At 44.7% G+C, this 288,358-nt stretch overlaps 1 protein-coding gene across 1 annotated transcript; it reads left to right on the top strand.

The window, feature by feature from the left end:
- Positions 1-101,324: 101,324 nt before the first annotated feature.
- Positions 101,325-262,050, top strand: PRKX (protein kinase cAMP-dependent X-linked catalytic subunit). The gene is made up of 9 exons (XM_069761568.1): positions 101,325-101,890; positions 218,780-218,948; positions 227,798-228,061; positions 236,883-237,002; positions 247,235-247,330; positions 255,303-255,360; positions 257,338-257,415; positions 259,098-259,227; positions 261,562-262,050. The coding sequence occupies exons 1-8, from the start codon at positions 101,737-101,739 to the stop codon at positions 259,221-259,223; spliced, it is 1,065 nt and encodes a 354-aa protein (XP_069617669.1). The 5' UTR covers positions 101,325-101,736; the 3' UTR covers positions 259,224-259,227; positions 261,562-262,050.
- Positions 262,051-288,358: the final 26,308 nt, after the last annotated feature.

The raw sequence follows: 288,358 nt of genomic DNA, 5'->3' as shown, positions 1-288,358 counted from the left end.
GTCCTTGTTATGTTGGGAAAGGTGCTGGTGGATTCTGCCACTGATGCTGTCATGGAGCTTGTTGCCTTGTAGGGAATGAAGTTTGTGCCTGTTGCTGATATTGGGACTGCTGCATGACCCCGGTGTAAGCAGCCTGACAGGCCTTCATCACATACAGCTGGAGATCAGGACTAAGGTTTTCCGTCATGCCCCATTCTATAGCAGAAAAATAATGTGACGCCAGTCTATTAAGATCGGCTTCCAGGTCAAGGCGTCTGTGGACTTCCTGGAAGTGTGTTCACCTGAGTGGACCCACTATCCAGTCTTTCTACAACTGCTTTCTTCACAGCCTGGAAGACCGAGCTTAAGTGAATAAACTCGGGCATGACTGACCTCTCCCAGGCCCTAAGCTGCTGGTAAGCAGACCCAAGTAAAGTAGTGGCAGAGGGCTGGGAGAGGGGAAAACCTGATGGACCGGCTTCCTGTTCCCCAGCCTGTGAAGCCTGCCTAGTTGCTCCATCGCTGGTTGATGATTGGGATTGGTCATGTTGGTTGGCTGGTTGATGAGGGGCCGCTCCAACAGAAGACGATCCAGGTTGTGTGGTGCTGCTCCAGGTTCTGTGTGGAAAATAAATGAAAAACATTAGTAAAAAAATTAAGTTTAACACAAAAGACAACACAAAAGATACTCACGTTCGCTGAGCAAGAGCAGGCTTCAGAAAAAAAGCCAATGATGGTACTTATATTTTCTGAGTTTTTGAGTAGCACCACTTCGAACCCGAATCCCCTCTCTCGTGGCCTTATCGAAGCGATCCTTCATCGAACGTCAACAAACTTTTACTCTCTTAATTGTGAATGGGGACGAAAAAAAAAAAATTGTAAAAAAAAACCATTCACAGCAAAACAGATGCGTAAGATCACATTGTAATACTTACGAAAATCCTTTCTGACTTGAGGCCTTGAATGGTCCCAATCATCCAACAGCAATCTGGCCACTTCTTCCCAGAGTCGCCAGATCAAGGCAGAGTCAGAATCATTCCGAATACGGGGGTACCACAACGCTGCTCGCTCTTGCACAGCTTGAATAAATACGTCGTTATCTATGTCACATTGTCCTTCCTCACGTTGTGGAACCTATAGATAAAATAAGAAATGAGAAATCCAGCTCAACGAGGTAGTGAAAAAAATAATTCATGATTAAGGGTTCTTTGTCACCAGAAACGCGTTGATATCGCTTTTTATCCTTTGCATTGCTGATGTTTTTATCCTCCACTGAATATATTTCCAAGTGAATAAAGAAAGAAGTTTTTTTCACTACCTCGTTGAGCTGGATTTCTCATTTCTTCTTTGATTGTCTACGCCCTGACACAGCGGCTCCGTGCTCCGAGTCTCTAAGGATGTCGATCATGGTGAGCTGGACTTTGTTCGATGCTATAGATAAAATACAAAAAAAGAATTTGTAAGTAAAACTGAAAACAAATTTAATTACAACTCTGATGGAGTTGTACTTACACCCCGTCTTTCCTCAGCAACTTGAGGCCGACAACCCTGGGAAGAATTATTTCCACTCGACTGCTCCTGCTCTTCCGCACTGGAAAGTACCTGTAAAGAAAATACATGATTTACCACATGTATAGTATTGACAGTCAAAACATACCAATCAGTAAATCAAATGTGATTACATAATCAGTGTCATGTCCACTTTCGGAAGCTTCAGTGGAGGACATGTTGGAGTAGCAGGCAGCAGTCAAGTGAAACACTAGAGAAAGAACAGATAAGAAAAATTTAACTTGTTGTGAGCCAAACACAATGTAGCCCTCCAAAAAAGAACAATGGACACCAATACTTACATTACAGGCAGTAATCTAACAGCACAGCAGTCAGGCAGCACAAGGACAGCAGCACCAGGATGGCAGCACCAGGACGGCAGCAGCACCAGGACGGCAGCAGCACCAGGAAGGTAGCACCAGGACGGCAGCAGCACCAGGAAAGCAGTACCAGGACAGCAGCACCAGGACCGGAGCAGCAAACAGTCTACAAGGAACAGAAAAAAATTAGTACAGAGTACAGACTGCAAAGACAAACAGACATTTTCAAAGCTTCTATACTTACATCCAGAGTCTTGTCCAGAGTCTGGTGCTTGCATCCAGAGTCTTGAGAGTAATGGACTACCTTTCTCCAGACCAACTTTTATACATCAGGAATTTTGCAGGTGGTGACATCATTTCCTGGACATGATTAGTGTGAAGTACGCATGCGTATCGAACGCATGCGTATGCATGTCCTTGCGTACCAATGTGTTCCCATAGACAGTAATGCGTTTTTTGACGCATTCATCCACAATCATCCGCATGCGTGTTATTGCGCAATATTTGATACCTCAAAAAATGCAACATGTTGCGTTCGCCAGACACCACGAAACGACGCATGCGTACGCATCCACATGCGAATGCATGCAAAAGCATGTCCATGCATACACCATGCTAAAGATATGTACGCATGACGCATACAGATCTATGCGGATCACACACTGTGCACAGAAACGCTAATGGGAACCTGGCCATGTAGAAGGTGAAAAAAAAAAAGTTGCTTCTGTCACATTGAAACCAAGAAAAATCTAGGAACTAACAGAAATCAAATAAAGTCTTTAGAACTTCACTGCTTTCATTGAGATATCCTGCTGTTCATTAAACCAGGGATTGAAACTGGATATTATCTACCCATGAGGTCAACCATTCATTTATAGATCCTATCCCTGGTATAATAAGGTTAGTGGGTCTTGTGAAAAACTGAAATTGCATTTGATGTGTTATACAAATATTTAAATTCCCAAGATTATACGCAATGCAGTTATTATACGCAATGTAGTGCAGCAATGTTCACACAGTGCAACAGATAGTCAGGGACCCAAAAAAGTTCAACATAAAACATCTTTGTTCCAGAAAAACTCACAAAACAAGGTAATCAGTATCCTCCAGTTCGCAGCCGGGTCATCCAAACAGTCCATGTCCAAACTTGTTGCCATGGGGGACTGTACCACCATATACCTCTTGGGTGCATCAGCAGCTTTGTTGTCCCAGGCTCTGTGTTCCACCTCAAACAGGCTTTGGTTGCATAGAGCCTCCTGCTCTGCAGCTTGCAAACAAAACACTGACACACCAAAGGCAAACTAAAAGTTTAAATGGTTTTTGTGGACATATGCCACTTCCAAAACCCGGAGTGGAGGAAGAGATTCGCCCCACTATCAAACCTGCAAAATATCTCCAAAAATAAAAGCCCATGTTGGGCTTACCTAAAATCAGACTTAGGCTAAGCTCACATTTGGGTATAGCTGATCTGCGGATGGCTGAGTATGTCCTCCCTTAAGCTCCGCCTACTTCCGCATGCGTCCTGTGTCGTCCTGCGTACCTATCTTTAACATTAGGTATGCAGGGACATGTATTGGATGCAGAGTTTTGACGTGTCCGCCCACCGCACAGGAACGCAACTTTTTGTTCCTTGAGCTTGAAGTTCACCTTTAATCTGTTTAGAAGTTTTTCTGGACTCTCTCGTTACCATTCGTATTATCTGTCTCTTTGATTTGTCATGAATTTTCCTCCTGCGGCCATGTCCAGGAAGGTTGGCTACAGTCCCATGGATCGTAAAGGGAACCTGTCACCTGAATTTGGCGGGTCCTTTTTTGGGTCATACGGGCGGTGTTTTCGGGTCTTTTATTAACCCCTTTTTTCCCCACTGGCCACATGCTGGTCGCAAAATTGACTTGCCGTTGATTCGCTTTCCTCCCTAGTTAATGCGTGTGCAAACCAATCGTGCCTTGCGCACGCGCAGTATGCTTTGCCCAACTGCGGGCAAAGCCAAAAACCATTAGTGCGCATGCGCCGGCGCACTATGTCCCGGTACACAGCAAAATACTTCCGCGACATAGTGCATGCGCACTAATGGTTTTCAGCTTTGCCCGCAGTAGGGCAAAGCATACTGCACGTGCGCAAGGTAAGATTGCTTTGTGCACACGTTAACTAGGGAGGAAAATGAATCAACGGCAAGTCAATTTCGCGACCAGCGTGCGGCCAGCGTGAAAAAAACGGGTTAATAAAAGACCCGAAAACACCGCCCATATGACCCAAAAAAGGACCCGCCAAATTCAGGTGACAGGTTCCCTTTAAATTTCTGAATAATATGTGCACCTGTAGTCACAGGAACATCAAGCTGCTTGGAAATTGTCTTATAACTTTTACCTTTGACATGTTTGTCTATAATTTTCTTTCTAATCTCCTGAGACAACTCTTTCCTTCGCTTCCTCTGGTCCATGTTGAGTGTGCTACACACCATGTCACCAAACAGCACAGTGAGTATCTGTAGCCCTATATACAGGTCCACTCACTGGTTCCAAGATCGTAGACACCTGTGATGCTAATTAGTTGAACACCTTGATTTAATATGTCCCTTTTGTCATTCTTTTGAGGGGTACCATCATTTCTGTCTAGGCCTATTTCATGAGTTTTATTTTTTTTAAATTCTGTGGAAGCATGGTTGAAAAGCAATGCTGACTTTCATTTGTTCATTTGCATAGATTTTTTAGTTATTACTTTTGTCAGATTCAAGTTATTTCTGTGACCATAGTGGGTTGTTCTGTCATTAAACGAGGGGTACCAACAATTTTGACCACGTGTGTACATCTAAAGGGAGCCACACAAACAGCCAAATTTCTACAGCTATTTATAGAAAGCCTCAGGCAGGAAACACAATACTGAAGGCAAACAGCTTCACACCCAAAACACATTGTAAAATCCATTCCAGTAGGTGAAGACACTCACATCAGAAGAGCCTGTTCACATAACGAATATGTAACATACAACACACAATGCAAAGAAACGATAATTCATTACGATAAAGAGTTTGGATTCTCCAAAAAGCTCACAGGAGATTTTACTTTTCAAAATTGGTAGAACTCAAAAATACAGCTAGAAATATAACAAATAATTACTAGTGATGAGCGAATATACTCGTTACTCAAGATTTCTCGATCACGCTCGGGTGTCCTCCGAGTATTTTTTAGTGCTCGGAGATTTAGTTTTTCTTGCCGTAGCTGAATGATTTACAGCTATTAGCCAGCATAAGTACATGTGGGGGTTGCCTGGTTGCTAGGGAATCCCCACATGTACTTATGCTGGCTAACAGATGTAAATCATTCAGCTGCGGCAATAAAAACTAAAACTCTGAGCACTAAAAAAAATACTCGGAAGAACCCCGGGCGTGCTCGAGAAATCTCGAGTAACGAGTATATTCGCTCATCACTAATAATTACAACAATATAATATTCACTATAATGTATAGTAATAATTAAAAATATATTACTCATACAGAGAACAAAGATATAATACTGGAAAACTTCATAAAAATATTTAACCAAAAGAGGGAAAAGATTTGGAATATTTTATTACCTAGTGTATATAGAGAAGATGCATCTCAAAGAACATAGCTCTCATGGTTTGTTTGATTTTTTTTAAAGCAGAGGTACTCCTGCAATCTGCAATATATTGGTAGCATGACAGGAAAAGTAAAAAAAAATATTGCAGAACACATATATGATAGTCTAAGTAGAAAAGCAGGAGTATCAGGAGCTGCCAGGCAGAAGTTTGAATAATTTTTTATAGCATTGTACGTGCAAATAATGCTTATAGAAGTGGTGACTGGCATAAAAAACTACGACTTACAGAAGGACATTGTATTCTTGTTTTAAAAACAAGATGACCACATGGTCTGAATTGGAGGAATGACCTATTCTACGGTAGACTGATAAGACTGATATTCAGTCTATTTAAAGGGATGATCCTGGAATGTAACAAAATTTCCCCCACTACATATTTCACACAGCAGCCCGTTCTAGCCACATGTCAGCTCCTGAGACCTGTGTCTCAACAGACCGGGGAGCTCTATTATGAGCACAAAGCGGTGCTGCTGCTGAAGGAGAAATATATCTTCTCAGCTGATTAAGCATGGAGAACTGAGACAAAAGACAATTTTCTTTATGCTCAGCAATCCTAGAATAAGATGCATTTCTTCTCCTGTTGCATAATTATAGTGGTAAAGCTACGCAGAGAGCTGGGAGGTGATATTCATAAGCTGGAAAGATCCATGGACAGTGATAACACCAGCCCCCAGCTTTCTGCTTTCCCTCAGCTGGTTAATGTAGGGGACCCCCACACCATTCTTTTCTTTTATTTAATTACATTTAAGCTAAATATATGTACATTAAACTACACACACGCTGTACTAAATATATATGTCACTGACATTTTTCTATTAGTGATGAGCAAATATACTCACTCGAGATTTCCCGAGCACGCTCGGGTGTCCTCCGAGTATTTTTTAGTGCTCGGAGACTTAGTTTTCCTCACCTCAGATGAATGATTTACATCTCTTAGGCAGCTTGATTACATGTGGGGGTTCCCTAGCAACCAGGCAACCCCCACATGTGCTTATGCTGGCTAATAGATGTAAATAATTCAGCTGCAGCGATGAAAACTAATTCTCCGAGCACTAAAAAATACTCGGAGGACACCCGAGCGTGCTCGGGAAATCTCGAGTAACGAGTACCGTATATACTCGAGTATAAGCCGACCCGAGAATAAGCCGACCCCCTAATTTTGCCACAAAAAACTGGGAAAACTTATTGACTCGAGTATAAGCCTAGGGTGGAAATGCAGCATTTACTGGTGAATTTCAAAAATAAAAATAGATCATTCTTGCCCCATAGCTGTGCCATATAGTGCTCTGCACCGTTCATTATTGCCCCATAGCTGTGCCATATAGTGCTCTGCACCGTTCATATTTCCCCATAGCTGTGCGCCATATAGTGCTCTGCACCGTTCATATTTCCCCATAGCTGTGCCATATAGTGCTCTGCACCATTCATATTTCCCCATAGCTGTGCCATATAGTGCTCTGCACCGTTCATTATTGCCCCATAGCTGTGCCATATAGTGCTCTGCACCATTCATATTTCCCAATAGCTGTGCCATATAGTGCTCTGCACCGTTCATATTTCCCCATAGCTGTGCCATATAGTGCTCTGCACCGTTCATACTGCCCCATAGCTGTGCCATATAGTGCTCTGCACTGTTCATATTTCCCCATAGCTCTGCCATATAGTGCTCTGCACCGTTCATATTTCCTCATAGCTCTGCCATATAGTGCTCTGCACCGTTCATATTTCCCCATAGCTCTGCCATATAGTGCTCTGCACCGTTCATATTTCCCCATAGCTGTGCCATATAGTGCTCTGCACCGTTCATATTGCCCCATAGCTGTGCCATATAGTGCTCTGCACTGTTCATATTGCCCCATAGCTCTGCCATATAGTGCTCTGCACCGTTCATATTTCCCCATAGCTGTGCCCCATATAGTGCTCTGCACCGTTCATTATTGCCCCATAGCTGTGCCATATAGTGCTCTGCACTGTTCATATTTCCCCATAGCTCTGCCATATAGTGCTCTGCACCGTTCATTATTGCCCCATAGCTCTGCCATATAGTGCTATGCACGTTCATATTTCCCCATAGCTGTGCCCCATATAGTGCTCTGCACCGTTTATTATTGCCCCATAGCTGTGCCATATAGTGCTTTGCACCGTTCATATTTCCCCATAGCTCTGCCATATAGTGCTCTGCACCGTTCATATTTCCCCATAGCTCTGCCATATAGTGCTCTGCACCGTTCATATTTCCCCATAGCTGTGCCATATAGTGCTCTGCACCGTTCATATTGCCCCATAGCTCTGCCATATAGTGCTCTGCACCGTTCATATTGCCCCATAGCTCTGCCATATAGTGCTCTGCACCGTTCATATTTCCCCATAGCTGTGCCCCATATAGTGCTCTGCACCGTTCATATTTCCCCATAGATGCGCCACATATATCTGTGCCATTGCTGCTGCTGCTGCTGCAATAAAAAAAAAAAAATGACATACTCACTTTTCTTGCTTGCAGCTCCCAGCGTCCGGTCTAGGCGTCTCTCCGCTCTGACTGATCAGGCAGAGGGCGCCGCGCACACTATATGCGTCATCGCGCCCTCTGACCTGAACAGTCAGTGCAGATAGACGCTGGGAAGATGGAGCGGTGCCGGGAAGATGGAGCGGCGCCCGGCGGCTGGAACGGGGACAGGTAAATATGCGATACTTACCTGGTCCTGGCGTCTGGCTCCTTCCCCCATACAGCTGTCTTCGGTGCCGCAGCTTCTTCCTCTATCAGCGGTCACCGGCACCGCTGATTAGAGAAATGAATAGGCGGCTCCACCCCTATGGGAGGTGGAGCCGCTTATTCATTTCTCTAATGAGCGGTCCCACGTGACCGCTGAACAGTGGAAGAACTGCAGCACCGAAGACCGTGGGACAGGCGGGGAGCATCAGGATCGCTGGAAGCAGGTAAGTATGCCTCAGCGCCCTCACCCCCTCACCCGCCGACCCTGCCACCCACCTTGACTCGAGTATAAGCCGAGATGGGCACTTTCAGCCCAAAAATTTGGGCTGAAATTCTCGGCTTATACTCGAGTATATACGGTATATTCGGTCATCACTAGAGTTGAGCGACCTTGACCTTTTTAGAGTCGAGCCGGGTTTCGCGAAACCCGACTATCTCAAAAGTCGGGTCGAGTGAAATCGGCCGATTATGGCGAAAAGTCGGGATCGACCGAAACACGAAACCCAATGCAAGTCAATGGGGCAGTATAGTCGGCAGTGAGTGGGGGCCAGGAAAACACCTAGAGTGCCCATTTTAATGTCAAAACCATCCATTCTTCTTAATGAAGCTTGTCAAGCGTAATTTACCTTATAATAATTTGAAGGCATTTGAAATTGGGGGTCATTTGGCTAAAGTTGTGTGGGGTAGGGCTGGTTCAAGTAATTAGTGGGCCCAGGAAATCTGGACCACGTCACGGCAGTGGAGCAGGGAGAGGTAAGTATTTCAACTTTGCAAGTGCTGTGATCCTGAGCAAGCAGGGGGGGCCCACTTGTTGGCATTGGCACTGGCACAGGGCCCCTCAAAGTACAGCGGTGTGTTTGCACGGCGGGGGCGCCTCCCACCGGCAGCAACACTTTTGCGTACTATGAGAGGCCCTGTGCCAGTGACGTCGCCAACTAGTATTCCTCCCCCCACCTGATGAAGGAACCTGCACTTTCATCTGCACCTTCCTCTTTGTCCCCGTGTAAGGTGGTATGGTATGCGGGAAGAGCAACCTGACTTTCAGCAGGGTCACAATGTTGTTGTGTAGCATGCACGGGGAATGTTGCGTTATGGGTCAATGTACCAGCAGACTCATCTATCACTGGCTGGGCAATGGGCACGATGAAGTGGAAACACAGATATAGGCCCAAAGAATAAAGTGGGCTAAATGCAGTTCAAAATTGGTAACACAGGAATAACCAGGGGGCATTGCAGTGGAGGACAACTGGAATGAGAGGCTGACACAGAGAGTAGGGCCAAATCAGTAAGTAGTCGAAATGCAGTTCAAAATTGGCAACCGTAGTAAACAGGCGGCACAGCTTTGTTCAGTGGAGGAGAACAGCAAGGAGTGGCAGACACCGATAGTAGGCCCCAACCCAACTAGTAGGCCAAATGCAGTCTAACATTAACAACTACTTAACGAGAGCCTGAAAATGGAATTTCAGGACAGGAAACCAGGAGAACAGCAAGGAGTGGCAGACACCGATAGTAGGCCCCAAACCAACTAGTACGCCAAATGCAGTTGTTCCATTTAACCACAATTTAATGAGAGCCTGAAGATAGAAGCTCAGGAAAGGCAACCTGGGGAACACCTTGGAGTGTAACATACCATCTCTCTCCACCCCATACCCATTTTGTAGGCCTAATGCAGTGTACTTTTCTACAACTACTAAACGAGAGTCGGAAGACCGAAGCAATGGCAAGGAAACCTGGGGAACACCTTGGAGTGTAACACACCATCTCTCTCCACCCCATACCCAATTTGTAGGCCTAATGCAGTGTAGTTTCCAAGAACTACTAAACGAGAGCCGGAAGATCGAAGCTCAGGAAAGGCAACCTGGGGAACACCTTGGAGTGTAACACACCCTCTCTCTACACCCCATACCCAATTTGAAGGCCTAATGCAGTGTAGTTTCCAAGAACTACTAAACGAGAGCCGGAAGATCGAAGCTCAGGAAAGGCAACCTGGGGAACACCTTGGAGTGTAACACACCCTTTCTCTACACCCCATACCCAATTTGAAGGCCTAATGCAGCGTAGTTTCCAACAACTACTAAACGAGAGCCGGAAGATCGAAGCTCAGGAAAGGCAACCTGGGGAACACCTTGGAGTGTAACAAACCCTCTCTCTACACCCCATACCCAATTTGTAGGCCTAATGCAGCATAGTTTCCGACAACTACTAAACGAGAGCATGAAGATCGAAGCTCAGGAAAGGCAACCTGGGGAACACCTTGGAGTGTAACACACCCTCTCTCTACACCCCATACCCAATTTGAAGGCCTAATGCAGTGTAGTTTCCAAGAACTACTAAACGAGAGCCGGAAGATCGAAGCTCAGGAAAGGCAACCTGGGGAACACCTTGGAGTGTAACACACCCTCTCTCTACACCCCATACCCAATTTGAAGGCCTAATGCAGCGTAGTTTCCAACAACTACTAAACGAGAGCCAGAAGATCGAAGCTCAGGAAAGGCAACCTGGGGAACACCTTGGAGTGTAACAAACCCTCTCTCTACACCCCATACCCAATTTGTAGGCCTAATGCAGCGTAGTTTCCGACAACTACTAAACGAGAGCATGAAGATCGAAGCTCAGGAAAGGCAACCTGGGGAACACCTTGGAGTGTAACACACCCTCTCTCTACACCCCATACCCAATTTGAAGGCCTAATGCAGTGTAGTTTCCAAGAACTACTAAACGAGAGCCGGAAGGTCGAAGCTCAGGAAAGGCAACCTGGGGAACACCTTGGAGTGTAACACACCCTCTCTCTACACCCCATACCCAATTTGAAGGCCTAATGCAGTGTAGTTTCCAACAACTACTAAACGAGAGCCGGAAGATCGAAGCTCAGGAAAGGCAACCTGGGGAACACCTTGGAGTGTAACACACCCTCTCTCTACACCCCATACCCAATTTGAAGGCCTAATGCAGTGTAGTTTCCAACAACTACTAAACGAGAGCCGGAAGATTGAAGCTCAGGAAAGACAACCTGGGGAACACCTTGAAGTGTAACACAACGTCTCTCTACACCACGGAAGGGCTGATTCTTAGGAAGGAAGGCTGTTGGAAATAAGCATTGCGCGTCCGAGGGTGATTATATTCTTATTAGGTATATACTCACCCTCGGACGCGCCCTGCTTCTTTATTTGGAATGAATGTTTATTTGCAATGTGGTGTTGACTTTCTCTATTATTTTGGTAATTAATGATTTTATTATTTTCATTGTTTTGCATCTTCTCGGCAATAATATAAAGAAGACGCGACAGGACAACACTCGGTGGATGCCATATCTGTGTTTTCAATTTAAAAAACCTTTCAGTTAAATACTTGCAGGATAAAGTAATTGTAGCTGGTGGCCATTTTTAGTACTGTACCAGATTTTAGTTGTGTGTTTGTTTTTAATGTTAAAATGTCTGCATTTGATATCTCACCAGTATTTTCTTTTTTATAAGCAAAATACTTTTTTTTTTATTTTATGATGTTGGTTCAAGGGGTACACGGGCAGCAGTAGACAGGTCAGTGGAGGCCTAGTGGAAGGAGGGACCGCAGAAAGGCTTCGAAGCCCTAACATGATAAATTGGGCTGCCTGTAGGCAGTTTAAAATTGGTTCCAGGGGAACACGGGCAGCAGTAGACAGGTCAGTGGAGGCCTAGTGGAAGGAGGGACTGCAGACAGGCTTCGAAGCCGTAACATAATAAATTGGGCTGCCTGTAGGCAATTTAAAATTGGTTCCAGGGGAACACGGGCAGCAGTAGACAGGTAAGTGGAGGCCTAGTGGAAGGAGGAACCGCAGACAGGCTTCGAAGGCCTAACATAATAAAATGGGCTGGCTGTAGGCAATTTAAAATTGGTTCCAGGGGAACACGGGCAGCAGTAGACAGGTCAGTGGAGGCCTAGTGGAAGGAGGGACCGCAGACAGGCTTCGAAGGCCTAACATAATAAAATGGGCTGGCTGTAGGCAATTTAAAATTGGTTCCAGGGGAACACGGGCAGCAGTAGACAGGTAAGTGGAGGCCTAGTGGAAGGAGGGACCGCAGACAGGCTTCGAAGGCCTAACATAATAAATTGGGCTGCCTGTAGGCAATTTAAAATTGGTTCCAGGGGAACACGGGCAGCAGTAGACAGGTAAGTGGAGGCCTAGTGGAAGGAGGGACCGCAGACAGGCTTCGAAGGCCTAACGTAATAAAATGGGCTGGCTGTAGGCAATTTACAATTGGTTCCATGGGAACACGGGCAGCAGTAGACAGGTCAGTGGAGGCCTAGTGGAAGGAGTGACGGCAGACAGGCATCAAAGGCCTAACATCATAACATTGGGCTGTTGGCAATTTAAAATTGGTTCCAGGGGTACACGGGCAACAGTGGTCTGGTCAGTGGAAGTTTAGTGGAAGGAGTGACGGCAGACAGGCATCAAAGGCCTAACATAATAACATTTGGCTGTTGGCAATTTAAAATTGGTTCCAGGGGTACACGGGCAACAGTGGTCTGGTCAGTGGAAGTCTAGTGGAAGGAGTGACGGCAGACAGGCTAAGAAGGCCTAACATAACAAAATTGGGCTGGCTGTAGGCAAGTTTAAATTGGTTCCAGGGGAACACGGCCAGCAATGGCCTGGTCAGTGTAGTAGTTGTAGAAAGAACGGACCGCAGACAGGCTTCGAAGGCCTAACATAACAAAAATGTCAAAACAATGGTATTGTCAGTGCCAGGCATTGAAGGATGTCAGCGCATAGACTAAACATTGGTGAAGCTGTGAGAGATAATTTTGCTAGTGGTAGAGCACTGTTTGAGCTGGGGGGGGGGACTGTCTTGTGGCCGGCGGTACAGGCCCAGGGCCCCTCATATTACAATGGTGTGTCTGACGTTGGGTGCGCACCACCACCGCCAGAGACACTTTATTGTACTATGAGGGACCCAGTGGCAGTGCCGTCGACCAAAAGCGGGCACACCCACCTCTTCAGACAAACAGCACTCTCACGGGTGCTGGCGCAAAGTGGCGATACCACGGCCCCGTGTGGGGAGTTTGGCCATTTTGTTAGGAGTAAACATGTCGTATGCTGGACAATCAGGTGCAGAAAATTACGAGATTGGAAAAGTCATTCAGAAAAGTCCACAGGCAAGACCTTTTCATAGGAAAGTTAGGTGTCAGCCGGGCAAGGTGGGGCAAAAGATTTCGAAATCCAGTTGTGGTTCATTTTAATGAAGGTTAGATCATCTACATTTTGGGTAGCCAGACGAGTCCTTTTTTCAGTTAGTATTGAACCTGCAGCACTGAATACTCTTTCTGATAGGACACTAGCTGCCGGGCAAGCAAGCTCCTGCAATGCATATTCTGCTAATTCTGGCCAGGTGTCTAATTTGGATGCCCAGTAATCAAATGGGAATGACGGTTGAGGGAGAACATCGATAAGGGATGAAAAATAGTTTGTAACCATACTGGACAAATGTTGTCTCCTGTCACTTTGAATTGATGCTGCAGTACCTGTCCTGTCTGCGGTCATAGCAAAATCACTCCACAACCTGGTCAGAAAACCCCTCTGGCCAACGCCACTTCTGATTTCTGCCCCTCTAACACCTCTGGTCTGCTGGTCCCTGGAGCTCGTGTGAGAACGATCACGGGCGCTGTGTGCAGGGAATGCCAGAAGCAAACGGTCAACAAGAGTTGATTGTTTTGTTGCTAATATTAGTTCCAAGTTCTCATGTGGCATAATATTTTGCAATTTGCCTTTATAGCGAGGATCAAGGAGGCAGGCCAACCAGTAATCGTCATCGTTCATCATTTTTGTAATGCGTGTGTCCCTTTTGAGGATACGCAAGGCATAATCCGCCATGTGGGCCAAAGTTCCAGTTGTCAAATCTGCGGTTGTGCTTGGTTGAGGGGCAGTTGCAGGCAAATCTACGTCACTTGTGTCCCTCAAAAAACCAGAACCCGCCCTTGCCACGCCACCAATTTCCAATGACCCCGGGAAAGCTTCCTCATTAAAAATATACTCATCCCCATCATCCTCCTCATCCTCCACCTCCTCTTCGCCCGCTACCTCGTCCTGTACACTGCCCTGACCAGACAATGGCTGACTGTCATCAAGGCTTTCCTCTTCCTCTGGTGCAGACGCCTGATCCTTTATGTGCGTCAAACTTTGCATCAGCAGACACATTAGGGGGATGCTCATGCTTATTATGGCGTTGTCTGCACTAACCAGCCATGTGCATTCCTCAAAACACTGAAGGACTTGACACATGTCTTGAATCTTCGACCACTGCACACCTGACAACTCCATGTCTGCCATCCTACTGCCTGCCCGTGTATGTGTATCCTCCCACAAAAACATAACAGCCCGCCTCTGTTCGCACAGTCTCTGAAGCATGTGCAGTGTTGAGTTCCACCTTGTAACAACGTCTATGATTAGACGATGCTGGGGAAGGTTCAAAGAACGCTGATAGGTCTGCATACGGCTGGAGTGTACAGGCGAACGGCGGATATGTGCGCAAAGTCCACGCACTTTGAGGAGCAGGTCGGATAACCCCGGATAACTTTTCAGGAAGCACTGCACCACCAGGTTTAAGGTGTGAGCCAGGCAAGGAATGTGTTTCAGTTGGGAAAGGGAGATGGCAGCCATGAAATTCCTTCCGTTATCACTCACTACCTTGCCTGCCTCAAGATCTACAGTGCCCAGCCACGACTGCGTTTCTTGCTGCAAGAACTCGGACAGAACTTCCGCGGTGTGTCTGTTGTCGCCCAAACACTTCATAGCCAATACAGCCTGCTGACGTTTGCCAGTAGCTGCCCCATAATGGGAGACCTGGTGTGCAACAGTGGCAGCTGCGGATGGAGTGGTTGTGCGACTGCGGTCTGTGGACGAGCTCTCGCTTCTGCAGGAGGACGAGGAGGAGGAGGAGGAGGGGGTGCGAACGGCTACAGCCAACTGTTTCCTAGACCGTGGGCTAGGCAGAACTGTCCCAAACTTGCTGTCCCCTGTGGACCCTGAATCCACCACATTTACCCAGTGTGCCGTGATGGACACGTAACGTCCCTGGCCATGCCTACTGGTCCATGCATCTGTTGTCAGGTGCACCTTTGTTCTCACAGATTGCCTGAGTGCATGGACGATGCGCTCTTTAACATGCTGGTGGAGGGCTGGGATGGCTTTTCTGGAAAAAAGTGTCGACTGGGTAGCTCGTAGCGTGGTACAGCGTAGTCCATCAGGTCTTTGAAAGCTTCGCTTTCAACTAACCGGTAGGGCATCATCTCTAATGAGATTAGTCTAGCTATGTGGGCGTTCAAACCCTGTGTACGCGGATGCAAGGCTAAGTACTTCCTTTTTCTAACCATAGTCTCATGTAGGGTGAGCTGGACTGGAGAGCTGGAGATCGTGGAACTAGCGGGGGTGCCGGTGGACATGGCAGACTGAGAGACGGTGGGAGATGGTATTGTTGCCGCCGGTGCCCTAGATGCAGTGTTTCCTACTACGAAACTGGAGATTCCCTGACCCTGACTGCTTTGGCCTGGCAAAGAAACCTGCACAGATACTGCAGGTGGTGCAGAAAATGGTGGCCCTACACTGCCGGAAGGGATGTTGCGTTGATGAGTAGCTTCATTGGCCGAGGGTGCTACAACCTTAAAGGACGTTTGGTAGTTAGTCCAAGCTTGCAAATGCATGGTGGTTAAATGTCTATGCATGCAACTTGTATTGAGACTTTTCAGATTCTGCCCTCTGCTTAAGGTAGTTGAACATTTTTGACAGATTACTTTGTGCTGATCAATTGGATGTTGTTTAAAAAAATGCCAGACTGCACTCTTTCTAGCATCGGATACCTTTTCAGGCATTGCAGACTGAGCTTTAACCGGATGGCCACGCTGTCCTCCAACAGGTTTTGACTTTGCCACGCGTTTTGGCCAAGATACGGGCCCGGCAGATGGAACCTGTTGCGATGTTGATGCCTGCTGCGGCCCCTCCTCCTCCGCTTCAGAACTGCTGCCGCCTGCACCCTGTTCCCCCAATGGCTGCCAATCGGGGTCAAGAACTGGGTCATCTATTACCTCTTCTTGTAGCTCGTATGCAACTTCGTCTGTGTCACCGTGTCGGTCGGTGGTATAGCGTTCGTGATGGGGCAACATAGTCTCATCAGGGTCTGATTCTTGATCAGCACCCTGCGAGGGCAATGTTGTGGTCTGAGTCAAAGGACCAGCATAGTAGTCTGGCTGTGGCTGTGCATCAGTGCACTCCATGTCAGATTCAACTTGTAATGGGCATGGACTGTTAACTGCTTCACTTTCTAAGCCAGGGACGGTATGTGTAAAGAGCTCCATGGAGTAACCCGTTGTGTCGCCTGCTGCATTCTTCTCTGTTGTTGTTTTTGCTGAAGAGGACAAGGAAGCGACTTGTCCCTGACCGTGAACATCCACTAACGACGCGCTGCTTTTACTTTTACCAGTTTCACGAGAGGAGGCAAAAGAGCTAGAGGCTGAGTCAGCAAGATAAGCCAAAACTTGCTCTTGATGTTCCGGCTTTAAAAGCGGTTTTCCTACTCCCAGAAAAGGGAGGGTTCGAGGCCTTGTGTAGCCAGACGACGAACCTGGCTCCACAGCTCCAGACTTAGGTGCAATATTTTTTTTCCCACGACCACCTGATGCTCCACCACTACCACTACCCTCATTACCAGCTTACAATGAACGCCCCCGGCCACGAACTCTTCCACCAGACTTCCTCATTGTTTTAAAAACGTTACCAAACGAACGGTATTTGTTGCTGTCACACAACTTACACGGTGAGCTATAACTTCAGTATGATTTAGCTACCCCTTTACAGGTGGGTGAGACCACAACGAAAATCAGCCACAATGTTACACACTCTGTTGTTGTTGGCAACAAATGAGATGGCACACACGCAGGACTGTCACTGAAGCGCAAATGTAAATATTTATCTCCCACTGATTTGTGTTTGTTTTTTTTAAAAGGGAGACTTCAGAAAAAAAAAAATTAAAAAAAAATTATTTTTTACAGAAGAATTTATAAAACAAATAAAATGAAATGATTGTTTCAGGGAGAATTTAGGAAAAAAAAAAAAAAAAAAGGCTTTGTAGGGCCCACTGAGTGAGAGAGGACGCACACAGGAGTCAGGAGTGGCACACAAGCCCAGAGGCCAATATTAATCTCCCACCGATTGATTTAGTTATTTTTTTTGGTAGATTTTGGAACCCAAATCAAGCAAAAAAATTAATAGGCTTTCTATGGCCCACAATTGGGGAGATAGAGAGAGATGGCACACCCAGGAGTCAAGACTGGCACACAAGCAGAAGGGGCAATATGAATCTCCCACAGATTTTTTTTTTTTTTTTTTTTTCAGGGAGACTTGAGAGAAAAAAAAATACAAAAAAAATTATTTTTTTCAGGAATAATTTAGAAACCAAAGAAAATAAAATGATTGTTTCAGGGAGAATTTAGAAAACAAATAAAACAAAAAATAGGCTTTCTAGGGCCCACTGAGTGACAGATGACGCACACAGGAGTCAGGAGTGGCACACAAGCCCAGAGGCCAATATTAATCTCCCACTGATTGATTTAGTTATTTTTTTTGGTAGATTTTGGAACCCAAATCAAGCAAAAAAATTAATAGGCTTTCTATGGCCCACAATTGGGGAGAGAGAGAGAGATGGCACACCCAGGAGTCAAGACTGGCACACAAGCAGAAGGGGCAATATGAATCTCCCACAGATTTTTTTTTTTTTTTTTTTTTCAGGGAGACTTTAGAGAAAAAAAAATACAAAAAAAATGATTTTTTTCAGGAATAATTTAGAAACCAAAGAAAATAAAATGATTTTTTCAGGGAGAATTTAGAAAACAAATAAAACAAAAAATAGGCTTTCTAGGGCCCACTGAGTGACAGATGACGCACACAGGAGTCAGGAGTGGCAGACAAGCCCAGAGGCCAATATTAATCTCCCACTGATTGATTTAGTGATTATTTTTGGTAGATTTTGGAACCCAAATCAAGCAAAAAAATTAATAGGCTTTCTATGGCCCACAATTGGGGAGAGAGAGAGAGATGGCACACCCAGGAGTCAAGACTGGCACACAAGCAGAAGGGGCAATATGAATCTCCCACAGATTTTTTTTTTTTTTTTTCAGGGAGACTTTAGAGAAAAAAAAATACAAAAAAAATGATTTTTTTCAGGAATAATTTAGAAACCAAAGAAAATAAAATGATTGTTTCAGGGAGAATTTAGAAAACAAATAAAACAAAAAATAGGCTTTCTAGGGCCCACTGAGTGACAGATGACGCTCACAGGAGTCAGGAGTGGCACACAAGCCCAGAGGCCAATATTAATCTCCCACTGATTGATTTAGTGATTTTTTTTGGTAGATTTTGGAACCCAAATCAAGCAAAAAAATTAATAGGTTTTCTATGGCCCACTATTTGTGAGAGAGATGGCACGCTCAGGACTGGCACACAAGCCCAGAGGCCAATATTAATCTCCCATTTTTTTTTTTTTCCAGGGAAAATTTATAAACCCAATAAAAAAAATAATAATAAATAGGCTTTCTATGGCCCACTATCTGAGAGAGAGAGATGGCACGCTTAGGACTGGCACACAAGCCCAAAGGCCAATATTAATCTCCCACTGATTGATTGATTGATTTTTTCAGGTAGAATTATGAACCCAAATCAACCAAAAAAATAAATAGGCTTTCTATGGCCCACTATTTGTGAGAGAGATGGCACGCTCAGGACTGGCACACAAGCCCAGAGGCCAATATTAATCTCCCACTTTTTTTTTTTTCCAGGGAAAATTTATAAACCCAATAAAATAATAAAAAAATAGGCTTTCTATGGCCCACTATCTGAGAGAGAGAGATGGCACGCTTAGGACTGGCACACAAGCCCAAAGGCCAATATTAATCTCCCACTGATTGATTTAATGATTTTTTCAGGTAGAATTTAGAACCCAAATCAAGCAAAAAAATTAATAGGCTTTCTATGGCCCACTGAGTGAGAGATGGCACACACAGGAGTAAGGAGTGGCACACAAGCCCTGAGGCCAATATTTTTCTCCCACTGATTGATTGATTGATTTTTTCAGGTAGAATTATGAACCCAAATCAACCAAAAAAATAAATAGGCTTTCTATGGCCCACTATTTGTGAGAGAGATGGCACGCTCAGGACTGGCACACAAGCCCAGAGGCCAATATTAATCTCCCATTTTTTTTTTTTTCCAGGGAAAATTTATAAACCCAATAAAAAAAATAATAATAAATAGGCTTTCTATGGCCCACTATCTGAGAGAGAGAGATGGCATACTTAGGACTGGCACACAAGCCCAAAGGCCAATATTAATCTCCCACTGATTGATTGATTGATTTTTTCAGGTAGAATTATGAACCCAAATCAACCAAAAAAATAAATAGGCTTTCTATGGCCCACTATTTGTGAGAGAGATGGCACGCTCAGGACTGGCACACAAGCCCAGAGGCCAATATTAATCTCCCACTTTTTTTTTTTTCCAGGGAAAATTTATAAACCCAATAAAATAATAAAAAAATAGGCTTTCTATGGCCCACTATCTGAGAGAGAGAGAGATGGCACGCTTAGGACTGGCACACAAGCCCAAAGGCCAATATTAATCTCCCACTGATTGATTTATTGATTTTTTCAGGTAGAATTTAGAACCCAAATCAAGCAAAAAAATTAATAGGCTTTCTATGGCCCACTGAGTGAGAGATGGCACACACAGGAGTAAGGAGTGGCACACAAGCCCTGAGGCCAATATTTTTCTCCCACTGATTGATGTTGTGATTTTTTCTGGTAGATTTTGGAACCCAAATCAAGCAAAAAAATAAATAGGCTTTCTATGGCCCACTGAGTGAGAGATGACACAGACAGAGATGGCACTCTAGCAGAAATGTCAATCTTAATCTCCCACAAAAAAAAAAAAAAAGGAACTGTCCTTCAATTACTATCTCCCTGCAGTAATCTCAGCCAGGTATGGCAGGCAGCAATAAGGAGTGGACTGATGCACACATTAAATAAAAAGTGTGGACAAACAAACAAGATAGCTGTGCAGAAAGGAAGGAACAAGAGGATTTGTGCTTTGAAAAAAGCAGTTGGTTTGCACAGCGGCGTACACACAGCAATGCAGCTATCAGGGAGCCTTCTAGGGCAGCCCAATGAGCTACAGCGCTGAGGAAAAAAAAAAAAAAAAGGAGCTTCCACTGTCCCTGCACACCGAAGGTGGTGTTGGGCAGTGGAAATCGCTACAGCACAAGCGGTTTTGTGGTTAATGGACCCTGCCTAACGCTATCCCTGCTTCTGACGAAGCGGCAGCAACCTCTCCCTAAGCTCAGATCAGCAGCAGTAACATGGCGGTCGGCGGGAACTCCCCTTTATAGCCCCTGTGACTGCGCAGACAGCAAGCCAATCACTGCAATGCCCTTCTCTAAGATGGTGGGGACCAGGACCTATGTCATCACGCTGCCCACACTCTGCGTTTACCTTCATTGGCTGAGAAATGGCGCTTTTCACGTCATTGAAACGTGACTTTGGCGCGAAAGTCGCGTACCGCATGGCCGACCACGCACAGGGGTCGGATCGGGTTTCATGAAACTCGACTTCGCCAAAAGTCGGCGACTTTTGAAAATGTTCGACCCGTTTCGCTCAACCCTAGTCATCACTACTTTCTATCCTTCTATTCTATTTTATATATCAATTCTATTCTGACGGTTCAGTCTATGAATTTACTGTTCTTGGCTGATGAAATGTCGGGTTTCCTTTGAGATGGGTGCATAAAAATCAGACAGCACATGCATGGTCCATGTGCTGTGTGATTTTTTCTCTCGCTCCCATTGACTTGCATCACCAAGTCTCTTCTGATATACGTGGCGACTTGCACATAGGAACACATAGTTATGCAATAACATTAGTCAAAGTGCAAACTGATTTTTTTATCGGACTCCACTTGCCCAATTAAGGGTATGTTTAGGCTATGTGCACATGCTGCAGATTTTGCTGCGGATCTGCAGCTGTTTTCCATGAGTTTACAGGACCATGTAAACCTATGGAAAACAAAAATCTGCAGTGCACATGCTGCAGAAAAAAATTCACGGAAACGCTGTGTTGTTTATTCCGCAGCATGTCAATTCTTTGTGCGGATTCTGCTGCGGTTTACACCTGCTCCATAATAGGAATCCGCAGGTGTCAAACCGCAGGTGGAATCCGCACAAAAACCGCAGTAAATCCGTGGTGAGGGTATGTGCACACATTGCGGATTTTCTGCGGATCCGCAGCATTTTTTGCGGTGCAGAAACGCTGCAGATCCGCAAGTGATTTACAGTACAATGTAAATCAATGAGAAAAAAAAACGCTGTGCTAATGGTGCGGAAAATTCCATGTGGAAACGCTTCAGATTAAAAGAAGTAGCATGTCACTTCCTTTTTGCGGATCTGCAGCGTTTTTGTACCAATTCTATTATAGAAATCCGCCGTGGTAAGAAATGCAGTTAATCCACACAAAATCCGCAGTAAATCTGCAGCAAATCCGCACAAAATCTGCACAAAAAACGCGTCAAATCCGTACCTGCGTTTTCTGCCAAGAGATGCAGAATCCGCACCAAAAATTCCTAAGCCTAATCTGCAACGTGTGCACATGGCCTAATTCCGCAGTAAATCCGCAGGTAATCCGCAGTACGGTTTACCTGTGGATTTACAAAAACAAATGTGGAAAAATCCACAGACATCCCACCTACGTGTGCACATACCCTTACACGTAGCAGATTTGCACTAAATCCGCAGCTCTTGGCAGAAAACGCAAGTGCGTTTTTTATGCATTTTTTGCGCGTTTTTGATGGGTTTTTTTATGCGTTTTTGACAGCTAAATAAAGATGTACTATTGAACAACAAAAAAAAAAGATTTGTGATGTAACTTCTTGTCCAACCTCCTCTTTTACATTTGTCCAACCCACACTCCATTACACACAGATAGATAGACAGACAGATAGACAGACAGACAGACAGATAGAAATATAGATAGAAAATAGATAGAAGGAATGAGATAGATAGACAGACAGACAGACAGATAGATAGTTTAATAGATAGATAGATAGATAGATAGATAGATAGATAGATAGATAGATAGATAGATAGATAGATAGATAGATAGATAGATAGAGTTGTGGCCAAAAGTATTGACACCCCTGCAATTTTGTCAGATAATACTCAGTTTCTTCCTGAAAATGATTGCAAACACAAATTCTTTGTTGTTATTATTATCTTCATTTAATTTGTCTTAAAAGAAAAAACACAAAAAGAATTGTCCTAAAGCCAAATTGGATATAATTCCACACCAAACATAAGAAAGGGGGTGGACAAAAGTATTGGCACTGTTCGAAAAATCATGTGATGCTTCTCTAATTTGTGTAATTAACAGCACCTGTAACTTACCTGTGGCACCTAACAGGTGTTGGCAATAACTAAATCACACTTGCAGCCAGTTGACATAGATTAAAGTTGACTCAACCTCTGTCCTGTGCCCTTGTGTGTACCACATTGAGCATGGAGAAAAGAAAGAAGACCAAAGAACTGTCTGAGGACTTGAGAAACCAAATTGTGAGGAAGCATGAGCAATCTCAAGGCTACAAGTCCATCTCTAAAGACCTGAATGTTTCTGTGTCTACTGTGCGCAGTGTCATCAAGAAGTTTAAACCCCATGACACTGTGGCTAACCTCCCTAGATGTGGACGGAAAAGAAAAATTGACAAGAGATTTCAACGCAAGATTGTGCGGATGTTGGATAAAGAACCTCGACTAACATCTAAACAAGTTCAAGCTGCCCTGCAGTCTGAGGGTACAACAGTGTCAACCCGTACTATCCGTCGGCGTCTGAATGAAAAGGGACTGTATGGTAGGAGACCCAGGAAGACCCCACTTCTTACCCCGAGACATAAAAAAGCAAGGCTGGAGTTTGCCAAAACTTACCTGAAAAAGCCTAAAACGTTTTGGAGAATGTTCTCTGGTCAGATGAGACAAAAGTAGAGCTTTTTGGGCAAAGGCATCAACATAGAGAAAAAAAGAGGCATTCAAAGAAAATAACACGGTCCTACAGTCAAACATGGCGGAGGTTCCCTGATGTTTTGGGGTTGCTTTGCTGCCTCTGGCACTGGACTGCTTGACCGTGTGCATGGCATTATGAAGTTTGAAGACTACCCAAAAATTTTTCAGCATAATGTAAGGCCCAGTGTGAGAAAACTGGGTCTCCCTCAGAGGTCATGGGTCTTCCAGCAGGACAATGACCCAAAACACACTTCAAAAAGCACTAGAAAATGGTTTGAGAGAAAGCACTGAAAACTTCTAAGGTGGCCAGCAATGAGTCCAGACCTGAATCCCATAGAACACCTGTGGAGAGATTGAAAAATGGCAGTTTGGAGAAGGCAACCTTCAAATATAAGGGACCTGGAGCAGTTAGCTAAAGAAGAATGGTCTAAAATTCCAGCAGAGCATTGTAAGAAACTCATTGATGGTTACTGGAAGCTGTTGGTCGCAGTTATTTTGGCTAAAGGTTGTGCTACCAAGAATTAGGCTGAGGGTGCCAATACTTTTGTCTGACCCATTTTTGGAGTTTTGTGTGAAATGATCAATGTTTTGCTTTTTGCTTCATTCTCTTTTGAGTTTTTTCATTTAAGACAAATTAAATGAAGATAATAATACCAAAGAATTTGTGATTGCAATCATTTTCAGGAAGAAACTGAGTATTATCTGACAGAATTGCAGGGGTGTCAATACTTTTGGCCACAACTGTAGATACGAATCTTTTTTAAAAAAAACTCGCCGGATTGTGCCCCCCCAAAAATGACATGGGGTCCCCTATGTTTTATTCCCAGAAAGGCTACGCAGACAGCTGCGGGCTGATATTCATAGCCTAGAAAGAGGCCATGGATATTTGCCCCCCAGTTACAAATACCAGCCCCCAGCCACCTCAGAAATGGCACATCTTCCCATTCCCCTGTAGTGGTGGGATATGGGGTAATAAAGGGTTAATGTCACTTTGCTAATGTAAGGTGACATTAAGCCAGGTTAGTAATGGGGAGGCGTAAATAAGACGTCTATCCATTACCAATCCTATAGTAGTGAAAGAGTTAACAAAAAGACACAGCCAGTAAAAAGTATTTTAATATTCTTATTTTCACCATACTTACCATACTCGATCACCTGCAAAAAATTAAAAATAATAAACCCACCGTATACTACCTTTCCGCCGTAGTCCAATTAATAATGAGTGTCCCACGACGATCTCACCAATAGAACAGTGACATCGTGTGGTGTCACCGCTCTATAGTCCTCCAGTGACACAATGACAGGAGAGAATGGCTCCTGTAGTGCATCACTGAAGAGGTTACCTGAGTTCAGGGTCTCACTTTATAGCAAAGCTGCGTTGGAATTTTCCCACACAGCAGTGCCACATGTGAGAATAGGGACTATTTATGAATATTGTTACGGAACTGCAACACAGAACTAGGATAGAAGGGGGAAAACTGACCCTGCACTGAGACTAGACTGATACCCTACAATGGAGTGGACGACCCATTCCTTGCGAATAGACCCACCGACGATCCTAGGTTAATCTCAGCGAAGACCTAAAGATAGGGGGAAGGAGGTCCCTGAAAAATCTAAGGACTGGTGTTATGTTTGCTAATGACAGGTGTTATGAAGGCAATCCAGAAACACAGTGTGCTTAGCGATCAGAGCGCACACAGTGATCTGACAAATACCCAAAAATACAAGAACGAGCTCTGAGACGTGGAAACTCTGTAGACTGCACACCTGATCCTATCCTAAACACAACTAAAAGCGGCTGTGGATTGCGCCTAACAACTACCTAGGCAACTCGGCACAGCCTAAGAAACTAGCTAGCCTGAAGATAGAAAAATAGGCCTGACTTGCCCCAGAGAAATTCCCCAAAGGAAAAGGCAGCCCCCCACATATAATGACTGTGAGTAAGATGAAAAGACAAAACGTAGGGATGAAATAGATTCAGCAAAGTGGGGCCCGATATTCTAGGACAGAGCGAGGACAGTAAAGCGAACTTTGCAGTCTACAAAAAACCCTAAAGCAAAACCACGCAAAGGGGGCAAAAAAAAACCACCGTGCCGAACTAACGGCACGGCGGTACACCCTTTGCGTCTCAGAGCTTCCAGCAAAACAAAAGACAAGCTGGACAGAAAAAAAAGCAACAAAAAAGCAAAAAGCACTTAGCTATACAGAGCAGCAGGTCACAGGAACAATCAGGAGAAGCTCAGATCCAACACTGAAACATGGACAAGGAGCAAGGATAGCAGCATCAGGCGGAGTTAAGTAATGAAGCAGTCAACGAGCTCACCAGAACACCTGAGGGAGGAAGCTCAGAAGCTGCAGTACCACTTGTGACCACAGGAGTGAATTCAGCCACAGAATTCACAACAGTACCCCCCCCTTGAGGAGGGGTCACCGAACCCTCACCAGAGCCCCCAGGCCGACCAGGATGAGCCGCATGAAAGGCACGAACAAGATCGGAAGCATGAACATCAGAGGCAAAAACCCAGGAATTATCTTCCTGAGCATAACCCTTCCATTTAACCAGATACTGGAGTTTCCGTCTAGAAACACGAGAATCCAAAATCTTCTCCACAATATACTCCAATTCCCCCTCCACCAAAACCGGGGCAGGAGGCTCAACAGATGGAACCATAGGTGCCACGTATCTCCGCAACAACGACCTATGGAATACATTATGTATGGAAAAGGAGTCTGGGAGGGTCAAACGAAAAGACACAGGATTGAGAACCTCAGAAATCCTATACGGACCAATAAAACGAGGTTTAAATTTAGGAGAGGAAACCTTCATAGGAATATGACGAGAAGATAACCAAACCAGATCCCCAACACGAAGTCGGGGACCCACACGGCGTCTGCGATTAGCGAAAAGTTGAGCTTTCTCCTGGGACAAGATCAAATTGTCCACTACCTGAGTCCAGATCTGCTGCAACCTATCCACCACAGAATCCACACCAGGACAGTCCGAAGACTCAACCTGTCCTGAAGAGAAACAAGGATGGAACCCAGAATTGCAAAAAAAATGGAGAAACCAAGGTAGCCGAGCTGGCCCGATTATTAAGGGCGAACTCAGCCAACGGCAAAAAGGACACCCAATCATCCTGGTCTGCAGAAACAAAACATCTCAGATATGTTTCCAAGGTCTGATTGGTTCGTTCGGTCTGGCCATTAGTCTGAGGATGGAAAGCCGAGGAAAAGGATAGGTCAATGCCCATCCTACCACAAACCTTGAAACAAACTGGGAACCTCTGTCAGAAACAATATTCTCAGGAATGCCATGCAACCGAACCACATGCTGAAAGAACAAAGGTACCAAATCAGAGGAGGAAGGCAATTTAGCCAAGGGCACCAGATGGACCATTTTAGAAAAGCGATCACAGACCACCCAAATGACTGACATCTTTTGAGAAACGGGAAGGTCAGAAATGAAATCCATCGAAATATGTGTCCAAGGCCTCTTTGGGACCGGCAAGGGCAAAAGCAACCCACTGGCACGAGAACAGCAGGGCTTAGCCCTAGCACAAATCCCACAGGACTGCACAAAAGTACGTACATCCCGTGACAGAGATGGCCACCAGAAGGATCTAGCCACTAACTCTCTGGTACCAAAGATTCCAGGATGACCAGCCAACACCGAACAATGAAGTTCAGAGATAAGTTTATTAGTCCACCTATCAGGGACGAACAGTTTCTCTGCTGGACAACGATCAGGTTTATTCACCTGAAATTTTGCAGCACCCGCCGCAATTCAGGGGAGATGGCAGACACCTTCCTTGAGGATACCCGCTGGCTCAGATAAACCCGGAGAGTCGGGCACAAAACTCCTACACAGAGCATCCGCCTTCACATTTTTAGAGCCCGGAAGGTACGAAATCACAAAGTCGAAGCGGGCAAAAAATAACGACCAACGGGCCTGTCTAGGATTCAAGCGCTTGGCAGACTCGAGATAAGTCAAGTTCTTATGATCAGTCAATACCAGCACGCGATGCTTAGCTCCTTCAAGCCAATGACGCCACTCCTCGAATGCCCACTTCATGGCCAGCAACTCTCGATTGCCCACATCATAATTACGCTCAGCGGGCGAAAACTTCCTGGAAAAGAAAGCACATGGTTTCATCACTGAGCAATCAGAACCTCTCTGTGACAAAACCGCCCCTGCTCCAATCTCAGAAGCATCAACCTCGACCTGGAACGGAAGAGAAACATCTGGCTGACACAACACAGGGGCAGAACAAAAACGACGCTTCAACTCCTGAAAAGCTTCCACAGCAGCAGAAGACCAATTAACCAAATCAGCACCCTTCTTGGTCAAATCGGTCAATGGTTTGGCAATGCTAGAAAAATTACAGATGAAGCGACGATAAAAATTAGCAAAGCCCAGGAACTTTTGCAGACTTTTCAGAGATGTCGGCTGAATCCAATCCTGGATGGCTTGGACCTTAACTGGATCCATCTCGATAGTAGAAGGGGTAAAGATGAACCCCAAAAATGAAACTTTCTGCACACCGAAGAGACACTTTGATCCCTTCACAAACAAAGAGTTAGCACGCAGGACCTGAAAAACCATTCTGACCTGCTTCACATGAGACTCCCAATCATCTGAGAAGATCAAAATGTCATCCAAGTAAACAATCAGGAATTTATCCAGATACTCACGGAAGATGTCATGCATAAAAGACTGAAACACAGATGGAGCATTGGCAAGTCCGAACGGCATCACTAGATACTCAAAATGACCCTCGGGCGTATTGAATGCAGTTTTCCATTCATCTCCTTGCCTGATTCTCACCAGATTATACGCACCACGAAGATCTATCTTAGTGAACCAACTAGCCCCCTTAATCCGAGCAAACAAGTCAGATAACAATGGCAAGGGATACTGAAATTTAACAGTGATCTTATTAAGAAGGCGGTAATCAATACACGGTCTCAGCGAACCATCCTTCTTGGCTACAAAGAAGAACCCTGCTCCCAGTGGTGATGACGATGGGCGAATATGTCCCTTCTCCAGGGATTCCTTCACATAACTGTGCATAGCGGCGTGTTCGGGCACGGATAAATTAAATAATCGACCTTTAGGGAATTTACTACCAGGAATCAAATTGATAGCACAATCACAATCCCTATGCGGAGGTAGAGCATCGGACTTGGGCTCTTCAAATACATCCTGATAATCAGAGAAGAACTCTGGGACCTCAGAAGGGGTGGATGACGAAATCGACAAAAATGGAACATCACCATGTACCCCCTGACAACCCCAGCTGGATACCGACATGGAATTCCAATCCAATACTGGATTATGGGTTTGTAGCCATGGCAACCCCAACACGACCACATCATGCAGATTATGCAACACCAGAAAGCAAATAACTTCCTGATGTGCAGGAGCCATGCACATGGTCAGCTGGGCCCAGTATTGAGGTTTATTCTTGGCCAAAGGTGTAGCATCAATTCCTCTCAATGGAATAGGACACCGCAAAGGCTCCAAGAAAAACCCACAACGTTTAGCATAATCCAAATCCATCAGATTCAGGGCAGCGCCCGAATCCACAAACGCCATGACAGAAAACGACGACAAAGAGCATATCAAGGTAATGGACAGAAGGAATTTGGACTGTACAGTACCAATGACGGCAGACCTAGCGGACCGCTTAGTGCGCTTAGGACAATCAGAAATAGCATGAGTGGAATCACCACAGTAGAAACACAGACCATTCAGACGTCTGTATTCCTGCCGTTCAACTCTAGTCATAGTCCTATCGCACTGCATAGGCTTAGGTTTAACCTCAGGCAGTACCGCCAAATGGTGCACAGATTTACGCTCGCGCAAGCGTCGACCGATCTGAATGGCCAAAGACAAAGACTCATTCAAACCAGCAGGCATAGGAAATCCCACCATGACATCCTTAAGAGCCTCAGAGAGACCCTTTCTGAACAAAGCTGCCAGCGCAGATTCATTCCACTGAGTGAGTACTGACCATTTCCTAAATTTCTGACAATATACTTCTATATCATCCTGACCCTGGCACAAAGCCAGCAAATTTTTCTCAGCCTGATCCACTGAATTAGGCTCATCGTACAGCAATCCGAGCGCCAGGAAAAACGCATCGACACTACTCAATGCAGGGTCTCCTGGCGCAAGAGAAAATGCCCAGTCTTGAGGGTCGCCGCGCAAAAAAGAAATAATAATCAAAACCTGTTGAACAGGATTACCAGAAGAACGAGGTTTCAAGGCCAGAAATAGCTTACAATTATTTTTGAAACTTAGAAACTTAGTTCTATCTCCAAAAAACAAATCAGGAATAGGAATTCTTGGTTCTAACATAGATTTCTGATCAATAGTATCTTGAATCTTTTGTACATTTATAACGAGATTATCCATTGAAGAGCACAGACCCTGAATATCCATGTCCACACCTGTGTCCAGAATCATCCAAATGTCTAGGGGAAAAAAAAAAAAAAAGTGAACACAGAGCAGAAAAAAAAAAAAAATGATGTCAGAACTTTTTCTTTCCCTCTATTGAGAATCATTAGTTAGGCTCCTTGTACTGTTATGTTTGCTAATGACAGGTGTTATGAAGGCAATCCAGAAACACAGTGTGCTTAGCGATCAGAGCGCACACAGTGATCTGACAAATACCCAAAAATACAAGAACGAGCTCTGAGACGTGGAAACTCTGTAGACTGCACACCTGATCCTATCCTAAACACAACTAAAAGTGGCTGTGGATTGCGCCTAACAACTACCTAGGCAACTCGGCACAGCCTAAGAAACTAGCTAGCCTGAAGATAGAAAAATAGGCCTGACTTGCCCCAGAGAAATTCCCCAAAGGAAAAGGCAGCCCCCCACATATAATGACTGTGAGTAAGATGAAAAGACAAAACGTAGGGATGAAATAGATTCAGCAAAGTGGGGCCCGATATTCTAGGACAGAGCGAGGACAGTAAAGCGAACTTTGCAGTCTACAAAAAACCCTAAAGCAAAACCACGCAAAGGGGGCAAAAAAAACCCACCGTGCCGAACTAACGGCACGGCGGTACACCCTTTGCGTCTCAGAGCTTCCAGCAAAACAAAAGACAAGCTGGACAGAAAAAAAAGCAACAAAAAAGCAAAAAGCACTTAGCTATACAGAGCAGCAGGTCACAGGAACAATCAGGAGAAGCTCAGATCCAACACTGAAACATTGACAAGGAGCAAGGATAGCAGCATCAGGCGGAGTTAAGTAATGAAGCAGTCAACGAGCTCACCAGAACACCTGAGGGAGGAAGCTCAGAAGCTGCAGTACCACTTGTGACCACAGGAGTGAATTCAGCCACAGAATTCACAACAGACTGGGTATAAAAACAGGTCACCTCCTAATAGAAAAAACAGAGAAGGCTGCAGAAACCAACAGAAAACATTGACTAAAGATAGCTGAACCAGAGATCCAAGAACTGCACAATATCAAACACAGAAAGCTATCAAAGCACCTAGCCAGAACTCTAGCGGATTAACACTGTTGTCCAACAAGGAATGGGAGGCAGGTGCTTGGTAATAAAGGGTGATACAATCACCTGACCTAAGGCAACCCAGCACCAGGGGAAAAAGACCAGCAGCCAGAAAATCACAACCAGATGGCGGACGCTCAAAAACAAAACAGATTCTAACAGTACCTCCCCTTTTACGAGGATCCTCTGGATCCTCTGGGCCGAGCTTTATTTGGAAATCTCCTGTAAATAGCCTAAATCAGCCTTGAGGCCGAGACGCCCTCAGCTTTCACCCAGAAATTATCCTCGGGACCGAAACCCTTCCAGGACACGAGATACTGCAACCATCCTCTGTGCCACCTGGAATCTAAAATGCGTGAAATCTGAAACTCGCCGTCCTCATCAACCATTCTTTTCTTGTCAAAATATTTCTTTGACCTCCTATTTGCCTCCTTCAGATTATGGCGTACATTGGTCCAAACCCTGTCCAAATTTCCAGAAAAACTCTCCTCCTCAGGCACCGCTTGCCAAATCTGTGAAAATGGACCGAAAGATGGATGCCTCCCTGTACAGCAAAAAAGGAGAACACCCAGCCGAGGAAGATGTATGATTATTAAGAGAAAACTCCGCGAGTGGTAGATATTCCAACCACATCTACTGATTGTCTGCTACAAAACATCTCAAAAAGTGCTCGACGTCCTGGTTCTTCCTTTTGGTCTGTCCCTTGGACTCCGGATGATATCCTGATGAAAATGACAAATGAACCTTTAATCTGTCACAAAAAGCACGCCAAAAACAAGCCACAAACTGTGGTCCTATATCAGAAACAATGTCTGTGGGAACCCCATGGAGCCTGACAATCGCTTTCACAAATGCCTTAGCTAGAGTCTTGGTGCAGGGTAATTTATTGCACGGGACCAAATGACACATCTTATTAAACAGGTCAATAACCTAGATAACAGAAAAACCCTCTGAGACCGGCAGATTGGTGATAAAATCCATAATCAGATGTGACCATGGCGAACTAGGAACCTCCAAAGGGCACAGCAACCCTGCAGCCTGGGCATGTGAGGCCTTCGACCTAGCGCATAGTTGAGCTCAGTCTCCGAAAATTTTTTAGAAAAGAAAGCAAAGGGATGCACCACATCATCTCCCTCCTGGGACAGAACTGCCCCCACCCCTACTGAAGAGGCATAAACCTCTACCAGAAATGGCTTGGTCTCATCTGTCTGGATCAAAACAGAAGCAGAGCTAAACCTCTCCTTTAGATGCTCAAAAGCCTTAACAGCCTCAGAGGACCATTGAACAGTAATAGAACCCTTCTTGGTGAGATCAATTATAGGTTTAGCGATCATAGAAAAATTGTTTATGAATTTTCTGTAATTATTAGCAAACCCTAAAAATCTCTGAACCGAATTCAAACATTCAGGCCTAGGCCTGAACCTTCACCGGGTCCATCTCAAACCCATCGCTGGAGACAAGGTACCCCCAACAAACACATTTTCTATACCGCAAACTCGCACTTCTCCAATTTAGCAAAGAGTGAGTTTTCGCTCAAAATCTGTAGAAATTCACTGACTCTGCCAATGCGACTCCAGATCAGATGAGTAGATCAAAATATCATCCAAATAAACAATAACACTCCTACCGATCAACGACCTCAGAATGTCACTAATGAAATTTTGAAAAAACACAGGCGCATTAGTAAGGCCAAAAGGCATCACCAGACACTCAAAATGACCTTTTGGGGTATTAAAGGCTGTCTTCCATTCATTGCCCTCCTTCACCCGCAGCAAATTATATGCCCCACGAAGGTCAATCTTAGAGAACCACTTCACTCCGGTTAGTTGGTTAAACAAATGCAGAATCAACGGCAACGGGTAAGGATTGCGCACAGTGATCTTATTAATCTCCCGAAAATCCAGACACGGCCTAAGGCCCCCTCTTTCTTTTGGACAAAAAAGAATCCTACAGCAACAGGGGACTTAAAGGGTCTTATATGACCTGCAGCTAAATCCAAAAATAGCTAAGGCATAGAGAGGAACTTGCCTTGTCTTTATCCTCAGGATAAATATGAGAATAGCTATGGAGGATACCCACTAGATTAAAACATAACCTTTAATAAATATAAATAAAAAACTCAGATCCTAACAAAACACATATATAAACAAAACACACGTGCTCAGGTGAACCAGTGCTCGAGATAAAAAAATTGGATCAGTCTTACCAATTTAAACGGACACATGGAGAAAATCCCTCAAGTTCCATGAGGGTGGTGGTTCCAAATGCTATGGGCCAAGGGTAGGGAAAGATGCACTGCCACTGTCTTCCCTGTGAACCCTTTGAAGAGCTCCTGTCCTGACAAGGACAGGCCCCGAGTGAGCCCTGCTATGGGAACCCTCCAACCAAAATGTAGCCCTAAATGTCTCTCTTCTCCCTACGCGTTTCAACTCCAATGGGGGAGCATCATCAGGGGAGTTATGCAATTAGGGAGATGCCAATGGGTCCCCTCAATAGTCCAAGGCAGGACAGTCCATAGAAGTCCATACAAGTCCGTATGAGTCCGTATCAGATGGGTCCAGCAGTGGTTGGGAAATCCCAAAGAGGTCAAGAGTGCTTGCTGTGTCTGCAGCTTAGGTAAGATTAAATAAACAACTCTTAGGAAGTGTGGCATCTGGGACGAACTCAATAGCGCAGTCGTAATCACTATGGGATGCTAGAACTTGCGACTCAACCTCCGAAAATACCCTTCATTTTTAACCAGGGTAAACCCAGGACGACTGGGCAATGTAATTTAGCAAGGACAAACAAGTCTATACACTCCTGATGTTCCATATTCACAGTAAGTGGGAAGCCGGTAACCTTTCGAGAAATACACCCATTTTCCAGAGCAGTGTTATCAATAGCCACAACAGGAATAGGAGATGACAATGGTTCAGAATCAAACTTATATTTGTCTAGGAAATGTTAATCAATCAAATTAAGTGCAGAACCACAATCCACCATTACCTGAAAATCAATGGAATGACCATGATATGTGGTATTACCAGAAAAAAAAACTCCTGAGAATCGTAAAAACGCAATACGAACTGGAGTTTTACTCCTACTGACCTTTTTTTTTCTTTCCTTATTCGAGTCTCACATTGCTTAATAATATGGTCAGCCTTACCACAATACAAGCATAGTCCTTTAGAAAACCTCTTCTCCCTCTCCTGGGAATGAGAGGACGTCGCCCTAAGTTGCATCGGTTCCCCGCTGTCGACGGGGCTATCCTGAGAGACAGGGTTCAGCATTATAAGAGCCTTCCCTTCATTCTGTCTGTCTCTCAATCTTCTATCTACATGGATAGCTAACTGCATAGCAGTTTCCAAAGTATCAGGTGCAGGATATGCAATGAGCAAATTTTTAACTCTTTCACTGAAACCTCCTAAAAACTGACTCTTGAGCACTGGGTCATTCCACCTGACCTCTGCGGACCATCGTCTGAACTGGGTTCAATACTTCTTAGCATCAACAGAACCCTGTTTAAGCCGTCTGAGCTCTGCCTCAGCTGATGTGACCAGATCAGGATCATCATATAACAACCCCAAAGCAGAACAGAAAAAAATGCTGCTACTGATGTTAAACAAGGATCATCAGGATGCAATGAAAATGCCCAGATTTGGTGTTCATTTCGCAATAAAGACATAATAATCCCCACATGCTGTCATTCACTCCCTGAGGATCTGAGTCTAAGCTGAAAATATAGTAAACTTGCATTTTTAAATGTAAAAAATTCCTGCCATTTACCAGAAAAAAACTCAGGTAATCCTCCCTTAGGATCTTCAGAGTGTGTTCCAGAGTAATTACTCACGTGCTGTTGCAGGTTGGCTACTTCCAAAGTTAACCCTTGCAAGCGTTGAGCAAGTTCTTGGATACTGCACATATTGAAGGAGTCCGGGAGAGAATTTTTTTTTGTATGGCTGGACAAACTGTTATGGAATTGCAACACAGAACTAGGATAGAAGAGGGAAAACTGACCCTACAATGAGACCAGGCTGATACCCTACAATGGAGTGGGCGACCCATTCCTTGCAAATAGACCCACCGACGATCCTAGGTTAATCTCAGCGAAGACCTATAGATAGGGGGAAGGAGGTCCCTGAAAGATCTACTGGGACTGGGTATAAAAACAGGTCACCTCCTAATAGAAAACACAGGGAAGGCTGCAGAAACCAACAGAAAACAGAGACTAAAGATAGCAGAACCAGAGATCCCAGAACTGCACAATATCAAACACAGAAAGCTATCAAAGCACCTAGCCAGAACTCTAGCTTTTTAACACTCTTGTCCAGCAAGGAATGGGAGGCAGATGCTGGGTAATAAAGGGTGATACATTCACCTGACCTAAGGCAACCGAGCACCAGGGAAAAAAGACCAGCAGCCAGAAACCACAACAAGATGGCGGCCAGTCAAAAACAAAACAGATTCTAATAAATACATTGCGGAAGGATCCCTTCCGTCATTGTATTGCTGGAGCCCCTGGAGAGCGGTCGCATCAGCAGATGTGGCTGCTCTCCAAGGGAGATCGTCGTGCGACACTCGTTTTAATTGGATATCTGCGGATCAGGGTGTAACGGGGTCTACCAATCTGGGGTACCTCTTTCAGTACCACCCCGCGTTTCAGGAGGTCCACTCTGCTTTGGTTGGAGTGTGAATGAAGGACGCTGACTGGAATTGCTTGGTTACATGGGTGCATATAAAAGATCACTGCTTCTCCACGAATTTCCAGTCTGACAAAACTTTACTCACAGGACACAGAATATATCACACAGATACAGAGGGCAGGCCAATAGTAAAGGGGCAGGCTAGACACACATTACAATAGCCGCAGGTGGCCGGAGCCTACCGATATTTACTGTGGGAATTACAAAGGTGGGGGAGGACAAAAGGGGAATATCGTGTCCCCTCTGCCCAGGGGAGCAGCCTGTGGGCTGATGCATTAGGGACATGCATCTCACAGAACCTATTATACATACATATAGCTGCACAACATATTCTGGGTGCTGAGTGGTTCCGTAACACGTAACACAGGGAATATATTGTTTGTTTATAATTTTAATATTTTTTACAGGTGAGCAATGGCTTCGGGGATCAAGGTGTATGTCGTATGTTGTATGTACTGTTGTATGTTGCATGTACTGTATGTTGTATGTTCTGTTGTATATTGTATGTACTGTATGTCATATGTTGTATGTACTGTATGTCATATGTTGTATGTACTGTTGTATGTTGTATGTATTGTTGTATATTGTATGTACTGTATGTTGTATGTACTGTTGTATGTACTGTATGTCATATGTTGTATGTTGTATGTACTGTTGTATGTTGTATGTACTGTTGTATGTCCTGTATGTCATATGTTGTATGTCATGCTGTATGTTATACAGTATGTACTGTATGTTGTATGTCATACATCATATGTTGTATGTTGTATGTGCTGTATGTTATATGTTGTATGTACTGTTGTATGTTGCATGTTCTGTATGTCATATGCTGTATGCACTGCTGTATGTAGTCTATGTTGTATGTACTGTTGTATGTTGTATGTACTGTATGTCATATGTTGTATGTTGTTTGTACTGTATATTATGTTGTTTGTACTGTTGTATATTGTATGCACTGTATGTTCTGTTGTATGTACTGTATGTAATATGTTATATGTACTGTTGTATGTTATATGTTGTATGTACTGTTGTATGTTCTGTTGTATGTTGTATGTACTGTATGTCATATGTTGTATGTACTGTTGTATGTTGTATGTACTGTATGTGTGTATTTTTTCCCGGGAGACCCCCGACAGCCCACACAGACCCTCGACAGCCCCGCCCAGACCCCTGGTAGCCCCACAGACTCCCAACAGCCCCGCACAGACCCCCAACAGCACGTACAGACCCCCGACAGCCCCGCACAGACCCCTGGCAGCCCCGCAGACTCCCAACAGCCCCGCACAGACCCCCGACAGCCTGCACAGACCCCCAACAACCCCACACAGACCCCCAACAGTCCCGCATAGACCCCCAGCAGCCCCACACAGACCCCCAGCAGCCCTGCACAGACCCCCGGCAGCCCCGCATAGACCCCCGGCAGCCCCGCAGACCCCCGGCAGACCCCCGCAGACCCACAGGCAGCCCGCCCGCACACACAGATGCCAACACGCCACCCACACACTTACCTCCTCCAGATCTGCAGCGTTTCATCTACAGCTAAACCGCAGATCTTTTTTACATCTTCGGTTTTGCTGAGCATGTGCCCGACTCAATGCAAGTCAATGGATGCAGAAACGCTGCAGATCCACACAAAGAATTCACATGCTGCGGAAAAAACAAGGCTGCCTTTCTGCGCGTTTTTTCTGCAGCATGTGCACAGCAGATTGGGTGTCCCATAGGTTTATTTGCTACTGTAAACCGCATGGGAAACTGCTGCAGATCCGCAGCATCAAAAACGCTGCGGATCCGTGGTAAAATCCACAATGTGTGAACATGGCCTTACAAGCAGATGAGTATGAGCTTTTATAGTTGTCCTGTAGACAGATTCTCCAACTTGAGCTGTGGATCTTTGCCAGATTTTTCATTTCATAATTAGTGTTGAGCGATACCGTCCGATACTTGAAAGTATCGGTATCAGATAGTATCGGCCGATACCCGAAAAATATCGGATATCGCCGATACCGATATCCGATACCAATACAAGTCAATGGGACATCAAGTATCGGAAGGTATTCTCATGGTTCCCAGGATCTGAAGGAGAGGAAACTCTCCTTCAGGCCCTGGGATCCATAGAAATGTGTAAAATAAAGAATTAAAATAAAAAATATTGATATGCTCACCTCTCCGGCGGCCCCTGGACATCATGCTGCTAACCGGGAGGCTTCTTTGTTTAAAATGCGCGCCTTTAGGACCTGCGAATGACGTCCCGGCTTCTGATTGGTCGCGTGCCGGTCACATGGGCGGCACGCGACCAATCAGAAGCCGCGACATCATTCTCATTCACTAAACTCCTAATTCTAGGAATTGAGGACCTGCGAATGACGTCACGGCTTCTGATTGGTCACGTGGCGGTCACATGGGCGGCACGCGACCAATCAGAAGCTGGGACGTCATTCGCAGGTCCTAAAGGCGCGCATTTTAAACAAAGAAGCCTCCCGGTTAGCAGCGTGATGTCCAGGGGCCGCCGGAGAGGTGAGCATATCAATATTTTTTATTTTAATTCTTTATTTTACACATTTCTATTGATCCGATACCGATACCCGATATCACAAAAATATCGGATCTCGGTATCGGAATTCCGATACCGCAAGTATCGGCCGATACCCGATACTTGCGGTATCGGAATGCTCAACACTATTCATAATGCACCAATTTTTTTCTGTTGGAGAAAGGTCTGGACTCCAAGTGACAAGTTAATCACCAAAGCTCTTCTTCTTCATTCTATTATGTTGGATAAATTGCGTGGTTTAACATTGTCTTGCTGAAATATTCAATGCCTTCAATGAAATAGAGTTTGTCTGGATTGGAGCATATGTTGTTTTAAAACCTCTGTATTATGCTCAGAATTGATAGTGCCTTTCAAAATGTGTCAACTGCTCGTGCAATAGGCAGTACTGCAACCTCATGCCATCAGAGATGCAAGATTGTGAACTGTGTGCTGATAACAAGCTGGAAAGTCCCTATCCTCGTAAGTAGGGTTGAGCGAAACGGGTCGTTCATTTTCAAAAGTCGCCGACTTTTGGCAAAGTCGGGTTTCATGAAACCCGATCCGACCCCTGTGCGGGGTCGGCCATGCGGTACGCGACTTTCGCGCCAAAGTCGCGTTTCAATGACGCGAAAAGCGCCATTTCTCAGCCAATGAAGGTAAACGCAGAGTGTGGGCAGCGTGATGACATAGGTCCTGGTCCCCACCATCTTAGAGAAGGGCATTGCAGTGATTGGCTTGCTGTCTGCGGCGTCACAGGGGCTATAAAGGGGCGTTCCCGCCGACCGCCATGTTACTGCTGCTGATCTGAGCTTAGGGAGAGGTTGCTGCCGCTTCGTCAGAAGCAGGGATAGCATTAGGCAGGGTCCATTAACCACCAAACCGCTTGTGCTGTAGCGATTTCCACTGCCCAACACCACCTTCGGTGTGCAGGGACAGTGGAAGCTACATTTTTTTTTTTTTCCCCCTCAGCGCTGTAGCTCATTGGGCTGCCCTAGAAGGCTCCCTGATAGCTGCATTGCTGTGTGTACGCCGCTGTGCAAACCAACTGCTTTTTTCAAAGCACAAATCCTCTTGTTCCTTCCTTTCTGCACAGTTATCTTTTTTGTTTGTCCACACTTTTTATTTAATTTGTGCATCAGTCCACTCCTTATTGCTGCCTGCCATACCTGGCTGAGATTACTGCAGGGAGATAGTAATTGTTGGACACTCCCTGTTTTTTTTTTTTTTTTTGTGGGAGATTAAGATTGACATTTCTGCTAGAGTGCCATCCCTGTGTGTGCCATCTCTCACTCAGTGGGCCATAGAAAGCCTATTTATTTTTTTGCTTGATTTGGGTTATAAAATCTACCTGAAAAAATCACTACATCAATCAGTGGGAGAAAAATATTGGCCTCAGGGCTTGTGTGCCACTCTTGACTCCTGTGTGTGCCATCTCTCAGTCAGTGGGCCATAGAAAGCCTATTTATTTTTTTGCTTTATTTGGGGTCTAAAATCTACCTGAAAAAATCACTACATCAATCATTGGGAGAAAAATATTGGCCTCAGGGCTTGTGTGCCACTCCTGACTCCTGTGTGCATCATCACTCACTCAGTGGGCCATAGAAAGCCCTTTTTTTTTTTTTTTGCTTTATTTGGGTTCTAAATTCTACCTGAAAAAATCAATAAATCAATCAGTGGGAGATTAATATTGGCCTTTGGGCTTGTGTGCCAGTCCTAGGCGTGCCATCTCTCTCTCTCAGATAGTGGGCCATAGAAAGCCTATTTATATTTTTTTTTATTGGGTTTATAATTTTTCCCTGGAACAAAAAAAAAAAAAGTGAGAGATTAATATTGGCCTCTGGGCTTGTGTGCCAGTCCTGAGCGTGCCATCTCTCTCACAAATAGTGGGCCATAGAAAGCCTTTTTATTTTTTTGCTTGATTTGGGTTCTAAAATCTACCTGAAAAAATCACTACATCAATCAGTGGGAGAAAAATATTGGCCTCAGGGCTTGTGTGCCACTCCTGACTCCTGTGTGCATCATCACTCACTCAGTGGGCCATAGAAAGCCCATTTTTTTTTTTTTGCTTTATTTGGGTTCTAAATTCTACCTGAAAAAATCAATAAATCAATCAGTGGGAGATTAATATTGGCCTTTGGGCTTGTGTGCCAGTCCTAAGCGTGCCATCTCTCTCTCTCAGATAGTGGGCCATAGAAAGCCTATTTATTATTTTTTTTATTGGGTTTATAAATTTTCCCTGGAACAAAAAAAAAAAGTGGGAGATTAATATTGGCCTCTGGGCTTGTGTGCCAGTCCTGAGCGTGCCATCTCTCTCACAAATAGTGGGCCATAGAAAGCCTATTTATTTATTTTTTTTTTGGTTTTATAAATTCTCCCTGAAAAAAAAAAGGGAGATTAATATTGGCCTTTGGGCTTGTGTGCCAGTCCTAAGCGTGCCATCTCTCTCTCTCAGATAGTGGGCCATAGAAAGCCTATTTATTATTTTTTTTATTGGGTTTATAAATTTTCCCTGGAACAAAAAAAAAAAAGTGGGAGATTAATATTGGCTTCTGGGCTTGTGTGCCAGTCCTGAGCGTGTCATCTCTCTCACAAATAGTGGGCCATAGAAAGCCTATTTATTTTATTTTTTTTTTGTTTTATAAATTCTCCCTGAAAAAAAAAGGGAGATTAATATTGGCCTTTGGGCTTGTGTGCCAGTCCTAAGCGTGCCATCTCTCTCTCTCTCAGATAGTGGGCCATAGAAAGCCTATTTATTTATTTTTTTATTGGGTTTATAAATTTTCCCTGAAAAAAAATAAAAAGTGGGAGATTAATATTGGCCTCTGGGCTTGTGTGCCAGTCCTGAGCGTGCCATCTCTCTCACAAATAGTGGGCCATAGAAAGCCTATTTATGTTTTTGGTTGATTTGGGTTCTAAATTCTACCTGAAAAAATCAATAAATCAATCAGTGGGAGATAAATATTGGCCTCTGGGCTTGTGTGCCACTCCTGACTCCTGTGTGCGTCATCTCTCACTCAGTGGGCCATAGAAAGCCTTTTTTTGTTTTATTTGTTTTCTAAATTCTCCCTGAAAAAATCATTTTATTTTATTTGGTTTCTAAATTCTTCCTGAAAAAATCATTTTATTCTATTATTTTTTTTCCTAAAGTCTCCCTGAAAAAAAAAAAAAACAAATCAGTGGGAGATTAATATTGCCCTTTCTGCTTGTGTGCCAGTCTTGACTCCTGGGTGTGCCATCTCTCTCTCTCTCTCCAATTGTGGGCCATAGAAAGCCTATTATTTTTTTAGCTTGATTTGGGTTCCAAAATCTACCTGAAAAAATCACTACATCAATCAGTGGGAGATAAATATTGGCCTCTGGGCTTGTGTGCCACTCCTGACTCCTGTGTGCGTCATCTCTCACTCAGTGGGCCATAGAAAGCCTTTTTTTGTTTTATTTGTTTTCTAAATTCTCCCTGAAAAAATCATTTTATTTTATTTGGTTTCTAAATTCATCCTGAAAAAATCATTTTATTCTATTATTTTTTTTCCCTAAAGTCTCCCTGAAAAAAAAAAAAAAACCAGTGGGAGATTATTATTGCCCTTTCTGCTTGTGTGCCAGTCTTGACTCCTGGGTGTGCCATCTCTCTCTCTCTCTCTCCAATTGTGGGCCATAGAAAGCCTATTATTTTTTTAGCTTGATTTGGGTTCCAAAATCTACCTGAAAAAATCACTACATCAATCAGTGGGAGATAAATATTGGCCTCTGGGCTTGTATGCCACTCCTGACTCCTGTGTGCGTCATCTCTCACTCAGTGGGCCATAGAAAGCCTTATTTTGTTTTATTTGTTTTCTAAATTCTCCCTGAAAAAATCATTTTATTTTATTTGGTTTCTAAATTCTTCCTGAAAAAATCATTTTATTCTATTTTTTTTTTCCTAAAGTCTCCCTGAAAAAAAAAAAAAACAAATCAGTGGGAGATTAATATTGCCCTTTCTGCTTGTGTGCCAGTCTTGACTCCTGGGTGTGCCATCTCTCTCTCTCTCTCCAATTGTGGGCCATAGAAAGCCTATTATTTTTTTAGCTTGATTTGGGTTCCAAAATCTACCTGAAAAAATCACTACATCAATCAGTGGGAGATAAATATTGGCCTCTGGGCTTGTGTGCCACTCCTGACTCCTGTGTGCGTCATCTCTCACTCAGTGGGCCATAGAAAGCCTTTTTTTGTTTTATTTGTTTTCTAAATTCTCCCTGAAAAAATCATTTTATTTTATTTGGTTTCTAAATTCTTCCTGAAAAAATCATTTTATTCTATTATTTTTTTTTCCTAAAGTCTCCCTGAAAAAAAAAAAAAAAAAAAAATCAGTGGGAGATTATTATTGCCCTTTCTGCTTGTGTGCCAGTCTTGACTCCTGGGTGTGCCATCTCTCTCTCTCTCTCCAATTGTGGGCCATAGAAAGCCTATTATTTTTTTAGCTTGATTTGGGTTCCAAAATCTACCTGAAAAAATCACTACATCAATCAGTGGGAGATAAATATTGGCCTCTGGGCTTGTGTGCCACTCCTGACTCCTGTGTGCGTCATCTCTCACTCAGTGGGCCATAGAAAGCCTTTTTTTGTTTTATTTGTTTTCTAAATTCTCCCTGAAAAAATCATTTTATTTTATTTGGTTTCTAAATTCTTCCTGAAAAAATCATTTTATTCTATGATTTTTTTTTCCTAAAGTCTCCCTGAAAAACAAACAAAAACAAATCAGTGGGAGATTAATATTGCCCTTTCTGCTTGTGTGCCAGTCTTGACTCCTGGGTGTGCCATCTCTCTCTCTCTCTCCAATTGTGGGCCATAGAAAGCCTATTATTTTTTTTAGCTTGATTTGGGTTCCAAAATCTACCTGAAAAAATCACTACATCAATCAGTGGGAGATAAATATTGGCCTCTGGGCTTGTGTGCCACTCCTGACTCCTGTTTGCGTCATCTCTCACTCAGTGGGCCATAGAAAGCCTTTTTTTGTTTTATTTGTTTTCTAAATTCTCCCTGAAAAAATCATTTTATTTTATTTGGTTTCTAAATTCTTCCTGAAAAAATCATTTTATTCTATTATTTTTTTTTCCTAAAGTCTCCCTGAAAAAAAAAAAAAAACAAATCAGTGGAAGATTAATATTTACATTTGTGCTTCAGTGACAGTCCTGCGTGTGTGGCATCTCTCTCATTTGTTGCCACCAACAACAGAGTGTGTAACATTGTGCCTGATTTTCGTTGTGGTCTCACTCACCTGTAAAGGGGTAGCTAAATCATACTGAAGTTATAGCTCACCGTGTAAGTTGTGTGACAGCAACAAATACCGTTAGTTTGTTTACGTTTTTAAAACAATGAGGAAGTCTGGTGGAAGAGGTCGTGGCCGGGGGCGTTCATTGTCAGCTGGTAATGAGGGTAGTGGTAGTGGTGGAGCATCAGCTGGTCGTGGGAAAAAAAATATTGCACCTAAGTCTGGAGCTGTGGAGCCAGGTTCGTAGTCTAGCTACACAAGGCCTCGAACGCTCCCTTTTCTGGGAGTAGGAAAACCGCTTTTAAAGCCGGAGCAGCAAGAGCAAGTTTTGGCTTATCTTGCTGACTCAGCCTCTAGCTCTTTTGCCTCCTCTCGTGAAACTGGTAAATGTCAAAGCATCGCGTCGTTAGTGGATGTTCACGGTCAGGGACAAGTCTCTTCCTTGTCCTCTTCAGCAAAAACAACAACAGAGAAGAATGCAGCAGGCGACACAACGGGTTACTCCATGGAGCTCTTTACACATACCGTCCCTGGCTTAGAAAGTGAAGCAGTTAACAGTCCATGCCCATTACAAGTTGAATCTGACATGGAGTGCACTGATGCACAGCCACAGCCAGACTACTATGCTGGTCCTTTGACTCAGACCACAACATTGCCCTCGCAGGGTAATGATCAAGAATCAGACCCTGATGAGACTATGTTGCCCCATCACGAACGCTATACCACCGACCGACACGGTGACACAGACGAAGTTGCACACGAGCTACAAGAAGAGGTAATAGATGACCCAGTTCTTGACCCCGATTGGCAGCCATTGGGGGAACAGGGTGCAGGCGGCAGCAGTTCTGAAGCGGAGGAGGAGGGGCCGCAGCAGGCATCAACATCGCAACAGGTTCCATCTGCCGGGCCCGTATCTTCCCCAAAACGCGTGGCAAAGCCAAAACCTGTTGGAGGACAGCGTGGCCATCTGGTTAAAGCTCAGTCTGCAATGCCTGAAAAGGTATCCGATGCTAGAAAGAGTGCAGTCTGGCATTTTTTTAAACAACATCCAATTGATCAGCGCAAAGTCATCTGTCAAAAATGTTCAACTACCTTAAGCAGAGGACAGAATCTGAAAAGTCTCAATACAAGTTGCATGCATAGACATTTAACCACCATGCATTTGCAAGCCTGGACTAACTACCAAACGTCCCTTAAGGTTGTAGCACCCTCGGCCAATGAAGCTAGTCAGCAACGCAACATCCCTTCCGGCAGTGTAGGGCCACCATTTTCCGCACCACCTGCAGTATCTGTGCAGGTTTCTTTGCCAGGCCAAAGCAGTCAGGGTCAGGGAATCACCAGTTTCGTAGTAGGAAACACTGCATCTAGGGCACCGGCGGCAACAATACCATCTCCCACCATCTCTCAGTCTGCCATGTCCACCAGCACCCCCGCTAGTTCCACGATCTCCAGCTCTCCAGTCCAGCTCACCCTACATGAGACTATGGTTAGAAAAAGGAAGTACTTAGCCTCGCATCCACGTACACAGGGTTTGAACGCCCACATAGCTAGACTAATCTCGTTAGAGATGATGCCCTACCGGTTAGTTGAAAGCGAAGCTTTCAAAGCCCTGATGGACTACGCTGTACCACGCTACGAGCTACCCAGTCGACACTTTTTTTCCAGAAAAGCCATCCCAGCCCTCCACCAGCATGTTAAAGAGCGCATCGTCCATGCACTCAGGCAATCTGTGAGCACAAAGGTGCACCTGACAACAGATGCATGGACCAGTAGGCATGGCCAGGGACGTTACGTGTCCATCATGGCACACTGGGTGAATGTTGTGGATGCAGGGTCCACAGGGGACAGCAAGTTTGGGACAGTTCTGCCTAGCCCACGGTCTAGGAAACAGTTGGCTGTAGCCGTTCGCACCCCCTCCTCCTCCTCTTCGTCCTCCTGCAGAAGCAAGAGCTCGTCCACAGACCGCAGTCGCACAACCACTCCATCCGCAGCTGCCACTGTTGCACACCAGGTCTCCCATTATGGGGCAGCTACTGGCAAACGTCAGCAGGCTGTATTGGCTATGAAGTGTTTGGGCGACAACAGACACACCGCGGAAGTTCTGTCCGAGTTCTTGCAGAAAGAAACGCAGTCGTGGCTGGGCACTGTAGATCTTGAGGCAGGCAAGGTAGTGAGTGATAACGGAAGGAATTTCATGGCTGCCATCTCCCTTTCCCAACTGAAACACATTCCTTGCCTGGCTCACACCTTAAACCTGGTGGTGCAGTGCTTCCTGAAAAGTTATCCGGGGTTATCCGACCTGCTCCTCAAAGTGCGTGGACTTTGCTCACATATCCGCCGTTCGCCCGTACACTCCAGCCGTATGCAGACCTATCAGCGTTCTTTGAACCTTCCCCAGCATCGCCTAATCATAGACGTTGCAACAAGGTGGAACTCAACACTGCACATGCTTCAGAGACTGTGCGAACAGAGGCGGGCTGTTATGTTTTTGTGGGAGGATACACATACACGGGCAGGCAGTAGAATGGCAGACATGGAGTTGTCAGGTGTGCAGTGGTCGAAGATTCAAGACATGTGTCAAGTCCTTCAGTGTTTTGAGGAATGCACACGGCTGGTTAGTGCAGACAACGCCATAATAAGCATGAGCATCCCTCTAATGCGTCTGCTGATGCAAAGTTTGACGCACATAAAGGATCAGGCGTCTGCAGGTGAGGAAGAGGAAAGCCTTGATGACAGTCAGCCATTGTCTGGCCAGGGCAGTGTACAGGACGAGTTAGCGGGCGAAGAGGAGGAGGAGGACGAGGAGGATGATGGGGATGATTATATTTTTAATGAGGAAGCTTTTCCGGGGCCACTGGAAATTGGTGGCGCGGCAAGGCCGGGTTCTGGTTTTTGGAGGGACACAAGTGACGTGGATTTGCCTGAAACTGCCCACCAAGCACAACCGCAGATTTGAGAACTGGAACTTTGGCCCACATGGCGGATTATGCCTTACGTATCCTCAAAAGGGACACACGCATAACTAAAATGATGAACGATGACGATTACTGGTTGGCCTGCCTCCTTGATCCTCGCTATAAAGGCAAATTGCAAAATATAATGCCACATGAGAACTTGGAACTAATATTAGCAACCAAACAATCAACTCTTGTTGACCGTTTGCTTCTGGCATTCCCTGCACACAGCGCCCGTGATCGTTCTCACACGAGCTGCAGGGGCCAGCAGACCAGAGGAGTTAGAGGGGCAGAAATCAGAAGTGGCGTTGGCCAGAGGGGTTTTCTGACAAGGTTGTGGAGTGATTTTGCTATGACCGCAGACAGGACAGGTACTGCAGCATCAATTCAAAGTGACAGGAGACAACATTTGTCCAGTATGGTTACAAACTATTTTTCATCCCTTATCGATGTTCTCCCTCAACCGTCATTCCCATTTGATTACTGGGCATCAAAATTAGACACCTGGCCAGAATTGGCAGAATATGCATTGCAGGAGCTTGCTTGCCCGGCAGCTAGTGTCCTATCAGAAAGAGTATTCAGTGCTGCAGGTTCAATACTAACAGAAAAAAGGACTCGTCTGGCTACCCAAAATGTAGATGATCTAACCTTCATTAAAATGAACCACAACTGGATTTCGAAATCTTTTGCCCCACCTTGCCCGGCTGACACCTAGCTTTCCTATGAAAAGGTCTTGCCTGTGGACTATTCTGAATGCCTTTTCCAATCTCGTAATTTTCTGCACCTGATTGTCCAGCATACGACATGTTTACACCTCACTAAATGGCCAAACTCCCCACACGGGGCCGTGGTATCGACACTTGGCGACAGCACCCGTGAGAGTGCTGTTTGTCTGAAGAGGTGGGTGTGCCCGCTTTTGGTCGACGGCACTGCCACTGGGTCCCTCCTAGTACAATAAAGTGTCTCTGGCGGTGGTGGTGCGCACCCAACGTCAGACACACCGTTGTAATATGAGGGGCCCTGGGCCTGTACCGCCGGCCACAAGACAGTTCCCCCCCCCAGCTCAAACAGTGCTCTACCACTTGCAAAATTATCTCACAGCTCCACCAATGTTTAGTCTATGCGCTGACATCCTTCAATGCCTGCCACTGACAATACCATTGTATTAACATTTTTGTTATGTTAGGCCTTCGAAGCCTGTCTGCGGTCACTCCTTCCACTATGCCTCCACTGACCACACCACTGCTGCCCGTGTACCCCTGGAACCAATTTAAAATTGCCTACAGCCAGCCCAATTTTTTTATTTTAGGCCTTCGATGCCTGTCTGCGGTCACTCCTTCCACTAGGCCTCCACTGACCACACCACTGCTGCCCGTGTACCCCTGGAACCAATTTAAAATTGCCTACAGCCATGTGTTATTATTTTAGGCCTTCGATGCCTGTCTGCGGTCACTCCTTCCACTAGGCCTCCACTGACCACACCACTGCTGCCCGTGTACCCCTGGAACCAATTTAAAATTGCCTACAGCCATGTGTTATTATTTTAGGCCTTCGATGCCTGTCTGCGGTCACTCCTTACAATATGCCTCCACTGACCACACCACTGCTGCCCGTGTACCCCTGGAACCAATTTAAAATTGCCTACAGCCAGCCCAATTTTTTTAATTTTAGGCCTTCGATGCCTGTCTGCGGTCCGTTCTTTCTACTACTACTACACTGACCAGGCCACTGCTGCCCGTGTACCCCTGGAACCAATATAAAATTGCCTACAGCCATGTGTTATAATTTTAGGCCTTCGATGCCTGTCTGCGGTCACTCCTTCCACTAGGCCTCCACTGACCACACCACTGCTGCCCGTGTACCCCTGGAACCAATTTAAAATTGCCTACAGCCAGCCCATTTTTTTTATTTTAGGCCTTCGATGCCTGTCTGCGGTCCGTTCTTTCTACTACTACTACACTGACCAGGCCACTGCTGCCCGTGTTCCCCTGGAACCAATTTAAAATTGCCAACAGCAATGTGTTATTATGTTAGGCCTTCGATGCCTGTTTGCGGTCACTCCTTCCAATAGTTCTCCACTGACCAGACCAATGCTGGCCGTGTACCCCTGGAACCCAGCTGAAAGTGCATGTAGCCTCCTTTTTTTCTTTGTTTTATATTTAGAAAGCCCAGATGAACTACGCTGTGCAACGGTTCAAGCTACCCAGTCGACATTTCTTTTGCGAGAAAAGCCATCCCAGCCCTCCACCGGCATGAAAAAGTCTGCATTGTCATAGCACTCAGGCAATCAAACAGTAGAAAGGTGCACCTGACAAGAGACGCATGGACCAGTAGGCATGTCCACAAAAAGTTACGTGTCCATTACGGCGCACTGGGTTAATGTGATGGATGCATGGTCCACAGGGGACAGCCTACAAAGTCTGTCTGCAGTCCCTAATTCCAATTTTCCTCCGCTGACCACACCACTGCTGCCCATGTACCCCTGGAACCAATTTTACAGTGTCTACAGCCTAATTTTGTTATGTTAGGCCTACTACGCCTGTCTGCGGTCCCTCCTTCCAATACTCGTCCACTGACCACACCACTGCTGCCCGTGGACCCCTGGAACCTATTTTTAATTGCATAGAGCATCCTTTTTTTAATAGTAGGCGTACAAAGTCTGTCTGCGGTCCACTATTGAAATTGTCCTCCACTGCCCAGAGCACTGCTGCTTGTGTACCCCTGTAGCTTTTTTAAGCTGCAGTGAGCCACATTTTTGGGTTAAGTCCTACTACCTGTGTCTGTCTGCGCCACTCAATTCAGCTGTGTTCCTTTGAAAAAAGCTGAGCGTCAATAGTCTTGTTTTCAGCCTCTAGGAATTTTAAAACCGCATTGGGGGTACAACTTTGGTAGCGCCTACTAACGGTGTCTGCCTCCCCAAGGTGTGCCCCAGGTTTCCTCGCCATTGCTTCGATCTTAATGCTCTCGTTTAGTAGTTGTTGGAAACTACACTGCATTAGGCCTACAAATTGGGTATGGGGTGTAGAGAGATGGTGTGTTCCACTCCAAGGTGTTCTCCAGGTTACCTTTCCTGAGCTCCGATCTTCCGGCTCTCGTTTAGTAGTTGTTGGAAACTACACTGCATTAGGCCTACAAATTGGGTATGGGGTGTAGAGAGATGGTGTGTTCCACTCCAAGGTGTTCTCCAGGTTGCCTTTCCTGAGCTTCGATCTTCCGGCTCTCGTTTAGTAGTTGTTGGAAACTACGCTGCATTAGGCCTACAAATTGGGTATGGGGTGTAGAGAGATGGTGTGTTCCACTCCAAGGTGTTCTCCAGGTTACCTTTCCTGAGCTCCGATCTTCCGGCTCTCGTTTAGTAGTTGTTGGAAACTACACTGCATTAGGCCTACAAATTGGGTATGGGGTGTAGAGAGATGGTGTGTTCCTCTCCAAGGTGTTCTCCAGGTTGCCTTTCCTGAGCTTCGATCTTCCAGCTCTCGTTTAGTAGTTGTTGGAAACTACGCTGCATTAGGCCTACAAATTGGGTATGGGGTGTAGAGAGATGGTGTGTTCCACTCCAAGGTGTTCCCCAGGTTTCCTCGCCAATGCTTCGATCTTCATGCTCTCGTTTAGTAGTTGTTGGAAACTACGCTGCATTAGGCCTACAAATTGGGTATGGGGTGTAGAGAGATGATGTGTTCCACTCCAAGGTGTTCTCCAGGTTACCTTTCCTGAGCTCCGATCTTCCGGCTCTCGTTTAGTAGTTGTTGGAAACTACACTGCATTAGGCCTACAAATTGGGTATGGGGTGTAGAGAGATGGTGTGTTCCACTCCAAGGTGTTCTCCAGGTTGCCTTTCCTGAGCTTCGATCTTCCGGCTCTCGTTTAGTAGTTCTTGGAAACTACACTGCATTAGGCCTACAAATTGGGTATGGGGTGTAGAGAGATGGTGTGTTCCACTCCAAGGTGTTCTCCAGGTTGCCTTTCCTGAGCTTCGATCTTCCGGCTCTCGTTTAGTAGTTGTTGGAAACTACGCTGCATTAGGCCTACAAATTGGGTATGGGGTGTAGAGAGATGGTGTGTTCCACTCCAAGGTGTTCTCCAGGTTACCTTTCCTGAGCTCCGATCTTCCGGCTCTCGTTTAGTAGTTGTTGGAAACTACACTGCATTAGGCCTACAAATTGGGTATGGGGTGTAGAGAGATGGTGTGTTCCTCTCCAAGGTGTTCTCCAGGTTGCCTTTCCTGAGCTTCGATCTTCCGGCTCTCGTTTAGTAGTTGTTGGAAACTACGCTGCATTAGGCCTACAAATTGGGTATGGGGTGTAGAGAGATGGTGTGTTCCACTCCAAGGTGTTCCCCAGGTTTCCTCGCCAATGCTTCGATCTTCATGCTCTCGTTTAGTAGTTGTTGGAAACTACACTGCATTAGGCCTACAAATTGGGTATGGGGTGTAGAGAGATGGTGTGTTCCACTCCAAGGTGTTCTCCAGGTTACCTTTCCTGAGCTCCGATCTTCCGGCTCTCGTTTAGTAGTTGTTGGAAACTACACTGCATTAGGCCTACAAATTGGGTATGGGGTGTAGAGAGATGGTGTGTTCCACTCCAAGGTGTTCTCCAGGTTGCCTTTCCTGAGCTTCGATCTTCATGCTCTCGTTTAGTAGTTGTTGGAAACTACACTGCATTAGCCCTACAAATTGGGTATTGGGTGTAGAGAGATGGTGTGTACCACTCCAAGGTGTTCTCCAGGTTGCCTTTCCTGAGCTTCGATCTTCCGGCTCTCGTTTAGTAGTTGTTGGAAACTACGCTGCATTAGGCCTACAAATTGGGTATGGGGTGTAGAGAGATGGTGTGTTCCACTCCAAGGTGTTCTCCAGGTTACCTTTCCTGAGCTCCGATCTTCCGGCTCTCGTTTAGTAGTTGTTGGAAACTACGCTGCATTAGGCCTACAAATTGGGTATGGGGTGTAGAGAGATGGTGTGTTCCACTCCAAGGTGTTCTCCAGGTTGCCTTTCCTGAGCTTCGATCTTCCGGCTCTCGTTTAGTAGTTGTTGGAAACTACGCTGCATTAGGCCTACAAATTGGGTATGGGGTGTAGAGAGATGGTTTGTTCCACTCCAAGGTGTTCCCCAGGTTTCCTCGCCAATGCTTCGATCTTCATGCTCTCGTTTAGTAGTTGTTGAAAACTACACTGCATTAGGCCTACAAATTGGGTATGGGGTGTAGAGAGATGGTGTGTTCCACTCCAAGGTGTTCTCCAGGTTGCCTTTCCTGAGCTTCGATCTTCCGGCTCTCGTTTAGTAGTTCTTGGAAACTACACTGCATTAGGCCTACAAATTGGGTATGGGGTGTAGAGAGATGGTGTGTTCCACACCAAGGTGTTCTCCAGGTTGCCTTTCCTGAGCTTCGATCTTCCGGCTCTCGTTTAGTAGTTGTTGGAAACTACGCTGCATTAGGCCTACAAATTGGGTATGGGGTGTAGAGAGATGGTGTATTCCACTCCAAGGTGTTCCCCAGGTTTCCTCGCCAATGCTTCGATCTTCATGCTCTCGTTTAGTAGTTGTTGGAAACTACACTGCATTAGGCCTACAAATTGGGTATGGGGTGTAGAGAGATGGTGTGTTCCACTCCAAGGTGTTCTCCAGGTTGCCTTTCCTGAGCTTCGATCTTCCGGCTCTCGTTTAGTAGTTGTTGGAAACTACGCTGCATTAGGCCTACAAATTGGGTATGGGGTGTAGAGAGATGGTGTGTTCCACTCCAAGGTGTTCTCCAGGTTGCCTTTCCTGAGCTTCGATCTTCATGCTCTCGTTTAGTAGTTGTTGGAAACTACACTGCATTAGGCCTACAAATTGGGTATGGGGTGTAGAGAGATGGTGTGTTCCACTCCAAGGTGTTCTCCAGGTTGCCTTTCCTGAGCTTCGATCTTCCGGCTCTCGTTTAGTAGTTCTTGGAAACTACACTGCATTAGGCCTACAAATTGGGTATGGGGTGTAGAGAGATGGTGTGTTCCACTCCAAGGTGTTCTCCAGGTTGCCTTTCCTGAGCTTCGATCTTCCGGCTCTCGTTTAGTAGTTGTTGGAAACTACGCTGCATTAGGCCTACAAATTGGGTATGGGGTGTAGAGAGATGGTGTGTTCCACTCCAAGGTGTTCTCCAGGTTGCCTTTCCTGAGCTTCAATCTTCATGCTCTCGTTTAGTAGTTGTTGAAAACTACACTGCATTAGGCCTACAAATTGGGTATGGGGTGTAGAGAGATGGTGTGTTCCACTCCAAGGTGTTCTCCAGGTTGCCTTTCCTGAGCTTCGATCTTCCGGCTCTCGTTTAGTAGTTCTTGGAAACTACACTGCATTAGGCCTACAAATTGGGTATGGGGTGTAGAGAGATGGTGTGTTCCACACCAAGGTGTTCTCCAGATTGCCTTTCCTGAGCTTCGATCTTCCGGCTCTCGTTTAGTATTTGTTGGAAACTACGCTGCATTAGGCCTACAAATTGGGTATGGGGTGTAGAGAGATGGTGTGTTCCACTCCAAGGTGTTCCCCAGGTTTCCTCGCCAATGCTTCGATCTTCATGCTCTCGTTTAGTAGTTGTTGGAAACTACACTGCATTAGGCCTACAAATTGGGTATGGGGTGTAGAGAGATGGTGTGTTCCACTCCAAGGTGTTCTCCAGGTTGCCTTCCTGAGCTTCGATCTTCCGGCTCTCGTTTAGTAGTTGTTGGAAACTACACTGCATTAGGCCTACAAATTGGGTATGGGGTGTAGAGAGATGGTGTGTTCCACTCCAAGGTGTTCTCCAGGTTGCCTTTCCTGAGCTTCGATCTTCCGGCTCTCGTTTAGTAGTTCTTGGAAACTACACTGCATTAGGCCTACAAATTGGGTATGGGGTGTAGAGAGATGGTGTGTTCCACTCCAAGGTGTTCTCCAGGTTGCCTTTCCTGAGCTTCAATCTTCATGCTCTCGTTTAGTAGTTGTTGGAAACTACACTGCATTAGGCCTACAAATTGGGTATGGGGTGTAGAGAGATGGTGTGTTCCACTCCAAGGTGTTCTCCAGGTTGCCTTTCCTGAGCTTCGATCTTCCGGCTCTCGTTTAGTAGTTCTTGGAAACTACACTGCATTAGGCCTACAAATTGGGTATGGGGTGTAGAGAGATGGTGTGTTCCACTCCAAGGTGTTCTCCAGGTTGCCTTTCCTGAGCTTCGATCTTCCGGCTCTCGTTTAGTAGTTGTTGGAAACTACGCTGCATTAGGCCTACAAATTGGGTATGGGGTGTAGAGAGATGGTGTGTTCCACTCCAAGGTGTTCTCCAGGTTACCTTTCCTGAGCTCCGATCTTCCGGCTCTCGTTTAGTAGTTGTTGGAAACTACACTGCATTAGGCCTACAAATTGGGTATGGGGTGTAGAGAGATGGTGTGTTCCACTCCAAGGTGTTCTCCAGGTTGCCTTTCCTGAGCTCCGATCTTCCGGCTCTCGTTTAGTAGTTGTTGGAAACTACACTGCATTAGGCCTACAAATTGGGTATGGGGTGTAGAGAGATGGTGTGTTCCACTCCAAGGTGTTCTCCAGGTTACCTTTCCTGAGCTCCGATCTTCCGGCTCTCGTTTAGTAGTTGTTGGAAACTACACTGCATTAGGCCTACAAATTGGGTATGGGGTGTAGAGAGATGGTGTGTTCCACACCAAGGTGTTCTCCAGATTGCCTTTCCTGAGCTTCGATCTTCCGGCTCTCGTTTAGTATTTGTTGGAAACTACGCTGCATTAGGCCTACAAATTGGGTATGGGGTGTAGAGAGATGGTGTGTTCCACTCCAAGGTGTTCCCCAGGTTTCCTCGCCAATGCTTCGATCTTCATGCTCTCGTTTAGTAGTTGTTGGAAACTACACTGCATTAGGCCTACAAATTGGGTATGGGGTGTAGAGAGATGGTGTGTTCCACTCCAAGGTGTTCTCCAGGTTGCCTTCCTGAGCTTCGATCTTCCGGCTCTCGTTTAGTAGTTGTTGGAAACTACACTGCATTAGGCCTACAAATTGGGTATGGGGTGTAGAGAGATGGTGTGTTCCACTCCAAGGTGTTCTCCAGGTTGCCTTTCCTGAGCTTCGATCTTCCGGCTCTCGTTTAGTAGTTCTTGGAAACTACACTGCATTAGGCCTACAAATTGGGTATGGGGTGTAGAGAGATGGTGTGTTCCACTCCAAGGTGTTCTCCAGGTTGCCTTTCCTGAGCTTCAATCTTCATGCTCTCGTTTAGTAGTTGTTGGAAACTACACTGCATTAGGCCTACAAATTGGGTATGGGGTGTAGAGAGATGGTGTGTTCCACTCCAAGGTGTTCTCCAGGTTGCCTTTCCTGAGCTTCGATCTTCCGGCTCTCGTTTAGTAGTTCTTGGAAACTACACTGCATTAGGCCTACAAATTGGGTATGGGGTGTAGAGAGATGGTGTGTTCCACTCCAAGGTGTTCTCCAGGTTGCCTTTCCTGAGCTTCGATCTTCCGGCTCTCGTTTAGTAGTTGTTGGAAACTACGCTGCATTAGGCCTACAAATTGGGTATGGGGTGTAGAGAGATGGTGTGTTCCACTCCAAGGTGTTCTCCAGGTTACCTTTCCTGAGCTCCGATCTTCCGGCTCTCGTTTAGTAGTTGTTGGAAACTACACTGCATTAGGCCTACAAATTGGGTATGGGGTGTAGAGAGATGGTGTGTTCCACTCCAAGGTGTTCTCCAGGTTGCCTTTCCTGAGCTCCGATCTTCCGGCTCTCGTTTAGTAGTTGTTGGAAACTACACTGCATTAGGCCTACAAATTGGGTATGGGGTGTAGAGAGATGGTGTGTTCCACTCCAAGGTGTTCTCCAGGTTACCTTTCCTGAGCTCCGATCTTCCGGCTCTCGTTTAGTAGTTGTTGGAAACTACACTGCATTAGGCCTACAAATTGGGTATGGGGTGTAGAGAGATGGTGTGTTCCACTCCAAGGTGTTCTCCAGGTTGCCTTTCCTGAGCTTCGATCTTCCGGCTCTCGTTTAGTAGTTGTTGGAAACTACGCTGCATTAGGCCTACAAATTGGGTATGGGGTGTAGAGAGATGGTGTGTTCCACTCCAAGGTGTTCCCCAGGTTTCCTCGCCAATGCTTCGATCTTCATGCTCTCGTTTAGTAGTTGTTGGAAACTACACTGCATTAGGCCTACAAATTGGGTATGGGGTGTAGAGAGATGGTGTGTTCCACTCCAAGGTGTTCTCCAGGTTGCCTTTCCTGAGCTTCGATCTTCCGGCTCTCGTTTAGTAGTTGTTGGAAACTACGCTGCATTAGGCCTACAAATTGGGTATGGGGTGTAGAGAGATGGTGTGTTACACTCCAAGGTGTTCTCCAGGTTGCCTTTCCTGAACTTCTATCTTCAGGCTCTCATTAAATTGTGGTTAAACGGAACAACTGCATTTGGCGTACTAGTTGGTTTGGGGCCTACTATCGGTGTCTGCCACTCCTTGCTGTTCTCCTGGTTTCCTGTCCTGACATTCCATTTTCAGGCTCTCGTTAAGTAGTTGTTAATGTTAGACTGCATTTGGCCTACTAGTTGGGTTGGGGCCTACTATCGGTGTCTGCCACTCCTTGCTGTTCTCCTCCACTGAACAAAGCTGTGCCGCCTGTTTACTACGGTTGCCAATTTTGAACTGCATTTCGACTACTTACTGATTTGGGCCTACTCTCTGTGTCAGCCTCTCATTCCAGTTGTCCTCCACTGCAATGCCCCCTGGTTAGTCCTGTGTTACCAATTTTGAACTGCATTTAGCCCACTTTATTCTTTGGGCCTATATCTGTGTTTCCTCCTCATCCTGCCCATTGCCCAGCCAGTGATAGATGAGTCTGCTGGTACATTGACCCATAACGCAAAATTCCCCGTGCACGCTACACAGCAAGATTGTGACCCTGCTGAAAGTCAGGTTCCTCTTCCCGCATACCATACCACCTTACACGGGGACAAAGAGGAAGGTGCAGATGAAAGTGCAGGTTCCTTCATCAGGTGGGGGGAGGAATACTAGTTGGCGACGTCACTGGCACAGGGCCTCTCATAGTACGCAAAAGTGTTGCTGCCGGTGGGAGGCGCCCCCGCCATGCAAACACACCGCTGTACTTTGAGGGGCCCTGTGCCAGTGCCAATGCCAACGAGTGGGCCCCCCCTGCTTGCTCAGGATCACAGCACTTGCAAAGTTTAAATACTTACCTCTCCCTGCTCCACTGCCGTGACGTGGTCGAGATTTACTGGGCCCACTAATTACTTGAACCAGCCCTACCCCCCACAACTTTAGCCAAATGACCCCCAATTTCAAATGCCTTCCAATTATTATAAGGTAAATTACGATTGACAAGCTTCTTTAACAAGAATGGATGTTTTTGCCATTAAAATGGGCAGTGTAGGTGTTTTCCTGGCCTCCACTCACTGCCGACTATGCTCCCCCATTGACTTGCATTGGGTTTCGTGTTTCGGGCGATACCCGACTTTTCGCGATAATCGGCCGATTCCACTCGACTCGACTTCTAAGATAGTCGGGTTTCGCGAAACACGGCTTGACTCTAAAAAGGTCAAGGTCGCTCAACCCTACTCGTAAGTATGTGGGACACGGCATCCATGGTTTCCATAAAGAATTTCATATTTTTATTCATCTGACCTCAGAACCGTTTTCATTAAGCCTCAATTCATTTTAAGTGAGATTTGGCCCAGAGATGTTGGCAGCATTTTTGGATTGTGTTAATATATGGCCATCCTTTTTGCCTAAAAGAGTTCTGACTTGCATTTGTGGATTGCGTGGCGAAGCGTGGTCACAGTTTACTTACATTAGTCCGCATTATTTTATGCTGGAACCTGATTTTTAGTTTTTTAAGTTATTAATAGACCGAATGGCATGGGTAGGTTAGTAGTCTGAGATGAAGGAGGAGATGTTGGGTGACGCAGAACTGTGGAGAGCTTTGTGGGTGAGAGTGATAAGTTTATATTGGACTCTATAGCGGATGGGCAACCAGTGTAGTGACTTGCACAAGGTAGAGGCATCGGTGTAGTGTTTGGAAAGGAATACGATCCTGGCTGTTGCATTCGGGATGGATTGGAGAGGGGAGAGTTTAGTCCAATAGCAATAGTCCAGACAAGAATGAATAAGAGTTATAGTAAGAGTTTTTGCCTTGTCAATGGTAAGAAAAGATTCTAGAGGTATTGGTGACATTGGCGAGCAAGTGATTGGATGTGGAGAATGAAGGAACAATCTAAATGAAATATGACACCAAGTCAGCGGCCATGTTCCTCGGCAGTAATGGTGGAACCACACATAGAAATGGCAATATCGGGCATAGGTAGGTAAGTGGAAGGAGGAAACACAGGGAGTTCTGTTTTTGACTAATTCACTTTTAGATAGAAGGAGGACATAATGTTAGACAGTGGAAAGGCAATCAGTGGTATTTTGTAGTAACATAGAGGTGATGTTAGGAGATGTTGTGTATAATTGATTGTCATCAGCATAGAGATGATACTGAAAACCAAATCTCCTGATTGTTTGCCCAATGGGTAAGGGAAAGAGGAGGGGCCCTAGAACTGAGCACTGAGAAACACCGACAGTGAGGGGAAGAAGAGAGGATGATGAGCAAGCGAGAACGATAACCAGCGAGAACGATAAGTGAGTCGCAGTTACATCACTGGATCGCTCCTGCATCGTTCTGGAGTTGCTGTGTTTGACGTCTCTACAGCAAGATACAGTGATGGAGCAGTCAGAGAGATAGAAGGAGAACTGGAAGAGAACAATGTGCTTGAGGCCGATAGAGCAGAGCATGGTGAGGAGGAGCTGATGATCCACAGTGTCGAATGCTGCAGAGATCCAGGAGAATCAGCAGGGAGTAGTGACCATTAGATTTAGCTATTAGTAGATCATTAGAGACTTTATCAAGATCAGTTTCAGTCGAGTGTAAAGGTACCGTCACACTCAACAACTTTGCAACGAGAACGACAGCGATCTGTGACGTTGCAGCGTCCTGGATAGCGATCTCGTTGTGTTTGACATGCAGCAGCGATCTGGATCCCGCTGTGCCATCACTGGTCGGAGCTAGAAGTCCAGAACTTTATTTGGTCGTCAGGTCGGCGTGTATCGTCATGTTTGACATCAAAAGCAACGATGCCAGCAACGTTTTACATGGAGCTAACAACCAGCGAGAACGATAAGTGAGTCGCCGTTACATCACTGGATCGCTCCTGCATCGTCCTGGTGTTGCTGTGTTTGACGTCTCTACAGCGACCTAAACAGCGACGCTCCAGCGATCGGCTCGTTGTCTATATCGCTGCAGCGTCACTGAGTGTGACGGTACCTTAAGAGTGGAAACCAGATTGTATAGGGTCAAAAGGAGAGTGATCTGAGAGATAACATAATACACAGGAATGGACCAAGCATTCCATCCAGGAGTTAAGAGATGAAGGGAAGAGTGGAGACAGGTCTGTAGTTAGCAGCACAGTTCTGGTGCTCACCTTCATTCGGCGGACATTGACGAAAATGAAGTCCACCAGCGCACAAAGTGACTCCATTGGGAAATACACCCCAATTCCATTTTTCATAGAGCCACTGACATGGGGCTAAAAGGTTGTGAATATAGCCTAAAGGTGATCAGTAGCCTCTGCGGTGCTATAAGAGTTCACCCATAACTCAGTTTTTTCTATACATATTTATTCATTCCTTTAGTTACAGTACTTTATCATCACGTTCATGCATCATTGACTTACATGAATATGCTTCAGTATAAGGAATGAGAAAAATGACTTAATATTCCAATATGCCGTGATAAATGATGTTCTTATCTAAACCTTATTTCCCTTTCAATATTCAATTACTGTAACAAATTTTAACTTTGAGCTTCTCCCCAGCGATCGTAACCAGTCAGAACTAAAGCGAGCCCTGTAGCACTTCTTCCTAATTTTCAGCTTGTCCCTATAATTTTGAACAGTCTTGATGTGTTGATAACTTGAAGTTAAAAACCTGTTTAACATGCAGATTTTCGCCCACAAGAGCAATTAAGAGTTTCCTTCATAAATATCAGTAAATGGCAGAGCAGCACAAACACCCACTGTCTTGCAGTTTCAGAATCTTCAGTGTGAGCACGGAAGGAAGATTGGATGTGATACTCTGCAGAGTGGAATACGATGACTCACAGAACAGGTGTCCGGCTGTACTGCTCATGAAAGCCGCAAACATCCAAGACACAAGCAGGCTTAGCAGTTTGGGATCCATATACAGTACAGGTTATTCCTAAATTGCGAGATTCAATCAAAAGAAATTTGTGAATTTCCATAAAGATGTTTCTATATTCGGTGTAAAGTGCACATATGAGCCATGGATTTGTGACTTCATTTTAAAGTGCAATAATTAGTTAAAAAGTCCTTTATCAAGAACAGACCATGTGTGGGTGACAAATTGTAGATTTTTCTTCTCTAATGTACAGCTAGTATAGGCTCCAGGGCACAACACCAACACTTTACAGCAATTCACAGTACTAGCAAACCATATACAGTCCATATTTGGCCATATGTTCCTAGGGTGTGCAAAATCAAATGCTAAGGGGGTGTAATGCTGATGTTAAAGAGTATATTTGAGACTACAAAAAAACAAAAATGTACCTAAGCACTAACAGGCATATAATTGCAACTTACCTACCTGTTGTGCATGGCGCCGTTCTTCCCCGACATAGATTAGTCTCAGACCGCTCCTGCCGGGGATTCAGAAGCTTCTACTGTCAACGGGGCCGAACTTCTGAGGTTATTCTGAGTGACAGCCCGATCCCCACTACCTAACTGGGTGAGCCAACTGTCAGACAAAAAGATGCCAGAAGTCCCACCCCGTCACATCTGCAGAGGCAGCTGAATCCCTGGCAGGAGCGGTCTGTCACCATTCTGTGCTGGGGAAGAGCAGCGTCATGCACAACAGGCAGGTAAGTTGCAATTACCTGCCTATTAGTGCTTAGATAATATTTTTCTTTTTGGATATCTCAAATAAGAATAAAAAGGGGCACCAAGGGGGTGAAATGGTGTTATAACAGTAAAAGGAGAGGAAACTAAGGTTTAAAGGAAACCTGTCAGCAGGCTTGTGCTGAGTAACCTACAGTGTCAGGTTGGCGCCTTTTATACTGATTAAAATGATATCTTGGTTGATGAAATCAATCTTGTGGTTGTTGTTTAATCTTTATTTGTAGTTTTCAGTTAATGAGATTCTCGTGCTCCAGGCGGTCTGGGGGTGGTTCTTTATATGGTGCTCTGGTTACTTATGCATCTGTATGGCTTATGACAGGTTACTGATCCCTCAGTGACCTGCACTCTATTTTACATACTGAATATGTTTACAAAAAAATTCACATTCAGCAGGCAGGCACCGATGCCTGCGCTGTGGCATGATCACATATACATTATAAATGTGATTTTTTATTTGGTGATATACAAGTATTCATAAGAAAAAATATTTCAAAATGGCGCCGTCCATGCCTACATAGTAGCATCTATTAGCAATCCGATACATGCTACTGTGCAGGTGCCGCCAGCACTGTTTTGGTGGAGACAATTTTTTTTTTCCTCTAGCAAAATGGTGTCGACTCAGGAGCATCTATCGGTTCACCGATAGATGCTACTGAGCAAGCGTGGCCGGCGCCATTTTGAGAGAGAATTTTTTTCTCTGAATATGTGTATATCACTAAATAAAATAATTACATGGATCATATAGATGTGATCTTGCTGAATGTGACATTTTTTTTTTTCAAAACATATTATAATCAGTAAGTAAAATAGGTGGCAGGTCACTGAGGGATCAGGGACCTATCATAAGCCGTATAGATGAATATTAAAGCAGAGCACCACATAGAGACCACCCCAAAGGCTGCCCCGAAGCACGAGAATCTCATTAACTGAAAACTACAAATAAAGATTAAAGAGAACCTGCCACCCCCCTAGGGCCTATTAAAGTAAAAGGCTGCATTCTGTGAAGGTGGCGCTTATGTTTATTATCCATAGGAACGCTGAAATAAAGACTTTTATAAATTTCCTGCCAACATAGAAGAGGATTCTTTACTGTTAGGGCAGTGAGAATCTGGAATTGCTTGCTTGAGGAGGTGGTGATGGCGAACTCAGTCGAGGGGTTCAAGAGAGGCCTGGATGTCTTCCTGGAGCTGAACAATATTGTATCATACAATTAGGTTCTGTAGAAGGACGTAGATCTGGGGATTTATTATGATGGAATATAGGCTGAACTGGATGGACAAATGTCTTTTTTCGGCCTTACTAACTATATTACTATGTTACTATGTTACCTCTATTGTGTCAGGGAGGTATGTTTTCTCCCTCTGACTCAACCGCCTCGCAGCCGTCCATCATCCCCCTCTGTCCTCTGGATGCCACCTCCTCTCTTTGTCGTGATGTCACCATCGCCTGCGCTCTGCAATCAGTTCTCGGGCATGGGCTGTGCGTGCTGCCCGGGAACTTGCATCATGTAAGGATATCGCGCCTGCCTGTATCGGAGGCCCCAGATCCCGCCCAGCAGTGTGATATGATGTATTCACACTGCGGGGCTGGGAATCTGGCGCCTGCGCAGTGGAGCGGGTCACCGTGCTCCATTGAAGATAGTTCCGATATCTCGCGAGATTTGTGAAGTCTCACGAGACATCAGCACTATCTTCAATGGAGCACATGATAGGTTGCCTTAAACAGATGTGTTTTTAGGGAGCCACTAAAAATGTCTAAGTTGTGGTAATGCCCCTAATTTCATGGGGGACAAAGGGTCAGAGGTGAGTTATCTAGGTAGGAGATTGAACTGAGCTGGACAAAGTCCAGATCAGGGGGTGTTACCGTCTTTGTGTGTCTCAGAGTTTGAAAGTTGTGAGAGGCCATGAGAATTGGCTAGAGTTAGAAGCTGGGATGCAGTTGGGGAGGTGGGGCTGTTGAAGTCTCCCAGGATAAGGGTTGTCCATTCTGAGGACATGAAATGTGGCATCAATGCATAAAAGTGGTCAAGAAAGTGGGTGGCTGAGTCTGGGGGCCGGTATATGACTACTACTCTGAGGGAGAGGGGATGGAACATCCTGTCGGTGTGAACCTCAAAAGAAGAATGGCGTTCAATCGGCCTGTATTTGTTTATTTGGTTAAAAACATGATTGTTGATGGCAGAGAGGAGTGTAGGGTTATCTGTTGTGAATTCTGCTCTTGGGTTCCCTCCAGTGGTTGTAGATGGGAATGCAGTTGTCTCTGAGTCACAGCACTGGCCAGGTGTATCAGCTAATTGCTGTTCTGACTGGGATATTTAAGTGTGCAGGATTCATTAGCCCTTTCCAGTTGTCAATGTTTCTTTGGAAGTATTGGATCTCTGCCTGGCCTCACCTGCTTAGCTGCCAGTTCAGCAAAGATAAGTGTCTGGTTTTTTTTCTGAAGCACACTTGCTGTGTGCTTATTTTCAGTGCTGATCTTTTGTTTCTATTTGTCCAGCTTAGACTGTGTCAGCTGTTTTTCTCAGTCTGGTTGGATTCTCTGGAGTTGCAGTTATACTCTCCACGTCTTTAGTTAGATGGTGGAGTTTTTGTATTTTCTGCTGTGGATGTTTTGGAAGGGTTTTGTTACTGACCGCACAGAACTCTGTCCTGTCCTTTTATATTTATCTAGAAGTGGCCTCCTTTGCTAAGCCTGTTTTCTGCCTGCGTGTGTCTTTTCCTCTCCAACTCACAGTCAATATTTGTGGGGGGCTACCTATCCTTTGGGGGTCTACTCTGAGGCAAGATAGTTTTCCTATTTCCATCTTTAGGGGTATTTAGTCCTCAGGCTGTGTCGAGGTGTCTAGGTTTTGTTACGTACACCCCACGGCTACTTCTAGTTGCGGTGATAGGATCAGGGTTTGCGGTCAGTATAAGTTACCACCTACTCCAGAGAAGGTTTTCATGCTGCTCCAAGGCCACCTGATCATAACAGTTATCGTGGAGTTAGCAGTGATCTGCGGGAAATAAATATATTCCATGTGTTCTAATCTGGACGTGGATAAGCCGTACACTCACTGTTACTTTTCTGAGAAGTAATTATTTTGAACAGCCTGCGGCCTCCTCAGATGATTCGCTGCCCATTCATGTTATTGTCTGGACAATAGGTGCCAGCTGAGAGCTATTCGCTACAAAGATCACAGCGCTTGTTTCTGTATGAGTCATGGCCTGCGATCTCTGTGGTTATTGCATGGCCACTCCTATCTGTTTGCCATGCAAATGCAGCCTTTACACCTTGTGGATAGAGATGTTTTCTGAAAGCTGATGGTCATCGCAGTCTCCCAGTACCAGTTGCCCAGTCACCATTACTTCTCTAAAGGTACCTTCACACTGAGCAACTTTCCAACGAGAACGACAACGATCCGCGACGTTGCAGCGTCCTGGATAGCGATCTCGTTGTGTTTGACACGCAGAAGTGATCAGGATCCCGCTGTGACATCACTGGTCGTAGCTAGAAGTCCGGAACTTTATTTGGTCATCAGGTCGGCGTGATTTGTCATGTTTGACAGCAAAAGCAACGATGCCTGCAATGTTTTTTCATGGAGCTAACAACCAGCGAGAGCGATAAGTACGTCACTGGATCGCTCCTGCATCGTTCTGCTGTTGCCGTGTTTGACGTCTCCTAGCGACCTAATCAGTGACGCTGCAGCGATCGGCTCGCTGTCTATATTACTGCAGCGTCGCTTAGTGTAACGGTACCTTAAGACAGATGTGCCTGTGCTACAGCAACAAGTCGCAGACAACATCACCCGTTCCCTGAAAAATTCAATGTCTGCTAGGGTGCATTTCAACAATGATACCTGGATGAGCAAGCATGGACAGGGGAGTTACATCTTGATGACTGGGCACTGGATGACTCTGGTGGCTATGGAAGGCACTGCTCCACAAGTCTTGAAATCCCCAAGGCGCGCAGGGTGCTTGGGGATGGAGAAATAAACCACTACACACCCTAAGATGGATAACTAAACTACTAGACAACAGGTGTTGGAGAACTAAACTACTAAACAGCTAGGGTTGTAGAACTAAACCACTACACGCCATAAGATGGATAACTAAACTAATAGACAACAGGGATTGCAGAAGGAAAGAAATACACACCAAAACATGGAGAACTAAATTAATAGACAACAGGGGTTGAAGAACTTAACTACTAAATAGCTTGGGTTGGAGAACTAAACTAGTACACACACGGGGTTGGAGAACTAAAGCAGTAGACACCAAGGGGTCACTACACACCAAGTCTTGGAATACGGAGGGCTTGCGGAACTGTCATGGACGTGGTTTCTGAAATCACTGTGCCACAAACAGTGGAGAGCCTGGAGGGGCCTGACTAAGCGATCAACGAACTGTTCACTAGAGCCTCTGATGGTGAGGTTAGGCATGGCTCCCAATGAACGCCAGGTGCAACTCCAGGACAGATCATCAGATGCGCAGCAGCTGGACCCAGTAAGACAGACTGGATGGTGCTGCAGGCAGAGTTGGTATCACAGTGCAGCAGGCAGAGCTTGAATCAGAGTGCAGCAGGCAGAGTTTGTATCTAAGTGCAGCAGGCAGGATCTGCACCAAAGTGCAGCTGGCAGGATCTGCACCAGAGTGCAGTAGGCAGGATCTGCACCAGAGTGCAGCAGGCAGGATCTGTACAATAGTGCAGCAGGCAAGATCTGCAACAGAATGCAGCAGGAACTGGTACGCAACCTTACGCAACATAGACTGCAGAACAGGAAGGTTGCTCAGGCACCTCCCCAGTGAGGAGGAAGCAGTATATACATAATGCCCCTCAGCCACTGGCTGGGGAGGAAATAACAAGTACACACGCTGGCCCTTTAAGAAGGCAGGAGCGCGTGTGACCTAAGGACATGACTGTGAGCCCGGCTGGAAGCTCTGCTGGATGCATGCATAGCATGGGGAAGGACGGAACCGACCGCAGCACGAGTGAGTGAAGTCACATACCGGAAACCCTGACTGTCAGAGCAGGGATCCCGCGTGGTGCTAACAGGAAAAAAAACTCTATGTAACAATTCCTCCAGTGCCTCCTCCACCTCCTCTATGGCCTCCACCTGCACCCTCAATCTCAGCCTTAATTAAATACACCTTCCAACACTACAGAGAGAATCCCGCCCACCTCCGTACTGCCCAGACAGGGCTCACCGTAATCAGGCAGCATTTACATTAATATGCCTTGGATATTGCAGTCATACACATTAACAGTTGTGGACAGCTATCTATGCCGAGTTTGAGCAATGGCTGTCTACACTCAACCTAGAGACAGGGAATACCGTGTGCAATAATGTTGCAAACCTGGTGGTGGCCCTACATCGGGCAAACCTTACACACGTGCTTGCATGGCTCACATCCTCAACCTAATGGTATAGCAATTTTTCTGCTACTGTCCCAGCCTTGATGCGCTGCTGCAGAAATCACTGTTGTTGTGGGCTGACTTTGACCATTCCACTTCAGTTGGTATAGAGATCTTTTGTACTACCAGTTAACTGGTTGATATGTGATATGACCACACCATGGAATTAAACTCTGCACATGTTGCAACGACTCTGGCAGCAGCACCGAGACCTGATGCAGAATAACAATGTTCATAGCCTGGCACAACGCAGTACAGATGTGGTGCAATTCACATTTGCATGGTGGACACAGAAGAAGGACCTCTGCACCCTTCTGCATATTTTATTAATGGCTACGATGATGGTTAGCGGTGATGATGCCATCATCAGCATCACCATTACTGTCATCTACATGCTGGAGCACACATTAAATAGTCTAGGTGAGGAGGTGGTGGTCCCAGGGGAAGAGAAGGAAGCAGAGGATTTCTTTAGGGTTAGCAATATCCATAAATTCATGTCTGTCATCTCACAGGTGGTTGCTGTGGGGGGAACAAATGGTGAAGGACCATGAAAAGGAAGTGAAGGAAGAGGTGATGGACGCACAATAGGAGATGAAGATGATAATGATTCCCTCGGTGTTGTCCATGGTGATCAGCAGGGATGGAGGAAGAAAGTTTGAGTGTTATCCCGCCACCAGCACACTATGGAGTTGGACCTCATGAAAAAGACCAACCCCTGAGTGCCTTCTTGCAGCACTATCTGCACTATGATTGTTATTGTTACCTGTATAGTTATGATTCAAAATAGTGCTGAATAGTGTTCTATCCACCATAAAAAAGTAAATTTTGCCTGTTCTTTCCCACCCTGGAAAGGAACATGCCCATGCTACAGTATCAAAACATGCATGAAGACAATCTTGACATTGGTTTTTCCTAAGACATCAGTGAGGCACACAGTTTGCTTCGCAGTGATAGCCTTCCAACCACAGAAACATTCAGTTGTCAACGCAAAAATATTAGCAGCCTTGCAGAGCTGTAGTCCTATGACCCAACCCCACCAATGACAGTATCTGCAAAGAGTTTGGATGTTCTACCCATTTTTGCGAGGGTTTACTCCCAGTAGTTAATAATAATAATAATAATAATAATAATCTTTATTTTTATATAGCGCTAACATATTCTGCAGCGCTTTACAGTTTACACACATTATTTTTCTACCCACACTACAAAGACAAACAGATAGTAAATTCAGAGTGCCAGTAATGTCTGTAAATGTCTGTGAAGCAAATGTTGAACTATTTGCGCTATATAAGTGATAAAACAAAAAAAATAAACGAAATTGATGCTCATCCACACTCAGGTGGCACATATATCAGTTTTTTAGATTACTGTTGTCAGAAAAATGTAAGGATAGTAACACAGGTAGTTGATGCAAAGAGAGTGGAGGACTGCCGTTATTGGAAGCCTACTTCTACAGGCAACACACATGAAGGAAACCCATAAAGGAATCTACACATTTACAAACATTTCTTGGCAGACACCAACAAAGTGACATCAATTTCACCACATTAGAAACAGTCTAATAGGAACCAACAGGTCTTCCACTACACCAACCCAGCAGATGGACACCCAAGCAGGACTGTTAGTGTTAACATCTCCAGCAGTAGCAGCAGCAACAGCAAACACATAGGCCCCACTAAAGATATCAAAGAATGCAATTACATGAGAACAATGCAACACACTAAAAACTACAACATTCAGTAACATAAAATGTCAGTTGTCTTTGGATAGGACATCACATTGTTGGTTCACTACTGCTTTCAGAATCATTAATACCTACCACAACTATACCTCAAACACCATGGCTAATCCCCCTTCCACCATGACCTCACTTTTTCCCAGTCATATTGCTCAGATAGTGTGCTAAGAGCACACTATTAGCAACTAAAACAATTTTTTTTACTCAGCACAACCTCTACACACAGCTGAATTTCAGCGGCACAAAATTAGAAGGTGAAATATGGCCTGATGAATCACGTTACTCACTGAAGAAAGAAACGTTTCAGTGTGGATGAGGCCTGTATGACAAAGAAGCTCTGCTCCACAAAATTTCAAATTGAGATGTCCCCTACCATATGATGTTAGTAACAGATTTTTTTTTGTGTGTGTGTGGATGAGGCCTGTATGACATTGACTCCAAACAATTTCTACGTGAGATGTCCCCTACTGCATTATGTTAGTAAAAGAAGAATTTTGGGGGCCTGTCGATGAGGCCTGTATAACATTGACTAAATGTTCAAAACAGTTTCAAAGTGAGATCTCCCTTCTGTACCTTCTGTATCATGTTAGTAACATAAAAAAAAATATTTTTAGTTTGGATCAGGCCTGTATAATCTAGAACATTGTCCGTGGCATTGGAACGCCCTCTTTTCCACAGTTGCTGCTGGTAAGGTGCAGGTTTGCCGAAGCAATATGGCCGACGTGTCATTACATGTACTGATCAGGAAAAAGGGCATGACGACGTAAGGAATGGGATCATACAACACGATCAATAACAGTGCGGCTATGGGAAGTATGAGATGCAGGATTCAGCTTACAACGATTACTCGTTTACCCAACACCAATTACCAGAGAGCGATTGATGTTTGTCAGAAGACAGGTGTAAGAGATGCATGTCTCAAGCTAGGCATAACAGATACCCGTGAGAAACGGGATAACAAAGATGCACATAATCGGCGGGCTGTATCCCATCTAGCAACAGAAAAAATTATAATTTTGTTTTTTTAAGGTGCATTAGGTCTGCAAACAGCTTCATATCACTGCCACAAAATTGCAACGTGGGCTACAGCGGGCTCTATCACGTTTAGCAACATAAAAATTTTAAAATTTTTTTGTTATGTGCAGACAGTTTCATATCACCATCAGAAAATGACAACATGGGATGCGGCAGGCTGTATCACATTTAGCAACAGAAAAAAATATAATTTTTGGTTTTTAATGTACGTTAGGTCTGCAGACAGCTTCATATCACCGCCATAAAATTACAACGTGGGATATGGTGGGCTGTTTCACATTTTGCAACAGAAAAAAAAATATATTTTTTTCAATGTGCGTTAGGTATGCAGACAGCTTCATATCACCGCTACAAAATTACAATGTGGGCTACAGCTGGCTGTATCACATTTAGCAACAGAAAAAATTATATTTTGTTGTCTTATGTACGTGAGGTCTGCAGACAGCTTCATATCACCACCAGAGTATGACAATGTGGGATACGGCATTTAGCAACAGAAAAAAAAATTATCATTTTTGTTTTTTAATGTGCATTAGGTCTGCAGACAGCTTCATATCACAGCCATAAAATTACAACATGGGATATGGCGGGCTGTATCATGTTTTGCAGCAGAAAAACTTACATTTTTTTAAAATGTGCTTTAGGTCTCCAGACAGCTGATTAACATGCAGGGCAAGTCTAAGTCTTGCAGTACAGCTCATCGAACTTTAGTTATGCCACCGCAGAGAAGAACTAACAGAAGTTAACTTTTAACCCATATATTACCTCTCTATAGACCCCCAGTTATTGACACCTTGTGATATTGACCTTTCTTCTAAATTATATTGACCCCTGTGCTTTATTTATGGCTGCGCCCTATCACCGGAAAAAAAATGGTATATTTTTCTACAGTTAGGATTGCATACATAAAGTTGCTATAATATAAATTGCCACAAATAATACTTTCTAGTCAATCTTCTCTGATTTTTCTGTATTTTAAGGTTAAGCCAGTTTTTCCATCATATTGATTTAGTGGCACTTTTCAGGTGCAATTATAACACCTGTAGATTTACAACAGACTGAACTTCCTGTCCTTAAGACATATCTAAAAACATATGCGTTGGAATAACAGACTTAAAGAGAACCTGACAGGTGATAGATGCTACCCTATAAAGAACTAAAGGAGCATATGTGCAATAACGGAAAAATGTATTGAATATATATTAAAATGAATGTAAAATACAATTTAGAATACCAGAGGCTGCTAAGCTCAAAAGCAGAGATTCTTTCCAATATTAAACCATGGTGAGCCTATGCATACATATGCAATTACAAATAAATTTATAGAGCCTAATAAGGTGCATCAGGTATTAAGTACTTTCATCCAAGTGGATTTACTAAAGGCATGCGAATAAATAAGAAAATATAAATATGCAGACCAGGTGTTAATGGTGGTTGCTGTTCTGTTTGATGAATCCTGTCATAAATCACACTCTGTGAGTATCTCCAGGCTCTTTATTCACATCATGTCTCAACCTCCATTACATGAATTCCGAGTACAACAACATCCAACAAGTTCCAAACAAAGAATATAGAACACACATAAAAGTAGTGAGACCCCTAGAGGCCAAATGAACATATAACATATTGCTACATCCTTTCTCTTTTAACTAGAAGAACAATAAAAGATACTAAACTAATGTATACTATGACAAAGTTAGAAATTAACCTAGTACGTCCAGTTAGATATAATCTTTGAGGTGCGCCGGCTTTTTGCTAATTCTGCCAGCTCTGGTAATATAAGATGTGTCACTTTCTACATCTGGTACATCTGGTAGTTCTTCTGATATTGTCTGTCTCTGGCCAGAGTCCTCACCCTGATGGTCAGCTGTCACTGTTGGTGCCTGACTTGTACTTGCTGCCTCGTTGTCTTGGGTGTCTGGATACTGTTCAAAAGGCCATGAATCATCTCTTTCTTGCGTTTTCCTCAAATATCTTCGATTCCTCCTTAGTCTTCTTCCGTCGTCTGTTAGAATTTCGTAAGACCGAGGTCCCAGTTTCTGGACAACCTTTGCCTTTTGCCAGTGTTTGTCAAATGTGGTGCTTGGCTGCAGCCGAATGTTGTCATTTCTCTGGAGCTCAGGCAGATCCTTTGCAGATTTATTGTAATAGAAAGCTTGCCTAGCTTGATTCTTCTGTAATTTAGCTTCGATGTTTCCCAGCAGCTTTGGCTCTAACAGATGACACGCAGTTGGTACTAGTGTCTTTGTACGCCTACTCATGAGCCTCTGTGCCGGACTGCTGTCTAGGCCTTGGGTGGGTGTGTTTCTATGATCCAGTATAGACAGATATACATCAGCCCCCGCCTGGTTTGCTTTCTGCATGAGTCTTTTGGCCGTTTTTACTGCTGACTCTGCTTTCCCATTGCTCTGAGGATATCTTGGAGAAGACGTCTGGTGTTCAAATTCCCATTTCTTACTGAAAGTTTTGAATTCTTCCGACGTAAACTGTGCCGCATTGTCAGAGAAAACGATATCTGGGATGCCATACCTGGCAAAATGGGCCTTGAGTTTTTTAATCACTGTTCTCGCCCTTGTGTCCTGCACCAAATCAACCTCCCAGAAGTTAGAGAAATAGTCCACTGTAATCAGGTATTCTTTGTCATTTCATGTGAACAAGTCTGTTCCTATTTTTGACCAAGGCCTATGTGGAATTTCATGAGGTTGCAATGTCTCCTTTGGTTGCTTATCATTGCAGGATGCACATATTTCACATTGTGCTATGTAATTTTTTATGTGGTCATTCATTCCTGGCCAATAAACTGATTCTCGTGCACGACGTAGGCATCCTTCCATGCCTAAGTGAGAAGAGTGCAATGTCTTCAATATGCCTCTTCTGAGAACTTCAGGTATAACAGCCCTGTCTCCTTTAAAGATGATTCCTTGCTGCACTGACAATTCATCTCTTATGTGGAAGAATGGTGAGACTTCCCTCGGAGCATGCTGCTTGTATTTTGGCCAGCCCTGCAAGATGACAGTCTTTAAACTCTGGAGACTTTTATCCTTCTCTGTAAAAGTCTGGATTTGCTTGACCTTTTCTTTTGACACTGCAAGGTAGTTACACATATTGATGGTTTCAGTGTCTTCCTCCTCATCATTTGTGATAGGAAGGTAAGCTCTGCTTAGCGTATCTGCAATCAGTAAGTCTCTTCCTGGACAGTACCCGATGTCAACATCATATTTCTGAAGTCGCAACAGCATGCGCTGTAGTCTCTTTGGGGCATTTAGTAATGGTTTCTTTGTAATGCTCTCCAATGGTTTGTGATCCGACTGCACTGTTACCCGTCGACCATAGGTGTACTGGTGAAACTTCTCCATCCCAAATACCACAGCCAGTAGTTCCTTCTCAATCTGCGCATATCCCTGCTCTGTTGTTGTAAGGGCTCTGCTTGCAAATGTAATTGGCTGTTTGTTCTGCATTAATGTGGCTCCAAGGCCTTTTTCCGAAGCATCACATTGTACCACCAGTTCTCGATCTGGATCGAAATACTTTAGGGTTGCTGTATCTGCAATGGCATTCTTTACTGCTCGGAAAGCAGTCTCCTGGCTTTCTGTCCATTCCCAGCGCACATCTTTGTGGGTTAGCTGTCTCAGTGGCTCACACATGTCTGACAGATGTCTGCAAAATTTTGAGAGATAATTCACCATGACCAAAAATCGTTGTACTCCAGAAACATCAGTAGGGGTAGGCAAATCTTGTATTGCTATCACCTTTTCAGGATCCACTTTGACCCCAGTTGAAGTCAGTCGATGACCAATATAGGTCACTTCTGTCATTTTCAATTTGAATTTGTCCAAATTCAGCTTTACGTTTTTTTCTCTGCATCTGTCCAAAAATTGTATCATCTTCTGATCGTGATCCTTGATTGCAGATTCCATATTTTCACCTTCTCCCACTACTAGGATATCATCCGCTATTGTCTTCACTCCAGTAAGTCCTTCCAAAGCCTGCATCAATTTCTGCTGTAATATCTCTGGAGCAGGTTTTAGTCCCATGGGCATTTTCAGCCATTTAAAGCGTCCAAATGGTGAAGAAAATGTTGTCAATAAACTTGAATCTTCAGTCAGGGCCACATGCCAGAATCCATTTTTTACATCACATACAGAAAATATTTTAGCCTTTGATAAATCTGGTAGAACATCATCTAAGGTTGGCATTGGGTAATGATTTTGTTTCAGCGCCTTGTTGAGTGGCTTAGGATCAATACATATTCTTAACTTGCCCGATGGTTTCTGCACCATGACCAAACTGCTGATCCAATCTGTGCTCTTATGGACTGGTGCTATCATGCCTCTTCTCTGTAGATCTTGCAGTTCTACTTTCAGCGGTTGCATTAAAGCTACAGGCACTCTTCTTGTAGGTAATCTGGTGGGCTGCACTGTGTTGTCAATTTCTAGCCTATATTTACCTTCAAAGCATCCATCACCTTCAAATACATCAGCATACTCTGCTTTTATTTTCTGCATGTCCAAGTTGTGCTCTGCATTTAATTTTGGATTTTGTATATCCTGGGCAACTTCAACAGACATAATGTTCTGAGACTGTACTTTTATTAAGTCCATTGCCTGAACTGCTTTTACTCCCAGTAATGGTACATGGTTACCACCCCGTAACACGGTAAATTCAACTCTATAACTCTTTCTGTTACATGGGTTTCGTATTTTTAGCTTACATGTCCCCATTGGTTTCAGAACACTTTTGTTGTACATCACCAGTACCTTGTCAGTTGGCTCAATAGAAACCTGTTTGTTTAGCAGATCAAATGAAATTACATTGCAGCTTGCTCCACAATCCAGCTGAAATCTAATGGGCTTCTCATCCAACAAGAATGTTGCATAAAGCTGCTTGGCATCCTTCACTACTGACTGCCCGACTACATTGACTTTCTCTGTTGTAGACTGCATTTGTAGCCATGTAATGTCCTCTGCACTGTCAGTGTCTGGTGTCACACTGTGGAGCTGTCTGTACTGTTTGCCTCTTCCTTGCCTGCAGACAGCAGAGGAATGATTATTCTTGCCACATGACCTGCAGGTTTCCCCATATGCTGGACACTTGGTTTTGTCTCTCTCATGTCTTTTCCCACAATACTTGCAGTGGACAGTGTTTATAGGGTAGTCTGGTCCTGTCTTTCCTTTCATAGATACTGCAAGTGCATGTACCTTGTCATCATCATTCTCACTGGTGCCTGCCATCATCTTCAGGCTGTGCTTTGTGAGATCAGCAGCCCTGCAGATTTGCATACATTTCTCTAAAGTCATGCCTTCCTCTCTCAGTAATCTTATGTGGCACCCCTAGGGGTATTTGCCACAAAAATAGTTACTGACACTAAATACAGGTACTAAGATAGCAAAACTGCACTACCACCTCCGGCCAGAAGGGGGAGCTCCAGAGACTCCCCTTGATCCATTCTGGTCTGAGAGAAAAACTGGCAGTTGGGCTAAGGAGCTGAAAGTGAGAGGTCATACAACTGAATTTCTAACAGTCCTATGACGGTTTCCAGGCCCAAATCACCGGCCTGAGGAGAAAAGGGATAGAGAAAAAGGACATTGTGAGAACCGGGTAGCATTAATCACTACCCAGAACAGGCGCAAAGACGGATACCGGATCCGTGGCTGTATTCATTATATACAATACAGCAACCGGAAAAACGTGAGGTGATATCAGCTTCACTAGGGCCGGACGCAGCAACAGACACAGAGTTCAGCGGTACTCCTGGAGGGGGTAAGCCGATAAAAGGACTCGGGTTGCCCGTCGAACCAGGACCCGGAGGGGACAGATTGGGCCGGCAGCCAGTTCACATACAGCAGCAGGGCCACACAGAAATTGCGTACAATAAGAGGCGAAGACCCCGGCAGGGTCAAAGTAACTCAGAGTTCCCATACAGACTCCGGTGACAGGACTGGTTGTAAATCCTTTTATGTTAAAGTAAACTGGTTAAACGTTTCAGTGCCTCAGACTTTCATTTGGACAATAGCTATCTATCCAGGATCAGGATCATCACCGCTGGGAGAACCTGTTGCTGATCAAGTAAGTGCCTGTTCCCTCACGATACCCCTTACACTGTGCATTGCCTGAGGCCACAGCACCGGGTCAAGCCAACCGTGACATCTCCCTCAAGAGACAGACCCCATTGGTCCGGTGCTGGGTACCCCGGTCTCCTGGGCGTCACACTTTCTTTGAGATGACTGTCCTTTATGCCACACACCATTCTGTCCTTGATTAGACTGTCCCTGATCTCTCCAAAGCCACATGTTTCTGCAAGTCTCCTCAGCTCTGTCAGATATCTGTCCACATTTTCACCATCCTCCTGATGTCTTGTTAAAAACTTATATCTTTCCACTGTCTCATTCTTCTTTGGGTCACAGTGTTTATCAAATGCCTGCACAATGTCTGCTAGGAGGAGGTTGTCTGTGTCTGGGAGCAAGGTGTGGGCTAATTCTCTGCCATTTTCCCCAATTAGGTAATAAAACAGCTTTACTTTCCGTTTGTCATCAGTGGGGCCCACAGTCAGATCCACATACAGTGTAAACTCTTCCTTCCAATGTCTCCAAGTCTGGGACAGATTACATGAAGTGACATCCAGTCTCTGAGGGGGCTTCAGACCAGTTTCCATTTTTCTGTACTGTCAGGGAATCTGTACTTACAGTTGCAGTGATCTGTGCAGTTCCAGCCTCATATAAGCTCCAAGAAATTGCAGGTTCTGTGCCCGGCTGCCACCATGTTCTATTTGATGAATCCTGTCATAAATCACACTCTGTGAGTATCTTGTTGTGAGTTCTGTTTTTGGGCTCCCTCTGGTGGTTACTGATGGTACTGGGTGATTTGTGTTCTGCTGTCTCTGGTGTCCACCTGTTCTATTAGGATTTGGGAGTTTCCTATTTAACCGGGCTTTCTTGTCATTTCCCCGCCGGCTATCAAGGTTATCAGAGTGTTTTGTTACCTCAGCTTCTGGCTTCAGTAATCTTCAGGACAAGCTAAGTTTTTGATTTTCTTGTTCCACGTTTTGCTTTATTTTTGTCTTGTCCAGCTTGCATATAATTGTTTCTTTGCTGCTGGTTGCTCTAGTGGGCTGTAATTGCTCCTCATGTTCCATGAGTTGGAACATGAGTTCAAGTAATTACAGGATGGTTTTTTGAAGGGTTTTTTGCTGACCGCGCAGTTTACTTTTGTATCCTCTGCTATCTAGTTTTAGCGGGCCTCATTTTGCTGAATCTGTTTTCATACTGTGTATGTGCCTTCCTCTCATTTCACCGTCATTATATGTGGGGGGCTGCTATTTCTGTGGGGTATTTCTCTGGAGGCAAGAGAGGTCTGTGTTTCTTCTAATAGGGGAAGTTAGATCTTCGGCTGGTGCGAGACGTCTAGGATCAACGTAGGCACGTTCCCCGGCTATTCTTATTTGTGTGTTCAGGTTTAGGGTCGCGGTCAGCTCAGGTTCCATCACCCTAGAGCTCGTTGGTGCTTGTCCTTTTGTGATTCCCTGCCATTGGAATCATGACAGTATAGCCGGCCAAAAATGTTTGGGCTGAAGTAGGAGGAAAAGTAGTCTGAGGAAGTTTTTTTTTTTTTTTTCTCCTCTGAGGTTGCTGCCTAGCCCTAATTGCAGCCTGGCTGATTTTTTTTTTCCTCCTCTTAATCCTTGAATGGCTCTGACCTTAGCTGTTTATCATGGGCATCCAGAGTTTAGCTTCCAGCTTGAATAATCTTGCTGCTAAGGTTCAAAATATACAAGATTTTGTTGTACATGCTCCTATGTCTGAACCTAGAATTCCTATTCCAGAGTTCTTTGCTGGAGATAGATCTAGTTTTCTGAATTTTAGGAACAATTGCAAGCTGTTCCTTTCTTTGAAATCTCGCTCTTCTGGAGACCCTGCTCAGCAGGTTAAGATTATTATATCTTTCCTGCGGGGTGACCCTCAAAATTGGGCATTTGCATTGGCACCAGGGGATCCTGCGTTGCTTAATGTGGATGCGTTTTTTCTGGCATTGGGTTTGCTCTATGAGGAACCTAACCAAGAGATTCAGGCTGAAAAAGCTTTATTAGCTCTCTCTCAGGGACAAGAGGAAGCAGAAATATATTGTCAAAAATTTCGGAAATGGTCAGTGCTTACTCAGTGGAATGAGTGCGCCCTGGCTGCAAAGTTCAGAGATGGCCTTTCTGAGGCCATTAAAGATGTTATGGTGGGGTTCCCTGCGCCTACGGGTCTGAATGAGTCTATGACTATGGCTATTCAGATTGATCGGCGTTTACGGGAGCGCAAACCTGTGCACCATTTGGCGGTGTCTTCTGAACAGGCACTTGAGACAATGCAATGTGATAGAGTTCAGTCTAGAAGTGAACGGCAAAACTATAGGCGGAAAAATGGGTTGTGCTTTTATTGTGGTGATTCAGCTCATGTTATATCAGCATGCTCTAAACGCACAAAAAAGGTTGATAAGTCTGTTGCCATTAGTACGTTACAGTCTAAGTTCATTCTGTCTGTGACTCTGATTTGCTCATTATCATCCATTTCCGTCGATGCCTATGTAGATTTAGGCGCTGCCCTGAGTCTTATGGATTGGTCATTTGCCAAGCGATCTGGGTTTAGTCTTGAGCCTCTGGAAGTCCCTATTCCTTTGAAGGGAATTGACTCTACACCTTTAGCTATGAATAAACCTCAGTACTGGACACAAGTGACCATGCGTATGACTCCCGTTCATCAGGAGGTGATTCGCTTCCTGGTATTGTATAATTTACATGATGTTCTAGTACTTGGTCTGCCATGGTTACAAACTCATAATCCAGTCCTTGACTGGAAAACAATGTCTGTGTTAAGCTGGGGATGTCAGGGGGTTCATGATGATGCACCTCCGATTTCTATCGCTTCATCTACTCCTTCTGAGGTTCCTGTATTTTTGTCGGATTATCGGGATGTTTTTGAGGAGCCTAAGCTCAGTTCGCTTCCTCCTCACAGGGATTGCGATTGTGCTATAGATTTAATTCCTGGTAGTAAATTTCCTAAAGGTCGTTTGTTCAATCTGTCAGTGCCAGAGCATACTGCTATGCGGGATTATGTTAAGGAGTCCTTGGAAAAGGGACATATCCGTCCATCTTCGTCCCCTTTGGGAGCAGGTTTTTTTTTCGTGGCCAAGAAAGATGGGTCCTTGAGGCCTTGTATAGATTATCGTCTTTTGAATAAGATTACCGTAAAATATCAGTATCCTTTGCCTTTGTTGACTGATTTGTTTGCTCGCATTAAGGGGGCTAAATGGTTCACTAAGATTGATCTCCGGGGTGCGTATAATCTTATACGAATAAAGCAAGGTGATGAGTGGAAAACCGCATTTAATACGCCTGAGGGCCATTTTGAGTATTTGGTAATGCCTTTCGGACTTTCTAATGCTCCTTCAGTCTTCCAGTCCTTTATGCACGATATTTTCCGTGAATATCTGGATAAATTTATGATTGTGTATTTGGATGATATTTTGTTTTTTTCTGATGACTGGGAGTCTCATGTTCAGCAGGTCAGGAAGGTGTTTCAGGTCCTGCGGGCTAATTCCTTGTTTGTAAAGGGCTCAAAGTGTCTCTTTGGAGTCCAGAAGATTTCTTTCTTGGGGTATATTTTTTCCCCTTCTACTATTGAGATGGATCCCGTCAAGGTTCGGGCTATTTGTGACTGGACGCAGCCTGCATCTCTTAAGAGTTTGCAGAAGTTCTTGGGCTTTGTTAAGCCTTTGACGGATTTGACTAAGAAGGGTGCTGATGTTGCTGATTGGTCTCCTGCGGCTGTGGAGGCCTTTCAGGAACTTAAACGCCGGTTTTCTTCTGCTCCTGTGTTGCGTCAGCCTGATGTTTCGCTTCCTTTCCAAGTTGAGGTTGATGCTTCCGAGATTGGAGCGGGGGCGGTTTTGTCACAGAGAAGCTCCGATTGCTCGGTGATGAAGCCATGTGCGTTCTTTTCTAGAAAATTTTCGCCCGCTGAGCGGAATTATGATGTGGGTAATCGGGAACTTTTGGCCATGAAGTGGGCATTTGAGGAGTGGCGTCATTGGCTGGAGGGTGCTAGACATCGTGTTGTGGTCTTGACTGATCACAAAAATCTGATTTACCTTGAGTCTGCCAGGAGTCTGAATCCTAGACAGGCTCGTTGGTCACTGTTTTTCTCTCGTTTCAATTTTGTGGTTTCATACCTGCCAGGTTCAAAGAATGTGAAGGCGGATGCTCTTTCTAGGAGTTTTGTGCCTGACTCCCCTGGAAATTCTGAGCCCACTGGTATCCTTAGGGATGGGGTGATTTTGTCGGCCGTCTTCCCAGACTTGCGACGTGCTTTGCAGGAGTTTCAGGCGGGTAAACCTGATCGTTGTCCGCCTGAGAGACTGTTTGTTCCGGATAGTTGGACCAGTAGAGTCACCTCCGAGGTCCATTCTTCTGCGTTGGCAGGTCATCCTGGAATATTTGGTACTAGAGACTTGGTGGCCAGGTCTTTTTGGTGGCCTTCCTTGTCGAGGGATGTGCGTTCTTTTGTGCAGTCTTGTGAGGTTTGTGCTCGGGCTAAGCCTTGCTGTTCTCGAGCCAGTGGATTGTTGTCACCTTTGCCTATCCCGAAGAGGCCTTGGACACACATTTCCATGGACTTTATTTCGGATCTCCCTGTCTCTCAAAAAATGTCCGTCATCTGGGTTGTGTGTGACCGCTTTTCTAAAATGGTTCATCTTGTACCCTTGCCTAAGTTGCCTTCCTCCTCTGAGTTGGTCCCTCTGTTTTTCCAGAACGTGGTTCGTTTGCATGGGATTCCGGAGAACATCGTTTCTGACAGGGGATCCCAGTTTGTGTCTAGATTTTGGCGGACGTTCTGTGCTAAGATGGGCATTGATTTGTCCTTTTCGTCTGCATTCCACCCTCAGACGAATGGCCAGACGGAGCGAACTAATCAGACCTTGGAAACTTATTTGAGGTGTTTTGTTTCTGCTGATCAGGATGACTGGGTTACCTTTTTGCCGCTGGCCGAGTTTGCCCTTAATAATCGGGCTAGTTCTGCTACCTTGGTTTCTCCTTTCTTTTGTAATTCGGGGTTTCATCCTCGTTTTTCCTCTGGTCAGGTGGAGCCTTCTGATTGTCCTGGAGTGGACATGGTGGTGGATAGGTTGCATCAGATTTGGAGTCATGTGGTGGACAATTTGAAGTTGTCCCAGGAGAAGGCTCAGCAGTTTGCTAATCGCCGTCGCCGCGTGGGTCCTCGACTTCGTGTTGGGGACTTGGTGTGGTTGTCTTCTCGTTTTGTTCCTATGAAGGTCTCTTCTCCTAAGTTCAAGCCTCGGTTCATCGGTCCTTATAGGATCTTGGAAATTCTTAACCCTGTGTCGTTTCGTTTGGATCTCCCGGAATCGTTTGCTATTCATAATGTGTTCCATCGGTCGTTGTTGCGGAGGTATGAGGTACCTGTTGTTCCTTCGCTTGAGCCTCCTGCTCCGGTGCTGGTGGAGGGAGAATTGGAGTATGTTGTGGAGAAGATCTTGGATTCTCGTGTTTCCAGACGGAAACTCCAATATTTGGTCAAGTGGAAGGGTTATGGTCAGGAGGATAATTCTTGGGTGGTTGCCTCTGATGTTCATGCTGATGATTTGGTCCGCGCTTTTCATAGGGCTCATCCTGGTCGCCCTGGTGGTTCTCGTGAGGGTTCGGTGACCCCTCCTCAAGGGGGGGGGTACTGTTGTGAGTTCTGTTTTTGGGCTCCCTCTGGTGGTTACTGATGGTACTGGGTGATTTGTGTTCTGCTGTCTCTGGTGTCCACCTGTTCTATTAGGATTTGGGAGTTTCCTATTTAACCGGGCTTTCTTGTCATTTCCCCGCCGGCTATCAAGGTTATCAGAGTGTTTTGTTACCTCAGCTTCTGGCTTCAGTAATCTTCAGGACAAGCTAAGTTTTTGATTTTCTTGTTCCACGTTTTGCTTTATTTTTGTCTTGTCCAGCTTGCATATAATTGTTTCTTTGCTGCTGGTTGCTCTAGTGGGCTGTAATTGCTCCTCATGTTCCATGAGTTGGAACATGAGTTCAAGTAATTACAGGATGGTTTTTTGAAGGGTTTTTTGCTGACCGCGCAGTTTACTTTTGTATCCTTTGCTATCTAGTTTTAGCGGGCCTCATTTTGCTGAATCTGTTTTCATACTGTGTATGTGCCTTCCTCTCATTTCACCGTCATTATATGTGGGGGGCTGCTATTTCTGTGGGGTATTTCTCTGGAGGCAAGAGAGGTCTGTGTTTCTTCTAATAGGGGAAGTTAGATCTTCGGCTGGTGCGAGACGTCTAGGATCAACGTAGGCATGTTCCCCGGCTATTGTTATTTGTGTGTTCAGGTTTAGGGTCGCGGTCAGCTCAGGTTCCATCACCCTAGAGCTCGTTGGTGCTTGTCCTTTTGTGATTCCCTGCCATTGGAATCATGACAGTATCTCCAGGCTCTTTATTCACATCATGTCTCAACCTCCATTACATGAATTCCGAGTACAACAACATCCAACAAGTTCCAAACAAAGAATATAGAACACACATAAAAGTAGTGAGACCCCTAGAGGCCACATGAACATATAACATATTGCTACAGTTGTTCTGCTGCACCAATGCACATTTCGTATTATAACTTCCTTAGGAGGCGTGTGTTGGGGAGGGTGATCGTAGCTAAATAGACCCAGCTGGCCAATCATGTTGTTCAAAAGTGGAAGTGTGTGCTTTTGCCCTGTTTGAGGTTCCGAACGCTGCGATGTCATAGTGACATGTCCCTATAATGTGGCGCATGCACAGCCTCAATGAATCACTAATGAAGGGCGCTTCAGTTTGCGGGCCAGTGGAACGCAAGCACAGCCACGCCATCAGAGAGACAGCGAGCACGCAGAAGCCCCAGTGGACCACTTGCCGAAGTGACAGCAAGACGCACACCACCCATGCGCACGAGGATGTAAAATATAATGTAGGTATGCACATTGTAAAATCAAGAAAAGGACAATGTATACATTATTTATAATGCTGGCCCAAACATCAGAAAACTTACATTAGGTGTGGTATGTACTATTAGGTTAGTGAAAATTGGAAGAAATATATAAAAAAAAATACTTAAGAAAAAATAATATCTACCAGCGCTTAGGCTTCTTTCACACTTCAGTTGTTTGGCGTCAGTCTGCTCCAACACCGTGACAGATCGACGGATCCATCAAAATTGTTAAGAAAACGGTTCTAACGGATCCGTTTTTTGACGTATCCGTTACACAGATGTGTCAAAAAAACGGATCCGTTAAAACCATTGTGACCGTTTTTTACATCCGTTGGAACCGTTTTTTGACGGATCTGTTTTTTGGAAATCTCAATCTCAATGTGATTGGCTATGCAAAGTACAGGGAAATGTGACTGGCTACTGGAAACTACTGGGAAACTATATATACAGTGTATTTACACCACATCTTTGAAAGGTTGTAGAGAATGTGGCTTGTAGAGAAAGATGGAAGGAGTACTGGCGAATATTGTGAAGATACGTGCGGATTTCACTTTTGAGGCTAATCGGTTTGCAGTCATCGTTCGGGACAAGGAGGAAGAAAGACTGCGCATCCTGTGGCAGCGACCGAAGAGAAGGCTGTGGATCCATCCTATCACAGCCCAACGCATGACCCGTGGCGTTTATTCCACACTGTATATCGAACTGAGGTAAAATTCTGAAAAATTTTTCAGCTATGTGCGCATGAAAGCGGAAAATTTTGAAATTTTGTTGCGCCATGTTGGAGAATCAATACAGAGACGAGACACCCAGATGTGCTTCTCCATATCACCAGCGGAGAGTCTGATGGTAACTATTCGATAAGATATATATATTTTTTAATGATTCTCATTCCTCAGACTTATAACTGTAATGTTGTTTTTTGACGTTTTTATTAATTATTGTCTTTTCCTTTTGTTAACAGATTCCTTGCAACTGGAGAATCGTTTTCATCCCTACATTTCCAGTTCAGGCTTGGGATATCCACTATCTCAGGGATCATCAGAGAGACCTGCCGGGCATTGTGGGATTGCTTACAGGCGGAATACATTCCAGAGCCATCACAGGAGAGGTGAGTGAGGGCAAAAGGGCAAGAAGCATCTCTGGGAACTCCTTCAAGATTGTTGGAAGACCATTCCCGGTGACTACCTCTTGAAGCTCATCGAGAGAATGCCAAGAGTGTGCAAAGCAGTCATCAAAGCATAAGGTGGCTTCTTTGAAGAACCTAGAATATAAGACATATTTTCAGTTGTTTCACACTTTTTTGTTAAGTATATAATTCCACATGTGTTAATTCATAGTTTTTATGCCTTCAGTGTGAATGTACAATTTTCATAGTCATGAAAATACAGAAACATCTTTAAATGAGAAGGTGTGCCCAAACTTTTGGTCTGTACTGTATGTATGTAGTATGTAAGTAGTATGTATGTAGTATGTATGTATGTATGCAGTATGCATGTATGTAGTATGTATGTAGTAAGTATGTATGTAGTATGCATGTTGCATGTATGTATGTAGTATGTAGCATGAATGTAGTATGTATGTATGTAGTATGTTTGTAGTATGTATGTAGTATGTTTGTAGTATGTATGTAGTATGTATGTAGTATTTTTTTTTTTTTACATTCAACACATTAGCCGGATGATGGGACTACTACTGTCCCATCATTGGCTGATGTGTCAATCACTGTTACTGTTGCAGGCATCGTCAGATGGGACTTGTAGTCCCATCGGATGATGCCTGCACACACGCACAGACCCCCGGCAGCCCGCACAACGCCCTGGAACGCCGCAGAGAGCCCCGGCAGCCCGCACAGACCCCCGGCACGCCGCACAGAGCCCTGAAAAGCCCGTACAGAGCCCCGGCAGCCCACACAGAGCCCTGGCAAGCCCGCACAGAGCCTCAGCAAGCCCGCACAGAGCCCCGGCAAGCCCGCACAGAGCCTCAGCAAGCCCGCACAGAGCCCCGGCAAGCCCGCACAGAGCCCCAGCACGTCGCACAGAGCCCCGGCAGCCCGCACAGACCCCCGGCACACTACACAGAGCCCCGGCAAGCCCACACAGAGCCCCGGCACGCCACACAGAGCCCCGGCACGCCGCATAGAAACCCGGCAGGCCCACACAGAGCCCCAGCAGCCCGCGCAAAGCCCCGGCAGGCCCACACAGAGCCCCGGCAGGCCCGCACAGACCCCTACAGTCACGCACAGACCCTGCCCGCACACACACGCAGTCTCCGCCCACACACTGCCCACACTCCATTATAGTGCATCATTGCACTATGGGAACTTCTGATTTCGATATCCGATATCACAAAAATATCGGAACTCAGTATCGGAATTCCGTTACAGAGAATATCGGCCGACATCCGATATTTGCAGTATCGGAATGCTCAACACTACTGGTGACTTCTTTGCCTCTCATCTATGTGCCCCCTTTCCAGCTATGTTCCCTAATATGATCTCCCAGCTATGTGTCCCCTGTGATCTCTGTGCCCCCCAACTATATGACCCATGATCTCTGTGCTTCCCAGCTACGCGCCCTGTGATCTCTGTGCCCTCCTGTGATCTCTGTGACCCCCACCAATGTGCCCTCTGTGATTTCTGTGCCCTGCAGCTATGTGCCTCCCTGTGGTCTGTCCCCACCTGTGATCTCTGTGCCCCCAGCTATGTGCCCCCTGTGATTTCTGTGCCCCACTGTGATCTCTGTGCCCCCAACTATATGCCCCCTGTGATCTCTGTGCCTCCCAGCTATGTTCCCCCTGTGATCCCTGTGCCTCCCAGCTATGTGCCCTCTTGTGATCTTTGGTCCCCCTGTGATCTCTGCCCCCCTGCTATATGCCCTCTGTGATTTCTGTGCCCTCCAGCTGTGTACCCGTGATCTCTGTAGCTCCCATCTTTGTGCACCCTGAGATCTATGTGCCACCCTGCTATGTACCTCCCTGTGATATTTGTGCTCCTCTGTGCTCTGTCCCCTCCAGGTACATGCCTCCTAGCTATGCCTCCCTGTGATCTTTGTGCCCCCGTGATCTTTGTATACCCCCTGGTGATCTTTGTGTGCCCCCGGTGATCTCTGTGTGCCCCTCAGTGATCTTTATGCACCCCCTGGTGATTTCTGTGCCTCCCCAGTGATGCCTGTCCCTCCCCAGTGCTGTATATCCCTCCATAGCTGTATGTGCCCCAAGTGATATGTACACTGCTCCAAAAAATAAAGGGAACACTTAAACAATAGAATTTAGCTCCAAGTAAATCAAACTTCTGTGAAATCAAACTGTCCACTTAGGAAGCAACACTGTTTGACAATCAATTTCACATGCTGTTGTGCAAATGGAATAAACAGATGGAAATTATTGGCAATTATCAAAACACACTCAATAAAGGGGTGGTTCTGCAGGTGGGGACGACAGACCATATCTCAGTACAATGCTTTCTGGCTGATGTTTTGGTCACTTTTGAATGCTGGTTGTGCTTTCACACTCGTGGTAGCATGAGATGGACTTTACAACCCACACAAGTGTCTCAGGTAGTGCAGCTCATCCAAGATGGCACATCAGTGTGAGCTGTGGTAATATGGTTTGCTGTGTCTGTCAGCGTAGTGTCCAGAGGCTGGAGGCACTACCAGGAGACAGGCCAGTACACCAGGAGATGTGGAGGGGGCCGTAGGCAGGCAACAACCCAGCAGCAGGACCGCTACCTCAGCCTTTGTGCAAGGAGGAACAGGAGGAGCACTGCCAGAGCCCTGCAAAATGACCTCCAGCAGGCCAAAAATGTGCATGTGTCTGCACAAATGGTTAGAAACTGACTCCATGAGGATGGTCTGAGAGCCCGACGTCCACAGATGGGGGTTGTGCTCACAGCCCAATACTGGGCAGGACGCTCGGCATTTGCCACAGAACACCAGGATTGGCAAATTCGCCACTGGCGCCCTGTGCTTTTCACAGATGAAAGCAGGTTCACACTGAGCACATGTGACAGACGTTACAGAGTCTGGAGACGCCATGGAGAGCGATCTGCTGCCTGCAACATCCTTCAGCATGACCGGTTTGGCAGTGGGTCAGTAATGGTGTGGGGTGGCATTTCTTTGGAGGGCCGCACAGCTCTCCATGTGCTCACCAGAGGTAGCCTGACTCCCATTGGGGCCGAGATGAGATCCTCAGACCCCTTGTGAGACCATATGCTGGTGCAGTTGGCGCTAGGTTCCTCCTAATGCAGGACAATGCCAGACCTCATGTGGCTGGAGTGTGTCAGTAGTTCCTGCAAGATGAAGGCATTGAAGCTATGGACTGGCCCGCCCATTCCACAGACCTGAATCCAATTGAACACATCTGGGACATCATTTCTCGAACCATCCACCAACGTCACGTTGCACCATGGACTGTCCAGGAGTTGGCAGATGCTTTAGTCAACAGGGCAGACAAAGTATGCCTGCGCCAGAGCCGCAGCGTGAATACAAGAAGAGAACGTCATCGTAAGAAGATGGGAGGCCCCGGACCGGACCGCGATGCCCAGCGGACCGGACCGCAGCGGGACCGCCCCTGGGTGAGTATAATCTAACCTCTTTTTCTCATCTTTCAGGATACATCGGGGGCTTATCTACAGTATTAGAGAATGCTGCATATAAGCCCCTGATGCCGGTGGGCTTAGCTCACCTTCAATTTTGGGGGTGACAGGTTCCCTTTAAGGGTGAGTTACCGTAATTAATTGTTTGACTAACAATACTGGGGTAATTTTCAAGGTGATCATTTTTGTGTAGTAGAAATTTCCAAATGGCCTCCGGCTAGAAAAAGGTTCCCCACCACGTCTTTAGAACATCCTGCGATTTGACTTTTCCTACCCTCTTTCTGAGTCCATTAAAATCTGCCTTTCTAAAGTCCAACCTTAAAGTCTGTCTCATTGCAGGTCTTCTTCCTTTTGTAATCCAAAATGTGAGGATAAAATAATCGCTGCATCCTAGATTCCCAGCCACCTTTACTTCCTCAACAGTTTCATCCCTATTGGTATGAAGAGAAAACTATCAGCGAGAGAAGATAAGAATTTTCTGGACCCTTTTGCTTGAGAGATTCCCAACACATATCTAAATAGTTAAAATCTCCCATGATGACTATATTGTACTTTTTTTTAAAACAAAGACGTCTGATGTAAAAAGAGTTCATCCATATCTTCAGTATGTCCAGGTGGCCTATAGTAAACACCTACAATGTCCCTTCTGTTCTTCTCTCATGGTATCCTTTCCCAGTCTCTACAGAGCTACCTGTCTCTGCAGTTTGGATCTCTGTGAAGATATATGCTTTTCTAACATATAATGCAACACCTCTTCCCGTCTTGTTAAGCCTGTTTCTTATAAATAAGTTGGAGTCTTCAAGGTTTGCATTCCAATCGTGTACCATCACACCAACTTTCAGTGATGCCTAGGACATCATATCTCTTTTCTTGTGTCAGCAGCTCCAATTCCTCTTGCTTATTTCCCTTGCTCTGTGCATTTGTATAGACACATTTTAGTATGTAGTTGCTTTTTTTTACTTCTCTATTTTCATTCATAGGTGTTTTTTTTCCACTTCTAATAGCAGGGTTCTCAAAAGAATTCATTGGCTGCACACTTTTTCCTGGACGTATATTTCCCATCCCATATTGCTCTAGCTTAAAGCTCACCTGATGGGTGTAGAAAGATGTCTACCAAATATGTATTGTCCTGATTTCATAAGACGCAACCCATCTCTAGCAAGAAGTCTATGCTACAAGTAATTCACTCCATGGTCAAGAAACCCAAAATGTTGCAGAGTGCACAATCGACATATCCACTTTTTCATCTCTAAAATCCTATTCAATATTCTTCATCCATGTCCATCCACTGAGAGGATGGATGCGCCCCCAATTCCCTCACTTTCTGGCCTAGGTCTTCAAAGTCTCTACATATTGTGTCCAGGTCCTTTTTTACTGTGTCATTTGTTTCTACATGTAATAGAAGGCTTGGGTAGTCGTCTGGCACACTGAAGAGTCTTGATGCCCTGTCAGTCACGTTTTTGATTTGGGCACCTGGAAGACAGCACACGTCTCGTGAGGAGACGTCCAGTCGGCAGAAAGCGGCTTCTGTTCCTCTCAGTAGGGAATCCCCCACGACCACTAATCTCCTTTTCTTCTTTTTCACAGCATTTCTTGTTCTCCCTTGAAGAGTCCTCTAATTTCTTGCTGGAGTGTTCCTTGTGGGCAAAGCACTTTTTGATTTTCATCTTCATAAGAGATGCTAAGTGCGCCGTTACATCACATTTCCAATTGATGGGTGGAGAGAAATGATCCCTGGAAATGGTAATAGGTGCCCATATGAGAGCTGCAGCAGAGTATAATAATGTTCTGTGATTAGGGACTCACATACAGTCTTGCCGAAAGTGTTGGCACCCTTGGAATTGTTCCAGAAAATGAAGTATTTCTCCAAGAAAATTCTTGCAATTACACATTTTGTGTTATACACGTTTATTTCCTTTGCATGTATTGGAGCCACACAAAACAAACAGAGAAAAAAAAGTCAAATTGGATATAATTTCACAAAGAAAAAAGAATCAGACAAAACTGTTGGCACCCTCAACTTTTTATTTGGTTGCACATCCTTTGGAATAAATAACTGCAATCAATCACTTCCTATAACCATCAACATGCTTCTTAGACCTCTCAACTGGAATTTTAGACTACTCTTCTTTTGCAAATTGCTTCTGGACTCATATTTGAAGAGTGTTTTCTCTCAACAGCAATTTTAAGATCTTTCCAAAGGTGTCCTGCTGGTAGACCTATGACCGGGGATGCAAACCCAGCTTTATGACACTGGTCACTAGTACATTGCAACCCAAAATCCTTTGGTAATCTGATTTCATTGCACACAGTCAAGGCACCCAGTGCCAGAGCCAGCAAAACAAACCCAAAACATCTTCAAACCTCCAACATATTTGACTGTAGGTACTGTGTTATTTTCTTTGTAGGCCTTATTTCATTTTTGGTAAACATTGGTCTCATCTGTCCACAAGAAACTTTCCCAGAAGGATTTTGGCTTATTCATATACATTTTGGCAAACTGCAGTCTAGCCTTTTTATGTCTTTGTCTCAGCAGTAGGCTGGGGTCCCCCTGTCTCTCATGCCATAGTGTTTCATTTCATACAGCTTGTATTTCTTTGGAACATAATTGGGGCTGTGTATCCAACATCCGGACTATCCTGTGTTGCAATCTTTCATCATTTTTTCTCTGCTGTCCACGTACAGGGAGACTAGCTACAGTGCCATGAGTTATAAACTTCTTGATTATATTGCACACTGTGTACAATGGAACAAATATCAAGATCTCTGGAGATGATTAAGTAAATAAGGCAGCACACTGTAGCGTTAAAACATGCAAACATGAAACACGAAAATTGAACTGCATTACTGCACTAGAAATATGAAAAATGAGAGCGTTTAGCGCATAAAAATGGCCAATTTTATGTGTACCTGGTAGCCACTTTACGGCATCTCTCTTATACCAGGTCCTACACTTGCCTATCCTCGCTGAGAATAAACGTCTCCAACTGAATGGGTACCTGTGAAACCTCTTCTTAGACTAAAATTCTCTCTCTCTGTGGAGGGTATTGGACCTGCTGTAATTAAAACACCTATGGCTAGGAGGCGGAGTGCTCGATCAGAAGGCTAAAGAATACATTTCAAAAACCTGACCGTCACATCCAAACATAGACTAAGTGTGAACAGGTGCTGAACCTAAAGTCGCCAACTCGTATATAGTTAAGTAAATAAGGCAGCACAATGTAGCGCTAAAACATGCAAACATGAAACACGAAAATTGAACTGCATTACTGCACTAGAAATATGAAAAATGAGAGCGTTTAGCAAATAAAAATGGCCAATTTTATGTGTACCTAGGAGGCGGAGTGCTCGATCATTTTTGAAATGATCTCTGGAGATGGACTTCCAACCTTGATATTGTTGATATTTTTCAACAATTTTGGTTCTCAAGACCTCAGACAGTTCTATTCTAATCTTTCTATTCTCCAAACTTAGTGTGGCACACACAAACACACAATGCAAACATTGAGTCAACTTCACTTTTTATCTGGTTTAAGGCACTGGTAGACAGAGACAGGAGGAGGTATCTGTGCGAGAACAGATTTACAACGCTTTACAGTCCAATAGTTCATCATAAGTTCATCACCTGCTTTTTAGGGCAAAATGGGCTCCCTTACCTTTTGGTTCCCTATGCAGTCGCACAGGTTGCACCAATGATATGCCCCTTGTTTCAGGTGTGATTTTCACATTACCCACACCTGTTACTTGCCACAGGTGAGTTTTAACGAGCATGACATGCTTGAAACAAAGCTGTTCACCCACAATTTTGGAAAAGTGCCAAGGATTCCAGAAGTATCGTTTCTCCATGCGGAGAGTGACATGATAAGCATGTCGAGGTGAGGAGACTTAAAGCCGCAATGCTCCTCTGGGAAATATGCAAATTGTCTCTTCAGAGAGGAAGAGGACTAGAACTCTAGTGCCACCTAGAAAGATGCCAACAATTTTGTTATGCCCATTTTGGGGGTTTTATGTGAAATTATGTCCAATTTGTCTTTTTTTGGTGTTCCAAAAAACACAAAGGAAATAAACATGTGTATAACTAAATCTGTAATTGCAATAATCCTTCACTTTCTGGACCAATTTCAAGGCTGCCAACAATTTAGGCCAAGACTGTAGATGGTGTAGAGGCTAGGAGAAAGTGGGAGCTGCAGGCATTTGCCTATAGTAGCCAAGCTCTACTTAGAGCTAACTGATTTACTAAAGATTCAGATCTTAAGGAGGCGCCGTAAGACTAGAACATGGATATTGGAACTGGACAGTGGTTGGGAAAGTGAGAATCACCATTCCCAGTCAGTACCCCCAGTCATCAGGCAATGGCCAAGTTCATATGGTCTCCTGTGAAGTGCTGATCGGCTCCATGCACCAAACAAATTAGCCTGACTGGAACCATGCTAACCGCTGGGTAATAGTCAAGATATATCCAAAATAGGCACCATATGCAATAATGATGTGTAAAAAACACGCACAAAATAAAAATTATATAGAATTAATAAACAGCTAAAGTGCTGATGAGTAATGTCAAAAAATTAGCAACTATACAATGAAGGTGCAACAGTGCTACTAATATCGAAATAAACAAAATAGTGCAAAATAATAAATACTATGGTACTACTAGTATAAAGATATATCAAGATAGCCGCTATATATAATAATGGTATGCAAAAAAAACACAGAGAAATATATGTACCGTATTTTCCGGCGTATAAGACGACTGGGCGTATAAGACGACCCCCCAACTTTTCCAGTTAAAATATAAAATCTTAAAAATCGGGGGTCTTCTTATACGCCGTATGTCATCTTATACGGCCGGTGACTAATGTGCCTTTTTTTTGGGGGGGAGTGGTCCCGATGACGGAGGGGCGTCTCACAGGGAAGTGTGAGTATGCCCCATTACCTCATATTGTAGCTGCAGCGTCAGCGTGGGGTGCTGGGGAGCGGCGGCGGCTGCTCCTTTGTGCCGCGTGGGTGCTGTGGGGCGGCGGTTCCTTTTGGTACAGCGCCGGGGCTCTGTGCTGTGGGACGGCAGCGGGGGCGGCAGCGGCGGCGTATCTTCAGGGAGAGTCAGTCGGGGCTCCTCCGGCATCTCCCGAAATCCCGGAGGCGCCGGCAGCTCCATTGCTGCGATGCGGTGGCCTCCGGGAAAATGGCCGCTGGGGGCGGCGCAGGCTCAGATTCAGATCTCGTCTCCTGAGATCTCGGGACGAGATCTGAATCTGAGCCTGCGCCGCCCCCAGCGGCCATTTTCCCGGAGGCCACCGCATCGCAGCAATGGAGCTGCCGGCGCCTCTGGGATTTCGGGAGATGCCGGAGGAGCCCCGACTGACTCTCCCTGAAGATACGCCCCCGCTGCCGCCCCACAGCACAGAGCCCCGGCGCTGTACCAAAAGGAACCGCCGCCCCACAGCACCCACGCGGCACAAAGGAGCAGCCGCCGCCGCTCCCCAGCACCCCACGCTGACGCTGCAGCTACAATATGAGGTAATGGGGCATACTCACACTTCCCTGTGAGACGCCCCTTCCGTCATCGGGACCACTCCCCCCCCACCCACCATAGATACCCGGCGTATAAGACGACCCCCGACTTTTAAGAAGATTTTCAGGGGTTAAAAAGTCGTCTTATACGCCGGAAAATACGGTAACTAAAGTGCTATAATGCCAGCAGCACTGTCAGAACGTTTACAGCAATATACTGAAATATAATGAAAGTGCAACAGTGCTACTAATAAACCCACTACATGTAGACAAAAGTATAATTTAGAAAGTGCAAAAAGTGCTAGTAGTACCATTGTATTTATTATTTTGCACTATTTTGTTTATTTCGATATTAGTAGCACTGTTGCACCTTCATTGTATAGTTGCTAATTTTTTGACATTACTCATCAGCACTTTAGCTGTTTATTAATTCTATATAATTTTAATTTTAATTTTTGTGTGTTTTTTGCCCATCATTATTGCATATGGTGCCTATTTTGGATATATCTTGATATTAGCCGCACTTTTGCACTTTTATTTGCAATTTTCGCACATTTTTGTGACATTAGTTTTGCATTTTGCACTTTATACAATCCATAATATTCTTGTATTATACTTAGCATTTTTTTAGAGGTATTTATATCCAAAAAATTTTTGGGGGAGATATCGTTATTTATTTTTTATGCATTATGGTGGTTGTATATAATTTTCATATTTTTTTGTGATTTTTGAGGATTTATCACATTATAGTAAAGGCTATTATTAGTTATTATATTAGTTGGGTTGTCCTATAATACTATTATATGTGCTCCTATTTATTAGCTATATTTGGTGAATATATTATGTTATTTTATTCTGTATTACTTTCAATAAACACTATTTTTAATATTGTCAATTTTTTGCCCTCTTTATTTGGGAGGATTGATTATTTATTGGTGCATGACACATTATTTATACATACAATTGGTTACTTTTCTGATTACTTACCATAGAAATGCAGACTTCAGTCTAAGGCTGGTTTCACATTTGCGTTTTTTGGCGCTGCGTTTTAGCGCAAAAAAAGCATGCGTTTTTTCCCTATATTTAACATTAAAAACACATGCGTTTTTTGTATGCGTATTGCCGCGTTTGACGACGCATGCGTCGTTTTTCTGCTTGCGTTTGGCTGCAGAAATGCAACATGTAGTAATTTCTAGAGGCTTTTTTTGCAGCAAAAAAACCTATTGCTGTCTATGTAAACGCGTGCGTTTATAGCACATGCGTTTGGATGCGTTTTTGAACGCATGCGTTTCCATAGAAAAAACAAGTCTACACACTGATAAGCCACCCCCCACCATCAAGGTGATAAAGGGATCCAAACCCTAACCCTAATCCTAACCCTAACCCTAACCCCCCACCATCAAGGTGATAAAGTGATCATAACCCTAACCCTAACCCTAGGGATCCAAACCCGAACCCTAACCCCCCACCATCAAGGTGATAAAGGGATCCAAACCCTAACCCTAATCCTAACCAGTGGCGTAGGAAGGGGGATGCGGGGGGGGGCGGGCCGCCCCGGGCGGCACAATGTGGGGGCGACTATCAGCACGGCTGCGCGCACTCATTCTCTGCTCCTTCCTCCCAGCATTATGAGGACTGGAGCAGAGCGCTGGCAGTGCGCGCGGCCGTGCAGAGTTGCTGGCTGCAGTATAGCAGGGGCACACAGTCACACACGCTGTGACTCACCCCCGCACCTGCAGTCAGCAGCAGAAGCTCCGATCCCGCCCCATCAGCAGCGTCACAGCTCTCACAATGTGAAGAGCCATGGAGGGGCGGGGCTAAATGTCGGGGCGGAGCCACGGACAAGCAGGAAGAAGAGGCAGAAGGAAATATGAAAATCAGAGCGGGAGACAGAAAAGATGTGAGAACAGAGACAGAAAACAACAGAGAGGCAAAACACAGGTGAGAAGTATATATGTATATATATATATATATATATATATTACATCATTGTCTAAGGGTCACACTTCCGTCTTTCTGTCTGTCCTTCTGTCTTTCTTTCTTTCACGGATATTCATTGGTCGCGGCCTCTGTCTGTCGTCGCTGATTGGTCTCGGCAGCTGCCTGTCATGGCTGCCACGACCAATCAGCGACGGGCACAGTCCGATTAGTCCCTCCGCTGCAGTCAGTGCCCGGCGCCTGCTCTATACTCCCCAAATCAGCGCCCGCTCCATAATCCCCTCCAGTCACCACTCACACAGGGTTAATAACAGCGGTAACGGGCCGCGGTGTAACGCACTCCGTTACCGCTGCTATTAACCCTGTGTGTCCCCAACTATTTACTATTGATGCTGCCTATGCAGCATCAATAGTAAAAATATGTCATGTTAAAAATAATAAAAAAATGAAAAAACCTGCTATACTCACCCTCCATCGCCTTTCCCGCTCCTCGCAACGCTCCAGTGCCCGCTCCATGCAAGCGGCAGCTTCCGGTGCCAAGGATGGTATGTGAGAAGGACCTGCCATGACGTCACGGTCATGTGACCGCAAAGTCATCACAGGTCCTGCGCTCATACCAACCCTGGGACTGGAAGCTGCCTCGTGCGATACAGGGCCAGAATTCATCGGAGGGTGAGTATATGTTTATTTTTTATTTTAAGTCTGTATACTACGTGGCTCTGTGCTGTATACTCCATCACTGGGCAATATATTACGTGGCTGGGCAATATACTACGTGACTGGGCAATATACTACGTGGCTGGGCAATATACTACGTGGCTGGGCAATATACTACGTGGCTGGGCAATATACTACGTGGCTGGGCAATATGCTACGTGGGCTGTGCAATATACTACATGGCTGTGTTATATACTACGTGGCTGGGCAATATGCTACGTGGGCTGTGCAATATACTACATGGCTGTGTTATATACTACGTGGCTGTGTTATATGCTATGTGGGCTGTGCAATATACTACTTGGCTGTGTTATATACTACGTGGCTGTGCTATACGCTATGTGGGCTGTGCTATATACTGCGTGGGCTGTGTTATACACTACGTGGCTGTGCTATATGCTACGTGGGCTGTGTTATATGCTATGTGGCTATGCTATATTTCTCTGCTGTATCTGCATCATGAATCATGCTATGTGTTAAAGGGGGGGCCCACTGAGACTCTTTCGCCCGGGGCCCTCTAAAACCGCGGCCGGCGCTGCAGCTGTTTAACGCTATTGACGTGCGGGCCCGCGCCCGTACGTCAATAGTTAACAACAGCCACCAGCCATTTGGAGGCTGGCAGCTGAAGTCGGCCGCAGCGCACACGTCGACGGCTTCTGACGTCATTGTTAGTCGCCGGCGAGTGCACGCTTCAGCTGCGTGGAGAGAGCAGGAGCGCGGTCAGGTAAGCAGAACTTGTTTTTTTTTTTGCAGACCCGATCATGTGTGTTGTCCTATTTTTGGTAACCTTTGTGTGTATTGAGCCGAGGGGGGGGATGGGGGGCGCCAAACTCGGGAGCAGCCCCGGGCGGCAAAAGCTCTAGCTACGCCCCTGATCCTAACCCTAATCCTAACCCTAACCTTAACCCTAGGGATCCAAACCCTAACCCTAATCCTAACCCTAATCCTAACCCTAGCTATTTCTAGTGGCTTTTCTAGTTGATTTTGATGATTGGCAGCTGTCACACACTTCTCATCATGCGTTTCAAAAACGCAAACGCAGGAAAAAACGCATGTAAACGCGTCAAAATGCCGCGTTTTTTTACCACATACGAAAACGCATGCATCTAAAAAACGCAGCGTTTGCACGCATTTCCATGCGTTTTTTTCACCACCTGCGTTTGCGTTTTTAACGCTGCGTTTTTAAACACAAATGTGAAACCAGCCTAAGGGTATGCGCCAACGTTGCAGATTAGGCTCAGGAATTTTTTGTGCGGATTCTGCATCTCTTGGCAGAAAACGCAGGTGCGGATTTGTCGCGTTTTTTGTGCGGATTTGCTGCGGCTTTATTGCGGATTTCTTGCGTTTTTTACCCCTGCAGATTTCTATAATGGAATGGGTACAAAAACGCTGTAGATCCGCAAAAAAGTGACATGCTACTTCTTTTAATCCGCAGCGTTTCCGCATGGAATTTTCCGCACCATTAGCACAGAGTTTTTTTTTCTCTTTGATTTGCATTGTACTGTAAATCACTTGCGGATCTGCAGCGTTTCTGCACGGTATAAAATGCTGCGGATCCGCAGGAAATCCGCATTGTGTGCACATACCCTAAGAGAGGATTCACATTATTCAGGTTCCCAGCAACGAGAAACGCCTTATCATGGCTGCCGGGTACACATGAATTGGCCAATTTTTCCAGTAAGTACTCTCAATTTTTCATATTTTGTTGAGCAGTAATGTGATTCAAATTTCATATATTTCATGTTTGCATGCTATAGCGCTACAGAGTGCTACTTTATTTGTTGGTTATGGAATAAAAATTAACCCCTTTAGTCTGACGAGTAGGTAAAACAAGTGAGGAGGTGGAACCCGAAGAAGGAGTGACAAAGTCGTCAGAATCCACTCATAAGATATTCGCCGCACTTTTGCACTTTTATTTGCAATTTTTGCACATTTTTGTGACATTAGTTTTGCATTTTTCACTTTATACAATCCATAATATTCTTTTATTATACTTTGCATAAAAAATTTTTTGGGAGATATTATTTATTTTTTATGCATTATGGTGGTTGTATATAATTTTCATATTTTTTATTTTTGAGGATTTATCACATTATTGTAAAGGTTATTTTTAGTTATTATATTAGTTGGGTTGTCCTATAATACTATTATATGTGCTCCTATTTATTAGCTATATTTGGTGAATATATTATTTTATTCTGTATTACTTTCAATAAAAACTATTTTTAATATTGTCGATGTTTCACACTCTTTATTTGGGAGGAATGATTTCTATGGTAAGGTAGGATTCTACTGTAATTTAAAACTCCTGAGGTTGAGGGGTGGAACAAAATTTTTATTCCACAGGTGTCCTGTAGGTAGAAATTACGATGGCAGCTGTACTTAGCTCCCGTCATGCCAGCTTTCCGCTGTTTGTCCCTTTCTTGATAATGCTGCAGCGGTGACATCATGTGATTGGCTGCAGCAGTCACGTGAAGTCACCACTGCAGCCATATCAACCAAGAGCAGCAGGAGGCAGCAGTGAAGAGGCTTTAAAGGGAACCTGTCACCCCCCAAATCGATGGTGAGGTAAGCTCACCGGCATCAGGGGCTTATCCACAGCATTCTGTAATGCTGTAGATAAGCCCCGATGTAACCTGAAAGATGAGAAAAAGAGGTTAGATTATACTTACCCAGGGGCGGTCCAGCTGCGGTCCGGTCAAATGGGTTTCTCAGGTCCGCTCCGGCGCCTCCCATCTTCATTCCATGACGTCCTCTTCTGGTCTTCACACCGCGGCTCCGGCGCAGGCGTACTTTGTCTGCTCGGTTGAGGGCAGAGCAAAGTACTGCAGTGCGCAGGCGCCGGGCCTCTCTGACCTTTCCGGTGCCTGCGCACTGCAGTACTTTGCTCTGCCCTCAACAGGGCAGACAAAGTACGCCTGCGCCGGAGCCGCGGCGTGAAGACCAGAAGTGGACGTCATGGAATGAAGATGGGAGGCGCTGTTCCGGACCTGAGACACCCATCAGACCGGACCGCAGCGGGACCGCCCCTGGGTGAGTATAATCTAACGTCTTTTTCTCCTCTTTCAGGTAACATCGGCGGCTTATCTACAGCATTACAGAATGCTGTAGATAAGCCCCTGATGACGGTAAGCTTACCTCACCATCCATTTTGGGGGTGACAGGTTCCCTTTAAAGGGCCAGGCATTGCAGTTTAGCTGCATTAACGTGAATAGTCTTGCTGTAGTAGCTACGGGTGTGGCGCTGGCTCCACAGACATGGTCTCTACCAGTCAGCCGTGTGCTATTAGAGTCCATGCACTCGGCTCTATGGTGTACACTCCCACTGTCTCATATAGATAAACCCCATGATAGAAATGAGCGGTGCACTTTAACATAAACGCTTTAAGCCACACCCCTTTATAATGAACCTATAAGGCCATGCCCCTTTATAATGAAAATAAGCCTTTAACGACACACCCCTATTTGGAAACTTGTATAAACGCTTTAACCCCTTAACGACCACCAATACGCCTTTTAACGGCGGCAGTTAAGGGTACTAAAACCACAGTGACGTTAATTAACGGCGCTGTGGAAAAAGTGAATAGCGCTCCCCAGAGTCGGATTTTCTCTGGGGTCTCGGTTGCCGAGGGTAGCCGAGACCCCAGAGAACATGATTCATGTTTTTTTTTACCAACCCCCAGGTTGCAACCGCCGATAATTAACCGTTTACCGGCAGCCGCAAAAAAACCCCAAAACTGCGATTTCCCATTTAATTTCTCTGTCCTCCGATGTGATCACACATCAGAGGACAGAGAAATGGGGTCCCCGATACTCACCCGTCTCTTCCGATGCTCCTCGTGGCTCCCGATGGGCACCATCTTTTTCCGAGCAAAAAATGGCCCGTCGGCCGCCACCCAGCAGATCTTTGGGGTATTGGCTGCTGAGGGTAGCCGAGACCCCAAAGAACATGATCGGTGTTGGTTTTTACCAACCCTTGTTTTGCGATCGCCAGTAATTACCGGCGAATGCCAAAAAAGGAAAAGCAGCGTGTCATTCTCTGTCCTCTGATGTGATCGCACATCAGAGGACAGAGAAATAGGGGATTCAGGGACCCTATCATACTAAACTGTGTCCCTGGGTCCTCCTGCGTCCCCTCCTGGCCGCCGGCTTCTTACTCCAGGAAGAAAATGGCGGGCGCATGTGCAGTGCGCCCGCCGTGATGTGCAGGCCGGCAGAGGAAGATTCTTCCTCTTATTTTATTTTGGTCACTGTGACATCGTATCACAGTGATCAAAATAAAAAAAAAATAGTAAATAACACCCCTTTATCGCCCCCTTAGTTAGGAAAAAATGATAAAATAAAAAAATGTATGTATTTCTATTTTCCAATTAGGGTTAGGGCTAGGGTTAGGGTTGGGGCTAAAGTTAGGGATAGGGCTAAGGATAGGGCTAAAGTTAGGGTTAGGGTTGGGGCTAAAGTTTGGGTTGGGGCTAAAGTTAGGGTTGGGGCTAAAGTTAGGGTTAGAGTTGGGATTAGGGTTAGGGTTGGGATTAGGGTTTGGATTAGGGTTGGTTTTAGGGTTAAGGTTGACATTAGGGTTACGTGTGCGATTAGGGTTAAGGTTAGGGTTGGGGTTAGGTTTGAGGTTAGGGTTGAGATTATGATTGGTGTTAGGGTTGTGATTAGGGTTATGTCATAAGGTTAGGGTTAAGGATGTTTTGGGGTTAGGGTTTTGAATAGGGTTATGGATTGGGTTGGGATTAGCGTTAGGGGTGTGTTGGGGTTATGGTTGGAGTTAGGATTAGGGGGTTTCCAGTGTTTAGGTACATCAGGGGGTCTCTAAACGCGACAGCCAATTTTGCGTTCAAAAAGTCAATTGGTGCTCCCTCCCTTCTGTGCATTGCCGTGCGCCCAAACAGTAGCCCCCACATTTGGGGTATCAGCGTACTCAGGACTGATTGGACAACAACTTTTGGGGTTCAGTTTCTTCTGTTACCCTTGCGAAAATAAAAAAAAATTGGGGGCTAAAAAATCATTTTTGAGGGGAAAATTTTTATTTTTTATTTTCATGGCTCTGCATCAAACTTCTATGAAGCACTTGGGCATTCAAAATGCTCACCACATATCTAGATAAGTTCCTTGGGGGGTCTAGTTTCCAAAATAGTGTCACTTGTGGGGGGTTTCTACTGCGTACTCAGGACAAACTGGACAACAAATTTTGGGGTCCAATTTCTCCTGTTACTCTTGAGAAAATAAATTGCGAGCTAAAAAATCATTTTTGAGGAAAAAAAAGGATTTTTTTATTTTCACGGCTCTGCATTATAAAGTTCTGTGAAGCACTTGGGCGTTCAAAGTGCTCACCACACATCTAGATAAGCTCCATTGGGGAGTCTAATTTCCAAAATGGGGTCACTTGTGGGGGTTTCTACTGTTTAGGTACATCAGGAGCTCTGAAAATGCAACATGATGCCCGCAGACCATTCCATCAAAGTCTGCATTCCAAAACATCACTACTTCCCTTCCGAGCCCAGACGTGCGCCCAAACAGTGGTCCTCCCCACATATGGGGTATTAGTGTACTCAGGACAAACTGGACAACAAATTTTGATGTCCAATTTCTCCTGTTACCCTTGAGAAAATAAAAAATTGCGAGCTAACAATCAAAGGATTTTTTATTTTCACGGCTCTACGTTATAAATTTCTGTGAAGCACTTGGGGGTTCAAAGTGCTCACCGCACATCTAGATAAGTTCCTTAATGGGTCTAGTTTCCAAAATGTGGTCCCTTGTGGGGGGTTTCCACTGTTTAGACACATCAGGGGCTCTGCAAACGCAACATGGCGTCCGATCTCAATTCCAGCCAATTCTGCATTTAAAAAGTCAAACGGCGCTCCTTCACTTCCGAGCTCTGCCATGCACCCAAACAGTGGTTTACCCCCACATATGGGGTATCAGGGTATTCAGAAGAAATTGCACAACAAATTTTGTGGATCATTTTCTCTTTTTACCCTTGTGAAAATAAAAAATTGGTTCTGAAGTAAAATGTTTGCAGAAAAAAGTTAAATGTTCATTTTTTCCTTCCACATTGTTTCAGTTGCTGTGAAGCACATAAAGGGTTAATAATCTTTTTGAATGTGGTATTGAGCACCTTGAGGGGTGCAGTTTTTAGAATGGTGTCACTTTTGGGTATTTTCTGTCATGTACACCCCTCAAAATGACTTCAAATGTGATGTGGTCCCTAAAAGAAATGGTTTTGAAAATTTTGTTGTAAAAATGAGAAATCGCTGGTCAACTTTTAACCCTTATAACTTCCTAACCAAAAAAAAGTTGTTTCCAAAATTGTGCTGATGCAAAGTAGACGTGTGGGAAATGTTATGTATTATCTATTTTGTGTGACGTCTCTGTGATTTAAGGGAATAAAATTTCAAAATTTCAAAATTGAAATATTTTAATTTTTTTTGCCATATTTCCATTTTCATAAATAATCGCAAGTAATTTCGAAGAAATGTTACCACTAACATGAAGTACAATATGTCACGAAAAAACATTCTCAGAATCAGCGGGATCCGTTGAAGCGTTCCAGAGTTATAACCTCATAAAGGGACAGGGGTCAGAATTGTAAAAATTGGCCCGGTCATTAAGTACCAAATTGGCTCTGTCACTATGGGGTTAAAGAACTATAATATAGCGGTCAGCACCACAACTCCCAGCAGTCCCGTCCTGCAGCCACAGTACCCCAGGTGCTTCATTCCTCTGAGGTGAAGAGAGGAGACCACCTAGCTGGGCGTGTCCGAAGGGGAGGTGTGGAGGAGCAGCCCCGCAGCGGATTGGTTAGACCATGCCCCGCCCACTGTTCGCCAGCTCCAGGCTGTGCTGCGCGAACACAAACAAAGCGCAGGCGACAGACTAGTAAAGTGGGCGGTGCCTGCCATGTATGACTGAACGTGGGCGTGTCACATGACCTAAGTGTGAGGAAGCGCTCTGAAATAGCGGCACTTGTGGGCGTGGCATATGGTGGGTGTGGCTTGAGGTGAAATTGCAAGAGCGAGAATGGTCAATATTGGTTGTGTTTAACGTTGGGCGTGTTCTGCAGAAGAGTGACAGGTGCTGGGCGGGCCATTGTGGAGCGGCTACGTTTGTAGGCGGGTTTTACGCGTATGATACAGCACAATATTAACCAATAGGAGGGTCAGCTAGAAAGACTGGCAGAGCAGACACGTCCCACGGCTTTCTATAGTGGGCGGGGCTAGCTGCTGACCCCGCCCTCCATGGGTGAATAAGCTGCAGTTTGAATCTGCAGGGAAGGGGAGGAGCCAGCAGCAATGTGCTGAAACGGACGTAGAAAGTGGCACAACCTCACTACTAGTGTCCGCAATACAAAGAGGAGGCAGGACTCGGGCACAGCGCCCCGCCGGGCAGCGGACACAGCACACGGCCGCCAGAGCGCCGGCGGAGTATGCCGAGCAGTGCCAGTGTGTGCCGCACCACCTGCAGACATCAGGCGCCAGACACAATGACGGCTGACAGGTCCGGGCTGATGACCGCCGGCAGCGCCACCTGCCCGTACCCGCGGCGCTAGTGCCGGCTCACGTTCCTGTGCCGGGCTCGGATTACCGCTGCCACCAGTCCCGGCTCCTGCCATCCGATGGTGCCGGCTGCTCCTCACCTGCACTGATCGCTCACTCCTCGCAGGTCGCTGACGAATCGCATCCGATGGAGGCAGCGGCAGCCGGGTCGGTGACAGCCAGAAGTGGCAGCAAAGGGAGCGGTGACGGGGGAGTCTCCAGCCCCGGGCACAGCGCGCCCCCCGGCCCGGAGGCCCCGCAGCAGTACAAGTTGGAGGACTTTGACACTGTGGCTACTGTGGGTGAGTGCTGCGGCCGTGTCTGGTGGGCTGTGATTGCTGGAGCTGCGGGGACCGGGGGAGGGTGGGAGAAGCGCATGGCGACAGCAGTTTGAGTGCACTGCCTGGCATCAGTCTGGCAGTGGCGGGCACTGCCTGGCATCAGTCTGGCAGTGGCGGGCACTGCCTGGCATCAGTCTGGCAGTGGCGGGCACTGCCTGGCATCAGTCTGGCAGTGGCGGGCACTGCCTGGCATCAGTCTGGCAGTGGCGGGCACTGCCTGGCATCAGTCTGGCAGTGGCGGGCACTGCCTGGCATCAGTCTGGCAGTGGCGGGCACTGCCTGGCATACCAATCGGGGTCATCAGGGATTTATTTTTGGCTGCTGGGCAATTAGAAATCCATCTGATCCCGGTCTCCTGGGATTGTGTAGTGAGCGCTCGTTCAGACGATCAGTTCGTGGGCACCGCCGACCACACACGGCACGTTATAGTCAGTGCCCTGTTCGGTGGGCATCGGACTGAGGGTCTCTGAGTGCTCAGAAGGGCAGTGGGTGTTGGGCGCTGTGTACTTTTACAGCCAGCTGTGACAGCTCAGTGGATGGGACTGCTAGAATTCCGATGCCCACTATGTGTCCACAGACGCCCACGGATCTCCCGTGGAGACGGACATGTGCAGCGTCTCTCTGGACTGCAGCTTGTCTATTTCTCTTGTGCCGACTCCAGTTTCCGCAAGATAAATGTCACCCATAGAATGTATTGGACGTGGTGACTCCGCACGGGTCAGTGGTCACATGCGGCATCACCTGCGTTCAATAGACGGCAGAGAACATGCCTTGCATATGAAGCACGGCTACTTCCGGACCCTGGCCACCCGGCCTGACTGCTCTGTTTCAGGATTTGGTCAGTATTTCACCTCAGTATTTGTAGCCAAAACCAGGAGTGGGTGATAATCCAGAAGTGGAGACGTTTCTATTAGGCCGGGTTCACATTGCGTTAAACAGCAGCCCCTTCAACACATACGTGAACAGGCTGCTGACGCAAGTGCCGACATTCTCCATCGTGCTAGCGCAGGTAGATAGAGCTAGCAGATGCTCTGCGCTCACAGTGACGGACCCGGAAATGCTGCGTCTTTGGGTCCGTCACTCAATGACAGCACATTGCTAGCGCATGCCCACTGTGGGTATGCGCTAGCGATGCATCTGACATTGGACTCAATGGCGGTGTTAACTGACTACGTTATGCCGCTGGGTAACGTTGTCCGTCTAACGGACGCCATTAACGTAATGTGAATCCAGCCTTAGGCCGGGATCACACATACGCGAGATACGGCCGAGTCTCGCAGGTGAAAACCCAGCTCTGGCGCCGGCACTCCGGAGCGGAGCGTGCAGCCGCACAGCAATACATGGAGCCGCACACTCCGGAGTGCCAGTGCCAGAGCTTGTATTTAACCTGCGAGACTCGGCCGTATCTCGCGTATGTGTGATCCCGGCATTATACATTTCCTCTCATTGTTCCTCTCCTGGTTTTAGCTACAAATACTGATGTAGAATACTGACCAAATCCTGAATGTGACCTAATGGCCGCTCCTGCAGCCATCTGCAAACACATCGGCTATTTGTAGTGGTGAGTGGCCCTATTTTCAGGGTAGCTTTCTGAACCCAGCCTTAACCTCTATATCAATCTTCCATGACACACAGGGTTCTGGGCCTACGTGCCCCTTAATGTGGGATGTCTATAGGGCATACCTCCCTGTATACCGCAGACATAAGATGACCGTCCACAAGTGGCACCGAAAAGCCCAGCTTGTTCATCCATGGGTATATCTATAGGAAGAGTAAGGGTCTCCAGGTGGAGGGTTGTCCTGCCCTCATGTACACTAGGTGGGTTTACTGTGTGGCAGGTTGTGGTTAAGTATCACATGAATAGAGGAGTGGCACTCACTATGGTGTCTGATCACGTGTTCTTCATATCAGAATAGTGGAGTGGTGCTCACTATGGTGTCTGATCACGTGTTCTTCATATCAGGATAGTGGAGTGGTGCTCACTATGGTGTCTGATCACGTGTTCTTCATATCAGAATAGTGGAGTGGTGCTCACTATGGTGTCTGATCACGTGTTCTTCATATCAGGATAGTGGAGTGGTGCTCACTATGGTGTCTGATCACGTGTTCTTCATATCAGAATAGTGGAGTGGTGCTCACTATGGTGTCTGATCACGTGTTCTTCATATCAGAATAGTGGAGTGGTGCTCACTATGGTGTCTGATCACGTGTTCTTCATATCAGAATAGTGGAGTGGTGCTCACTATGGTGTCTGATCACGTGTTCTTCATATCAGAATAGTGGAGTGGTGCTCACTATGGTGTCTGATCACGTGTTCTTCATATCAGGATAGTGGAGTGGTGCTCACTATGGTGTCTGATCACGTGTTCTTCATATCAGAATAGTGGAGTGGTGCTCACTATGGTGTCTGATCACGTGTTCTTCATATCAGGATAGTGGAGTGGTGCTCACTATGGTGTCTGATCCCGTGCTCTTCATATCAGAATAAAGGAGTGGCGCTCACTATGGTGTCTGATCACGTGTTCTTCATATCAGGATAGTGGAGTGGTGCTCACTTTGGTGTCTGATCATGTGTTCTTCATATCAGGATAGTGGAGTGGTGCTCACTATGGTGTCTGTGTTCTTCATATCAGAATAGAGGAGTGGTGCTCACTATGGTGTCTGTGTTCTTCATATCGGAATACCGAGGAGTGGCGCAGCCTGTGATCAGGCACACACCCTATAACCTGTAATTGTGTGGCTGGCTGTAATGACAATCGCTGTGTGGTCAGTATCTGCAATGAACACTTGTTTGGCGTGCTGCAAGTCTGTCCTTACTGGAGGTGCTGTGTTCATAGATCTTTCTCCTGCCATTTTCCTGCTGCCTCATACTTTCATCAATGGGGACAAGGTGTCAGGACTGCTTTGGTCCCGTCACCATGTGTAATGATCAGGATAATACTTTAAGGCCATGTTCACACAGTGCGTTTTTTACCGCGGAACCGCGGCGGTTTTGCCGCTGCGGTTCCGCAGCTGTTTTCCATGCAGGGTACAGTACACTATACCCTATGGAAAACAGGACACACTGTGCACATGGTCCGGAAATTGTAAAAAAAAAGCCGCGCTGAATAGCTCCCGGAAAAAAGAAGGAGCATGTCAATTCTTCTTCCTGAACCGCAGCGGTTCTGCACCCATAGACCTCCATTGTGAGGTCAAAATCGCAGTAAAACCCGCAGATCAAAAATATATCTGCGGGTTTTACTGCGATTTGATGTGCAGAACCGCTGCAGCAGGAAGTGCGGGGGAGCGGGCGGAAGTGCGTGGGCGGAGTGTGGCTGCCCCCCCCCCGTGCTCCGATCCCGCCCCCCCGTGCTCCGATGCCCCCCCCAGTGCTCCGATGCCCCCCCCGTGCCCTAATCTCCCCCCCCTTATACTTACCCGGCGTCCCGGTGTCCGTCCGGCCGTCTTCTCCCTGGGCGCCGCCATCTTGCAAAATGGCGGGCGCATGCGCAGTGCGCCCGCCGAATCTGCCGGCCGGCAGATTCGCTCCAAAGTGCATTTTGATCACTGAGATATAACCTATCTCAGTGATCAAAATAAAAAAATAGTAAATGACACCCCCCCACTTTGTCACCCCCATAGGTAGGGACAATAAAAAAATTAAGAATTTTTTTTTTTTTTTTTTTTTCACTAAGGTTAGAATAGGGGTAGGGTTAGGGGTAGGGTTAGGGTATTTTCAGCCATTTTAGCCCTAAAAAGCTTCCTAGGAAACACACAGTAAAAAAAGGATAAAAAAACGCATCAAAAAACGCATCAAAAACGCATCAAAAACGCATCAAAAAAGGACAAAAAAAGGACCTGCGTTTTCTGCCAAGAGCTGCAGTTTTTTAAAAAAACTGTCCTGAAAAAAAAAGGATGGAAATCCTGAACGTGTGAACATACCCTAAGGCTTTGTGCACACATCAGGATTTCTTTCAGAAATTTCCTGACAAAAACTGGACTTTTCTGCCAGAAATCCGCATGCGGGTTTTGTGCGTTTTTTTTTTTCCACGTTTTTTCCCAATGAATTAAATAGCGGGGAAAATGCGGAAAATCCACAAAATTAATGAACATGCTGCTTTTTTTTTTTACCGCAATGCGTTTTTTTCGCTTTTTTATTAAATGCGAAAAAAACACGAAAAATCTTGAACGTGTGCACATACCCTTATGGTTTTGTTTCTTGTGAAACTTACTGTCCCCAGCTTTAAAAAAAAAAAAAAAAAAAAAAAAGTCTGCTACAACAGGGGAGAGCAAGCAGCAGCTGATGTGAAACTACAACTCCCACCATGCCCTAGGGCATAAGCCATGTCAGGGTGTGCTGGGAGTTGTAGTGTTACAACCGCTGGGGCGCCCTAGAGACCTTCAGTATATGGCCGTGAGCGCCGTCGGAGGATGCGAGAATAATCATGTCCATGATCCTCTGTGGGTTGTAGTAGTTTAGTTGGCATTGGTATGGCACAGGTATTCATCTCCCATGGTGAGAGCCCGGGCTGCGGATCTGTGCTGGAAATATCCTCCAACAGTTGTCACTTCCCTTCAAGCACTTCTAGAAGCGGGTCATACAGAGTGAGACGGGGTCACGACCGGGAAAATATTCACTACAGGTTATTGAATCGCTTCTTTCTGAATATATGGGGACTCATTAATGAAATCTATCTAAAAGAAGACCTATCTATGCAGATCTATGCTTTTTATTTGTTTATTTTTTTTAAACGCACTGTGATTGCCTGGTAATGGCACTAGAAGGCCCCTTTTAGACCCGGCGATGATTGGGGCTACTGATGTTAACATGCCTGCAATCACGATGAAAGCGCTTGTTTATTAGGTGAATGGATCATTTAGGCCAGCATAAAACGTATTATCGGCAGCACATTGCATTGTAAACAGGGGATGTGCTGTTGATGACATGCACTGTATATGGGGGCAGAACGATCCTCTGTGACCGTTCTCTCCTGTTCATTGCTCGGTGGTCTAACAGGCCGGTAAATGTGTGCCAGACAACTAGTGGATCAGCGCTCATTGCTGTCCTGACGTCGGCCCATGTAGATGGCACAAATTACCGTTTTCCGATTAGACAGTGATGGACTTCACTTTCCAATATCAGGAGGTCATTGTTTGTAATCCACCCTAGGGCATTTAATGTCGGTGTGAACGGAGGTGTATAGAGAACACAGTGCTACCCCTGTGGTATGAAGATTGCCTGGTGTTATTTTAGGTAAGAACGTGCCCAAGACATTAGACCTAGTCAATGAGATTTGCAGGTGATGTCCTCTTTCTTGCCCACCACTCAATACAAATTTTCCCAACATAAAGCAGAATTCGGGCTTGTTGGATTGTAATGTGCATATTTTTCTTTTCGGAGACTAGTACTCCTAGAGTTGTCTTGCTCTGGCTTGGTCCCCATTTTTCTGGGAAATCCACATCAAACTGATCTCCAGATGTGATCTTCATTGCTATGGCTGTAAAACGTTGGTGAGGATTGCGATTTCTGCAATGGATCGGCTTTAAAATGCCCTCACCCTCTCGATACTGACCATATTCTGTGTAAGCGTCCATTGACTTGAATGTCCCTTTCGAGGAACAGAGGTTTGAGGAATGCCTAAGGGGTTTACCGGCCCTTGTGGAAATGACACTGAAGTTTGACCTCAAATCGCCACTTGTATTCTCCCAATGTCATGAACCATATTAACTTGATGTCCCTTTTTCAAAACACATGAACGTTTGTAGAATTGTTTTTCCGGCTCGACAGCATTGTATTGTCACACATTTTGGTGTGTCATCAAGAAAGATTCACGTTCTAAGAAATAGGTTTGTGCTGTGTTCTGTTGTGTCATTTCCAAGAAGGACCTGTTGTAGGCCATAGATTAATATTTTTAAAGGCCTTGTTCTGCTCTATATCTTCCCGCTGGTCTTGCTTCCTTTCCCAGTTATGGCCATCACGTGAACACTGCAGTCATTTAGTGGCCACCCGACCCCCGAAGAGATGCCCTCTCTTCTGACTTTGATATAACGTGACCAATGCAGTCACTGATACGGTGGCTTCTTCTGCCAGAACTGAAACCCAAGATGCTGGCGGGGAACACAGTCAGCAGTGCTAAAGAATGACAGTTGCTACTACGTTCGTATATGCTCATTTAATTTAGATTTATTTTTTGGTCCACCATGGGCACATTTAAAAAAAAAAAAAAAATGGTCAAGAACCCCTTTAACACTCGGTTATTACCAAACTTGGCAAGACCAACCTGAGCATTTTGTGTGGAGGGATGTACCTGCCCTTCCTCAGCAGCAGGTGTTACGGAAAAGAAGCGTTAGGTATATGTTGGATTTCAACATGAACTTTTTTTTTTTTTTTCCCCTTTCCCAAGGGAGATAAACCACTGCCAAACCCCTCAGTGGGAACCCCGTTTCCTCTTTCTTTTGAGGACACATTTGATTGTGTGTATTGGGGTCAAAAAGAAAAGCTCATGTCCAAATAAGTGTTCAATTGATGGCTAAGTGAAGCGTATGGCGTTCTCATCAATGATTCTACAGTCTCCGTAAGGTGTGTCCAGAGTGATACCATTCATAGTCCGAGGCATAATATGTCCAATTTGGCATGTGATGGATCCCGTTCATCTATTATTGATGGCAGATGTTATAAATATGCAGCTTATAATGTAGAACTATTTAGTGTTTAAAGGGAACCTGTCAGCAGGATTGTGCACAGTAACCTACAGTGTCAGGTCAGCGCCATTATACTAATTAAAATGATACCTTGGTTGATGAAATCCATCTTGTGGTTGTTGTGTAACCTTTATTTTTAGTTTTGAGTTGATGATATGCCTGTGCCCCGGGGCGGCCTGTGGGGGGTCTTCATGTGTTGCTCTGATAAGGTATTCATAATGCAGACCGCAGACAGGTTCCCTTTAAGGTATACCCTCACTTTATACTTCTCACACTGAGTCGGTTGCCACTGTATATCACTATGTACAGTAGTATGTCATCGACTTCTGTTGAGGAATATGGTGCCGGATACTCCCAACTTACGTTTCTGATGGAAGCATGAGGCAAAATAAAAAAGCTTTAAGGGTATTGCAATTTCTGCCATTCCTAGCTGAGAGGGAAATACAAGGCAGGAGGTGGCTGGGATTATGGGAATCCCCAAAAACGTCCACATACAGTAGCATTAGTTCCCCGTCCACCCAACTTTACTGTTGGCTCAGTGCAGTCAGGTAGGTAACATTCTTCTGTGATTCTCCAAACCTAGACTCGCCCATCAGATGCCAGATAGAGGAGTGTGATTCATCACTCCACAGAACTGGTTTCCACTGCTCTAGTTTAGTCGGGGTGTGTTTTTTCTTATTTAATGGCTTTCATCTCGATTTTAAAGTCATGGCGACACGACGGATGAATGCTCCGTGGGTGGATTGATCTTCTGCAAGCCTAGGTAGGTCCACCAGGGTCTTCTCCGCTGTTAGGCCGGGATCACACACAGCGAGATACGGCCGAGTCTCGCAGGTTAAAACCAAGCTCTGGCACCGGCACTCCAGAGCGGAGCATGCAGCCGCACAGCAATACATGGAGCCGCACGCTCCGCTCCGGAGTGCCGGTGCCAGAGCTTGGTTTTAACCTGCGAGGCTCGGCCGTATCTCGCTGTAGTGACTCCGGCCTTATTGTGATCGCATCAAGCCATCGGGTTGCTGGTCTTCTCTTCGCCTTGTTTCTTCTTTGCTTCCGATTATCATAATGTCCATCTCCAGTGACTGTTCCCTTCATATCATGTGTCCCAAGTAGGCAAGTCGTAGCTTGGTGATCCTTGCTTCGAGTGAAATGTTTGGCTTGATTTGTTCCAAAATTCATTCTTTTGTTCTTCTTGCCATCCATTGTATCGATAACCACTCCATCCGACTCTTGTTATTGTGCTTGCGGCTGCTCGCCATGAAAACCCATGCAATGAAGCTCGCGTTGGACAGTTTTTGTGCAAGTTGGTAATGCTCCAGTAGTTGAGTTAGCGTAACATTGGCAACTTTTATGCCCCATGCTCCTCAGCACTTGGCATTCCCGCTACAATTTTACATGGTCTCCCCTTCCTGGCTGAGTTGCTGTGGTTCCTAAACGCTTCCATTTATGAATAATACCACTTATAGTTAATCATGCAATATTTAAGAAGGAATAAAATTTTTGAACTAACATGTTGCAATTGAGACATATCGCAGCACCATGCTGGGATCAATGATCTCTTCAGTGACCCAATCTGTCACAAGTCTGTCCGCGTTGTGATTTTGTATTACGGTAGTTTATTTAGCGTTTTCATAAGATTTCTCTCATTTTGTAGGTATTCGGTTTGGAGATGTGGATACAACCAGATTACTTTTTTTTTATTTTTTATTATTTATTATATTAAACCTTGCAGAGGAGTTTTTGTATGTTTCATGGTGTGTGTGTGTACCCCAAGAGTAACGCGTGATCGTCCATTGGTTTTCATGCTGATAAGACACTTGATGAAAGTATGTGACTGTTTGCAAGTCATAGATTTAGCAAGCAAGTCAGTAAGCCAACGGTGGGAAACCACGTAACCAGGGCTGTGGAAGTCAGTAAGCCAATCCTCCGACTCCTCAATTTCCATGACACCGACTCCACCAAAATGGGCTCTAACTCCACAACTCTGACTCCGCAGCCCTGTCCGTAACGCAGATTACACTATTTAAAGGGATTCAGGAAAAATAGTCTGTTGCCTAAAGTCTAGATTGTCTCACTTATGTAGTTAAGCAGTCACTGGATCTTGTAAGGATTATGAAGACTGCATTATTTGTCTTGTCTTATATGCTTAACCCCTTAAGCCCCGAGCGTGGTTTGCACGTTAATGACCGGGCCAATTTTTACAATTCTGACCACTGTCCCTTTTATGAGGTTATAACTCTGGAACGCTTCAACGGATCTTGGCGATTCTGACATTGTTTTCTCGTGACATATTGTACTTCATTTTAGTGGTAACATTTATTCGATATAACTTGCGTTTATTTGTGAAAAAAACGGAAATTTGGCAAAAAATTAGAAAATTTCGCAATTTTCCAACTTTAAATTTTTATGCCCTTAAATCACAGAGATATGTCACGCAAAATACTTAATAAGTAACATTTCCCACATGTCTACTTTACATCAGCACAATTTTGTAACCAAAATTTTTTTTTGCTAGGGAGTTATAAGGGTTAAAAGTTGACCAGCAATTTCTCATTTTTACAACACCATTTTTTTTAGGGACCACATCTCATTTGATGTCATTTTGAGGGGTCTATATGATAGAAAATACCCAAGTGTGACACCATTCTAAAAACTGCACCCCTCAAGGTGCTCAAAACCACATTCAAGAAGTTTATTAACCCTTCAGGGGTTTCACAGGAATTTTTGGAATGTTTAAATAAAAATGAATATTTAACTTTTTTTCACACAAAATTTATTTCAGCTCCAATTTGTTTTATTTTACCAAGGGTAACAGGATAAAATGGATGCCAAACGTTGTTGTACAATCTGTACTGAGTACGCTGATACCCCATATGTCGGGGTAAACCACTGTTTGGGCGCATGGCAGAGCTCGGAAGGAAAGGAGCGCCATTTGACTTTTCAATGCAAAATTGACAGGAATTGAGATGGGACGCCATGTTGCGTTTGGAGAGCCCCTCATGTGCCTAAACATTGAAACCCCCCACAAGTGACACCATTTTGGAAAGTAGACACCCTAAGGAACTTATCTAGATGTGTGGTGACCACTTTGACCCACCAATTGCTTCACAGAAGTTTATAATGCAGAGCCGTAAAAATAAAAAATCATATTTTTTCATAAAAATGATCTTTTGGCCCCCAATTTTTTATTTTCCCAAGAGTAAGAGAATAAATTGGACCTCAAAAATTGTTGTGCAATTTGTCCTGAGTGCGACGATACTCCATATGTGGGGGTAAACCACTTTTTGGGCGCATAGCAGAGCTCGGAAGGGAAGGAGTGCCATTTGACTTTTCAATGCAAAATTGACTGGAATTAAGATGGGACGCCATGTTGGTTTGGAGAGCCCCTGATGTGCCTAAACATTAAAACCCCCCATAAGTGACACCATTTTGGAAACTAGACCCCCTAAGGAACTTATCTAGATGTGTTTTGAGAGCTTTGAACCCCCAAGTGTTTCACTACAGTTTACAACGCAGAGCCGTGAAAATAAAAGATCCTTTTTTTTCCCACAAAAATGATTTTTAGCCCCCCAAATTTTTATTTTCCCAAGGATAACAAGAGAACTTGGACCCAAAAAGTTGTTGTCCAATTTGTCTCGAGTACGATGATACCCCATATGTTGGGGTAAACCCCTGTTTGGGCGCACGGGAGAGCTCGGAAGTGAAGGAGCACTGTTTTACTTTTTCAACGCAGAATTGGCTGGAATTGAGATCGGACGCCATGTCGCGTTTGGAGAGCCCCTGATGTGCCTAAACAGAGGAAACCCCCCAATTATAAATGAAACCCTAATCCAAACGCACCCCTAACCCTAATCCCAACTGTAACCCTAACCACACACCTAACCCTGACACACCCCTAATTCTAATCCCAACCCTAATCCCAACCGTAAATGTAATCCAAACCCTAACTCTAGCCCTAACCCTAATGGGAAAATGGAAATAAATTCATTTTTTTTAAATTTTATTATTTTTCCCTAAGGCTAGGTTCACATTGCGTTAGGGAAATCCGTTTAGCGCTAGCGGATTGCGCTAACGCAATGTCTTTTTAGGTGTCGTGTTTAGTGGTAGCGTTAACGTCCCCGCTCTGGAAGATCGGGGATCGGACCTCGGGCGCGCCGCGGACGCTGCAAGCAGCGTCCAAGGCGCGCCACAAAAGAACGGCACCTTGCTAGCGCGAGCCGAAAATAGCACGCTCTAGCGATGCGCTACACCCGAAAATCACATTGCTGTCAATGGTTGTGCTAACGGACCCGTTGCACGGCGTTGTGACATTTTCGCCGTGCAACGCTGTCCGTTAGCGTTAACCCATTAACGCAATGTGAACCTAGCCTAACTAAGGGGGTGATGAAGGGGGGTTTGATTTACTTTTATAGCGTTTTTTATATCGGATTTTTATAATTGGCAGCTGTCACACACTAAAAGACGCTTTTTATAGCAAAAAAGTTTTTGCGTCTCCACATTTTGAGACCTATAATTTTTCCATATTTTGGTCCACAGTCATGTGAGGTCTTGTTTTTTGCGGGACGAGTTGACGTTTTTATCGGTTACATTTTCGGACATGTGACAGTTTTTGATCGCTTTTTATTCCGATTTTTTTTTTGTGAGGCAGAATGACCAAAAACCAGCTATTCATGAATTTCTTTTGGGGGAGGCATTTATACCGTTCCGCGTTTGGTAAAATTGATGAAGCAGTTTTATTCTTCGGGTCAGTACGATTACAGCGACACCTCATTTATATCATTTTTTTTATGTTTTGGCGCTTTTATACGATAAAAGCTATTTTATAGAAAAAATAATTATTTTGGCATCGCTTTATTCTGAGGACTATAACTTGTTTATTTTTTTGGTTATCATGCTATATGGCGGCTCGTTTTTTGCGGGACAAGATGACGTTTTCAGAGGTACCATGGTTATTTATATCCGTCTTTTTGATCGCGTGTTATTCCACTTTTTGTTCAGCGTTATGATAATAAAGCGTTGTTTTTTGGCTCGTTTTTTTTTTTTCTTACGGTGTTCACTGAAGGGGTTAACTAGTGGGCCAGTTTTATAGGTCGGGTCGTTACGGACGCGGCGATACTAAATGTGTACTTTTATTGTTTTTTTTGTTTTTTTTAGATAAAGAAATGTATTTATGGGAATAATATTTTTTTTTTTATTTTTTTTTACACGTGTGGAAATTTTTTTTTTTTACTTTTTCACTTTGTCCCAGGGGGGGACATCACAGATCACCGATCTGACAGTGTGCACAGCACTCTATCAGATCGGTGATCTGACATACAGCCGGGCAGGATTAGAGCTGCAGCTGCAGCCTGATCCTGACCCGGAAGTGCTCCCTGCAGGACCCGGATGCAGCCCGGCGGCCATTTTGGATCCGGGGACTGCAGGGAGAAGACGCTCGGTACACGGTGAACACATCACCGTGTACCAATCGTCTCAGGGAAGCACGCAGGGAGCCCTCTCCCTGCGCGATGCTTCCCTGCACCGCCGGCACACCGCGAGCATCTTTGATCGCGGTGTGCCGGGGGTTAATGTGCCGGGAGCGGTCCGTGACCGCTCCTGGCACATAGTGCCGGATGTCAGCTGCGATAGGCAGCTGACACTCGGCCGCGCTCCCCCTGTGAGCGCGGCCGATCGCATATGACGTACTATCCCGTCACTGGGAATTAAGTCCCAGGTCACCTGGACGGGATAGTACGTCATATGGGATTAAGGGGTTAAGTAGATATAGACAATTTAGGGGGCGCATTTTTTTTTTTTTTTTTTTAGAATAGCAATATTTTCCCATCTATATTATAATTAAAACAAAAACTGTTGACTTGTGCTACTGTTTAGAGCACCTATCACCATGTCAAAAGTACCTAATTTTTATTTGGTGATAGTTTTCATGATCCAATATAAAAACAAAAAGCTGGCGTCTCCCATAAAATCTTGGCAGCTTTATTTCACTTTCATTAAAAATCAGGTCACAATCAGGACAATGTTCTGGTGTAGACGCGTTATAACTTGTTACGATTAACACTTAAAGTCGAAACTCGTCAACACCAGAACATTGTCCTGTTTGTGACCTGATTTTTAATGAACGTATAATAAAGCTGCCAAGATTTTTTTTTTTCATTACAGAATGCTGTGGATAAGCCCCTGATGACGGTGAGCTTACCTCACCATCGATTTTTGGGGGTGACAGGTTCCCTTTAAATAGCATGAAATCCGTGAAAAATCCACAAAATTAATGAACATGCTGCGTTTTTTACCGCAATGCGTTTTTTTTCCCGCAAACATGTGCACAAAATATTGCGGACTGCATTCTATTAATAGGATGCTAAATGGATGCTTTTTTTTTCTTTGTGCTTTTATCTTGTTTTTATAGCGAAAAAACGCACAAAAATCCTCAAAATCCGGAACGTGTGCACACAGCCTTAAAGGGAACCTGTCAGCAGGATTATGCTATGTAACCTACAGACAGTTTAACCGATATACCAAGCACCAAAAGATAAAATACCGTACGTAAAAACCAGATGTAGAAAAATTCTACAGTGAGGACCGCCAATGCTTTAGTAGAGCGAGTGAAACCACTCCAATACCAGAGCACCCCAGTAGCAGGACCATATTAACGGCAGCACTCAAATGATCATTTAAAATGCCTTTATTCAAATGGCAAACGGTAATACCATATACAAAATGCCCACATTTAGGACTCACATGAAACAATCATAATATGTAACATAAAACTTATACACTGCTCAAAAAAATAATGAAGAGAAAACTAAAATCCCACATCCTAGATATCACTGAATGAAATATTCCAGTTATAAATCTTCATTACATAATGGAATTTGTTGAGAATAATAATAATTTTTATTTATATAGCGCCATCCTATTCCGCAGCACTTTACAATTAAGCGGGGACATGTACAGACAATAAATTCAGTACAAGTTAAGACAATTTAAACAGTGACATTAGGGGTGAGGTTCCTGCTCGCAAGCTTACAATCTACAAGGAAATGGGGGGACACAATTGGTGAAAAGTGCTTGTTATTTCAGGTCTGGCAATTATAATAGGGATTTTCATACAAAGCTGCATGATCCGGTCATCAGCCCGTGTGTTTTAGTGCAAGAGTCAAGTATCAAGTGCAGTTATCGTGTGCATGGAGGGTGTGGAGACAGATGAATAGTAGGGTGCAGATTCAGAGTAATATTTGAAAGGAGGGAACAGGGCAAAGTTAGTTTACTGAGTAGTTGATGTGGTAGGCTTGTTTGAAGAGATGGGTTTTTAAAGTGCGCTTGAATAGGTCGGGGCTAGGTATCAGTCTGATCGTCTGGGGAAGAGAATAATAATACCTAAAAATTATCAACGTAAATCACAACTAATATCCCACGGAGGTCTGGAGTTGGAATAATGCTCAGAATCAAAGTGGAAAATGAAGTTACAGGCTGATCCAACTTCAGTGGAAATGCCTCAAGACAAGGAATGATGTGTGTGTGTGTGTGTGGCCTCCACGTGTCTGTATGGTCTCCCTAGAACGCCTGGGCATGCTCCTGATGAGGCGGCAGATGGTCTTCTGAGGGATCTTCTCTCAGACCTGGACTAAAGCATGTGCCAACTCCTGGACAGTCTGTGGTGCAACGAGACGTTGGTGGATATTGCGAAAGATGATGTCCCAGATGCGTTCAATCGGACTCAGGTCTGGGGAGCGGGCGGGTCAGTCCATAGCTTCAATGCCTTCTTGCAGGAACTGCTGGCACACTCCAACCACATGAGGTCTGGCATTGTCCTGCATTAGGAGGAACCCAGGGCCAACCGCGCCAGCATATGGAAACAGGAACTCGCGCCAGCATATGGTCTCACAAGGGGTTATAGGATCTCATCTTTGTATCTAATGGCAGTCAGGCTACCTGTGCAGCTCTCCAAAGAAATGCTACCCCACACCATTACTGACCCACTGCCAAACCGGTCATGCTGAAGGATATTGCAGGCAGCAGATCGCTCTCCACGGCATCTCCAGACTCTGTAACGTCTGTCACATGTGCTCAGTGTGAACCTGCTTTTATCTGTGAAGAGCTCAGGGTGCCAGTGGTGAATTTGCCAATCCTGGTGTTCTGTGGCAAATGCCAAGCGTCCTGCACTGTTGTACTGTGAGCACAACCCCCCATCTGTGGACGTCGGGCACTCAGACCATCCTCATGGAGTCGGTGTCTAACCGTTTGTGCAGACACATGCACATTTGTAGCCTGCTGGAGGTCATTATGCAGGGCTCTGGCAGTGCTCCTGTTCCTACTTGCTAAAAGGCTGAGGTAGCGGTCCTGCTGCTGGGTTGTTGCCCTCCTGCTGCCCCCTTCACGTCTCCTAGTGTACTGGCCTGTCTCATGGTAGTGCTATCAGCCTCTGGGCACTACGCTGACACACGGCAAACCTTGCCACAGCTCGCATTGATGTGCCATCCTGGATGAACTGCACTACCTGAGCCACTTGTGTGGGTTGTAGAGTCCGTCTCATGCTACCATGAGTGAGAAAGCACAACTAACATTCAAAAGTGACCAAAACATCAGCCAGAAAGCATTGGCACAGAGATGTGGTCTGTGGTCCCCACCTGCAGAGCCACTCCTTTGAGTGTGTCTTGATAATTGCCAATTTCCATCTGTTGTCTATTCTATTTGCACAACCGCATGTGAAATAGATTGTCAACCAGTGTTGCTTCCTAAGTGGACAGTTTGATTTAACAGAAGTTTGATTTACTTGGAGTTATAGTCTGTTGTTTAAGTGTTCCCTTTATTTTTTTGAGCAGTGTATATAGCGGTCATAGACAAAAAATAGTATACTAAAAAAATATTTTTTATATATAAAGAAAATGGTTATATAGAATAGGCCCCCTATTTAAACATAGTAATAAAAATGCAAAAAACTTTAGTGATAACCTGAACAGGAGGCCATAGGGTATACCTGTACTCATATCGTTATAGATTAGAGAGATATATAAAATCTCCTATAGAAAATCAGTGAATGTGTATAGTCATAATCAGTTTGTGATAAACTACCCACATGATAAAGTGCATAAAAAATCACTTATAGAAGAGTTTTTTTTTGCATTTTATTATTTGTATTATGTTTAAGCTGCCATCACACTAGCAGTATTTGGTCAGTATTTTACATCAGTATCTGTAAGCCAAAACCAGGAGTGGGTGATAAATGCAGAAGTGGTGCATATGTTTGTTATACTTTTCGTCTAATTGTTCCACTCCTGGTTTTGACTTACAAATACTGATGTAAAATACTGACCAAATACTGCTAGTGTGACGGCAGCCTTAAATAGGGGGCCCATTTTATATAACTATTCTCTTTTATATATAAAAAAATATATATTTTTAGTATACAATTTTTTTTTTTTTTTTTTTTAGCCAAAAATAAAGTAATGGAGCAGCACAGTATAAATGCTTATCTTCGGGTGCAAGGCCCCTAGACAATCTGTCCAATCCAAACTTCATAGAATTCCCAAAGGGGCAGAACTGAAAAATGTGCAGGATTTTAATCAACCCACATGTCTGGGCGACGTTTCGGCTACAAATGAGCCTTTCTCAAGCCACGTCGTATATTGCACTGCCATGTAGTATATAACAGAGCCACGTAGTATATTGCACAGTCGACGTAGTATATAGCACAGAGCACGTAGTATATTGCACAGCCACGTAGTATATTGCACAGTCACGTTGTATATTGCCCAGCTACATCGTATATAGCACAGAGATGTAGTATATAACAGAGCCCACGCCGTATGTAACACAGCCCACGTAGTATATAGCAATGTGGGCACTATATGCGTGGTTAAAAAAGACTTAAAATAAAAAATAAACATATACTGGCCTTCCGCAGACCCCTTGAAGTCCTGGCGCCTGTGTGCGGTGCACGCGGAAGCTTCCGGTCCCAGGGTTGCTATGAGTGCAGGACCTGTGATGACGTCGCGGTCACATGACTGTGACTTCATGTCAGGTCCTTCTCGCATAGCATCCTTGGCACCGGAACCTGCTGCTTGCACTGCCGAGGACAGCAGGCGACGTCGGAGGGTGAGAATAACCTTTTTATTTTAATTATTTGTAACATTAGATCGTCAGCGCCGTTATACTGATTAAATGATACCTTGGTTGATGAAATCCGTCTTGTGGTTGTTTAATCTTTTTGTAGTTTTCAGTTAATGATTGTGCTTTTTCTCTGTGGGGGTCTTCATGTGGTGCTCATTTGTATGGATTCTGACTGGTCACGGATCCCTCACTGATCTGCCCCCTATATAAAAAGCATCCATCAAAATAGTGGCAGCGCCTGTATCATTCTACAGCGTAGGTGCTGCCTGCATGATTATTACGGTAATTTTTTTTTTTTGCTCCCACACGATATTCTATGCAGTTTGTTCTGGGGAGATCGGTGAAGGATCAATGACTCGTCATTAGCCCATACGGATGAATGCCTAATCAGAGCACCGCATGAAGACCCACCCACAGGCCGTCCCGGAGCACGAGCATATCACTAACTCTACAAATACAGATTAAACGACAACCATAAGATGGATTTAATCAACCCAGGTATCATTTTTGTCAGTGTAACGGCGCCGACCTGACACTGTCTCTAGGTTACTGTGCACAATCCTACTGACAGGTTTGCTTTAAATGTGATGGCCATATCTATGGCAAAGAGTGGTAGATTTAATAAAGTAAAAAAGATGGATAACGGATTGGAGCAGTGGAAATAAGTAAGAAATGGCCTCTGGTGACAAGTCCTCTTTACAGTTTATCACCACAAACCTTTAAGGCATCTTGTTAGAATAGGCCATAAACATTTGATCTGTGGTTGTTCAACCTCTAGAAACCCCACAGATACAAAGAACTTACAATGGAGAAAATAATAATTTGGTACATTGCCGCTTTTGCAAGTTTTCCCACCTAGAGAAAATGGTGAGGTCTGTAATTTTTATCGTAGGTACACTTCAACTATGAGAGACATAATCTTAAAAAAAAATTACACTGATTTTATTTTTTATTTTTTTACATAATTTGCATTTTATTGCATGAAATAAGTTTTTGATACTATAGAAAATTTAACTTAATGTTTGGGGCAGAAACCTTTGTTTGCAATGATAGAAGTCAGACGTTTGTTGACCAAGTTTGCACACACTGCAGCAGGGATTTTGGCCCACTCTGCCATACAGATCTTCTCCAGATCTTTCAAGTTTTGGGGCTGTTGCTGGGCAACATTGAGTTTCAGCTCCCTCCAAAGATTTTCTATTGGGTTCAGGTCTGGAGATGGGCTAGGCCACTCCAGGACCTTGAACTGCTTCTTACGGAGCCACTCCTTAGTTGCCCTGGTTGTGTGTTTTGGGTCGTTGTCATGCTGGAAGCCCCAGCCATGACCCATCTTCAATGGTCTTACTGAGGGAAGGAAGTTGTTGGCCAGAATCTCGCGATAAATTACCCCATCCATCTTACCTTCAATACGGAGCAATAGCTCTGTCCCCTTTGCAGAAAAGCACCCCCATATTATGAGGTTTACCCCACTGTTTCATGGTTGGGACGGTGTTGTTGGGGTTGTACTCATCGTTCTTGTTTCTCTAAACACAGTGAGTGGAGTTGATACCGAAACGTTCTACGTTGGTCTCCTATTACCACATGACCTTCTCCCATTCCTCCTCTGATCATCTAATTCTAGGCAGTCATTGGTGAACTTCAAATGGGCCTGGACATGTGCTGGTGTGAGCAGGGTTATCTTGCATGCCCTGCAGGATTTTAATCTATGACCGCGTAGTGTGTTACTAACGGTCATGTTTGAGACTCTGGTCCCAGATCTCTTCAGGTCATTGACCCTGTCCTCCCATGTATTTCTGGACTGATTCCTGACCTTTTTCAGAATCCTCCAGAATCCTCCTCCACCCCTCAAGGCGAGATCTTGCATGGAGCCCAAGACCGTGGGAACATTGACAGTCATCTTATGTTTCTTACATTTTCTAATAATTGGGCCATCAGTTGTTGCCTTCTCATAAAGTTGCTTGCCTAATGTCCTGTAGCTCATCCCAGCCTCGTTGAGGTCTACAATTTTGTCTGTGGTGTCCTTGGACAGCTCTCTGGTCTTGGCCATGCTGAAGTGGTTGGACTGTGATTGAGTGTGTGGACAGGTGACTTTTAAGTAGGTAACAGGTGCAATTAATACAGGTAATGACTGCGGCGTAGGAGGGCTTAGTAAAGTAAAACTAATAGGTCTGAGAGCCACTACTAAATCTAACACGGCACCCGCCAGTACTGTGTGTGTTGTATGAGCCAGTGTAAATGATTATGTAGATGTGCTGACGTTTTTTTTTTTTTCTAGCAACTGAACAGTGCGGTTGGCGAGAGTTTGATCTTTACCAATTTTAATATTTATGGCCTTTCCTAAGAAAAGGTTGTCCAATTTTAATAAAATGATCACCCCTTTGAGGCTAAAATACCTAAATCTTAAGGAGTAAATAGCGGGACGCTTAGGCTAAAGTTGCTAAATAATCCTGTGATTCCATCTAACTGATGAGTTTGAGCTTTTTAAAGCTGACGGCACAGTCCAACAGCCCTCAGTGACCAGAAAAGTGCCAACATTTTCACATTACACTAATTATCTTTGCTGTGTGTATCACGAAGCAATATGCTTAAATATCTCTTGCCCTAAAAACTTGGCCTGCGAATGACTCATGAGGACTGGATTTGGAGAACAGACATGTAACACATCATCTAGTATTTAAACAGCAGATGCTGATCCTTATCTCTGCCTGCCATGTACCAGAACTTTGAACCTTGCATAGCGCTGCATATTATCAGCCAGTATTCAGTTCCCATACAGTTCTACGCAATGTTAATATATGTATGGTACCAGTACCTACAGTGTGGAGGAAATTTACAAATAATTTACTAAAAATTGTTAAAAATTATAGGATACTATTAGTTGGCTAGCTTTTAGGGTATATGCACACGTTCAGGTTTTTTCACGATAAAAACGAGATAAAACTGCATTAGAAACTGCAGACATATGCATCCTATCATTTAGAATGCATTCTGCAATTTTTGTGCACATGATGCGTTTTTTTCCGCGAAAAAACGCATCGCGGTAAAAAAAGCAGCATGTTCATTAATTTAGCATTTTTTTTTTTTTTTCCCCCGCTATTCTATGCATTTGGGAAAAACGCAAGAAAAAACCGCATACGGATTTCTGGCAGAAATGTCAGGTTTTTGTCAGGAAAATTTCTGCCAGAAATCCTGACGTGTGCACATAGCCTTAAAGTTGCAAATATACAAAGGATCAAATGATTTAACTGAAAGCCAAAGTCTTCTAGACCAGGGGTCCCCAACTCCAGTCCTCAAGGCCCACCAACATGTCATGTTTTCAGGATTTCCTTAGTCTTGCCCAGGTAATGATTGCATCACCTGTGCAATGCAAAGGAAATCCTGAAAACATGACCTGTTGGTGGGCCTTGAGGACTGGAGTTGGGGACCCCTGTTCTAGACTAGGGGAAACCTTAGATTAAGTTCCTGGTTGTCTAGTGTTTCTCAGTGCCAGTCCTCAAATCCACCTCCACACCTTAACGGGTGATAGTTTTCAGATATCCTATAGAGAAAGCCCTGCCAATAATTCCATCACCTGAAGTCCATGTTTTAAACAGCTCACATGTGCATCTAACAGCAGTGGGTGGAATCGCGATCCACCCGCAGCTGTTAACTCGTTAAATGCCGCTGTCAATCTCTGACAGCGGCATTTAATGTGATCACGCCGGAAATGCGTCACTAATCCCGCCCATCGGCGCCAGTCTCACGTGACCGCGGGTTGTTTAGTTGGAATGACAACCCGGGGTCTGCAGGAGGCCGCTGTGGTTGTCATTGCCGAATCGCTATGAGCATTTCTGCTACACACAAGTGATCTGATCATTGCCTGTGTGTAGCAGAGGCAATCGGACAACTGCATGGAGACTTTTGAAGCATGCAAAAAAAAAATAAAAATAAATATGAAAGTTCAAATCACCCCCAATTCGCCCCATTCAAAATAAAACAATTAAAAAAATACACATGTTTGGTATTTCCACGTTCAGAATTGCTCGATCTATCAAGCTAGACAAAGAATTTTCTGATCAGTAAACGGCGTAGCGAAAGTCAAAACAGCAGAATAAGGCTGTGTCCACGTTCAGGATACGCTGCGTGTTTGACGCTGCATAGAGACGCAGCGTCAAACACGCAGCGTCCAGATGTTAAAGCATAGTGGAGGGGATTTAATGAAATCCCGTCTCCACTATGCGTGGTAACACGTACCAGGCGGCCCTGCGACTCCAGACATGCGGCACGTCTTTTAAGATCGCAGCATGTCCGTATACCTTGAGGCAACGCATAGGGCCCTATGGTGGGGTGCGATGATCCCGGATGTGTGCTATGAACATATCCGGCATCGTGTCACAGAAGGGGGGTGGAGCTTAGCGCGGAGCGGGTTTGCCGCTCCGACCAAACCGCCAGCCATCCTGAAGGTGGACACATGCCCTTACACTTTTTTGGTCGCCACAACATTGCATTAAAATGCAATAACGGGCAATCAAAAGAATGTGTCCACACCATAATGGTATAATTAAAAACTTTAACTCGGCAAGCAAAAAAATAAGTCCTCACATGGCCATATTTACATAAAAAATAAAGTTATGGCTCTGGAAAGAAGGCGAGTGAAACACAAAAAATGCAAAAATGAAAAAGGGCTGTGGCATGAAGGGGTTAAATAGAGGGGTTGCACGTATGCTGGAACACAACTCCTTTCAAGCTCCCCCGGGTTATTCGGTGAGAGGCGATCATACATTCATCAATTGACTTGTAGATAGGTGATGCTTGGCTTCTTTGGTAAAAGCTCATCAGTATTACCCTATTGTCTTTTACTTTACTAGTGAGTTTAGCTTTAGAATTGCCGCTGCTGCCGGCCGCCCGGCGCACAGTTGCCATTGCTGCGCCTTTACTTGCTATTCATTCCCAAACTTACCATATATGTTCTATAAACAAGAAGTGTCAGCAGTGCCGGACCTCTGCTTAAAACATGCTGCTCATTGTCTACCAGTGTTATCGTGACCCCTGGGATCAGACCCCCCTGAGGCCAGGTTTTCCTGATAAATACCCCAGTCTTGCAGAGGCACATCCGAGGGAGAGGCCGCAATCATATTACGGTACTTATTTTTATGGTGACATACTTGGGATTTAGAAGTCATTCCACTGAATGCATGACTAATTGCATTATTGTCAACCCCCCCCCCCCCATATTGCGTATTACGACCCTTTACATTGTTATCGCACTAATTCTGTATTCACACACATATAAAATTCATTAGTGTTTCACAAGGAACAAAATGTCAGTTAAAAGTATTTCCGCGAGCAATTGTTTTGAATGTGCCAGATTTATCTGAGAATTGAGCCACAGTAGTGCATGCGTCGCTTTTCTCTGCACGTACCGATGACGCATCGATGGGGAGAATCACAAATTAGAATGAAAAAAAATATATATATATCTATCTATCTCATATAAACATCATATAAACAAACTGATCATTACTTGCCCTTCCTGGGGTCTGTGACTGCTGAGTTCAGTGGCTCATATCAGCAGCGCTGCAGACAAACACACCGTAAACACAGGAAGCAGCCATTTTTTTTTTTTCCCCTCTACATACAGCTCTGGCAAAAATTAAGAGCCCACCACATCAAAACCCTGTCACATGCAGTCCAATCTCCAGACCTGACCTGAACCCCATTGAAAACCTCTGGAATGTAATCAAGAGGATGATGGATAGTCACAAGCCATCAAAGAAAGAAAAACTGCTTAATTTTTTGCGCCAGAAGCCATGCGAAAGACTGGTGGAATGCATGCCAAGACGCGGGAAAGCTGTGATTAAAAATCATGGTTATTCCACAAAATATTTATTTCTGAAGTCTTCCTGAGTTAAAACATTAGTATTGCTGCTTCTAAATGATTATGAACTTGTTTTCTTTGCATTATTTGAGGTCTGAAAGCACTTGTTGGGGTTTTTTATTGCTTGGAGACATGTTGTCAGAAGTTTAGACTAAAAAAAAAAAAAATTACATTTTACTCAAAAAATATACCTATAAAGAGAAAAATCAGACAAACTGAACATTTTGCAGTGGTCTCTTAATTTTTGCCAGAGCTGTATGTACAGGTCCTTCTCAAAAAATTAGCATATAGTGTTAAATTTCATTATTTACCGTAATGTAATGATTACAATTAAACTTTCATATATTATAGATTCATTATCCACCAACTGAAATTTGTCAGGTCTTTTATTGTTTTAATACTGATGGTTTTGGCATACAACTCCTGATAACCCAAAAAACCTGTCTCAATAAATTAGCATATCAAGAAAAGGTTCTCTAAACGACCTATTACCCTAATCTTCTGAATCAACGAATTAACTCTAAACACATGCAAAAGATACCTGAGGCTTTTATTAACTCCCTGCCTGGTTCATTACTCAAAACCCCCATCATGGGTAAAGGCCCCTTCACATTTAGCGACGCTGCAGCGATACCGACAACGATCCGAATCGCTGCAGCGTCGCTGTTTGGTCGCTGGAGAGCTGTCATACAGACCGCTCTCCAGCGACCAACGATGCCGGTAACCAGGGTAAACATCGGGTAACTAAGCGCAGGGCCGCGCTTAGTAACCCGATGTTTACCCTGGTTACCATGCTAAAAGTAAAAAAAAACAAACAGTACATACTTACCTACAGCCGTCTGTCCTCCAGCACTGCGATCTGCTTCTCTGCTCTCCTCCTGTACTGTCTGTGAGCCGGAAAGCAGAGCGGTGACGTCACCGCTCTGCTTTCCGGCTCACAGCCAGTACAGGAGGAGAGCAGAGCGCAGCGCTGTAGGTAAGTATGTACTGTTTGTTTTTTTTTACTTTTAGCATGGTAACCAGGGTAAACATCGGATTACTAAGCACGGCCCTGCGCTTAGTTACCCGATGTTTACCCTGGTTACCAGTGAAGACATCGCTGGATCGGTGTCACACACGCCGATCCAGCGATGTCTCCAGGGAGTCCAGCGACGAAATAAAGTTCTGGACTTTATTCAGCGACCAACGATCTCCCAGCAGGGGCCTGATCGTTGGTCGCTGTCACACATAACGATTTCATTAACGATATCGTTGCTACGTCACAAATAGCAACGATATCGTTAACAATATCGTTATGTGTGAAGGTACCTTAAGACTAGCGACCTGACAGATGTCAAGAAGGCCATCATTGACACCCTCAAGCAAGAGGGTAAGACCCAGAAAGAAATTTCTCAACAAATAGGCTGTTCCCAGAGTGCTGTATCAAGGCACCTCAATGGTAAGTCTGTTGGAAGGAAACAATGTGGCAGAAAACGCTGTACAACGAGAAGAGGAGACCGGACCCTGAGGAAGATTGTGGAGAAGGACCGATTCCAGACCTTGGGGAACCTGAGGAAGCAGTGGACTGAGTCTGGTGTGGAAACATCCAGTGCCACCGTGCACAGGCGTGTGCAGGAAATGGGCTACAGGTGCCGCATTCCCCAGGTAAAGCCACTTTTGAGCTACAGCGAAGCAGCACTGGACTGTTGCTAAGTGGTCCCAAGTACTTTTTTCTGATGAAAGCAAATTTTGCATGTCATTCGGAAATCAAGGTGCCAGAGTCTGGAGGAAGACTGGGGAGAAGGAAATGCCAAAATGCCTGAAGTCCAGTGTCAAGTACCCACAGTCAGTGATGGTGTGGGGTGCCATGTCAGCTGCTGGTGTTGGTCCACTGTGTTTCATCAAGGGCAGGGTCAATGCAGCTAGCTATCAGGAGATTTGGAGCACTTCATGCTTCCATCGGCTGAAATGCTTTATGGAGATGAAGATTTCATTTTTCAGCACGACCTGGCACCTGCTCACAGTGCCAAAACCACTGGTAAATGGTTTACTGACCATGGTATTACTGTGCTCAATTGGCCTGCCAACTCTCCTGACCTGAACCCCATAGAGAATCTGTGGGATATTGTGAAGAGAAAGTTGAGAGACGCAAGACCCAACACTCTGGATGAGCTTAAGGCCGCTATTGAAGCATCCTGGGCCTCCATAACATCTCAGCAGTGTCACAGGCTGATTGCCTCCATGCCACGCCGCATTGAAGCAGTCATTTCTGCCAAAGGATTCCCGACCAAGTATTGAGTGCATAACTGAACATTATTATTTGATGGTTTTTTTGTTTGTTATTAAAAAACACTTTTATTTGATTGGATGGGTGAAATATGCTAATTTATTGAGACAGGTTTTTTGGGTTATCAGGAGTTGTATGCCAAAATCATCAGTATTAAAACAATAAAAGACCTGACAAATTTCAGTTGGTGGATAATGAATCTATAATATATGAAAGTTTAATTGTAATCATTACATTATGGTAAATAATGAAATTTAACACTATATGCTAATTTTTTGAGAAGGACCTGTATAGCAGGAAGTTTTCTGAAAGGGAATTGTGGTAATTGTTTAGCACTTGCATGTGAACTTTGTCCCTTGTGATTATTTTACTATTTACAATTGTCACAACAAATCTACACTTAGATATCACAATGGTTGGTAAGGTAAAATGCTGCTTTCTTAGAACAATTAAATAAAAATAATAATAATAACACTATCTGCTGTCTGGCTGATTTTACCTGGTCAGTTTCCATCTTTGCTTTCCAACCTGGTTATCAAACTCCAGGATAGGACGCCTGTCAGGTCCTGAATCTGGTGGCATTACAAGATTTTCCAGTTTACTGAAGCAGATCAGCCGGCAAATAAATAATTCTCCTCGCTGTTCATTGTACATGGGAGAAAGTTGTTCTCCATTATCGGAGTGAAAGCTCTTTTAAAAATGTGTTTAGTATCCTGAAGAAAGCTGCTTAAACTCCTTGAATAATCGGAAATGGTAGTGGAGAGCAGGCCAAACACATTAGCGACTGTCAGTTGGATCAGCGTGCAGCCCCCACTGTCTCCTTGTGTTGCCATTGAAGGCAAGAAAAAGATTGAGTAGCGCATAAAGACCCTGCTCCAGCAGCCATGGTGTGATTCCTTGACTGCCATCAATTGGCCTTCTCTCATTAGTAGGCTAATGTCCTTACTTTGTGGCGTGATGTACACATGATATCTCTTCATGCCTACTAATCTAAGAGGAGCCCGGGACGCCGGTAGGTAGGAAGAGCTTTGTAGACCTTTGGTCCATCAGCTTTGGGTTATCATCATGGTCACTGGACTAAAGCCATGTGGATAGTTTTGCGCAACTCTAATAGTTGCCGTCATGTGTCTACTTGCATTTCTGACTGCCCCATAAACATGAGTGTTCATATGTGTCCAGTAGGGATTATGGTGATAACCGCTGGCAGAAATCTCTGGCAATGGACTTTCCCTTTTGAAGACAAATGCATCGGACATTGAAACTTAACGGCCCCATCCCTGTTTACCCAGTCGGCTTCTGTCAAAGGTGCTAAAAGCACTTATAAATGTAAAAGGGTCGACTGCGCCTGCCAAAAATGGGGCCTCAATCCTGTAATAAACATGGGCCTAGGAGCTCGCTCACATGAGCGTATAGCACGGCAGAGTGCTATCCGATGTTTTACCGTATAGCATTGGGCCCAATGTTATACTATGGGGCAGTGCAGATCTGCGATTCTCTCATGCCAAATCGTCATGAGGAAACAATCGCAACATGCCGTGAGTGCAGCCGATAATCAGATTGCCCTCACCCGTTCAAGTCTATGGGTATGTGTGAAACATCGTACTGCAGTCTGTCATCTGAGTGTAGTCCGATGTACACGCACAGACCATGGAGGAATTAAGTTCTCAATCTTCTCCACACCTATGATATCGCAGCACATTAAGATTACACTCAGCTCAAACTTAGACAGTTTGAACCGTGTGTCATTATCGTAATCTGCCCGATTCTCTCGCGTGAAATAATTGATGGCTGTGTGACCCCGGCCAAAGGCTAGCCATGCATATTAGATATACTGTATATCACTGAACTTGTCTGGTAGGACTAGAAGATCATCTAATATGTATGGAAGCTCCTTGCATGGAAGATGTCAGTGGAGTTGAAGGGATTGTCCCTTCTTAAAATGCAAATCTGCAGTCACTCTGACTGCAGACTTGTACATTCTCACAACCCCCACTTGAAAATCCTCACTTTACGCACACTGCGTGCTATGCAGATTCTCTGGTGCCACATTCCGACTAGATGGCACGGCCAAGCCCAATGCAGGTGAATTGAGGAAGGCCAGAAACTGTATAGTTGGAATGTGGCTGGAGGATGCATATCTCGTCCTTGTGATCTCATGACTGCCGCTCCCAGCTCTGAAGAATCCTCAAAGCGTGCGGTACGCACGATGTGAGGATTCACAAGTCTGCAGTCACATAGTTGCTGCAGATTTGTAGCTTAAGACCGAGCAACTCCTTTCAATCTTCAGTTATGCTAATATACTTAGATTATTATTCCTGCGCACCTCGCTGTGGCACGTGTAGTTGACGCCGCTTCTCACAATGGGGTGACTGAGCTAGAAAGCTACCGACATGGACGGTTGCCTACCTTTATACACTTGTGGAAACAAAAACAAACTCTCTTAGGGTCTAATGAACACCACGCAACTAATTAAAGATTCAGGATCATGCAGTTGTATGTCAACAGCCCAAACCTTTTGCTTAATCTGGTATCAAAGTTATCTTAGCAGCCCCTCTTTTTAGAAGCTCTATTCGAGGAGGAGTTGGGGGAGAGGGCTTTCGACCAACAGTTATTGTGTGTAACAAGCTTCAGCTTATCTGCACACAATATATTTTGAGGGAGATTGCTTTAGGGTACCGTCACACAGTGCCATTTTGATCGCTACGACTGTACGATTCGTGACGTTCCAGCGATATCGTTACGATATCGCTGTGTCTGACACGCAGCAGCGATCAGGGATCCTGCTGAGAATCGTACGTCGTAGCAGATCGTTTGGAACATTCTTTCGTCGCTGGATCTCCCGCTGTCATCGCTAGATCGGTGTGTGTGACACCGATCTAGCGATGCGTTCGCTTGTAACCAGGGTAAACATCGGGTTACTAAGCGCAGGACCGCGCTTAGTAACCCAATGTTTACCCTGGTTACCAGCGTAAATGTAAAAAAAAAACAAACAGTACATACTTACATTCCGGTGTCCGTCAGGTCCCTTGCCGTCTGCTTCCCGCACTCACTGACTGCCGGCCGTAAAGTGAAAGCAGAGCACATGCTTTCACTTTACGGACGGCAGTCAGTGAGTGCGGGAAGCAGACGGCAAGGGACAGACACCGGAATGTAAGTATGTAGTGTTTGTTTTTTTTTTTACACTGGTAACCAGGGTAAACATCGGGTTACTAAGCGCGGTCCTGCGCTTAGTAACCCGATGTTTACCCTGGTTACCCGGGGACCTCGGCATCGTTAGTCGCTGGAGAGAGCTGTCTGTGTGACAGCTCTCCAGCGACCACACTACGACTTACCAACGATCACGGCCAGGTTGTATCGCTGGTCGTGATCTTTGGTAAATCGTATAGTGTGACGGTACCCTTACGCAAAGTTGAAGACAAGCTCTATTGAGTTCATTATTTTGCTAACCCCTTTTAAAATGCCTTAGTTAAGGGATCCCCCATAATAGTCAGCTGTTGGACTCAATGTGACCATTTCTAAGTGTGCTGTGAAGCCCTGCACTGTAAAAACAGCCATGTTATTCTTGTGTATCCAAGTCAACAATACTGTCCTTCCTCATTGGACTCAATAGCTGAGGACATGTATTTGGGATCCGCAGAATGTACGGACAACGCATGAATCACCGGGAATGACAGATGGAAAGATTAGTGAAGAGAGATTTCTATTCTTGTATTTGGTCTTATTCAACTTTAGGAAAACCAGGAGAACCTGGAGCTTTACAATGTGTGACCGCAGCTTTGATGTTGCAATGGTTTGCATGTTTTCACAACTGTTGCATCTGTACATCTGATTCATGAAGGAAGTGCGGTAACGTCGTGATGAAAGCCCATGATAAGGCGTTTGAGCAGCTGCGCTACTTCCTCACTCTTTGTTTTAGTGAAGCAGATCCTGTATTTTGTAACAGGTTTGCCATGTTTCCATGGGTTAATACACAGGTATCACACTTGTTATATGGATTAGGAAACTAATAACTTAATTATAACCTCGTCAGTTGTTTTTGCAACATGAGAAGTTTCCTCCCATAACTTATTGTACCAAGAAATCTGCAGTTGTGTACTTACAAAGGAATGTCAGAGCGGTGTTCAATGTCACTTGTAAGGTTTAAAGGACCCTACCAGCACTAGTAGGTGCTTCATGATGAAGACCAATAAATGAGTGGTCCTTGGTGGTCCAGTCACTGGAACTCCTACTGAGAACTGGAATAGGGGTTGTGTTGGCCTGGTGCTGACTTTAAGCCTGAGAACATGTGCCAAAGATGCTCCAAACCTCTCTCGGCCAAGGTCAACTGGATTCACAAGATTGACCTTCTTGAAATAGATATTGCAGCGGTCAAGCCACCACAAATTAGTGGACATTCTACAGTATCCATTTATTTCACTGGAATGAAGGTGAGGGTGAACTATATTTTCAAGTAACTTTTCAGAATAAGCTGTTGTCTGTGCATGAGCAACAACTATTTCTGGTCACTATAAGATTTGGGACCTGCAGAGCGGAAAATTGCAGGATACGTTTCTAATATGCAGTGGACTGTGAGCTAGTGGGTGGAGACTAGATGCTAGGCTGTCTTCCATACACTACACTAAACCTACAGAAGGGGATTACAGCTCCTTTTCTGGCACAATGACCAAAGCAGCAGAGGAATGGCGGAAATTGAGTCAGTACTGAACAGTGTAGCTGTGACTCCTTCATTGAGATAAGCTAGCTAGAATCTGTTTCTTTTCCTCTTACTCCGCTCTTTCCTCTCTGTAGTGTTCAATATGTTGTGTAGCCTGATAGTTTCCGTTTAAGTTAATCTATGCCTTCATATATTTAGAGATAATTAATGAATCATTACAAAAGAAATCCAGCTTGGCTGATCTGCTTACCTGACCTTCTATTTTTGGCAAAAAAACAGCCTTAAGGCCTCTCACAAGTCTGTTTAAATGCATTTGTGAAAAAACGGTATTGGTACCATCAATGTTTTCCCAGTATGGTTTTAAAAAAAAAAAAAAAAAAAAAAAATTACAAAGCTTCTCTTATACTTTGCAGTGTTTAAAGGCAACCTGTCTGCTGTGCCCTCTCTACAATACGTACCTTTTCCTCCCTTCTGTGGGCACTGTATTCAGGGATCTTCTGCGCAGGCATCGGCGGGTCACTGTCACCTCCGGCGTGTGCGACGATAATGTGCTCTCCCTGCTCAGTGGTCGCTGTCATCGCGCACGCTGGAGCTCAGTGGAGCGCAAGTCGCCTGCACAGAAGATCCCTGAATGCAGGGGAGGGGGTGCAGGTGCGGGATTTTTGAGCCATAACTGATGTGCATGGGAGGGGGCTAGTATTACAATTAAGACAGGAGGTAGGGATTTCTTCTAGGTGCCATAGGCCCCAAAGGCTCTAAGAAATCATTAGCATAAAGAATGACAATTCTCCACAAGACCATTAATGAGGCATACAGGTAGGACTAGTGTAACATTTGTCACCTGTATGCCCATATTAATGGGTCATATATGTCCCATGGTGTGACAGATTCCTTTTAATACTATTACCCTGAAATTTAACCCCATATCTGCAGGTTAATAACGTTTTGTCTTTTGACCGGCTCCCTTTAAACGCGTGCAGCACACAGATGCCATCTGTGTTCTGTGCTTGTTTTTCACAGACCCAGAGACTTGTACCGGCCCTTGTTATCCATGCTGCCAGAAAGACAGATTTCCTGGTCACCCACCTGACAGCACCATGGAAGTTGTCTTCTTATCCACAGTGGGACAGGAAACCACTAGTATAAAAGGACCCTCCCCCTACCAATCGTCACTGTTTTTACTTTCCCACTGTGGAAAGGAACTACGAGACTCCGGCAGGCTCCGTTCGGGGGGTGTGGATTGGGGAGGTTTAGGCCCTTAATACCCTTCCCACTGCAAGATCCCCGTGCGTCTGGAGGAAGACTAGTTTAGAGATCCTCCAGAGAGAGGTAAGAAGTACTTATTTTCTTCTATGGACACGGACGAGCTACTAGGTGCAGTGAGACGCACCATGCAAATTGAAGAACCCCCAAGATCTTGTTCAATACAGGATGAGATGTTTGGCGGGTTACGGGCTCAGACTTCAAAAGTTTTTCCTGTAAATTCTCATATACGCGGGATAATTCTAGAAGAGTGGGAGGAGGCGGAGAAACGTCTGATTATTCCAAAAGACTTCAAACTTCGTCTCCCGTTTGATCCAGCGGAGGTCAAGGATTGGGAGGACATTCCCAAAATAGACATCCCTTTAGCTAGAGTCTCCAAAAGAACCGCTATACCCTTCGAAGACTCCTCTAACCTAAAGGAGCCTATGGATAGGAAAGTGGACAGTTAAAAAGAGCCTGGGAGAGCTCAGCAGCTGTAATGCGTACAAACATAGCGGCGACATCAGTAGCACGGTCTATGCACTTATGGGTAGATGATCTGGCAGATCAACTTTCATCTAAAACCCCTAGGGAAACTATTGAAATCCCTACCCCTTCTAAAAATGGGAGCGGACGCATCGGCGGAATCAGTAAGGTTTATGGCCAGAATTCAATCCCTGTCAAATGCTGCCAGAAGAGCCATCTGGCTCAAAAACTGGTCAGGGGACGTACATTCCAAGAATAAGCTTTGCGCCATCCCATTTTCAGGTGGAAGGGTATTTGGGCCAGTACTGGATGACATCTTAGAGAAAGCGTCAGATGATAAAAAGGGGTTCCCGGAAGAGAAACGCAAAAAGTTTCAGCCCTTTCGTAGGTCCCGTTTTAATCAGAACTGACTATAGAGGGAAAGGGAAACAAGGGAGTTGGAGCTACCCGAAAGGTGGGGGGGCTAGAACCAAGAATAAAGAGTCCACCTTTTCAGGTTCAGCATCAGGTTACCACAGAAAATGACGCCACCAGTGTAGGGGGTGGGGGGCACTTAACCAGGTTTCTGGGGGGCTGGCAAAAGATCACTACAAGCCCGTGGGTGTTACAAGTAATTGCTCAGGGTTACAGGATAGAATTTTCTTCGCCTCCCCCACAAAAATTCCTAATCTCCAGCTCCCACCTCGTCTCGACCTCTCCCATGTGGGTAGATATTCAAGACTTACTAAAAACAGCTGCAATAGTCCCAGTACCTCCCCAAGAAATAGGACAAGAGTTTTATTCAAGCCTATTTTCCATAATAAAGCCCTCGGGGGAATCAAGGACTATTATAAATCTCAAACACCTAAATTCATGGGTAGTATACAAACGATTCAAAATGGAATCTATAAAATCTACGATTCTCCTCCTAGACAAAGGGGTGGTGATGTGCACTCTAGATTTAAAGAGTGCGTATTACCACATCCCGATTTACCTAAACCACCAAAAATATCTGAGGTTCGCAGTAGAAAAAGAAGGCAGAGTCTTCCATTACCAGTTTTTGCTGTCTTCCGTTTGGCCTAGCCTCAGCCCCAAGAATCTTTACGAAGATTATAATAGAGGTGGTAGCCTACCTAAGAAATCGAGATATCAGTCATTCCGTATCTGGACGATTTTTTGGTGGTAGCAGACACGGTAAATCAACTCAGAACCGACTGTCAGTTTTTGATTTCCACACTGCAGAATTTGGGGTGGATCGTAAATTGGGCAAAATCCGATCTAGTACCCAAACGGAGAATAAAATTTCTCGGAGTCATACTAGACTCAAGTGTGAAAATGTCTTTTCTGCCGGAAGAAAAACTGTGCGGCATAGTAAACAGGATTCGTCAATTCACAAAGAGCAGAGTTTCCATCAGGGAAGCCATGAAGATCCTGGGGCTGATGACGGCCTGCATACCCTGCGTAAATTGGAGTCAATTTCATTCCCGACGGCTTCAGCAGGCAATTCTCTCATCCTGGGACAGAAGACGGGTCGTTGGACAAAGTAATACAGCTACCAACCCAAGTGAAGACTTAGTTACGTTGGTGGACCGATCCCAAAAATCTGAGGCAAGGAGTGGCCTGGAATCGTGTTCCCAAAATTATAATTACCATGGACGCAAGTGAACAAGGCTGGGCAGGTCATATCCAGGGAGGGTATTACCAGGGTCAGTGGACCCGGGAAAACAGCAGACATTCTTCAAATTTCAGAGAGCTGCTCGCAGTCTGGAAGGTTCTATCTTCAGCGCAGGCCTTGGTAAGGAACAATCATGTGAAAGTACTCTCGGACAACACAACAGCAGTTGCTTTCCTTCGACATCAAGGTGGTCCGAGACACATGTCTCAGCAGCAGTTGGCAGAACTAATCTTCAGATGGGCAGAAGGGACAGTACTCTCGGTCTCAGCGGTACATTTAGAAGGTTTCAGAAACCAAGTGGCGGATTTCCTGAGCAGGAGGACAGTTCTATCGACAGAATGAGAGATAAACAACGAGGTTTTCGAAGACTTATGCCATCGTTAGGGGAACCCAGAGGTGGACCTCTTTGCAACCAGACAGAATGCAAAGGTCAGCGTCTTTTACTCACTGAACCCTCAGGAGAACCCGGCTGGAGTCGATGCCTTCTCCCAATCATGGAACAGAGGCCTGTTGTATGCATTCCCTCCGCTTGCACTAATACCAAGGACTCTCAGGAAAATTGCAGAAGACAGAGCCAAAGTCCTACTTGTAGTACCGTTCTGGCCAAAGAGGAGTTGGTTTCCCTTACTGAAGAAAATGTCAAGGGAGAAACCAGTTATTCTTCCACGAAGAACAGATCTACTCTTTTTCAAGGTCCCATTCTCCACCAGAATCCAGAAAGTCTTCGATTGTCGGCCTGGATCCTGAACGGCAAGTTCTAAGAGCAAAGGGTTTATCGGTGAAGTGATTTCCACATTAAAAGCAAGCAGGAAGCCAGTAACCTCTTCCATCTATACCAAAATTTGGAAAAAATTCTGCAGCTATTGTGGAGAAACGACAGTCGATACTGACCACCCTAATGTACCTAAAATCCTTGATTTTTTTTTTTTTTACAAGCGGGGTTTAAAGCAGGTCTTAGACCCAGTACTTTAAGAGTACAAGTAGCGGCCCTTAGTGTCTTTTATGACTGTACTTTATCGGCCCACCCCTGGATTAGTCGGTTTTCCAGGGCAGTTGCAAGATTAAAACCGTTGATAAGGAAAACTGTCCCACCATGGGACTTAAATTTAGTTCTTAATGAACTATGTAAACCTCAGTATGACTTGGGGGATAATTTAGACATGGGTAAATTGTCCCTAAAAATGGCCTGTCTTGTAGCCATTACCTCGGCAAAAAGACTGGAGGAGCTTCAGTATGCTTTGCCCAATTGTGGGCAAAGCCGAAAAGCAGTATGGGGCATGCGCCAGTACTGCGCCATACTGCTTTTTGGCTTTGCCTGCCTTTTGGGCAAGCATACCGCGCACGCGCGAGGTGACATTGCAATGCGCACACGCAAAATCTGTACACGCTCTGCGAGATTCACTGCGAAGAATGCGTACAGCAAGCCGAGGAGGGGTGGAGTGAGGGAACAGAGGCAACGCCCATTGGATCGGACTGAACAGATTAACATACAGCGTGGGACAAATTAAAAAGGTTTTTATGGGTGATGCATGGGATGTCGGGGGGGGTTTCAAATGTAGATGTGGAATACCTGACAAGCAATTAAATTATATTTTTAGCTGATAGAGCAAAAAAGTGGTGACAGGTTCTCTTTAAGTGTTAATTGTCTGTTAGCAGAACTATGCAGTGATATGATTACATGTTACAATTACAATGACATTTCTTTGTCTTGAATAATTACACCAGATGTTCTTTGAGAAATTATTCATCCTTCTCTCTGCTGCACCAAATCACTAATATGTGGCCAGTTTTGTTTTCCTCCATCATACTAACTTAGGCTGGTTTCACATTTGCGGTTGTGTCTGCAGCGTATCGTCTGCAAACTCATAACGCAGCATTTTTTATCTGCTTCCGCTTACGCATGACTGCAAAAAACCTGCAGCGTTTATATGCTTTTTTGCATGCGTTTACGCTTTTTATGCGCATGCGTTTATTTCCAGGAGGGTGTGACTCAATGAGCGTGACGTCACCGCTGTGCTCTGCTTTACGGCCGACTCTGACAAAGTCAGTGCGGGAAGCTGACGGCGGGGGACGTGACAGACATCGGAATGTGAGTATGTACTGTTTTTTTTTTTTTTTTTTAAACTTTTACAATGGTAACCAGGGTAAATATCGGGTTACTAAGCGCGGTCCTGCACTTAGTAACCCGATGTTTACCCTGGTTACCCGGGGACTTCGGCATAGTTGAAGACAGTTTCAACTATGCCGAAGTCGTTCCCCTGATCGTTGGTCGCTGGAGAGAGCTGTCTGTGTGACAGCTCCCCAGCGACCACACAACGACTTACGGCCAGGTCGTATCGCTGGTCGAGATCATTGGTAAGTCGTTTAGTGTAACGGTACCTTTAGAGGCTCCATATCTCACCGTCCACTACTGCTTCAAAGTTGAGACTACCATAATTTTATAGACATCTTGGCTATCTCCTACATAAATTTGACTTGCAACTATTTCGCATATGATTAGTTATGCAGATTCTTGTCATGTCACCGCATGGTTAATGTTTTGCTCCTAAAATTTAAATTTTTGTGATTTTGTTTAGTATGTTGTAAATCAATCTTTTGAGTTTCAACACTTCCTGAATCCTTCTGGGCATGCTCTCAATCAGATTCAAGATTGTCTTTCCCAAGATCTGATCCTAGGTCTCTTCTGCATGTTCCCAAAGTTGGCGCATACTGGTCAACTCGCTTGGGTATGTGTACAGTTGTTTTTTTTTTTTTTTTTTAATTTTATTTTTTTTAATTCAACTCTACCCCCAAGTGTCTGATTTTTGGGTTGAGGTTTGGGGACACTGGGGTGCCAATCCAGCACCTCTACTTCATTGGCAAAGAAATAGCTCAATGACAATCTCGACGTATGCTTTGGATTAGCATACGTCTGATCCGAAGAACTGATAGACCTTGTGATGAGTCAACTTGTTGACTCCACTACTTTCCCTAGATGTCCACCTCTTGGCTTTTGGATGGACCGACTTCATTTCATTTTCTTCCAACTGTCTTGGCACTCACATGATGCAATTTGTCAATTTTCTTGGCCAAGAGACAGCTATCGATGAGCTGGATAGCAAGGTTTCTCTTTTCTTGGGAAATCTTCATGGCTGCTCTTTGCTTTGAACCAGGAACCTTTTTACTTGGGGAGCAACCAGATAACACACTGAGCTACTAGGGAATGTGAGAACAGATTGTAATTTGTAGCTGTCGCTGGTTTACCGTGACACAGAGGAGCCAGAAGTCCGCAACGTCTGAATTCTCCTGCACTGAAGTACTTCACCTTCACTCCTATTAAACTGTGCAGGTTTCTTTTACCAGCGCAGGGGTTAATCTGCTCAGTTGAGAGCTCTTGGAAGGTTTCCTGCATTAAGGCTCTTAGCTGTTTACTTTTAGCCACTCCCCTCCTATATATTCTGGGCCCTGGCAAGCACTCATTGCCAGGCTTGTCTTCATGTTGCATGGTTTAGGGAATGGTGTTTTGTTATTATTTGAGAAGGCGTTTGATGAATTTTATCTAGGACTGTTGGGAGGTTTTGGTTGTGTTGATCCCTTTCTTCCTCTAAATTGGATTTTCCCCATCCTCCACTCCCAAGTGTTTACCTCTGTTCTTTGTGTGAGTAGATTTGTATGATTGGTATTTTCATTTTTTTCCCTGCTTGTTTGTATTACCTTTTCTTTTTTTTTTTTTTTTATTTTTTTTTTGTTTGGTGTATTACAGTACACTACTACTCTCCTCTGTCATGGGTGGGGCAAGGGTGCAGACTGAGGGCAGATTCAGTAGCTAAGGCAAACTTGCGTGGCCCCGGCGTTTGCACCATCAGAAATAATCCAGGGAACAGGGCAAGCTAAATCGCCCCTACCGGTAGGGACAGGGGAGGAGCCCATGGACACTCGACAAGTCATGACTGTAGTATACAGGAAGAAAAATATTTTTCCTCCACCAAGAGCAAGTGTGTAACAATGCAGTGACATCACAAGAATCTGCATAACTAATCATATGTTAAATAGTTGCAAGGCAAATTTATGTATGAGATAGCCCAGATAATTGTCTAAAAAATCATGGTAGTCTCACGATCAAATCAGTAGTGGATGGGTGAGCATTGTTACCCGTTCGTTAATCAGCTGTGTATGTTCCATCCCATGTAGCAAACTATATTGTTTTTGGTCAGGTTCTGGGCAACATCCTGAACAAAGCTGGTGATAGAAGGAATTTTGCAGTTTGTCCCTCCCAGAGTATAAAGGTCCTTTTGGAGAAGTTACAGCTGAAATGACCTCACCCTATCAAGAGAAATGGGAGCACAAAAGAGGCAAAAACAGGCTATTCATGTTTGGGGGTCTCCCTTCAGGTGGAAGAGTCATCCCAATGACACCACTATCCTGTTAAGGCCGGGATCACATATGCGAGAAACACGTCCGTGTCTCGCATGTGAAATCCAAGCTCTGGCGCCGGCACTCCAGAGCGGCGTGCGGCCGCATAGCAATACATGGAGCCGCATGCTCTGCTCCCAAGTGCCGGCGCCAGAGCTTGGATTTCACATGCGAGACACGGACGTGTTTCTCGCATGTGATCCCGGCCTAAGAGGAAGGCTTTCCATCTTCCTGCCTGGGCAAGAATTTTATCCAATGGCTGGATTCTGGGTATAATGGAATCCGGCCTGAGGTTGGAGTTTTGGGCTGTTCCTCCCTAGACATTCTCAGTAACATTCCCCCAGGAGGAACAGTTATCCCTTGAAACAGAAGTTATGCATCTGGTCCAGAAACAGGCTCTCATAAAAGTACCAGTGGAGGAGGAAAAAATGATTCTATTCCCCGCTTTTCTTGATAAAGCAGCCGGTTGGCACCTTCAGAACAATCATCAGTTTGAAGAATCTGAACGAATATTTGATATCGACCTTTTAAAATGGTCCATAAAAGAGGCTATAAAACTTATGTTCTCAAACTTTCATGCGTGTGCTGGACCTGATAGATGCATACTTCCGTGTTAATTTTCTTCCAAGAGACCAGAAATTCCTAGGAGTGGCCTTATCCATAAACAAGCAGGTCAGGCGTTTTCAGTTCAGTGCCTTGGTCTTCTGTCTGTCCATGGCCCTGAGGATTTTCGTGAAAATTGTAGTGGAAATGAGCTCGTATTTGGAAGGGGATACTTTAATTATTCCACAGCTGGATGATTTCCTGATTGTCAGCAGATCGGTAGAATACTCCAACTTCCAGCTTGTAAGAGTCAGACCCACCCTGGAGGAATTGGGTTAGCTCCTGAATTTAAAAAATCAAAGTTAATTCCATCAAAAGTTCGTGTATATATATATATATATATATATATATATATATATATATATATATATATATATATATATATATATATATATATATATATATATATATATATATATATATATATATATATATATATATATATATATATATATATATATATATATGTCTTGGACTCAGTGGGTCAGGCCTGGTACCTGGTAGCAGTAAGTAATACTTCCATGACATTTGGGAAACCAGTGTCATTGTTGTGTACCCTGGCCTCATATACTCCATCAGTACAGTGGGCTCAATTGCATACCAGCCAACTGCAGCAGGAATTACTGATAGGAGAAAGACAGCTGAGAGGGTGTTTGGAAGGAAAATTTACGGTAAGTCTTTCTTCGGTGGCAACCAATGCCTTCTTATTTAGGCGAAACTGAGAATCTGTCAGCAGAGGTTCCCTGGTTAAATGAGGATGTAGATGTCATAACTGCAGATGCACTCGCCATCCATTTGGGCTTGTATCTGAGAGACTGTCTAGCCCAAAATGTTTGGACAGAACACAAGAAGAGAAGCTCTTCCATCATGAAACTTCTGGCAATGAAGAAATTTCTTGTCTCCAAAGCAGTCATGTTCGTATTCTGTCAGGCAGTCTAATAACAATGGCTTACATCAACCATCATGGGGGATCAAGCTCTCGCTTCCTAATGGCTTCAATGGAGGACATTTTCCAGATGGCAGAAAAGCATCTCTCGTCATTAACACCTTTTCATATAAAACAGAAAGAAGGACAAGGCAGAGTTTCTAAGGCCGGGTTCATATTAGCGTTTCTGTGCACAGTGTATGATCCACATGCGTACATATCTTTAGCATGATGTATGCAGGGACATGCATTTGCATGGGGATGAGTCATTTCGCGGTGTGCTGCGGTGTCCAACGAACGCAACATGTTGCATTTATTGAGGCGTAAAATATTGCGCAATCCTGCGCATGCGTGCGGCAAAAACACATTTCTGTCTATGGAAACGCATTAGTACACCAGGACATGCGTTCGATACGCATGCGTACTTTAGACTGCGCATGTCCAGGAAATGATATCCCCACCTCCACCATGGGCATAAACAATGCAAACGCATGCACACGCAGCATTTTTTTTTTTTGCGACATGCGTAAGATGATGCTGAGGCGTAAGCATGCTTTTTGGCATGCGTTTGCGCATGCAGATACGCTGCGCACAGAAATGCTAATGAGAACCTAGCCTAAGCCAGAATTGACTAAAACAAGGGAAATGTGCACTGAATTCGGTAGTCTTTCAGTAAATAGTAGGCTTATGGGGCCATCCAAGTATCGACTTGTTCGCAAACAGGTGGAACAGGAAGGTGTAAAAATTGCTGTCTAAATCCCATGGAAAAATCTCATGCAGTATATGCCTTCCAGATTGCATGTAAATTCAATTTTTGCCTATGCCTTTCCACCAGTAATGATTATGCCAGCAGTCAGTACTAAGGAAGATTGGGGATGACCAGGCAAGAATTATCCTGATGGCCCCTGAAAATGTCATTTTCATGGATAAGGTTGATGTCTATCTCCAATCCATGGATCTTGCCAGAGATTCCGGATCTACTCATCCAAAGTCCAGTCAGGCATCCACAAGTATGGGGGACTTCACTTGACAGCCTGGAACTCGAAAGGTCACTGTTAATCCAGAAAGAGCTTTCTCCAAGTTTAATATCCACTTTGCTTAAAAGGAAACCGATAATAACAAAAATATATGGTAGAACCTGGATTAAGTTCCTGTCTAGTACAGGGAAAAGTAGGCATGAGGAGATTTCGGTTAAATCTATCCTAGAGTGTGTCAAATAGTATTAGAGCTTGCTTTATCTACTGGCACTCTTTAAAGTGCAGATCTCAGCCTTAGGCCGGCTTCACACTCAGCGTATGAAAATACAGTCCGTATATTACGGCCGTAATACGCTGAAAAGTCCCGAAAATAGTGGTCCGTAGCTCCTCCGTAGGCAGAGTGTGTCAGCGTTTTTTGCGCATGGCATCCTCCGTATGTAATCCGTATGGCATCCGTACTGCGTGGTTTTCTCGCAGGCTTGCAAAACCAACATACCGCTATAGAAGTGATCCATGTGTCCCAAAAAGAAAAAAAAAAAAAAAAAAAAAATATATATATATATATATATATATATTTATATTCATATATATTCAGTAGACACATATATGTATATATTAATATTTTTTCCAGCGCTAGACAGCTTTAAAGCTGGTAATTCAATTACCGGCTTTTTCTTTCTCCTTCCTAAAACCCGACATGATTTGAGACATGGTTTACATACAGTAAACCATGTCTTCTCTCCTTTTTTTTTTTTGCAGATTCCACACTACTAATGTCAGTAGTGTGTATCTGCAAAATTTGGCCGTTCTATCTACTAAATTAAAGGGTTAAATGGCGGAAAAAATTGGCGTGGGCTCCCGCACAATTTTCTCCGCCAGAGTAGTAAAGCCAGTGACTGAGGGCAGATATTAATAGCCTGGAGAGGGTCCACGGTTATTGGCCCCCCCCCCGGCTAAAAACACCTGCCCCCAGCCACCCCAGAAAAGGCACATCTGGAAGATGCGCCTATTCTGGCACTTGGCCACTCTCTTCCCATTCCCGTGTAGCGGTGGGATATGGGGTAATGAAGGGTTAATGCCACCTTGCTATTGTAAGGTGACCTTAAGCCTAATTAATAATGGAGAGGCGTCAATTATGACACCTATCCATTATTAATCCAATTGTAGTAAAGGGTTAAATAAAACACAAACACATTATTTAAAATTATTTTAATGAAATAAAAACAATGGTTGTTGGAGTATTTTATTCTACGCCCAATCCAGTCACTGAAGACCCTCGTTCTGTAAGTAAAAAAACATAATAAACCAACAATATCCTTACCCTCCGCAGATCTGTAACGTCCAACGATGTAAATCCATCTGAAGGGGCTAAAATATTTTGCAGCCACGAGCTTTGCTAATGCAATGATGCTCATGGCTGCAAAAACCCCGGAAAATTAAGGTAAAGTAGGTCAATGACCTATATTTAGCTTCATTTGCGGTGAGGCGCCCTCTGCTGGCTGTTCCTAGATCGTGGGAACTTTCCTAGAAAGCTCCCAGGCTTTCTAGGTAAGTTCCCACGATCTATGAACAGCCAGCAGAGGGCGCCTCACAGCAAATGAAGCTAAATATAGATCATTGACCTATATTTAGCTTCATTCCCCGGGGTTTTGCAGCAAGGAGCAGCCTGCATTAGCGGAACTCCTTGCTGCAAAATGTTTTAACCCCTTCAGAAGGATTTACATCGTTGGACTTTACAGATCTGCGGAAGGTAAGTATATTGTTGGTTTATTATGTTTTTTCTTTTACAGAGCGAGTGTCTTCAGAAGGATTGGGCGTTAAATAAAATATTACAACAACCTTTGTTTTTTATTTCATTAAAATAATTTTTAATAATGTGTTTTTTTTTAACCCTTTCATTCAATTGGATTAATAATGGATAGGTGTCATAATTGACGCCTCTCCATTATTAATTAGGCTTAATGTCACCTTACAATAGCAAGGTGGCATTAACCCTTCATTACCCCATATCCCACCGCTACACGGGAATGGGAAGAGAGTGGCCAAGTGCCAGAATAGGCGCATCTTCCAGATGTGCCTTTTCTGGGGTGGCTGGGGGCAGATGTTTTTAGCCAGGGGGGGGGGGCAATAACCGTGGACCCTCTCCAGGCTATTAATATCTGCCCTCAGTCACTGGCTTTACTACTCTGGCGGAGAAAATTGTGTGGGAGCCCACGCCAATTTTTTCCGCAATTTAACCCTTTAATTTAGTAGATAGAACGGCCAAATTTTGCAGATACACACTACTGACATTAGTAGTGTGGAATCTGCAAAAAAATGGAGAGAAGGCATGGTTTACTGTATGTAAACCATGTCTCAAATCATGCCGGGTTTTAGGAAGGAGAAAGAAAAAGCCGGTAATTGAATTACCGGCTTTCAAGCTGTATAGCGCTGGAATAAATATTAATATATATATACATATATGTGTCTCACTTATATATAGATATAGATATAAATATATATATATATATATATATATATATATATATATATATATATATACCTACCTATTCTATGTGTACACATTTATTCTACCTATTCTATTGTAAACTGTCAGTGTGATTTTACTGTACACCGCACTGAATTGCCGGCTTTTCTCTCAAACAGCGCTGCGTATTTCTCGCAAGTCACACTGCTGGTCCGTGTGTAATCCGTATTTTTCACGCTTCCATAGACTTTCATTGGCGTATTTCTTGCGCAGTACGGTGACAAACGCAGCATGCTGCGATTTTGTACGGCCGTAGAAAACCGTATAATACTGATCAGTAAAATACGGCAGATAGGAGCAGGGGCATAGAGAATAATTGTGCCGTATTTTTTGCGAGTTTTACGGACGTAGTTTCTGCGCTCTTACGTCCGTAAAACTCGCAAGTGTGAAGCCGGCCTTAGGCTGGGGTCACACTTTAAAGTGCCATGCGAGAAACTCTCCTCAATAACTTGCACTACCGCCGGCACTTGGGACTGGAGCGTGCAGCTGCATGTATTTTTATGCTAATACCCTGGCAGTGCCGGGTACTGAGGCGAGAGACTCGCGTGAGTTTCACACATGGCACTCGAAAGTGTGACCCCGGCCTTAGAGATGTTGTAGAACTGTGATCTGGCTGGCAATAGATGGGTCAATCTTTAAGTCCAAAGATTCCTCCTTAGTATCTGAACTTGGTGCTTTGAACAGTAAGCGGTCACATCTGTATGAAATCGTACCTTGAAGACTCTGATTCTGGTAATGCTGATTTCAGCTCGTAGAGTCAGTGATATCCAGGCCTTGGTAGCTAACCCCTTAAGGGACAGAGGTATTTTTTTGTTTTTTTGCTCTCCTTTTTCCCAGAGCCTTTTTTTTTTTTTTTTTTCAGTCATTGGTCGTCATGTGAAGGCTTGTTTTTTTGCGGGATAAGTTGTACTTTTGAATGACACCATTGGTTTTAACATTGTGTACTGGAAAACAGGAAAAAATTCCAAGTGGAGTGAAATTGCAAAAAAAGTGAAATTCCACAGTTTTTTTTTTTTTTTTTTCCATGCCGAAAGTGACCTGCCAATATTATTCTCCATGTCATTAAGAGTTCATAGACACCAAAAATGTCTAGGTTCTTTTTTTATTTAAGGGGTGAAAAACAATCCCAAGTTTTGTTGAAAAAAAAAAAAAAAAAAAAGATCTCTGGTCGGTTGAGGGCTTATCTTTTTGTGCGCCGAGCTGACGTTTTTATTGATACAGTTTTAGATCGCCCGTTATTGCAATGTAGCAGTGGCCAATAAAACGTAATTCTGTTGTTTTCATTTTTTTTTTCTGATTCATTGGTTAATTCTTTTTTTTTTTTTTTTATATATATTGATCAGGCGATTCTGAAGGCGGGCGATATGTGTATATTTGATTTATTAAATTTTATTTTTAACCCCTTTCTGACCCCGGACGGGATAGTACGTCCGAGGTCAGATCCCCTGCTTTGATGCGGGGCTCCGCGGTGAGCCCGCATCAAAGCCGGAACATGTGCCCGTAATAGGCGCGGGCAGAATCGCGATCTGCCCGCACCGATCAAACTAGTTAAATGCTGCTGTCAAACTCAGACAGCGGCATTTAATTACCACTTCCGGCCGGAAATGACGTCATCGCCGACCCCCGTCACATGATGTGAGGTCGGCGATGCTTCAGAATAGTAACCATAGAGGTCCTTGAGACGTCTATGGTTACTGATCCCCGGCAGCTGTGAGCGCCGCCCTGTGGTCGGCGCTCACAGCACACCTGCAATTCTGCTACATAGCAGCGATCTGATGATCGCTGCTATGTAGCAGAGCCGATCGTGCTATGCCTGCTTCTAGCCTCCCATGGAGGCTATTGAAGCATGGCAAAAGTAAAAAAAAAAATGTGAAAAAGTATAAAAGTTTAAATCACCCCCCTTTCGCCCCAATCAAAATAAATGAATTAAAAAAAAATCAAAACTACACGTATTTGGTATCGCCGCGCTCCGAATCGCCCGATATATCAATTAAAAAAAAAAGCATTAACCTGATCACTAAACGGCATAGTGAGAAAAAAATGCGAAACGCCAGAATTACGTTTTTTTGGTCGCTGTGACATTGCATTAAAATGCAATAACGGGCGACCAAAAGAACGTATCTGCACCAAAATGCTATCATTAAAAACGTCATCTCGGCACGCAAAAAATAAGTCCTTAACCGACCCCAGATCATGAAAAATGGAGACGCTACGAGTATCGGAAAATGGCGCATTTTTTTTTTTTAGCAAAGTTTGGAATTTTTTTTCACCACTTAGGTAAAAAATAACCTAGTCATGTTAGGTGTCTATGATCTCGTACTGACCTGGAGAATCATAATGGCAGGTCAGTTTTAGCATTTAGTGAACCTAGCAAAAAAGCCAAACAAAAAACAAGTGTGGGATTGCACTTTTTTTGCAATTTCAACGCACTTGGAATTTTTTCCCGTTTTCTAGTACACGACATGCTAAAACCAATGATGTCGTTCAAAAGTACAACTCGTCCCGCAAAAAATAATCCCTCACATGGCCAAATTGACGGAAAAAAAAAAGTTATGGCTCTGGGAAGGAGGGGAATGAAAAACGAACACGGAAAAACGAAAAATCCCAAGGTCATGAAGGGGTTAATGGGGTGAAAAGAGGGGTGATATGAACTTTCTTTTTTTTTTTTGCATGCTTCACTAGTCCATGGGAGACTAGTAGCTGCAGTACTTTGATCGCCTCTGTTACACGCAGGCGATAATCAGATCGTCTGTGTAGCAGAAATACTCACTTGCTATGAGCGCCGACCACCAATTTGCGCTCATAGAAATCCGGCAATGACAACCATAGAGGTCTGCTGGAGACCTCTGACTGTCATCACGACCCATCAGTGACCTGCGATCATGTGACGGGGTCACTGATGGGCGGAATTCTGGTAAGTACGAGTTAAATGTTGCTGTCAGAAATTGACAGCGGTATTTAACTAGCTAACAGCCGAGGGTGGATCGCGATTCCACCCATGGCTGTTGCTGGCACATGTCAGCTACCATGTGCCTGGAAAGGTGCGGGCTCCAGGGAGAGTCAGACATCGGCGTACTATTACGCCCAATGTCGGAAAGGGGATAATCACCCCCCACCCCCACCCCACTTATACAGATTTTGGAAGATAGGCTTATTCTAAGACCAGATCTAGCCTACATTCCAAAATTAGCCTGGAAATTTCATAGGGGTAAGGAGATTATTCTTCCCTTCTTTTGCACTAATCCCAGGACCCCAAAGGAGGAAAATGTCACACCGTGGATGTTATGATGTCTTTAATAAATCACATGTCAGTAACTGAACCATAAAGGGGAAAAGCCAGTCTTTTAGGCTTTTTCAGGGCCTTGGAAGGAAACAAGTCTTGAGGAGTACCCTAGCTGGATGGGTTAGGGAAACCATTGTCCTACTCCTCTAGTGATAGTTCAGACCAAGAGAACATAAAAGCTCAATCTACTTGAGCTGTTGTGACTTCTTGTTCTTAGAAGGCGGAGGTTTCTATCGACCAGATATGTATGGTGGTAAAATAGTCCTCTCCTTCAACTTTCTATAAGAACTTTAGGTTTGATCTGACCTTTTTTGATGATCTATCTTTTGGGAGAAGGTTTTTACAAGCAGCGGTCCCTCCTTAGGGTGGATTTGTTGTCTGATCATCTCTTTTGTGGTTAAAAATCTAAGTGTTTAGTTCAGATAGTGTTAGCTTATAATTTTTACATACTACTGTCTTGGAGCTCTACTTATGCTCTGGAGCCCAACTTTTGCAGGAGAGAGGTTCCGCTCTTTTATTCAGTAGATTTACGGTAAGGCTATATTCACACTTAGCGGTTTTTACCGCGGAACCGCCGCGATTTTGATGCTGCGGGTCCGCAGCAGTTTCCTTAGCGTTTACAGTAACATGTAAACCCTATGGAAACCGCAAACCGCTGTGCAGATGCTGCGGGAAAAACCGCGCGGGAACGCAGCGGTTTACAACCCGCAGCATGTCACTTCTTTGTGCAGAATCGCTGCGATTCTGCACCCATAGGAATACATTGAACCGCTTACTTCCCGCATGGGGCTGTGCCCACGTTGCGGGAAGTAAGCGGATAATGTGCGGGTGGTACCCGGGGTGGAGGAGAGGAGACTCTCCTCCAGGCCCTGGGAACCATATTTGGGGTTAAAAAATAAAAAATCTGGTTATACTCACCCTCTGATGTCCGGAGCTCCTGGGCACTGCACGCGGCTGTCCGGTCAGAGTTGCTGTGCGACCAGGACCTGCGGTGACGTCGCGGTCACATGACCGTGACGTCACGAAGGGTCCTTCTCGCACAGCATCTCTGGAACCGGACCGCCGGGTGCAGCGCCGAGGGATCGGGACGTCAGAGGGTGAGTATAACCAATTTTTATTATTTTTAACATTACTATTGATGCTGCATATGCAGCATCAATAGTATAGGCGGAAACCCGCAGCGGAAAACGCGGAACAAACCGCGATAAATCTGCAGGGAGAACCGCAGTTGTTTTGGCCTGCAGATTTATCAAATCCGCTGCGGGAAAACCCGCAGAGGGACGCCGCAAGGTGTGAACATAGGGGATCCACCCATCAAGGAGTTGGGCTATCTCAAAAACACCCAGAAGAAAGTCCTTAATTTGAAATAAAAATCCACACTGTTTTACTAATGTACCGTATTTAAAAATTACAAAATTATAGTCCCCTTATGCCCATGAAGCTGATAGTTGAGGGTTGCAGCCCGTAGCTGTCAGTTTTGCCATTCTGGAAATCAAAAAGAGGGGAACCCATGCTGTTTATTTATTTTAACTGTTAGGCTGAACCCGAACATCCAAGGGTTTGCCCATCACTAATGGTGACCTGACCTGACCCTGCAGCCAGCCAGTGGTGTTAACAGTTGGGTCACTGGATTTTATGAGGTCAGCAGTTTGGGTGTGAGGGACGTCATCAGCTTGGGTGGTAGTTGTGGCTTCTTTTTTTTTTTTTTTTTCTTTTGTAAGGAGGGCTTCCCTACACTCGGTTTAATGGTAGAGACAGAAATCCCTTTTAACCATTTGAGATTTGACAGCAATTTTTTTTTTTTTTTTTCGTGAAATTGTAAGTGTATCTTTTAATCTTCAGTAACTCAGTCTTATAAATCCTTTTCACGTTATGCTATTTGGAACATAACAGACCATGGATCAAGGTAGTATTTTCGTTACATTTTATTCATAGGGGATATCCCCTATCACTTATACTGTGCAGACAACTGTTATGTGAACTCATCCAGTATTTATGAGATTCTGCATTATCAGGTCTTGAAGAACCAGTATCTTCTGAATAGGAGTCAGGCGTAATAATCAGTATTAGTTGGTGCATTAGCAATATCACTGTCAGGAGATGGACTACAGCTGGCGATATGCTTGGCTGAAGGCAGATGGGATGCCTCATCTTAATTAAATGTCTACGCAGACCTTTTTTAGTATGTATTTACGGTGTCCACCTACAAATACATTTCCCAGATATTTATTGATCTGAATGTAGAGAGGCCTGGCATTGCCTAGAAGACCGGACTGGATGGAGTGCATAATGGCCTGCTGATGAGATCATGGGGTCACTGTATTCACAGCCCAGTAAGTACCATTAATGGTCACTTTTGGCCAAATTGAAAAAACGCATGCAATATGATCTCCTGTAGGTGTTCCGAATCTTCAGTATTGAAAAGTTTTCACACTTTTTTTTTAGAGGCTGCCTATAGTCACTACTATTTATCTAAAGGTACCTTCACACATAACGATTTTGTTGCTTTTTGTGATGTAGCAACGATATCATTAACGAAATCGTTATGCGTGACAGCGACCAACGATCAGGCCCCTGCTGGGAGATCGTTGGTCACTGGGAATAATCAGGACCTTTTTTTGGTCGCGGATCACCCGCTGTCATCGCTGAATCGTCCTGTGTGACGCCGATCCAGCGATGTGTTCACTGGTAACCAGGGTAAATATCGGGTTACTAAGCGCAGGGCCACCGCTTACTTTTACCATTGTAAAAGTAATAAAAAACACAGTACATACTTACATTCCGGTGTCTGTCCCCCGGCGTCAGCGTCCCGCACTGACTGTCAGCGCCGGCCGGCCGTAAAGCAGATCACAGCGGTGACGTCACTGCTGTGCTCTGCTTTACTGCCGGCCGGCGCTGACACAGTGCAGGGAAGCTGACGACGGGGGACAGACACCGGAATGTAAGTATGTACTGTGTTTTTTTTTTTACTTTTACAATGGCCCTGCGCTTAGTAACCCGATGTTTACCCTGGTTATCCAGGGACTTCGGCATCGTTGGTCGCTGGAGAGCTGTCTGTGTGACAGCTCTCCAGCGACCACACAACGGACCTAAACAGCGACGCTGCAGCGATCGGCATCGTTGTCTATATCGCTGCAGCGTCGCTAAATGTGACGGTACCTTAATGGGTAAGGTCTATTATGGTGTTTATTTGAAACTTCCTTTCTCTCCAAAAATGCAAGCAAATTCCAAGATCCACCTAAGTTCCCTTGGAGAACTGGCATCTTATTTTCCTCATTCCTACCTTAGAGGTCATAGAATTAGGGCTACTTGCGCACACAAGGATGTTTTAGCAGTTTGCATGTGTGCTTAACTACAGCTTTTTTGCATTCTTTCCCTAAAGGAAAAGAACAGCTCACTACTGGGAATATTGCGCAGGCTTCGTCTCTGATGCCAGAGTATCATCATTAGGGAGTAACTCAACGATGCCAGTACTGTTCACTGAAGCAGCGGAGGCATTGGGAGCAATTATCCCAGCGCTGTAGAATATTTGCAGTGGTGACCTCTTACTTTGTTTAGATCTTAAACATCATGTGAACCAGCAGCTGCTCTCAACAACAGAAGGGCTGATCTGAGGAAGCCCTAAATGGTTTACATGATTGGAGACCTCTTCAAGGTGACATCTTAGGCTGCTTTCACACATCAGTTTTTTTGCTGTCAGGCATAATCCGGCGTGTTTAGAAAAAAACGGATCCGGCAAAACTTACTGCCGGATCTGTTTTTTTCTCTCCTAGACTTGTATTGGCGACGGATGCCTCAAGTTTCATCCGTTTTTTGCCAGATCCGTCAAATTGTATTTCCAGCAGCCAGAGAAAACGGACATAGTAACAATTTTTGAGTCCGGCGAAAAAACGGACAGCGACAGATTCGTCGCTGTCCATCGTTTGCTATAATGGAACCCTATGGCGCCGGATCCGTGACATGCCGGAATCCATCTATCTGCCCTTCTCTGGCTTTCTGGAGCTGTCCATCAAAGAAGAATGGGGGGTGAGAAGGAGTATTTCAATGATTGGCCCCGCCGTGAAGGACCAAGTGAGGGTACTTTGAACAGTCATTCTGCGCTGAGCCCCTTTTAACAGCAGCTATAGAAGTAAGCTTTGGTTTTTGCTGATAGTGGCAGGTGCCGCCTGTGTAACACCGCTCTTGAGCCTACTCCATATGTGAGCGCCGTTATGTTGACTTGCATGGATGTCGGGGTGCTCAGTCTTAAACATGGAACTTGTATGAAGGCACTTTGAGCCTTTGAGGTTGCGAACTAAAAAGCCATAGACTCAACATGTGCCTCTGTGACAAATTACAAATTGGTACAAAATGAAGATGAGCGCCCTTTTTTTTTTTTTTTTTTTTTTTCTTCTGTTGAATTTATATCTTCCTATAATCAAGTTCTAATTATGACAATGAGCATAAGCATTTCAAGAGCACCTAACACATCTACTGTCTGTTTTAGGCAATGCTTATTTTCCCATCAAATAATTCTGAAGCACCTTTTGAAGTCTGTTTTGTAATATGGTCCTATTTCTCCTTTGTAATTTTGATTCTAGTTGACAACTGTGTCTCAAAGGAGTGTGCTGCCACAGAATGTCACTGGCAACACTGATGGACTCGTGGGGATGAGTGTAGAGATACTTCCCTCACCCGACCCAGCCAACTGGCAGCACTGATGGACCATGGGGACCAAGACCAGTGCAGGGACACTCCCGTCAGCCTGCCAACTAGCAGCACTGATGAACCATGTGGCCTAGTGTAGAGACCCTCCCACCCCACCAAGCCAACTGGTAGCACTGATGGACAAAGGGGATGAGTGTAGAAACCCCCCCCCCCACACCTGACCCAGCCAAATGGAAGCACTGATGGACCATGGGGACCAGTATAGGAACACTCCCCAAGCCAACTGGCAGCACTGATGGACCATGGGGACCAATACCAGTGTAGGGACACTCCCACCAGTCAGCCAGCTAGCAGCACTGGTGAACCATGTGGACTAGTGTAGACACTCCCACCCCACCCAGCCAACTGGTAGCACTGATGGACAAAGGGGATGAGAGTAGAACCCCCCCCCTTCACACACACCTGACCCAGCCAACTGGAAGCACTGATGGACCATGCGGACCAATACCAGTGTAGGGACACTCCCACCAGCCCGCCAAATGGCAGCACTGGTGAACCATGTGGACTAGTGTAGACACTCCCACCCCACCCAGCCAACTGGTAGCACTGATGGACAAATGGGACGAGTGTAGAGACCCCCCCCCACACCTGACCCAGCCAATTGGAAGCACTGATGGAACATGGAGACCAGTATAGGAACACTCCCCAGTGTAAGGACACTACCCCAGCCAATGGTCAGCTCTTGCTTAATTGTTCATAATCTTTTAGAAGGAATACAAGAGGACAGCCCGGTCCATCAGTAGTTGGCACTGTTGCTTTGCAGCGCTGAGGTCATGTGTTCAAATCCCACCAAGGGGCCACATCTGTAAGGAGTTTGTATATTCTCCCTGTTTGTGTGGGATTCCTGCCACTTTCCAAAGACATACTGATGGGGAATTTAGATTGTGAGCCCCATCGGGGACAGTGACGATGATGCTATATAAGTGAGTAAAATAATAAATGTTAGTGGGACACTTTAAACAAAAATGTGCACATTTTATTGTACTTTTTTCTAACATTTTACAAGTCTGCGTTATGGGAATTTATGTTGTAGCTCACTGCACCCAGAAGAATAACATTCCTCAGAATTGAGTTTATCACTGACATCTCTAAGACGCCGAGAGGATTTTTACATATAAATAAAGTATTTTACTGCGAGAATTGGATTTGTGACTAATTTCTAAAAGTGTCTGGTGTTTAGTGCAGGCTGTGGTGTTTGGCAGTTATTTGGAACGGTTTTCCAACACGGCCCCCTACTGGCCAAATCAACTCCCTCTCATGTTTAACCCCTTAGCGACCGCCGATACGCCTTTTAACGGCGGCCGCTAAGGGTACTTAAACCACAGCGCCGTTAATTAACGGCGCTGTGGAAAAAGTGTATAGCGCCCCCCACAGGCCGATTTTCTCCGGGGTCTCGGCTGCCGAGGGTAGCCGAGACCCCAGAGAACATGATTCGGGGGTTTTTTAACCCTCCCCGCATTTGCGATCGCCGGTAATTAACCGTTTACCGGCGATCGCAAAAAAAAAAAAAGCGATCTCTTTTTAATTTCTCTGTCCTCCGATGTGATCGCACATCGGAGGACAGAGAAAAGGGGTCCCAGGTGGCCCCCCAATACTCACCTAGCTCCCCCGATGCTCCTCGTGTCTCCCGGTGGGCGCCGCCATCTTCAAAATGGCGGGCGCATGCGCAGTGCGCCCGCCGGCCGGCACCAGGAGAATCTTTGGGGTCTCGGCTGCCTGGGGTAGCCGAGACCCCAAAGAGCATGATCGGGGGTCGGTTTTAGCGACCCCTGTTTTGCGATCGCCGGTAATTAACTGTTTACCGGCGACCGCAAAAAAAAAAAAAAAAAAGTAAAGTGTAATTCTCTGTCCTCTGATGTGATCGCACATCAGAGGACAGAGAAATAGGGGGATTCGGGGACCCTAGCATACTCACCTAGGTCCCTGGATCCTCTTGCTGCTCCTCCTGGCCGCCGGCAGAAGAACATGGCGGACGCATGCCCAGTGCGCCCGCCATCTGTCTCCATCTGCCGGCCGGCAGGAGAACAGCGGTTAGGGTTAGGGGTAGGGTAGGGTTAGGGGTAGGGTTAGGGGTAGGGGTAGGGTTAGGGCTAGGGTTAGGTTAGGGGTAGGGTTACGGCTAGGGTTAGGTTAGGGGTAGGGTTAGGTTAGGGTTAGGGGTAGGGTTACGGCTAGGGTTAGGTTAGGGGTAGGGTTACGGCTAGGGTTAGGTTAGGGGTAGGGGTAGGTTAGGGTTAGGGGTAGGGTTAGGTTAGGGGTAGGGTTGGGGCTAAATTTAGGGTTAGGGTTGGGGCTAAATTTAGGGTTAGGGTTGGGGCTAAATTTAGGGTTAGGCTTCTTTCACACTTACGTCGGTACGGGGCCGTCGCAATGCGTCGGCCCGACATACCGACGCACGTTGTGAAAATTGTGCACAACGTGGGCAGCAGCTGTAGTTTTTCAACGCATCCGCTGCCCAATCTATGTCCTGGGGAGGAGGGGGCGGAGTTACGGCCACGCATGCGCGGTCAGAAATGGCGGATGCGACGTACAAAAAAACGTTTCATTGAACGTTTTTTTGTGCCGACGCTCCGCCAAAACACAACTGATCCAGTGCACGACGGACGCGACGTGTGGCCATCCGTCACGATCCGTCGGCAATACTATGGGCAAAAAACGCATCCTGCGGGCACATTTGCAGGATCCGTTTCTTGTCCAAAACGACGGATTGCGACGGAATGCCAAACAACGCAAGTGTTTAAGTAGCCTTAGGGCTAGGGTTAGGGTTGGGGCTAAAGTTAGGGCTAGGGTTGGGGCTAAAGTTAGGGTTAGAGCTGGGATTAGGTTTAGGGTTTGGATTAGGGTTGGTATTAGGGTTAGGGTTGGCATTAGGGTTACGCTTGGGATTAGGGTTAGGTTTGGGATTAGGGTTAAGGTTAGGGTTGTGATTAGGGGTGTATTGGGATTAGGGTTAGGTTTGAGGTTAGGGTTGAGATTAGGATTAGGGGTGTGTTGGATTTAGGGTTTTGATTAGGGTTATGGTTAGGGTTGACATTAGGGTTGTTTTGGGGTAAGGGTTGTGATTATGGTTAGGGTTAGTGATTAGGATTATGGATCAGGTTGGGATTAGGGTTAGGGGTTGGAGCTAGAATTGGGGGGTTTCCACTGTTTAGGTACATCAGGGGGTCTCCAAACACGACAGCCAATTTTGCGCTCAAAAAGTCAAATGGTGCTCCCTCCCTTCTGAGCTCTGCCGTGCGCCCAAACAGTGGGTTACCCCCACATATGGGGCATCAGCGTACTCGGGATAAATTGGACAACAACTTCTGGGGTCCAATTTCTCTTGTTACCCTTGTGAAAATAAAAACTTGGGGGCTACAAAATCTTTTTTGTGAAAAAAAAAAAAAATATTTTTTATTTTCACGACTCTGCATTCTAAACTTCTGTGAAGCACTTGGGCATTCAAAGTTCTCACCACACATCTAGATAAGTTCCTTGGGGGGTCTAGTTTCCAAAATGGGGTCACTTGTGGGGGGTTACTACAGTTTAGGTACATCAGGGGCTCTGCAATCGCAACATAATGCCCACAGACCATTCTATCAAAGTCTGCATTCCAAAAAGGCGCTCCTTCCCTTCCGAGCTCTGCCGTGCGCCCAAACAGTGGTTTACCCCCACATATGGCACATCAGCGTACTCGGGATAAATTGGACAACAACTATTGCAGTCCAATTTCTCCTGTTACCCTTGTGAAAATAAAAATTTGGGGGCTACAAAATCTTTTTTGTGAAAAAAAAAAATATTTTTTATTTTCACGACTCTGCATTCTAAACTTCTGTGAAGCACTTGGGCATTCAAAGTTCTCACCACACATCTAGATAAGTTCCTTAAGGGGTCTAGTTTCCAAAATGGTGTCACTTGTGGGGGGTTTCCACTGTTTAGGCACATCAGGGGCTCTCCAAACGCGACATGGCGTCCAATCTCAATTCCAGCCAATTCTACATTGAAAAAGTAAAACGGCGCTCCTTCACTTCCAAGCTCTGCGGTGCGCCCAAACAGTGGTTTACCCTCACATATGGGGTATCGACGTATTCAGGAGAAATCGCACAACAACTTTTGTGGTCTAATTTCTCCTGTTACCCTTGTGAAAATAAGAATTTGTGGGCAAAAAGATCATTTTTGTGTAAACAAAAGCGATTTTTTTATTTTCACGGCTCTACGTTATAAACTTCTGTGAAGCACTTGGGGGTTCAAAGTGCTCGCCACACATCTAGATAAGTTCCTTAAGGGGTCTAGTTTCCAAAATGGTGTCACTTGTGGGGGGTTTCCACTGTTTAGGCACATCAGGGGCTCTCTAAACGTGACATGGCGTCCGATCTCAATTCCAGCCAATTCTGCATTGAAAAAGTCAAACGGCGCTCCTTCACTTCCAAGCTCTGCGGTGCGCCCTAACAGTGGTTTACCCCCACATATGGGGTATTGGCGTATTCAGGAGAAATTGCATAACAAAATTTATGGTTACATTTCTGTTTTTACACTTGTGAAAATAAAAAAAATGGTTCTGAATTAAGATGTTTGCAAAAAAAAGTTAAATGTTCATTTTTTCCTTCCACATTGTTTCAGTTCCTGTGAAGCACGTAAAGGGTTAATAAACTTCTTGAATGTGGTTTTGAGAACCTTGAGGGGTGTAGTTTTTAGAATGGTGTCACACTTGATTATTTTCTATCATATAGACCCCTCAAAATGACTTCAAATGTGATGTGGTCCCTAAAAAAAAATGGTGTTGTAAAAATGAGAAATTGCTGGTCAACTTTTAACCCTTATAACTCCCTAACAAAAAAAAATTTTGTTTCCAAAATTGTGCTGATGTAAAGTAGACATGTGGGAAATGTTATTTATTAACTATTTTTCGTGACATATCTCTCTGATTTAAGGGCATAAAAATACAAAGTTTGAAAATTGCAAAATTTTAAAAATTTTCGCCATATTTCCGTTTTTTTCATAAATAATCGCAAGTAATATCGAAGAAATGTTACCACTAACATGAAGTACAATATGTCACGAAAAAACTCTCAGAATCAGCGGGATCCGTTGAAGCGTTCCAGAGTTATAACCTCATAAAGTGACAGTGGTCAGAATTGCAAAAATTGGCTCGGTCATTAAGTACCAAATTGGCTCTGTCACTAAGGGGTTAATGATTAGCAGCTAAAATTAGTCCCTTTCTGGTGAAGACAAGTTTTGAAGTGTCCACTTCTGTCAGTTAAATATGCAATGACTATTAGTAGCATCAGGTATGTGAAGAATGTGTCTTGGCCACACTCCCATGAATTCTCAAAAAAAAACAAAAAACTATTGAAACTGCCTCCTGAGCACTACAGCTGCTATGATCATGCAGAGTAGATCTGGTGTGTGTGGGGGGGGGGGGGTATGAATGTCCTAAAATGTGACGAGACCCGGCGCATTAGCTCGTAAACAGAAATTTGGTTGTTCAAATGTGTCACCAGAGAAATCTGTTGTGGGTGTTATTCCTAATGCTAAACTGCGCATACCATACAATGTCTACTAATGTGTGAAAATACTGCACACGTAAAGAACATTTCATTCTATCCAAAAAATTATATACAGGGGGTGTAAGATATCTACACATCTGTTAAAACGCCAGGTTCAAATACCTTCTTTTGTGGTTTTGAGCTATGCTTAGGGTCATTGGCATACTGGAAAGTGAAATTCTTCTTTATGTTCAGCTTTTTTTTGCTCTAAAATTGATATTTGAAACTTTATAATTCCCCTACCCCTCAGTTCAGCTGCTAAAGAGACTCAAAGCATAATGCTGCCTTCACCATGCTTCACTGTTAGTATGGTCTTCTTTTGGTGATTCACTGTGTTGGCTTTCTGCCAAACGTTTCTTTTGGAATTATGGCTAGAAAGCTCAACCTTGGTCTCCTCAGACCATAATGCATTTTCAACAATGCTTTTGGCATACCTAATGAAAGTATTGGTAGTACATAGCAAAGCTAGAATGTTTTTCTTTGTAAGAAAAGGCTTCTGTCTTTTCCTCCTACCCCATACGCCAGTCGTGAAGAATGCAGGAGATTGTTGTCATGTGCAGTACATAACCAGTTCCTGATATAAATTCCTACAACTTCCTTAATGTTTCTTTAGTGCTCTTGGCTGCCTCCTGCACCAATTTTCTTCTTGTCATTTCATCAATTTTTGAGGAATGTTTTGTTCTAGGCAACGTCACTGTTGTGCCAAATTTTAAGTCCATTCCTGATGACTTCCTTCAGTGTTCCATGGTATATCTAATGACTTTTGAAAACAATTTGTACCCTTCTCATCACTGCTGTAAGTCCTCTTTCACACTTCAGTCTTTTGGCATCAGTCTGAAACCGCCATTTCCCTCAAATAGCGGATCCGCCATTTTTTTTTTTTTTGGTGGATCCGCTATTTTCCCATAGAAATACATTAGCGACGGATTGCGGCGGATGGTCGTCCATTCCATCCGTCATGTGACGGATCCGTTGAGATTTGGCGGACGTCATCTAGACATTGACGGACATTATAACGTTTTTTGTCTGCGCCGTAATGGCTGTTCGCGACGGATCCGTCACGTCCGCCATTCCATAGAATGGCCGCCTATTGGCGACGGATCCGTCGCGGCTGTCATTTGGCGGATCCGTCGCCCCAATCCGCTTTTTCAATTGCGCATGCTCCAAAAAGTAGATAATTTTCCCAGGCAACCCCCAAGTAACGGATCCGTCAAAAAAAACGGATCCATTAGAACCGTTTTCTCAAGAATTGTGACGGATCCGTCACTGTCGGAGCAGACTGACGCCAAACAACTGAAGTGTGAAAGAAGCCTAACAGGTAATGTAATGTAACAGGCGGATCCCCTGTACATAGATGCAAGTGTTCTCAATTTTTGTTTCAAATTTTCTCTGGCACAAACTGCGACTTGCCTACCAATTGAGAGATGCGGTACATATTATTTTACAGCAGTCGCAGCTCTACAATAGGCAGGAAACAAGTTGCAAAAATGTTTTTGGGTGCACGACTGTTCTGGGAATTGCTGTGGCTCTGCATATGTTACTATGTAGTCCAGCTTTAAAGTTGACCTTTCACTTCTCTGAAATTGATGTGAATGGTTAAAATGACCTTTTAATCCCCACATTCAAATAAATAAAAAAAAAAGTTCACAAAGTATCCTTATTTACCTGTTAATTTTACTTACTACAGAGTATTTGCTCATTTCGTGTTTATCTTTAAGTTCCACATCTTTATTCAATCTCCCATTTATTTCACTACTAGCTGAAGAGCCCGGCGTTGCCTGGGCATAGTAAATATCTGTGGTTAGTTATAGCACCTCACATCTCTTATTTTCCCATCACGCCTCTCATTTTCCCCCTCACGCCACTTATTTTCCCTCTCACTCCTCTCATTCCCCCCTAACACTTGTCATTTCGACCTCACATCTGTCATTTTCTGATCACTCCAATATTTTCCCTCACTCCTCTCATTTTCACCTCACACCCCTCATTTTCACCTCACACCCCTCATTTTCACCTCACACCTCTCATTTTCCCCTCAGTATATACATGTATGTCATCTCCTGTATATAGTATATACCTGTATGTCATCTCCCCTGTAAATAGTATATACCTGCTGTATGTCATCTCCTCCTGTATATAGTATATATCATCTCCCCTGTATAGAGTACATACCTGTCATCTCCTCCTGTATATAGTATATACCTGTGTCCTCTCCCCTGTATATAGTATATACCTGTGTCCTCTCCCCTGTATATAGTATATACCTGTATGTCATCTCCTCCTGTATATAGTATATACCTGTATGTCATCTCCTCCTGTATATAGTATATACCTGTATGTCATCTCCTCCTTTATTAGACCTCTTTCACACGTTATTTGGTCAGTATTTTCCCTTCCCCCATGACGGCACACCTGAGAGAGGGGATCCGCCCAGCCAGGACAGGAAATCCTACTGAAAATAAAAGGGCGGTACCTCTCCCTCGCTTCAGTTGGGTTTCCTGTCCTGACAGGGACCCTCTTACTGAACACGGCGGTTCACTTATCCAGGTCCCGTCCCGGCGTGGAAAAACAGGCAGCGCCTGTGCGTCGGGTTCGGGGGTTTGGAAGCGCCGTCCGCGGGTCCTCCGGGTCTCTGTGTCCGTGCGGGCGTTGAGCAGCAGCAGCAGCCGCCTTCACAGGAGCAGCAGCAGCAGCCGCCTTCACAGGAGCAGCAGCAGCAGCCGCCTTCACAGGAGCAGCAGCAGCAGCCGCCTTCACAGGAGCAGCAGCAGCAGCCGCCTTCACAGGAGCAGCAGCAGCAGCCGCCTTCACAGGAGCAGCAGCAGCAGCCGCCTTCACAGGAGCAGCAGCAGCAGCCGCCTTCACAGGAGCAGCAGCAGCAGCCGCCTTCACAGGAGCAGCAGCAGCAGCCGCCTTCACAGGAGCAGCAGCAGCAGCCGCCTTCACAGGAGCAGCAGCAGCAGCCGCCTTCACAGGAGCAGCAGCAGCAGCCGCCTTCACAGGAGCAGCAGCAGCAGCCGCCTTCACAGGAGCAGCAGCAGCAGCCGCCTTCACAGGAGCAGCAGCAGCAGCCGCCTTCACAGGAGCAGCAGCAGCAGCCGCCTTCACAGGAGCAGCAGCAGCAGCCGCCTTCACAGGAGCAGCAGCAGCAGCCGCCTTCACAGGAGCAGCAGCAGCAGCCGCCTTCACAGGAGCAGCAGCAGCAGCCGCCTTCACAGGAGCAGCAGCAGCAGCCGCCTTCACAGGAGCAGCAGCAGCAGCCGCCTTCACAGGAGCAGCAGCAGCAGCCGCCTTCACAGGAGCAGCAGCAGCAGCCGCCTTCACAGGAGCAGCAGCAGCAGCCGCCTTCACAGGAGCAGCAGCAGCAGCCGCCTTCACAGGAGCAGCAGCAGCAGCCGCCTTCACAGGAGCAGCAGCCGCCTTCACAGGAGCAGCAGCAGCAGCCGCCTTCACAGGAGCAGCAGCAGCAGCCGCCTTCACAGGAGCAGCAGCAAATGGAGCTCTCATCAGATGCCTTGCCGAGCCACCAGCATACCAGGAGCAGCCGCTCAAGTGGTAGGAACAGCAGTCGTCCTGTCCGGCAAGATTCGTCAGCGTCCAGGAGGGACGCTTCACGTGCATCTGTCCAGCCTCCAAAATCGGTACCCTTGATTGTCGGTAGTGGTGAGTGATCTACATGAATGTCACCCTTATGGTAACAGGGTCCATTTTTGTCTGTTTTGATCACTAGGGGTCCAGGAAAGCTGGTGGTAAAACAAAGAACCGAGAGTGTGCCCTTTGTAAAAACCCGCTTGCAGTTCAGTGGCAGAAGGATCTCTGTGCTGACTGCATCAGTAAAACCATACAAGAAGAGACCCCTAATTTTGCCACTAGCCTAAAAGCCATAATACAGGCTGAAATAAAAGACTCCTTGAAATTGGCCCTTAGCGAACCAAGAAGGAGAAGCCGTAAGGCGTCCACAGACTCAGATGCCTCTCAGAGACAGGGGAGTCATAAAACATCCCGGTCTCCCTCTACCTCCTCGGCCTCTGTCCAGTCTTCAGATTCCTCCTCGGACAGTGATTCAGGAGGTCGTCCATGTTTCCCAACTGAGGACGTAGATAAATTGGTTAAAGCAGTTAGATCTGCAATGGGGCTTAAAGAGGAGAAGACACCTAGGTCACTAGAAGATGTCATGTTTGGTGGCCTAGAAGAGAAAAGGAAACGTACGTTTCCGGTTAATGCAAAAATAAAGGCATTAATTGAGAGAGAGTGGAAAAAGCCCGAAAAAAAAATGGGTTCTTTTTTAACTCTTCATCCAAAAGGAGATATCCTTTTGAGGATAAAGACTCTGAGTCCTGGGAGAAAATCCCTAAGATTGACGGGGCAGTAGCCAAATGTTTAAAAAGATCATCCCTTCCGTTAGAAGACTCTGGTGTACTCAAAGACCCGCTTGACAAAAAAGCAGATGGTTTTCTGAGACACATCTGGGAAGCCTCAGCGGGGGGCCTAAAACCGGCAATTGCTGGAACATGTACGGCCCGTGCTTTAATAGTCTGGCTACAACAGATAGAGGACCAGCTAAGAAACAAAGTACCCAGAACTGACATCCTTGCAAACATATCTTTAGTGCAAGGAGCAGCAGCTTTTTTTAGCAGACTCTTCTGCGGATTCCGCAAGACTAACGGCAAGAGCAGCGGGCTTGTCCAACGCGGCAAGAAGAGCCCTTTGGCTCAAAGGTTGCCCGGGGGATTTGCCATCTAAACACAAGCTGTGTTCTATTCCATGTGACGGCCAACTTCTCTTCGGGAAAAAACTTGAAGACATCCTGGAACATGCAGGAGATAAAAAGAAGGGTTTTCCCAACATCCCTAAAGATCCTAAAAAACCTTTTTTTCGGAGGAGAAGATATAATAGAGGTCGCCCCCAAGGGGAGAGAAAAAATTGGGACTTTAGAGATAAAAGAGGATCGGGCTATATGTTTAAAGGGCCCTCCACATCGGCAAAAAAATCCCCCCAATGACATTACGCCAGAAGTGGGAGGAAGACTCTCTCTCTTCTTTCCGGCCTGGATAAATATCTCCCCCAGTATCTGGGTCACGAACATCATCAGAGACGGCCTAAAAATAAAATTCGTCTGTCCTCCCAGACGAAACTTCATAATAACTCCCCGACGGAAGTCTCAGCAGGAACAATCTGCCCTAGAAACCGAGATCTTGGGACTTGTCCACAAAAAGGTTCTTCAGGAAGTCCCGGTTCAGGAAGAGGGAGACGGGTTTTACTCCCCCCTCTTCTTGATCCAAAAACCGGATGGTTCTTGGAGAACTATTATAAATCTAAGGAAGCTCAACCAATCCATAGAGAACTACACTTTCAAGATGGAGTCTATAAACACGACCATAAAACTTCTCTTCCAACTCTGCTTCATGGCAGTAATAGACTTAAAAGATGCTTACTACCATATACCAATACATCAGGAATATCGGAAATACTTGAGAGTAGCTCTCTATATTCAATATCAGGTAAAGCATTATCAATATACAGCTCTTCCATTCGGCCTGTCTACAGCCCCCAGAGTTTTCACCAAAGTGATGGTGGAAGTAATGTCATACCTCCGGTCCCGGGATGTAGTAATTGTCCCATATCTGGACGATTTCCTGGTAATAGGGAGGTCAGAGTCCCACTGCACTCATCAAGTATCAGTGGTAACATCAACTCTAATGGAGCTGGGTTGGATAATAAACATCCCCAAATCCAGACTACTGCCAGTAAAAATACAGTCCTTCCTGGGATTAATACCGGACTCCAAGCGTCAGCTCTGCCTCCTTCCACAAAACAAAGTGGACAAGATAATAAACCTGGCCAGTACAGCAATACGTCAACCCGCATTGACTCTCAGAAAGGCGATGTCCCTTCTAGGCTCGTTAACATCTTGTATTCCGGCAGTAGAATGGGCACAATTCCACCTAAGACAACTACATTGGGAAGTTCTCTCAGCTCAAAAACTATTAAGAGGGCATTTAGAAGGAAATCTGTCTCTCCCTGAGCGTAAGGGATTCCCTAGCTTGGTGGACTGTAGAACACCATCTGACAATGGGGGTCCGGTGGAAAAATCCGGTCAAAGACATCATCACGACTGACGCAAGCGGTACAGGTTGGGGAGCTCATCTGAGATCTCACTCTGTACAAGGTACCTGGTCCATACGAGAAAAGAACTATGGATCAAACGAAAAAGAGCTATGGGCAGTGGAGAAAGCTCTAAGACATTTTCTCCCTTTACTCCAGGGTCGCCATACTCGAATCCTAACAGACAATCGAGCAGTGGTGGCATATGTCAATCATCAGGGGGGGACGAGATCCAAAGGCCTCATGAATGCTTCAAAACTACTATTCCAATTAGCAGAACAACACCTGTTATCTCTGTCGGCACTACACATCCGAGGCATAGAAAACACTCAAGCAGACTTCCTGAGTCGCAGAGGCTTAAGACAGGGGGAATGGTCCTTAAAGGGAACCTGTCACCCCGTTTTTTGAGATTGAGCTATAAATACTGTTAAATAGGGCCTGCGCTGTGTGTTCCTATAGTGTATGTAGTGTACCCCGATTCCCCATGTATGCTGAGAAATAACTTACCAAAGTCGCCGTTTTCGCCTGTCAATCAGGCTGGTCAGGTCGGGAGGGCGTGGTGACATCGGTGGTTCTTCCTCAGCTTTACGTTGGTGGCGTAGTGGCGTAGTGGTGAACAAGCAGCGCGCGATCTGCGCTGTAATCCCTTGCATCGGTGGGGGCGGCCATCTTCCTGGGGCCGCGCGTGCGCAGATCGAGTGCTCTGCTGCACGGGGCTTCAGGAAAATGGCCGCGGGATGCCGCGCGTGCGCATTAGAGATCGCGGCGGCCATTTTCCCAAAGCCGAGATGCAAACTCGGCTTTGGGAAAATGGCCGCCGCGATCTCTAATGCGCACGCGCGGCATCCCGCGGCCATTTTCCTGAAGCCCCGTGCAGCAGAGCACTCGATCTGCGCACGCGCGGCCCCAGGAAGATGGCCGCCCCCACCGATGCAAGGGATTACAGCGCAGATCGCGCGCTGTGTCTTCACCACTACGCCACTACGCCACCAACGTAAAGCTGAGGAAGAACCAGCGATGTCACCACGCCCTCCCGACCTGACCAGCCTGATTGACAGGCGAAAACGGCGACTTTGGTAAGTTATTTCTCAGCATACATGGGGAATCGGGGTACACTACATACACTATAGGAACACACAGCGCAGGCCCTATTTAACAGTATTTATAGCTCAATCTCAAAAAACGGGGTGACAGGTTCCCTTTAAACCCCCAGATATTTCAACAAATAGTCCAAGCCTGGGGCTCACCAGAAATAGACTTGTTTGCCAATTCTCACAACAAAAAAGTCAGAAAATTCTGCTCCTTGAATCCAAGAGAACATCCCTTCGCAGTAGATGCCCTACTAATACCTTGGAAGTTTTCTCTGGCCTACGCATTCCCCCCGATAGTCATGATCCCAGCTGTGATCCGGAAAATCAGAGAGGATCAGGCGAAGATTATCCTCATAGCTCTATTTTGGCCAAGGAGACCATGGTTCTCTCTTCTAAGACAGATGTCTGTAACAGATCCATGGATTTTGCCAGAAATTCCGGACCTACTAACCCAGGGCCCAGTAACCCACTCTCAGGTGAAGGGCTTCCATCTGGCAGCCTGGAATTTGAGAGGGCATTACTAAGTCGCCATGGATTCTCACCAGGTTTAATCTCCACCCTGTTGAAAAGCAGAAAACCCATAACTTCTAGAATATATGGTAGGACATGGAAAAAATTTCTTGACTTCCTGGGTGAACCATTGGGGAGGTGGCTCCAGTGGGTCCTATCCTTGAATTTCTACAAGCAGGATTGCATCTTGGGTTAGCAACCAGCACCCTTAAAGTCCAGGTTTCAGCCTTAGGGGCACTATGTAACTGTAATCTTGCCTCAAATAGATGGGTTTCACGATTCATAAAATCTTGCAGTAGATCTCGGCCGGTCGTTATCCCAAAAATCCCTCCTTGAGATCTAAATTTGGTCTTAGAAGCTCTAGCTAAACACCCTTTTGAGCCCTTACAGGAGTTATCACCTAAGTTACTTACCCTTAAAACAGTTCTTCTAGTAGCCTTAACATCGGCACGTAGGGTAAGTGATTTGCAAGCCTTGTCAATATCCCCTCCTTATACTCAAGTTTTTGATGACAGGATCGTTCTAAGACCGGACCCGGCTTATCTCCCCAAGGTGGTTCAAAAGTTCCATAGGAGTCAAGAGATTACCTTACCATCTTTCTGTAGTAATCCTAAAAATCCAGGGGAGCAAAAGTTCCACATGCTAGATGTGAGAAGATCTATGTTACAATACATATCTATGACTAGTCAGTGGAGGAAAGACCAAACCCTATTCGTAGCCTTTCAGGGTAGCAAAAGAGGGTGTGGGGTAGCTAAAAGTACTATTGCTAGATGGATTAGGGAGGCCATTAGCTTTAGCTTAGCTTAGCCCTCCCTAAGGTTTCATTCTACAAAAGTCTCTCAGGTGTGCCGTCATGGGGGAAGGGAAAACACCAACGTTACTTACTGGTAGTCGGTTTTTCCGGAACCCATGACGGCACCCGTATATTTTCCCCCTTTATCACCCTTTCGGTGTGCACTATTGTTTTGGGTGCTTTTTTAGTTAATATGATGTGGTGTTGGATTGCCATGTGTACTAACCAGGGGGGCTCTCATGCTCTGAAAACCAACTGAAGCGAGGGAGAGGTACCGCCCTTTTATTTTCAGTAGGATTTCCTGTCCTGGCTGGGCGGATCCCCTCTCTCAGGTGTGCCGTCATGGGTTCCGGAAAAACCGGCTACCAGTAAGTAACCTTGGTGTTTTTACCTCAGTATTTGTAAGCTAAATTGTCAGCCTGATAAATCCCCAGCCAACAGGAAGCCCTCCCCCCTGGCAGTATATATTAGCGCTCACATACACATAATAGACAGGTCATGTGACTGACAACTGCCGTATTTCCTATATGGTACATTTGTTGCTCTTGTAGTTTGTCTGCTTATTAATCAGATTTTTATTTTTTAAGGATAATACCAGACTTGTGTGTGTTTTAGGGCGAGTTTCATGTGTCAAGTTGTGTGTTGAGTTGCGTGTGGCGACAGGCATGTAGCAACTTTTGTTTGTCGAGTTGCATGTGACAGGTTAGTGTAGCAAGTTGTGTGCAGCAAATTTTGCGCGTTGCGAGTTTTAGGTGTGGTGCGTTTTGAATATGTGCAAATTTTGTGTGAGGCAACTTTTGCATGTGTTGCAACTTTTGTGCATGTGGCAATTTTTCCGCGTGTGCAAGTTTTGCGTGTGTCGAGTTTTCCATGAGGGGAGTTTTGCACGTGTGGCGAGTTTTGAGCGGCGACTTTTGTTTTCACTTTTATGTGGCGAGGTTGGTGTATGTGTGGTGAAATGTGTGCTGAGGGTGGTATGTGTTCAAGCATGTGGTAGTGTGTGGCGCATTTTCTGTGTTCATATCCCCGTGTGTGGTGAGTATCCCATGTGGGGGCCCCACCTTAGCAACTGTATGGTATATACTCTTTGGCGCCATCGCTCTCATTCTTTGTCCCCCTTGTTCACATCTGGCAGCTGTCAATTTGCCTCCAACACTTTTCCTTTCACTTTTTCCCCATTATGTAGATAGGGGCAAAATTGGTGAATTGGAACACGCAGGGTTAAAATTTTGCCTCACAACATAGCCTATGACGGTCTCGAGGTCCAGACGTGTGACTGTGCAAAATTTTGTGGCTGTAGCTGCGACTGTGCAGATGCCAATCCCGGACACGCGCGCCTTTATATATTAGATTGATTTTTGCTACTGGCAATGCATACTCTGAAATCTCGAGCAAATCTGTGACCATATGACAGTTTTTCACTTGAAGTTTGGTGGATTTCATCGGTGCAGTGCAATCAGGCATAGAGCGCGGACTCCACAGGGAGGGGTTGTGGAGCGCGGACTGCGGAGCTAAGAACATGTAACATTGGGGAACGCTCAGAAAAGTCTGAGGAAGCATTATGCACTGGATTGTTGACTGCTTAGAATGGCATCAAAGATTTTATACAGCAGCAAAGCTGCATATTGTTCTTGAAACTTGAGTTTTACAAAAGTTTCTCCAAAGCATTTGTGATTTATTTATTTTTTTTAAATATATATGAATTATATACAGTTTTCATTTTTTTTAATTTATTTATTTTTTTAATTCATTGACTTAAATACCATTAGCCATACCAGTACGACATCCTCTTATAAATTGTGTTTTCTAGAATTAATAAAGAAAAGGAGCAGAGTGTGGGGAATGGGACAAATAAACAGGGGAGGCGTATGTATGTATGTGATATATATCTACTATATAATGGTCTAAAGGTACCGTCACACTTAGCGACGCTGCAGCGATACCGACAACGATCCGGATCGCTGCAGCGTCGCTGGAGAGCTGTCACACAGACCGCTCTCCAGCGACCAACGATCCCGAGGTCCCCGGTAACCAGGGTAAACATCGGGTAACTAAGCGCAGGGCCGCGCTTAGTAACCCGATGTTTACCCTGGTTACCATCGTAAAAAAACAAACAGTACATACTTACATTCAGCTGTCTGTCCCTTGCCGTCTGTTTGCTGCACTGACTGCTGGCCGCAAAGTGAAAGCACAGCACAGCCACAGCGGTGACTCACCGCTGTGTGACTCACCGCTGTGCTGTGCTTTCACTTTCACTTTGCGGCCAGCAGTCAGTGCAGCAAACAGACGGCAAGGGACAGACGGCTGAATGTAAGTATGTACTGTTTGTTTTTTTACGATGGTAACCAGGGTAAACATCGGGTTACTAAGCGCGGCCCTGCGCTTAGTTACCCGATGTTTACCCTGGTTACCAGTGAAGACATCGCTGAATCGGTGTCACACACACCGATTCAGCGATGTCTGCGGGGAGTCCAGCGACGAAATAAAGTTCTGGACTTTCTTCCCCGACCAGCGACAGCACAGCAGGGGCCTGATCGCTGCTGCCTGTCACACTGGACGATATCGCTAGCGAGGACGCTGCAACGTCACGGATCGCTAGCGATATCGTCTAGTGTGACGGTACCTTTAGGGTCACTTCCGTCTTTCTGTCTGTCCTTCTGTCTCTGTCACGGATATTCATTGGTCGCGGCCTCTCTGTCATGGAATCAAAGTCGCTGATTGGTCGTGGGCGTTTTGCCACGACCAATCAGCGACAGCCACAGTCCGGCGGCAATATGGCCGCTCTTTCCTCCCCGCAGTCAGTGCCCGCTCCATACTCCCCTCCAGTCATCCAGTCAGCCCTCACAGGGTTAATGGCAGCGTTACCGGAGCCCGGTGTAACACACTCCGGTTACGCAGCTATTAACCCTGTGTGACCAACTTTTTACTATTGATGCTGCGTATGCAAATAAGAATAATAAAAAAACGTTCTCACCCTCCAACGTCGCGTCCTTTCCTCTGCAGTGCAAGCGGCAGGTTCCGGTGCTAAGGATGGAATATACTACGTGGCTGGCCAATATACTACGTGGACATGCATATTCTAGAACACCCGATGCGGTAGAATCGGGCCACCATCTAGTGTGTGTGTATGTGTGTATATGTATGTATGTATGTGTGTATATGTGTGTATATATGTGTATTCTAACCTATTCAATACTCTCGTAATTTTTTTTTATTGAATCTATAGAAACACATTTTAACATTCATTAGGAAAAAACCTACAAAATGTTTTATACAATTTACTGAGGCAGGCTCGTTGTGCTGATAACTAGATGTAACATATGGAGTCATACAAAGTTCTGCGCTTACGAAGTACTCCAGATTCCATTCCCCCTCCTCCGCATCAGTGTATGAAGCAGCCGAGGTCTAATATACTTGGCTTGCACAATAAAGAGGAAAGTGATAAGTCTTGGTGGGAGTAAGATATTTTCTTAATTCTGCAAAGGTCAACAGCTGTCCTTATATTTCACAACAATAAATAAAACGTAATCTGTCATACTAAACGCATTGAAAATGACGTGGGGGTTAAAAGGAAAATGTAATGCGTTTTAGACTAGGCAGAAATAGGAAAGTATTATCCAAAGTCACATTATGTATGTATAACCATATTCTATATATTGTAGAGCTGGTAGCACATCACCTTCGGCACATTTTAGCTCTTTTACCATTAGATACTGGATAGACAAATTAGGATTTGTATGCGAGCCAGTTAGGAGTCTAGGATGCCTGATACATTGGGTGGATCCTGAAATAGCATTTAGCCTTTCAGAAAATCGCTTTGGTCTGCTTTGATCTAGATTGCTTTGATGCATTTTACAACAGACTTGTCATTTCATTTTACTTGGCATCATTTAAAGTGGCCCTTTAACCACTCCTGACATATCATTTTTTTGGTGAATACTTTTATTCATCATATAGTTAGAATGCTGAAGCATCTTTTCTTATAAGGCTGCATACAGTCTTGTGTCTGGACCGTGATGCTTGCACTGGCCGCAGGTCATCTAACATGCACTTGACAGTCTTGTATATTTGCCTTTTTCTTTTTTTTTTTTAATTAACATGATGATTTGTGTGTAATGTATGTGTAGATATATATTTTATTTCTCATTTTATTTCTATATAAAATACAGGCAGTACCACACTTGCAAGCATTCGATTTCCGTATGTTCTCTAGCTATGAATGTCTGACGTAAAAAAAATAAATCCTATAAAACGCCTAATCTTCCTCTCCAACACTGACCTTCGTGCCGTCCGGTCCTCTGTCTTCCAGTCATGCGCTGCATCTCTGACCTCTTCACTATAGGCCAGATTTTCTGGATGCGCCGTCATTCAAACTTTACCACATGCAGGCATAGTTAAAAACAAAAAGAAACAAACAACAAAGCCGAATACTCACCTTTCCTGCCACCTTGCTGCTTGCCATCTGGTCCTCTTCTTTCTGCCGCCTTGTGCTGCATTTCCAAGACTTCCTGCTGCGTTCATGAACCGGAGATCACTGTGTCATAAGGTCATGGTTTTGATATCATATCCGTGTGATGCACAGAAACCTCAGAGATCTGAATGTGACTTGAAGTCCTGGTCTATATTGAAGAGGTGAGGGATGCGGCTCGGGTGAATGGAATGAAGAGGATCAGATTTGCGAGCAGTAGAGTGGTCGGCAGTGAGGGGAGTACTGTAATTTTATTATTTCCTGACCTTATTCCACTTTTTTCTTTATGAATTATATATGTTCTGCCTGATTATTTTGAGTCGCAATATAATGGATGTGTGTCCAAAAATCCCGGTGCGTTGATGCAAATTTGCAGCATAAGTGAATGTGGTCAGATTGCGATCCCTAGAGTACCCCAAAAGCAGGTTGAAAAAACATCCAGCTGGTTCCTACTTTTTACAACTTGTTTGTTGCAGTATTGTATAGGGTAGATATGTGATCATTCATCTGCTTCACCATGTGATATCCGTTTCACATGCCAATCTTTGGTTGTGCGACCTATGTTGAGGCCAAAGTTGCCATCTTGCCACTGCTCTAATGGAGAATGTGGTCATTGTAATGTATGGGAGGGATGGCGACACGGTTATACTGAAAGATAAGTTGGAGAGGGGATAATATACCAGAGGGTACAAGTGAGGGGTGTTTTATATATTGGATATGAATGATACAGGGGGTGTTGATCAGATATTACAATGACGCCCATGCATTTTATTACGGATTGACCAATGTTGAATAGCGATTGTACGAGAGACTGTAATAAAGCTCCCGTGCCCACAGCCAAAGCAGACTTTGGCTTGGGCTGCAGCTTTCGGTTTCGCCAATTGTTGGCGGATGGTAGGCTGCAGCGCTCAAGTAACATTATCATGACCTTGCCAGCAGACCCTGCAACCACAGCAGAGGAGCAGCGCTGGTCTGGGAGAGATGTATGCTTTTATACTTTATGAAGCAAATTTGGGACATTCTACAGAGGTTGTCTAGTGGTGTACAAAGCTGTGAAATGGTATAAATTGTGCCACTAATGAAATATCGCTCATATACTGGATAGGTGAAAAAGGTCTGATTGGCAGTCTATCAGGGCGGGCACACGCTTCCATTAGACGTGTCTCGCCTATCGGGGAAGTGTTTAGAATAAAGTCTTCTCTTTTGATTGCCGCTAGGTATGTCCATCCATGTACAGGTCCTTCTCAAAAAATTAGCATATAGTGTTAAATTTCATTATTTACCATAATGTAATGATTACAATTAAACTTTCATATATTATAGATTCATTATCCACCAACTGAAATTTGTCAGGTCTTTTATTGTTTTAATACTGATGATTTTGGCATACAACTCCTGATAACCCAAAAAACCTGTCTCAATAAATTAGCATATCAAGAAAAGGTTCTCTAAACGACCTATTACCCTAATCTTCTGAATCAACTAATTAACTCTAAACACATGCAAAAGATACCTGAGGCTTTTATAAACTCCCTGCCTGGTTCATTACTCAAAACCCCCATCATGGGTAAGACTAGCGACCTGACAGATGTCAAGAAGGCCATCATTGACACCCTCAAGCAAGAGGGTAAGACCCAGAAAGAAATTTCTCAACAAATAGGCTGTTCCCAGAGTGCTGTATCAAGGCACCTCAATGGTAAGTCTGTTGGAAGGAAACAATGTGGCAGAAAACGCTGTACAACGAGAAGAGGAGACCGGACCCTGAGGAAGATTGTGGAGAAGGACCGATTCCAGACCTTGGGGAACCTGAGGAAGCAGTGGACTGAGTCTGGTGTGCAGGAAATGGGCTACAGGTGCCGCATTCCCCAGATAAAGCCACTTTTGAACCATAAACAGCGGCAGAGGCGCCTGACCTGGGCTACAGAGAAGCAGCACTGGACTGTTGCTAAGTGGTCCCAAGTAGTTTTTTCTGATGAAAGCAAATTTTGCATGTCATTCGGAAATCAAGGTGCCAGAGTCTGGAGGAAGACTGGGGAGAAGGAAATGCCAAAATGCCTGAAGTCCAGTGTCAAGTACCACAGTCAGTGATGGTGTGGGGTGCCATGTCAGCTGCTGGTGTTGGTCCACTGTGTTTCATCAAGGGCAGGGTCAATGCAGCTAGCTATCAGGAGATTTTGGAGCACTTCATGCTTCCATCGGCTGAAATGCTTTATGGAGATGAAGATTTCATTTTTCAGCACGACCTGGCACCTGCTCACAGTGCCAAAACCACTGGTAAATGGTTTACTGACCATGGTATTACTGTGCTCAATTGGCCTGCCAACTCTCCTGACCTGAACCCCATAGAGAATCTGTGGGATATTGTGAAGAGAAAGTTGAGAGACGCAAGACCCAACACTCTGGATGAGCTTAAGGCCGCTATTGAAGCATCCTGGGCCTCCATAACATCTCAGCAGTGTCACAGGCTGATTGCCTCCATGCCACGCCGCATTGAAGCAGTCATTTCTGCCAAAGGATTCCCGACCAAGTATTGAGTGCATAACTGAACATTATTATTTGATGGTTTTTTTGTTTGTTATTAAAAAACACTTTTATTTGATTGGATGGGTGAAATATGCTAATTTATTGAGACAGGTTTTTTGGGTTATCAGGAGTTGTATGCCAAAATCATCAGTATTAAAACAATAAAAGACCTGACAAATTTCAGTTGGTGGATAATGAATCTATAATATATGAAAGTTTAATTGTAATCATTACATTATGGTAAATAATGAAATTTAACACTATATGCTAATTTTTTGAGAAGGACCTGTATTTCAAAACAGAGGTACTGCAAATTGGGTATTCCCATTTGGCTAAAATGAATCCTCATGAATGCAAAGAGGAGTCTTTTTACCCTGCTGTATAAAATGTAGCACTATCTCTGGACAGGACACATTTGCTTTATCTCCAATTATTAAACTGGCTAGTGTTCTGCTGTGGTGACAAGTCGACTATACTCGGATGATTGCGCAGAATGAAAGCGACCATGTTCGTGGTTCAATATTTATAAGGTTCAGGGCCGCGGTATCCATGATTGACAGCCGTCGTCTCTCACTACCATGTGAACATTGTTGACACTTGCCTCTTCATCACCTCCTTGCTCTGGGGAATAGCACTAAAGATTGTACTCTGATTGCCACCTGGCTCCTGAGTCACGGTAATCCGCTGAGGGAAAATTGTATAGGGTTCTCTATGTTAACTGGTGTTTAGAAACAGAATCTTTGGCCTCATTCACACTTGTGTATAATAGAACTAAAATGCGGATATGCAACAGGGATGGTCTTTTTCTCACTTGTTCCACTTGCGCTATGTATATAAAGTCGGCTGTGCTCATCCTCTCCTGGTCTTCCCGATACCCGGTGTCGTCATTATTCAGTATGTCATTTGTATGATTAGTATATATTTTTGTTTCTGTTCTAGCGACACAAAATAAATTTTAGTACAGGTTAAAAAAACTGCAAAACTAAACCTGGTCTCCTGCTTTGTCATGTTTGACATTTCATTCTTGCTCCTGGCTTCTCATGTCCCAGTATAGTATTACCTTTATTGTATTGCTCTCCCTTCCTTCTCCTGTCGCCTACATGTTGGGAGGGAGCACCGCCACACCAGTATAAATTTCCTACCGGCAAATTAGAAAGTGATGAAATGAGTAGGCCCTGGATACGGTGCTGTAGACTGGGTATTCCAATTATAGATTCAATTCTCAGTGGAATTACAGGAGGATTGCAATTATTTCAGTGACATAATTCACAAGTCTATCCTGTATTCTGTTAACCCCTGCTTTGCAAAGATGGTCGCTTAAGTAACCAAATTATCTTCAGATCTTTCCACCACCAGCAAGGTTGAATTTTAAATGTTGTCCCACATGCACCTGTGGACTTTAGGAAGAACATGGCTGCTTTTCACAAGTTTTGTGTCGTGTTACAGCTCGTTCCTATTCACTGTCCTGAATTAGCGCTACAACACCGAACACAGCCGGCAGAGTGATGGTGATGTTGGCAGCCATGACTGTCTAATCATGTAAAACCCTTTTAAAGAGGACGTGTTACCAGGTCAGAAATGTCCAGTTTTTGCGGTGCTCATATTCACGGTGCTCATAGGCATTTTGGGGTCTTGTCTTGTACATTATGCTGTGAGCCACCCCCTCATAGTAAAGACCATACAAGTTGCTCTTGGTAAAAGGCCCTTATTTTTCAGACTGTATTTATCATCATATTGCATAGCACTGTGTGCTTACAATTGCTCACGTGTCACGGCTCTGTGACGGTCACAATACATGCATGGAAAGCCTGTGTTTTTCCCGCCAGTTTACTACATGTCTGAGGTAACTTGAAGGGAGACAGTAGTTGGTAGGTTAGATGGCCAATCGGATGACTGTCGCAGGGGAAGATTAGAACCTCTTCCCCGGTGACAGTCTGTGATTGGTAGGGTAATGTTTGTAAGCACAGCGGGCTGCTGGTGGAATGGTGGCAGTGCTTGGGGGCTGTCAGACAGTCGGCGTTCCTACCTAAGGGCTGCCCTTCCTCACCGTCATTTTGTCAGTGTTTGGTCATTCGGGTAATTGTATGGACAGCGCTTTCTGGTTAGCGGGATTGAAACTTTGCCAAGCTGCATATTGGTGTATGTGTACAGATGTGGATGGATCTTGAGTTATGTTGGTACGTTTTTGTGTTAAATAGAATTTTGTGTTTGAATAGACCGTGGCCAATTTGATCCACAAGTCAACGTGTGGTTTTACCCCAATTTGATTAGTTAAATCGTTTTATAAGTATTATTCTGTAATGCCATCTGTCAGCACAAAATGACTGTTCAGACTAAGCACTGCACCTAGTGCACCTGTGCCAATGCCGTTCAGTGCACCTTCCCACCAACTTGTTTCCCACCTATCTCTGCCCTCTTACTCTTGCAGAGTCAGAGCTTTCAATGAAGGAAGGGATGGGCTGAGAATGATGCAAAACAGCAGGCTGGCTGATGCCCACGGTTGTTTGCCATGGCAAGGAAATATGCACACTGAGCTTTTGGAGGAACTTTTTGAAGGAGGAACTCTCCAAATTTTCCTGACATCTGTTGATTAGCCAGGTTGGTGCGACATTGTGTGTGTGTGTGCATCACACCATGCTGACCACGTCGCTTTGGCCCAGGTCATCAGAAGAGAAGCAGCGGGTCACAGATTACTGTCATGGCCAATGGAATGGAGACATGCTTCTCTAGCCGTCACACCACCTAGACCTTGTGCAGTGCAGCAGAATGATTCTAACTATTGTGCAGGCCAGACAGTAAAGGTACCGTCACACATAACGATTTCGTTAACGATATCGTTGCTTTTTGTGACGTAGCAACGATATCGTTAACTAAATCGTTGTGTGACAGAGACCAACGAGCAGGCCCCTGCTGGGTGATTGTTGGTCGCTGAGAATGATCAGGACCTTTATTTGGTCGCTGATCACCCGCTGTCATCGCTGGATCGGCGTGTGTGACGCCGATCCAGCGATGTGTTCACTGGTAACCAGGGTAAATATCGGGTTACTAAGCGCAGGGCCGCGCTTAGTAACCCGATGTTTACCCTGGTTACCATTGTAAATGCAAAAAAAAAAAACACTACATACTTACATTCCGGTGTCTCTCGAGTCCCCCGGCGTCAGCTTCCCTGCACTGTGTCAGCGCCGGCCGGCCGTAAAGCAGAGCACAGCGGTGACGTCACCGCTCTGCTTTACGGCCGGCGCTTAGACAGTGCGGGATGCTGACGCTGGGGGACGCGACAGACACCGGAATGTAAGTATGTAGTGTTTGTTTTTTTTTTTTTTACATTTACAATGGTAACCCGGGTAAACATCGGGTTACTAAGAGCGGCCCTGCGCTTAGTAACACGATGTTTACCCTGGTTACCTGGGGACTTCGGCGTCGTTGGTCGCTGGAGAGCTGTCTGTGTGACAGCTCCCCAGCGACCACTCAACGACTTACCAACGATAACGGCCAGGTCATATCGCTGGTCGTGATCGTTGGTAAATCGTTTAGTTTAACGGTACCTTAAGGGTATGTGCAGATAGTCAGTAGGATAAGGATCAGTAAATGCTGCGGGTTGGACTTTGTGTACTTGTGCAGCATCCAACTCCCAGCGTCCAGATGTTACAGCATAGTGGATGGGATTTCAAGAAATCCTATGCCCACTGTGTCCACAGGCGCCTGCAGCGACGGACATGCTTTCTCTCCAGACAGCAGCATGTCTATTTCTGTTGGCAATACACTAGCCTCGACAAGAGAAATTTGACCAATAGAATGTATTGGACGTGGTGAATATGCGCGGTTCGGTGATCACATGTGGATTTACCAGCATTCAATAGACTGTATCGCTTTAGACGCAGCGAAGATTCTCTGCATCCAAAGCGCTGCTACTTCCAGATTGTGTGTATCGGGTTTAACACAAGCATTGGACACGTTGGAGTTCTCTGCAAAATAACAGCTTTGTAAGCCTAGAAAAATACCTGTAATTACTTAACTCTGAGGATAAGGAGATTTTTTATTTTAGTTTTTCCTCTTCTTCAAAGAAACATTACTTTTTTTTATTTCTCCTACGACATGGAAGAAGGGCTTCTTTTTTTGTCATAAGGGTGCAGTACGGCACCATTTATTTCCCCACATAATAATATATTGAAAAAGCATGAAAAATATTCTAAGTGTGATGAAATGGTAAGAAAAAAAAAATTCACTTCCACCATTTGTATTTTTGGGGTTTTGTTTTTGCATCATTCATTGTGCAGTAAAATTGATCTGGAAAGCTGTGTCTGGGTCAGTCAGATTACAATACCAAATATGTTTAGATTGTTAGTTTTTTTTTTTTTTTTTTTTGTTTTCTATTGAAGTGGTAAAAAAAAATGTGCTTTGTGTCTCATTTTCTGAGAACCGTATCACTTTTATTTTTATATTAGTAGGGGTACGTGAGGGCTTGTTTTTTCACATTGAGCGGATGGTTTTTATTGAGACCAAATTCAATTAATAATGAGATCCATTTAAGAATATATGATGTGAATTTCACTGTTGGCATTCATATCTATATTTTATGGGGTTATGGACCGAGCGCTCCGCAGGAAATATCCAAGACATGTCTGATTGTGATTCAAGGGTCGGATCAAAACTGAGAATACAAGTCAATCGGTCTGAAAAAAACGCCCCAAAACTTTCAAGTGCTGTCTGAATGTCAGATTGTCAGAACAGAGGAGGTGGAAAACCGGTGTTTTTTTTTTTTTTTTTTTCTTCCTAATGTCTCCACGTATGAAGGGAAACTGATGACTCTGACATAGCTCTGATCAGAATAATCAGTCCGGTTTTCTTGTATGTGAAAAAATCGGATTTCTGAATGAGGCCTTAGACTGACTCTTCTATTTGAGGCATTGGATGTATAAAATTAAACACTATTAAGACTTTTTTTTTTTTTTTTCGGGAAGGATTTATTTAGCAGTGTACCCTTCTTACCCACTTCGCTCTTGTTTGTAGCTGCAGGTGGGCTTGCCGTAATCTCATACTTGTAAGCCGGTAACGACCTTCTATCGCTCTGAAGGACCTTTCTCTACTATATATTGTACACCAAGTGACCCTAATAGACTGAAAATAATATCTAAATGAGCTATACTGGATTTTTTCAAGACTAATTGAGACAAATAATTGTCAAATCGGATGCTTTAACTTGTTTGTTGTAACCTTTATAATCCCGGTCACTTCTTAGTAAACTCCTACCGTGAGTGAGACCTTCTCTTTTACCCTCCCTTAGTGCGTTACACTACTTAATTTAATAGTACGGTAATTCTTTCCTATAGTATAGAATATACAAAGGCTGAGCACCCAGTTGGTCATATTCACCTGATCTTTTTTTTTTTCTTTAGTATCTACAGCAGTGGAGTCTTCATTCACCTACGGTATTTTAGAAATTTCATGAAGTTGCTCTGAAATGGGACGGCGGCTTTTATTATGACACATGAGTGCGGGACCTGTCTACTTTATGGCTTGTTTCTCTTGATACTAGCAGGAATATCGGCACATTTTTAAAGCAGAACCACGATGGCTCATATTACTTTGTCGTCACTGGCTACTAATGTACGTCATAGTGTGATTTACCATGTCTACAATTGTCAATTTCTTGATTGGACCCTTAAATTATGGATTTTATCAGATAACCGAGACCTTTGACAAAATGGTACAGAAGAGCGGTACACAGAGAATCTATCTTCTTTTGACAGATTTAATGGTAATTCTGCTTATAATAAGAGGCGTTTAGTCCTAAAAATTCCATACGTCCTATGGTCCTATATCACTGGCGCCAACATGTTAAACTAGTTACATATACACAATCTTTTCAAATAAAAACATATTGATGTAGATTTTTTCATTATATCAGGATACTTTTATTTGCTTCATTTTAAAATGTGTGCTACCGATATCGAGCTCTCTATAAGATCAGGCTCGCTCACTGTCATATAACACGGCCGATTGCTGTCTGATTTATCGGGTAGCACTCGGCCCAATGTTATACTATATGGGGCGGTGCAGATCAGTCATTATTTTCAAAACATTTGCAGCATGCTGCGAGCGCATCCGAGACTTAGATCGCACACACCCATACAAGTCTAATGGGTGCGTCTGAAACGTCGGACTGCACACGGATGTCATCCTAGTGCAGTGCAATTACCACGGATGCTGGCAATGGAGGAGATAGGGAAATGTATTTCTCCGTCTCCTTCACACCTGTGCTGCAGTTCTCATGTAAGGGATTCGGTGCATAGTGTACTCACACTCTGCTCAAACGCTGACTGAGTGTGATCCGAGTGTCATTTGCAGAATCTGCCCGATTCTCACATGAGTGAATTGACGGCTGAGAACGAGCCCTCTGGAAGGCAGAAAACAGCACTGCATAGACCCAGAATATAAAGGAGCTATAACCCACTGTTAGAACACTTACAAGATTCTTAACACCTGTGTATAAAACATTCACAGACGATGCCCAAATGGTTTCGCCTTCTGGCTTTCTCAAGGGTACATGGTCTGTGACTACATCTTACTAGAAATAGGGTCCTTTTAGCAATATAGTATAAATGAAGAACAAAATGACTTTCCTGTTTAAGCCCTATTTTCTCTTTTCTACAATATATTGCTCTCTACTGTCATGTACTTATTATTGATGAGCGAATATACTCGTTGCTCAGGTTTTCCAGAGCACGCTCGGGTGATCTCCGAGAATTTGTTAGTGTTCGGAGATTAAGTTTTCATCGTGGCAGCTGAATGATTTACAGCTATTAGCCAGGCTGAGTACATGTGGGGGTTGCCTGGTTGCTAAGGAATCCCCACATGTAATAAAGCTGGCTAATAGCTGTAAATCATTCAGCTGAGGCGATGAAAACTTAATCTCCGAACACTAACAAATACTTGGAGGACACCCGAGCGTGCTTGAGAAATCTCGAGTAACGAGTATATTCGCTCATCACTAATACTTACCCGTGTTCTATGGCTGATTTTCACTAAGTGACACTAGCAAGCCTTGTTACGGAGTAATGCATGTGTAATGCTTCTGTCCACCTAGCAAGGGTCACAGTGTTAGTCTGTCTAGCTAATTGGAGTCGGGTGGGAGTTCATTGGACCAAAAGCAGAGCAAGTTTTGCAAGCTCCAGGCTGGCTTCCCTGGTTTGCTTATTTGACTTTTTTTTTTAATTAGATGTATTTGAGCCTATCCTTAATTATTTTAAGTATTAACCTCAAGATGCCCTCTTTGGAACTACGTCTGGATTTACCTATCCTGCAGGATCTTCTGACTGCTCCCCCTGACTGCGTATTTGGAATCTGATTCTGTCTAGCACCAAGCTTGGAAGGACGCTTTGAGTTGATGGATTGTTACACATGACTTTTAAAGTAATATCTAGAGGAGGGCTTCAAAGCTTTGGCTTCACAAATAGTATAACCGTACACCATTAATATAAGCACTAAATTAAATCTGAGAGACTAGTTTCTGATTGCTTCTGTCCAAAACTGCCCCCTCAGCTGGGCCAACAATGTGTGGGTGCCTTATATATAGTTGGAGAAGCAGTGATCTAGTGCAGCTATTAGAGCGCTCAATGCCAGACAGCTACTACTGCTCTCCATGTCTCTGCCTGGGATTGATGAATCTAAATTCTTCTGAAAGAACAAGAAAGGGTAAAAAAGTAACCAACTTTCTTTCCATGTGTCAGTGCATAATGTCCTCAATACAGAGCAGATACTTAATTACGGTACTTAACTCCTTAGTGATCAAGCCAATTATTACAGTTCTGACCCCACTGATTCTGAGAATTTTTTGAGACATATTGTACTTCAGGTTAGTGGTAACATTTCTTCGATATGACTTGTTTGTTTATGAAAAATAAGGAAATTTGGCAAAAATGTTGAAAATTTTTCAATTTTCCTACTTTAAATTTTTGTGCCCTTAACCCCTTCCCGACCTGTGACACAGCGTATGCGTCATGAAAGTCGGTGCCAATCCGACCTGTGACGCATATGCTGTCACAGAAAGATCGCGTCCCTGCAGATCGGGTGAAAGGGTTAACTCCCATTTCACCCGATCTGCAGGGACAGGGGGAGTGGTAGTTTAGCCCAGGGGGGGTGGCTTCACCCCCCCGTGGCTACGATCGCTCTGATTGGCTGTTGAAAGTGAAACTGCCAATCAGAGCGATTTGTAATATTTCACCTAAAAAACTGGTGAAATATTACAATCCAGCCATGGCCGATGCTGCAATATCATCGGCCATGGCTGGAAATACTAATGTGCCCCCACCCCACCCCACCGATCGCCCCCCCAGCCCCCCGATCTGTGCAGCGCTCCCCTCAGTCCTGTGCTCCGCTCCCCCGTCCTCCTGTCCGCTCCCCCCGTGCTCCAGTCAACCCCCCCGCACTCCGATCACCCCCCCCGCACAGCGATCCCCCCCGTGCTCCGATCACCCCCCCTGCACAGCGATCCCCCACCCCGTGCTCCAATCCACCCGCACGCACACCGATCCTCATCCGTGCTCCGACGCCCCCCACCCCGTGCTCCGACGCCTCCCCCGTGCTCCGACGCCCCCCCCCCCGTGCTCTGACGCCCCCCCGTGCCCTGATCTCCCCCCCCCCCCCCTTATACTTACCGAGCCTGCCGGTGTCCATCTTCTTTCCTGGGCGCCGCCATCTTCCAAAATGGCGGGCGCATGTGCAGTGCGCCCGCCGAATCTGCCGGCCGGCAGATTCGTTCCAGAGTGAATTTTGATCACTGAGATAGGTTATATCTCAGTGATCAAAATAAAAAAATAGTAAATGACCCCCCCCCCCTTGTCACCCATAGGTAGGGACAATAAAAAAAATAAAGAATTTTTTTTTTTTCACTAAGGTTGGAGTTAGGGTTAGGGGTAGGGTTAGGGCTAGGGTTAGGGGTAGGGTTAGGGTTCGGGATGTGCACACGTATTCTGGTCCTCTGCGGATTTTTCCGCAGAGGATTTGATAAATCCGCAGTGCTAAACCGCTGTGGATTTACCGCGGTTTTTCTGCGCATTTCGCTGCAGTTTTACAACTGCGATTTTCTATTGGAGCAGTTGTAAAACCGCTGCGGAATCCGCAGAAAGAAGAGACATGCTGCAGAATGTAAACCGCTGCGTTTCCGTGCTGTTTTTCTGCAGCATGTGTACAGCGATTTTTGTTTCCCATAGGTTTACATTGAATTGTAAACTCATGGGAAACTGCTGCGGATCCGCAGCGTTTTCCGCAGCGTGTGCACATACCTTTAGAATTAGACTATGTGCACACGGTGCGGATTTGGCTGCGGATTGGCCGCTGCGGATCCGCAGCAGTGTTCCATCAGGTTTACAGTACCATGTAAACATATGGAAAACCAAATCCGCTGTGCCCATGGTGCGGAAAATACCGCGCGGAAACGCTGTGTTGTATTTTCCGCAGCATGTCAATTCTTTGTGCGGATTCCGCAGCGTTTTACACCTGTTCCTCAATAGGAATCCACAGGTGAAATCCGCACAAAAAACACTGGCAATCCGCGGTAAATCCGCAGGTAAAACGCAGTGCCTTTTACCTGCGCATTTTTCAAAAATGGTGCTGAAAAATCTCATACGAATCCGCAACGTTGGCACATAGCCTTAGGGTTAGGGTTGGGTTGGAATTAGGGTTGTGGTTAGGGGTGTGTTGGGGTTAGGGTTGTGATTAGGGTTACGGCTACAGTTGGGATAAGGTTTAGGGGTGTGTTGGAGTTAGAATTGAGGGGTTTCCACTGTTTAGGCACATCAGGGGGTCTCCAAACGCAACATGGCGCCACCATTGATTCCAGCCAATCTTGTATTCAAAAAGTCAAATGGTGCTCCCTCACTTCCGAGCCCCGACGTGTGCCCAAACAGTGGTTTACCCCCACATATAGGGTACCAGCATACTCAGGACAAACTGCGCAACAATTACTGGGGTCCAATTTCTCCTGTTGCCCTTGAGAAAATAAAAAATTGCTTGCTAAAACATAATTTTTGAGGAAAGAAAAATGATTTTTTATTTTCACGGCTCTGCGTTGTAAACGTCTGTGAAGCACTTGGGGGTTCAAAGTGCTCAGCACATATCTAGATAAGTTCCTTTGGGGGTCTAGTTTCCAAAATGGGGTCACTTGTGGGGGGTTTCTACTGTTTAGGCACACCAGGGGCTCTGCAAACGCAACGTGACGCCCGCAGACCATTCCATCAAAGTCTGCATTTCAAAAGTCACTACTTCCCTTCTGAGCCCCGACGTGTGCCCAAACAGTGGTTTACCCCCACACAAGGGGTATCGGCGTACTCAGGAGAAACTGGACAACAACTTTTGTGGTCCAATTTCTCCTGTAACCCTTGGGAAAATAAAAAATTCTGGGCTAAAAAATTATTTTTGAGGAGAGAAAACGTATTTATTATTTTCACGGCTCTGCGTTATAAACTTCTGTGAAGCACTTGGGGGTTGAAAGTGCTCACCACATATCTAGATAATTTCATTTCGGGGTCTAGTTTCCGAAATGGGGTGACTTGTGGGGGGTTTCTACTGTTTAGCCACATCAGGGGCTCTGCAAACGCAACGTGACGCCTGCAGAGCATTCCATCAAAGTCTGCATTTCAAAACGTCACTACTTCACTTCCGAGCCCCAGCATGTGCCTAAACAGTGGTTTACCCCCACATATGGGGTATCAGCGTACTCAGGAGAAACTGGACAACAACTTTTGGGGTCAAATTTCTCCTGTTACCCTTGGGAAAATAAAAAATTGCGGGCTAAAAAATCATTTTTGAGAAAAGAAATTTTTTATTTTATTTTCATGGCTCTGCGTTATAAACTTCTGTGAAGCACTTGAGGGTTCAAAGTGCTCACCACACATCTAGATTAGTTCCTTTGGGGGTCTAGTATCCAAAATGGGGTCATTTGTGGGGGATCTCCAATGTTTAGGCACATAGGGGCTCTCCAAACGCGACATGGTGTCCGCTAATGATTGGAGCTAATTTTCCATTTAAAAAGCCAAATGGCGTGCCTTCCCTTCTGAGCCCTGCCGTGCGCCCAAACAGTGGTTTACCCCCACATATTGGGGTATCTGCGTACTCAGGACAAACTGGACAACAACATTTGTGGTCCAATTTCTCCTATTACCATTGGCAAAATAGGAAATTCCAGGCTAAAAAATCATTTTTGAGAAAAGAAAAATTATTTTTTATTTTCATGACTCTGCATTATAAACTTCTGTGAAGCACCTGGGGGTTTAAAGTACTCAGTATGCATCTAGATAAGTTCCTTGGGGGGTCTAGTTTCCAAAATGGGGTCACTTGTGGGGGAGCTTCAATGCATAGGCACACAGGGGCTCTCCAAATGCGACATGGTGTCCGCTAACAATTGGAGCTAATTTTCCATTCAAAAAGTCAAAAGGCGCGCCTTCCCTTCCGAGCCCTGCCGTGTGCCCAAACAGTGGTTTACCCCCACATATGAGGTATTGGCGTACTCGGGAGAAATTGCTCAACAAATTTTAGGATCCATTTTATCCTATTGCCCATGTGAAAATAAAAAAATTGAGGCGAAAAGAAATTTTTTGTGAAAAAAAAGTACTTTTTCATTTTTACAGATCAATTTGTGAAGCACCTGGGGGTTTAAAGGGCTCACTATGCATCTAGATAAGTTCCTTGCGGCGTCTAGTTTCCAAAATGGGGTCACTTGTGGGGGAGCTCCAATTTTTAGGCACACGGGGGCTCTCCAAACGTGACATGGTGTCCGCTAAAGAGAGCAGCCAATTTTTCATTCAAAAAGTCAAATGGCGCTCCTTCCCTTCCAAGCCCTGCCGTGCGCCCAAACAGTGGTTTACCCCCACATATGAGGTATCAGCGTACTCAGGACAAATTGGACAACAACTTTCGTTGTTCAGTTTCTCCTTTTACCATTGGGAAAATAAAAAAATTGTTGCTGAAAAATCATTTTTGTGACTAAAAAGTTAAATGTTAATTTTTTCCTTCCATGTTGCTTCTGCTGCTGTGAAGCACCTGAAGGGTTAATAAACTTCTTGAATGTGGTTTTGTGCACCTTGAGCGGTGCAGTTTTTAGAATGGTGTCACTTTTGGGTATTTTCAGCCATATAGACCCCTCAAACTGACTTCAAATGTGAGGTGGTCCCTAAAAAAAATGGTTTTGTAAATTTCGTTGTAAAAATGAGAAATCGCTGGTCAAATTTTAACCCTTATAACTTCCTAGCAAAAAAAAAATTTTGTTTCCAAAATTGTGCTGATGTAAAGTAGACGTGTGGGAAATGTTATTTGTTAACTTTTTTGTGTCACATAACTCTCTGGTTTAACAGAATAAAAATTCAAAATGTGAAAATTGCGAAATTTTCAAAATTTTCGCCAAATTTCCGTTTTTATCACAATTAAACACAGAATTTATTGACCTAAATTTACCACTAACATGAAGCCCAATATGTCACGAAAAAACAATCTCAGAACCGCTAGGATCCATTGAAGCGTTCCTGAGTTATTAGCTCATAAAGGGACACTGGTCAGAATTGCAAAAAACGGCAAGGTCTTTAAGGTCAAAATAGGCTGGGTCATGAAGGGGTTAAATCAGTCAAGTCACACAAAATTGTAAGGGTATGTGCACACGATGCAGATTTAGTGCAGTTCTGCAGCGTTTTTTTTGCAGCAGAAATGCTGCAGAACTGCACTGTCATTTACAGTACAATGTAAATCAATGTGAAAAAAAAAAAGCTGTGCACATGGTGCAGTAAAATCTGCGCAGAAACGATGCAGATTTCAAAGAAGTGCATGTCACTTCTTTTGTGCAGTACTGCAGCGTTTCTGCACCCCTCCATTAATAGAAATCTGCAGTGGTAAAATCTGCAGAAAAACTGCACAAAATCCGCATCAATTCCGCACAAAAAATGCACTAAAACCGCATAAAAATCTCATAAAAAACATCAAAACCGCACCTGTGGATTCTGCCAGGGGATGCAGATTTAGTGCAGAAAATTCTGCACCACATTTCCTACGTGTGCACATAGCCTTAATAATATTTCCCACATGTCTACTTTACATTAGCACAATTTTGGAAACCATTTTTTTTTGTTCGGAAGTTATAAGGTTTAAAAGGTGATCAGTGATTTCCCATTTTCCGAACTAAATTTACAAAACCACTTTTTTTTTTTTTTTTTTTCCTTCCTGGGACTGCCTCACATTTGAAGTGAATTTCGGAGGTCAATATGACAGAAAATACCCAAAAGTGACACCATTCTAAAAACTGCACCCCTCAAGGTGCTCAAAACCACATTCAAGAAGTTATTAACCCTTCAGGTGCTTCATGAGAACTAAAGCAATGTGGATGAAAAAAATGAACATTTTAATCTTTCACATAAAATTAAGTTTAGACCTAAACTTTATTTTCACAAGGGTATCAGGAGAAAATGGACCACAAAAGTTGTTGTGCAATGTCTCCTGAGAACGCAGATACCCCGTATGTGGGGGAAAGCCACTGTCTGGGCGCATGGCACGGCTCAGAAGGGAGGTTGCACAGTTTGAGTTTTTGAACGCAAAACTGGTAGCAGAGACCCCAGAGACTTTCCGACGCTGGGGGGCACTATACACTATACTACTATTATACTATACGCTAAGGAATAAGTACCCTTAACTGTCACCGTTAATGGGTGTATCATCGGTCGTTAAGGGGTCAACGCTATGTGCACACATTGGTTATTGGTTTTTGCTTTTTTTTGTAGATTTGTTACAAAACCTGAAGTCTCCTGCACACATTGCTCATTTATGAAGTTTAGGTTTGCAGCATATCAATGCTTTTAGCATCTTTGCTGCAGACTTCACCCATACTAATAAGTGGGGAAAAATCTGCACCAAATAAGCACATTTTTGCCACTGCATTATTCCTGCCAAGAGATGCAGAAATATCTGCCACCAATACTTGTGCACGAACTCTTATTGCAATATATTATACCAATTCTAGGCTGTTCACGTTTAGAATCTATGAAAAGATGTTGCTCAATCCCAGTTTACATCTCTTTAGCATATTACATGGGTTGCTGGTCTGGTTTTGAATATTGTTTTTGAATCAATTTATTTTATTGCTGACTTGTATATTGACCCATAGTGTATACATTTTACAGATAGAACATACAGTGGGTACGGAAAGTATTCAGACCCCTTTACATGTTTCACTCTTTCATAATGTAGCCATTTGGAAAATTCATAAAGAAAAGCTGAAATATCACATGGTCATACGTATTCAGACCCTTTGCTCAGACACACATTTAAGTCACATGCTGTCCATTTCCTTGTGATCCTCCTTGAGATGGTTTTACTCCTTCATTGGAGTCAAGCTGTGTTTAATTAAACTGATAGGCGTGTGCCTTTCTGAATCAAGTCCTGTCGATTAGAGTATTGGCGCAAGTTGCAAATTTTTCTGCAGAATCCGGAGGTAAAATGACCTGCGTTTTACCTGTGGATTCCCTGCGGGTTTTGTGCGGTTTTCACCTGCGTTTTTACACTTGCAGATTCCTATAGTGAAACAGGTGTAAAACGCTGCAGAATCTGCACAAAGAATTGACATGCTGCGGAAAATATACCGCTGCGTTTCTGCATGGAATTTTCTGCAGCATGGGCACAGCGGATTTGGTTTTCCATAGATTAACATGGTACTGTACACCACATGGAAAACTGCTGCGGATCCGCACATGCCCTAATCAGCTGCGGATCCGCTTATTATTATTATTTATTATTATAGTGCCATTTATTCCATGGCGCTTTACATGTGAGGAGGGGTATACATAATAAAAACAAGTACAATAATCTTAAACAATACAAGTCATAACTGGTACAGGAGGAGTGAGGACCCTGCCCGCAAAGGCTCACAACCTACAAGGGATGGGTGAGGATACAGTAGGCGAGGATAGAGCTGGTCATGCAGCGGTTTGGTCGATCGGTGGTTACACATGCCCTTATCCGCTGCGGATCCGCACATGCCCTAATCCGCTGCGGATCCGCACATACCCTAATCCGCTGCGGATCCGCACATGCCCTAAAACCTCACAGCTCACAGTGCATGTCAGACTAAATGAGGATCATGAGGTCAAAGGAACTGGCCAAGGAGCTCAGAGACGGAATGAATGCATTCAACCATTGTTGAAGTGGAGAATGACTTGTGACTACCATCATCTTGTATGGATAAGGAGATTGACTAAAGTTTTTAGGAAGTGGACAGGAAGCTGCAGACTTGTAAATAAAAAAAACAGATCTGAGGTATAATACTTATAAAGCTCATGAATTTAATATAATAATAATAAAAAAAATTAGGATTATTTAGTCTAGAAAAAAGACGACTGAGGGGCGATCTAATAACCATGTATAAGTATATAAGGGGACAATACAAATATCTCGCTGAGGATCTGTTTATACCAAGGAAGGTGACGGGCACAAGGGGGCATTCTTTGCGTCTGGAGGAGAGAAGGTTTTTCCACCAACATAGAAGAGGATTCTTTACTGTTAGGGCAGTGAGAATCTGGAATTGCTTGCCTGAGGAGGTGGTGATGGCGAACTCAGTCGAGGGGTTCAAGAGAGGCCTGGATGTCTTCCTGGAGCAGAACAATATTGTATCATACAATTATTAGGTTCTGTAGAAGGACGTAGATCTGGATATTTATTATGATGGAATATAGGCTGAACTGGATGGACAAATGTCTTTTTTCGGCCTTACTAACTATGTTACTATGTTACTAATATTGTCGTCCTCATCGCCTTTTCAGGACTTTTAATGGCATGATAACAAAAATGTCAATAGTGGACTAAAGATCTTCCTTGAATGTGCATGCTCTGGCTTTTTACTTTTTATTATGCTACATCACGCTTTAATAGTTATAGAAATAAATAACTTTTAACACCTCTGAACTAAGGTGATAAAAGGAAGCATGGAACAGCCCAGGGAAAGCTCAGTGCAAAGCCAATTCTGCAGGAGAACGCACGCTCATCCCCTGATTTCCAATTTAAATTCGACAGGTGTCCCACTCATTCGAGCAGCTGCAGCGACTCTTCCCTCTCCTCTGCCTTCAGTGTATGCCTTCCCTTTAAGCTACTGTTTGGCAAGTTCAGGTGAAAAATGAGATGAGTGAACAGGAGGTTTTGCATTGAAGAATGCTCATAGAAAGCAGTCACCTTGGGAATGGCAGCTTCTAAATCTACATGTAAGAATCTAATTGTTCATCTATAGTTGCATGCACAATTACTTAAAACCTTGTTTAATTTTTGCTTGAACAAATTTTATTATACAGGCTAAAACTTCCTGTGAGTAATTAATAAGTGACATAAAACGACACCAGTACTGGAATTAAAATGTAGGTGGAATATGCCAACTACCAGCATAAAAAAAATCTTCCTGGAGAAAGCCGCTGCCAATTTCTCTCTCAGCAAGAAATCCCAGCATAATCTGAAGCTTTAGCAGTTTATTTACCTTCATCCATTCAGCTACTCGCACACATTAGTAGAGAAATACATTTTCATAAAAATAACTTCATTAATGAGTAACTTGACCAGAAAAAAAGGTATCTTTTTATTTCTAATTAAGAATCAGCATTGGCAAAGATGATGTGCCTTATTTTGCTTCCTTCTCTCTTAAACCCCATTCTGAAAGGGTGGATTTACTAATTCAGGCTCTTTTAGATTCTGCTTTGAATTGCTGCCTTTGTAAACGGTGTTTGAGTACAGATTCTTGCAAACACCTCTTGCTGGAGGAGACATTCAAGCAGCTTTTAGAAAGAGCATGAGCTGGACAGGTAAAACGGCACTTTCAGCATGCGTGATTTTTAAAAGCGATGGAATCAAAATAATGTAACGGAGTATATCACAAAGTTAATTTGTTTTCTAAAAAAAAAAAAAATTAGCTTAACTCCTCACAGCCCACCCTATACCATTTCAGAATTGAATTACTTTCAGTGTCTACAATACAGAAATCTTCTTTCTTTGTTCTGAGATTTATTTTTCAGCAGAGCCAGTCATCAGAATATCCGCTTGTCATAGACCGATCACGTCAGAACTAGAAACTAAAGCTTTTGCTTGTTTAAAGTATAATTTATGAGGGCAAGTCAAAGAGGAAGGAATTTAATGTAATTGTATGTGATACTTGACTCATATGTATCCTACTTCCCTTAAATAAAGTGACTCCATACATTAATAACGTTTTTACTTTATTCACCTGTAAGCTAAACAAGTTGTCGATCACTAGAGATTTGTTGTACTGTATTTTCTTTTTTAATAAAGCAAATAGTTTTCTGTTGCTTAGAAATAGTGACTGCAGTAGGCATGCTCTTTGGTTGTCAGAGAACCGAGGAAATATGGAAGATCGCTCTTGGTAATGACCGAACAGGCAAGTGTTGCACATGGGCGGCTGGCAGGAACACCTAGGGGAACTTCCTGAATATTTCTTCATCTTTATCCCATTATCTTTAAAAGGGGATTTCCACGTTATAAAGTGATGGAAAATAACTTAGCTCCTCTTAACATTGAGCTATGGGGGGTCCAACCTCTGGAGCTTCCACCAATCATGGGGTTGCAGCGCTAATCTAGCTTTAAGTGCTCTTTATCGATTTTCCCTGCATGAGAATCATGGTGGAGCAGCACAATAAAATCTGAATTATAGGAGTCTCCATTTATGCCATATTCTAGGACTAAAACTCTTTTAGTAGGAGCGTTATAAATATGAATACCGTTAGCTCTTCCTCGGGGTGGCTACCTGTGGAAGTAGGAGAGTATAGTATTGTGGTGTCCTATTTGTTTGCTTTTACGTGATTCAGAATGGCTTCCTTGCCTAGACTGGCTCAGAAATCTGATCACTATAGTATCAAGTTCTATATTTCTCAAAGGTAAATACAGTATATAGTAATATACCCATTTGGCGATGGACCATTGGGTAAAGGTATACCTGGTGGGTGATGTATTGGTGGATAAAGGTATACCTGGTGGGTGATGTATTGGTGGATAAAGGTGTACCTGGTGGGTGATGTACCGTTGGATAAAGGTATACCTGGTGGGTGATGTACCATTGGATAAAGGTATACCTGGTGGGGGATGTATTGGTGGATAAAGGTGTACCTGGTGGGTGATGTACCGTTGGATAAAGGTATACCTGGTGGGTGATGTACCGTTGGATAAAGGTGTACCTGGTGGGTGATGTACCGTTGGATAAAGGTATGCCTGGTGGGTGATGTATTGGTGGATAAAGGTATACCTGGTGGGTGATGTACCACTGGATAAAGGTATACATGGTGGGTGATGTATTGGTGGATAAAGGTATACCTGGTGGGGGATGTATTGGTGGATAAAGGTATACCTGGTGGGGGATGTATTGGTGGATAAAGGTGTACCTGGTGGGTGATGTACCGTTGGATAAAGGTGTACCTGGTGAGTGATGTACCACTGGATAAAGGTATACCTGGTGGGTGATGTACCACTGGATAAAGGTATACGTGGTGGGTGATGTATTGGTGGATAAAGGTATACCTGGTGGGTGATGTTTTGGTGGATAAAGGTGTACCTGGTGGGTGATGTACCGTTGGATAAAGGTATACCTGGTGGGTGATGTTTTGGTGGTAAAGGTGTTCCTGGTGGGTGATGTACCGTTGGATAAAGGTATGCCTGGTGGGTGATGTATTGGTGGATAAAGGTATACCTGGTGGGTGATGTACCGTTGGATAAAGGTATACCTGGTGGGTGATGTTTTGGTGGATAAAGGTATACCTGGTGGGGGATGTATTGGTGGATAAAGGTATACCTGGTGGGGGATGTATTGGTGGATAAAGGTATACCTGGTGGGGGATGTATTGGTGGATAAAGTGTACCTGGTGGGTAATGTACCGTTGGATAAAGGTGTACCTGGTGAGTGATGTACCGTTGGATAAAGGTGTACCTGGTGGGTGATGTACCGTTGGATAAAGGTATACCTGGTGGGTGATGTACCGTTGGATAAAGGTATGCCTGGTGGGTGATGTATTGGTGGATAAAGGTATACCTGGTGGGTGATGTTTTGGTGGATAAAGGTGTACCTGGTGGGTGATGTACCGTTGGATAAAGGTATACCTGGTGGGTGATGTTTTGGTGGATAAAGGTGTTCCTGGTGGGTGATGTACCGTTGGATAAAGGTATGCCTGGTGGGTGATGTATTGGTGGATAAAGGTATACCTGGTGGGTGATGTACCACTGGATAAAGGTATACGTGATGGGTGATGTATTGGTGGATAAAGGTGTATCTGGTGGGTGATGTACCGTTGGATAAAGGTATACCTGGTGGGTGATGTATTGGTGGATAAAGGTGTATCTGGTGGGTGATGTACCGTTGGATAAAGGTATACCTGGTGGGTGATGTATTGATGGATAAAGGTATACGTGGTGGGTGATGTATTGGTGGATAAAGGTATACCTTGTGGGTGATGTACCATTGGATAAAGGTATACCTGGTGGGTGATGTACCGCTGGATAAAGGGTACATAGATGGCGCTCTGGTATAGGTGGATGAGGTGATGGCACTCAAGGGGGTACATGGCAAAAAGTTTTGCATACTGCCTCAATCCTTCAGCGCAGACATAACAAAACATTATTTATTTATTTTTAACCATCCGAGTCTGTACAATTACCACTGGCCATCGTGAGTACTACATACTCACATTCCATTACAGCAAGGAACCGCATTGATTTGATGAAGGTCCGTAAGTGTCCGAAACATCATTTCCATCAGCTGTTTGCTAAGGACTGATTTATTGTAATTATAATCACAACTTTTTGCCACGTACCCGTTGACTGCCGAGTTTTACTTCTACTCGTACCGTTGGGTAAAGGTGTACCGTTGATACCGTGATGTACCGTTATCGGGGAAGAATATATAATTCCTCCAGTCGACTCGATAATATAGGAGAATAAATTGAAATGTTGCACACAAAGTTTAACAGCTGTGCCCTATGAATCAAACTTCTAATATTTAGATTCAGTATATTATGATTTCTTTCAGGCAAAAAGTCCAGAATAAAGCATCGCTGATTCTTGAGGTTCCTCATCCTCGTACTCTTCCCTTCTGAATGAGACAAAGCCCATGACATCCAGAAATGAGGAGCTGCGGAGCTAGTAAAAGTTTAATAGCGTCACGGCGTTCACTTCTGTACAGTGAAAACAATGTTGTTTACAGGCTTAGTCTTGTTGGGCTTCGCAGCTCAGGGATTTTATCACATGATTCATTTCTCCAGAGATCTCACTAGTTTTAAATACCAAATGAATGAAAAAATATATCTCCTCTATCCCAACTTTCCAAAACCAACATTATTATTCTGAAGTCACCATGTATTTCTGTCCTTTCGCCATTTATAGAAATAATGATCTTATACTTGGAAGTTATATATGAAAAGGATTAAGGTCTTCGGTTGTCCCCTGCGCTTGTTTGTAGGAATGTTGTATGGTCTTGCAGCATGATTTTTGGCCTTGTATGAATACGCCTAAACATCATTCTTCTAATCCCATGGCCCTTGTTACTTCTGTGAGCAGGTTAGTTACACATGGAAAATATGGATTTGAGGAACATTTTGCACACTTTTTCACTTTTTAAACATAAAAATATACAGTTCCATTTTTCTATTGGGTGGGGCTGATGCGTATGCGTTTTCTATTTGCGTCACTAGAATCCTTCTGAGAAAGGAACATTTTCTTTTTGTGAATTTTTTTTTCCTGGTAGTTCCTCAACAGTTAGCTTTTTTTTTTTTTTTTTAAGATCTATGTTTTCCTAGGACTTTTTTTTTAGGGTGGTTTGCCAGCATAGTGAAGGGCTATTAGCTTGGAGTAAAACACGAGCATTTATTTAGGTGCTCCAGAATACGCCCAGACATCTTCAGGAAGTTGTTTTGCATCCTCATCAAGATCTTTCTCCATCCTTCCATCAATTAGTTTTCATTGTCCATCAATATGCACTAAATATATCCATATAGACTTGGTGACAACTTTATTTATATTCTCTTTGCCAGGAAATGGGGCTCATGACCTGGACAAAAATGAGCACCTTGTACGTATTGTGTCACTGCTCCCTTTCCATGGAGATGTTAACGTTTATTGGCAGAGAGGCTTTACTCTTGCCCGTTGTTAATTACTCACTTGGCTTGTTTAGTCGATTGTTTCCCAGTTGTAAACCGCCATGGAATGTGCTTGCTGTGTATAAATAAAGATTATTATTTGTTAGAGGACAATACTCCTTCATATCACATGCACTAGTTTCTGCCAAAATGATGGGGGGGGGGGGGGGAGAATAGTTAGTTAGGTTTCTATCTCATTAAACCCATGTTGGGAATTCATAAGGATTCATGATAAGGTATGATAAGGTATTGTAATAGACAAAGTCCAGAATATAGGAGTTATCCTGAAAACGGGGAAGGAGACAAGAACCATGTTGGGACCTGAGACGGAGATGAAAACTGCATGGACCTGAGAAGCTGCGCGAGACCATGCCAGGAGCTGTGAAAAAGAGAGGCCATATTGGAGGCTTGGAATGAGAGCGAGACCCAGTGGCGTACTTGGAGTCTGATGGGCCCTAGTGCAAGATTTGGACCGATCTATTTATATATAAATAATCTGTCTCTCTCTCAATATACTTCCTGGTATAAATATCACCCATTTTCATATATGTCCCTTATCCTGTCCTGGGACCCATCCTGGTATATATCCCCACTCTGCTGCCGTTCTTTACTGTATAGAAGAAAATAATCCATTATTATCACCGAGGGCATGCATAGATGTCATGGGGCTCCATAGCAGAAGTATAATGCACCCCACATAAGTCATCCATATAGTATTATGTAGAGCCCATATTCATCCATGTAGTATAATGCAGAGCCCATAGTCATCCGTGTAGTATAATGTAGAGCCCATAGTCATCCATATAGTATAATGCACCCCATAGTCATCTAAAAGGTATAATACCCCCATTGTCATCTATAAAGTATAATGCACAGCCCATAGTCATCCATAAATACTAGTATGGTCGCTGATTAAAACAAAATACTAACCTCTTCAACCCTCCCCCGCCGTGCACGTCCTCTTCGGTGAGCGACTGACATTCCTGCCATGTGCTCTGTCACGTGCACGCCGAGATCAGCTGCTTGGTCGGCAGCGTGTATTGTCATGCATGGACCCAATGGGTCTGGGCATTGCAATAGACTTCAACTGGATGTGTATCTGATGCACATCCAGATGAAGTTTCTGCTGGTGTCGGCGAGGCCTTGCCTTGGGGGCTGGGAGTGAGATCGGGGACATGCCGGGGGGCTTGGAATGAGAGCGAGGACATGCTGGGTGGAAGGGTGCTGGGAATGAAAGCAAGAACGTGCTAGGGGGAGGAGGGCTGGGAATGAATGCTAGGCCGTGCCGTGTGGGATGGGAATGAGAACAAGGCCATGCCGGGGTGGCTGGGAATGAAAATGAGGCCATGCCGGGGTGGCTGGGAATGAAAATGAGGCCATGCCGGGGAGGCTGGTAATAAGCGTGAGGCCATGCAGAGCGGGCCTGGGAGTGAGAGTGAGGCCATGCAGGGGGGTGGGACTGGGAGTGAGAGTGAGGCCATGTGGGGGGCTTGGAGTGAGCAAGGCTATGCAGGGGTTGCTGGGAATGAGGCCATGCGGGGGGTCCTGGTAATGAGTGAGGCCATGCAGAGGGGGACTGGGAATGAGAGCAAGGCCATGAGAGGTAGGGCTGGGAATGAGAGTGAGACCATGCCGGAGGGGCTTGGAGTGAGGCCATGCAGGGGGGGGGGGGGGCTCGTAATAAGAGTGAGGCCATGCAATGGGAGGGACTTGAAATGAGAGTGAGGCCATGCAGAGGGAGCTGGGGGTGAGAGTGAGGCCGGGGGGGTTGGGGGGGCTTGGAGCTAGACCATGGCAGTGGCAGAGAAGTAGAGGGGAGCCATTTTGGGCCAGCAGGCTATGTCCTTGATATGAATACATACCAGAACTGATAACATAACAAGACCATATTAATGGGAAATACTCCTGATAGAGCAATATAATGACCATAAAAAGAAAAAAAGAGCCTAAAGTTCCCGAATATAATTACTTATATCAGATTCGTAACATATGCCATGAGAAACCTTCTTATGAAAAATTACAAAATTTTATTAGAACAATAGTACAAAAAACACAGGCAAATAAATTCACACAATAAAACCCGAAAAATCCAGGACAGGTAAGTTATATGACGATGCATACAGGCAGTGACAGGCTATCCATAGTGCAGGGGGTACTCAACCGATAACCGCATGTTTACATTTATTAGAGAGAGATAATATGTGAATGAGTAACCCCAATAGAAAACATGTATACATGGGTGAGCTACATATAGTGACAACCAGGCTATTCCTTTACTCCGTGTATAAGACGTGCCAGAGACCCATAGCGCAGATCCAAAGTGAATATGCACATATAGTCATAGGAGGGGAAATGCTGGATCAAATAAAGTCTCTCCCATTGGATAGCACTAGGCACCGCTCCGATACCCCTCATTTTTGTATCTGTTTTATTTCTGTACCCTGCATGTTTGCCAACTACAATAAACACTTTAAAGGGGTATTCCTATCTTCGGAAGTGACGGTGCCTTGCTAGGAGCGGCTCTTCCTCTGAAGCCCCAATGATCCTGGGCCACTTTGCTGCTTCCTCCTCACAGGACCCCCGCTGCGGCTTAGCGCCAAGCATGGCGTCTATTCCCAGTATGGTGTGGCCACATATTGTGTCTGCACACTGCAGCTACTGGCGTTCCGAGCTGTGTATTATTATTATCGGTGTATAGCGGCGGGCCAGGTACAGATCACTTCTAACCATCCAGCTTTCTGTCTACCTGACATTATTGCAACCATTTTGCACTTTAGGATGAGCAGCATCTTCTCAATGCTGTTAATTTTCTTTTTTCCACTATCCGGCTGAGTTTCTTTCTGCTTAAAAGGCTTCTATGTCTCCACCCAGAGACTGAGCCTTGCGTGTAAAGGACTTTATTATTCCAGGCTGTAATTAGGCAACAAATATTTGCACAAGGCATTTAGTGATACAATAGGAGATGGGAAAGCTACCTTAATTCATCATACGCCTGCCTTTCATTTTACACTGTGCGGCCATATGATTCATAACTGAAGTTTTCTCTAGACCTTTCTGTCAAGTATATCGTTTTTATCCTGATGGACCTTTTCTCATGAAAGTGTGGGTGTAGACCTACACAATGGCTAGATTTACATATAGTTGCTCCATAATTTATTGATCCCACCAGCTGATAAGTTGTCCTAAAACGTAGATAGCCATCTGGCATAGAGTTCTGCTGGCCAGGACAAGGAAAGTACCGTACTTATTGTCTAATGATTGAGTCTAGTGTGTCCTTTCTAAAGTACATTCCAGCTGGAAAAAAAAAAGTCTTCAAGAGGAACAAGAAGACGCATTAATATGTTACAAGTCACCTATATTAGTTTTTAAATGGAAGCCATCATCAGAAAATGATCAACAATTTAAATCCGGGTTTTGTGTCACTTATTTTTTATCACAATCTTTTTTTTTTTTTTTTAATATTACATATTATTCTAATATTTTATTAGTTAATTATTTATAATATTGTATTATATTAGTAATCTTGAAATTTCCACAATGACCACTGGGGCCTTTTTTTTTTTTTTTTAGAAGTAAGAGTTTGCAGAAGTTTTATCATCAAAGGCAGGATGACAGTGATAGGTAACACCTCTATATACAGCTGATAACACAGGATCCACCAATCACATTAGGCTGTGTCACAGCTGACCCTCCTCTCCCTCTCTCTGCAATGACCTTTTCACATGCTCATTAGATACTTCAATGTAAAAGGTAGAGTCGGGATCTGACCATTGGGGTTAAAAGTGTTGTCCTGTCCAAACCGACTGCGTGACTGCAGACTTATGAATCACCCAACGCAAGCACCGTGCGCTTCGAGGATTCACCAGTTTTAGACCCGGGACCAGAACGTGGGCCCTCTAGTCAGCCACGTTCATTGGTCGGCCGCATCACTAGACGGGCGCAACCTCGCTCAATGCAAGAGGTCATGCCCACTGGCCAGGAGTACGTACAACTCATACATATCATCCAGTCCCGGGTCTGATACCGGCAAGTCCCCGCAGCGCACAGTTCGTGTGCTGGGGGGACTCACAAGTTTGCAGTCATACAGAGTGTCTGCAGACTTATTGATTTGGATCAGACAACCCATTTTATGCACAAGTGTTGTTTCCTGAAACATTAGGAAGAATCCAGTGTGAAAATTGCAGGATTTAGATTTTTTTTTATATAGGTTGTGATATGTGGAAAAACAAAAATACATTTAAAACAAAAATCTGATTTAATTAGTACGTAATTTTCTGAAGATGGCTTGTTTTAAGGGTATGATTACATGTTGAGTGTTCAGCGCAGACACTGTAACTGATATCCGGGTGAGAGCAGACAGCAATCCGCATCTTATACATCTGAATATGGTTTCCACAACCCCTTTCACATCAGTAATTTCTGTGCAGAAAGGAAAATCGAAGCGAATAAGTAGCATGTAACAACTTTTGGAAGACACAGGGCAGTCCAAGTTAATTGTCAGCATCGTATTTTAGCCGCGGTTCTGTAAATCTTACATATGTGAACTTAAGACCTCAATACACATTAGATGAAACTTGGCCGTAGGGATCAGCCAACCATCTAAGTATGGGGCCTCGTGACTCTGCCCCGATGGATGATGTCTGGGGAGTGAAGAATTGGGCAACTGGAATGTTAATGTCCAGTCCTTTAATTTTCATGATAAGCTACGGAGACGAGTTGAACAGCGGCGTTCTCCACTCACCGTTGACCACACATGATGCTCTATTGATCTGAGCAATCGTGGGTGGTGGAGTCAGGAGAGATGGCTTTCTGCCTTCACAAACACTATCCCACGTGACTGCCCACCTTTAGCCTGTAGACCCCATACAAGTTAGACTAAAGTATATGAAAATGGTCGAATACATCCAAAACTGATGGTTCACCTGTTAAAAACTTAAGAATGAGTGAGCATTTTATCCGACTGTCATTATTTGAAATATTTTTTGGAGGGCCATAATACAAACAAATGATCTCTCAGAATATTTGTGAAATATATTTCATTGAAAAATTATCCCTTCAAAGATCATTCACCATTCAGTATCAGATTTATGGCCAGGTTAAAGGACTGTAGGGTTAAGTTCTATAGTGTGAAAACAAAGCGGATTTTTTCGCTCCACATTTACTAGCAGAGAATCCGCTTTGCGTTAGAGTCCTCATACTGCATGGGATTGTAATATTTGCAGCGGCAACTGACAAGAGCTATGTTCTTCTAAGAGTACCGTCACACTCAGCGACGCTGCAGCGATATAGACAACAAACCGACCTAAACTAGATCGCTGGAGCGTCGCTGTAGAGACGTCAAACACAGCAACTCCAGAACGATGCGGGAGCGATCCAGTGACGTAACTGCGACTCACTTATCATTCTCGCTGGTTGTTAGCTCCATGTCAAACAGCCAGAGTGTACCGATCCGACACACATCTAGGGGCCCTATGCTCGTTGCTGGCGTCGTTGCTTTTGATGTCAAACATGACGATACACGCCGACCTGGTGACAAAATAAAGTTCTGGACTTCTAGCTCCGACCAGCGATGGCACAGCGGGATCCAGATCGCTGCTGCGTGTCAAACACAACGAGATCGCTATCCAGGACGCTGCAACGTCACGGATTGTTGTCGTTCTCTTTGCAAGGTTGCTGAGTGTGACGGTACCTTAAGCCAATATGTGGCTGTCCCACTCCTCCTTCTCAGTGATAGCGGTGATTATGTGCATGATATTGTTCCAGTGTGTCCATCGTCTGTATTATCCTCCTTCAGACTTTTCGATCTGTTACTATTGTGTTCTCCAGCGGGAGCAGTAACAAAAAAAGTACAGAAAAATGTCTGCCCCATGATCGCTTCCTGAGGATTTCCTAAAAGGTGAACTTAAATTCCACAAAATTCCTGTAATCCTGTATAACATAATCCATAAAGTTTGATAAATCTGTTTTCACCATGAAACTACCAATATGCAGAGGACTATACCGCTACAAAAGTCCCATGATTGAAAAGCAAATGTCAGGTAGCCGACTGTGCTGACATTTTTTACAGTATTTCGGGTTTTCTTCCTGACAAGTGAGTTTTATACACTTTTCAGTATTTTAATGACCTTCAGATCACAGATTGTACAAATATGTCCATGATGCTTCATCCTTTGAGCAAAACTAAAGTAGGTCACGCTGAGGTCTTCTGACTGTGTACAAGCGTGCTCACAGGCAAGATACTATTCCAAGATAATCTTATACAATAGAGGCTACGGAAGGTGCCAGGCATAGTGGGAATCTGGCCCACAGGTCTCCATTTGTACAAACATAATCTCCGTAATCCAAGCTAGGCCGAATGCCAGGGCTATGAGACATCTAGGGACTAGCAACTATTACAGACAAAAATGGCCACACAGTGAAACCCAAGCTTTAACATTTTAAGTGTAATATTTCATTTTTGAGCAGAACCCTAAAGGGAACCTGTGAAAAAGAAACTTGGCACTCAACTTTAGAAGAAATTACCGTTAGTAAGCTTTTAAATGCAGTCAACAATAGTACAGTATCCAGACACTTCGGTCCACCATAGACCAGAATTATATGCATTCAGGGGGCTCCATCAGGTATAATATACAGTGGGATCCAATCAAGCCTACAAAATATGTATCACAAACCACAAAGAAAAAGTAGGTCATACTGGAGGGATCACTACACAGAAATACACAAATACCCAATAAAATTTGTGTTTTGGGTATTTCTGTGTAGTGATCCTTCTTGTATGGCCTACTTCTTTTTCTTTGTGGTTTGTGGTGCACCATAGCCCTTCATCAGTGTGCTGACTCCTTATGGATGTGAGGTGAAAATAATGGAGAAACGTGACTCGGTGTCTCTTTTGTATCCTGTGTTATGTTCAAAGGTTTCATGAACTGAAGTTCCTTCAACTAGAGATAACCAGCAGCGCACACCACATTTTGACTGCACAATCGCCTCTTATCACAGCAGAATGATACTACTCAACGCCATAGTCACGGCGGGATTCTTAGGATCTATAGTTGAAGGAACTCCAGTTCATGAAACCTGTGAACATGACACAGGATACAAAAGAGACACCGGCTCACTTTTCTCCATTATTTTCACCTAACATCCATAAGCAAGTCTGTACACTGATGAAGGTCCATGGTGGACAGAAACGTCTGGATACTGTACTATTGTTGACTGCATTAAAAAGCTTACTTTATTTCTTCTAAAGTTGAGTGCCAAGTTTCTTTTTCGCACTGATTGGTTTGGGACCCTACTTTGAGCACCACCCCAGGAGTGCCACGTCACATCACTACCTAAAGGGAACCTGTCACTAAAGTCATGCTGCCCGAACCACGGGCAGCGCGAATAAGATCCTGAGTGCACGACTGCCGTCAGGCATGCTTTATCCTACAATGCCGCAATATTTGTAAGAATTTAGAAAGCGTAGTTTGCGGACCATAGGGAGAGCCATGACACGTCAAGCCTTTCCGCACTCTACTGCGGTTGATTGACAGTTCTATCCTATGTATGTATATAGCCAGGGATCCATCAATCAAAAGGGCAAGGAAGGCAGTGCCTGTCTAGTCAGGGCTCTTCCGCTAGTCTCTGGACAGCTTTTCAAATTCTGTTTTACACTTATAAGCAAACATACGTGGCTGCAGTCGTTCACCCAGGTACTGATTCATGCTGCCTGTGGTTCGGGTAGCATGAATATAGTGACAGGTTCCCTTTTAAGAAGACACAATGCTAATATTACTGCTCTTTTGGGTTCTGCCCCTCAGATTTAAAATATCAACGCGGCAGCATCTCAGACTGAAACATAACTGGGTGCTGTGGATCTGCCAGCAGAGTACAGACTATTTTATGGCAGCGTTTCATCATCTGATGACGCTCGTGTTTGCTGTTAATAAACTTATTTTTTAAAATCCCTTTTTAATAGCCCTTAAGAATTACATGCAATTAATTTACACACAAATGTAGGTTGCGGTCCGCCTATGATATATTTATAGACTTTATGTGCCCTGTTGGCAACTCTGTGCGCCAATTCCATAGATTTGTGCTTGCTAATCACTGGGCTTTATCTTCTTAGGCGCTGCATTTTTTGTTTCTTTTGTGTTGATGCTAAAATTGACACCGCTCTAACCCCGCTGGCTGGACACTTGCCTAAGCTGCTGGGTAAATGACTGACTGATTTCAGCAGGCCCTTTGTTATAAGTCGCTGTGAGGCTCCTGTCATTCTCTGAATTATTTGTGCCCAGAGACAACAGCATAAAGTTTATTGTCTGATTTAATTAAAAGTGTCACTTCCGTACACTGCTGTCTGTTGGCTGAAGGATAGACTGTTATCTCTCTCCGCTCCAGTGCTTAATGGGGTTCACCGTGCATTGGTTTTGAACTAAAAATTATTTTTGCATGTGGGTTTATGTGCAAATTTTGCACCATTTTGCTTTTACGGGCTGTTTGTTTTTTTGCACCTTCAACTTTCATATAGTTTGTGGCCATTAATCAGCCGAAAGAAGATCAGGAAAAGACAGATAAGAGTTACAGTGGGGAAAATAAGTATTTGATACTCTGACGATTTTGCAATTTTTCCCACCTACAGAGAATGGAGAGGTCTGTAATTTTTAGCGGTGAGAGACCGAATCTAAAAATAAATACCAATTAATCGCATTGTATGATTTTTACATACGGTAATTCATTTGCATTTTATTGCATGAAATAAGTATTTGATACAACTGAAAAAAAACTTAATATTTGGTACAAAACCTTTGTTTGTAATTACAGAGGTCAGACATTTCCTGTAGTTCTTGACTAAGCTTGCACACACTGCAGCAGGGATTTTGGCCCACTCCTCCATACAGATCTTCTTCAGATCTCTTGAGTTTCTGTGCTGTCTCTAAGCAACATTGAATTTCAGCTCCTCCTTAGATTTTCGATTGGGTTCAGGTCTGGAGATGGGCTAGGCCACTCCAGGACCTTGAAATGCTTCTTACGGAGCCACTCCTTAGTTGCCCTGGCTGTGTGTTTCGGGTCATTGTCAAGCTGGAAGACCCAGCCACGACCCATTTTCAATGTTTTTACTGAGGGAAGGAGGTTGTTGGCCAAATTCTTGCGATACATGACTCCATCCATCCTCCCTTCAATATGGTGCAGTTGTCCGGTCTCCTTTGCAGAAAAGCACCCCCAAAGTATGGTATTTCCCCCACCATGCTTCACGGTTGGAACCGTGTTGTTTTCATCTTTCTTCTTCCTCCAAACACGGCAAGTAGAGTTGATACCAAAAAGTTTATATTTTGGTCTCATCTGACAATATGAGCTTCTCCAATAACACCTCTAGATCATCCTGATGGTCATTTACGAACTGCAAATGGGCCTGGACATATGATGGCGTAAGCAGGGGACCTTCCATGCCCTTGCAGGATTTTAATTAATCCATTACAGAATAGTGTGTTACCAACGGTCATGTTTGCGACTGTGGTCCAAGCTCTCTTCAGGTCTTTGATCAGGTTCTCCTGTGTAGTTCTCAGCTGATTCCTATCTCAGAATCATCCTTACCCCATGAGGCGAGATCTTGCATGAGGCTTCAGACCGGGGAAGCTTGACAGTCATCTTGTGTTTCTTCAGTTTTCTAATAATTGGGCCAACAGTTGTTGCTTTCTCACCAAGCTGCTTGCCCAATGTCCTGTAGCCCATCCCAGTCTTGTGCAGGTCTAGAATTTTGTCCCTGGTGTCCTTAGACAGTTCTTTCATCTTGGCCATGGTGGAGAAGTTGGAGTGTGATTGAGTGTGTGGACAGGTGTCTTTTATACAAGTAACAAGATCAAATAGGTGTAATTAATACAGGTAATAAGGGGAAAGTAGGAGGGCTTCTTAAAGACTAACAGGTCTGTGAGATCCAGAATTCTAGCTGGTTGGTGGTAATCAAATACTTATTTCACGCAATAAAATGCTATTTAATTACTTAAAAATCATACCATGTGATTTTCTGTTTTTCTTATTTTTAGATTCTGTCTCTCACAGTTGAAGTATTCCTATGATAAAAATTACGAACCTCTCCATTCTTTGTAGGTGGGAAAACTTGCAAAATCAGCAGTGTATCGAATACTTATTTTCTCCACTGTATATACAGTCCACGAACTCGGACAAATTCTCAGGGAAAGAGGACGGCCACTTTCTCTTGTTTGTGCAGCTTTCCTCACACACTGACCAGTCCTTCTAACCATATAATGGCTGCTGACGGAGGAGCAGTGACCAGACCTGTCCATCAGAATCCTCGAATGAAAAGCAGCTTTCCCATGTGAGGTGTTTTACTCTTAGAGGAGGCTTATGGACAGGTCTCTTCACATGCTCCTCCACCAGCAGCCATTGTATGGACAGACGTGCTGGTCAGTCTGTGAGGAAATCTGCACTAACAAGAGAATATAGCGGACCCTGTTAACCTAAGCTCGGCTGAGCGTTCATGTGTCCTCTGGGAGATCTGATGGCAGACTGCTCCTCTGGCGGTTTATCTCCCGGAGAACGAAAGTGTCCTCTGTTGGAAGACCAGCAGGCCAGCTCCTTCTCTCAACTGACATCATCTGTCAGCATCTGTCTGGGAAGAGCCTGGAGGCCCCATACACAACAGATTACACTAATGTGGGTGCTGCTGACTTTAATATGTACGGTGACCTTTAGAAGACTAAGTACGGATAGAATGTATTTTTTTTGTGTGTGTGTGATCAGTTGAGGCAGACATTTTTATCTTTTTACAAGACACAAAATGGAGAGGTGAAGTTTTCATTACTGCTGGATTTAGCTGCACATTTTGTAAGTAGGCACATAGTTGTGAATATGCAGTGGGTTTGAAAAGTATTCCCCCCTTGGCATTATACCTATTTTGTACATTAAGATCTGTCTTTAAATATTTTGGTAATCCGATTTGTGTGAGATGTGAAGGGAGAAAAATATAGGCATAAATTACATGTGCATATGCATTCACCCCTTATGTTAAGAAGGCCCTAAAAATTTCTGGTGCAAGCAATTACTGTACTTCATGAGTTACATGTTTTGTGAAAGGAAGTCCACCTGTGTGTAATCTATGGTAAGTGTCAGATGGTCTGTCAGTATATACCGTATATACTCGTGTATAAGGAGAGTTTTTTTCCGCACATTTTTTTTGTGCTCAAAACGCCCCCCCCTCGGCTTATACACGAGAATACAGAAAGCTAGCGGCGGAGCAGCAGATAACATACTCACCCTCCTCCGTGCCGTCACATCATCTCGTTGGTGCCGGCGCCTGCAGCTCTTCCTGTGCTGAGCGATCAAGTGGCACCGCTCATTAAGGTAATGAATATGCATGCATCTCCACTCCCATAGATGTGGAGCGCATATTCATTACTTTAATGAGCGGGGCCACATGATCACTCAACACAGGAAGAGCTGCTGGAAGCCGGAATGAGAAGCTGCGACAGTACGCTGGAGGGTGAATAGGATGTTTATTTTTTTTTTTTTGTAATAGGAAGCATGCATACCGAGACAGGGGGATCCATACGTACAACAACGAGACAGGGGGAGCCATGCATACAACGACGGGACCGTGGGAGCCATGCATACAATGACGGGACCAGAGGAGCCATGCATACAACGATGGGACCAAGGGAGCCATGCATACAACGATGGGACCAAGGGAGCCATGAATACAACGATGGGACGGGGGAGCCACGCATACCAGGACAGTATGGGGGGGAGCCACGCATACCAGGAAAGGACAGGGGAGCAACACATAGGAGGACAGCGACGAGGGGAGCCACGCATACCAGGACAGGGATGAGGGGACATTGCATACCCGGCTTGTACTTGAGTCAATAAGCTTACCCAGTTTTCTGTGTCAAAATTTGGTGTCCTGGCTTATACTCGGGTTGGCTTATACTCGAGTATATACAGGTCCTTCTCAAAAAATTAGCATATAGTGTTAAATTTCATTATTTACCATAATGTAATGATTACAATTAAACTTTCATATATTATAGATTCATTATCCACCAACTGAAATTTGTCAGGTCTTTTTTTGTTTTAATACTGATGATTTTGGCATACAACTCCTGATAACCCAAAAAACCTGTCTCAATAAATTAGCATATTTCACCCATCCAATCAAATAAAAGTGTTTTTTAATAACAAACAAAAAAACGATCAAATAATAATGTTCAGTTATGCACTCAATACTTGGTCGGGAATCCTTTGGCAGAAATGACTGCTTCAATGCGGCGTGGCATGGAGGCAATCAGCCTGTGACACTGCTGAGATGTTATGGAGGCCCAGGATGCTTCAATAGCGGCCTTAAGCTCATCCAGAGTGTTGGCTCTTGCGTCTCTCAACTTTCTCTTCACAATATCCCACAGATTCTCTATGGGGTTCAGGTCAGGAGAGTTGGCAGGCCAATTGAGCACAGTAATACCATGGTCAGTAAACCATTTACCAGTGGTTTTGGCACTGTGAGCAGGTGCCAGGTCGTGCTGAAAAATGAAATCTTCATCTCCATAAAGCATTTCAGCCGATGGAAGCATGAAGTGCTCCAAAATCTCCTGATAGCTAGCTGCATTGACCCTGCCCTTGATGAAACACAGTGGACCAACACCAGCAGCTGACATGGCACCCCACACCATCACTGACTGTGGGTACTTGACACTGGACTTCAGGCATTTTGGCATTTCCTTCTCCCCAGTCTTCCTCCAGACTCTGGCACCTTGATTTCCGAATGACATGCAAAATTTGCTTTCATCAGAAAAAAGTACTTGGGACCACTTAGCAACAGTCCAGTGCTGCTTCTCTGTAGCCCAGGTCAGGCGCCTCTGCCGCTGTTTATGGTTCAAAAGTGGCTTTACCTGGGGAATGCGGCACCTGTAGCCCATTTCCTGCACACGCCTGTGCACGGTGGCTCTGGATGTTTCCACACCAGACTCAGTCCACTGCTTCCTCAGGTTCCCCAAGGTCTGGAATCGGTCCTTCTCCACAATCTTCCTCAGGGTCCGGTCTCCTCTTCTCGTTGTACAGCGTTTTCTGCCACATTGTTTCCTTCCAACAGACTTACCATTGAGGTGCCTTGATACAGCACTCTGGGAACAGCCTATTTGTTGAGAAATTTCTTTCTGGGTCTTACCCTCTTGCTTGAGGGTGTCAATGATGGCCTTCTTGACATCTGTCAGGTCGCTAGTCTTACCCATGATGGGGGTTTTGAGTAATGAACCAGGCAGGGAGTTTATAAAAGCCTCAGGTATCTTTTGCATGTGTTTAGAGTTAATTAGTTGATTCAGAAGATTAGGGTAATAGGTCGTTTAGAGAACCTTTTCTTGATATGCTAATTTATTGAGACAGGTTTTTTGGGTTATCAGGAGTTGTATGCCAAAATCATCAGTATTAAAACAATAAAAGACCTGACAAATTTCAGTTGGTGGATAATGAATCTATAATATATGAAAGTTTAATTGTAATCATTACATTATGGTAAATAATGAAATTTAACACTATATGCTAATTTTTTGAGAAGGACCTGTATGGTATACACCTATTCGGAAAGGCCACAGAGGCTGCAACACCATTAAGCAAGAGGCACCACTAACCAAACACCATGAAGACCAAGGTGGTCTCCAAACAAGTCAGGGACAAAGTTGTTGAGAAGTACAAGTCAGGCTTGGGTTATAAAAAGAAAAAACATACCATTCTCTGATCCCCCAGATCACCCTGAAGGAGCTGCATAGTTCCCAAGGAGAGACTGGAGTACCTCTCCATACTACCACAGTAAGCCATACACTCCATAGAGGTGGCCTTTATGGAAGAGTGGGCAGATAAAAGCTTAACGTACACACAAAAGTTGTAAGGCTCATTTTGAGTTTGGCCCTGAGGAATGGGCAAAAATCCTAGTTGCATGATGTAGAAAGCTCATTAAGACTTATCCAAAGCGACTTTCAGCTGTAATTGCCACAAAAGGAGGCTCTGCAAAGTACTGACTTTAGGGAGGAGAATTGATTTGAACACTGTAGTTTTCATTAATTTAACCCTATTTGTTTGCTTCACAATAAAAGAAAACTAAATGTTCACAGTTGTAGGCATGTTCTTTACATGAACTGATGCAAACTCTCAAAAACACCAGTAAAATTCCAGGTTGTGAGGTAGGAAAACTCGAAAAAATGCCAAAGGGGTGAATACTTTCTCAAGCCACTGTTAGTAACATACAGGAAATGCTGCTGCTCTTTTTTTTATCAAGAGTACAATAATTTATCTGCACTGACATTTCTGTCCTGCAAGCGTCTGATCACATTTTCTAGATTATTAGATTCTGTATTAAAGCTGCAGACAAATGCAAATGGATATAATAAATTTAGGTGGTCTCTACTGAGGAGGTCTCTGTTAATGAGCCAGATCAGAGAGGCTCCAATTCTGGAGGCTCGAGCCATTCATATCTTAGACCCCCATCAGACGCGTATGATTTTTCACGTACACAAATAACTGTCTAAGTTTTATCATTGTTTTTGATCCAACTTTATTCAGTATTTGGGTATGTTCATACTGTTTTTTGTTTTTTTTTGTGTTTGTTTTTTCTTCTTAGTTTTTGGAGCGAAAACTGAGCAGAAATACCAAGTTTTTGATGAGTTTAAAGTTATTTTTAGGAGGGTTTTGAGAGTTTCCACTTAGTTTCTGACCCTAAAGCTCCTCAATAAACTTGAGTGTGAACATTCCCTTTCATTTTTTTCTCATTACTGATTTTCACCTATGAATAAATTGCAAAGCTTCTCATACACTGATGCCATCCGTGTACTGTCTGTCATTTTCATGGAATGGACCCATAGGCTTGTAGGGGTGACTTTCATCTGTGACACTGATAAAAAAACTCATCTCTGAATGAGACCTTGCAGTGATGGCCATTCATTTCAATGGCTGCCCTGTATTTGCACATTTCCTCTACAGACGCTATTGCTGGGGAACGCCCAACTGGTAGCGACTGTCTCTGGAAAAATTAGCTTTTCGCAGACATTGCCTCAGGAGTGGTACCCGGGAGAGCCTTTGATCACCCCTGTGGCTGCATTTTGAGTGATTTGTGTCTCATGGGACAACCCTTTTATAGGGAACCTGATAGCTGATACATGCTGCCTGTGGGTTGACGGTTAGCATGATTTGAGTCATATAGTTTTCATACCCCGTGACGTTTCTGAGTGAAACATATGTGGCTGAAAGCAGCCAGTGTCTGATGCATACAGCCTGAGGGTCGTGCTGAGTGTATCAGTGTCGGGTTCCCTTTAAAGGGGTTGTCCACAACTAGTACAACTCCTTAAACTAAATGTTGTGCCCTGATAAAATAATAAAGCCTATACTCCCCTTCCATGCCGACGCTGGTCCCACACTCTCCCCGGGGCTGGGATGTGGTGTTGTGACACGTGACGCCGGTGCTCAATCAGAAGTGGCGTCACTGTCTCCACTTTCGGATGAACTGAACATGAAGAGGAAGTCCGGGCTGCAGGTGGTCCTTGGCTTCCTCTTCATGTTGAGGTTGTTCAAAGGCGGAGACAGTGATGCCACTTCTGATTGAGAACCGACGTCACGTGTCACAACACCACATCACAGCCCCGGGGAGAGTGGAGAGTGCCGACACCGTGGGAACAGCACGGGAGAGCAGTACAGGCTTTATAATTTTATTGGAGCCAAACATTAATCTTAAGAAGGCTTGTCCTAGTAGTGGACAACCCCTTCACGGTATAATAATTTTTGGAGCTGGCAGGGCTGTGGAGTCGGAGCCCATTTTGGTGGAGTCGGAGGTTTGGCTTACCGACTCCACAGCCCTGGGAGCGTGCGATCTGCAATATGTGCTCTAAGCCTTTCACATTCAGCTTTCTGTATTACTTATCCCCAGAAATCAGACAATGCAAATATTGTTATATACTGTTCTCATTTCATCTTTGGGTTCTGCAAATATGGAGAGATAAGAATATTCAGTGCATGAGAAAAGCTTCACTATGTCTGAGTGTTGGAGAGGGAAGGAAGATTGCACAGGAGGCATTAGGTATCTGTGGTAACAAATGACATTCGGAGGCCACCGGCTTGTAGCAAATGGATATGACAAATGTCTGAGCCTTCCACAGTCACTTGGGTCTTTGACCTCTGTTAGAAGTTTGTCATTAAATCCTTTTCAAGTTTTTCCTAATGATATTTAAGAAGAGTACCTTCCCTGTATGATCTCCTCCTTATGTATGCTGCGGGGCGCTGTAAATGGCATGGACTCGCATTTTACCTACTTATCCGAGACCCTCCAATTATTCAATTAATATGGCCATGAAATATACTTGTGTGAATGAGCCCTTAAAGTAATTTATAATACTAAGCGAAAACGCAACAGGTTGGGTGTGTAGAAGTGGTATAGATATAAGTGAGTGTATACGAGGCACATCACCCCTCTGTCCATATTATTCGGTAACCCAATCACTGTAAACCACAACCATGCCCATCTCATGTGTCCGCAGTGTCCCCTTCCTACACACAGTGCCTATAGGAATATTTCTACGCTCCCTCCGTCCTTCGAAAAACATTATTATAATATTTAATATTTCATCTTCTGCCCTCCTGAAAGTCTGGGCCAGTCTACTATATTTTACCATACATGCATAGTTAAAGGGGTTTTCCTCCACTCCAGCAACCCCTTTTAAAATACTATATTCTACAAAAAAAAATAAAAACACACCGTATACTCTCCCACCTCATCGGTGCTGTTCCAGTGATGCCTCAGCTGACATTGATCTGCTGGTAATCAGCTGTCACTTCATTCGGATGTCTGAAGCATCGGCTCTTCTCTGCTTCTGTCTCATTGTTTTGGCTGCAGCGGTTACCGCTCACATCATGGCTGCAGCCAATCGGTGAGCTCGGAAGCTCTGCTGATTCTAAACTCCACAAGCCAATGAGTTCAATGATTGGCTGCAGTGGTGATGTTGTCTTCCTGAGGACTGAAGACCATGCCCAAACAGATTGGGATAAAGCAGGTGTCTGAGATGAGTAACTGAGGGACTTCATCGTGGCATTTATTTTCCACCAAACTGCCCATTCACCCGAGGTGCCAATCGTCCAGAAATTCCAGAACAGTCTGTAAAAGCTGGGCACTTTTTTGGCCTGATTTTGACTGTAGTTATCATGAATTTTCTGGTCATGGTGCATGCTGCTGATGTCTTCATATCCGAATTATGAGACATGTATTATGAGACATGTTTTATTATGTATACCCCTCCTCACATGTAAAGCGCCATGGAATAAATGGCGCTATAATAATAAATAATAATAATAATGTATCGCCTAATTATTGTTATTATTTTTTGATAAGCTGTCCAGAAAAAAAAAAAAAACCCGTCGAATTGTCAACCTTGCCATACACATGATGGGCTCGGGAGGAGGGTTATACGCCGCCTTGAGAACAGAAGGCCTCTCACATCTGTTGGTGGAGATTTGGGCACCGCTGAGTCCTGACACATCCGATGGTCTGTTGCCCACCCCAAGTTAACATGCTTATTGAGTTCTTGAGATCGTTGTTGCTCCTCACATGGGTCCATTAAACATTTCTGAAACCTGTTCTCCCTGGTGAAGTTGCTTTCTTGTGGTTTTCCTCTCACAGGAGCCATATTCTCTTTTACGTAGTCCCCGGTAGCCGACTGTCTGGTGTGACTGAATACACGTGCTTCCGGAGTAGGCCCTGGTGATCGGGGAAGAACAATACTACAATCTTGAGGAACCGGGCGAAGTTTCCTCAGCTTATTCGCAAAGTGTTATATTCACAGTTGGTCTTTAGAATCCATGAGTAGCATTTTATGGCACATTTGATGCTTCTGAAAATTGTTTCTAAAAAAAAGTGCAGTTTACATACTTGCAAAACGGGCCAAGTTTATTAGTAAGATCTGCCTATTTTTAAGTGAAAAATATTTGTTTAAAGGAAATGTCACCAGGTTATTGCCACCTAATCTGAGAGCTGTATAATGTAGAGATAGAGACCCTGATTCCTGCGATGTGTTACTTGCTGTGCTACTTAAGGTACCGTCACACTCAGCGACGCTGCAGCGATATAGACAACGAGCCGATCGCTGCAGCGTCGCTGTTTAGGTCGCTGTAGAGACGTCAAACACAGCAGCTCCAGAACGATGCAGGAGCGATCCAGGGACGTAACGGCGACTCACTTATCGTTCACGCTCCATGTAAAAACATTGCTGGCATCGTTGCTTTTGCTGTCAAACATGACGATACACGCCGACCTGACGACCAAATAAAGTTCTGGCCTTCTAGCTCCGACCAGCGATGGCACAGCGGGATCCTGATCGCTGCTGCATGTCAAACACAACGAGATCGCTATCCAGGACGCTGCAATGTCACGGATCGTTGTCGTTCTTGTTGGAAAGTTGCTGAGTGTGAAGGTACCTTAAATGTTGTTTTGATAAAATCACTGTTTTATCAGCAGGGCTCTCATTAGAGGAGTAGTAAATCTGCTACCAGATAGTCAAGTATATTCATAAGCTAATAACCCCGTCCCTACCACTGATTGGCAGCTTCCTGCCTATGTACAGTGCACACAGAAAACTGCCAATCAGTGGTGTGGGTGGGGTTATACAGGGCTCAGCATTCAAAGATGTGCAGCAGATAAAACGGATTTTATCAAAATATCAAGCAGCCTAGTAAGGGACACATCACTGGAATCAGGGTCTCTGCCCTTTTATTACTCTGCCTTCAGATGAGGTATCAAAAGCTAATGACAGATTCCTCCAAAAAAGACAATAGAGTGTATAAAGCCAGTGAATTCTGGCGGTGATTACGGTGCTCGGAGATCCAAGGCCATGCTAAGGCGCACTACTCGGAAGCAGAATACATTGTTTTAGGGTGATCATTACCTCTGGTAGTCAGTCCTACAGTCTGGCACTTTGTCCCTCAGCTCCGTCAGTGCAGTAAAGGGTGATGAAAGCTCGGCCTGGGCATGGAGCGATGTGCACCCGCCGTAACAAGCTGGTGAATGCGCCGTATTATGGTTCACTTGAGAAATTGTTTTTGAGGACTTAAGTTTGATCAGAATGCAAATACATCTCTTGCTTATGTAATACAGCTGACCTCAGGTCAGGAGTTTGCATAGTTTATTTTCTCAGAAAGTCAAATGTGTCAAAAATTGACAGCAGGTTTGACTAAAAATGTAATGTCTGTGAATAGAATAGAATGTGTGCTGTGCAGAGGAGCGAGACGGCAGAAAGCGCGGCTGTTCAGGTGGATAATGTCTTCATCCCACAGTCAGAACACTATTAGTGTTATTAGGATCACATGTTTGTAATTGGGGCTCATCGGACATGATTATTTAGCAGTCACGCCGTGGGTGATGTATTTTACAGGCTGAATACCAGACCACTGTCTATTAGGCGAGGGTTCTATTCTCTCACCTTATAGAATTGGGATGATTATACAAATCTCACTCTGGTCAAAGTCAAAATCAGATTCTCTCAGATGAGAAAAAGATGGAGAAAAAAAAGTCACCATCTTCTCCATTTTGTCAGTCCGTGAAAAAATTACTGCACTCAGATGTCATCCAAGTGCAGTCTAATGTTTTCTTCATACTTATTGAGTTGCATGGCCAAGTGTGATCTGAATATCGGATGAAACTCAGGAATACTACTATTTTTTTTTCCCCTGGACTGGCTCTCTCCAAGGAAACAATCAGACATATGCACTGCCCCATAGCATAACATTGATCAGAGTGTGATCCGATGTCTTGTTGGATTGTACTCCGAACAATAATATGGGAATAGCATATTAACACTTCTATATACATTCTGCGGCCAAACCGACCAAACACTTAAAGGAGTTGTCCGGAAATAAAATACTGATGAACTATCCTTAGGATATAGCCTTTGTGTAGCTGATCTGCAGCACCTGGCAGCAGACGCTACATATCGAGCTCAATTCAATGCTGACAAGGCTGTCCTTTTTAATAAAAGAGTGGTCATCCTCAGACTGGTGACTTATTCTGATATATAATTTTCTAGCTATTGAACCCATTCTACGCCCGGGTGGCGAGCATTTATATTGGTATATGGTCTCCATCCTGGTATGTGCTGCTCCATCCTGCGCCCTAATCTTGTCATGTGCTGCTCCCATCCTGCGTCCCCATCCTCTCATGTGCTGCTCCCATCCTGCGCCCCCGTTCTGACATGTGCTGCTCCCATCCTGCGCCCCCATTCTGACATGTGCTGCCCCCATTCTGTCATGTGCTGCTCCCATCCTGCGCCCCCATTCTGACATGTGCTGCTCTCATCCTGCGCCCCCATTCTGACATGTGCTGCCCCCATTCTGTCATGTGCTGCTCCCATCCTGCGCCCCCATTCTGACATGTGCTGCTCCCATCCTGCGCCCCCGTTCTGTCATGTGCTGCTCCCATCCTGCGCCCCCGTTCTGTCATGTGCTGCCCTATTCTGTCATGTGCTCCCGTTCAGTCATGTGCTGCCCTATTCTGTCATGTGCTCCCGTTCTGTCATGTGCTGCCCTATTCTGTCATGTGCTGCTCCCATCCTGCGCCCCCGTTCTGTCATGTGCTGCTCCCATCCTGCGCCCCCGTTCTGTCATGTGCTGCCCTATTCTGTCATGTGCTGCTCCCATCCTGCGCCCCCGTTCTGTCATGTGCTGCTCCCATCCTGCGCCACCGTTCTTTAATTTGCTGCTCCCATCCATATGCCCCATACGCTGCTCCATAAAGGTTTATGGCCCCCATAAAATGCTCCATAGTATATGCCCCCGTACACTGCTCCATTATGGTTTATGGCCCCATAAGATGCTCCATTATGGTTTACGGCCCCATAAGATGCTCCATTGTATATGCCCCGTATGCTGCTGCAATATATAAAAAAAAAAATACCATACTCACCTATGGTCGCTGGGCGCCGAGCGCTGGGGGGCCTGAGCAGGCAGGGACACCAGCGCGCTGTGGGGGTCAGGTGCCGGTATCGCCGCCAGCTCAGGCCCCCCAGCACTTACTATATTCACCTGGCCCCGTTCCACCGCTGCGCGCCGCCATCTTCCCGGTCCTCTGGCTGTGACTGGTCAGTCAGGGCGGCGCCGGCGCTCATTAAGCGCGTCATCGCGCCCTCTGAACTGAAGGTCACAGGCCGAGGACCGGGAAGATGGCGGCGCGCAGCGGTGGAACGGGACCAGGTCAATATAGCTCATACTTACCCTCTGTTGGAGATCGCGGTGTGCGTTCAGTGTTTACGCATACCGCGATCTCCTGGGAGCGTCACTCTGTGGGGGCCAGACTGCGCCGGCGCTTGCGCAGTCTACAAAGGCTTCGGACAGAGTGATGCTCCCAGCGTTATATTATAGATTATCAAAGTGCTCACAAAAGTCCTTAATGCTTCCCTAAAAGGACCCACATTTCTAGCAAAAGTAGGTTTGGGACTTCAGGGTTGAGGAATCCCACAACCTTCCAAGGCTGCTGTAAGATCTCATGTGTTATCACAAGATATCTCAGCGCTGCTGTGTGCTTTATTAAGTGGCAATTATGCCTAGAGAACCAGTAAACCTGCCATGTAGTCCTCCATATTCATTAGCCCTGTATAACCACCAGTGATTTCTATGTACACTGTGCATAGGCAGAAAGCTGCCAATTAGTGGTGTGGGTGAGGTTATACAGAGCTCAGCATTCTGATACTGTAGTTGGTAGATCTGCAGGCGAAAAAACAGGGATTTTATCAAAACTATAGCAAGCAGCCCAGTAAGTGATACATTTCTGGAATCGGGGTCTCTGCCCCTACATCATCCTGCTTTCTGATGGGGTAGAATACCTGGTGACAGATTCCCTTTGAAGAGGATCAGTCACCGTGAAAATGTAATTTTTGATCTGGTGTAACTGCCTCTGTTCTGAGTCTGGTGGCGGTATTATTTTGTCCCTGCCCCTCTCCATTTACCTGTATGTAAATGTAGTCATGTTATCCAAGTGGGCGTGGACCTGAACTATTATTTGTGGTCCTCTTCATGAGGACCACACTCACTTGGACAACAAGACTGGATTTGCATACAACTAAGATCACGGTCAGTATTTGGTCAGTATTTTACCTCAGTATTTGAAGCCAAAACCAGGAAAAGTATAATAGAAACGTCACCAGTTCTGTATTATCACCCACTGCTGGTTATGGCTTCAAATACTGAGGTAAAATACTGAGGTAAAATCCTGAACGTGTGAACGTGGCCTTAGAGGGGGTCACGTCTGTGAAATGGAGGGATTCAGGAGGAGAACAATTGTATTTTGTAAAAATACAGATTTGGAGACCAGACTAAAGGACATTGTTTCCAGTCACTGACAGTAAGCAGCGGAGATGACACCATGTGTTTTATTCTACTGGAAACCCCTAGAAATCAGACTCCTGTATTATTCTCTGAGAGGCTGAAATCCTCCATTTGCCGTAATCATCCGCTGTTATGTACCGTGCTGTGGAGAGAAGTGACACATTTCATGTAGCTGTGACTCTAAGGGTTACCGACGGCACTTGTAGATGTAGTCAGACATTTTTCTATTAATAGTCTACATCACATCAAAATGTGTCTTCCCCCGGGGAGCGCTGCTGGTTAGCCTAACCTCACAGCCCTCCCTGAGATGGACGGAGACTGTCGCGGACGCACGGCTTTCACATCTTCTACAGACATGTTCCAGGACTTAATACATCCCACATCTTACACTAGACTCTGATATTTTTACTTGGTCTCATCTGAAAAATGTCATTAAAGGGAATCTGTCAGCAGGTTTTTGCTATTTAAAGGGAATCTGTCACCGCTGTGACGCTTTTAAGCTATTGCTATGGGCATACAGGTAATCGAATGGTTAATCTAGTCCTACCTGTATGCCTCGTAGCTGCAGTCCTTTAATCTTTTATGTAAATTAGTTCTTCCAGGCTCCAGGCATGCGGTGTCTAGAAGAAAACCCTGCCTCCAATGCTAACTGGCGTACCACCCCCCTCCCATCAGCGTCATAGTATCATGTGGAGCTGGAATCCCGCGCCTGCGCCCTGCACTCACACAATTATACTTACATTTTCTGTCCTGCTATGGGCAGTGGCTTCATTGTTCTTCTGTGAAGCTGCCGGCGAGTCACTGCTTGTGCAGAAGAACAATGAAGTCAATATCCATAGAAGAATGGGAAAGGTAAGTATAATTGTGTTAGTGTAGGGCGCAGGCGCGGAATTCCAGCTCCACAACTGCTTGTCACATGGTACTATGAGGCTGATGGGAGGGGGGTGGTGTGCCAATTAGCACTGGTTTTCTTCTAGGCACCGCATGCCCCAGAGCCTGCAAGAACTAACTAATATAAAAGATTAAAAGACAGCAGCTATGAGGCATACAGGTAGGACTACTTTAACCATTCTATCACCTATACACCCATAGAAATAGATTAAACGCGTCCCATAGTGTGATCGATTCCCTTTAATCTGAGAGCAGTATAACGTAAGGGCAGGGAGCCTGATTGCAGGGATATATCTTTTCTTAGGCTGTGTGCTGTAGTTTTATTACAATCAGTGTTTTATCAGCAGGAGATTATCATTAAAGGACTAGGTGTCTCCTGCATGGAAGTCAGGCTAATTTGTGTAGCCCCGCTGCCACCACTGATTGGCAGCTTGCTGATAATATGCAGTGTACACAGAAAGCTGAAAATCACTGGTGTGGGTGGATTTATACACCGCTCAGCATACTGATGAGCACTGCTACATCTACATCTGACTCCTTATCATTATCCCATGTACTCATTGCTGCACTAAGCCGCTTGTTTGTCGGCTGATCACTTTTTATGTAGGTTTGTAAATGGGGGATGAGCTGCTGACAATACGCAAAGTAAATGAGGATGAACGATCTGATGATGATGATGTATAAAACAATAACTAGGGGTGATCAACTGGGATAATTCATGAATCAGTGCCTGACAGGAATCCGCCCGTGTAACCTGCCTGTAGTTATAGTCATGTACGGGGAAAGTGGTTGGTTTGCATTATGTCCACCATTACCGCATCATGTGTGGACCCCGGCTACCTAGAGTTTGTAGTGACAAAGATGTCCTGAGTAGTTCATGGATCGTAACATGACAGGTTTTGGTAAACCTGTGGGAGCTCCTGTGAAGGACATATTGGTTACAGCCCATCTCGCCTAGAAACCAACTCTAGTCCCCCAATACAGATAAAATGCTTTGGTAGCCAACAAGGGTAGGAAGGAAGGGGATAAAGCTGGAGAACCTTCTTCTAACATGTACCTCCTCAACCATTTATGATCCTAATTGCTTTGTTTTACTTTTTTACAGGCACAGGAACATTTGGAAGGGTTCATTTAGTAAAAGAGAAAACGGCAAAGCACTATTTTGCACTAAAGGTCATGAGCATTCCTGATGTCATTCGCCTAAAACAAGAGCAGCATGTACACAATGAGAAATCTGTCTTGAAGGAAGTGAACCATCCACTTTTAGTCAGACTGTAAGTATTCACATCTACTTTTACTATGGGAAAATGTCAGTTTCCAGAGTTGTGCCTCGTGGGGAACAAGGATCCGTGTTGTGAGCATTAGAAAGCTCCCCCCCCCCCCCCCATACACCTTAGATAGCTTTCTGCTGAACCAGGGGAGGGATTCAATTTTTTAACAGGTTCCCTGTTTGTATTTAAAAACCACACTCATTTTAAAGCCACACCTATTTCCCATTCTTTCCCCACCTCTAGTTAGTCTCAATGCCTCCTGTTATGTGCATGTTGTTCCAGTCACTGTCAGTCACTTCTTACTATAGTGAATAGTGTTAAAGGATTTACTGCAAGTTTTTAAAATTCTAAAGGAACACTGCTCAAATCGGAAATGACGAACACCCGTCCATCTGTCCTCTCAACTGTCTACTGCACCAAATCTCTGGAGTCGCAGGACAAATATGTGCGAAATACGATCACACCGTGACCAGACCACATATTACCACCACATCTTGACCAAATAATACCACTTACTAGGGACAAATACCACCACACCATGACAGGGTCACATGTTGCCCAGACATAATATCACATACAAGTACCGCTACACCATCACCAGACCACATTTTACCTCCACACAGTGACTGAATAATACTACATACAAGGAACAAATGCCACCATAGCGTGACGAGATTACATATTTCCACCACATAGTGACTGAATAATGCCACATACAAGGGACAAATAATGTCAAACCATGACTAGTGATGAGCGAATATACTCGTTACTCGAGATTTCCCGAGCACGCTCGGGTGTCCTCCGAGTAATTTTTAGTGCTCGGAGATTGTTTTCCTCCCCTCAGCTGAATGATTTACATCTCTTAGCCAGCTTGATTACATGTGGGGATTCCATAGCTACCAGGCAACCCCCACATGTACATATTCTGGCTAACAGATGTAAATCATTCAGCTGTGACGATGAAAACTAAATCTCCGAGCACTAAAAAATACTCGGACACCCGAGCGTGCTCGGGAAATCTCGAGTAACGAGTATATTCGCTCATCACTAACCATGACCAGAACACATATTTCCACAACATAGTAATTGAATAATACCACATACAAGGGACAGATACCACCACATATTACCACTACATAGTGACCAAATGGTACCATTTACCCACATACAAGGGACAGATACCACCACACCATGACAGGATTACATATTGCCACTACATAGTGACCAAATAGTACAATTTACAATGGAGAATTGCTGCCACACCATGACCAGACTACATTATACCACCACGTAGTGACTTAATAATAACACATACACTGCTACAGATGAAGAAAAAAAGCAAGATAGGTGCACAGTATCAGCACCTCCATTTTGTTCCCCCACATGGAAAACCGTTTTCACAAAAGTAAAATTTATTACCTCAGTAAATAATGTCCTCCAATTGGCCCCTACAGTAATTATGTCCCCCATTTGCCACCATAAAGCAATAATCTGTTACTCAATCTGGCCCCCATACAATAATTGTCACCCATCCTGGCCCCTTGCTGTAATAATCATCCTGTAATCATTTATTTTGTCTAAGCCTTTTCTAATATTGTCTTCCATCCTAGCCCCTTCCTGTATTAATGTCCCTAATACTGGCCTGCTTCATTGGTGGCGCTAGCGGACCTCTGATAGGCCGGCGGCTACCTGCACTGTAATGTGTCAACTGAATGTGCGTCCCCCGGCGCTGTGCTTTCCTGCACTGACTGTGAGCACAGCGGCCGGAAAGCAGAGCGGTGACGTCACCGCTGTGCTTTCCGGTTGGCCGGCGCTCACAGCCAGTGCAGAGAAGCACAGCGCCGGGGGACGCGACAGGAATGTAAGTATGTAGTCTTTGTTTTTTTTACTTTTACGATGGTAACCAGGGTAAACATCGGGTTACTAAGCGCGGCCCTGCTCTTAGTTACCCGATGTTTACCCTGGTTACCGGCATCGTTGGTCGCTGGAGAGCTGTCTGTGTGACAGCTCTCCAGCGACCAAACAGCGACGCTGCAGCGATCGGCATCGTTGTCGGTATCGCTACAGCGTCGCTGAGTTTGAAGGTACCTTTAGTGTTTTCTGATTGATTAACCCCTTAGCGACCGCCGATACGCCTTTTAACGGCGGCCGCTAAGGATACTTAAACCACAGCGCCGTTAATTAACGGCGCTGTGGAAAAAGTCCATAGCGCCCCCCAGAGGCCGATTTTCTCCGGGGTCTCGGCTGCCGAGGGTAGCCGAGACCCCAGAGAACATGATTCGGGGGGTTTTTAACCCACCCCGCATTTGCGATCGCCGGGAATTAACCGTTTACCGGCGATCGCAAAAAAAAAAAAAAGCGATCTCTTTTTAATTTCTCTGTCCTCCGATGTGATCGCACATCGGAGGACAGAGAAAAGGGGTCCCAGGTGGCCCCCCAATACTCACCTAGCTCCCCCGATGCTCCTCGTGTCTCCCGGTGGGCGCCGCCATCTTCAAAATGGCGGGCGCATGCGCAGTGCGCCCGCCGGCCGGCACCGGGAGAATCTTTGGGGTCTCGGCTGCCGGGGGTAGCCGAGACCCCAAAGAGCACGATCGGGGTTGGTATTACCGACCCCTGTTTTGCGATCGCCGGTAATTAACTGTTTACCGGCGACCGCGAAAAAAAAAAAAAAAAAAAGTAAAGTGTAATTCTCTGTCCTCTGATGTGATCGCACATCAGAGGACAGAGAAATAGGGGGATTCGGGGACCCTAGCATACTCACCTAGGTCCCTGGATCCTCTTGCTGCTCCTCCTGGCCGCCGGCAGCAGAACATGGCGGACGCATGCCCAGTGCGCCCGCCATCTGTCTCCATCTGCCGGCCGGCAGAAGAACAGCAGTTGGGGCTAAAATTAGGGGTAGGGTTAGGGTTAGGGGTAGGGTTAGGGGTAGGGTTAGGGGTAGGGTTAGGTTAGGGTTAGGGGTAGGGGTAGGGTTAGGGGTAGGGTTAGGTTAGGGGTAGGGTTAGGTTAGGGTTAGGTTAGGGGTAGGGTTAGGGGTAGGGTTAGGTTAGGGGTAGGGTTAGGTTAGGGGTAGGGCTAGGGTTGGGGCTAAATTTAGGGTTAGGGTTGGGGCTAAATTTAGGGTTAGGGTTGGGGCTAAACTTAGGGTTAGGCTTCTTTCACACTTACGTCGGTATGGGGCCGTCGCAATGCGTCGGCCCGACATACCGACGCACGTTGTGAAAATTGTGCACAACGTGGGCAGCAGCTGTAGTTTTTCAACACATCCGCTGCCCAATCTATGTCCTGGGGAGGAGGGGGCGGATTTACGGCCACGCATGCGCGGTCAGAAATGGCGGATGCGACGTACAAAAAAACGTTTCATTGAACGTTTTTTTGTGCCGACGCTCCGCCAAAACACAACTGATCCAGTGCACGACGGACGCGACGTGTGGCCATCCGTCACGATCCGTCGGCAATACTATGGGCAAAAAACGCATCCTGCGGGCACATTTGCAGGATCCGTTTCTTGTCCAAAACGACGGATTGCGACGGAATGCCAAACGACGCAAGTGTGAAAGTAGCCCTAGGGCTAGGGTTAGGGTTGGGGCTAAAGTTAGGGCTAGGGTTGGGGCTAAAGTTAGGGTTAGAGCTGGGATTAGGGTTAGGGTTTGGATTAGGGTTCGTATTAGGGTTAGGGTTGGCATTAGGGTTACGCTTGGGATTAGGGTTAGGTTTGGGATTAGGGTTAGGGTTGTGATTAGGGGTGTATTGGGATTAGGGTTAGGTTTGAGGTTAGGGTTGAGATTAGGATTAGGGGTGTGTTGGATTTAGGGTTTTGATTAGGGTTATGGTTAGGGTTGACATTAGGGTTGTTTTGGGGTAAGGGTTGTGATTATGGTTAGGGTTAGTGATTAGGATTATGGATGAGGTTGGGATTAGGGTTAGGGATGTGTTGGGGTTAGGGTTGGAGCTAGAATTGGGGGGTTTCCACTGTTTAGGTACATCAGGGGGTCTCCAAACACGACAGCCAATTTTGCGCTCAAAAAGTCAAATGGTGCTCCCTCCCTTCTGAGCTCTGCCGTGCGCCCAAACAGTGGGTTACCCCCACATATGGGGCATCAGCGTACTCGGGATAAATTGGACAACAACTTCTGGGGTCCAATTTCTCTTGTTACCCTTGTGAAAATAAAAACTTGGGGGCTACAAAATCTTTTTTGTGAAAAAAAAAATATTTTTTATTTTCACGACTCTGCATTCTAAACTTCTGTGAAGCACTTGGGCATTCAAAGTTCTCACCACACATCTAGGTAAGTTCCTTGGGGGGTCTAGTTTCCATAATGGGGTCACTTGTGGGGGGTTACTACAGTTTAGGTACATCAGGGGCTCTGCAATCGCAACATAATGCCCACAGACCATTCTATCAAAGTCTGCATTCCAAATACGCGCTCCTTCCCTTCCGAGCTCTGCCGTGCGCCCAAACAGTGGTTTACCCCCACATATGGGGTACCAGCATACTCAGGACAAATTGGACAACAACTTTTGGGGTCCAGTTTCTCTTGTTACCCTTGTGAAAATAAAAATTTGGTTGTTAAAAAATCTTTTTTGTGGAAAAAAAAAATATTTTTTATTTTCACGGCTCTGCATTATAAACTTCTGTGAAGCACTTGGGCATTCAAGGTTCTCACCACACATCTAGATAAGTTCCATGGGGGGTCTAGTTTCCAAAATGGGGTCACTTGTGGGGGATTTCTACTGTTTAGGCACATCAGGGGCTCTCCAAACGCGACATGGCGTCCGATCTCAATTCCAGCCAATTCTACATTGAAAAAGTAAAACGGCACTCTTTCTCTTCCAAGCTCTGCGGTGCGCCCAAACAGTGGTTTACCCCCACATATTGGGTATCGACGTACTCAGGAGAAATTGCACAACAACTTTTGTGGTCTAATTTCTCCTGTTACCCTTGTGAAAATAAGAATTTGTGGGCAAAAAGATCATTTTTGTGTAAACAAAAGCGATTTTTTATTTTCACGGCTCTACGTTATAAACTTCTGTGAAGCACTTGGGGGTTCAAAGTGCTCACCACACATCTAGATAAGTTCCTTAAGGGGTCTAGTTTCCAAAATGGTGTCACTTGTGGGGAGTTTCCACTGTTTAGGTACATCAGGGGCTCTCTAAACGTGACATGGCGTCCGATCTCAATTCCAGCCAATTCTGCATTGAAAAAGTCAAACGGCGCTCCTTCACTTCTAAGTTCTGCGGTGCGCCCTAACAGTGGTTTACCCCCACATATGGGGTATTGGCGTATTCAGGAGAAATTGCATAAAAAAATTTATGGTTACATTTCTGTTTGTACACATGTGAAAATAAAAAAAATGGTTCTGAATTAAGATGTTTGCAAAAAAAAGTTAAATGTTCATTTTTTCCTTCCACATTGTTTCAGTTCCTGTGAAGCACGTAAAGGATTAATAAACTTCTTGAATGTGGTTTTGAGAACCTTGAGGGGTGCAGTTTTTAGAATGGTGTCACACTTCATTATTTTCTATCATATAGACCCCTCAAAATGACTTCAAATGTGATGTGGTCCCTAAAAAAAAAAATGGTGTTGTAAAAATGAGAAATTGCTGGTCAACTTTTAACCCTTATAACTCCCTAACAAAAAAAAATTTTGTTTCCAAAATTGTGCTGATGTAAAGTAGACATGTGGGAAATGTTATTTATTAACTATTTTTTATGACATATCTCTCTGATTTAAGGGCATAAAAATACAAAGTTTGAAAATTGCAAAATTTTAAAAATTTTCGCCATATTTCCGTTTTTTTCATAAATAATCGCAAGTAATATCGAAGAAATGTTACCACTAACATGAAGTACCATATGTCACGAAAAAATAATCTCAGAATCAGCGGGATCCGTTGAAGCGTTCCAGAGTTATAACCTCATAAAGTGACAGTGGTCAGAATTGCAAAAATTGGCCTGGTCATTAAGTACCAAATTGGCTCTGTCACTAAGGGGTTAAAGTGGTTCACTACCTCAGTGTAAACAATTGACAACCCAGCCTATAAATGACTGACAACCCAGCTCAGATGCTCAGGGAGAGTTGCTGCAAAGAACGTCATTCCCAATGAGGAAAGCAGCACGTCCTGCATTACACCAAGGGCTCATTGATTTCTGTGGGCACTGTGTAAAGCACCACTTCAGGGATAATGAAGATGTCTTCAGGAGATTCTCCGGGAAAAGCTGAAAAAATACCATTATAAAAAAAATCTCAGTATTTTTAAGCATCTTTAAAGTAGCAGATCACATCAATTTTGTCTAAGTAAGTAATCATTCTATTAAATGTAAAGGGCTGCAGTGATGATACACTGACAGAAATGTTAAAGTGCTTGGTGCCTGTGAGCATGTGCAGCAGGAAGCTTCGCTGCTGTGTCCTGGAGGGAACTTGTACCATGTGCTGTTGAGCTGTCTGCCGGTCACAGCAGCGAAGCTTCCTGCTGCACATGCTCACAGGCACCTGATCTCACTAACATTTCTGTCAGTGTACCATGTGCAGCAGGAAGCTTCGCTGCTGTGTCCTGGAGGGAACTTGTACTATGTGCTGTTGAGCTGTCTGCCGGTCACAGCAGCGAAGCTTCCTGCTGCACATGCTCACAGGCACCTGATCTCACTAACATTTCTGTCAGTGCACCATGTGCAGCAGGAAGCTTCCCTGCTGTGTCCTGGAGGGAACTTGTACCATGTGCTGTTGAGCTGTCTGCCGGTCATAGCAGCGAAGCTTCCTGTTGCACATGCTCACAGGCACCTGATCTGTCCGTACATGAAAGAACTGGTGTGTGTGTACCAAGGCTGCAGCCATTTCATCTACTTCAGCGATTGCATAAAATATAAGTGACTTGGTAATTAAAGTTATTTAGTCATTTATTCATTTTATCATTTATAACTATTTTTCTCTATTTCTGGAGAATCCCCTGTAATTGTTCATATCAGCTGATGACCTAGGGTCTGGGGTGGAGGACCACTGTTATCAGGACAGTGATGGAGGGCCCATCATATGGATAGAGATCGTCCAATGTTGGACCATTTAATGCAATGTTATGTTTTATATTCCAGACAATATGTTTTGCGGCGGTGTTATAAAACTGCCGTACGTAGCGTCCTGTCCTGTGTGACCGTGCTGGAACACGCAATGTTTCAACAATGGCAGATGATTTCATTCAGTGCCAAACTCATCACTGAGCACTTTGCCGCTTGTCACCGAGCTTTTGGCCAGTGGCACGAGTGTCATGCGTTTGACCTTTTCTTGTCGCCAGCAGCAGTGTATACGGCAGGTTTATAAGATAATTAATCCGGTAGATTACTGCACTCTGTATTAAAGGCCTACACAGCGCTTTTCCAGGAGAGGACACAGAGAGACAGGAAAAAAGAAATATTATTCAGTTCCTGTTTTGAGACCTCACATTACTTCTCTGTCAACTGATCTATGCAAAATGTAGTCTACCAGCCATATAGACCTCAGAAACACAGTCTGTGGGGCATTGCTTCTGTTCCTAAATTCCATCCAACCTGGAAGAAACAATCTCTCTACTGATTCAGATAGACTGTGAAGGCTGCAGCCGATCAGTGACTGCTTATTGACTCTGGCGGTCAGGTGAGGTCCAGTGGTTTGGCCAAATAGTGCTGGTCTGGTTGGTGGTTAAGTAATTAACTACTATACCAGCTCCATAAACAGTATTGGACAACCCCTTCACATTCTCGATGCTCCACTGCTTCCTTCAGTAGTTCTTATTGGCTTCCTTGGACTGATGACATGCTGTTCTGTACCAGCACATGACGGCAGCTGTCAGTCATAGGCCTCAGTATTGATTTAGCATGAACGTGGTACTACACATGATCTCTGAGGCCAATGTTTGTGTCATGGGTGTGTCAGAGGTTGCAGACAGTCGCACTGCATCTGGCTGCAGAAGGTCTCAGCGATTGGCCTTGCAGACTAGTGGCTACCTCCCCCGGCCTTAATGGTGTCACCTGGATCTGGGTGTTTAGAAGTCCCAACTTCTTGTTGGGAATTGCGGGTGTTATTTCCTATTTGCACTTCTATGTTAAGGCTTGGAGCTGTAGCAGTCTGTGAGCATACTCTTGGAGTTTAGAGGGTGTCAGCGTTTCTCTCTGAGTTTGCTCCCTGAGTTTATCCTTGCTGGCTTTAGTGTTAGTGGGATTGACTAGCCCTCATCCTGTCCTTCCTGGTGCAGGGCTTATCGCCAGGGTCACACAGGGATTAGGTATCCTGCTGGACGATAGGTGCAGAAACTATATAAGGATGGTAGGACAGACAGGTTGACGTTACATCTGTCTAGGGGTCTCCCCTTCCCGAGTGTTTGTTTCCCTTTCCCCTCACTCCTTTATGTTGTACTTAGTCTGTCCTACACCGTGCGGGACAGTTTGCTTGCAATGGTCATATGAATGTGCGTCTTGTTTTCTCTCCAGGAAAGCAAACCGGTACCAATATTTGAGCAGGAGAGCATTGACAATTTTAGTAGGTGCTATTTGTTTTTTGTTCATTTTATACCATTTCATGCAGTGAGATTAATTTCTTTAATTCATGGACAACCCCTTTAATGAGTTTTTACCGCTATATATTGTATTTTAATTGATATATCACATTACAGTAGCTATAATTACATTAATGTTGGTGATCTTTCGACTGGGTCAAGTTACTAGGATTATGTAAGGCAGAAGGAGACGAGTTCCTCGCTGCCCCATTGCGGTACATATGGAAATAAGTTGAGCACACAGGTTAGGCCGCCATGAAATGTTCTTTAGAAATTTCTTAAATAAAGTGGTTGCTGACCCTATATCTGTATTTCTTCCTCTAGGTTTTGGACCTCGCACGATGATCGCTTTTTATATATGCTGATGGAATATGTGCCCGGAGGAGAACTTTTTAGCTACTTGCGTAACATGGGCCGCTTTAACAACAGCTCGGGACTGTTTTACTCCACGGAGATTATATGTGCGATAGAATACCTGCACTCCAAAGAAATAGTTTACAGAGACTTGAAGCCTGAAAATATTTTGCTGGATCGGGAGGGTCACATCAAACTTACAGATTTTGGATTTGCAAAAAAGCTTTCAGACAGGTATCACTTACGTTCTGAACATTCCAACTGCTCCATTACTTTCCCTGCTGGGGATTTGGCTTTTAGTTCAATAGTTCATCTAAAGCTATTTTCATGGCCATATAATGGCGGTAATTGGAATATGCCTAACAGTGCAATAATCCATTTGTTGTTGGTTTTTCTTCACCGTAATTGCTGTAAAATAGGGGTTGTCAGCTACAGTGACTTGTGACAATAATGTGCATGCGTATGGAGAAGTGTCTGTGATTTGAAGTCTAAGACCAAAATGTAAGAGGCTCTTGTACGGATCTGTCATGTAGGACATCATTCCAAAATACTATAGTGAACATTTATTTACAGCGGATCTGCCACTAGATTTTATAGTATATATTATTTATATGTTGCGTAAATTGCCCACCATATTTACCCCTAATGACTGCCAGCGCACCATTTTACAGAGGCCATTCTTTTCTAGAGTGCCGTAAAAATGGAGTAAGGTTGTGCTCAGAGACAGCCAGGCACTTCTAAAGAAGACAGAAGCGGTGTTTTACCGTTTCTGCCTTCCTGATCTTCCTATAAACCGCGCTCACGTGAGTGCTTTGTATGTAGTGGAGGCAGCGGCATTACCCCTACTTCTATTGATCCTTGCTTTGATCCCCAGGTGACTGGTTGCGTCCATGACCATGCTGTTGGGTCAGCACAGCCTGACATTGACAGTTTTAAGTTGGGGAAGGTTGTTTTGCCCTATATCTGCCATAAGCAGCTCCAGTTATAGGGGATATAATATGAAAAGTAAAATAAAAATGAAGTTCCCAAAGATCTTTTCTGACCCTTTTCAGTAAAAAAAACATGTGCAAATAAAGTAAACAAAAAAAAAAATCTACAATCTAAATTATAATAAACTGCTAAAAAATATAATTATATGCCAATAATATCAGAACGGTAACACATTTCTTTTTGAAAGTCCACCCTCCCAAAAAAAAAAAATTTATAATGAGGATTTTATCCAGCTGACTACATGGCATGTAGCCATCTTTAAAGGTTATATTCACTTTCATAAAGAATTTTGTTTAATATTCACCTGTTTGTAAATGGAAAGGTAAGCAGCATTTATCTATAGTCTGCGTTAAAAATATTGTACCGTATTGGCTTTAATGGTTCTTTCTGCTCTTCTCCGCCCTTATTTCAGTGTTAGGGCTCATGCACATGACCGATAATATTGGACGAGTGCTATTCGTGGCTTTCATGGTTAGTACTCGTACCCATGCTATTCAGTAGGGATGTGCACATGTTCGAGTTTGATCCGAGTTTCAGATCAAAATTGGCAACGTAAATGTATGGGTCCGTGAAAATCATCAGACCACACTCAGACTGACAAAATAGGGTAGAGAAACTTTTTTTTTTTCCTCTCCACCTCCATGAAAAACTGATTCCATCTAATCAAACTCTGATCAGACCAGACCAGACCATTTTTCTCGGATGGAAAGAAAATGGTTGTGTGCACCTTCCCATAGAGAAGGTGGAGTGGATCATACACAGATCTGCGGTGGAGAGAGGAGAAAGTATCTCACCGAGGGCAGAGAAAACAGGCTATGCAAAATAAAGGAAGAACATGAAGAGAAAATAAGTGCTGGATAGAAGCTGTGCTGTTCATGGGCTAATGTAGAAAAGGGGCGACTTCGGTGTCCAGGTAGGGTTCCAACCTGTAATCCAATAGTAGCAATAAACCTGGCACTCAGGATAGTTTGAACATATAGCAGATTTATTTGGGAATCCTCGAATTAATGCTTCAGTCCTTCATGGGCTAATGGTTACACTCAGCTCACATCTAGCCTATATTACTGAGAGAGACACTCCTATAATAGAAAAACTGATAACTTAGATTAGGCTGCAAATTGCCTATCAGGTGGTCGGAAAATGAGGAAAACAATGAAGATTGCACGCTGAAAGCTAGTTCAATTCTATTAAACACTAACATAAGTAGAAAAAAAATCCATCACAAATACGTCCATAGCCTTAAACTTTTGTATTATCTAATACAATTATGTGGTAGCCTCTCTAAGAAACTGTTAAAGATTGTTGAGGATCTTCTAACTTAAAGAGGTTTACCATCCTTAGGATAGGTCATCAATGTCAGATCGGTGGGGGTATGACACCTGGCACCCCGCCGATCAGCTGCTATCAGTGCCTGCGGCGGCGGAAGGGCTCGGTTACAGATCAGCTCCGTCTACTGATAGTCTCCGTGGCTGCGTACTGCACACCTGCCCCTATTGATTGGGATAGCGCATCAATATTAAAGTGGTGGACAAACTCTTCAATTTTTAAACGGGTCTTACCTTGCTATAGCTCCACCATGAGGAGAGCCTTCATTCCTGCCCCCTGTTAGTGCCAGACACAGTCATGTCTTCTGTACATTTCATCTTGCATTGTCTCCTAAGTGGTACATTTTTTAGATTATTACACTATTTCTTGGGTGACATGCTATAGAAGAGCAAAGTAGGGGCAACGTCTTAAGATCTTCAGCCAAGTAAGGTGTTGTAAGTTGTGAAGGATTTGGTAATAATATATCTCTATATTTATTTATTGGAAGTATACCCTGAAAACTGTGACATGGTAGTCGTCACGTGTGGTGCTTTTGGCTCTGCCTGTGTAAGGTGGGGTCTTCCTGATTACGTTTTGGTGACTGTCCATGAGATGTCACTGGCAGACATGAGACTATACAGCTTTCTACGTTACTTAACGTGCCGGCAGCCGGGCTCCCTTTGTCCTATGGTGATGTTGTACGTATGTGAATAGACATGGCATCCTTCGGTAGCTTGCACTATCCAGTTACCATGACAGTTTTAGGTTTCACCCCTTTGTTCTGTTAGTGTCTCTCTGTCTGTAGTTTCACATCCGATTACTTATTTATAGATCCGCTAGCTTCCTGCAGAAACAGATTATTAGTTGTTGCCTAGTAAAGGGCTGCAATTACATGATGGCCAAACCTAAAATGAACTTTGCGTCCTGAACGACTTACTACTCTAAACCTCACCAAATGATCTGTGCACCAGTGTCCGAAATCTATAGTATTTGTAAACTGTATATTCACCCATTTACTCCCTATGAAATAAGCACAGGGGGTTGTGAAGATCCTTCAGGTACTATTAGTGATCTTTATCTTGTATTATAAGGTTACATTGACTAAAATAATGAGTTTTTAACCAGCTATCAGATGTATAAACTATGGTGCTAAGCCCACTGTATGTTCAGCTGCTAGAATAAAAACTTTAAAGTAGATTTATCATCAGATTTCTTAGTTAAAAAAACCTGCATATCTAACTAGATTTCTTAGACTTAGAATAAATATGTATTTAAGTAGAAAATCCTTGTCACAATGGCTGTGTAATCCCTTATGAAGGATCCTCAGTGTCCCTCCTCCCTGCTGCTGCTGGAATCTCACACTGCTCAGTACAAGCTGCAGCTGTCAGGCTGGTTGTGTGAAGACTGAATACATGTGGACTCACAAGCTCTCACACTATTGTCGGACTCATACAGACAATCTGATATGGAATTTTCTTTTTTAATGGGTTTTCCCATGCTGTAAGGTTTGTATACTCCTTTGTGTCCTCCCCTGCCCAGGAGATGTGATATGATCAGACCATGTTCCTGTACGGTCAGACACAGCCACAGTACACAGCAGGGGCACATTTATAAGATTATCTCAGCACAGGAACATTTTATGCATCCAATTGTGGAAATGATTATTATTCCAAGATCTATTGATTAATATGACATCGAATATACAGAAACATTTATGTCACAACGATTGGGTCATTTGGACCAGGCGGACGCAACCTAAGCAAATGTACTTGAGTTGGTGGAGATGAACACAGATTAATGGAAAATGATCTCCAGGGCCACCATAAAATTGTCAAGAAGAAGGTGTCTCCATGTGTAAGACGTGCCTGGTGTTTTGGAGTCATTGAGCAATGTAGGCTATTGTCACAGGACAATTTATTCAAGTGAGCGAAAACTACGAGGTTTTTAAGTGGAAACTGAGACGCTGTGGATGTTTTTAGTATTTTGTGATAATTTCCTGAGGGTCTTTTTTTCCAGAGGGTTTGTGACCTCTTGTGTAGTTTCAATTTCCTTCCATTTTTTTTCCCCTTCATTCAACAATGAAGAAACAGCTGGAAGGTTTCAAGCAAAAAAAGTTGGCAAAACCCTTAAAAAAAGATGCCTAGGTGTCCTTGAGGAACATCTTCAACAAGCAAAATGTCAGAAGAATGGACATATCACATCTTTTCACCTCTTGGTATTTTTGGAAACTTAAGTCTGAACACAAGAACAGGAAGTTGTTTATATGAAGAAATGAATACTGTATGTCCATTCTTTGGACCATTATCAGAGTTGTTTTTTGGAGGTTTTTGACGCAGACCCGCCTTTAAAAGATTCTGTGTGAACATATCCTAATGGGGGTCTTAGCTGCTGATTAGAAGGAATTGTGAAGTTTTGATGATCGTGTGTAGCAAGTTAATAATCTAGGGGTATGATCCGACTTCTATAAAGTCCCACATACCTTAAAGAGGTTGTCGACTACTTTATCATTGATGATCAATTGGAGGCCAGCTCCCCAAGTGAGTACTTCTGGCCAGTGGACACTGATAATAGCTAATCGGCGGGGTGCTGGGTATCAGACCCAATCAAATCAGACATTGATGACCATCAATGCTAAAGTAGTGGACAACCTTTTTGACTTTTGCAAACACATATGGCGGAATCCTCTGTAAAACTGTGTGACTCATTTGGATTTTGCCATTATATTAAAGGATCATGATGTGATCCACCCAGCTCCTTACTTCCCACTACAATCCTTCAAAGCACGGAGTACAGAGATTTCCATCAAAGCCTATGAGTGAAGCACAGCACTCAGGCAAGGGCTGGGATGCAGTCAGCAGTTCTCAGGACGGTGTGCTCTAAACGGTGATGCCATGCATTCGGTGGCCAGTGATCCTCACCCAGTGTTAGATAACACAACCCACAGAAGCAGTGCAAGCACAGCAGGGAGTGGGCAATCCTATCAGTTTGTCACTTTGGCCAGATGGGCTGGTGCAGGGCATCCCACAGTGCTAGATTACATCTTAATAAATGACTTCGTGTTCTGACTCATTGCTCTGATTTGGTGCCAGTGTCGGCACATATAACCTTATTGACTGCATGAGGGTCTCGGGATACGCACATAAAGAAGTGGTAGGAGTGAGGAACTAAGGGCAGTGAGTTAACCGTCATGAGACTGCATAGGAGTCTCAGCACGGTGCTTTGTAGGTGGAGTAGGCAGGCACAGGAGGGGAGTATGAGCGAGCTGCCGGACAGATGCAGCTCTGGCAGAGAAGCACTGCCTCGTGGGAAATGTAGTCAAGACCCCAAAGGGAGAGCTAGCAGGAAGCTGAGACTGTAAGTTATTACAAACCACAAGAACAACTGAAGAGGAGCTAAGAAAATAAAGGGAACAGGAATTTGGAGTCTCCTAACAGGGACGACCCAATCATTTTTTTTTTATTTTGTGCTTAGAAAAGCCCTTTAATGCAGATTTATTGGGAAGTCTATGACAGAACATGTCCAGCCTCACCCCAAATGGGAAGGAAAAGGAATTCTTTGAAAATGGAGAGAAAATAATAACAATATAATATAAAAATAATTCAATTACTCTTTTTGTTTAAAATTCATTTTAATGAGATGCCACCATATATGTACCAGGAAATGATGCCTAAAAATTTTATGACTTGTCCTTCAAAAGCTCTAGTGGAGCTTACCACCCATTGCTCCACACTTATACACTACCTAGGACAAATCTTCCAAAATGTCAGATTGGTGGCCTTAGGACGGCCGAGGAGACGTACTTTTTGCAGCAGCTATACTTGGTGTTCCAGCTTTGTGACCTTCAAACAACTGATCAGTGCGGATGTCAAGAACCAGATCCTCATCCATCGAAAATTCATGTCGTGCCTGGTTGTGGAAAGAAACATTGGTGCCGAAGAGCAGTGCAATAAATATTATTTATACAGCACTAGTGTTATTTCTAAAATGAGAAATATTGAGAACAAATCCACAAACAAATAATATTACAAGGGGGCCGAAGCCCCGAGGGTGCTCCTTAGGGAAATAGCATTAGGTTACAAGAGAGGGGAGTGAGAAGATGTGAGTCTGTGCACACATGCATTCTGATTGGCTGCTGCCGGCTCCGCCTCCCAGGTACTGCAGGTATAATAGAAGAATGAGCTATCAGGCGCTGTCCGCTATTAATAGAATGACTAGAGCGCGATTCTTTATTCATGTTAGCTTATTTATGAGTTATAAACGTAAGAGTCCAATAAAATCTAAAGTATTAAAAGTGGTAAAACACTGTAGCTAAGCTAACTTGAGCAAAGAATCGAGTGAGCTGTTCTCATCCTGGTAATTCAAGCTGACAGCGCCTGGCAGAACCTCATTCTTCTACTTTGGGAACCAATTGAAATATAGTGGCAACGTGTTTTGTAAAGTGAATTCGCAAACTCCTAAAATGCTCATTTTTAACATCAGACCTAAAACTTACAGAAAGGATTATAAAGCCCTTCGGAACATGTATTTTTTTTAAGTAATCACATCAGTCTCATCAGGTCTAAGGGGCATTTTTAATAAGGTATAAATTTGGTATTGTGACATAGTGTCAGAGCCTGTTTTTGTAATCCATATTATAATATTGTCTTCTACCGCCATCTAGTGGTCAAATGGGTTTACTACAATCCTGGATTATCTGCATTCTGTCTTTGTAGCCAGCCATAAAAATAACATTTTGTATACAGAATTTATGTTTATTTTATTTTTTTTAATAAATTTAGGAGTGCCAGTTTTTGGAGATAAAGCTATATTTCAGTTATCATATTACATAAAAAAGTAATCTTATGTAATTACTTATTTAAAGTGTTGTCTTATCAATAACCTTTTATTAGACTCTGTTCACAGATATTCCTCTGACTAATGGACCCCACTTATCCATAGGCTTCTATAGATCTACCTTTAGGGGGTCCTTTTTCTCCAATGACAGGGTGGCACACGTTCATTTCTGTATGCAGGGTTTCTGAAAACACGTCATATAGTCACATCCATACATCGGGACAATCTGTATGTTTTGCCACATCATACACACAAATCTGTAAATATCTCGCTACTATAAGTGTCATTGTATAGTGTACAGTGTATATTTAGTTATTTACAGCGAGATCCGCACATGGAATCCACTCGCTGACTATTATAAAATGTCAATTGTCCACGACATGAATGTACCGGGTACTGTATTATGCTGATCTCTGCCAATATCCTGAGATTCCTGTACTATATCTTTCTGCATGTTTCTCTTGCTGATATTTAATGTTTCTGTATCTGAACTACGTGTTTGAGAACATTTCTTTATTTAAAGGGGTCGGCTTATCTTCTTTAAATGGGGAAAATTGGGAAGTGCTTCTAAATATTTAATGCTATAGTTTACCGCTCGTTGCCTAGGTAACCAGCCACTGCTGCAGTGTATCAGAGGTGGTCGGTCTCATAGGTAACAAGCAGAAAAACGCACAAAGTTGGAGGAGTACCTCATAATGATAGAAAGTAATTAATTACACATAGTCAATGCGAGGCATCCGCAACCAAGTAATGGGACAATCAGGACCCACCAGACTTCACTATAAGCAACCACATAGAAAAAATGGTGGAAACGTCCACAAAGTACACAAAATAGAAAAAACTTTATTGTTAAAATCTACATACACAGGATAAAGACAGGGGCAAGAACAGACAAAGCGGCACAGCACATTACAACATCAAAGATGTTGCAAGTGCGCAGCATAATCAATATAATAAAATAGCAGCATGTTAGCGTGACCTTACCTAATAACGTACAGACCAGACACGTGTGGGCTCCCACCCTCCCCAATGCGCGTTTCGGAAGTAATTCACTTCCTTCCTCATGCCCCCTGAGGAAGGAAGTGTATTATTTCCGAAACTCGCGTCGGGGAGGGTGCCGCTTTGTCCGGTCTTGCCCCTGTTTTTATCCTGTGTATGTAGATTTTAACAATAAAGTTTTTTCTATTTTGTGTACTTTGTGGACGTTTCCACCATTTTTTCTATGTGGTCTCATAGGTAAGCAGTGCAGCTTTTACAAGCTCTTGTTTTTAGAGTTTGTAAGCCTCCATTCTGAAGCCGGCCAGATCCAGCGATCTTCTACTAGTAGCATCGGAGAGTGCTGAGCTCGGGCCCCTTGTAGACCGATGTTGCTGGTCCAACCTGTCAATCAGGAGCACACTTCCCCAACAACCAGGAAACTGGGAGAAAGAAGATGTGACAACCCCTTTAAGTTTTATAGAGGTGGAAACATCTGCCATTGACATTGGGGGGCTTTGTGATGCCAAGCCGCTGACTTTCCAGAGTTGAGGTGGACATTTGGTTTCTGATAGGACGTCCCCTTTCAGAATGCTGCCCCTTAGACGTTCAGTTGATCACTCCTGGTCCCCCTCCTCATACCCATTTGCTGGGGTTCACCACCTTGACCAGCCATGTAGCCCCTGGTGAAAGGAATTCTGACAGGAGACAGGGTGGCACGGTGGGTATTACCGCCTCTTTGTTTTATTAATCAGGGGTGCGATAATTAGACCGCCCGCTGTCTTCCATGAGACTGCCATAAATATTGTGCTGCCAATTGCAGTTTCCTTTGTGACTATGACCACTTTGCTTTAGCCATGCATTCAGTGTACGGTCCTGCTGTCAATGGTTTGTAAAAAAAAAACAAAGGATTACAGTGCAAAACGTCATTCTTAATTTCTCTTCCGTTTAGGACATGGACGCTGTGTGGCACCCCAGAATACCTGGCACCAGAAGTCATTCAGAGCAAAGGGCACGGGAGAGCGGTGGACTGGTGGGCACTGGGCATCCTAATATTTGAAATGTTGTCTGGGTAAGAGTGATTATTTCTAATATATTTGTAGCTTTTACCATACAGTAATAACCTTATAAATAACTGCTGTAGAGTACAATTCCTTTAATCCAGCCTCTGTGCAGATTTTTAGACCACTAGTGTTAGATCCACAGGGTGGATCAGTGGTTAGCACTGCAGCTTTGCAACACTGGGTTCAAATCCCATCAAGGGCAACATCTGCAAGGAGTTTGTATGTTCTCCTCGTGTTTGTGTGGGTTTCCTCCAGGTACTCCGGTTTCCTCCCACATTCCAAAGACATACTGATGCTGTGGAATTAATGGTGGTACATAAGCAAAGCATAATAGGAGAGAGGGAATGCTATAAATAATATAGTGCTGGATTCTGGGCTGCGATGTGCGGTGAAACACAGCCCGGTCAACTTCCAGAGTCTGAAAGTTGACATGGCATCATCGTGTGTCAGTGGCTGCTGCAACCAGGGGTCACATGATCATGACTGAGCGAGCAGCGATAGCGCCGCTCAGAGGCAAATATGTCAACATAAGGTATTTGCAAAAAGACTTATTTAACCCGTTGGCGACCACCGATACGCCTTTTAATGACCGTTAAGGGTACTTATTCCTAATAAGGGTGTAACGCCCCCCCCCAGCTGAGACCCCGGAGAACATGACGGGATGGTTTTTACTGACCCTAGTGTTGCGATCACCACAGCGACCACAAAAAAATTCAGATTTTCCATTTATTTCTCTCTCCGCTGATATGATCTAGCACATCAGAGGAGAGAGAAATGGGGTCCTCTGGCACCGTACTTTGGTGTTGGTGTCTTCTTTTGTGATGAAAATGGCGGGGGCATTCACAGTGCGTCCGCCGAGATCTGCCAGCCATCACCCGGAAACAATAGGAGATTTTAGGTAAAAAAAAAATAAAAAGCATTATTTTTCCATTAGGGTTAGGGTTAGAGTCGGGCTAGGGTTAGAGCTAGGGTTGGGGTTAGAGCTAGAGTTAGGGTTGGGTTGGGGTTAGCGCTAGGGTTAGGGTTGGGCTAGGGTTAGAGCTAGGGTTGGGGTTAGAGCTAGGGTTAGGGTTGGGCTAGGGTTAGAGCTAGGGTTGGGGTTAAAGCTAGGGTTAGGATAGGGTTGTGTTGGGGTTAGGGTTGGGGCTGTGTTGCTGTTAGGGTTGGGATTAGGGCTGTGTTAAGGTTGGAGTTAGAATTGGGGGGATTCCCCTGTTTAGGTACATCAGGGGGCTCCAAACGCAACATGGCACCCGCCATTGATTCCAGCCAATTTTGCGTTCAAAAAGTGAAATGGTGCTCCCTCCCTTTTAAGTCCTGCCATGCGCCCAAACAGTGGTTTTCCCCCACATACAGGGTATCCACATACTCAGAAGAAATTGCATAATAAATTTTGTGGACCATTTTCTCCTGATACCCTTGTGAAAATAAAAAAGTTTGGTTCCAAAGTAATTTTTTTGTGAAAAAAGTAAAATGTTCATTTTGTCCTTCCACATTGCTTTAGCTCTCGTGAAGCACCTGAAGGGTTAATAAACTTCTTGAATGTGCTTTTGTGCACCGTGAGGGGTGCACTTTTTAGAATGGTGTCACTTTTGGGTATTTTATGTCATATTAACCCCCCAAACTCACTTGAAATGTGAGGTGGTCTCTAAAAAAAAAATGGTTTTGTAAATTTTTGTTGGAAAATTGAGAAATCGCTGGTCAACTTTTAACCCTCATAACGTCCTAACAAAAAAAAAATGTTTTCAAAATTGTGCTGATGTAAAGTAGACGTGTGGGAAATGTTATTTATTAACTATTTTGTGTGACATAACACTCTGATTTAAGGATACAAAAATTTATCGGGAATCTGTAACCCCATTTTAGGCCTATAAGCTGTGGCCACCGCCATCAGGGGCTTATCTTCAGCATTGTATAATGCTGTAGACAAGCCCTCGATGTAACCTGAAAGATAAGAAAAACAAATTTAGTTTATACTCACCCAGGGGCGGTCCCGCTGTGGTCCGATCCGATGGGCATCGCAGTCCGGGTTCGGCGCCCCCCATCTTCATACGATGGCGTCCTCTTCTTTGCTTTACAATTCTGACCACTGTCACTTTATGAGGTTATAACTCTGGAAAGCTTCAACGGATCCGACTGATTCTAAGTCTGTTTTTCGCTACATATTGTACTTTAGTGGTAAAATGTCTTTGATATGACTTGCGTTTATTTAAGAAAAACTGGAAATTTGGCAAAAAGTTTGAAAAATTTTGCAATTCTTAAACTTTAAAGGGAATCTGTCACCCCATTTTAGGCCTATAAGCTGCGGCCATCGCCATCAGGGGCTTATCTACAGCATTCTGTAATGCTGCAGATAAGCCCCTGATGTATCCTGAAAGAGAAGAAAAACAAGTTAGCAGTGCGCAGGCGCCAGGAAAGGTCAGAGGCCCTGCGCACTGCATTACTTTGCTCTGCCCTCAACAGGGCAGATAAAATACGCCTGCGCAGGAAGCAAAGAAGAGTACGTCATTGCATGAAGATGGGAGGCGCCGAACCCGGACTGCGACACCCATCGGACCGCAGCGGGGACCGCCCCTGGGTGAGTATAATCTAACCTCTTTTTCTTCTCTTTCAGGTTACATCGGGGGCTTATCTGCAGCATTACAGAATGCTGTAGATAAGCCCCTGATGGCGGTGGCCGCAGCTTATAGGCCTAAAATGGGGTGACAGATTCCCTTTAGGCTGTGTGCACACGATGCAGATTTGGTGCAGAATTTTCTGCATAAAATCTGCACTTAATCTGCATCTCCTGGCAGAATCCGCAGGTGCATTTTTTATGGGTTTTTTGGTGCGTTTTTGATGCGTTTTTTGTGCACAAATCTGCACAAAAAACGCACAAAAAACGCATAAAAAACGCACCTGCGGATTTCTATTATGGAGGGGTGCAGAAACGCTGCAGAACTGCACAAAAGAAGTGACGTGCACTTCTTTGAAATCTGCAGCTTTTCTGCGCAGATTTTTCTGCACCATGTGCACAGCTTTTTTTTTTTACATTGTACTGTGATCACAGTGCAGTTCTGCAGCGTTTCTGCTGCAGAAAAATCTGCTGCAGTTCTGCACTAAATCTGCATCGTGTGCACATACCCTTAAAGTTTAAGAATTGCAAAATGTTCAAAATTTTTGCCAAATTTCCAGTTTTTCTTAAATAAACGCAAGTCATATCAGAGACATTTTACCACTAAAGTACAATATGTCGTGAAAAAAAGACTTAGAATCAGTCAGATCCGTTGAAGCGTTCCAGAGTTATAACCTCATAAAGTGACAGTGGTCAGAATTGTAAAAATTGGCTTGATCATTAAGTACCAAATTGGCTCTGTCACCAAGGAGTTAAAAGGTTGAAATCTATGTGCACAATACACATTGTAGTGGGCCAACTCATAAAATTTGGCAGTGAGCCGGGCTGGCAGGTAGCTTTGACCTTTTAGGTAAAATATTGTATCATTAGATGCACATTGCTTTCCGATCACACTAATGTGTTACAGCCGGTAGCTTCCTCTGGTCACTGCCTCCTTACATGTATATGGAGCACAGCCACAATCAGTGGTTGGATTCAGAGGATACATGGTTGCTTATAATGCTTGTTATACACTGGAAAACAGCAATTTAAAGAACAGATGTCTTGATTTTGAGAAAAGGCAAAATGTAGAAATTGCACTCATACATATTCCCTAGTCTGACGTCAGCTTGTGTTTCAGTGTAGCAGGGGCTCTCCTCCTCGCTGGCGTACATTTGCTTTTACATTTTTAGTTTTTCCTTCCTAGCAAAGAGAAGCAGAGATTTGTGTGTGCTGGATGTGTGGACTTCTTTCAGCCACAGTTATTATAATTATACAGTTATTATATTATAGTTACCGTATATACTCGAGTATAAGCTGACCCGAGTATAAGCCGGCCCCTCTAATTTTGCCACAAAAAACTGGGAAAACTTATTGACTCGAGTATAAGCCTAGGGTAGGAAATGCAGCAGCTACCGGTGAATTTCAAAAATAGAAATAGATGCTCCATACCGTTCATTATTGCTCCATAAGATGCTCCATATAAAGCTGTGCCACATATAATGCTCTGCACCGTTCATTATGGCCCCATAGATGCTCCATAGAAAGCTGTGCCATATATAATGCTCTGCACCGTTCATTATGGCCCCATAGATTCTCCATAGAAAGCTGTGCCCCATATAGAATGCTCTGCACCGTTCATTATGGCCCCATAGATGCTCCATAGAAAGCTGTGCCCCATATATAATGCTCTGCACCGTTCATTATGGCCCCATAGATGCTCCATAGAAAGCTGTGCCCCATATATATTGCTCTGCACCGTTGATTATGGCCCCATAGATGCTCCTTATAAAGCTGTGCCATATGGAATGCTCTGCACCGTTGATTATGGCGCCATAGAAAGCTGTGCCCCATATATGGGGCAGCACGGTGGCGCAGTGGTTAGCACAGCAGCGCTGGGGTCCTGGGTTCTAATCCCACCCAGGACAACATCTGCAAAGAGTTTGTATGTTCTCTCCGTGTTTGCGTGGGTTTCCTCCGGGCACTCCGGTTTCCTCCCACATTCCAAAGACATACTGATAGGGATTCTAGATTGTGAGCCCCATCGGGGACAGCGATGATGATGTGTGCAAAACTGTAAAGCGCTTCGGAATATGTTAGCGCTATATAAAAATAAAGATTATTATTATATATTTTGCTCTGCACCGTTGATTATGCTGTGCCATATATAATGCTGCTGCTGCAATAAAAAAAAAAAAATCACATACTCACCTCTCTTCGCTCAGGACGCCGGCGCTTTCAATAATTACCTGCTCCTCGTGCGGCTCCGTCTCCAGCACTGACGCTCAGCAGAGGGCGCGCACTGACTACGTCACCGCGCCCTCTAACCTGAGCGTCACAGCCAGAGGACGCTGGAGACGGAGCCGCACCGGAGCAAGGAGCAGGTAAATATCGCGCAGCGCTCCCCTCCTCGTATACTTACCTGCTCCTGGTGCGGTCCCTGCAGTCCCTGGCTTCCCCGGCGCTGCATCTTCTTCCTGTATTGAGCGGTCACAGTTACCGCTCATTTACAGCAATGAATATGCGGCTCCACCTCTATGGGAGGTGGAGTCGCATATTCATTGCTGTAATGATCGGTGCCATGTGACCACTCAGTACAGGAAGAATATGCAGCGCCAGGGACTGCAGGGACCGCACCAGGAATAGGTAAGTATAATAACACAGCCCCCGCTCCCCCTCCCCTGCCGACCTCCCGGTATATGACTCGAGTATAAGCCAAAAAAATGGGCTGAAAGTCTCGGCTTATACTCGAGTATATACGGTATATTAATGAGCAGGGTCTTTAAGAATGTTTCAGAGTTTTGCTGACCACTTTGGCACTGAGGAGCTTCAGCTGTCTGCTTCTGCTGAGCATAGGAAGTAAAGATCTTGGCGATACACATCCATATTGGCACTGCGCCATTTACAGCATGGCTTTGTCACTTCTAACACAAAATCGTCTTTTTAGAAGGTTGCGTCGTAAGTTGGACTATAAGCCACAATTCTCAATAATGGAGCGTTCTCACTTTTTCCGCCAGTTGCCAAATTTGTTGAAATATTACACGTGTTTAGAAAAATGTGGCACAAATTAGCTTAATTAGCATTATTATTTTATTTTATTTTTTTAATCCATCCCTTTCATGGCATATTTTTAACGCAAAAATTGTAAGACTACAAAATTGCAGTTCAGAAATGGGGCTAAAACCTCTATTCCAGATGGAAAATCCATTGTAAAGAGCTTTTTCACAAACTGCTGCACATGGCACAAAACCATGAAAAAATTGTGCTATAGTAAACATGGTACAAAATAAAATGCAAAACACAGGCCAGAAACTAGTCCAAAATGAATTATAACTTTGCCCCTTATATGTACAGATGTAGCCAAGTTTAACTAGAAAGCTTGTCACAGAAGGTTATCTCACATAAGAGGATTAAGATAATTTAACGTTGCACAAGTCATTGACCTGTAAGGTTCCTGAGCGAGGTAGTCGTGGGCGAGATGCTGCTTCTGTACCCTCTGCCACCCTCCAGGAAAAGTGTCCCCGTGCCGGTGTGCTGCTGTCTGGGAGGTGCGTTACACTTACTTGTGGCCAATAGGGCTCCACTGGTTCCAAGCTTTCATCTTCCAGAACCTTTGCAGCACACAATCCAGGGACACTGAATACGTTAAAACAGTGAAACATTTACTTGACAGTTTATGGTCACTACAATGAAGCATGTAGGATGGGCCAAAACAGGTTACAATCTTTCCCACAGGTACCAGACATAAGTTTAGCCCTAGTTCTCGGTATGGATAGAGCATCCCTCTTGCTAACTCCTCTAGCACTAGGAATTCTTCACCACCGCGAGCAGTGTACCCAAATTCCATTACTCCCGCCTCTGAATGTCCATCTTTCCTCGCAGCTTTGCAGGCTTAATATGCCCAGATGCCCCGACATCCATCTCGTGGTCGCCATGCTGACAGACGGATTCACACAGATGGGTTCTATTGTAATCCATTGCCTTAAGTGACATGATGATTATGCTTGTGAGGAGTCCAGAAAACAAAGTTTCTGTTATTGAGGATATCAGATCCTCATGGTCACACCAGCGCCTACAATTCCAGCAGGAAAAGGCACAACAGGTGCAGCAAAAGGCAAGCAAAAACTGAGGATAAAATAAACTTAGCCGATTCGGCTTTCACAGGCCTTCCCGACATCAAAAATATTATAATAGTCTTTCTGATTTCTTCCAACTGCAACAAAGAAACACGAACTTTAAAAACTAAACAAACAGTCTTCAACTCCCCCAACAGGAATTATTCAGATGCCTCATCCGATTTTTAGGCAGACAGGGCGAGGATGGCTTTTTGCTAAACTGTAGCTCCAATGCAGGGGCGCATTTGCCCAACCACCTCCCCCTTCAAGATTTCTTCAGTGCTTCCTGTCTCTCCTTCATGAAGGCGAACCAAGCGATGGGGTAGGGTGGTCTCTTCCACTTCCAGAGCTGGTCTGAAAATTTGACTGGTCCAGGATTTTATAATCCGGAGACAGCGCTGTTACAGCCTACTTGGATGGGCTAATAGCGAAGTACCTGGAAGTTTTGGACCACTTGACCTGCTGTGGCCCTGTTTCCCTCAGATGGCCCTGGTTTCATGCACCCTGAACCTTCATTTTGCAGTTCCATCAAGTTCAGTGACTTTCCCTGGATGGGCAATTTAACTGGCGCACAGTCCTCCTGAGGTTCTGACGAATTACCTCCGACTTTGTCAGGAACGACTCTTCGGGGGTCACCTCTTCTCTTTCTCAACAGAAGTCACTGGCTCTTGGGACCTGCACAAACCCCTCTGGGGCCTTTTTCACCTACTTCTGCCTCCCTTTGGGACCTCTGTCACTAGACTTCTCAGTCCCACTCCCTCACATCTATATACTTGTAAGGGCTCACCAGGGCAGCCACATACAAGCCCTTCATGAGTTTGGGGAGTTTGTGAGATTGTGAAATGCCATATCCCTCGGGTACAGACTGTAGAGCTAGTAGGGCATATTTTTCCTTTTTACCACACCGCAGCTCACATATACCTTGTGCCCAGTCTACTCCTCTTCCTGAAACCGGAACCCCCTCTTCCTGGAACCGGAACCCCCTCTTAATGTAAAATTCCACCAGTCGACCTCTGGTCTGGACATCTTCCACAGCCTCCCGTGAGGCATTATTAGACACCTGCAGCCATCCCCTCAGGTAGAGATCGGTCCACATCTTATGGGCCAGTAAGTCATCCATCTCTGATGGATGTTCGGTCAGACACCTCGGTTGGTAGTTAGGGGGAGCTGTCTATCAGTAAGTTGCTGAGCAAGTCTCACTCTATTGCCCTTCAGTTATACTAGGGACCTTCCTGTCTCCCGGTCTTACCCCTGACAAGTTGCCATTGGAACGAACCTGTTCTTCCTCCTTTTCAGGAACTCCATGGGTAGGGATCGGAGCAGGGACCAGCCACGCAAGGTCCTGTTCGCCCTCTTGAGGAGATGTTGTTCCCGCTCTTTAGGCCTTGGTTTTCACTCCCTCGGGCTGAGGAATTCTCTTCCTCCAGCATGCGGCTCCAGCACAGCACCTTTAGTTCGTGGACCAAGAGGCCTACCTTTGGCTGCAGGGTGATTTAACCACTGGATCATCATCTGCTGTGGGAATGACTGTCCTCGTGCAGCTCCCATTGTTCGGTGACTTCCTGCTGCGGCTCTGGGGGTGACAATTTCTGGCATTTTCTCCTGATTTGTCTCCCTTTCACTTATTTTCATAGGGCAGCCAGGAGATTTGCTTAGGTCTTGACCGCTTTGTGCCATCACTGCTCAGGGCTCACCTCTTAGCTCTTCACTCCTTGTGCACTAAGAAGAAAATGCTTCCGGTCAGTCCCTGATGACACGCTTCCTGTGCCTCTGTCTCCGCCTCTTCCTGGGCCAAACTTCTGATGTGATCACCGTGTCATATTTAACTCCCGGCGACTCAATCTTTGACCACACCTCTCGCCTTTGCCATCTTCCACCCGATGGCCCGCACCTCACTATGTGCCACAACCTCTACCGGAATGTACCTCCCATCCTGGGCGGGATCGTGGTTGCAGGGCACATCCTTCTTCAAGCCGACATTCCTGGGGGCTGAACACATTTTTGCACAATCTCGAGCGCCGTCCATTTTGGAATCCATGCTCCTGGTCGCCATCTTGGGACGCATGCTTCTGGCGCTCTTCCATCTGCGCAATGAGTAAGGGGTCCCACTTCTACCTCCAAAGCAGATGGAATTGTACATTATGATGAGCTATTGGACTGCAAAGTGCCATATACTGTTTTTGTACAGGGCCCCTCTTGTTGTGCAGATCTCTTGTGTGAGATTTATATATTTTGCATCTTGTTTATTGCTTTATTGTGGTCTTCACATTCATAGGACTTTTTCTTAATTGGATTGTCCAAACACACTGTGAGGATTTACAAGTTTGCAGTCACATAATTTTTGTTGACTTTTGTGAGAATCCTAAATAACCCCCTTTCAGACATCGGGTGTAATAGTACGCCGATGTCTGACTCCCTCCCTTTGATGTGGGCTCCGGGCCTGAGCCCACGTCTTTCCAGCACATATCAGCTGTTTGGAACAGCCCGGTGGTCGGCGCTCATAGCAAGTGAGCAATTATGCTACATACAGGCGATCCGATCATCGCCTGTATGTAGCAGGGTCGATTGGATTATGGCAGCTTCTAGTCTCCCGTAGGAGACTATTGAAGCATGCCAAAAGTAAAAAAAAAATGTTTTTAAAAAGCTTAAAAACATTTAAAAATATATATATTCAAAATAATAAAAAAAATTCAAGCATACACATATTTGGTATCGCCGAGTTCAGAATCGTCCGATCTATCAATATTAAGCAATAATTAACCTGATTGCTAAACCGTGCACTGAGAAAAAACACAGAACGCCAGAACTATGTTTTTTTGGTCGCCGCAACATTGCATTAAATTGCAATAACGGGCGATCAAAAGATCATATCTGCACCAAAATGGGATAATTAAAAACATCAGATCGGCACGCAAAAAATAAGCCCTCACCAACGCAAGATCACAAAAAATGGAGACACTACGGGTATCGGATAATGCCACAATTATTTTTTTTTAACAAACTTTGGAATTTTTTTCACCACTTAAATAAAAAAGAACCTACACATGTTTGGTGTCTATGAACTTGTAAGGACCTGTAGAATCATAATGGCAGGTCAGTTTTAGCATTTAGTGAACATGGTAAAAAACAACTGTGGGATTGCACTTTTTTTTTTGCAATTTCACCGCACTTGGAATTTTGTTCCTGTTTTCCAGTACATGATATGTTAAAACCAGTGGTGTATTTGAAAAGTCAAACTCGTCCCACAAAAAGACAATCCCTCACACGGCCATTTTGACCAAAAAGTAAAAAAGTTATGGCTCTGGGAAGAAGAGGAGCAAAAGAAATCAAAATGCTAAATCAAAAATGCCTCTGGTCGTTAAGGGGTTAAGGGTCCATATGTTTCTGTTGTAGGTTATTGTGGGTCAGACTCTCAGCACCACCACCGATCAGATGACCAAAAGGGTTTTCCATTCTTTGTTTCCATGTCATTTTTCATTATCAATGTTTTGCGTTATGATTTTTACAAAATTGTTTCATTGTGTTTTCACAGATTCCCCCCATTTTTTGACGACAATCCCTTTGGAATATATCAGAAAATTCTGGCTGGCAAAATTGATTTCCCAAGACATTTAGATTTATATGTGAAGTAAGTTTTGTTAGCGGACCAATGTGTTAAGTTTACTAATACAATGGATGCGGATGGATTTTTTTTTGTGCAGGAAACAAATGTAACATATTTTTATCTCCCTCCAGAGAAAGTTTGCAATTAAAATATAGTTACCATATTTTTCCTAAAATCTATAACAAGGATTAGGATCTAATTGTTTGCCCATTGCATAGTGTTGTGGTACAGTCAGGCTGCCCCTCTCCATAGATTAACCACCGATCCTGCTGAAGTTGAAAAGTTTGACTACCATTTACCTAATGTGTGTGACCAGCTTAAAATGATAACTATTTGTTCTAATCATCCCACTGTTTCACACTACTGTCTTCATATATTTTTCTGATCTTTGCAGACTTGACTAGATCTGACGATTAGCACCACATATCTTTGGCCAGTTTTAAGCTTGGGCTGGTCATACACATAAACAAAGGATTGGGGATGTTTAAAACCAATATGTCATATCTTCTTTTCCTGGAATTTGTGGGACAGTTAGGGTACCGTCACACAGTGCAATTTTCATCGCTACAACGGTACGATCCGTGACGCTCCAGCATCGTAACAATATCGCTCCAGCGTCGTAGACTGCTGTCACACTTTGCAATCTACGACGCTGGAGCGATAATTTCATGACGTATGTGCGATGTAGAAGCCGTTGGTTACTATGCGCACATCGTATACGATATATGTTACACCATACGATCATGCCGCCACAGCGGGACACTAGACGACGAAAGAAAGTTTCAAACGATCTGCTACGACGTACGATTCTCAGCGGGGTCCCTGATCGCAGGAGCGTGTCAGACACTGCGATATCGTAACTATATCGCTCGAACGTCACGAATCGTGCCGTCGTAGCGATCAAAATTGCACTGTGTGACGGTACCCTTAGGAAGCCCTGTTACATATAAAATTGTCACCCAAGGGAATTGTTTTGGACTACTTCCAGTATACTTTCCCTTAGAGTAGCTAAACTTTAAAAAAAGAAAAAAAAAAAAATTTTGACATAAGGGAACCTGTCAGGAGGATTGTGCACAGTAACATACAGACAGTGTCAGGTCGGTGTCGTTATACTGATTAAAATGATACCTGGGTTGATGAAATCCGTCTTGTGGTTGTTGTTTAATCTTTATTTTTAGTTTTGAGTTAATGATAAGCTTGTGCCCCAGGGCGGCCTGTGGGGGTCTTTATGTGCTTCTCTGATTAGATATTCATAATGCAGACTGCTGATAGGTCACTGATCCCTTCCTGACCTGCCCCCTAGTTTAAATAATGAATATCGGTACATACTGATTAAAAAAAAAACCTTTCTGCAGGCAGGTGATGGCCGTGTCACCTGCACTGCTGCATAATCGCCTGTTTAATGTCCTAGTAATAACGCTTGCAAAACCAAACTGACACACCAACCCTCTGCTGCAGGGTTTTTTACAAGGAACCTGTGGCCGTAGGCCACATGGAAAACCCAGCCAGGGACGAAACTGACCACCCCACTACCTTCCTGTAGTCCGTTTCAAAAGTTAAAGCCAATGGCAGGTTTTCCTAAATCTGCCCTGGACAAATGGCTTGTCCAAGACCTTTACTCACTTTTATTCTACATTGCAATCACAGCTATGCCTGTGACTGCAATGCACTCCCACGGCCTCAATATGCTTGTGCGCATCCTGGGGGACACATAGCGACCCTCGCATATGACCCCGGTCACTGCCTCGCAATACACTCGGAAAATCATCTGATCATAATTGCTTGTTCATTTCAAAATTTGGCATGGGTCTTGGTCAAAACTTCAGATGTTGCCACAAGGATTTTTTTTTAAAGTTTAGTCACCTTTTGAAGGTTGACTTCTGGTTTTCCCATCGTTGCCTACTTTCCTAATTCTAGCATAAATGCATTTAATTACAAGCCGCATCAATATAGCTTTAAGCAAGTTATGACAGAATGAGTTTAAGATCCGGATTCTCCCTTTGGTTGGCTTACCGCATATGCTAGCAATATATTCGCTTGGCTCCATGTTCCCACTGCCACACTTACCTTACAGTGTCCGGTTTTGGAGCACATGGACATTACTGATATATTTGTGTGCGGTCGTTGCTCATCCCGTATACTGTATGTAGCTGCTTTCCAGGAAAGAACAATCTATGAATCTTGCCGAAGAGGTTAGTAGGCTCTATAGAGATGTATAGAGTATATGGGCCCATTGTCTGGAGTCTCTTGATGTTTCCGTGCCTCGCCTTGGATGTTCTGCTCATGGCTCTTTGGTATTTTGCCCTATTCTTGTCTATGACCTGAATATGAATTGCCATTTTTTTGTACTTTACGTTCACATAAACATTACATTATTAGATGACATGGAGCATTTCTATGCTATTGCCAGAAGAGTTACTGAACCAGAAAAAAAAGGTTCAGCACATTACTGTAGATCAAGACCTGAAAGAGTGGAAATCAATACCAGCATTTACGCTGAATATCTGGTTTGGATTTTGTTTTTCCATCTAATGATTTAAGTGATGTCTCATCAGAGGCTTTTAGGAATTAATGAGAAACATGATAGCGCCGGGCATTGAATGACATCATGTGTTCCCCGGTCCGTGCTGCCCCTCAGTGAGTCCATGGTTCAGCTGCTCATCATCGTGGGTCAGTGGGTGCTTTGGGTGCAGATGAATGTCCTCTCCTGCTATTAGCATTTGTCTCCGCTGATTGGCATTTATTTGCGACATACATATCATTATACAGGCATTTTCCTAGAGGGGCTAAGCAATCATGGAAGTATGCCCGCTGAGAACACTTATCCCTACATCTGTGCAGGGAGGCTTCCTGGCCCATGGGAACCTGAAGGATTCGAGTATTGTATTCCCTAAGGACCTACAAACACTAAAAGTGCTAGTGTAGCCAAGATGATGTGGAGCTTGTACTTATTAATCCCTGTAAACTTGTGCTAATGATGATTTACACTGGTGAAGGGGTCATTGAGGGTAGAAAAATACCGGCATTGGATTGGGTGGGTATTACTACCCTTATTTATTTTACAGTCTAAACCCTTTTAAAAGTTATTTATCCCCTGGATCTGTCGGTAAGTATCAAACTTGGCTCTATTTGCCCTCTACCCTATACAGACAGAGAATAATGGAAACACGTCCAATTCTCATATATAGCTTATGGTATTTTCCCAACCTCCGGGAAAGTATAAAAAGGGGCTTACATTGCATGGACATGGCTGCACACACACATGCCCTTTATAAGGAATTCTTCACAAAAGTCCCATTTAACAATTGGAGCCTTATAATCCGTGCTAGTCCCAATAAAGCACATAGATTTAGGAGATCTGGGTGTGCCCACTCTTCTTTACCTCCGGGCTAACATCAGTGCACCTGGAGACTCCCTATTTAATAGAAGTAGTCCCACTAGTAAAAATTACTTACACTTATCTCAGCGCCATTCCAGTGTTGATAGCACAGGGTCTCCTGGGGCTCTCGTGTCATTATGTTATGTAAATCTTACCGCCATTGAGCTGCTGCTCTGATTTCCCTCCGACAAGCAGAAGGAGTATTGGCGCAATAGCCCAGAAGTGGCTGCTGATTGGTCATAGGGCTCATACATAGCATAATATTGGCACGTGATTCACGAAAGATCAAGCGCCGCAATAGCTGAAACTGCACCAGTGTAGGTGATGTTACTATTACTTTTATCATACATCAGGGTTTACTTCGTATACAAAGGGCGTAGTGGATGGTAAGTCTAGTTAGTCAGAAATGTTTTAGATTTTGCCTGTGGATATGCTTGGGTAAATCTGTGGACTATAATAGGTAAATCTGCAACAGATTACAGTAGGTAAATCCTCAGTAGTCCTTAGTAGGTAAATCCACAGCAGATTACAGTAGGTAAATCCCCAGTGGACCTTAGTAGGTACAGTGCCTACAAGTAGTATTCAACCCCCTGCAGATTTAGCAGGTTTAATAAGATGCAAATAAGTTAGAGCCTTCAAACAAGAGCAGGATTTATTAACAGATGCATAAATCTTACAAACCAAAAAGTTTTGTTGCTCAGTTAAATTTTTATAAATTTTAAACATAAAAGTGTGGGTCAATTATTATTCAACCCCTACGGTTAATATTTTGTGGAATAACCTTTGTTTGCAATTACATCTAATAATCGTCTTTTATAAGACCTGATCAGGCCGGCACAGGTCTCTGGAGTTATCTTGGCCCACTCCTCCATGCAGATCTTCTCCAAGTTATCTAGGTTCTTTGGGTGTCTCATGTGGACTTTAATCTTGAGCTCCTTCCATAAGTTTTCAATTGGGTTAAGGTCAGGAGACTGACTAGGCCACTGCAACACCTTGATTTTTTGCCTCTTGAACCAGGCCTTGATTTTCTTGGCTGTGTGCTTTGGGTCGTTGTCTTGTTGGAAGATGAAATGACGACCCATCTTAAGATCCTTGATGGAGGAGCGGAGGTTCTTGGCCAAAATCTCCAGGTAGGCCGTGCTATCCATCTTCCCATGGATGCGGACCAGATGGCCAGGCCCCTTGGCTGAGAAACAGCCCCACAGCATGATGCTGCCACCACCATGCTTGACTGTGGGGTCGTATGCAGTGCCATCCAGTCTCCAAACGTCACGTGTGTGGTTGGCACCAAAGATCTCGATCTTGGTCTCATCAGACCAGAGAACCTTGAACCAGTCAGTCTCAGAGTCCTCCAAGTGATCATGAGCAAACTGTAGACGAGCCTTGACTTGACGCTTTGAAAGTAAAGGTACCTTACGGGCTCGTCTGGAACGGAGACCATTACGGTGGAGTACGTTACTTATGGTATTGGTATTGACTGAAACCAATGTCCCCACTGCCATGAGATCTTCCCGGAGCTCCTTCCTTGTTGTCCTTGGGTTAGCCTTGACTCTTCGGACAAGCCTGGCCTCAGCACGGGAGGAAACTTTCAAAGGCTGTCCAGGCCGTGGAAGGCTAACAGTAGTTCCATAAGCCTTCCACTTCCGGATGATGCTCCCAACAGTGGAGACAGGTAGGCCCAACTCCTTGGAAAGGGTTTTGTACCCCTTGCCAGCCTTGTGACCCTCCACGATCTTGTCTCTGATGGCCTTGGAATGCTCCTTTGTCTTTCCCATGTTGACCATGTATGAGTGCTGTTCACAAGTTTGGGGAGGGTCTTAAATAGTCAGAAAAGGCTGGAAAAAGAGATAACTAATCCAAACATGTGAAGCTCATTGTTCTTTGTGCCTGAACTACTTCTTAATACTTTAGGTGAACCAAACAGAATTCTGGTGGGTTGAGGGGTTGAATAATAAATGATCCTCTGAAAAGACTTTTCACAATTTAAAAAAAAAAAAAAAGAAATAACATTCTTTTTTGCTGCAGTGCATTTCATACTTCCAGGCTGATCTACAGTCCAAATGTCACAATGCCAAGTTATTTCCAAATGTGTAAACCTGCTAAATCTGCAGGGGGTTGAATACTACTTGTAGGCACTGTATATCCTCAGCAGATTACAGTAGGTAAATCCCCTGTGGACTATAGTAGGTAAATCCACATCAGATTACAGTAGGTAAATCCCCGGTGGATTATAGTAATAAACAAGTGAATTAGATTTTTTAAAATTTCATACACGTGCTCTGTGGAATATATCCACATAGAAATTGACCTGCGGTCCAGTGTAAAAGTGCAGGTATCCATTTTTGCTGCTCTTTAATGCAGGATACTCGGGGACAACAGGCACTAAACTGTATCAGCATGCACCAGAGACAAATGTACCTGAAAAACGAAGCAAGAAAAAATACAGGTTTTGTCTGCAAAAGAAAAAAAAATGCAACCTGTGAACATAGCCTTAAACCAGAGACAAGGCTGCTTCCATACTAGGACTCCTGGGGGCCGCAGCGCAGAGAACCATCCATAGGGTGAAGCACTGGCTGATGGACTACAGCATAGCAGCTGGTGGGATAGACATGAATGCTCATTGCAGTGTCGCCTTGGATTAAACTATACCACAGATGTTAACAGATTAAAATAGAGCACTTCTATAAATATTTGCCTGAAAATGCCCAGGATACCACTAAACACCTGTGCAGAACAGATTGTCCGTAGACTATTTCCTACACAGCCCCCAGGACACAATGAGCACAGACCGTCTCAGTATAAAAATGCACAATTCTGCCGGTGCCTAAAAATAATGGAAACGTCATCAAAATCTTATCCAAGAGGAATTCCTCCTCATTATTATCTGAAGTTTTGACTTAGGCTATGTGCACACGTCAGGATTTCTGGCAGAAATTTTCCTGACAAAAACCTGATATTTCTGCCAGAAATCCGCATGCGTTTTTTTTTGCGCCTTTTGATGCGTTTTTTTGCCCATTTTTGATGTGTTTTTTTCCAAATGCATAGAACAGCGGGAAAACGCGAAAAAAAACGCAAAATTAATGAACATGCTGCTTTTTTTACCGCGATGCGTTTTTTTCGCGGAAAAAAAACGCATCATATGCACAAAAATTGCAGAATGCATTCTAAATGACAGGATGCATATGTCTGCAGTTTCTAATGCAGTTTTATCACGTTTTTATCGCGAAAAGAACGTGAAAAAACCTGAACGTGTGCACAAACCCTTAACATTCTTAGAGCTAACAGAAATGATGGGGTGTAAGTGTCACCTATTTCCAATGCATTCACAGTCATCATAAAACTAAGTACACCCCCCTGAATTATATAGTTTTTACATATCGGGACATTAAACAAAAATAAACATGGTTGTCAGAAGAGCCCTCCTGCTTTTGGGAGGAAATGAACTTTATTCCTCCCAGCAGCCTCCAGCTTTCAGTCATGGACGCACGGCTGTCGTGGCTTCAGTCACCGCTCAGGACATAATGAGGGGCGGCTGCAACCACGCTCGGCACTGACTGACAGCCGGCTCTGTACTGATGTACTGCTGAGCCGGCTGTTAGTCTGTGCCAAGCGTGGTTACTGCCGTCCCTCACTATGTACTGAGCGGTGACTGAAGCCGAGCCAGCCGTGCGTCCATGACTGAAAGCCGGAGGCTGCTGGGTCACATAAACTGGAAGTCATGACAAAACCATCAATCCCAATAATAATGACGTGCTAACTGGGTAATGTTCCTTTATACCATCACAACTGTGTGTGTATCTGTCTCGCAATCAGTGTGTGCTGAGAGTATGACAAACGATTCCTGATAACTGACAGCCAAAAATCAAGCTGCACTAAGTGTAGTAAATACAGATAGAATGGAAATTCATGTTCGCCCCTCAATTGGGAGGAGGTGGAAGCCTCCGCAGAACAACTCTCTTAAAGGTGTCCGGTCTAGAATGACAAGTCTGCTGTCACTCTGGCTGCGCAGACTTGTAACTGCTCCTAGTGTACGCACTGTGTGCTACGAGGAGTCGCCGGTGTCTGCGCTGGGAGCAGCAGTCAAGGATGCTATGCGCTTTCTCCCACCCAAAACCTGTCTAGTGGGCACGGTGTCGCTCAATGTAGTTATATTGATTGAGCGTAGATACTCCCACTAGATTAGACGGGACGCGGCTTTGCTTAATACAAGTTTATTAAGTGAGGCCGCCCCCACTATGCGGGTTTTGGCTGAGAGTATGCAGATCCCATACTTGACCGCTGTTCCTGGAGCAGATATCGGTGAATTCTCGCAGCGCACAGTGCGCGCACTAGGAGGATTCACAAGTCTGCGGTCACACATAGGGACTGCAGACTTATCGATTTGTTCCGGACAACACCTTTAACTTTCACCCCATAACCTACAGGAGTAGTAATTCCAACACAACATCTGCGTTTCCTATAATGGGGCATCCTGCGAGATTAGCTGCTGCCCAGACATTGGAAATTACCAAGTAAATACATCAAAGGGAAATAATGGTGTAAAAGTTAATATTTTCAATAGAAACCTTACATAGCAATGTATCCACATGATCGTGACTAATGGGGATTTTTTTTCAGAGACCTGATAAAGAAACTGCTCGTTGTGGACCGCACTAGACGTCTAGGTAACATGAAGGTAAGTAAAGCGGATGTCTTCTCTATACGGTAGATCCAGGATGGTAAAGGAGTTCTCTCGTCATCTTACAGTGCTTATAAACAAGCCGTTTTGCACTTTACTTGTTGTTAAAAATCTTCTCCCTTCTACAAAACAGAGGGATTTTTAATTTCATTGTTTAATACTCACTGCCTAGGCTACCAGCCACCTCTGCAGTCTGTCAGCGGTGGCCGGTCTCCTAAGCAACAGCACCGCACTTATAAGCGCTGGTCTGAGGCTGGTTGGATCAATGGAACTAGTTAACTTCAGTGTCTCAGCACTTTTTCAAAGGCAAAGTTATCTCTCGGCACAGCATTGACGAGCGCACCGCTCAGGCCGGTGACCATGCAGCTGGTCCGAACTGCAGCAGTGTCCCAGCAAGCAGGAAGCCATGAGGCAGAGAGAAGAACCCAATGTACCATACCTACATCTGACCATAAGATGCACCTCAACTGTACACAATAAAGTAAACATATTAGAGTAATTAACATTTCACCAGGTCTAAAATTGTGAAGGGGTTAATGTCACTAACAGTGGGTGTCTATGGATGAGACCCTAAAACTGATCATTGGGCGAAATCATCCCAAACATGCTACTGTGGGCTAAGTACTGAGATGTTCAGGGCTCCAGTGCAGTGGTGGGCCTCCTAGTCTGTCTGCTGGGTGGGTGGATATTGTATTAGTGCAGCCCAGACTGATGGTCTACACACAGGCCGCACAAAGAGTGGGCACAGAAAGTGGCACGGTGTGCAGCTACAGTATGTGGCGATGAGGGGGAGCGTCTGCCTTGGTGGGTGAAGCGTATAATATCAATGAAGACAGTGAGATATTGAGCGAATGTCCCAGTGTTGTGAGGGGAACTCAACAAACCACCATGTGATTCTGAGGCGTCCAGTGATGGCGGCAACGTCTGCTTATGGGAACCCCTCTCACGTTGTAGATACAGTGACTGTCTGTCCCGGTAGTGTAGTGGGATGGTGTGTACCTCAGACACACCATAAGGGCGCAGGCAGACGGCCGTATAACACGGAAGATGGTCACCTCACACTGCTCTGACTGGCCGGCGGCTAACCTGACCCGAGTGTGACAGCTACATAGAAATACCAGCTGCCACGCTCAGGTAAGGAGGGCCGCCGGCCAGTCCGAGCATTGCAATGCGATCCTCATCCGTGCTGTACGGCCGTCTGCCTGTGCCCTTATGAGCCTCATACCAGTATAGTCAACTGGGATCAATTATATCCTCACTCTGCAGCTACAGCAAAGTTTGCCTGATAACAGACGGGACCTTATCATGTGATGAAGGCATTCAGGCGGAGGGCCAGGTCTGGGCCTAGCAATGGCAGAGGACATGGTGGAAATCTCCACTCCCTGTTACCAGCTTACCGGTGGACTGCCTGACATTGGGGAAAGCAGAGGCGGCTGTCACTGTGCAGGCAGCCGCTGGGATCATCCAGCAGAGCATTTTATAAGCTCTTTACCTGACCATTAAAGGGTTACTCCCAAAAAAACAAGTTACTTATCTGTAGGGTCTGACATCAGGGCTCTGGAACCCTATGAACAAGACCGTTCAGCCCCATCTTAAATGGAGTGAAGGTGTGCACGCCCTGCCTCTACTCCAGTCATTGTCTATGGGATTGGCCAGTACAGCTTCCTGCTTTCTCCAGCAGTCCAATAGACAATGAATGAAACAGAGGCTAAACATATACACCTCCATTCCATTCAGGAGAGGGCTGAAGAACCCCTTTCTTGGAGTTCCCAAGCCCAGATCTCTGGGTGTCCCAGTTGTCTGACTTTCATTGATCACCAGGTTATACATACTCCCGTAAATAAGGGATGACTTTATTTTTGGGGAAGAAACCTTTAAGGAAGCATTCAGAGCTGTCTAGTGCACCCCCTTGATTTTTTACTATAAGACGCAGGAACTTTTTATCATGATGAAAATGTATGTTTGTCTTTACAGAACGGAGCAGAAGATGTGAAACGTCACCGGTGGTTTAGATCTATAGACTGGGATGCTGTGCCACAACGGAAATTAAAGGTACAAAGATATAATCTGTACGGTCAGACGTGTTCACATTGGGTTTACACAGCACATTTGGCTTAAACTTGGGGACGACCCACCCAGCCTATGACAGTATTCTGTGCACGGCGTGGTGCAGTAGTTATGCTTGTTCTGTCTGCTCTTCTGTATGGGTTTGTTTGTTTCTTTTCTTACTGTGAAATCCACTGGGTGACATATAACACTCTGTACCTATATGGTGGTGTTTTGCATCCGTCCATTAGAGGTATACACGAGGAAATCCTCAGGCATACATCCTCCGGCCCAGAGCTCGGCTGTAACTCTATAGGCTTCAGGTTTATGACCTACACTCTTTAAACGTGCCGGTTTTTTGCTTCCCTTAAAGGGGTTGTCTGGTCCAGATTGATAAGTCTGCAGTCCCTCTGTGTGACTGCAGACTTGGGAATCACCCTAGCACGCACTGCGGGGAGTTACCAGTTTCTGAGCCAGGACCAGAGGGTGCGTATGAGTTATATATACAGTACAATCCGGCCAGGGTTGCCAGCTTATTCAATTTTAACTGGACCAAAAATCATGGATGGTGCAAATTTTTTACGGACATTTGTCACGCCTTTATATAAAACCAGGCCCCTTAAAACCACTGTCAGAGTTTGCATGAGAGAATCTGAACACTGGTACGAAAAAGACGGCAAAAGTAATTTCTCCATTATCTGCGTCTGCTGTAACTGGACTGAGTGCAGTCCAATGTTTCACATGCACGCATAGACTTGTATGGGTGAGTGCATTTCGATTCTCGGATGCAGTCACAGCATGCTGCCATTGTTTTCTCGTGACAAATCGGCATGAGAAAATAATCGCAAATCTGAGCTGCCCCATAGAATAATACTGAGTGCTATCCTACAACACATCGGACAGCACTCAGCTGTTATATGAGCCCCAATGGGTGTGTGCAGATTGGATGTTACATACCATGCTTAAGGCATCAAACAATTATACTTGCTGTGTAGTAGTGAATCAATGGTGGTAGCAGTGGTGCCGCCATTTCTCCACGGTGTCCCAGGACCCATTTCTCAACACAACAATGCAAGGACGCACGTTAAGGTACCGTTACACTAAACGACTTACCAACGATCACGAGCAGCGATACGACCTGGCCGTGATCGTTGGTAAGTCGTTGTGTGGTCGCTGGGGAGCTGTCACACAGACAGATCTCTCCAGCGACCAACGATCAGGGGAACGACTTCGGCATCATTGAAACTATCTTCAACGATGCCGAAGTCCCCGGGTAACCAGACGAACTTACCTCTGATCAGAACCGGTGTTTCTGACTCTGTCCCACAGATGACAGTTCTGGAGGCATCAGATTTTCGGGCCCCTCTTCCATTGAATAGGGTCTGGGTTAGTGTTGGAGTTCTGGTACCTGATCCAAACTGTGTTTCAAATGTTCAGACGAACCTGAAGATCTCCGTCTCCGCCCATCACAAGAAAAAATACACCTCTCTTCACGAAGGAGAGAATAATTCTGGGTCTCAGAATATTGAGATGCAAAAGCAAATTATTTTTTTGTTTTTTTTATTGCGCAAATGTGGTAAAACATAAAAAAGTGTAAATGTTGTATAGAAATACATACAGTGGGGAGAAACTGAAGAGTGGGTGCAGTTCTAATTTTGTCTTTCTGTTACCGGTCTTGCTCTCATCAGCCTCCCATAATGCCGAAAGTATCCCATGAAGGCGACACATCAAATTTTGAAGCTTATCCTGAGGACGATTGGAACAAAGCGCCCCCTGTACCTCCAAAGGATTTGGAAATGTTTCAAAACTTTTAAAAAGGTAAAATGTGTAAAATTCAGATATGATCTACCGGAAATACAATACTGTTACATTCCTCATACAGCCCTTTTTGACAAGTTGCACTTTAAAATAGGTGAGAAAAGTCACAAATTATTGCACTAATGTGTTACAATAGAAAGTGTCCCAATTTTAAGATATTTGTTTGTTGCGATTGGATGAGGAATCTGTTTGTCTGGCTGTATTCCTATACAAGAGGCTGGAACCGAAGATCTTCATCACAAACACATCCGATACATATCAGACAACCCTTTTTAAAGGGAATCCGTCAACAGGTTTTAGCTACCCCATCTAAGAGCAGCCTTTTGTAGGAACAGGGACCCTAATTCCAGCGATGTGTCACGTACAGAGCTGCTGGCTGTAGTTTTGATCACTGATTTATCTGCTGCCAATCTAGCAGTTCTCTGATTGCCGAGCGCTCTATAACCCCGCCCCACAACTGATTGGCAGCTTTATATGTGCACTGTGCATAGGCCAAAATCTGCCAATCAGTGGTGGGGCGGGGTTATACAGAGCTCATGAATATGGAGGACTATCTGGCAGCAGGTTTACTAGTCCTCTAGTGATAATCTGCTGATAAAACAGTGACTTTTATCAAAACTACAGCAAGCAGCCTAGTAAGTAGGGCCATCGCATGGCTGGAATCAGGGCTTGTCTTCACTTTATTCTGTTCTCAGATTAGGTGGCAAAAACTAACTGACAGAATATATTTAAGGGTATTTGCACAAGTCGTCTTTTGGGTGCTGACCGACCTGCCATAGTTTTCCTAGGTGGAGCCACTTCAGGAAAAATCCAGTGGTCCTTTTCCTCCAGCAGCTTCTCTGGTGTTTTTGCTGTTGTTGCTTTTTTTCAGTAACTAAATTATGAATAGTGAGCGGCTTCCCAGCAGAAAACGAATACGTTACTTGTTTTAACCATTTCATGGTTTCCGTGTGCTGGTGAAAAGAAGTAAAATAAGACTGCACATTGTACACAGCAACGCCATTTTTACATTGCTGTGAATTATGTTAATTTTTGTGGCACTTTTGCCAGGCAGGTTCCGGGCAGAATCTGCGTCTAGAAGACGTCATGTGCACAGACCCTAAGCCTTATTTCTATAAACCCGGGAAGTCTCATCAAGAGGATATGTGTGGTGATTGTTTTTGGCATTTAGCGGACAACGGGCACAGCATCGACGTAGAAATCCCGCGTCTCTGATTCAGCGACGGGCACAGTATCGACGTAGATGTCATAATGGTTGCCATGGCGACGATGATGTCATAAAGGTTGCCTCGACCAATCAGCGATGGGCACAGTCTGCCGCGAATTCTGGAATCATCATTGTCCATATACTACGGGGACATGCATATTCTAGAATACCCGATGCGTTAGAATCGGGCCACAATCTAGTTACCTATATTTGCTCATGGGCCAAAATCTGCATGGCAAGTAGTAATAACACTGTATGCAGGTTGTGTTGTGGAGTAACAACAGTTCTGCTTAGAGGACCTGTCGCTTGTCTTAAAGGGGTATTCCCACCTCCATGATCCTATCCCAATATGTGGTAGGTGTAATAATAATAATATTAGCAAATACCTCCAATTTGAAATGTAGTATAGTTTTTTGATTTACTATATCTCTTTCCTTATGTGCAGGCATTGCAAGACCTTAGGTATCCATGGTTACGTCCACTGATATAGTGACAGTTAACTAGTTACTAGTGGTTGTAACCATGGATACATAAGGTTCTGCAATGTCTGCACATGAGGAAAGAGACATGGCAAAAAAAAAAAACTATACCTAATTTCTAAAATGCGGTATTTGCTAATATTATTATTTTTACACCCACTACATATTGGGATAGGAGCTTGGAGACGGGAATACCCCTTTAAATCTGTGACTTATTTTCCTGTGAATGCTGCTGTTCTCCTGAATCTGGCGGTGGTAGTTTTTTTGTTCCTGGGCCTTTCCGTTTCTGAGATACTGTATGGCCTCCACTGTCTTGTGTATAAATGTAGACTTTTTTTGCCAACTGGGCGTGGTCCTCAATATGACTCCCATAGAGAAGAGTTGATAATGGTGCCCAGTTGGGTGAAAGAAAGCTAAACTTAGATACTGGGAGTGGGGCCATACCTCAGGAACGATGAGGTACATTAACAAAAAGGCAACAATCCTGGATTTGGGAGAACAGCGACTTTTTTTACATTATGTAAAAGATATGACAGGTTTATGGCAAGCGACAGTTTCCATGTGAAGGGCGCACAAGTTGAAGCTGACTGAATGTTTATAAAGCAAATATTACCGTAGTTTCCCAATTAACAGATTTTTTTTTTTTAGAAATACTATATAGAACGAGTGGTGACGAGCTGCTGAAAATGGATCTGCATGGGCACCTGTGAAGGCCGAAGCCTCTGTACAAACAGAAGATACCTCCGGTAGACCCGCTTATATGATCACGACAACAAGCCATTGACTTTCTATACGCGAAAGTGGAGACGCTGCCCAATTTCAAGGATTTCCTATGACTGGAACATTTCGGCACCAGAGTCTTTTAGTGCCAGAGTGTGTGACATTGACGTGAGCCGGAGCGCCACCATAGCGCCTGATCGGCTCCCATCGAACAATGCACAGTGGTCGTGGACCGCGCGGACTGCTTTATCACGATACACCGCTGCAACATACAGCTTTATTAGTAGATGTGACATTAATGACCTTGTTCTAATTAGGTGCTAAAAGGAAATGTATTTCACCCTGGTAGAGACCGGTTTGTGTAATAGGCAGATCATGAGTTTTCTACTTGTAAAATATATTCTTGGTTTTTCGGCCGCCCCCTTTAGTTCTCTTTAAAGTAAGGCAACAGGATGAGGCACAAAGTTAAGGAGTTCAAGCACATTTTGCAAGAGTAGTTGGACCATTAGTTTATAGCATTAAGGAGCTTCAGGGCCTCCGCACATTGTGTAATTAAAGGGAACCTGTTTCCAGGTCTTTGCACCTAATCTGAGTGCAGCATAATGTAGGGGCAGAGACCCTGATTCAGATGCTTGTTGTAGTTTGGATAATCTCCTGCTGATAAAACAAATAAAACTGTGATTTTATCAAAACTGCAGCAAGTTGGCTCTTGTAATACATTGCAGGAATCGGGGTCTCTGCCCCTACATCATGCTGCTCTCAGATGGGGGAGCAAAAACCTGGTGAAAGAAACCTGGTGAAGGCTTCACTTTATATAGATTTCATCTAGGAATGTTTAATGGCAACCGCACATACTGTAGACAGGTTCCTGTGCAATGATTTGTGGAAAGGGAATGATTGCTGTAAATATCTCAGTGTATACATACTGTCTTTTTTTCAGGGTACCAATATCTCCTATCTGATCAGCGAAGCACATTAGGCAGTATGAGGTAGTGGTGTCCTCCTTTGTATTGGCCCATTGTTACCTAAGACTATTGGGTGTCACAAGAAGTGTAGGGCCGTACAGCAGAGCGCTTGTTGGCCTGCAGCCGTTGTTAGGTGGCAGCTGATGACAAACAAAGGATTTTTACCTCTTATACATTTCTTTATAAATGAGCGCACAGAGCGGAATACGGATACAATAGCTCCCATCTTAGTGAGCGCACAGTGCAGTATACGGATACAATGGCTCCTATCTTAGCGAGTGCACAGAGCGGTATACGGATACAGTAGCTCCCATCTTAGTGAGCGCACAGAGCGGTATACGGATACAATAGCTCCCATCTTAGTGAGCGCACAGAGCGGTATACGGATACAATAGCTCCCATCTTAGTGAGCGCACAGAGCGGTATACGGATACAGTAGCTCCCATCTTAGTGAGCGCACAGAGCGGTATACGGATACAATAGCTCCCATCTTAGTGAGCGCACAGAGCGGTATACGGATACAGTAGCTCCCATCTTAGTGAGCGCACAGAGCGGAATACGGATACAATAGCTCCCATCTTAGTGAGCGCACAGAGCGGAATACGGATACAATAGCTCCCATCTTAGTGAGCGCACAGAGCGGTATACGGATACAGTAGCTCCCATCTTAGTGAGCGCACAGAGCGGAATACGGATACAATAGCTCCCATCTTAGTGAGCGCACAGTGCGGTATATGGATACAATAGCTCCCATCTTAGTGAGCGCACAGAGCGGAATACGGATACAATAGCTCCCATCTTAGTGAGCGCACAGAGCGGAATACGGATACAATAGCTCCCATCTTAGTGAGCGCACAGAGCGGTATACGGATACAGTAGCTCCCATCTTAGTGAGCGCACAGAGCGGAATACGGATACAATAGCTCCCATCTTAGTGAGCGCACAGTGCGGTATACGGATACAATAGCTCCCATCTTAGTGAGCGCACAGAGTGGTATACGGATACAATAGCTCCCATCTTAGTGAGCGCACAGTGCGGTATACGGATACAATAGCTCCCATCTTAGCTAGTGCACAGAGCGGTATACGGATACAGTAGAGTCACAGGATTTCTATTCCACCTGTACTCTGCCATGTGTGCTCGCTCGGGAATGACTGTGAGCTCCTGTCTCCGGATTTGAGCATTTCTCAGCAATGTTTTGAGTGATTGATGGGGGTCTTATGACCCACCCACTGATTTGCAGACAATTAGGCTATGTGCACACGTTCAGTTTTTTTCGCGATAAAACGCTATAAAAACTCACTAAAAATGCATACATTATGCATCCTATCGTTTAGAATGCATTCTGCATGTTTTGTGCACATGATGCGGTTTTTTTCCACGAAAAAAACGCATAGCGGTAAAAAAAAAGCAGCATGTTCATTAATTTTGCGGATTTTCTGCGTTTTTCCCGCTATTCTATGCATTTGGGAAAAAACGCGTAAAAAACGCAAAAAAAAAAACGCATGCGGATTTCTGGCAGAAATGTCTGATTTTTGTCAGGAAAATTTCTGCAAGAAATCCTGACGTGTGCACATACCCTTAGGCTATGCTCCCACGTAGCACATGTAATGCATGTTCACAAACCCTGCTGCCCGAAGTAGATGTGATTTTGTGGAAATTGTTGCCCACTGTGCATCTGATGACGCTGTTGTACTGCGCACTATTCTCCGTAGGCGTCTATGAGAAGCCTGATAAAAATGCATGGAAAAAAGGCACCAATCGTACAATGCGGCTTCACAGCTTGGTAGAAGGAAAATCCCAGATTTATGTACAAACAAATACTCACAAGGCGCATTTGCTAAATCCCCACAGATCCATCCAATGCGTCTCGATCTTCTGGCACTGACACGCGTTGGATCTGTGGGGTTTCTGGATTTGTGCGCTGCTGTGCTGCGTCTTGTGTTCAACCACGTTCTGAATAAATGGATTTCGGACCTCGCCGGTGAATCTACGTAGATTACTGGAAAAATGCAATTGTTTTTTAAGAGCAGAACCAAAGCTTTTCTGTAGCAAAAAAAAAAAAAATTGAAAATACTGCTTCACATAAGGATATGTGTTAGAAGGATTTGCAGGAACCGTGTCTTTTGGCAGGAAAAAAGGTAAACTACGCATATAGTTTTTATGCTTCTTCCCATTCATTTGAAGGGTGCAGACTTGAAACCGCTTTAAATCTGCAAGGAAAAAATTTGCAGGATATTCGTGTGAATTTAAGAAATCTCATTCAATTTGCTGGTACAGTAAAAACGCTTCTTTTTTTCTCACGACAAAAAATGCTGGGAAAATCTACGGCAACAATGCATCGTGTGAATACGCTTTAAAGGCGAAAACGCATAAAAAATAGCAGCAAAAACACAATAGTCAGCGAGGATTAGTATTACATATTATGATGCTGACGCCTGCAGAGATAGTGTGGATAAAAACCAGCAGAAAAAAATCTGCTGTACGTTAGTTTCCAATTAAAGAGTAAGCAATCAGCAGGTTTTTGCTGTGTAATCTGAAGACCACATGCTGCAGGGGTTAAAACACAGATTTCAGTGATGCCTTTCTTATGAAGATCTGAGGTTTTGTTTGCTTACAATGATTGTTTTAGCACCAGGAGCCTATCATTGCTGGGACACAGCAGTGCGTGCATGCTGGTCTGACACGCCCCCTCCTGTGATGAGCAACTCACTGTCTATGGACTTTGTATATACAGAGCCTGGGGTGGGCGGGGTTAGCTTCCTCAGCTATGCTGCATACTAAATCTAAAAACGCTGATTGTGTCAGAACGGCTGCACCCAGTAATCTAAGTGATACATCGTTGGATTCAGGGTTTCTTTACCTACATCAGGCTGCTCTCAAATGAGGTGGCAAAAACCTGCTGACAGATTCCCTTTAAGGAGACCTTGTGAACAACATTCCCATCATGTGCTGTCTTATGTGTATTGCCTTGTATTAGTCCACTTCTATCTATTAGGGAGAGCTGAACGTACATGACACTGTTCAGGATTTTACTACAGTGACCGCGTGTCCTGGAAATGTCTGATCACCGGCTAATTAACAGCTACAACCCAGCCCTCCAGCAGTGTAGATATAAGACGTAACCTGTCCTATGTCACAAGTGTCCTCTCCCCCAATGTCATGTGATGTGTCCTACAGACCGAAGAATACAGCGATACTTATTCTATTTCCATAATGTCACATTTCCCAATACATCCATGAAGCACAAAGCCGGACCTTTCCCCAGTGTGAAGTCCGAGTGTGCGGGGAAGGTTTTTCTCTTTCCATTTTGGTCTCATTTTGGAAAGCACACAGTATCTGTATATAAAAGAATATAATGCGACCATGAGCACAAAACCTGTGCGAAGATGTAAATGTTTCTACTTTGCAAAGTCTGAGTTTTATTTTTTAAATATTTGCTTTCAAGCCTTTGGTCAGGGACGGGCTATGACGCAGCTTTTTTTTTTATTTGTACACCTTATTTTATGCCTGTACATATATATATATATATAGTTTATTAATGAGTGTGCCTGATCAACTTTAAAGGGCTTGTCCGGAATTTAAAAGAAAAGAGGTCTGCTTGTCTGTGAGCTGTAGCTGGTATTGCAGACTAGCCTTATTTACTTGAATGGGAATGAGTTGCAATACCGGTCACAGCCATAGAAAAATGTGGCGCTGTTTTATAAAAAAAAACAAAAAAACCCTCTTTTCTAATCCCGCACTATCCTTTCTAAAGTGAAATATTTGAGCTAACTAGAATCAAGATAAGGCACTTTACAGTTTGTTAATGCATTACAGAAATTTCTGGTTTTATTACGGTACTTTTACAGTGGGACATCCTCGCGATACGTCACTGTGCTTTTAAGTTGACTTTTATTCAAGTTACAGACCGTTAAAGTGAGATTACAATCCTGATACTTGCATTGTCAAGTTTAGTAGCTACTTTGTATCAATTGATTTAATAAAGTTGGTTAAACTTGTGATATTTCCGACATCTGTGTGTATAATCCAAGCCTCCTCTTCATGTTGCTGCGTGTGTTCTACAACATAGTGTTACTGGTGACTTCAAGTATATTTTCCTCTGCCAGAATGCTCATCACTTTCACTCTGTTGTGTTTTTTTTTTCTTCTCCATTATTTATTAAAATGTATAAATGATCTTCAATATAACAAGGTGAAACATTCTCCCTGTGCTGATTGTTTTCATCATTATTATAAGTGTTAAATTTCTAATTACGTTCCATATTAGAAAGTACAGATAATGGAGGGATCTCTATACTGTATTCTCGGCTTGTCGATGCTGAAGGGAACCTGTCACCAGGGTTTTCCCATATGAGATAAGGCCGGTACTTTTCAGCCCTGTATATAGCATTCTAATATGCGGAATATATGCGCCCAATCTGGCCTGCAAGACAGGAAAAGACTAGTGATGAGTGAGTGTACTCGTTGCTCAGGTTTTCCAAAGCACGCTCGGGTGACCTCCGAGTATTTTTTAGTGCTCGGAGATTTAGTTTTCATCACGGCAGCTGAATGATTTACAGCTATTAGCCAGCTTGATTACATGTGGGGATTCCCTAGCAACCAGGCAACCCCCACATGTACTCAGCCTGGCTAGTAGCTGTAAATCATTCAGCTGCCACGATGAAAGCTAAATCTCCGAGCAGTCATAAATACTTGGAGGTCACCCGAGCGTGCTTTGGAAAACCTGAGCAACGAGTACACTCGCTCATCACTAGAAAAGACCTTTTATAATACTCACCTATGAGGCGGTCCTGTCCGATGGGCGTCACTAGTCTTGATCCAGCGCCTCCTCTCCTCGGGATGCCGTCCTCTTTCCCTGCTTCATGTGAATGATGCATCCTACTTCATACACACAGTGTCCGCTATCACACTCCTACGCTCTTTCAAGGGCACAGAAAACTACTGCAGTGCACATGCGCAGGAAAAGTTCAAGGCGCATGCGCAATGCAGTAATTTACCCTGCCCTTCATAGAGAAGAGAGAAGTACACCTGCGCAGGAAAGTGATGCTGATCTCGGCAGTGAAATCTCGTCCCGAGATCTCGTTGCCGAGATCTCAATCTGAGCATGCGCCCCCCTGCATCGCAGCAATGGATCAATGAGGGACTCCGGGCTTTCACAAAATGCCAGCGGAGCCCCGCCTCAGCACAGAGCATCACAGCCGCACCTGTCGCATAATGCCGGTGGAGCCCCGCCGCACTACCACCGAACCTGTCGCAAAATACCGGCGGAACCCCAGAGCACCCCTGCCGCACCAGCCTGGGATGGGATTTACCGGAGGCCACCGCACCAGCCTGGACCACTGAACAACCCCTGTGACCACGCTCTCCTATGACCACTCCACCTGTGCCCATCCCCCCTTTCCCTGGTAAGCTGAGTTAGGACTGTAAGACGGACTCCTGTTTGACACATTTTTTCCCCTATTTTCCTTCTGAAAATTTGGAGTGCGTCTTATGGTCCAATGCATCTTATAGTCTGAAAAATATGGTACATGATCCATGATTATTCTAAAAAAGCTCCAATAGACTTATTATACACCCTTTTTCTGAAGATCGTACCAGTGATATAACAACGTTTACAGAGCTAGAACCATCTTGACCAGTTTGTGTGACCTCTTTGGTTTGGACCCCCCTCCCCAACCCCTCACCTTGATGGTTTTTCACTATACCGACTTCATAAACATCCCTAAAAGCAGAGGCTAAGTTTAGATTTGGATAAAACTCTGATTTGTACACTTATGAAATTTTGTTTATGGGAAAACCCCTATATTAATAGATCTTGGAACAATAATAACTTCCACAATTGGATGTGTTACAATAAAATGTTCCTGTGCTGAGATAATCTTATAATTGTGCCCCTGCTGTGTGCTGGGCAATGGCTCGCAGCTTATTCTTTTTGTGAGGTAAAACATTTATCTGCCTGTTTTTAAACAATGTTTTACTTCAAAGAATAATTTGTGATCCCATCATGCTGTAATGTCTGTATACCTTTTTCTCCCCACTGGCCCAGGAGCTGTGGTATGATCAGACTATGTGTCCCAGGTAGCAAAAGAAAAAAGCAGGATGCACTCACCAATCTTCAAAGTAGACCCGTTGAAGCGCAAGAACCGCGCGAAACGGCCGTCGTCTCCCCTGCTCGCACGAGCTCCTTTTCTTCTCCCCCGGCCATGAAGTTTTAATTGTGAAGACTCAATAAAAATTTGCTACTTTGAAGATTGGTGAGTGCATCCTGCTTTTTTCTTTTGCTACCTGGGACATGTTATTTCATGGTTTTGCACCCGATATCTTTTTCGCCATGGCTGTTGCTGACATGATATAGCTTTTTAGTACCGGTTTTCCTGAAGATTATGGATTTAGTTGGGGCAGTGCCGTCCATATGCTATTTTTTCTCCTTTATTCGTTTATTATCAGACTATGTCCCTAAACGGTCAGACACAGCCATTACACAGTACACAGCAGAGGCAGATTTATAAGATTATCTCAGCACAGGAACATTTTAAGGAAATACATTCAATTGTGAAAATTATTATTATACCAAGATCTATTGATTAAAATGAACTTTTAATAGCGGGACAACCCCTGGGCTTCTCTGACCTTTCCTGGCGCCTGCGCACTGAATTTTAATGTCACGGTAGCTGAAGTGGATCACTGGAAGTATAAGCGCTTCCCTTGTGACCACAATAAATGTCAATAGCGGGAGGTCGCACTTATAGAAATGGTATAAGACCCCCCCCCCAGGGCGCCCCTGTAGAGGTGGTGTCTTGGTGCAGGTGTTCGTGCGCTCGTGATGTTTCTGCAATTTTAAGGAGTCAGACACATGTGAACATGTAAATGTAACTAGGGTTGAGCGACTTTTAGATTTTTAGGGTCGAGTCAGGTTTCGCGAAACCCGACTATCTCAAAAGTCGAGTCGAGTGGAATCGGCCGATTATTGCGAAAAGTCGGGGATCGACCGAAACACGAAACCCAATGCAAGTCAATGGGGGAGCATAGTCGGCAGTGAGTGGAGGCCAGGAAAACATGTACAGTGCCCATTTTAATGGCAAAAACATACATTCTTGTTACTGAAGCTTGTCAATCTTAATTTATCTTATAATAATAGTAAGGCATTGGAAATTGGGGGTCATTTTGCTAAAGTTGTGGGGGGGTAGGGCTGGTTCAAGTATTTAGTGGGCCCAGGAAATCTGGACCACGTCACGGCAGTGGAGCAGGGAGAGGTAAGTATTTCAACTTTGCAAGTGCTGTGAACCTGAGCAAGCAGGGGGGGCCCACTCTTTGGCATTGGCACTGGCACAGGGCCCCTCAAAGTACGGCGGTGTGTTTGCATGGTGGGGGCGCCTCCCACCGGCAGCAACACTTTTGCGTACTATGAGGGGCCCTGTGCCAGTGACGTCGCCAACGAGTATTCCTCCCCCCACCTGATGACGGAACCTGCACTTTCATCTGCACCTTCCTCTTTGTCCCCGTGTAAGGTGGTATGGTACGCGGGAAGGGGAACCTGACTTTCAGCAGGGTCACAATCTTGCTGTGTAGCGTGCACGGGGAATGTTGCGTTATGGGTCCAGCAGACTCATCTATCACTGGCTGGGCAATGGGCAGGATGAGGAGGAAACACAGATATAGGCCCAAAGAATAAAGTGGGCTAAATGCAGTTCAAAATTGGTAACAGGACTAACCAGGGGGCATTGTTTTGTTCAGTGGAGTACAACTGTAATGAGAGGCTGACACAGTGAGTAGGCCCAAATCAGTAAGTAGGCTAAATGCAGTTCAAAATTGGTAACAGAAGTAAACAGGTGGCACTGGTTTGTTCAGTGGAGCAGAACATCAAGGAGCGGCAGACACTGACAGTAGGCCCCAACCCAACTAGTAGGCCAAATGCAGTCTAACATTAACAACTACTTAATGAGAGCCTGAAAATGGAATTTCAGGACAGGAAACCAGGAGAACAGCAAGGAGCGGCAGACACTGTTAGTAGGCCCCAACCAAACTAGTAGCCCCACTGCAGTTTTAAAATTCCGATAGGCTGAAAACCTGATAATACAGCTGTCCTCTTTAAAAAAAAAATGACCTGCAATTGAGTGGCGCAGCCAGACACTGCAAGTAGGCCTTACACCACAAAGTTGGCTCGACGCAGGTTTAAAAAAAGGTTACATGGGTACACGGTCTTCATTGGTGTGCTCAGTGGAGGACAATTGGAAGGAGGGACCGCAGAAAGACTTAGTAGGCCTAAAATAACAAAATAGGCTCTATGCAGCTTCGATTATGTGGCAACCTGGAGAACCCCTGGGAGCGGGAGACACCGTCTCTACAAGCCAGACCCAACTTGTAGGCCTAATGCAGTGTTGTTTCAACAACTACTTAACGAGAGCTAGAAGATAGAAGCTATGGAGAGGCAACCTGGAGAACACCTTGGAGAGGAAGACTCAGTATTTAGACCACAACGAAACTTGTGGCCCCAATGCAGTTTTATAATTCTGACAAGCTGAAAATCTGCCATTTTTTTTTTAGAGGAGGACAGCTGTATTAAGTGGCGCAGACAGACACTGCTAGTAGGCCTTACACCACAAAGTAGGCTCACTGCAGCATGACAAAAAGTTACATGGGTACACGGTCGGCATTGGTGTACTCAGCGGAGGACAAATGGAAGGAGGGACCGCAGACAGACTTAGTAGGCTGTTATGTAGGCAATCCAGTGACACAGTGTGCCAGCAATCAGAGCACATACAGTGATCTGACAATAACCCAAAAACAATAGAACGAGCTCTGAGACGTGGAATCTCTGTAGACCGCAATACCTGAACCTAACCTAAACACAACTAAAGGCAGCTGTGGATTGCGCCTGACACTACCTATGCAACTCGGCACAGCCTGAGGAGCTGACTAGCCTGAAGATAGAAAAACAAACCTGACTTGCCTCAGAGAAATACCCCAAAGGAAAAGGCAGCCCCCCACATATAATGACTGTTAGCAAGATGAAAAGACAAACGAAGGGATGAAATAGATTCAGCAAAGTGAGGCCCGATATTCTAGATAGAGCGAGGATAGCAAAGAGAACTTTGCAGTCTACAAAAAACCCTAAAGCAAAAAACCACGCAAAGGGGGCAAAAAGACCCACCGTGCCGAACTAACGGCACGGCGGTACACCCTTTGCGTCTCAGAGCTTCCAGCAAAACGAAATGACAAGCTGGACAGAAAAAGTAGCAACAAAAGCAAAAAGCACTTATCTAAGCCGAGCAGCAGGCCACAGGAAAGATCCAGAAGCTCAGATCCAACACTGGAACATTGACAAGGAGCAAGGAAGACAGAATCAGGTGGAGTTAAATAACAAAGCAGCCAACGAGCTCACCAGAACACCTGAGGGAGGAAGCTCAGAAGCTGCAGTACCACTTGTGACCACAGGAGTGAATTCAGCCACAGAATTCACAACAGTAGGCCTAAAATAATTCAAACTGCTTTGAGCCTAATTTTTTTTATCTTGCAGAGGTACACAGGCAGCATTGGTGTGGTCAGCGGAGGACGATTGGAAGGAGTGTCTGACACAGTTAGTACTCCCAAAAAATAAATAGATGTTAATGTCTCACAAAACAACAAAACCAAAAAACAAAAGGGTGGCATACTTAGGTACAGGGGTGGGCTCCTCTGCTGAGTTTCAAACATAGTAATTTGGCGCTAAGTATTTACTGGTGTCAATATAGGACACTGACCCTGACTATGTTAACTAGCATCATACATGTCAACAAATTGGTATTGTCAGTGCCAGGCATTGAAGGATGTCAGCGCATAGACTAAACATTGGTGGAGCTGTGAGAGATAATTTTGCAAGTGATAGAGCACTGTTTGAGGTGGGGGGGGGGAACTCTCTTGTGGCCGGCGGTACAGGCCCAGGGCCCCTCATGTTACAATGGTGTGTCTGACCTTGGGTGCGCACCACCACCGCCGGAGACACTTTATTGTACTATGAGGGACCCAGTTGCAGTGCCGTCGACCAAAAGCGGGCACACCCACCTCTTCAGACAAACGGCACTCTCACGGGTGCTTGCGCCAAGTGGCGCGACCACGGCCCCATGGGGGGAGTTAGCCCATTTAGGGAGGTGTAAACATGTTGTATGCTGGACAAACAGCTGCTGCAAATTAAGAGATTGGAAGAGTCAGTAAGACGAGTCCACAAGCAAGACCATTTTATAGGAAAGCTAGGTGTCAGCCGGGAAAGGTGGGGCAAAATAATTCGAAATCCGTGAGTTGTTCATTTTAATGAAGGTTAGATCATCAACATTTTGGGTAGCCAGACGAGTCCTTTTTTCGGTCAATATTGAACCAGCAGCACTAAATACTCTTTCTGATAGCACACTAGCTGCTGGGTAAGCAAGCTCCTGCAATGCATATTCTGCCAATTCAGGCCAGGTGTCTATTTTGGATGCCCAGTAATCAAATGGGAATGACGGTTGAGGGAGAACATCGATAAGGGATGAAAAATAGTAACCATACTGGACAAATGTTGTCTCCTGTCACTTTGAATTGATGCTGCAGTACCTGTCCTGTCTGCGGTCATTGCGAAATCACTCCACAACCTGGTCAGAAAACCCCTGTGTCCAACGCCACTTCTGATTTGTGCAACTCTAACACCTCTGCCCTGTTGCCCCCTGCAGCTCGTGTGAGAACCATCACCGCCGCTGTGTGCTGGGAATGCCTGAATCAAACGGTCTACAAGATTTGCTTGTTTGGTTGCTAATATTTGTTCGAGGTTCTCATGTGGCATGATATTTTGCAATTTGCCTTTATAGCGAGGATCAAGGAGGAAGGCCAACCAGTAATCGTCATCGGTCATCATTTTAATAATGCGTGGGTCCCTTTTGAGGATACGTAAGGCATAATCCGCCATGTGGGCCAAAGTTCCAGTTGTCAAATCTGCGGTTGTGCTGGGTTGAGGGGCAGTTTCAGGCAAATCTACGTCACTTGTCTTCCTAAAAAACCCTGAACCCGGCCTTGAAACGCCACCAGCTGCTATTGGCCCCGGAGAAGCTTCCTCATACAAAAAATACTCATCCCCATCATCCCCCTCGTCCTCCTCCTCTTCTCCCGCTACCTCATCCTGTAGACTGCCCTGACCAGACAATGGCTGACTGTCATCAAGGCTTCCCTCTTCCTCGGCTGCAGACGCCTGCTCCTTTATGTGCGTCAAGCTTTGCATCAGCAGACGCATTAGGGGGATGCTCATGCTTATTATGGCGTTGTCTGCACTAACCAGCCGTGTGCATTCCTCAAAACACTGAAGGACTTGACACAGGTCTTGTACCTTCGACCACTGCACACCTGACAACTCCATGTCTGCCATCCAACTGCCTGCCCGTGTATGTGTATCCTCCCACAAATATATGACAGCACGCCTCTGTTTGCACAGTCTCTGAAGCATGTGCAGTGTGGAGTTCCACCTTGTTGCAACGTCGATGATTAGGCGATGCTGGGGAAGGTTCAAAAACAGCTGATGGTTCTGCATACGGCTGGAGTGCACGGGCGAACGGCGGATATGCGAGCAAAGTCTGCGCACTTGGAGGAGCAGGTCGGGTAACCCCAGATAACTTTTCAGGAAGCACTGCACCACCAGGTTTAAGGTGTGAGCCAGGCAAGGAATGTGTTTCAGTTGTGAAAGGGCTATGGCAGCCATAAAATTCCTTCCGTTATCACTCACTACCTTGCCTGCCTCAAGATGTACAGTGCCCAGCCATGACTGAGTTTATTTCTGCAAGAACTCGGACAGAACTTCCGCGGTGTGTCTGTTGTCGCCCAAACACTTCATTGCCAATACAGCCTGCTGACGCTTGCCACTAGGTGTCCCATAATGGGACACCTCGTGTGCAACAGTGGCAGCTGCGGATGGAGTGCTCATGTGACTGCGGTCTGTGGACGAGCTCTTGCTTCTGCAGGAGGACGAGGAGGAGGGGGGGCGAACGCCTACAGCCAACTGTTTCCTAGACCGTGGGCTAGGCAGAACTGTCCCAATATTGCTGTCTCCTGTGGACCCTGCATCCACCACATTAACCCAGTGAGCCGTGATGGACACGTAACGTCCCTGGCCATGCCTACTGGTCCATGCATCTGTTGTCAGGTGCACCTTTGTACTCACAGATTGCCTGAGTGCATGGACGATGCAGTCTTTTACATGCTGGTTTAGGGCTGGAATGGCTTTTCTCGAAAAGAAGTGTCGACTGGGTAGCTCGTAGCGTGGTTCTGCGTAGTCCATCAGGGCTTTGAAAGCTTCGCTTTCAACTTACCGGTAGGGCATCATCTCTAATGAGATTAGTCTAGCAATGTGGGCGTTCAAACCCTGTGTACGCGGATGCGAGGATGAGTACTTCTTTTTCCTAACGAGAGTCTCATGTAGGGTGAGCTGGACTGGAGAGCTGCAGATCGTGGATCTAGCGGGGGTGTCGGTGGACATGGCAGACTGAGAGAGAGTTGGAGATGGTATTCTTGCTGGTGCCCTACATGCAGTGTTTCCTACTATGAAACTGGTGATTCCCTGACTGCTTTGGCCTGGCGACAAAATCTGCACATTTGCTGCAGATGGTGTGGGAAATGGTGGGCTTACAGTGAGGGAAGGGATGTAGCGTTGCTGACTAGCTTCACTGGCCGAGGGTGCTACAACCTTAAGGGACGTTTGGTAGTGAGTCCAGGCTTGCAAATGCATGGTGGTTAAATGTCTATGCATGCAACTTGTATTTAGACTTTTCAGATTCTGACCTCTGCTTAAGGTAGTTGAACATTTTTGACAGATGACTTTGCGCTGATCAATTGGATGTTGTTTAAAAAAATGCCAGACTGCACTCTTTCTACTATCGGATACCTTTTCAGGCATTGCAGACTGAGCTTCTTTAACCGGATGTCCACGCTGTCCTACAACTGGTTTTGCCACGCGTTTTTGGCCAGATACGGGCGCTGGGGAACCGGGCTGCTCCTTACCACCTGCGTCAGGCACCATTTGTACTTTCATCCATACCTCAGGTAATTAACCATTTATAGGAGATTTTTTCCTAGTTGGAACTTTTTGTTCTCTTTGACTATTTGTAGTGGGTTTACCTCCCAGTTTGTTAGCAACTATGTTGCACTACTGGCTTTACATGTACTCCCTGCCATAGTATTTTTTATTATAGGATACTCTTTACTTGCCTCCATCTTGGTTAATTTTCCGTGTGTATGCACCTATGAGCTTCGTGTGCCTTGCTTTGCCGCTTAGTATGTGTTTATATCACCAGCAATCCATCTACATGTGATATTTTGGTTAATTCTACAGTGTTAACCCTCGGTGGTATTGTGCAGATCCGTCTCCCCTGATTTTGTCTTGTGTATAAAATCCCCCCTGTCTTTTTCTCTCCAATTTTTGGTGTACCCAAGTGTACCGTTTTAATCATTGCTAAATAAATATCTTATTTTTTAATACTATTCTATTCTCTTCACTTCTTTTTTTCTTTTGTGATAGCCTCACAAATGAATATGTATGTCACAGATACGGGCCTGGCAGATGGAATCTGTTGCGATGTTGATGCCTTCTGCGGCTCCTCCTCCTCCGCTTCAGAGCTACTGCCGCCTGCACCCTGTTCCCCCAATGGCTGCCAATCGGGGTCAACAACTGGGTCATCTATGACCTCCTCTTCTATCTCGTGTGCAACTTCATCTGTGTCACCGTGTAAGCCGGTGGTATAGCGTTCGTGATGGTGCACCATAGTCTCATCAGGGTCTGATTCTGGATCAGTACACTGCGAGGGCAATGTTGTGGTCTGAGTCAAAGGAACAGCATAGTAATCTGGCTGTGGCTGTGCATCTGTGCGCTCCATGTCCGATTCAACTTGTAATGGGCATGGCCTGTTAACTGTTTCACTTTCTAACCCAGGAATGGTATGTGTAAAGAGCTCCATGGAGTAACCCGTTGTGTCGCCTGACGCATCCTTCTCTGTTGTTCTTGGTGAAGACAAGGAAGCGACTTGTCCCTGACCGTGAACATCCACTAACGACGCGCTGCTTTTACATTTAGCAGTTTCAGAAGAGGAGGCGAAAGAGCTAGAGGCTGAGTCAGCAAGGAAAGCCAAAACTTGTTCTTGCTGCTCCGGCTTTAAAAGCGGTTTTCCTACTCCCAGAAAAGGGAGCGTTCGAGGCCTTATGTAGCCAGACGACGAACCTGGCTCAACAACTCGAGACTTAGGTGCAATATTGCTTTTCCCATGACCACCTGATGCTCCACCACCACTACCATCATTACCAGCTGGCAATGACAGCCCACGGCCACGACCTCTTCCACCAGACTTCCTCATTGTTTGAAAAACGTAACCAAACTAACGGTATTTGTTACTGTAAAACCAGTTACAAGGTGAACTCAAACTTCTGTTGGATTTATTTATCCCTTTATAGGTGGGTCAGACTGCATGGAAAATCAGGCCCAATGTATAACAGTACACAGCTTCAGTGGCAGACAGATATGCCACTAACAGGAATGACGCTGATGCAGACACTAACAATTCAAATCTCCCCCTTTTTATTTTTTCTGGGAGAATATTGAAGAAATGTGGCCCACTCTCATACAGTATATGTTCTGTGGCACAAAATTTGAGACAGGTGGCACACACAGGAGTGGCTCTGAAGCAGAAATGCCAATCTTAATCTCCCACTATTTTTTTTTTCAGGGAGAATCACTATCTCTATCACTATCACTATTAGGGTTGAGCGAAACGGATCGTTCATTTTCAAAAGTCGCCGACTTTTGGCAAAGTCGGGTTTCATGAAACCCGACCCGACCCCTGTGTGGGGTCGGCCATGCCGTACGCGACTTTCGCGCCAAAGTCGCGTTTCAATGACGCGAAAAGCGCCATTTCTCGGCCAATGAAGGTGGACGCAGAGTGTGGGCAGCGTGATGACATAGGTCCTGGTCCCCACCATCTTAAAGAAGGGCATTGCAGTGATTGGCTTGCTGTCTGCGGCGTCACAGGGGCTATAAAGAGGCGTTCCCGCCGACCGCCATCTTACTGCTGCTGATCTGAGCCTAGGGAGAGGTTGCTGCCGCTTCGTCAGAAGCAGGGATAGCGTTAGGCAGGGTCCATTAACCACCAAACCGCTTGTGCTGTAGCGATTTCCACTGTCCAACACCACCTTTTGTTTGCAGGGACAGTGGAAGCTACATTTTTTTTCCCTCAGCGCTGTAGCTCATTAGGCTGCCCTAGAAGGCTCCCTGATAGCTGCATAGCTGTGTGTACGCCGCTGTGCAAACCAACTGCTTTTTTCAAAGCACAAATCCTGTTGTTCCTTCCTTTCTGCACAGCTATCTTGTTTGTTTGTCCACACTTTTTATTTCATTTGTGCATCAGTCCACTCCTTTTTGCTGCCTGCCATACCTGGCAGAGATTACTGCAGGGAGATAGTAATTGTAGGACAGTCCCTGTTTTTTTTTTTTTTTTTAATTCTCCCTAAAAAAATAAGTTGTGGGATATTAAGATTGGCCTTTCTGCTTGTGTGCCAGTCCTGACTCCTGGGTGTGCCATCTCTCTCTCTCAAATAGTGGGCCATCGAAAGCCTATTTTTTTATTTTTTTTATTTGGTTTCTAAATTCTCCCTGAAAAAATAAAAAAAAACAGTGGGAGATTAATATTGACATTTGTGCTTGAGTGACAGTCCTGCGTGTGTGGCATCTCTCTCACTTGGTGCCACCGAAAACAGAGTGTGTAACATTGTGCCTGATTTTCCTTGCGGTCTCACCCACCGGTAAAGGGATATCTAAATCATACTGAAGTTATAGCTCACCGTGTAAGTTGTTTGACAGCAACAAATACCGTTACTTTGGTTACGTTTTTAAAACAATGAGGAAGTCTGGTGGAAGAGGTCGTGGCCGTGGGCGTTCATTGTCAGCTGGTAATGATGGTAGTGGTAGTGGAGCATCAGGTGGTCGTGGGAAAAAAAATATTGCACTTAAGTCTGGAGCTGTGGAGCCAGGTTCGTCGTCTGGCTACACAAGGCCTCGAACGCTCCCTTTTCTGGGAGTAGGAAAACCGCTTTTAAAGCCGGAGCAGCAAGAGCAAGTTTTGGCTTACCTTGCTGACTCAGCCTCTGGCCATTTTGCCTCCTCTTTTGAAACTGGTAAATGTAAAAGCAGCGCGTCGTTAGTGGATGTTCACGGTCAGGGACAAGTCGCTTCCTTGTCCTCTTCAGCAAAAACAACAACAGAGAAGGATGCAGCAGGCGACACAACGGGTTACTCCATGGAGCTCTTTACACATACCATTCCTGGGTTAGAAAGTGAAACAGTTAACAGGCCATGCCCATTACAAGTTGAATCTGACATGGAGTGCACTGATGCACAGCCACAGCCAGACTACTATGCTGGTCCTTTGACTCAGACCACAACATTGCCCTCGCAGGGTACTGATCCAGAATCAGACCCTGATGAGACTATGTTGCCCCATCACGAACGCTATACCACCGACTTACACGGTGACACAGACGAAGTTGCACACGAGCTAGAAGAGGAGGTTATAGATGACCCAGTTGTTGACCCCGATTGGCAGCCATTGGGGGAACAGGGTGCAGGCGGCAGTAGTTTTGAAGCCCGTATCTGGCCCAAAACGCGTGGCAAAGCCAAAACCAGGACAGCGTGGCCATCCGGTTAAAGCTTAGTCTGCAATGCCTGAAAAGGGATCCGATGCTCGAAAGAGTGCAGTCTGGCATTTTTTTAAACAACATCCAATTGATCAGTGCAAAGTCATCTGTCAAAAATGTTCAACTACCTTAAGCAGAGGTCAGAATCTGAAAAGTCTCAATACAAGTTGCATGCATAGACATTTAACCACCATGCATTTGCAAGCCTGGACTAACTACCAAACGTCCCTTAAGGTTGTAGCACCCTCGGCCAATGAAGCTAGTCAGCAACGCTACATCCCTTCCGTCACTGTAAGGCCACCATTTTCTGCACCACCTGCAGTATCTGTGCAGGTTTCTTTGCCAGGCCAAAGCAGTCAGGGTCAGGGAATCACCAGTTTCGTAGTAGGAAACACTGCATCTAGGGCACAGGCGGAAACAATACCGTCTCCAACCGTCTCTCAGTCTGCCATGTCCACTGGCACACCCGCTAGTTCCACGATCTCCAGCTCTCCAGTCCAGCTCACCATACATGAGACTCTGGTTAGAAAAAGGAAGTACTTATCCTCGCATCCGCGTACACAGGGTTTGAACGCCCACATAGCTAGACTAATCTCGTTAGAGATGATGCCCTACCGGTTATTTGAAAGCGAAGCTTTCAAAGCCCTGATTGACTAAGCTGAACCACGCTACGAGCTACCCAGTCGACACTTCTTTTCGCGAAAAGCCATCCCAGCCCTCCACCAGCATGTTAAAGACTGCATCGTCCATGCACTCAGGCAATCTGTGAGTACAAAGGTGCACCTGACAACAGATGCATGGACCAGTAGGCATGGCCAGGGACGTTACGTGTCCATCACGGCACACTAGGTGAATGGGGTGGATGCAGGGTCTACAGGGGACAGCAATTTTGGGACAGTTCTGCCTATCCCACGGTCTAGGAAACAGTTGGCTGTAGGCGTTCGCACCCCCTCCTCCTCCTCCTCCTCGTCCTGCAGAAGCGAGAGCTCGTCCACAGACCGCAGTCGCCCAACCACTCCATCCGCAGCTGCCACTGTTGCACACCAGTTGTCCCATTATGGGCCAGCTACTGGCAAGCGTCAGCAGGCTGTATTGGCTATGAAGTGTTTGGGCGACAACAGACACACCGCGGAAGTTCTGTCCGAGTTCTTGAAGAAAGAAACGCAGTCGTGGCTGGGCACGGTAGATCTTGAGGCAGGCAAGGTAGTGAGTGATAACGGAAGGAATTTCATGGCTGCCATCTCCCTTTCCCAACTGAAACACATTCCTTGCCTGGCTCACACCTTAAACCTGGTGGTGCATTGCTTCCTGAAATGTTATCCGGGGTTATCTGACCTGCTCCTCAAAGTGCGCGGACTTTGCTCACATATCCGCCGTTCGCCCGTACACTCCAGCCGTATGCAGACCAATCAGCGGTCTTTGAACCTTCCCCAGCATCGCCTAATCATAGACGTTGCAACAAGGTGGAACTCAACACTGCACATGCTTCAGAGACTGTGTGAACAGAGGCGGGCTGTTATGTTTTTGTGGGAGGATACACATACACGGGCAGGCAGTAGGATGGCAGACATGGAGTTGTCAGGTGTGCAGTGGTCGAAGATTCAAGACATGTGTCAAGTCCTTCAGTGTTTTGAGGAATGCACACGGCTGGTTAGTGCAGACAACGCCATAATAAGCATGAGCATCCCCCTAATGTGTCTGCTGATGCAAAGTTTGACGCACATAAAGGAGCAGGTGTCTGCAGCAGAGGAAGAGGAAAGCCTTGATGACAGTCAGCCATTGTCTGGTCAGGGCAGTGTACAGGACGAGGTAGCGGGCGAAGAGGAGGTGGAGGACGAGGAGGATGATGGGGATGAGTATATTTGTAATGAGGAAGCTTTCCCGGGGCCACTGGAAATTGGTGGCGTGGCAAGGCCGGGTTCTGTTTTTTTGAGGGACACAAGTGACGTAGATTTGCCTGAAACTGCCCCTCAACCAAGCACAACCGCAGATTTGACAACTGGAACTTTGGCCCACATGGCGGATTATGCCTTACGTATCCTCAAAAGGGACACACGCGTTACTAAAATGATGAATGATGACGATTACTGGTTGGCCTGCCTCCTTGATCCTCGCTATAAAGGCAAATTGCAAAATATTATGCCACATGAGAACTTGGAACTAATATTAGCAACCAAACAATCAACTCTTGTTGACCGTTTGCTTCAGGCATTCCCAGCACACAGCGCCCGTGATCGTTCTCACACGAGCTGCAGGGGGCAGCAGACCAGAAGTGTTATAGGTGCAGAAATCAGAAGTGGCATTGGACAGAGGGGTTTTCTGACCAGGTTGTGGAGTAATTTTGCTATGACCGCAGACAGGACAGGTACTGCTGCATCAATTCAAAGTGACAGGAGACATTTGTCCAGTATGGTTACAAACTATTTTTCATCCCTTATCGATGTTCTACCTCAACCGTCATTCCCATTTGATTACAGGGCATCCAAATTAGACACCTGGCCAGAATTGGCAGAATATGCATTGCAGGAGCTCGCTTGCCCGGCAGCTAGTGTCCTATCAGAAAGAGTATTCAGTGCTGCAGGTTCAATATTAACCGAAAAAAGGATTCGTCTGGCTACCCAAAACGTTGATGATCTAACCTTCATTAAAATGAACCACAACTGGACTTCGAATTCTTTTGCCCCACCTTGCCCGGCCGACACCTAGCTTTCCTATGAAAAGGTTTGCCTGTGGACTACTCTGAATGACTTTGGCCAATCAGCTGCTGCAAATTACGAGATTGGTATTTAGGGAGGTGTAAGCATGTCGTATGCTGGACAAACTCCCCACACGGGGCCGTGGTATCGCCACTTGGCCCAAGCACCCGTGAGAGGGCTGTTTGTCTGAAGAGGTGGGTGTGCACGATTTTGGTCGACGGCACTGCCACTGGGTCCCTCATAGTACAATAAAGTGTCTCTGGCGGTGGTGGTGCGCACCCAAAGTCAGACACACTGTTGTGGCCGGCGGTACAGGCCCAGGGCCCCTCATGTTACAAGAGAGTTCACCCACCCCCAGGTCAAACATTGCTCTACCACTTGCACAATTATCTCTCACAGTTCCACCAATGTTTAGTCTATGCGCTGACATCCTTAAATTCCTGCCACTGACAATACCATTGTGTTGACATGTATAATGGTACTTAACATAGTCAGGGGCAGTGTCCTATATTTACCCAAGTAAATACTTTGCGCCAAATTACTAGGTCTGAAGCTACGCGGAGGAGCCCACCCATGTACCTAATGACTGCACCCTTTTTTGTTTTCGTTTTGTTGTAATGCGAGACATTAACATGTATTTATTGTTTGGGACTACTAACTGGCAGACACTCATTACAATCGGCCTCCGCTGACAACACCAATGCTGCCTGTGTACCCCTGCAAGAGAATTCCAAGTGTCTACAGCCATATTTTATTATGTTAGGCCTACTACGCCTGTCTGCGGTCCCTCCTTCCACTAGTCGTCCAGTGACCGGTCTACTGCTGCCCGTGTACCCCTGGAACCAATTTTAAAGTGCCTACAGCCTAATTTTGTTATTTTAGGCCTACTACGCATGTCTGCGGTCCCTCCTTCCAATACTCTTCCACTGACCACACCACTGCTGCCCGTGGACCCCTGGAACCTATTTTTAATTGCATAGAGCATCCTTTTTTTAATAGTAGGCGTACAAAGTCTGTCTGCGGTTCATAATTGAAATTGTCCTCCACTGACCAGACCAATGCTGCCAGTGTACCCCTGTAACCTTTTTTAAACTGCATTGATCCACATTTTTGGTTTAATGCCTACTACCTGTGTCTGTCTGCGCCACTCAATACAGCTGTCCTCCTTTGAAAAAAGCTGAGCGTCAATAGTCTTTTTTTCAGCCTCTAGGAATTTGAAAACTGCATTGGGGCTACTACTTCGGTAGGGCCTACTAACGGTGTCTGCTGCTCCAAGGTGTTCCCCAGGTTTCCTCTCCATTGCTTCGGTCTTCCGACTCTCGGTTAGTAGTTGTTGAAAACTAGACTGCATTAGGCCTACTAGTTGGGTTGGGGCCTTCTATCTGTGTCTGCTCCTTGATGTTCTCCTCCAGTGAACAAAGCTGTGCCGCCGGTTTACTACTGTTGCCAATTTTGAACTGCATTTAGAATACTTACTGATTTGGGCCTACTCTCTGTGTCAACCTCTCATTCCAGTTGTCCTCCACTGAACAAAGCAATGCCCCCTGGTTAGTCCTGTTTCCAATTTTGTACTGCATTTAGCCCACTTTATTCTTTGGGCCCATATCTGTTTCCCCCTCATCCTGCCCATTGCCCAGCCAGTGATAGATGAGTCTGCTGGTACATTGACCCATAACGCAACATTCCCCGTGCACGCTACACAGCAAGATTGTGACCCTGCTGAAAGTCAGGTCCCCCTTCCCGCATACCATACCACATTACACGGGGACAAAGAGGAAGGTGCAGATGAAAGTGCATGTTCCTTCATCAGGTGGGGGGAGGAATACTCATTGGCGACGTCACTGGCACAGGGCCTCTCATAGTACGCAAGAGTGTTGCTGCCGGTGGGAGGCGCCACCGCTGTGCAAACACACCGCTGTACTTTGCAAGTGCTGTGATCCTGAGCAAGCAGGGGGGGCCCACTCGTTGGCATTTGCACTGGCACAGGGCCCCTCAAAGCACAGCACTGTGTTTGCACGGCGGTGGCACCTCCCACTGGCAGCAACACTTTTGCGTACTATGAGAGGCCCTGTGCCAGTGCAAATGCCAACGAGTGGGCCCCCCCTGCTTGCTCAGGATCACAGCACTTGCAAAGTTGAAATACTTACCTCTCCCTGCTCCACTGCCGTGACGTGGTCCAGATGTCCTTGGCCCACTAATTGCTTGAACCAGCCCTACCCCCCACAACTTTAGCCAAATGACCCCCAATTTCCAATGCCTTACAATTATTATAAGCTAAATTACGATTGACAAGCTTCAGTAGCAAGAATGGATGTTTTTGCCAATACAATGGGCTCTGTACATCTTTTCCTGGCCTCTACTTACTGCCGACTATGTTCCCGCATTGACTTGGGTTTCGTGTTTCGGTCAATCACCGACTTTTCGCGATAATCGGCCGATTCCACTCGACTCGACTTTTGAGATAGTCGGTGTCACGATTCCCCCTGACCGCTGTCACCAATGGGTCAGGATTCACACCGTGACCGTCACCCCTACGTCACGAATTGAGGTGACTTTAGGCCAACAGACGGCTATCACATGTGCAGGGGGCTTATCTTAGTTATCCCTCCACTCCACGATGTGATGAAAAAAACCACACACAAGGCTATTGACCTCTTAGCTTACAGCAGGGGCTTATTCTAGGTATCCCACTGCTTTCAGTATACCACAAACTGCAGGGATTTATGTATATCCCGCTTACAGTTCCACTTAACACTTGCAGCTCTCTGGCGTCCCCCTTTCTCTCAGGTCAGATTAGGTACTGCACCCTGGGTAATTAGTCGCCAGAAAGGCTGCCTGCTATGTACTGGCTATTGGGCACGCTGCAGCGACGCGATAACTACTCCCACACAGGCAGGAACAATAATTATTAACCCCGCAGTCGCTTCAGCATCGCTCAACAGTCTGCACACTTTCGCTGCCACCAGCTTCGATTAAACGGGTCCGAAGCTAACCCAACTCAACAGTAACAGTAGCGTATTTCACTTCAGAAGACTGGGTAAGTTTAGAGCATGGATGAACGAACTAATATATAATAGTATATTCCATTGAAATTAATTAGGCAGTGCTTTATGAAAAAATATTTTATAAAGAAGTTACAAATGAGACAATTGCAAATATGTACAAGGGTAATTATGAAATAAACAGGGATTAAATGAGAAAAAAGTATCACTCACATGTTCAACGCATTGCAGGCAATCAGGCTAGGGCAGTTTCCATATATCCCAGTCCATGGGATGCTGCTGGCTTCAGGAGAGGACAAGAAGTCAGGAAGAAATCTAGCAGAAAGTGACTCTTCAGAGCCTGCCAGACACTTAAAACATTAAGGCTGTGACATCACAGAAAGGCTAGCTTATCCAGACCCTCCTCTCTCTACATTCTGCCTAAACTTTAAACTATTCTCTCTGATTTCTATAACTTCACTACAAAACATGTCAGAGTCAGACCAAACTCATCATTCATCTCAGATTAACGTGGGCATTCTAATGAGATCAAATATGTCCTATCTGGGATACATATTTCCAGAGAAATCCCTACTTCTTTACCAGATGGAGTTAGAAGCTCGTGTTTCGCGGGTTGTGTAGATACACCGAGTGAGAATAAAAATATATATTTTCGTATTTCTAGCTTAAATCGTTTGCCTAATATCTAACAAAAACTAAACAAAGAATCTTTCCTGAATCTTGGAGCCACTTTTCCAGTTTGAACTAGAGAATGTGGGAGGGGTGAGGGACTTTCCTCTGAGCCTGGAATTTATGACCCCAGAGCAATAAAACCTCTCTTCCCCCATACTCTCAGAGAAGGAAAGCCAGGAATTTGCAGCTACAAACTGTTGCTCCAAGAAGGGGGGCTTAGCCCACACAGGCTAGAGAACTACTTATGATATTTCATACCATATCGTGACAGTCGGGTTTCGCAAAACCCGGCTCGACTCTAAAAAGGTCAAGGTCGCTCAACTCTAATCACTATATCACTGTCACTATCACTATCACTGTCACTGTCACTATCACTATCTCTATCACTGTCACTGTCACTATCACTATCTCTATCACTGTCACTATCACTATCTCTATCACTATCTCTATCACTATCACTATCTCTATCTCTATCACTATCTCTATCACTATCACTATCTCTATCTCTATCACTGTCACTATCTCTATCTCTATCTCTATCTCTATCTATCACTATCTCTATCTTCTTTCAATTGTCTTTTTATTGAGATTTTTAGAATAAAATAACAGCTTTTGGTAAATGTAAAACACAATAGGTTGCCAAAATTGAGATGTAAGATTTACATAGTAGGCATAAATGTCCACTTTAAATGAGGACATTATAGAATTATTATTGAAACATATATATTTTTTTTAATTAACTTAATCTATCTAGATTAATTATTCTTTTCTCTCTTCTTTACTTATTGATTAAAGTTAGAGATAAAAGAAGGAGAAAAGGCTTGAGGAGGCTTTATTGTAGGGGGTAGATAGGAGGGCAAACAGGAAGGTGGGGGGGAAAGGGGGTGTGGGACGGTAGTTTCTTGGGACAATTGTGTGTTCATGACGATATTGTAGAGAGGAATGTTGATCGAGTTCTAAACTGGGTCCAAGATCTCCAAATATTGTGAAATTTATCGGTGGTATGGTTTATTTTTGAGGCTAGTTCTTCTGTGTGGTAAAGCTGATCAATCTTGGAATATATTTGTTGTGTGGTAGGTATTGTTTTTGAGTTCCAAAATTTCGGTAACAGAGATTTCCCCGCCATCAGGATAAATTGGGCCAATTTAGAATCGTTTCCATCATCTGGCCAGATTGGAAAGTTTAGAAGGACGGATTCTGGTTTCAGGACAATGCATTTACCCACTATTTCGTGTATGATAGATTCCAACACCTTCCAGAAAGTGGTTAGTATTGGGCAGGACCACCATATATGTTTGTAACTAGGGTTGAGCGACCTTGACCTTTTTAGAGTCGAGCCGTGTTTCGCGAAACCCGACTATCTTAGAAGTCGAGTCGAGTGGAATCGGCCGATTATCGCGAAAAGTCGGGTATCGACCGAAACACGAAACCCAATGCAAGTCAATGGGGGAGCATAGTCGGCAGTGAGTGGAGGCCAGGAAAACACCTACACTGCCCATTTTAATGGCAAAAACATCCATTCTTGTTACAGAAGCTTGTCAATCGTAATTTACCTTATAATAATTGGAAGGCATTTGAAATTGGGGGTCATTTGGCTAAAGTTGTGGGGTGTAGGGCTGGTTCAAGTAATTAGTGGGCCCAGGAAATCTGGACCACGTCACGGCAGTGGAGCAGGGAGAGGTAAGTATTTCAACTTTGCAAGTGCTGTGATCATGAGCAAGCAGGGGGGGCCCACTCGTTGGCATTGGCACTGGCACAGGGCCCCTCAAAGTACGGCGGTGTGTTTGCACGGCGGGGGCGCCTCCCACCGGCAGCAACACTTTTGCGTACTATGAGAGGCCCTGTGCCAGTGACGTCGCCAACTAGTATTCCTCCCCCCACCTGATGAAGGAACCTGCACTTTCATCTGCACCTTCCTCTTTGTCCCCGTGTAAGGTGGTATGGTATGCGGGAAGAGGAACCTGACTTTCAGCAGGGTCACAATCTTGTTGTGTAGTGTGCACGGGGAATGTTGCGTTATGGGTAAATGTACCAGCAGACTCATCTATCACTGGCTGGGCAATGGGCAGGATGAGGAGGAAACACAGATATAGGCCCAAAGAATAAAGTTGGCTAAATGCAGTTCAAAATTGGTAACACAGGACTAACCAGGGGGCATTGCAGTGGAGGACAACTGGAATGAGAGGCTGACACAGAGAGTAGGCCCAAATCAGTAAGTAGTCGAAATGCAGTTCAAAATTGGCAACCGTAGTAAACAGGCGGCACAGCTTTGTTCAGTGGAGGAGAACAGCAAGGAGTGGCAGACACCGATAGTAGGCCCCAACCCAACTAGTAGGCCAAATGCAGTCTAACATTAACAACTACTTAACGAGAGCCTGAAAATGGAATTTCAGGACAGGAAACCAGGAGAACAGCAAGGAGCGGCAGACACTGTTAGTAGGCCCCAAACCAACTAGTACGCCAAATGCAGACGTTCCATTTAACCACTATTTAACAAGAGCCTGAAGATAGAAGCTCAGGAAAGGCAACCTGGAGAACACCTTGGAGTGGAAGACACCGTCTCCACACCCCATACCCAATTTGTAGGCCTAATGCAGTGTAGTTTCCAACAACTACTAAACAAGAGCATTAAGATTGAAGCAATGGAGAGGAAACCTCGGGAACACCTTGGAGTGGAACACACCGTCTCTACACCCCATACCAAATTTGTAGGCCT

This window comes from Ranitomeya imitator, chromosome 3 (assembly GCF_032444005.1).
Source record: "Ranitomeya imitator isolate aRanImi1 chromosome 3, aRanImi1.pri, whole genome shotgun sequence".
NCBI classification, from domain to species: Eukaryota; Metazoa; Chordata; class Amphibia; order Anura; family Dendrobatidae; genus Ranitomeya; species Ranitomeya imitator.
Note: the sequence above shows the minus strand (reverse complement) of the source record. Positions and strands in the feature narration are given on the sequence as shown.

Coding starts and splice junctions, on each gene's coding strand:
- PRKX (XM_069761568.1), top strand. CDS start 101,737: ATGGAGGCAGCGGCAGCCGGGTCGGTGACAGCCAGAAGTGGCAGCAAA. Junction 101,891..218,779: donor TGACACTGTGGCTACTGTGG/GTGAGTGCTGCG, acceptor ACTTTTTTACAG/GCACAGGAACATTTGGAAGG. Junction 218,949..227,797: donor CATCCACTTTTAGTCAGACT/GTAAGTATTCAC, acceptor TTCTTCCTCTAG/GTTTTGGACCTCGCACGATG.